Consider the following 219,778-nt stretch of genomic DNA (forward strand, 5'->3'; position numbering starts at 1 on the left):
CGCAGTGGTTGAGAGTCCGCCTGCCGATGCAAGGGACACGGGTTCGTGCCCCGGTCCGGGAAGATCCCACATGCCGTGGAGCAGCTGGGCCCGTGAGCCATGGCCGCTGAGCATGCGTGTCCGGAGCCTGCGCTCCGCAACGGGAGAGGCCACAACAGTGAGAGGCCCGCCGGGCGCAAAAAAAAAAAAATATATGTATATATATGAAATGGCTTTCCTCTTTAAAGAATGAAACCAAGACTCAATCTGAAGTATGCATTTTGCTATACCATCATCTTTATTACATCAGATAGAACTCTTGTAATCAATATAGTACATAAAAATAAGTGAGGCAAAGACATTTGGAGGAATTCCATTTATTGTGGATGCATTTTCACAATATATATTTATTGCAGCGATCAATTATCAGTGAAAAATATCGTGTTTATAAAATTTTTAGGAATGGCAGATTCACAGAACATGCTAGTCACCTTGAAGTTTTACTTCTTAAAAAGATAACAGAGAGAATTGTAATCAAACAAGTAAACAAGGAATTTTTCAAGAAATTAAATCCAAACTGAACAAAATTCTACCCTAAAACTTATTCCATCCAAATATTGGAATAAAAGTCAGGATCGATCGATATATTCTCTTCTTAAATTTAGACTTTCTAGAAAAAAACATATAATAGTGATCAGGAGAGGCTCTTATTCAAAAGTACAACAAAGAAATGTTATCTTGCCATAGGACTTAATTCAAACTTTGATCCATTTCACTCGAATGCTGGCAGGCAATGCCAACTCAGGCACTGCATGTAAATTCTAGTTCATCTTATCATAGACTCATGTCTACTCTGTCATGGATGGGTGACTTATGCAATATTGCTGGCTTTACTTTCTTTGGCCCAGATGTGCTAAAAGCTAGAGGATTCAACAACTCTACTGATTTATGAGGAAAATGGACTTTGGAAGGCACTGGTCACTCCTCATGCCAGCCCTACCCTGGCTAGCTCTCCCAGGGGAACACTGTGGATTAGAAAAGAGTCATTTGGGAGGCTCCCTCGTTGTGTAGGAATTGAGACTAAGACAATTTTGGTAAGTCATGAGGTATACGTTTATAGAACTACACTATATGTATATCTCTATGCTAGAACATATTGCCAAGACACTGGAGTACTCTTTTATCATCTATTGTGAAGAATAGATGAACGCTTATTAGCTAAAATAAGATCTGATACCTGGATTGGGTGTGTACAAATGACGAGTTGATAGACTCTTAGGGAAAAAGGTAAAACTAATAAAAATTACATATATTTTTTGAAAGTTCAACACATTATCAACTTATGGCAAGTGCCAATGACTAATAAAGGTAGAAAAGTAAACTAAAAAGATGTTTCGGTAAGTTAAAGATGGAAGTACTGTCATGACTCCTAAATATTGGCTTTTGCTTACTTTTCTGCTTCCAGAGATTACCCAAAGTTGGTCGTAGTACACCTATTCATGGAATTCCAATCTGTACAACTTTGTCACTAAAATTCTCGTGTTTAAATTTTAGAGAAGGAAGAGACCTCAGACATCATCTAAGCCAACCGATTGTGAACTTGATTCTTAAGAATGAAGTTTGGAGCAAGCTTTGAGATTTAGTACAATTCACACTGGACTTCAAGACTGCTTTTAATTATAAACTAAATACTATGCTTTATAGAAAATGTCAATTCATTTTGACATTTCTAATCTCTTTCTTATAGGTTATTGGGCATTGGAAACATATCGATACCTATTCTGCCATGTTTCTATTGGCAAATATTAATATAATATTGTGATTTTTAATTTTTAAAAAGCAGTGATATTGGCTAGTTACAGGGACATACTGCTAAATATAATAGCCTAGCACATAAAAAAGCTTTCTACCATTAGTGTGTTTGTATATGTGTATGCACATACATACATGATCACGTCATCTAAAATGTGGTTCACTATCACTACCAAAGAAATCCACAAAGCAACCAACCTAAAGAAATCAGTACCACTGTCAGCTAACATCAAAATCCAATTTAGATATTCATCAGCATGAAAAAAGTAATACCTTAACAGTACATCTTTTTTTTTTTTAAAGACAATCATTATTGTAGTATCTAAAATCTGAAGTGGGTGACTTTCACAAAGTGTTATAATTGCCTACTAAGATAATTTCTTCCATGCTTTATTCTAAAGTGCAGAAACAACATGATTTCTGTATTTAAAAAACAAAAAAACAAAAAAAACACTATGGTTCATTTTTCTGGATACTGCACACATTCCTCAGGCAATTTTCAACTTGAATCTCCTTTTGTTGACTTCCGATGTGGTTACTATCACTGTTCAGACACAGAGTTATGATGATCAGTAGAAAAGTCTCTATTTCACAGCATGGGTTTCTTTAGAAACAGGCTCCTGTGCAAAGGCAATACTTTTACCATGAACATCTCTAGACCGTGATTATTAAATATAGTGATAATATACATGGGTTTACTGGGATAATGAAAAACAAAACAAAAGAAAATGAACCCAATTTAGTAAATCAACATAAATATAACACAGAGCAAATGAGCCCTCTTCAACTGAGCTGGTCCGGCATCTTGAGCGGCTACTTTGGGTTCTTTCTTGAACTGTCTCAGACCTGCTAAGAGAAGAGAGCTTTAAGTCGTCAGGCCATGGTCTTTCAGCCAGACATTTTGTGTCAGAATTAAAAAAAAAAAAAAAGATAATATGGCAGGAATAAATGTCTATGAAAGGGAGGATTATTTTTGGCATTCTCTTCAAATATGCTCCTCTTCTTTCAGTCTATCCTTTCTTCTGTTGGTTTTTTTGCTTTCCTCTTTCTTTCTTCTTTATATTCCCCTTTTCATATCTTGATCTTGAGCCTTGCTCATAGCATTCAGGGTCAAGAAGGTTTTTTTTAAACACTACTTACTACAAGGGCCAGGACTCTATACTGTGTGTTCCAGGACAGGCACACATGACTGAATGGCTGTCTCAGCCGCATCAAGGCATGATAGTAAACTGGACTATGCTTATCTTTAGTGTTCTCCTATTTTTTCATTTCCTACCTCCTATTCTTATGCCCCTACCCTTGAAACTTATCTGACCAATGGTCTTATTGTACACCATTTCTTCCCCTCAGCTAGCTGCTAAAAATTCTTGCTGAGGTATTCACAAATGTTAAAGTGTTATGAATCTGCAATTTCAAATGCGTTGTATAGTTTCATTTCAAAGGGATTACTGCGTGATACTAATGAATTTGATATTTTGGACCAAAGGAGCTACCTACTTTGCTACCTCACAAACTCAGCTCTGGGCCTGCTGGTTATGTTATTATTATTACTGTAGAAAGAGTTTTGTGGTATAGACCAAGGAGGAGGGGGCAGTATGTATGTGTATGAAGTCTCACCCTGTCACCGTCCCACCTTGTACCACACACATTATTGCATAATTCCGGGGAGTACCATTCATGTTGTATGTGAGTGGTGTTCTCTGAGACCTACCATTCCAGATCATATCTTTACTCTACTTCCTAGAACCCTGGTTCAGAGGAATGTTGTCCAGAGGGGATCTATTAAACCTGTGACGATGGTCTATGGACAGCCGACACCCCCTACTCAGAAAGGAGACTACATAAACATTTAGACTATCATTTCTGAAAGGTCATTTCAAGAAGGGTCATAATGGCTTAGGCCAACAAAAGTTCATTCTTTGTTTAAAAAAAAAAAAACTACAAAATGATTCCCCTCCATTCCACCAGAAGAAAATTGTGCAAGGAACTTTAGAACTTTACATTTTCTGCTGAATATGCAATCCTAAAAAAAAGCAGCATGTATAAGGGTTAAGAATGCAGGCTCAGAAGAGACTGCCTGAGTTTAATCCAGGCTTTGCTCCTAATTTGCTGTGTGACTTTGAGAGAGGTACTTAATCTCTCTGTGCCTCATTCTCCTTAACTCTAAATGGGGGTAATAATAATGGTGATTGGAGAGTCAAATGAGATAATGTAGGTTGAGAAGGCATATAGTGGATGCTCATTACATTTTAGTGGTTTGTAATGGTGAAAATTATTACCGGTACTTTGAATATATTTAGCAGTTATTTAGAAAACTTAACTAATAGAGAAGATGCAACACACTCAGGAAGCTGCACCAGACTTATCAGCACGTCGTAGAAAGTAGGAAAGAGGAAGCAATTCTCTCCCTTCGGTGAGTTGTAGAGATTCTTCAGTTGCCTTTGAGATGTTCTTCAGTCCTGAGTTTGCTTAAAAAGTGCTTCTGGGTATAGAGTTCTACATCAGCCCATAAGCAGTCTATTCTAATCTTACTTATTGTCGCTCTCTGATTTTTCTCTTTTCAATTTTCCCTCTACCAAGGGAGAAGAGTGGAATTATTACTTGAATGGGGAATTAGGAGTTGAATTAGCTCCTTGTACAACAAGGGGTCCTATTTTTAGTTTGTGCATCATTTAGATATTGACCACAGGCCACTTTGTGAAGGATGAGCAGAAGGCCAAAGAAAGACAAATCCAAGCATTCTTAGCCATTAGTTTTCATAGGGTAGCAAATTTTGCTAACTTTTGAATATTATTTCAATTTTTTTGCCGTAACAGCCTTGAGTCCTAGGCTGCTGGCAATGTAACCCCTTAGAATGGTTCCAGAAAGCAGATTTGAAACTACTCAAGGAGACAGACATTCTTTCCTAGGTGATCTGCAAATTCTGATTTCCAAGCCTGGACCTTGTAAGGAAATGTAGACCATGGTTATACCACACAGCCTTCTGTTTTCAACACCCCTACCACGATGGTGTTTCTAGAATGTCTTACTGGGAGCCATCCCACAGGTCTAGACTATTTACCTTGTATGACTGACAAACCTACCATGCTGAAGGCTCCGTGACATTGCCTTTCACGGTACCATACACAAGTCTTTAGAAACTGATGGTTACCCAGACAAGACTCTCTGGATCAGCATTATTTCTTTTTTGACCCTGGGACAGCATACTGCAGGATACAGCAGGAAGAGAACCTGTGGAAAACAAATCTTCCAGTAGATTACCTTAGTGGGGGAAGTGACCTTGTCCACAGATTGCTTTTCCCAGAGGTTCCGCTTGCCAGATACGTCTCCTGGCCTCAAATCCTAATGAAGAGAAAGCAGAAAAAAATGATGGGTGGCTCTTCATATTTTCTGGCCAGGTCTAAATAAATCACCACATCTGCTGTTTGTTTATGTGTGTAATACACTTTATCCTAGTCATCTGAAATGGGTTGAATCAAAAGGATCGTTAGCCGTTGTTTGTTTGTTTGTTTGTTTTAACATCTTTCTTGGGGTATAATTGTGTTACAATGGTGTGTTAGTTTCTACTTTATAACAAAGTGACTCAGTTATGCATATACATATGTCCCCATATGTCTTCCCTCTTGTGTCTCCCTCCCTCCCACCCTCCCTATCCCACCCCTCCAGGCGGTCACAAAGCACCGAGCCGATATCCCTGTGCCATGTGGCTGCTTCCCACTAGCTATTTTATATGGACCCTGACCTATGCTGTGACAGGAGAATGGGCTGAAACTATCCAGCATTTAGGTCCTGTCATTCACCAAGGACTTAACTGTTTATTGACCAGTAAAATTGGAATATAAGCATATTTAAAATGAGATAGCCAATTTTTAACTTTCTATGTCCTTAGAAGTGAATCGAGCATAGGTTAGTTTTAAATAATTTTGAGGGGGTTGGATAAGGACCTCACCCCTTGCCAATTAACTTTTCTTTGGTGCCTTGCCCATGGCCCCCAGCCCTTATGACTTTAATGTGTACCAGCTGGACTTCCAATGGCCAACACTGCATCTCTTTGCATGAGGACTTCCTCTGGCTGCAGATGCCCACTTTGCTCCCAGGAGGCAGGCTGGACATCCAGAGAGTTAACACCCTCAGGAGCAGTCTTCAGCCACTCACTCATGAGATTTGGTGCAAGACTATTTCTCAGACTCGCTCACGCCTCAGGTAGGATACCTCGGAAGCATGTGTTTTGTGGTGGCTTTCAGGCTTTCCCAGCAGGATTATGTTTAACAGCCCACGTAGTGACTTGCTTAATAAACATTCTTTATTGGCTGGCTTCTTTTCCTGCCTCACTTCCTGTAGTGTTTTCTTCATGTCTCAAGTAAACTACCTGCACACGAACCACTATTTTAGGGTTTGCTTCTGGGCAGCCCAATCTAAGACACTTTTCTAATTGTACTTTCCTCAGATTAGAATCATTTTGTGTTTCCTGAGGAGCAAGGGGTAATTCAGAAGTGTATCAGGAGCACCTAGCCCCGTGAAATTAAACATTTACTACAAAGTGTACCCATAAGAGAAAGTGACAGTTGATGACATATATGAGAACATGTAAAGATCTTGGGAAGAAAACACTAAAATATGATCGATGACAGCTATATATCTTTGAATCTTTATTTACTACCTCATAATTAATTTGGTTTGGATAAGGATCCAAATTTCTGTTTCCATTTACTCTTCTTCCAGCGTTTGCTTATATGAATACTTGGCAAAGGTAGTCTGTAGAAAATAAATGTGTTTTACTGAAATGGTAATGTTGATTTTGGCAAACCCTTTTCTCATTAGGAAGGCAAAGCTAATAGCAACTACGTTTATCCATGGACACCAGTCTAAATGGACATGTATTTTTCTTAGTAGATACTATTGAGATTGCAACACTAGAAATGCACTGGTTAAAAACATTACCGTGTGAAGCAGTTCAGATTTGCCTTAATCTTACTGAATTTCTGGATTTTCACTGTGACATGGATTCCTGATATTCTATTAGAGAGTTACACCTATTTAACTTGGAACCAGTAAGCAACAAATCAGGTTGTTTTTGAAGAATTCCACTATGTACGCCAATGGAAGTCGAAGCTGCCAAATTGTCTGGAAGACTGTTTTAAAAATTTGGAAACTATAATTAGGAACATGCTAATGGAAGCTCTGGAAAGTGGCTATTACTACTTTATTTATTTGATTCATATAAGAAAAATATTTTTCTTTCACATGAATACCCTTCCACTAAAGAAAATGAATTGTATTTTCCTTGAATCCTACCTATGAATCATTTGAGATCACTTAAAGAGTTAAAGAGTCCATTTTAAGAAAATATGAACATCTGAGCAGTAAATTGGCATTTTAACTCAAATGGGAAATATAAATGAAATTACCTGACCAGCCTACATTTTAGAGAAAGACCCACTCCAGAAGAAGAGGGAGAAATGAAGGCAGGGAAGCAGGTTTCCAGTCAACCAGAGATCAAAGAATGAAGAAGAAAATTCAGCTGAGAAAGACAATGTTGGGGTTTTTTTTAAACAAAAAGAAAGACAAATTAGCATTTTAATTGCTGTATATAACATGTAGTTTAGACACAAAGAACAGACTAACCAGATACAACAGACACACTTAGAACTGAATTCCAGTTACAAAGTTACACTGAAGTCCTATAAATTCTACCCACAAATAGCAATAGACGTCTCAGTAAAGAATCAGGTGTAGATCAATGTTTAAATAAGTTACTAGTTTTCAGAGACCCAAATAATATTGATTTGACAAGCTTTTGAGCACTTTTAATTATATGAAAATTAATGCATAACTAGTAGCAGAGGATGCTTTTTCTCTTCAGTGAACTTTAGAACCGGACACTAATCCCATGGATTACTCTTTTCCTGGTTCTTGAGGTTTCACTGGGTGAGCACTCTTTTCGTAAAAGAATTTCTCTTTGATTTTTCCTTAATGGCCACATGCCATATGTCTGCAAACGCAAACCCAGGCTTCCCTTTCACCCATACATGCCAAGGAATATAAACAAGGGGTTGAGAATAAATCACCTCTGGTCGCAAATTAGAAGGGAGCCTTGGGGAGCCTCCTATTTGCTGCTGTCTTTAGGTAATCCTCTGACATCCTGGGTTCAGGGTCAGTCTGACCAGAATCCCAAGGGTGTCAAACTCACAGGCCTGACATGAAGGGCCAGGCTGGAAACACATGCCTGAAGAGGCTGGTGTAAGAAAATTTTAAAAAAGAAGGAATCAAGTTAAAGAATGCATGCCTCCACACCTTAAAAACATGTTCAAATTATAATTTAAAAGAAGGAATATAGGGCTTCCCTGGTGGCGCAGTGGTTGGGAGTCTGCCTGCCGATGCAGGGGACGCGGGTTCGTGCCCTGGTCCGGGAGGACTCCGCATGCCGCGGAGCGGCTGGGCCCGTGGGCCATGGCCTCTGGGCCTGCGCGTCCGGAGCCTGTGCTCCGCGGCGGGAGGGGCCGCGGCGGTGAGGGGCCCGCGTACTGCAAAAAAAAAAAAAAAAAAAAAAAAAAAAAAAGAAGGAATATAAAGCAAAATGGCCCTGACTACACAGATCTTAGCTGCAGGCCGCCAGTGTCACACACCCCCGGGAAAGACCTAGACAAAATTCTTTGCTTGACCTGTCTTTCTAAGCTGTCTTCCGGGACTTAACCTTTTGCCTGACAAGTTTTATGTATCTGCAGGATCCGTCCAGCCCTTTCCAGCAGTTTGGACATTTTCATTTCTTTTCTGCTGGATCCGTAGTGTCTGTGAGTTACCCTCCTGCCTTACTAAATTCCAAGTTATATCTTTCCCCAAAGAGACTGCCATACTGCTATTCATGACGTGGCACATTGCTGGGCCTACTACTCTTGGGATGTGCACAAAGCTCAAAGTTGTATATTAAGTACGATCTACTCAAACTGCCCTTTTATTTGCAACATCAATTACACCTTGCTTTGTTTCCACCTGGCCTTTATTCAGGAAGCCACACTAACGTACCAAATCCAATGGGACCTGGGGAAGAAGAGATCATTATGATGTATACTACTTGCCACATTCTTCCTGCCTTTTCTCCTCTATCCTCTAGTAGACAGTCTAGCAAATTACTTACTAAATACTAGATAAAGCAGGCAATGATTTTGTAATTTCCCTGTAATGCCTTTTTGTCCTGCCATTTTTAGGAGGCCGTCAATAACTCCAGAAAATGGGGCTTTCTGTGGAAACCTTGACTCATTTATACCTGTTGTAATAATAACTGTATTGAATCTTTTTAACCCTCCCATTAGGGTGACATAGATGATAGGCTTATCGGTTAAAGTGTTGATAGAAGAGTATGGGTCAAGTCCTGAACCAAATACATGAGTATAATCTGGGATAGAAATGAAACAGGTTGCAAATACATGTGTAAAAGTGACCATCTCCTTTAGCAATGTACCATACTCATCAAAGAAGAAAAACATATACCCTTTTCTCTTTATCTTTGCTGTAATGCGAAACCTTCAGTGTGTCCACGAACTTGCTGAACTTGTATTATATGCAGTGTTTTGGGGGAGAGGGTCTTTACATTTCATTAGGTTTTCAAAGGTGTCCATAATTCAAAAAGGTTAATAATCACTGATCTGGAACCACAAAACTTTATATAAACTGCCATTTAAAAAATAATTTCCACTCTTTATGTCACCTGGGGTGTTGGGGAAACTCGAGGCACTAAAGATCACATACCTTGTGGGTATGACCCCTCACCTCGACTGTCTCCTTTTATAGGGCCCCTTTCCCATATCTACTGGGAGAGGAAAAAGATTTTCTTTTCAATATATTAAGACTGTCCAATTGTAAATTGGGTTTACATTAGTTTTATACCTCTTGTGAGGCCCATATGCAGAGAAGCTCAAGCTGAATATTAATTGACTACAAGGAACTGTACCCAAGAAAAGTATGGACATATTTCCATTCTTTTCTTTTTAAATTGGAAAAGTGATAAAACTTTAGTGAATTTGGAGATTAAATATAGAGCAAAGGGATGCAACTAAATGCTCAACAGTGCAGAGGCCTAGGATTTGGAAAGCTCTTCTTCTACCTCTGGAATGGGGGGGTTGTGACAGTTGAGCCTTTGCTGCCTTGGGCACCAACAAAGGTATAAAAGCCAACTTAACAGAGAAAGTTCACCAGTATACAGTAGGGAGCTTAATAAGGTTTTTGATTATAACGATAAATGCAAGGCAATGACCAAATACATTCAATGAAAAGGTTAAAAGTATATTTTTATAGTAAGATAGCCACACTTAATAAGAAAATTTTACATTTCCAAAAATAACATTCATAACCAGCTTTTATAGTTTCTACTTTTACGGTTGTTTTTTTTTAAAAATGGCTTTCCTTTGGAGGTGTTGACAAGAAAATTACAGCAATTATTTCAACAACTACCCAGTAACTGTATTTTTGTGTTAAGTTACAGAAATTAGGCAAATTAGAAAACATGGGTTCAAATAGCCAACATACACATTCTTTTGGGAATAAGTCTAGGGGTGCTCTTGACAGAGAAATGGCCAAGATAATTTGACATTTTCATTTTCAAATTCCTATCTGTAATTTATAGAATAGAAGCTAAACATGCAGACCAGTTAAGAGTGTAAATTTGAACTGCCTCAACGCTCTGGGTGGAGAGGTGATGGTCCCATTTTACCTTCTGGGTAATTACAGTGCTCGGGACTGTTCTCCCTCAATCTGAAGCCCTCCTTCTTTGTTATTCAGCAGTCACGGCCTTGTTTTTCCCAGGCAAATAGACCAACAGCCTGTTTTCTTCTGTTGCTGGAAGCTGAGCTATGAGACAAATTCAGAAGAACCTGGAGCTACTTACAGAAGGTTTGGGAGCAGGTGACTTGTTTCCATCTGGGGTTTTGGTAAGCCATTCATTGATGCGGCTGGAGACCCCCACCTTTAAGCCAGCTGTTTCCTACAAGAGGCCAAGCATCTAATATTAAAGAAAAAAAAAACCTACCTGGAAAGAAAATTTCAAAGCAACCTCAAAATAATATCCAGTATTATTTCACATAACACTGATCAATTATTGATCATTATATTGAATATTTTGACAAAAATAAACCTTAAACCTGATATTTAAAGAGTATGTGATCTGGTGTTCTCCCCCCTGTACTTCTCCTACCCCCAACCCCAAGGTCAGTGATTAACTCTGGGTACTGCATTTAGAGGCCTGTGGCCAGAACACAGTGCATAGTCTATTAGCCTCAGGAACACATCCTTCCTGAGCTTGCTTTTTGGTCATTGCAAAAGTAAGTAAGAATTATACCTTTTTCACTGCTTTTGTAATTAACTATGTGATTCCTAAAAAAAAAAAAAGAAAGAAAGAAAAACCCAGCCTCCAAAATTAAAAGACGGCAATCCTCTGCTCACCTTATTTGGCGTGCCTGATGCAGTGGGTGATGAGAACACATTGCCTTTCTCCCACATGCTCTTGATGTTGCGGACACCTTCGGCAGGAACAGGAAGGTCCGAGGCTGCTGGCTTCGTAGGTTTTGCAGTTTTTGTTCCCTGAAGTATGTGAATTATTTTTAGGATTGGTGCTGGTAAGTTTGCGCTCGTAAAACTATAGTAAGCTTGCGTTCTTCAACACTATCACTTAACAAATTCACTGTGTAAATGCCTTCACCAAAAATGAGAGTCATAATTTCTGTTGTGAAAGTACATTCTGATGACATCTCTACCTCCAAATAAACCATTACATCTACTTCAGAGGATCTTTCGAAAGTGAAATATGCTTCTCATTGGGACTCCATTTCTTGTTAAGGTGATATGCTACTTCATTGCTACAACAGACACTTCTTGAGTGCCTGCTGTGTGCAGGGCACTGTGCTAGGCTCTGGGGACGTGGTGGTACGCAAGACAGTCCACTCGGTAAGCTGCAGTGGACTGACATTAATAGGAGAGACAGGAATTAGTTATACACTATTATCTCACGTTGCAGTAAGTGCTATGAAACATGAGTGTGGTGCCGTAAGCACGCCAAGAGAGCACACGATAGGACAGTGGTACTTAGTTTAGGGGGGCAAAGAAGGCTACTCTGAGGATGTGACATTCAGACCCAGATCTGACGGAAGACTTGAAAGAGGCTGGTGAACGAAGGAGAAAACACCGCTCCACGCAGAGCTAACAGTACATGCCAAGGACCAGAGACGGGGGTGTGCTAAAAGACTGAAAGACTGAGAGACCACTGCATGGAGACTGGAAGGAAGAATGAACGGGTGTAAAAAGAAAGGTGTGCATTCAAGATACTTTTCCAGCAGTAGTGATAGGCGTACCCCAAATCATGCAGTTTCTCTCCTGGTCCTGCTTTGGGGCCTGTGGCATGTGTCATCAAGGTGGGCAGCCAGGGTGAGTGGCACCATTGCTGGACTATGAAAGCCTGAAGCCACAGTTTTGGCTTCATTAATCCTGTTAGAGCTGTGATCAATTCAACCACAGAAAATAACTATCTGCAATTTGTCTTATAATTTAGCGGCCATTTAATCTTCTGAAAATCTCCTTTTGAATGTTAAGACTTGATTATTCACTTGATAAATCATCCAGACCTCTCTCTTTCTTATTCCCTCTTATCATTTGTTATGAACTATTTTATAGGTATCTCCACTCTGCAGTACAAAGGAGAGGAGAAATCAAATCAAACTGATCCAATTACTTCACAGCAGGTGACTAAAACCACTGACTAAAGTCTACACAAAGGAGAAAAAAACCAGAATCACGTCTTGATCAATGGCACCCTACCCTCTTAGTGTTTTGGTACTTGGAAATATAGTACATTATTTCTGAATAGAGTAACACCCCTAGGTCAACTGGGCGGAAAAAATGTTGGATTAGACAGAAGCATAAAACTATGATCCTTCATATATAAAACAATCAATTTGAAATTCATTAAATTCCAGCTGGCTATCATCTTTATATTAATTTATACTACCAATTTATTTGATAATAAAAGTTCTTATAGATAAAAGAGGACTAATCATGGTTGTAAGGGGCCTGTTTAAAACTATATATGGGAACACCTTTTATAAGGAATTAAGAATATTGAAGATATACTTGTGAACACATAAATAATATATTTAAATAACAATAAACTCATTCATTAAAAAAAGTAACACCTTCACTAAAGAATACAGGTGGAAAGTAGTAAACAATAATTTATTTAAAACTCTTCTATAATGTGTCTTTATTATTGTTTTCTCTCTAACTAGTTATAAAACATCATTAACATTCTAACACCACTGGACTTGATTATTGTCCTAAGTGTTTCTATGATTATTTATATAATCAGAGTTGATTTGTTTGACCATAACTCTGAGGACATCTCTCACCTCAATTGCACTGGTGTATTGCTCCAGTCTGCTGTCAATCTTGGAGACTACTGCTGCTTGATGAGTTGATTTAACACCACTGCTAAGTAAATAAACACACACATACATACATAAAAATGAGAGAATTTTTCCATACATATAATGGCGGATGATTCTCAATTCAACAATCAACCATATTACCTTTTCTGCACAGATTTATTCAAAAATTCTGCTCGCTCTTCTATCTAGGAATTGGAAAAAAATAAAACCAGTTAATATTTTCAGTTTATAAACAGTGTTTCTCAGCCCATACTACTATCTTCCCTGAACGTGGGGAATAAAAGTACCAAAGGGTGTCAAAGAGTATGAGGGTGCTGTGCATAGCACCTCTGCTAGAGAGGAAAACTACATACAAGGTATTTGATAATGAGGTTTGGGAGACGAAGGTAGGACTGGAAGAAAATAGAGAAATATGAAGTTCTGGAGACAAAGTGGAATTAAAATGCCTCTGAAATAATATAAATCAAGGGCAAAAATAATTACATTTCAAGACTAAAACAATTTTTTTTGCTTTCTGATGTACTTTAATTTTTTTCCATTATTTTTTATTGAGGTATAAACGACATATTACAGTACACTAGTTTTAGGTATACAACGTAACAAATTGATATTTATATATATAAGAAAGATAACCAGGAACTGTGAACTATTCACTTACTGCTTAGCCTGATTTTCTTATTTGATAGCTGTCAAACCAATTGCTGAACTTAATTTGCCCTGAATATAGGAGATGGGGGTGGGGATGAGTGAAACTGGGGCACAGCTCATCAGGAATGCTGGGGCCTCTCATGAAGGCCCTATTAGTCCAAGTGGGAAATAAGGAAATAAGCCCAGAGAAACCGCTATGGATATACACCGATGGGCAGTTTAGTCATTTTTAATAAATTCTTTTTTTAAAAGCCAGAAATTTTGCTACAACTAAAGCTGCTAAATCAAACATTATATTTTACTGAAACTGCATCACTCAAATCCAGATGTTCTTTATAGGTCAGCAAATATCTGTTGACTCCTCATGATACCCAACTCCAGGCTAGAAATATCCTCTGCCACGCGTCACCTATCATCAGCAAATAGTAACAGCTTCTTTGCATATGACTGCATGTGCAAAGCACACAGGTCCATTTTCTGCCCTGTTCAGGGCAGCCAAGGAGTCTACTAGGCTACAGTTACCCTAGGCTGGTGTGGTTGACCGTCCCCTACAATCTTTAAGACGTCATGGCTTTTTCTGGACTGTTGGCCTGGGACTCATGGATTATTAATAAATACCCTTAAGCTTTTTGGAAAACATGTTTCACTCCTAATATCAGTCGAATAATACTTTTAAAGATGTTAGTTAAGCACTTCATCCTTTCCAATGATTTCTTACAAAGATAAAATCAAACTCATTAAACATAAAACTTTATGCAAAAGAATGCTATAGGTATCCCTGAGTTTATGAGATGTAAAGGGTCTTAAATCTTATTTTTCTGATTTTAACATAAACTTAGAAGTGCATTTCTGCAGAAAAAGTTCCCAGTTGAATGAGGTAAAACACATTAGAACCACGCAATGCACTGGCACCTTTAATATTATTCACCCATCTATCCGTCCTGATTTAACCCTGCCAACCTGTCAGTCAACCAACCAACCAACCAATAAATTATATGTGAGTACTATTATATAAAGTTGAACACCCAACGCTGTATGAGACAGGGTTCCAATTATTTAAGGAGTCAGTAGGGGAGACTAGTAGAACACATAAATGAAAAATTTTAAATTCAGTGGTAGGTACCATATTAAAGATAAGAAAATGGGGGAGTTCGAGAAGGCTTTTCAGATGTTCTGGTATTTGAGCTGAGATTTGTAGTTTATAGTTTACACAGCTTTATAAATGAGTTCATGAAAGTGAGGGTGGAGTGCATGAGTTAGAGGGGAGAGGACATTTCTAACAGAACAAACACATATACAAAGATTTGGGGAACCAAGAGGCATGTAGAGTGGTGGGACTGAATAATGGAGAACAATTCAGCGTGGGGAAAGGTCGGTGGAGAGGGGAGGCAGAGATGAGACTTGTTCTTTGTAGCACCTCTAGCATCGTTCTGACTCGGGGATCATCTTCTTAACCTTGGCCATCACATTTATTCACACTACAGAGGCTCTCAGACCCTACCTTCTCCTTTTGTATCTACAATATTCAATATAGCTTGACTTCATTATCACATTTTATCAGGATTTACCATCCATTGCTGATGTACTCTTGTTGGAAAATTCCTGCCCTTAGTGACTCTGGGTAATGTAACAATTTGTACTAAATTTGTAAATTAAATCTCCTGTGTAAGGAGTTTAAAGGGGGAAATTGGTTCTTCTGAAGACCAAGAGGTGGCAGTGTTGTCCCCGTAAAACTCAAGGGAAAACCCCACACATTTCAGCAAACTGGCGCTCTCCTTACTCCACACTCCTTCCACCATCAGTATATGAAAACAATAATAATAAAAACAAAATTCTAAATTTAATTTACTTAAAACTTATTCTTTGCATGTCTTATGTAAGAAAAATCATTCACTGCTAGCATAATTTAACTATGAGAAACCAGGTTCTGAGCTTCTCAGACAAGGAATATGTCATGAGAAATGAACAAAATACACCAGTTGATAATATCTTGAGGTCAAATATCAAATGTTTCTCCTCCCACTGGCACTTGACAATGTTAGCTTGTGACCATTTATAAAAGTTGCAGGGCCAAGAGTATCAATAGTTGCAGGAATTCAATTGTAGGACATGAAATTAAGTTCTAAAACAAGAACCACAGCAGGTTCTTCAAGGCACATACTATGGAGAAAAGCACTAGACTGCCTGTTCTTGAAAGCATGTCTCTGTTACACAGAAATTAAAAATGTGGTTTTTCTTTTTTACATATCAACTTTGATTGCTCACACGTGCCTCTCTACCAGAGTGAGTAGACAAAAGGCTTTCTGGGAACCCAGGAGTCTGGTTGATGGAAACACTAGAGAAGTTAAGTTGGAAACTAGGTAGAGAGATGTTTGGAGGAGGATGGGTTGCATCCATCCTCCTACTACTGACTACTACTTTCCTCATGTTCCCAAGACAGTTCAAGGAAAGCTTAGCTTGAGTGGCATTTGAAGGAAGGTTGAAAGAGAGAGAACATGGTTTTCTTTAATTATTGATGAGCCAGGAATAAAAGGACCCAGACTGAGGAGGGACCTGGTGCCTGCACAGAGATGGTCTGCACTGAGCAGGGTTTGCCTTTCAGCTCTTTCTCCTGCAGTAGGCGTATGCAAACTATGGTCCACTTGCCCATGTCCTCCACCCACCCAAAAGCTAAGAACATTTTCCGTTGTTAAATGGTTGGAAAAAAGTCAAAAGAATGTTTTGTGACATAGGAAGATTTTACGAAATTCAAATTTCAGATCCATACGTGAGGCTCACCTACTCAACAAAGCCTCTCTCTCCTCCTTGCGCCCCACTTAGAGACCTCACTGAGCTGGTCGTCTGCACTTCATTACCTTTGTAATTCTTGAATTCTCCTGAGGCAGTCAATTATATTAGTGCCCCAGGGGCAGTGACCTCGCTTTGTGCTTCTCGCCTTCACAGCACATAGCGCACATTAGATTTGTTATAAATATCAAACATTAAATAAGAAAATGCCCCTGTGGTTTAGTTTGGATCCCCCCTGAAGCCGCTCTTAAGACGAGGGTTCAAGTATAAGGAGGTTATTTGGGAGGAGTTAGAACTATGGTGGACTGGGACCCAGACCATTCTAAAGACTAAGTGAAGTTATCTAGGGATAAAACATACTGTTTTTCATGTGAAACAGGTAATAACTGTAAAATGTAAGTAACTGGCTTTTGATCATTTTAGTGTGGACATTAGACCTCACACACAATGACAGATACACACATGCACACACTAACCAGCTGGAGCCTGGCTATGATTCTATACTGGCTTTACCTGTTGTCAGTGCTTTGTAACCCAGCTAGGTTGATGGAAAATGAGGATAAAATAAAAACTGCTCCAAGTTCCAATCTGAAGATTCATTCATTCATGCATTCATTCAATAAATACTCGTTGAGTATTTTCACTGTGTCAGGTACTCAAAACACGCTAACTATATAAGCAAAAACGTGTATTTGAGTGTGCGTTCTTGTTCCTCCATGGCAACCATCCCATCATCTCCCTGAGTCGGCTCCTTCCTGCTCATTCTCTTTTCTTTCAGCAGCACTTCCAAGTCACTAGGAATTGTGCTCTATGAAGGCAGTAGTCGGACCAAACTCATCCTGGCAAAGGAGCCTATCCGAGTCACATTTCATCTCCTCCCATGATAACAGCTTTAAAATTTGACATGTACCATTTCCAGTTGTGCTGCTCTTAATAATGACAAGGGAAAAAAATGAACATTAGCATGAAAAGCAGCTTAAACCTTTAAAATATATTTGCCCATTTTATAAAGTTTAAATGTTTCCACTTTTATTTGCTCAAAGTAATAAGGCATGTGGAGGGCGTGGGTCAGTGAGATCCAGAGATAATCACCAAAGGTCTTTTTAATGTATACCAAAGATCTAATAAACAATGGACAAAAATTTCTCCACTTTATTTCTCTCCTTTCCATATCTTGAAAACAAAAAGAAGCTGTGCAATTGCTGAAAGAAGGAGCAAAAAGATAAATGAAGCAAAATTTTGAATAATCAATAACTAAACCAGGGGCTAAAATCACATTTCTATTATATTTTAATAGACATATTATAAGAAGGTTTTCTGGGGAAAAAGTACCTTGAGAGATGAACCTTTAGGAGTGAAACACTTGAAGGGCTTCTTGTCATCTGATAAGCCATCTTCTGGCATCTTTTGGCGTTTCTCAGCAGCTTCTGCCCTTCGCCTTTCAATCTCTTCCTTTAGCCTCCTCTTCTCTTCCTAAGAGAGAAAGAACAGATAACAAGGACGTCAATATCAGCTTCAAGCCAAAAGGAAAGAGTGCTGTAGGGGAAAGCATAGTCCCAGAGGAAAAAGACCCAGGTTCTAGAAAGGATGCTATCCCTTCCTCAAGGGTGGCACCAGAGGTTAAGCCTGAGCTTGTGAGTCTAACTGTCGACAAGCACTCTGGGCTGCCCCTTCTCAACTGTGTGACCTTGGCCATGTTACTTACCTGCTCTGTGCCTAGGTTTCCTCATCTGTAAAATGGGGATAATAATAATATCCACTGACTAGGGCTTCAACAAGGACTAAATGAGAAAGCCCATGTAAAATGCTTAGACTAGTGCTCAGAATGACCATCATCATTGTCATCATCGTCCTGTCAAGTCATCTAGGACTGACCTTCCACTTTGTGCATGTAAAGTAAGTATCCCTTCCGCCTGCTTCCTAGGAGAGTTGCGAAGACAAATGAGAAGATTTATGTGCAAAGTTATATAAATGTATGTTACTATATATACTAAATTGTACAAGAGACGATTTCATGGTTGTCCACACCTCAGCTGAGTAGATTATTTTAGATGGTTTGACAAACCTGAAATGGTGTAGATATTGCACCCTAGTGGTGAAATCACAGATGTTTACAATCTGTCTCATTAACCCCTCTGTGCCTTCACTCCTGGCCTAAAATACTCTCCCCTGCCTTCTCATCAAGCTGCATAAACTCTATGAACAATTTTTTGAGAGATTTACGTAGTCTTTGTAGTTTTCAAACTGGATGTTCTCAAGCAGGGACCGGATGTTCATCTCTCAGAGGATGTTGCAGAAAGATCCTGTGTGTTGTGGACTGAATATTTGTGTCCCCCCAAAATCCATATGTTGAAACCTAGCCCCCCAAAGTGATGGTATTAGGAGGTGGGGCTTTGGGGAGGTGATTAGATAATGAGAGTGAACCTTTATGAATGGATAGTGCCCTTGCGAAAGAGGCCCCAGGGAGCTCTCTTACCCCTTCTGCTCTGTGAGGACACAGTGAGAAGACTGCCGTCTGGGAACTGGGAAGCGAGGTCTCACTAGACAGAGAATGTGCTGGACTTTGATCTTGGATTCCTAGCCTCACAACTATGAGAAATAAATTTCTATTGCTTATCAGCCACCCAGTCTGTGGCTGTTACAGCAGCCAGAACTAAGACACTGTGCTTGGTGGGAGGTTAGACCGAATCATCTCCTAGGTCCAATCCACTTCTCAGAGTTCACGTTTCTCTTCTGCTTTCATTGATATTCTGCTCCTCTAGATAACAATAATAACAATAATGATAACTATGACTTCCTGAGTGCCTATTATGTACAAGGCACCGTGAATACAATGATTTAATCATCGCCACAATCCTGAAAGTAGATATTTCACAGTTAAGGAAAAGAGGTCTCAGAGTAGTCCAGTGACTCTCCCAAGGTCCCAGCTTGCCAGTGGCAGAGTGTCTGATTCTAAAGCTCTATCATCCCAATTACTTCCTAACCAAAGATCATTGGCTCATTTAGAGCTGGAGTTGAAAGAGACCTTGAAATAATTTATCCGAACTTTCCACAGTTCAGGGAATGTTTGTATAGGATCCAAGTCGGAAAGTCATCTAAAGTCTTTTTACATATATTTTAATGATGGGAGATCACTATCTCCAAAGATTTGTGGGAAAAGCTCTAGGCTGAGTTGGAGAAGCTGGGTCTCAGTACCAATTCTATCACTTATTAGTCAAGTAACTTCACACAGGTTACTCAAACTATTTGATTCCCATTTCTTTGTCTATAAAATGAGAATAATGTACCTCAGGATGAAAGGAAAAAATGCACCTTGTAAACTGTAGCAATGCTTACAGTAGTTGGTTAAGCGCTTGTTCAGTTTTCAAAATTTGCCTTCTTGTAACTTTATCTGTTTTCAGTTCTGTTTAAAAAGACGGAACAAATTCATCTGTTCATAATTACGGGGTTGCTGCTACATGCCTGGCACTGGGCTGGGTCCTGGGTATACAGTAACGAACAATACTGTCACTGCCTGTAAAAATCTAGTTACTGACTTCCACTTAAAACACCCCAAAAACTATTTTTGAGAATCTTCTCTATAAAACCTTTTCAAATATCAAAAAACAACTATCATGATCATGTGACTCGGTTCTTGTAACCAATCTGCAGACTTTTTCATCCTTCTCTGCTAACTGTTCTTTATTGAGGGACATTACAGGGTCATGGATTAAGACAAGTGGGACCTGGGGAAAATTACAAAAACCTCTCTGTGCCTCAGTTTCCTGATCTGTAAAATGGGGATGAGAAGACGACCCATATCAGAGAGTTCTTAGAATTGCATAAACTAATGTGGATAAAAGTTTTAGAACCATGTCTAGCACACAGCAAGCTGATTAATCTTCAAATGTATTTGTAAGAATTCATGTTCAAAAGAGCAGCAGCAGTTCACCTGGGAAGAAACTATTTCCGGGGCTGGAAGGGTCACCAGAGACGCATCCTCAGGGGCTCGGGTAACGTAAGACCCCTGACGGGCCACGCCGCACCCGCCTTACCTCCTCTCTGACTCTCCGCTCGGCTTCCTCCTGCTTCCTCCTCTGCCCCTCCTCCTCCAGGACCTTCCTTCGCTCCTCCCTCTTCTTCTTCAGCTCCTCCAGCTCCAAGGCCGCCTCCTGCTGCTTCTGCTTGAGCTTCTCGAACTCCTCGCTTTCAGTTTCCCCGCGGCGGCGGCGCAGCTCCTCCAGCCGCTTGCCGGCTTCCACTTGGGAAGCACCTTCAGCCTCCTTGGCCTCGCTGGCCCTCCCTCCAGGGCGGCTGCAAAGGAGTTGGACACACATCTGCCTTCCAGCTCCCCTCCTCCCGCCTTAGGGAGAGGATGTCGGTCTGCAGGCTTTGCATCCCACACCGAAATCTCCACTGCCCTCACTGGACAGTGGATCCTCACACCTGTCCAAGGGGTAAGTTGGGGTCCACCTGGAATCTCCAGGTCTGAATCTGAGTCCCTGCTCTGCCACTTACCCTGGGTTTCCTTGACTGTACAATGGGGGCAAATAGGCACTGTTGGTGGGATTGTAAATTGATGCAGCCACTGTGGAGGCTCCTCAAAAAATGAAAAGTAGAACTGCCATATGACCCAGAAATTCCACTTCTGGGTATTCATTCAAAGAAAATAAAAACAGTGACTCAAAAAGATACATGCACCCCCATGGTCGTGCAGCATAATTTACAGTAGCCAAGGTATGGAAACAACCCAAGTGTCCATTGATGGATGAATGTATAAAGAAAATGTGGTAAAAATACATACAATGTAATATCATTCAGCCACAAAAAGAAGAAATCTTGTTTAAATACTCATTAACAAGTAGTGAGGGCATTCTTAACTGTATCTGAACATAGGTAGCCCGTTTCTGATGCTTTTGTAACAGATGAATTACTACGGTCTAGTATCATTTATTCCATGTAGAGAATGGCACAGTGTTTCTAGCTATGAAGCAAGAAGAATAAAACAGAAAATGAGTTCAAGATTACACAGTTACCAATATTGATCTTATGTGTACATCTCATGCTTTTAAAATAATGAGGTATGTCTCATGCTTTTAAAATAATGAGGTAGCTCTGAATAAACTATGTCCTTTAGGACTATGCTTTTCAAGCTGCAGCTTGGAAAATCTATTTAGTGGACTGTAATTAGCCTTTAAAAAACGAACTAGAAAACATCAGAGGGCATTGCATGGAACAAGGGAAAAGACCATTTCTTTTTTTTTCTTTTTCTTTTTTTTTTTTTTTTTGCGGTACACGGGCCTCTCACTGTTGCGGCCTCTCCCGTTGTGGAGCACAGACTCCGGACGCACAGGCTCAGCGGCCATGGCTCACAGGCCCAGCCGCTCCGCGGCATGTGGGATCTTCCCGGACCGGGGCACGAACCTGTGTTCCCTGCATCGGCAGGCGGACTCTCAACCACTGTGCCACCAGGGAAGCCCAAGACCATTTCTTGATGTGCTTGTTTCAGTTATAAATATATATGTAGATGTGTAATGGGTTATGATGTAAAATTTCTTACTAGAAGTTGAGGTTAAAAAGTTAAAAAAATATTGTGCTACGTTCTTGATGGTTAAAGATGAACTTTTATTTTTAACTCATTCAAGGTTAGAGCGTCCCTTAAAACTTGGTATTGCTTTTTCAGTCTTAAAGGTCCATAGGTCTGTGACTCCAGAGAGGAACTCTCCCCTTTCAGTTAAAGTCTCTCCATCTTCAGAGATGAGTTTACTCTCTGTGTTCATCGTGTTAGTGTCTGGTAGGACTGAAAAACACATGCCTAGAGAAACTTCTCTGGATTCCACTAGGTGTCACTCAGTCTTTATATTGGGCATTCAAATGCCCATCATTAGGGACTGGTTAAATAAATCATGACCCATCCACCCAGTGGGACACTCTAACATTAACTGTAGGCTTATATTCACTGGTATAGAAGGCTAGCTAAGATACATTGCTGTGCACAAAGCAAGAATCACTTGAAAATAGAGATTTATAATTATATACACATATACATACTATATGTATATGTGTATGTGTGTTTTGAATGTATATACATAGAGAGCATCTGGAAAAAATGTTACTGGTGGTTTCCTTGGGTGATGGGTACTTAACTTGCTCCTTGAATTGAGATTTTCATGTCACGTTTTAGAGAAAACAATTTAGCTATAAGAAAACGGGTCTATCAAAGGGAACAGTAATTAAATCCAACAAAAGGAGCTATGCTCAAAACAGGAACAAGAGTTCTGTCCACATCACCTCTGCTCAGACATGCAGGCATGCCCTCAGCATTAGGGTTGCACCAATATGGAAATTTCTTCCAGAAGGTTCTTTCCTCTATCCTTGGCTTCGCTAGGTGAAAGTTGAGATGAACATCAGACCTTTCACCGTGAACACAGCTTGTTTTCAGTTAGACTATTAGGCACTAAGCTAAGGTAAACAGAAGCTCTTACTCCCTTCCTGGCTCCTCACTTTATTACTATATGGAGCAAAATGAGGCGTCTCTGCTTCTATCGGCGTCAACTTCTAGCTGAAACTAAAACTAAGGTATGTTGGCAGCTAAACAAAAACTAACAATATGGTGGCAGCTTGTTTCATTTTTTTTCTGCCCAGACATAGAAAAATTAAAGCAAGAGTCCCATTTACGGGTTCTCACTGCTTAATCTGTTGCCATCCCTTGTGACTTCTCTCTTTGAGTTACCCGGTTATCTGGATTTTCAAACGATGGGCATGTTAATTATTAATTTGAGCTTTGACTGAAGCTGGTTGACAAGTTTGCCGATTGTTAACCCAACTTCTTTCTACTGACAGATTTTTTTAAATGTTATTTCTCTTAACAAAATTGTACTCTTATCTACAACACATGTTTTAAACTATCAAGTAATTAAACACTAATATTATTAGGTAATATTCTTTGAACACTTTTTATGAACCTGACACTGTTCTAGGGCTTTAACACATTAAACTACTGGCGCTTCAGCAAGCTCTGCACTCAGCTTATCAGCCTGAATCAAACCTGATTTCTAGATTTTCTATGAGTTGCTAATAAACTTCATTTTTACATCTACTTTCTTGCCAATCCCAAGTAACATCTATAGGTTCTACGCTTCTCACTCCTTCACACTTTATTTAGTCTTTGAATACACACCTTTTCTTCCATGTGCTTTCGGCTCTCTTTTGGATAATTGTGACTAGGTTTCTGCTCAAATTTTTGTGTAGAAAAATTGTTTGGGAACAACAATATTTACGTAACATCTTAGAGTGGCTGGAAATGTCCATCCTTAGTAGTTCCGTTTGCTTCTGGATGTTACACAGGCTTTGGTGTAAGGAACAGTCTGACTTCCATACAATACCTACTGGGAACTTGCTTCTTTGAAGTGTTCCGGAAAACAGGGTCTACAGGCAAGGCGGCTGCCAAAGAACAGCCCCACGGGAATCCATGTTACGGGGACCCAAGACTCTTTTCCAGAACACCTGGCACAGCAGCCAGTGACGTAACAGAGATTGGAATTTGGCACTAGCGGTTGGAGGGAGTGTGTGTGTAGGAATGGGGCACAGAGAGTTAGGTAGCCAGGTGTCCATGGCAGGCTTCTGCAACTTGAGTCCTTCTACAAAGCTGATGGGGGGCTCTCCATAGTCAACGTACCTAGAAGTGAGGATTTGCCTGCATATACTTGTCTACCTGTCCTAAAATCAATCGCCGTAATGGGGGAGGGGATAAGGAGGGGAAGCTGAAGCTCTGCAAGAGGGTTTCCCAAAACTGGAGCATTAGTTGCATGCCCTCTTCCTCCCTCTGAGAGATTCCCAAGGCAAATTAACATCAAGGGCTCTCAAAGTGGTAAAGAGAGCTGACTCATTTAGTTTAACCCAATGTTTCCAAAGTATTTGGCCACAGGGAAATCTAAGTTTTATGCAGCAATTTATTTACAACCTTTAGAAAATACATTCTTTAAAATGGTACTGAGAAGGGTCTCTTATGAAGTTGGGTGGACCATACAGAGAATGAGTCAATGACAACTCCAGTCATAATGTTTTCTAATAAACTGATCTTACATGAACATATTAGATCAGTGAACAAAAACATGGCTGCCAAGCATGATCTGCCTTGCCAAATAATGGGAAAAGCAGATCAAACCTTGTCTGAGCAATGCCTGCTGGTCTCCTGTTAGTGACTGATAGCCAGACCGGCTGACTGAGTATCTGTAAGACAATGGCCAATGACCTCACAACAAAAGTAGGTTGCCTGTTAGCACATTTCTGTCTGGAAGCACAGGGTAGGGAGACTGATTATTACTATTATTTTTTCACATATGAACACAGTCACTGTTAACTAGCCACAACTTCTTACCTGAAAGTATTCTCAGTGTGTTTAAGTTTGTGGGTCATGAATTCTCCATTCTGCGACTTCATTTCTGTAAATCCCTTCTTTCCATCCAAGAAGCTCTTAACTTCTTTGCTTTCTTTGTCCCTTTTAGTCTTCTCATCTTTGATCTAACCAACGGTACATATCAGGAAGAAACATAATGATAATAATCTTAATTAGGTTTTGGTTGGTATCACCAAATAAGACCCAACATCGTTAGGAAGCCAGAAAACTCAGAAGTAAAACAAACTACTGGAGAATGATGTGGTAGAGCTGGAATCAGAGGAAATTCTTAGAGCATAAGCTGTGGTCCTCTAGCCTCTGAGCAAGGACCTTGACCACAATTTTAGGAGGTCAGGGTCATCCCTTATTGAACTGAGGTTTTATTTTCAAAAGTAGTGGAGGTGTTACCATTTAGAAACTATTGTGTTCTGGGAACTCCACATAAGAGTGGTTGTGTTCAGTTCCCACTGGGAGGAGCAATTATTAGTGTGGCCTTGATGGGAGAATGGCCAGGTTGCTTGGATGAAGGGCACTTCTTTGAGAAGGACACAGATGTGTTGAGGAGGGAATAAGAAACCTACTGAGCCAGATCTGTCAAGCCAATTTTGGCAGATGTCAGAGGAAGACATTTTAATCAAATGAATTTTAATCAAATGAATTTGATTTTATTTTAATCAAATATTTTTGATTAAATATTTTAATCAAATGAATAACTAGGGTCCCCAGGATAGAAGACATAATAACCCTACTTTTAGCGGGATGACTCAGAGACCTGTGGGGCCATGTTTGTAGTCATCTCAACCATTAAAGATAGAATGGAACAGGAAAAATTCCAGGGTTGACTTTGACTTCCATTGAAGGGAATAATTTAGTCTCTGGAAGTGGCTTTATGATTGTTGTGGAAGACAGAGGAAGGTGAGACATGGAGAGCAGGTGTTAGCTTTAATTTTTTTTTGTGGGTTTTGTGTTACAAGTTCCTCACAGTAAGTGAGACAGATTATTTCAAAGTATACTGAATTTTCATAGCTTTTGGGGGGGGGTAAAGGAGTTCAAATTACTTTATCATCTCACCCATTCTTAAAAAATGAGTGTGAAAACAGGTGAGGCTCATTATTTCTCATTTCAAGACAAACAGTGACAAAGCACTAACATTATAAAGAAACCTAAGGAGGAGGGTTTGGGCATAAGAACTCAGGGCTTCAGGGACTGCCCAGGATGGTCTCCCCTTACCTCATCACTCACCTCTTCGCAGCTGTTATAGTTCAGATACCTAACCCCCGCCAAAGTGCATGTTTTACTAAGCAGAGGACATTTTTTTGCTATTTACTGATGAACCTTCAGTAGTCGTTTGCCTGACTGCCTTTGTTGAGTATTATTTGATTAAATTACTATCGACGGACTATTCACTACCATGTTGCCCTAATCAGTTAAGACTTTAATCTTTCTCCGAGGGGCATTTATCTAGGACATCCCTTGGACATGCTGAAGAGGGGGGCTGTTATTTTGCCATTCTCTCTGAGAGCTTTGTAATGCGAGTTTTAGTTCTATTGCTGTCAACAAACTAGCTGTTGCTTTAAGTCACCTAGCTTTTCTGGAATGCTGGCTCCATGTACATAAAAAGAGAGGGGTGCACTAGACGATCCCTTCCTAATCTTTCATCCTGTCATTTCCCTCTTGGCTCCAGATTTGTCCTGAGAGGCGACAGAGAAGAGAAGGAAGCTGCTAGTCTGTCCTACAGCTTTAATAAGGCTCCTTGGTGACTATCCTTGCCTGATGGTAAATCAGTATTCATTGGGCAGGCGGGAGCAAGCAAAGTCTCTTCTCATTTTGACCTACCATTGTTGGGTATAGTTCCAGAAACTATGGACTGGAGTTTATATCCTGGTTAAGAAGTATCTGGGGATACACGTTTAAGGGTGAGGGGGTGCCATTTCAGGGAACCCTTGAAAGAAATTGTGAGTCAAATCTCATAGTTTGTGGAGCACTATACAGAGAGAAATTCCCTTTAACTGGTTTCTCCTATCTTGGAGTCTGAGATATTTCCCAGATACCTCCCAAAATGTACTACCTAATTTACCATCCAAAGATGTGTATAAAATAGATTTGTAAAACAATACATGTCTAACAGAAGAAAAATCCCTTTTTTTCAAGCTCTGCCTTTATTGGCAAAGTTATGGTAGATGGTATGCTTATATTCTCTTTGGAAGACTTTCTTAGAAAAATTCCCAATGAAATAATGATAATGATGCTGACTGCAAATTAGTTTTTCTTTCTGGGAAATGAATGAATAAAGTAATTCCATAACACTTTAAGAAGCACAGTGGGTTGGATTCTATAGCAAATTCAACCTAAGCTAATGGGATATTCTGAGCCCACTCGGAAAAGCATTAGAGCCTCTAGATCAAAACGTTACCGTGAAGAGAATCTGTGCTGATGGATTAATACGGGGTTACATATCCTGAAGGAGCTAAAGTGCTTCCTACACAGATAACACCAGCATGCTCATATGAAAGGCTCTGGTCAAATGTGATCATTGGGATAACACTAGGGGTATCTGGGATATTCAGTGGGATAACACATGGGTGTATGTGTGTGGGGTGGGAATTCCAGTGACATGCCCTTGTGCCAGAGAGACACTCAGAAGGTTGTGAGCAAGTCGGAAAGGACCGTGACGCCAGTCTCTGTGCTGTATCGCTTTGCATCATTTGATTCCAGAATAGTGATAAGAACTGTTGCAAGTTACAGTTTTTCAGACTAAGTTGAATATACTTTTGCTAGATTCAGAAGCCTCAGTTCCTTTTCCAAGTCCAACGTCTACCCCATGGATATATATCCTTGCTACTTGCTACTGGTCCACGGACAGCATGGATTTCACCAGGGAGCTGAGGCTCTACCCAGATCCACTGAGTCAGAGTCTGTGTTTCACAAGCTCCCAGGTGATCAGCATGCACACTGATGTTTAGTCAGAGGCTTTGGCCTACGTAATATTAATATCAGTTTCAATGTTATATGAATAGCTCTGCTGGGAACTGTTTTCCTATTAGAGGGCAGAACAAAAAAAGAGCTCTGGGGTCAAGAACTAAAAGGAGGCATTTTATAGCACAGGGAACTATATTCAGTATCCTATGATAAACTGGAAAAGAATATCAAAAAAAAAGAATGTATATATATGCATAACTGAATCACTTTGCTGTACAGCAGAAATTAACACAACACTGCACTTCGACTATACTTCAATAAAATTTTTTTTTTAAATTAAAAGGAGGCATTTTATAGTTGGGGAAGAGAAAAAGCTAAATTAGGTTTCAAGGTTGCTGGTCACCAGCGATCCATCACCACAAAGAGTTAAACTGCAGTGGGAGAAAGAAGGTTTTTTGTAAGGTATTGGAGTGAGTTCTGGAAATGTTGCTCACCTGACGTTTGTGTTTACCTATCCTACGTAGCTCCTTGAATTCAAAAGAAAGACTTTTTTTGAGGGGGGGGAACAAAAAGGTGGGATGCGGGGCAGGGATGGAGGAGGGCGTTTAAAATGGCTAAATCATGTAAAATATGATTTAAAGTTATCTACATGAAGCAACTACACAAATAGCTGGAGAGGGGGAAAATCTAGTCCTTCAACTAGTAATTTATGTATGTAATGTTAAAACAGGAATAGCAGATTTTTTTAAGCTTGGGTTGAGGAGCTAATCTGTCCTCGCGTCAAAAAGAGGCCAAGTTTTGGGACACTGGAATGTGCTGGAGGGCAAACAGGGAAAGAGGCAGGTCTGAAATCATCATACCATGGCCATTATTGAACTGGGGCCTCATCTGAAAAGAGGCAAAAGGATGATTGGATGATTGCTGATGAGCCCCTTCTAGCTCACGGACATAATACATGAACACAGAATGCCTTGGTCATTAAAAACAAATCACGTCTTGGTGAACTGAGTTAAATCAGGATGAATTCAAACAGTTATTCAGCCTCTCCTGCTCCACATAAACTTAATCCCTGAATTATGATTTCATGCCCTCTTCCTTCTGGACTGAAAGATACTCCCCACAAAACACTAGCTTTAGAGATGAACCCATGTGGGATATTTCTGTTTGAGTTTAGTCCCAAGGTAATTTTCATTTTTTGGAGATGAATTTGTAGGTGTTCTTCTGTTACAAAATGAGAACTATGGTTCCCAACACGTTTAACAATTTCTTTAGCTGCTTCATTAGAGCCAAATTCAATTTTCTAGTTATTAGTATTTACTCTTTCTCCTGCTTTTAACTGGGCAGTGTTCACATTCAGTTTTCACTCCCAAGCCACCACAAGTTCTATTAGAAACAGGGAGGAACACATACCGTAAACAAAATAAACATAACATGAACTAGGAGTTCTTACTTTTTACATGAATGTTAGGAAAAAAAGTTTAAGAAAATAACCATCCCCCTGCTTAATCTCATCTATTTGCTAAATATGGATTTTTCTGTGTCTTACTCTATGCCATAATGGGCAGAGAAATGCAGCAGGAGTCCATTTGAGTTGGAGCTCAATAGCTACAATTCAGTCCCACAGGCAGAGTAATTCAAGTCTTTTTACCTTTGATACTTTAATTTTACCATGTTTAAGTACTTTGAACTTGTTAAATACTGTCACAGTTTTTAGGATTGCTTGGAACTGACATAAGCATGATGGTTAAAGCAAGGTCAGGCTTTCTGATGTAGCATTTTAATTATGTCGGGGGCATAATGACATTCTCTCTGCAGCTCTGGTCCACTGACTTGTTTACTTACCTACAGTCAAACACCCTGGCACCAGCTCCTGTGTGTGCCTCAGAAATGCAATGCAGAACATTGTGCCAAACTTTTCTTTTGAAAACCAAATATCATCTTCAGTTCATCAAATTTTTTACTGAGATGTGTGGGAGTATTTTTCCTTTGAAAAGTTAAATCATTAATCAAAGCCAGTTGGAAATATTTCATGATCGAAACAAAAGTAGGATGGCTCAAGGAAAACAAAATAGCACTTGGGAGAGGAGAAAGTGGGTAAGATTGATCAGAGGAGTGTTTTTCAAGCTTTCTGACTGTGACCCACAGTAAATAAGGACAATTTATATCACAGTGAAATACTTACTGGCCATGATGCCGTCTGATATTTTCTATCTATTTCATTTTAAAAATGCAGATTGACACATTTAGCTAATTTTGGGATGCTTTAGGTTGATTTCACCATTCAATGGATCATGAGTCATGGCTTGAAAAACACTGGATTAGAGGTTACAATTTTCATCAGACCTGAAATGTCGTGGAACACTGCTCTCTGTTGCTTTATGGCTAGGTTCTTTCTCAATGATATTTACCTCTTCTTTTTTGAAGGTAGGCTTGTCTTCTTGGGACTTTCCTCTTTTAGCTTGCATTTTAGCCCCCCTTTCTTCTTCCTTTTTATTTTCAAGAATGGTAAGGTCACTCATTTAAAAGAAGCCCTTGCTAGCTTACAAGAGTGAGAGGGTGCTCAGGTCACTCTGCATGTGGTGTGAAGTGACTTCTCTTTGGCTGTCCCAGTGCTCACATTCCCCCCCGTGCCAGTGGTTCTAAACAGCAACGTGGGATAGTTTCCTCCCCGCAGAATCTTTTCTCATGAGCCTGCCATCGTGCTCACTGAAATCTAGCGTGATGTGGTGCATCTAGTGCGTGTGGACAAATCTTGTGTGTGGTCTGGTGCATCTTGTTCCTGATCATCTCAATGGAAGCTGTGTTTATGAGCCCCTTGTAAGAAGCAGGAGTGAAAGACAACTGCAGTGCAAGGCAGACTTAGCGACAGAGAGTTCTCTATGGAAAGGTGGATACACAAGCATTTCTTTTTTCTTTTTCTTTTTTTTTTGCGGGGTAGATGGTGGTGGTACGGTGCTGGTGGTTAGGTATAGTGCTCTTAATGCAGCCTTGCAGACAGATGAAAAAATATTTCTTAGCTTACAAATATTCCCCCACCCCCTATTTCCACACTTCCTTGTGCTACATAAATTTGTGTCACCCAGATGGTAAAAGACGCAAAATGTGTGCTCTTAATTGCCAGTCAGTTTTAAGTTGATGCTACCCCAGATGAATGGCTTTCTGCAAGTTTACATTAAGCTCAGGTCTACATGATGGCAAATCAGGGTTTTGACACTTATAAAAGGTCCAAACTGCCTCCTTTCCCTCCCTTATTACCAGTTAATTCCAAGGGGGTTATTTTGCCTCCTTAAGATGATATTTCTGACCATGATTCATCATGTCAGTTTCCCACCCCAACTTTTAGCATATTTTATTAAATGCCAAACACACAGATAAAGTGAGGAGTTATGGTCCCCCTGCCTCACGTAGACCTGTGGATAGAGATAAGTTGTTAAAAAGGAATGAGTTTAGATGCAGTGCAGAATCATAAGTCAATGCAGCACCACCACATTTGTCATCTTTGGGTTAATTCATTTTTTCTGGTATTCATAGCAACCAAGCACAGAGCAATTCACTTCTCTCTGGTTGTACCAGTAAATTTGGTTGGTGGAATAGTTAGCTATCAATTGATTGCTTTATGCTTGCACATTGCTGTGACCTAAAAAAATGAGCAGCTTGCCAAATGATCAAGCACGTGGGGCTGTAGGAATGTGGGCTCAGTCCCAAATTTGATGTGCATTACATTTCTCGTAAGTTGCAGGCATCACACATTTGGTGCAAAATGTTTACTGTACCTGTTTCTTTTGGACAGCTGTCTGAAGTTTATCTTCTTGTACTTTCTTTTCATTGACCCACTTCCCTTCTGTTTTCTCCTCTACCTTTTCCCCTTTTATCTTTTTCTCTTGCATTTCCCTTTTTTTCTCTTCTAGTTGCTTCTTACGTTTTTGCTCTTCTATCTTAGCTCTCTCTTCTTCCTCTGCCTTTGCCCTCTGCCTCTCCTCTGCTGCCCTTCTCTCCTCCTCCTTAATCCTTTCCCTCTCCTTTGCCTCCTGTCTTTCTCTCTCTTGTGCAGCTGCTTTTTCTTCTGCTTCCTTTCTCGCTTTCTCCTCTGCTATTTTTTGTTCTTGCTCGACTTTAATTCTCTCTCTTTCTTCTGCTTCCAACCTGGCCCTTTCTGCCTCAGCTCTTTCCCTTGCTTCCTGTTCCATCTTTTCATTATGGGGAATCTCATGTGAGCCTTTTTCCCTCTCCTCTTCTGTCTTAGGCTCATCTGTACCGATCTGCCCATTTTTCAATGACATTACTGTTTCCTCCTGGGTTTCTGCTGCTTTCTCTTCTGCCACCACCTCTACCTGATTTTCTTCAATGCTCCCTTGCTTTGGCTTCTCCTCTTCCTCTTCTTCTTCCTCCTTTTCTTTTTCTTCTTCCTTTTTCTCTTCAGCATCCATCCAATCATTCTTCTGGTGGGACTTGGTGACTATTTCTGTTTCCTCTATCTCGTATCTTTCCCGGCGACTTTCGCTTTTTTCTTCCTTCTCTGCCATTTCATTTTCTGCTGTGTTGTTTTGCATTCTTCTGCTGGGTAGCAACAAACTTGCATCTGCTATTGTTGGGTCAGAATCCTTTTGGCGCTCCAGTGCTTCCTGGAGGCGTTTCTGGCGTCTTTCCTCCCGCCGGGCCAGGCGCTCCAGGAGTGCAGCCTCATCGTCGGCCTCCACCTGAGTGTCTGTGGTGGTCGTCTTGACCTCCTCGTCGGGCACACTGGACAACAGAAACAACAGCAAGGGCAGCTTGCTGATTAATCAGTCAGCTGGACTCATGTGCTGTGCCACATGGGAACATGCAGATATATACATCTCCCCATATACAACCCCATATTAGTACATTCCTGCCTGGCTTTCAATAGGCAGCATATGCAAATCTTTGCCCATGGTCTCTGTCTGGCCATGGGGAATCTATTCTGCATACTAGAAGTGCTCTGAGTATTAATGCCACCTGGGCATTTTGCCTCAAGCAACAATTGATGAGCATTAATGTGTAAATACCTCAGCTCCCCTCACCTGTGGTATCAGATAGCGCTGAGGTGCCTGTACCACAGTGGATCTTAGAGTTCCCTGGTGGAATTAAGCTCCTGATACCCACAGTGGTAATTTGCTTGGTAAATTACCTTGGTAATTACCTTGCTCGTAGTGAAGCCTTTATTTGGTTGCCTTCCCTTCTCTGTCCCACTTCCTCACACGGCTACCACTTTTTCCTGGGATCATGTTACAAGTAAACTGTGCTCAAATCTTTGTTTCAGAATCTGACTTTCAGGGAACTCAAACTAAGTCAAGAACCAAACTGAAGAAACGAATTCCTCTTGTATCAAGTAGTGTCCCCACATGTTGCCAAGTCATCTGGAATTCCTGATCTGGATTGCTGGAACACTAAACACTTTGAGAGGATGGGAGTGTACGTTATAGTGTGGAGATGCTATACTCAGGCCAGTGACCCCCCTGGTGGAGACATCTAACTGTCCACCACAACTTATGTTCCTCTTTCCTTAGTCGCAGGGAAGTGATTGCCTGTCAAGGATTGTATTTCCCACCCTCCCCTCTTCCTCGCACCTAGGTGGGGCCCCATGACCAATAATCCCAATGAAATGTGAGCAGAAGTGTGATGTCCAGACCAGGACAAGCAAGAAGCAGAGGTACATTCTCTTCCCTTTCTATCTCTGTCTACTGGCTAGATCAGAGGACTCCAAAGCCCCTGAAGCTGACAGAGTCACAGGAGGAAAGAAGCTAGGGAACCAGTTCTACCAGTCAGAAATACCCACGCTGGACTAGTATGTGTTACTGCATCAAACTACTAAAATTTGGGGACCCATTGTTAAAGCAGCTGATGTTGCCCTAACTAATAAATATACCATCTCCATTCTTTGTCAAGATTTCCATGAATAAAGGGTCTCTTGCCCTTCTTTTCTGCAGTAGACCAAAGGACAGTTAAATGTGATGTTTATAAAAAAAGAAAAAATCTCTAAAATCCAAACTGTAGCATGTCCACCACTGTGCTCACTATTGCAGGATGCTGGACACTGCCCATGCCAGGGGTGTTGGTCTTCACTGCAGGAAACAGCCAGTCATGTGATACTAGGGCTGTGACCAGAGTTGGAAGAACATGTCTTGCAATGTTTAGAAACTCCATCAAATTTCATGGTTCATACCAACCTTGGCCCTTTTGAAGTTCAAGTTCACTTAATTTTGGAAAAACATATTTCACATTTAACAACAAGAAATGGCAGACTAAAGGCTAGATTCTAAACTTTCTTGGCCTCAGCTGTTGTTGTAAGACACTGTCTCCATGAATTAGACACATAAGGATTAAGTTTCTCTGAAAATGCAAATAGTTTCGAATTTAAGGGGGAAAATCTATATACATAAGGCATTTGGATCAACTGAATTCAAATATTTTTTAAGAGGTACCCCAAATTCCACAATGCTAGCTGGCTTAAAGAACTCGAGTTAAGAAACAACAGACTCTACTGAACCTTTCTTTGCTATTTATAAATCAGGACAGCAATCAACAGGAGAAGTTGAGTACCAGTCAGTTGTTTAGCCCCAAGAAGAATACTTATTCTTCTTGGGGCTAATTAGTATGTCAGAGGTAAATCATACGTTATCAGATCTGAATATGCGCTGCTAAAAAAAGGAATTTTGTACTCAATTAATGCATGAAATAACTAATAATAATACAATGTGAAAAAAGAAGAGAAACACAAGTAGAAGCAAGATTTTAAAAGCTAGAAAACTATAGGCACTAGTAATTTCTTAAGGCATTGTTGATTACTCACTAATAACCAGATTCACAAAAGGCCTTAAAATGTCATTATTAAACTCTTTCTTTCCCATCCCCTTCAACTCAGAAATAGAAAAGGCAGTGAAGCCTATGTAGCCCTGATCTGTAAGACTCTGCTACCATCTTCCTAATAATGGTCAAAATTACTATGCGCAAGCACTGTGCATTTTACAGGTATTATCATCTCATTTAAATTTAACAACATTCCTAAAAGAAAGGTATGATTTTTACTTCCATTGGACTGAAGAAATACAGTTAGTGAAGAAAGGGTCAAGCTGGGATTCAAAGCCAGGTAGTGAACCCCAGAGAACCTCTTTGCTATACTCCCTCCCTAATCAGGAGCTACTTACCGAGGGACAAAGTCTGTTTTTCCACCTAACCAAGAAGCTTCCTGATTGAATCATCCTGCCTGCCAGCATGTTCACTACTGCCTTCAGAAACCCTCTGTGTACCCACTCAAATTCACGTTAAAGAGGCCAGAACTCTTTCCCTTCAGAATTTTCTACACAGATTGAATGAAGGGGATTATCAAATACAGTGCCCTCCCAACACACACAAAATGAAAGAATCTAAAACCAAAGCTACACAAACGGTCTTACATGGTGACTGCATTATATTTAACCAGTCCACAATTTAAAAATAAAATTATTTTTTTCTCCATTCCCCCTCCCCATCTTTTCTATACCTTCGGAGCATATAAATGATATATACTAACTATTAGCGTAATGCACTGTGTGACCTTGTATGTGTGAACTTGTAAAAGCCCCTTTTGAAAAAGTTGAACTTATTAAGTATTCTCGACTTTCCTGATTTCTACCAGGACTAGTATAGGAAAAAATGTAGTACTAAACTCAAGAGCTTGTTTGAATAATTACATTAAATTAAACAGGATTCTGCATCTTGTTGAATATTGCAGAGATCAAAGGATACTGGTTTAGGGTGTATATCAGGAAAAGTAAGACATTTGCAATTCATGCCTACTTCTAAAATTCAAGTATTATCTGCTACTGGTAGGTACAGAGGACTATTAAACGAATACATCTTCAGTTCAAAACAGATAACAATACCCTAAAGAATGAAGGTAAATAGTTTTCCTTATTTAAGCATATAACCCATGATTTTTAGTAAATAAAAAATTTACTAGATTACAAAAGAAAATAAAATTCTTCAACTGGGGTGTGTTTAGGGGATGGGATGCGGGGGGGTGGGGAGAAAGGAGTACTGGTGTCCTAATGTCTAAATCAGATTGACTGTCCAATCTGGTTAGTTGCCTAAAACGTCCACAGAAGAATTAAACAAGCTAGAAAGACGGAAAGAGTTGAATTGGGCTGAGAAGGGGATGCTTTGCCCAACACATTCCTTTCATCAGACAGGCTAAGAAGCACCTGGAAAAATTCTCCCTTCTGAAGAGGACAGTACCTGTTCTGGGTATTGACCTCCACTTGGTCAGTCACCTGTCCCAAGGATTCTTCCTCTTGCTTCTGCCGCAGCCTTTCCTGCCGGGCACGGCGGCGCCGTTCCCGGGCGGCCTCTTCCTCATCATCGTCGTTCCGCTGGTAGGCGATTCTGTAACATCACAAAGACAACTTCTTGAGCTTGCCAACTGCCCACCATCTTCACCAGATTCTTGGAAGGATCGACACTGAGCTTGTCTACTTACTGAACTATAGAGTTCTAAAAGGATGGTTCTGTTCCTTAAGTTTAGAGACCCGATCTGACTAGTTTTTAAACTTTTAAGTATCTGAAAAGCATTAGTCCAATAGCTACAGAGGATAATTTACAATGACCAAATAACAGCTTAAACTAAAAAGTTTACACAAAAGCAACTGCCTTTGGAGACTGTGGGTTAGCATGTTTAGATTTCTTTACTCAGCTGATGATTAGCGTGTTAAGATTTAGAAGCAGAAATCCAAAGAACTGAACTGAAAGTACTGAAAACACTTATTGAAAAGATTCAGCATGTTGTATGAATTATTTGTGGATATGTTGTCACAAAGGTCAGAAAAGAATCAAGTTATGTTACCAAACCAGGACTTTGGCATTAATAAGCCAAATAGCCAACTAAACTCCAGAGCAGGATATCCTTTTTGCTTGGATTTAATTTTTTTCCTTTTTGTTCACTTTCGCTGAAGGAAAGTGTCATTGACAACTGATAGGAGGCTTCACAGTCAGTGCAGTGCCCTCTAAGACCGCCTGTTTTGTTCTAAAACTGCTTTAGTGTCCCACTACCCACACGCTGGGCACATCTTGGGAGCCCACAGGTGTGTATTTAGATAGAAACCTAAGGGCTAAGGCCAGTAGAAGAGGCGCAGAGGGTTTCACATGCATATATGGTATTTAGCTTTCCTAGTTTATCAGAAGCAAAGAACTATTTAGGGAAATTATACAATCAATATCACTAGTTAGATACGTTTCCCCTAATATTTATTCCCAAGTAAAGAATCGGAGCTGGGGAACTCCAGATGCTCAGACTCGTGAGGAGATAGCCTGCGTGGTCAACCTGGCTGTTTTGGAAGGAGGACTGTGTACTGACATACAGAGTGCTGAGAAGGCATGGCAGTGCTGGCTGGCCCAGGGACAAGCTGGCCTGATGGATACATGGGATGCAATGGAGCTGCATTGTGCAGCAGACTGCTTTTTACCTTGGAGAGTTAACATGCTTTTTTACAGTGTTACTTACATATCTACCAATAGAAATCCAGGTACGTAAACGTTTCATACTTATCAATAATGACTAAGCTAAAATAATTTACAAATGAAAGAAAACAAAACAGCAGAATCACATAATTTATACCAACAAAACAAACCTAATATGACTGATGGTTTGCTCATGTTCGATTTACAAACCAGGTATTTTTAGATCCAGTACTTTACTTTACCTGTCTTTTGACTTCAATAATACAAATGCTAGGAATGTTTCTGACCTTACAAAAACAAGATGAACAGTTCTGAAGGTTGGTTGGTTTGTTCTTTGCTACTTAAGAAACTCTGACTTCATACTTGCTAAAATGTGCTAGTGCGCGATATTCAAACGCCAATATAAATAAACTGTCACTTAGTAATTCTATAAAGCTGACTGTTTTATTTCCACAAATACGGAGAGAAGGGCGGTGTGATACAGTTAAAGGATAACTAGGTTAATACTCAGAAAACCGAGTTTCTAGAACTGGTCTCTCCCCAGCTTGCAGCCCTTTGATTAACCTGCATTAAACTGCCTTGTCTGTAAGTGGGTGACAATCAAATGAAATCATGGGTGTATTGTGGTAAGGCATACTACAGTGTAGTGTTCTGTTGTTATTAGGAAAGTGCAGTGGAGGAGCTGCTTTGTGAGGAAAGATGAGTTCAATTTTAGACTTGTTGAATTTGAGGTGACAGCATGACATGCTGTGAATGTTCCTTTCTAATTCAATCACATTGTAGTTTGCAGTTGAAAGCCCTTCCCAGTGGTTTGGCTTCAGTCTTCAGATTCTTGGCCTCATATTCCTTTGGCTTATTTCTCAGTAGACAGCTTTAACCACAGCAGGGAGAACGAGTCCTTAATGACTGCTTCCCAAGCTAATCAAACAGAAAGTCTTAATTTGCCCTTCTACGTCTCTGGATCAGCCGTGAGGTCTTGGCTATTACTTGGGGCCTTGCTTTTCCAAGACAAGCAAAAGACACATAAAAGCTCCATATGGGACACCCTATGGCAACAACAAAACCCTCCCCGCTCCTAGATGGAATCTCATTTGAAGCCCTTAATTTCCCACTATACTTGAACCTCTCAGAGGTGTTCCTCTCCCTCCTCCCACCCACCCAATGTGCTTCATGGTGGATGCTGTTGGCTTTTAGTTCTGACACGACCTAGATATGCCATCTGTCTCAGCCAGGTCACGCTCAGTCTTCCTTCATCTTCGGTTTCTCATTGGAGGCGTGGCCTTCCACATTCAGATCACTGCCCCTGTCTCTGCTAACTCTTCTTGCTTCATACTACTTAAAATTTATCATCACTTTGCATTGGTAGACTCTTACCTAGGATACACAGTTGCCAGAGCTAGATTTTTGAGGACCTTTTGTTGCTACTAATAAAGAAACATGTTAAAATTGTTTTTCATAGTTAAAAACAAAAAAGGAGCCAAAATGTTTTCATGGCATTTTGAATCAGAATGTGCCCGGCTGCTGGCTCAATAACATATCAGTTGACTTTGTAAGTGAAATTGTGCCCATGCCAAATGACTTGATATGTGTAGAAATTCTTCAGATGTGAGCCTCCCTACTTCAGTCCTCAGAGGGCAGAGCACACAGCGGTTGCTTAGCTTTCAGGCCTCTCCCACGGCAACTACCTTTCATACTACTACCAGAGGTTTATTACTTTACTTTCAAAATTGAAAAACCTTAGTTGTTAAATTTTTTCTGATTCTAAAGGTAACATGCACCTATTATTTTCTTAAACCAGACATTAAAAAATGTACAAAAGAGAAAGTAAAAGTCAGTTCCCTAATCCACTACTCAGATATGAACATGATTAACAATGTATTCTACCAGAACTTTTCCTTTGCATGCACAGATATTTTAATTTTTAACAAAGTGGGATCATGTTATATATACTACTTTAGAAACAGCTTCTTTAATTTACCTTATTTATGACTATTTTAACACATTAGCAAAATATAATTTCCAACAGCAACACAGTATTCTATGACTAGATGTACGTAGTGGATGTATGTATAGGGATGTACTATAATCTATTTAACCAGACTTCTACTGATGGGCAGTTAAGATTTTTCCAATTTATGTTCTTATAAACAAGGCTGTAAAGGACATCACTATAGATATACTTTTACCACTTGTTCAATTACTTATCTAGGAAAAATTCTCAAAAGTTAGAATTCCTGAGTTTAAGATATGCTCATTTAAAGGCTCTTGTTACACATTGACAAACTGCCCTCCAGAAAGTTATGTGACATCAGCAACGTATGAGTGCTAATTTCACCATAACAAGAATTTATCCAAAAAGACAGATGAGAACACCACATCCTTAATATGTCCACATGATAGCACAACAACTCTGCTTTAGGCTTCAGTTAAAGACAAAATGTTAACATTCTAACTTTTCACACACCAGATTTAAATGTATTTGAAGTGCTGCTGACTAGTAAAAATCATACCTAACCACCCACTGGGTTGTAACAAAAGCATAACAATCCATTTGTTCTTTCTGTGAAACTTCAGCAGATGCTGGCAGTAACCAGTCTACTGTATTGTACACTATAAAGACAACTGATGTTCCCAGATGATTCAGAAGCAGCAGAGGACTCGAAGTTCCTCGGAATCATCTGAGAAAGATTAAACTATGCTGATTAGAGTTTTAATCAAATGCATTTTACTTAAAAAATGAGTAATCCCAAATGATATGTAAAGCACCTTTTATTAAATAAAATGTTCAATCGACTTTCCCACCCAGGCTGGGTGTCAGCAGGTTTACTCTGGAGTATTATGCTTTGTTTCTGGGTAATTGCCTCTGCTCACCTCTTAGAGAACACTTGGGGAAAGGTATGATGGATCTTACTGCAGGAAGCCCAGTGCTGCTGGCAGCAAAATGGCTCATGAGATATTCGTGTGAGAGATGATCGTGTGTGTGTGTGTGTGTGTGTGTGTGTGTGTGTGTGTGTGTGTGTGTGTGTGTGTGTGTGTGTGTGTGTGTGTATCAGTAAGTGCTGAACAATCTCAGAAGTCCATATGATCGTGTGTGTGTGTGTGTGTGTGTGTGTGTGTGTATCAGTAAGTGCTGAACAATCTCAGAAGTCCATAATAATTACATGATGTTATTTGATTGTGTCAGTGGTATGAAAAAAGCAGAAAGGTCTGGCTTTTCTTCCATTCCCAGAACCACTGCCTAAATATCCTGGTGTTATATTATAAGAAAAAACAGGTCTATGCAATGGGAAAACGCTCTTGGAATGTTGTGGCTTTCACACCAAAGACTTTTTAAGTCTTTACCACCAGACCTCTACTGCCTCAGTGTATTCAAGTAACACTATAATCATGTTACAAGCTAACACTATAATCATGTTACAAGCTGTGCCTTTTAGATAGAAAGTTCAAATAAATAAAAGTATTGCAGACATGGCAAATAATGAAACCACTGAGGACTCAGCGTCTTTACATTTGGCTGGGCCAGGGTCTAAATGGACACTAGATGAGATAAAGAGGAAGTGGCAGAGGCTTCCACAGTAAGACACTGGAACAAGGCACTAGCTGTCACCTTGCCCCAATGTCCCCCTCACCCCATCTTCTCCAATAAATATTTCTCAAGACTTGCTCAACACTGGCAAAATTCTTACTGTAATTTCATCTACAGTATAGAGTTTTTTAACCCTGTGTTCTCCACAGTGTGAAGAATGTTACTCTCATTTCCTTTCATTTTGTCTGTTTTTTTTTTATTTTGCTATTTTCTGATTTGAGACTCCAGTACATGATCCTTAAAGTTTTCAAGTAAAAATGCTGGCAATAACATTTTATTAACAAGACAAGATCTCTTATCAGGAAACCATGTTTAGAAATAGAACAAGAACAAGTAATAACCAGTTTTATGAGGGGGCTGATTTTATTACAAGTTTAAGAGCACTAAAGAAAAGATTTAATTTTCTATATCTTACAGCAATCGTTACTAACATTTAAAGAATGTGGATCTCTTTAAAATATCAAGAAAAATGAAAATATTATGACAGTTGCTTATAGTTTTGTTATTTATTAAAAATGTTTTATAAAGTCTATAAACTCAACACTGAATAAAAAAGGAATCTGTATCTTATAAACCACTGTATTTATACATATTTGCAGAGCAGTCTTTCATACCTGAAACAGTTATTTATCAGACTACAGAAAATAAATTTAGGAATCTCTTCCAGTAACTTCACCACTGGAGAACCACTGGTATATAGAAAGAGATTACGAGTGCCACTGAACAGACTCTGACTTGTCCCCTTCAAGCTCTTTTGCATCCTTTAACATTCCTTGTGCTTGGTAAGCACACATACACAGACACAGACACACACACAAACCCACAGGTTAAGTGAGGAAAACCTCAGAGAAAATAAAAGGCTCAAGGCACTAAAATGAAGCCCGTGTACAAAAGACTTACAGAGATCCCCCTTCAGATCAAAGTTTCCAAGTCTCTCTGTTTTCCTTAATTATTTCTGCCACATTCCTATATTTTAAAAAGAGAATGTTGCACCTAAAATTCCAACAGAGCAAATAAATTCGCTACCTGAAAGAAGGACTCCTACCAGTACTTCATCATTCGTGAATTCACAGTAACTTATAGGCCAGCAGACACTTGGCGAACCCTAAGATCTGCTTTCATCTCCCTGCATCCCCTTGTACCTCTTCTTTCGTGCAAGGAGTCATCTGAGAGAAGGTGGTGCTGGTTGAAAAAGATTCCAGGTTGTAACTGTGACACTCAATCCCAAACACCATCCTGCCCCCAGCTTTCTGCAGCTGTACGTTCCCCACGCAGGCCAGACTCAGGAGGAAGACTGACTGGGGTTCACATCTGCAAAGGACTTCTTAGTCAATTACATTTCTCTGATTTCCATCACTCTTGGTTCTGCCAATGTCATTGTCTTAACCTGGGTCTTAATATGGGATCCAGCTTAGAGTTAAAACCTCATGTGGGTTGAAAATGTGGTCATCAGCTATTAGGAGGCAAAATGATTCATACATACTTTCAGTATTGTTTTCCATGTACCAAAAACCCCAGTGACTTTCTTTCATAATACGAAATGCAAGCGATTCTCCAAACATATCCAATTAGCCCTGTGAATTGCTCAAATGCTCTTAGTAAAATTTCAGGCAATGCTGTGATCAGGAGGGAAAATCCTGACCTGCTGAAATGAATCATATTTGCTCTGCAGATTTACTGTATATTTGAAAGTTAAAAGAGGTTTATAGATACATTCCAGGCTCTTAAATATGATTTTGTTTATATATATGTGGTGTCTGTAAAATGTTGTGGTTTCATTTAATGCACATAAGGTCCAATTCTCAATGTTTTTCCCTTGGATTCCTTAAAAGAAAGGCATTAAAAATTACAGTGGAGGAAAAAATCAAGAAAATAAAAATATTTTCTGGTCAAAATATGTTTAGAAATGGATTAAAAGCTAATAGTCAATCGGTCTATTAGTAATTAATATAGGATAGAATGAAAGAAAGCCCCCCTCATTTAGAATATGTGTGTGTGTGTGTATGTATGTGTATATATATATATATATATATATATATATATATATATATGTTTGTTTTTTTTTTCCTGATAGGGAAGGTAAAAATATGCTGAATTTCACTGAAGGATTCATTGCTATGTCAGGGGTGTGCCTTTTATGGGAGTGCAAGCATGCAAGGGGATACATTACTCTGAAGAAATTTACCCAGGAAGAGAGGTATGTCCCACCCCATCTCCCTGTACACACACACATTTGAGAATTACTAAGGTTTGCAAACCAGCCACAAATTTTGGTTCTCAACAGTAAGACACTGTGTGCTTGCACACTTCAGTGTTCTCATATATGTTGTCACCACAAGTTATCACCAGCAGCCTACCGTATGCTTTATATAATGGTGACATCCCATAATCACATGAGTTTCTATAACCACAGACCATGGTGGGGAAACATGTTGCGGGGCAGAGTAGAAAGAAACAACAGCAGGCAGTGGGAGAAAAACCTCTTCACCTTGCCTCCACACACTCTCGTAGAAGGCTGGTCCTTAGTATCATTATGACTGTGACGTCCTGTCAAACAAACAGATCAGCTCTGATTGATCATGTATGGTTAGAGGGAACTCAGGGAGTAGGGTGAGTTCTGATTCTAACTCAGGGTTGTGTGGCTAGCTAGGGCTTACGGGAACACGGTTCTCAGAATGGTCCTGCTCTGGAACAGGCAGACCCCTGAGCTTAGAGACTCATTGCTGAATTGATACAGATAGTCATTTGTATCAGGAAATTTTAAAAAGATGAATTCTAACTGTTTCGGGTCAGTATTTTAAATTAAAAAGACGTTTAGCATGAAATATATTGTACCTATGAATGAGTGGTGGTATAGTACACCACCACTTAAAAGAAGAATAATGAACCAAACACCCATGTACCTACTACCCAGCTTAAATAGCACCAGCACTTTGAAGATCCTTCTGTGCCCTTCCTCAACCCCATTCCTATCTCTTTTTAAATGCCTCCAAATAACCTCTAACCTGGATTTTAATTGTTCTCTTGCTTTTCTTTGTAGTGTTACCCCCAAGGGATGCATTCCTAAACAATTCATTGTTTAGTTTTGCCTTCTTGAACTTTATGTAATCATACTATATGCATTCTGTGACTAGTTTCTTTCACCCTACATTATGCTTTTGAGATTCATCTATGTTTATATGAATAGGTATGTTTATAATGACAGATGAGATACAGGATTTCCCAAACATTTCTTGAGATTATAGTTTGGATGAGATAAATGTCTAACTTTTTATTCAGCTGGCGCCATGTTCTTTTTTAAAGTCCACAGATATTCAGTAGAAATAAAATGAATAGAATCTGGATTATTTCTTACTGAATTGCTATTTTTTCACATTTATTTTTTAAAGGAATAATGCATCTGTTAAATCTACTAAACACAGATTTTGGAGGGATAATTCCATGGCAGTTTCCTGAGATAAACTAAAATCTATTTGTTCTGTCACAAACAGGACCGAATTTGCACCACTCCCACTATCCCACCCTATTCAAACGATAAGCTTGGTCATATACAAACAGTTCAGTTTTTAATTTATAAACGTTTAGAAAGTGTAGGTATGGAAAGAGAAGATTGATGATGGAGAAGATATATTTTACTCCTCACTTGATAAGTCAGGTTAAGCTTTGATTTGAAATGAATGACAAGGAGTAAGAGAAATGTTTAAGTGGCTAGTAAGATAATTAAAATAAAGTAACCAAACTTTCCTCTCTTTTAACTCTGATTTGAAATTCAACTGGTATAAAATGTGGCTGATACAGGATAAACCCAATTACTACCTATGTTTTCATAAACATTACCTTTTCTTCATCCCCAACCTAGGATTCTTTGTCTAATAAGAGTCTTAAATAAAATATTATCATTAATAAACTTGGGCTTTTAAAAATGTTGTTATTCAAAAGTAAAATCTGATTTGGGGTTGTTTTCTGACTGTTGTATCTATTAAAGGACAATCTTGGTTTAATGTGCATAGTAGATGTGGACAATAAACCTTGGGCTTAGGTAATTTATTTTCAAGTAAAACATGATAAAACACTTCATCAGGCCTGGGTGCCTATGACTGGCAATGCTGCATTCTGCCAGTTCTTTCTCTTGCATGTAGGTCTGAACATGGATATTCAGCTGATGAAAAACACTGCCTTAGAGCGGGGTGCAGGTAAACCACATGCCCAATGGCCAACTTGGATGCAACTGCGTCTGACCACAGATGTATTAACAAGCAGATTCTTTACACAGTCAAAGACAAACTCCTAGACACAGAAACTTCCATTGCCATCTTCAAATGTAAAAACATGAACTCATTTTAGATGAGTCTTATACTTAGCGTGATCTAGAAATTAAAATATTACCCCCAAATTTGAAATATTTGTGTGATGCAGTACAAAGGTTCATAATTTCATGTGGTGGGGCTTTGAATTATGGTACTGCTATCACATTGCTAAACACGGGACAAAAGAAACAAAGTGATTGGGAAAACAAAAACAAGATGTCCTTAAGTGGAGATTATGAACCTGTGACTAATTAGAAGGAATTCCTGTAAGGGAAAGCGGTATTTCAGACATGCTGACGGAAATGGTACATGGCATGTGGGTACTGCTAACTGAAGTCACATGTCCTGTGTCAGCTGAGAGGATTCTCAGCATCCTCTCTATGCAGGCAGTGCTTAATGCAGGGAAATTTATGGGTAATGGATTTTCATAACAGGGCTTTTATGATCCTCTCCTCCCCCAAAAGTGCCCTCTGGAGCTTTCCTGCTTCCACTCTCATTTTTCTTAATTGGAAAAAGATTTAGTATTCATTTCCTCTTTCCCAGTGTTCTTTTGGCTCAATTTCCCTTGGGGGTGGCATGGCCTCCCATCATTCCCCCCCCACCCCGCTTTTGTCCTTCCTCTCTCCTTCAGAAACAGAAAGCTCAAATACACTGATAGATATGACACTGGAGCATTGTTTCCAGCAACTCTGGTGAGTGAAGGGACTGTTATTCTAACAAGAAAGCATACTTTGGGGTGATTACTACCTCCCCAACTCCAGCAGTATTACACAACCTTACCTAACATCCAGCTGGCTCATAGCTAGAACTGCAGAGTTTTGTTTACAAGTGGTAGCAAGTAGAAAGACAAACCTTGAATAGAGACAGGAAATGGAAAAATGAAAGGCCAAATCCTGAACTTTGGACCTAGGTGAAGAACATTTATTCTTGTAGGGGACTTGGGAGCCAATGGCTGTCAATGGGTCCAACCTCCCTACTGTTATGAAAAGAATTCAAGGACTCTGCTCTGCACTTGGTGGACCATCTTCCTAAGTCAACAGAAACCTTACCTACGATGGGGCCTGCTCCATGTGGAAGGAATAAAGCAGATACCTATTTGTTGTGATTTGGTAAACAGCCAGCCTGACCAAACCAAACCAAACCAAACCAAATAAAGACCTCCATAGTTAAAGTTAATAGAAGACCCCTATGAAAATGTGAACATTTAAATAGATAAAGTAATATTAAATAACTAAGCTCCCACATTTGTGTGTGTGTTAACTGAATTAGATCACCGACAGCTGAAGAATCAGACAGCCGGGGCTCTGAGAGAGAGAAACATGGGCATTAGAGACATTCTTAGATAGCACTTAAATTGCTTGAGGTACCTGTCCTGCAACAGCAGATCGACACCCCAACAACAGAGTATAAACCAATACAATCACTAGTTCTTTAAAATTGTTACCTAGTACAGGAGGCACTGCTTCAGTAGGGGAGATAACTGACTTTACTCTAAAAATATTTTTTTCTAAAAATAAATGACAAAGTTACAGCATTGCGTTGGTTTACAGGTTTCTGATCTCGTGTATATTCCTCTCTACAACCAAACCACTGATCCGCGTAGCACCTAGACTTTGAAGGGAGGACAGTTAAATTCAAGTGGGACATCAGAGTGATGGGCTCTGAACAGCCTAGATTCTGAGGAGGTGCTGGTGGGCGATGTACCAGATATGAATGTGGCTTCTTAACTTACAGAATTGGGGTGCTGGTTGGTAATGCTACTCTAACATGCAAATTGACACCTAGGTGACTGGAATTAATGCATTCATCCAACACACATTTATTGAGTATTTACTCTATTCAAGCCACTGAGGGTGGAAACTAAGGTGAAAACCCTGAAAAGAGCTTATAATCTGGTAGGGAAGCTAAGACAGGTGTAAGAACATAATAATAGATAGAATGCGGTAAATATCATGAGATGTTGATAAAGTGATCTAAAGTTTAGAGGAGGAAGAAGACGATTCCAGCTAAGGGATCAGAGAAGGCTTCGTGGAGAAAGTGGTACCTGAGCTAGATCTTTTAGGATTGGGGCTGGGGGGACAGAAGAGGATCTTTCCACATACAGAGAGCTCCAATAGCAAGGCTGCAGAGTCAGGAAATATGGACATGAGAAAGCAAACAATCCAGTCTGGCCGGTGCTTGGAGTACATGAAAGGTATTAGTGAGGCTCCAGTTGTGCTTGGCACATACAGAAGGACAGCTTCCAGTAACTGGAAGAGTAAACCAACCATTTTACAAAGCGTAAGAGGGGTGCTCCTTCCATTGCGGTGGCCCTACGGAAACACACAGGGAGGATTTTCTAGTTTCAGTCTCCACTCCAGGTGTTTCATGTCACTCTGCAGCTTTCCGTGAGAAATAAACGGCTAGCTACCCAATATCAAGGGCTCCATAAATCTTAGCTGCAAGAGGAGACTTCAGTTCAGCAAATCCTACGATCATTTAGAACAGAAGCACTGTGGAGGATCCTTCAAGAGCAATAAGCTGTGATTTCCAATTTTTCAGAGTGGCATTTATGTCCTTTTTTTTTTTTTTTTTTTTTTTTTTGCGGTACGCGGGCCTCTCACTGTTGTGGCCTCACCCGTTGTGGAGCACAGGCTCCGGATGCACAGGCTCAGCGGCCATGGCTCACGGGCCCAAACACTCCGCGGCATGTGGGATCTTCCCGGACTGGGACACGAACCCGTGTTCCCTGCATCGGCAGGTGGACTCTCAACCACTGCGCCACCAGGGAAGCCCTATGTCCTTTTTTATTCTCCACTGTCTTGTACTCACTTTGCCCACATACAGTAAATCAAATTTTTACTTATTCTGCCTGTTAATCAGATCCCAGGTGCAATCCACCACTGTGGCAAGCTGGCAAGATAGTAAAACAACAGAATCATTAAACTAGAAGGAATTTTGGAGGTTACTTTCAATCCATGCTACACACGGTAACCTGGGGTTGAAGAGGTGAAGTGACTCAAGCAACTCCAAAATCAGAACTAGACCCAGGTCTTTAGATCCCACACTTGTTTTCTTTCTAACCTATGACACCGTATTCGCTTTCTTAGGGTGTTCTGTAGACTAACAAATAGCTCCAGTCATCTAAGCCAGGGACTGGCCAACTATGGCTCAAGGGCCGAATCTGGCCCACATTCTGTTCTTGTAAATAAAGTTTTGCTGGAACATAGTCATTCCCGGATTGTCTATGGCTGCTTTCACCCTTTAATGCCAGAGCTGAGTAATTGTGACAGAGTGTATTTCCCACAAATTTGAAAATATATACCATCTAGCCCTTTACAAAAAAAGTTTGCTGATCCCTGATCTCAGCCAATGGTCCTGAAATTTTTTTATAGTGTACTATCACTTAAAAAATTTAAGCATATATATATATATATGTATATATATATACACACATATATGCATATATATGTATATATATACATACATATACACATATATAGTAACTTAATTATAAATTATATACATGTAGTGCTGTTTAAATGTTTATAGATTTATAACACAGGAAAAAGATATGACAACAAAACAAAACATATTTAAAGTAAGTTTAATTTATTAATGTCCATAAAATCTTTTGTGAAAACTCTTAGTTTAACACACTGAGATAAGTAATTTGAAAATCTGGCTATAAGTTCAATTTATTTTGAAATTTGCTTTTAAATGACAGTAATAACTTAATTTTTTTAAAAAGCCCCTAAAAGATATGTAGAGACAAGTGGAAGGAACACATCACTGGCTTGGCATTTGAAGCATGATACTAACACAGTCAATCTGCCCCACCAACCATGCAGTTTTCTGTAAACTTTAGGAAATTTATGCCTGTCCTGATATCAACTAGTTGTTTGTTCAGAGTCATCCAAAGGCAGTTTTACATTTTTAATAAACATCTAAACTGAGATGTTTTACTTGGGAGGTTTTTAAATAGATAAGAAAATGTTGGTTCCAAGGTGAGGTGTGAAGATCAATACTCTTAGGTAGGTTACATGTTTACATCTGTTTGGACAAAAAAAAAAAAAAATCACAAAGCAATGGGGTCATTTCCTGAAAGATCTCTCTGCTGCATGAGTTTCTGCTAAAAAGCAGTTATATTCCCCACTGTTTGTGGACAGCTCTCCTTTGCTGAAAGGCACAGGTGAAGTGCGTGGCTCAGAAGCTAAGCGCTCATACACACTCACAGCATTAGTGACAGTTCCACTGCGTTCTCAGAGTCTCCCTGGGCTCATGTGGTCAGTGTTCCCTTCGACCTGCAGTTTCTGCAGAAATCCTTTCAAGTCCAGAAACCTGAGTCCATTTCATGAAGGTTAGTTTACTTTAAACTAGATAAGCTATACCATCGGTATATGCACTTACCCAGTTACAGGTAAACTGCAAGGATGTGAAAGGACAGGGGCCGCCCTCCCCTCTGGGGTCGGAACGCCTGCTCTTCCCTCAGGACCAGTCGCACATGGTCAGAAATATGGACTTAGCGAAGGTGCCAGGGCCAGAAAGCATAATAAGCATCAGTAGTGCTTCATTTCCAATTAGTTTAACTTCGTTTATACTCTCTTGCCTTCTTTTCTTTGACCGTGCTCTCCCCTGCTCTCCATTTTTACCTAGAGGGCTCTTCTTTATCCCTCATGGCCAGCTCATACCTGTGTGAGGCCTTACCAGACGTAATGAAGGTCAACTGGAAGGAACTCTTTCCCTCCTGTGAAATCGTTGCTGTTGTTCCAGGTATTTGTCAATATTGCCTTATTGTTATTTGTGTATCATCCTATCTCTCATACTATGTCATGTCTGTTGAAATCAAGAGTCACGTTTTATACATATTTTTAGCCCTCCTCCCCAACGTGTTTGTAGGTATTTGATAAGTATTTTTAGTAATGAATTCAGGAAAGGCATATGGCATAAGACACTGAGCAACGGCTAATTAACAATGATGAAGGCTAATTCAGTTCGCTGGATATGAGGCGAACTGCCTAAGTTCATATGGATTTAACTGAAACAGATATGGAAAGGGCAAATAGGTCAACATGAAGCCATTTAAAAGTCTTAGTGTCGGGGCTTCCCTGGTGGCGCAGTGGTTAAGAATCCGCCTGCCAGTGCAGGGGACACGGGTTCGAGCCCTGGTCCGGGAAAATCCCACATGCCGTGGAGCAATGAAGCCCGTGCACCACAACTACTAAGCCTGTGCTCTAGAGCCCGTGAGCCACAACTACTGAGCCCACGTGCCACAACTACTGAAGCCCACATGCCTAGAGCCCGTGCTCCGCAGCAAGAGAAGCCACCGCAATGAGAAGCCCACGCACCAAAACAAAGACTAGACCCCACTCACTGCAACTAGAGAAAGCCCGTGTGCAGCAACGAAGACCCAACGCAGCCAAAAAAAAAAAAAAAAAAAAAAGTCTTAGTGTCAAATATAGGACAACAATGCTTCCCTAAAGGACATATCAATGAAATGTGACTCCGTTTAGTGAACAGGGAAAGGCCAACAATTCTATATTAGGCTCATGAGTATTTACTGAGAAAATGACATTTAAAGTTATTAGAGCATTGTCAGTGGGAGAAGCCACCCCCCAAAGGATGTCCCAAAGGCATGTGTGCGGCATACACACACAGTCATTCAGAAGCTTTGTGAGTCTCCAAGAAGGCAGACACTCCACCCTTGTTTGTGAATATGAATCAGGAAACCTGGCTGTGCCCACGGCCATACTGCATTGGCCATGGGACTTGCTCTGACCATGAGTTCCAGTAGTTGAAGCCTGATCATTCACCATGGGAAGAAAGGACCTCTCAAGTCTGAACTTCAACACTACGAAGTGATGGAACAGAGTCATATTAATCTGACCTGGGAGTGCTAGTGGCAGCTTCCATGCTATGCTTGGAGATAGAAGAGGGTTAGCAAAAAATACAGGAGGTAGAACGCCAATACCTCACATTTCTCTCAATTCCTTCCCATCAGAAGTTGGAAACAGCTACTAGTCAAAGCCATCTTGCCAGTGTCTCTGTGGGTAGGTACCTGGAAAATTTAGCTCACTGGCCAAAGATGCCAAAGTTTTAATGCATTTATTGTAAATTTGTTTCTCATTTGAATGCTATTTTCTCTGTAGATGGCATGGTGTTGCTACTACGTACAGAAAGTCCCCTTGAGTTTAGAGCTGGAAAATGTATGTTTTCCTGGGTAAGAAGAACCAAATGGTTATGGACAAGAAAGATATTTGACTTTTGAATATAGTCAATAATCAGGGACTAAAGTCAAACTGAGTCAACCAGTGTTTTCTAGTCTGTTTGTGGATCCTGGCCTGCTTCAAGAGCTTATGTGTGCGTGAGTAAGTGCACCTGCACACCTGCCATCAGCCTGTCTCTGTTCCTGTCACATCACTGGCCTTGGTGTGGCTCATGAACAGAGCAGAAACTCTTTGTTTTCCTGTTACTCTGGTGTATGCCTTTCCCCCCATAAATCCCTCTTGTATCATCAACCCTTATAAAGTCCTTATATCCCTCTATATTCTCTCTACTCTCACTATCAAGCCTATTATTGGTTTTGGCCTTTTTGCAATGTCTCTGGAAAGCAAAAATAATTCAGTACAAACAAGTTTGATTTAGCTGGTCCTTTAGAAATATTTTCATGTGCTCTAGTCAAAACAGATTCTGTAATGCATGGGGTAAATCATTAAGATAACCAAAAATAGCTAATTTCACTGTATCATGGGCAGTCTTGTCATTTTTACTTCTAGTTTCAGAGTTAGGTTTCTAAATTAGTTTAATCTACTTTGTAGCTAACCTAAACCCACCTAGGGATGTATCCAGAAGCGTCTACTGAAGTGATTTTATTTTATCTCCAGACATCTTAACCACTTGCCCAACTGATAAAGATATCCAAAAAGTGAACAAAAAATAACAGTTCAATTTGGTTATTGAATGACTCAGAACACTAGGTTGACTATTTTTGATCCAAATGTTAGTAGCCATAACCCCCAATAACGTTGTATTATGGTAACATTGTATTATGGGCTTGTGCTCTCTAGAGCTACACTTTGGAACAAAGTGTCCAATGGCCCTTTTCAGACCCCATTTTATTTGACCTCACAGAGGTCTTTGACACTGTTGACAATACCTTCCTTTGTGAAGTTCTCTGCCTACCGTTTATTTTGTAGTTTCCTTTGTGTCTTCCTCAGCGCTAGTCTTTTCTTACTCAACATACTTGCCTTGGGTAATCCCATCTATGTTTATTACTTGTTAGTCAATTTTTAGGTGATGATTTTCGAATTTATATTCCTAGCTCAGGCTGTTCTCCTGAATTTCGAAATGACCTTTCTTCTTTGGTAATGAAATTTCCAGTGAGGAAGTTGAGAGTAATAAGTTATTCTGGACATCTGATTAATCCATCACTCTTCCAAAATTCAAAACTTCTCCCCATGTTGGTACTACACCCTCAGATCTTCTTATTTTCAAAGATGGATGGTTTAAAATACTTTTAAAAAATTCCTCAGTCATATCATCCTATCCTTGCTACAGATAGCAATTTCACAGTTTCAGGATGTGAAGTTGGGTTAATATTAAAAGAAAAGTCAAATGAAGAAGCATTTACTAACTAAATTAAATATCAAGAGATGAATAAATAGCTTGCATGAACACAGAGAAAACATGAAAAATTTAACTTCATTATTTATGCCTTTGAAATGGAATCACTATTTTTGCTGGCAGAGAATTTCACTCTCTACATGCATGGAAAATAAAGTTCCAATAATACCCATGTGTCTAGAAGTTGATTTTGGTTGAAAGCACAATTCTCTGCTGTTAGGTTTAAAACAACTGAAGTGAATTTACCAACCTGAGAAGAAACCTGTCTAACTCGTTTCATATACATATTGTATTTTCTTTAAAGGTTTCAAAGCGTCAGAAAGAGAAAGAGGCTGGCCCTGCCCACCGGGAGCTGGATGACACAATAGAGGATGCATCCGGAGCAGTGGTTCTCAATCTTGGCTGCACATTAGAATCATCTGGGGGAACTTTTAAAAATCCTTCTGCCCAAGCTGTGCCCCAGATCAATTAAATCAGACCCGCTGGGGTATAATCCAGGCATTAAAGCTCCCCAAGTGATTCCAGTCTGCAGCCAGGTTGAGAAATACTGATTCATGATGAGTGACTGAGGAACAGTTCGGGCCAGATGCAGTCACGTTCAGAGGCAGCGTAGAGTCATTCAGAAAACAGTGGACAGAGGAGTCATGGGCAAGTATTTAGAGATCAGAGTGGAAATAGATGAGGCCCCTTGTCCTCAGGATCCTGAACTTTTTTTGTTTCTTTTATTTTTTAAAATTAGGGTACATCAATATTGGCAAGCAGAAAGTGAAAGTTGATATTTTTGTGCAGATAAATGTTTAAACTTATTAAACACTGGTTAAATACACTGAATGGTCTACCCCTTGTTCTCTCCATGACCAAATTTGACTGAGTCTGAGGTCGCCTTCCTTCTGGTGGCAGCCCCTCAACCTCCTTTCAGGATAAAAACTTCACTTCACTCCACATTCCCATCCTTCCTCCATCATGGATGGTCGGTGTCAAGATGATACTCTTAAAGCTCAGCTAAGCTATAAGCGAGAAAACAATTCTTAGTGTCTGTTTTACAGAATTCGAACTGTAAAAAGAGAAAAAAAAACTAGTTCGGGAGCCAGCCAAACCAGCGAGGTACCTGCCAAACCACACCTTATCCTCCTCGATCAGCAAAAATACCATCCACCGCCTGACTCCTCTTTACCTCACCAATAGGAGCTTGTTCATTCCCTTATTAGGACACTGGCAGTGGCGAGGGAGACTGCTCGTGTCTGAGGCCCAGGGTGGCTTCTACAACATGTGCAGTTCATCAAAAATGAGCAGAGGGTAACAGGCACCGAGGGAGGGGACTGGAAAAATTAAATCCTCGCTGTATGGGAGAAGAATCCATCTTGGTACGCCACAATTATGGTTTTGGATTAAAAAATTTTTTTTTTTACGGCCAAACCAAAAAAACACAATCCTAATATTTTTTTAAATGCATGTTTTTGGAAGGGTATTTTTGAAACTTAGTAATGAAGTCAAGGGAATTTTAAGTTGAATGCTTCCAGGGTGTTGAATATGTATAATCAGTGAGTATCTGGTCTTAACCTTAAGAAGGGCTGGGCTTGGATGGTCTGTCCCAGTTCTAAGCATACACTTGAACCTACAGATATCATTTGCTTTTTTTTTGAACCTGAAGCAAAATAAAAGCCCTGTCCCCCCTTCTGTCTTTCTGCTTCTCACCTGTCTACAGGGGTCCCCTCTCCATGCTCTGACCCTTGTCCTACCTAGCTAACCACCTTCTTCCTTTGTTCACAATCTTCCACTGCTTAAACCAAGCTTTTTTTTCTACGATATTAGTACAGCTGGGGGCAGCTTCCAAGTCAAAATGAGATGCTGTCCTGTTACGATGTGTCAGCAGGGCTGTCCTGTTAATCCCATCCTGTTTAGTGGCTAAGCTGTTTTCAGAGCCAACTCAGAAACTCAGATCCATCCAAACAATAATTTGAATCACAATTCTAACTTTCTAGAGTTTATAAAACACTTCCATCAGGTACATGCTCTAATTTTATCTTTAGAATGTCAGTGAGGCAGACACTACTATCATTCCTGCTTCGCAGATGAGGAAATAGGCTCAGAGAAGCTGAGTGACTTATATTCAGAGTCAGGACATCATTATAATTTGGGACTTTTCTGATTGATGCTCTCTTCCGTCTCAGAGATGTCATAGAATTGTGGTGTTCTGCTCAGATGAAGCTCTGAAGCCTGCCAGAGAGAGGTTAAGTCTTCAAGTTCCCCCAAGGACCTTTAAACAAAAGGTGTTTAGGCGCCTGGGAGACTGTAGGAGGCCCGAGGAATCACTTTGTCCTCTGGGGCTGGGCTGCTGCTAACAACCAACTCTGCTAAATTTGACTCTGTGTTAAAGTTGTAAGTTTAACATTTCTAAGACTAATAATCTAAATACAATAGCCATTGTCCGTTTGAAATAATAACATTGGTGACAAAAAAAGAGGAATGTACTAGACCTGCCAGCCTTGACTGTGAATGAGTGAAGCAAACATACAGATTGTTTAAAAAAAAATGAGGAAGTTTATTCAATGGTGATAACTCCCATTTGTGCAGTCCAGGCATACCTCGGAGATACTGCAGGTTCAGTTCCAGACCACCGAAATACAGCAAATATCACAATAAAACGAGATACACAAATTTAGGGGCTTACACAAATTTTGTGGCTTCCCAGTGCACGTAAAAGTTATGTTTACACTATACTGTAGTCTATTAAGTGTGCAATAGCATTATGTCTAAAAAACAATTTAGGTACCTTAATTTAAAATGTCTTATTGCTAACAATGCCAAAAAATTATAATAGTAATATCAAAGATCACTGATCACAGATCTCTATAACAAATATAGTGATAATGAAAAAGTTTGAAATATTGCAAGAATTACCAAAGTGTGACACAGAGATAAGAAGTGAGCAAATGCTGTTGATTAAATGGCACCAATAGACTTGCTCAACGCAGCGCTGCCATAAACCTTCAACTTGTAAAACACGCAGTATCTGTGAAGCTCAATAAAGCGAAGCACATAAAATGAGATCTGCCTGTACTGACTAGGTGTCAGGCAATGGGCAGGATGCATTTCATCTAATCCTTACAATAGCACTGAATAGACACGATGGTTCTTATTTTACAGTCTAGAGGAACAAACCGGGCACAGAGAAGTTGAGTAACTTGCCCAGGACCATACACATAGGATCTTAACTTGCATCTGGCCGGCCCCAAAGTCTGGGCTCTTTGCACAACAACGACATAGTACATCCCTTTCTTTCCAGGACTCAGTTCTCTAACTTGGACAGGGCAGGATTTAGAAGTTAAGATATGGAGAAGTTCAAAATTATTCGAAGAGTTTATTTCTTTAAATTGGCATAAGAAAGCCATGTGATTATTAATAACAGTGAAATGAGAGGAGTTGCCAGTTTTTTGGGTTTTTTTTTGTGGTACACGGGCCTCTCACTGTTGTGGCCTCTCTCGTTGCAGAGCACAGGCTCCGGACACGCAGGTTCAGCGGCCATGGCTCACGGGCCTAGCCGCTCCATGGCATGTGGGATCCTCCCAGACCGGGACACGAACCCGTGTCCCCTGCATTGGCAGGTGGACTCTCAACCACTGCGCCACCAGGGAAGCCCATGAAATGAGAGGAGTTGCCAGTTTTATGGAAATACCTTTCCACTATGGGGGAAAGGTACACTCATTGCCTCTTTGTAGGGCCCTTAAAGCAATATGTACTCCCCTGGGCTGGTTATTTAAGGTAGAGTCATGAAAGATCAAAGACTCTCACTAGACCACTCCTCTCACCCCGTCCAGCCCTGCTCCACCAGGAGGAGAAGCTTGCTCATCAAGCAGGATCTGATGTCATATTACAGTTGCTGCCAGATTCTCCCACTCAAAGACCAGAGGTTAGAGCTGTGAAAGCACAGGCCGGGAATAACATCCATTAAGTGTTAGCTGGAGAAAGCAAGGGAGCCACCAGGAGCCAGCTTGGAGCCAGGAGCCAGCCATTACACACACACACAGGGAGGAAGCGGGCTAGCGAATCAACCTCTCTGGCCTCATTTTCCTCATCTGTAAAATGGAGACAATGGTGCTTAACTTGTAGTGCTGTTGAAGAATTAAATAAACTCGTACTTGTAAAGTACTAGCACAGTGCTTGGCACACTGTAAGTACTGTATGAGTGTTAACCATTATTATTATTATTGTTATTGTTACTATTATTATCCTCTTCCTCCTCATCATCATATGGGAAATAGGTTCTGCGCTTAGATGTCTTCTAAGGTATGCTGCTGTTTCCAAGCTTGAAGGGGAGAACTGGGCAGAAACATTTTTCTAACTCAAGGATCTTAAACTCATTTTCATTGAGAATATTAACACCAGAGAAGGCTGAGACATGCAGAACAAATACAGGAAAAAATTCTTTTGTTGTTATTCCCTTATTCCTCCTCTGTTGACTATCCTGTCTCTTTCTTTTTTGAGCAGTGGAGTGTGGAGAGGAAGAGTAGTGGCTAAAAATGTGCAATAAATGTGCAATAAGTGGAATGCCCTTTATCTCTCATTTTCCCTGTCTCTCTCTTAGTCCATGTCACTTCTCATTAAAATGTGGATGGAGGGCTTCCCTGGTGGCGCAGTGGTTGAGAGTCCGCCTGCCGATTCAGGTGACACGGGTTTGTGCCCCGGTCCGGGAAGTTCGCACATGCCGCGGAGCGGCTGGGCCTGTGAGCCATGGCCGCTGAGCCTGCGCGTCCGGAGCCTGTGCTCCGCAGCGGGAGAGGCCACAACAGTGACAGGCCCACGTACCGCAAAAAAAAAAAAAAAAAAAAAGTGGATGGAAATTTACCATCAGACAGCTTTATCTTCCTATGCCAGAAAACACTCGTGTCCCAGTGGAAGAGGATAATCCCCTTTTCTATTCTCCTTTGGGGCTGGCTTAACACCCAAACTTAGTGGAGAATTGATGGTTCAGAACTCTCCGCGTGGAGGTTGGTTCTGAGTGTCACTGGAATGGCTTTAGACAGATGGCCTGGCACTGCCCCCATATCCTTCAGCCAGCTGGCATTTTAATTGTACTAGAAAATTATCCCACCTACTGCTTATGAATTAAACTATGCAATGTCACATTAGAGTATTTTAAATCTTTCCGTACTTGTTATGGGTTGAAGTGTGTCCTCTAAAAATGATTGGTTGGTTGATCACCTAATCCCCAGGACCTCAGAAGTGTTCTTATTTGGAAATAAGGCATTTGCAGAGGTAATCAAGTTATGATGGGTTATTAGGGTGGGCCCTCATCCAACAGGACCGGTGTCCTTATGAAAAGGAGGAAATCTGGACATAGAAACAGACATGCATGGAAGGTACACTAAGTCAAGAAACACAGAGAGAATGTCATGTGAATACAGAGGACTGGGGTGACGGATCTGCATGCCAAGGACGGTCAAACTAAGAGAAGCTAGGAGAGAGGCCTGGGACAGATTCTCCCTTACAGCCCTCAGAAGGAAACAACCCTGCCTGTTAGTTTAAGGCACCCAGTATGTAGTACGTTGTTACAGCAGCCCTAGGAAACTAAAACAGTACTCAATTTAAGGATCGAATGGTTCTACTTTGTTAATAATTTTTTCCGACAATTATTAGCACCTTTTACTGTTTATTTAGGTGAGTGGTTCATTACATTGAACTAGTAGCCTATCTGATTTATTAAGATGCCTTCTGTTGTAACTTATAATTTTACTCCCTCATATGTTCAGTTTTCACCTTTGCTGTGTTCCTTTTGCTCCTCTGTTACCTGAGGATCTTGGTTTGAGATTTACCTGTAGCTCTAGGTGGGCTCATAAAACTAGACTTCTTAAGCTTCTAGGTGGAGGAATGTTTTACAGGGTCTCCCTCCCCACCTGCCAGTCTTCAGATCTAAGAGAGTCAGATTTGTAATGCTTCCCCGGGTCAAACTGAATGTTTGAGTAAGGTCAGAAATTAAAAAATGTATACCAGGGAGGGAGAGTAAGTGGAAAATAAGTCTTTCCCGTAATACTAACTCACATAGGCCTGAGACGGTTCAATCTCTGACTTCAAGGCTGTTTCCCTTGGGGTGAGAAGAGACTGTACATACTTCCTGGGTGTCCTTCACTCACTGAGGTTAAAAAGAAAGCCCCAGTGATGCTTGAGTCTGAGGAGCTTTTGTCCTTTTGTGATCAGGAAGTATCCACTACTCAGCAAACTCCTATCAGAATACCATTTCCACATTATGCCTCTCCAGGATGCATAAGGTTTGCTCAACTTATGGAGACCTCAGCAAACTCTAAAATGCAGAGGTAAGGGCCAGGTTTGTTGCACTTAATTCTAGGAACTCTGTATACTAATATAATGGGTCAAATTGTGTCGTCTCCAAAAATATGTTGAAGTCCTGTCCCGCAGTACCTCAGGATGTGACCTTATTTGGAATCAAGATGTAATCAAGTTAAGATAAGGTCATGAGGGTGAGCTCCAATCCAAAATGATTGGCATCCTTATAAAAAGGAGAAATTTGGACACAGAGGCAGACAGAGGGAAGATGATGTGAAAAGAAATAGGGAGAATGTCATGTGAAGTAATGGAAGCATTGGAGCTCTACTGCCACAGACCAAGGCCCAGCTGGGGCCACCAGAATCCAGAAAAGGCCAGGAAGAATCCTCCCCCTGTAGGATTCAGAGGGAGCATGGTCCTGCAGACACCCTGATGTCAGGCTTCTATCCTCTAAAACTGTGAGACAGAGACAATGAGTTTCTGTTGTTCTAAGCCACCCAGTTTGTGGTACTTTGTTATGGCAGCCCTAGGAAATTAATACAACTCATCACAGTCACTCATGCTTTCATGAATACCTGGAAGCTACCTCAGACTCATCGCCTAGACACCCAGTTAATGCCAATAATTATCACTGTTAATCACCCCACACACATTTTTTTTTTTTTTTTTTTGTGCGGTACGCAGGGCTCTCACTGTTGTGGCCTCTCCCGTTGCGGAGCACAGGCTCCGGACGCGCAGGCTCAGCGGCCATGGCTCACGGGCGCAGCCGCTCGGCGGCATGTGGGATCCTCCCGGACCGGGGCACGAACCCGCGTCCCCTGCATCGGCAGGCGGACTCTCAACCACTGCGCCACCAGGGAAGCGCCACCCCCCCACATTTCTTTGAGCACTTACTAAGTGCCAGGCATTGTGCTAACTATTTTACATATCTTTTCCTCATTTTATAGACAAATAAACTAAGAAACTCAGTGAGATTAAGTAATTAGCTAAAGGGCACATAGTTAATAAAATGATGCGACTAGGATTTGGGTCCAACTTTATCTGGATTTCAAAGTTAATATTCTTTATTTATACTCTCCTTACTTATCAAGCTTACTTAAAGATTGGTGGCATCGAAGTCTTTGGCAAACAACCCCCTACTTCTTACTATATCCTCCTTCACAATGTGTCTGGTTTAGGCCAATTTGGAAAAGTAGTGATTTTATATTTTGCCCCAAGTCTATTTTTAGCAAATTTCTTTTAACTTCAGAGTTATCCAAAGTACAGCAGTATAGGTTAGCATTTTTAAGTAGGAAGTAAATGGAGCAATGAAAATCTGAGATGAAGAGCTCCTCTGATTTTTCTAGAGTAGATGGATTTTTTGAACACACGTCAATCACAAACTGAATTCATCTGCCTTTTGCCCCAGCATCAGTTGCTTTTTTGGTGTAAGATATCAAGCCATTTCTCTCCTGGGGTTTTTAGGAAAGGGAGTGCTCAAAGGGAAGGGGAAGGTAGAAAATTTAACACTGCTTAAACATCCACTGTGGTTTACACACCTTCACATAACTAATTCTTTTAATTTTCACTAAACCTGCAAGACAGATACTGTAATTTTTTCCCCCCACATATGAAGAAACTTAGGCCTAGTGAAATTAAGAGAACTGCTCAAGTCACACACGTAGCAATGATCGAGGTCTAAACACAGATGTGGGAGTCAGGATACCCGACTCTAGTTTTCATGTGCCAAGAATGGGACCATTTAGTACTTTGAAAGGTGGGTCTGGTCAGCAGAAAGAGTATTGAGACACTTTTCCCCAGCCAACAGTGTGTTTAGCTCCAGAAAGACTACTGGAGAAATGGCAGAGGTGAGCGATCAGTTCCTCTTTAAAGCCATCTCTTCTGTTCCAAAAGTTCAGCGTACCTAGGCCACCTTGGACCTTAATTTACTCATTAAAAAGTTGGGTGAACACCATTATTTTCAATTCAGTTCTGAGACATATCAGAATAATTCATTAAGTAGCTATGGAAATTACACAAAATCTATAAATATCATGAAATCATATTAAAGGTAGGTTGAAAAAATTACTTAAATTTTATGTATTTCATGTACTTTTCTCTGGAAACTATGCAAGGTAATTATAAACTATGGCCTTTGGTGGGGTATTGCTGATCTGTGTAAAGAATGTTTTCACTCTTTAAAGAGGAAATGTGGCAAATTTATTTTCTTCTTCTTGGGATGAATATAGTCCTTATTTTATTATACTATTATTTTTTTAATTTTTTTATTTTTTGCGGTACACGGGCCTCTCACTGTTGTGGCCTCACCCGTTGCGGGGCACAGGCTCCAGACGCACAGGCTCAGTGGCCATGGCTCACGGGCCTAGCCGCTCCGCGGCATGTGGGATCTTCCCGGACCGGGGCACAAACCCGTGTCCCCTGCATCGGCAGGCGGACTCTCAACCACTGCGCCACCAGGGAAGCCCTGATTATATTATTTTTTATATTATCTCAGTTGCATACAAAGTGAAAGGTACAGTGATTTGGAGAATCGAGTTCTAGAAAAGGTGAGTGTAGACATTCCTGGTAAATATCAGAAAGAAGTCATGGAAATAAAAGACATGGAGAGCTGATGTAGCAGGCAGAGCTAGCCTGGAAGAGGCAAATGTCTAGTGTGGGTTAGGCCCTAAATAGGAATTAATCAGCATAGAAAATATCAGCCTAAAACACCAGGCCCTAAATAGGAATATCAGGACTTGAAAGAAGCATTCTAATCAATGTCTGCATGAGATGAGGTTTACAATAAGGTTACAAAGAAAAAGTGAAAGATCAGTGAGAAAAGTACCATATTTTTTCTACAAGTTTATTGTTTTAAACCCTTCTTAATAAAGTTATCTCCTTTACTGGTTACTTTTATTTAATGTCAGTTGTTTTTAACAAAAAGCAGTCTTAATACCAGTGGAAATGAGTGTTTATAAATCCAGTGGGCTAGAGCAGATACTATCAGGCAAAGCATACTCCTTCACAAGTTGGTTCATGAGTTAAACACCCACCGACCACCTAGTTGCTTCCTTGATTTTACAACCAGAAAAAGTATTTAAGGGCAGAGGAAAGAGGATGACCTGACTGAGCTTCTTAAATACAAACCTAGTTACAACATCACAAACAAATGCCACTCAGATTTTCACTTGTGAAGTTGCATAATATTACAGCCCATGCAAGGATCTTTCCACAACTCTATAAAGAACAAATGGTCTCTCTAAGTTGTTCCTCTGATATTAAATTTTAATCGGGAAAAATAAGGCTATTTAATAATAACTTGCATTTGTTATGTACTTAGTTTTTTCCCGTATACTTTAACGCACATCATTGTACTGGATGGTCTTACCACTCTGCAAGTTACACCGAGCAGGCATGAGCATCTCCATCTTACAGCTGCGTTGCAGCGAGATGAAGTGGCTTCCTGGAAATCCCAGTCTGATTAGTGAAGGAGCTAGACCAGGATCCAGATCCTCTGATTCCCACCTGAAAAGCCTCTCCTAAACTTCCAGGCTGATCCCTGAGGCAGGCAGCCAGTGTGGTCAGGGTTACCAAGATTATGTAATATGTTCAGTCGTTTTCAAACTTCAGTTTGCAGCTTCTGAAATCTACTTAGTAGTTTACGACTAGCATTTTTTAATGATATATAAAATATAGAAAATCAGAGGGCAAGAAACTAAATCACTATATCAAAGAGATATCTGTACTCTCATGTTATTGCAGCATTGCTCACCATAGCCAAGGTATGGAAGCAACCTAAGTGTTTATCAGTGGATGAATGGATATATATATATATATATATATATAAAAAATATGGAATATTGTAACATATATAATATATACAGAATAATATGGAATATTATTCAGCCTTTAAAAAGGACAGCTGAAACTAACACAACATTGTAAATCAACTATACACCAACAAAAATTATTTTAAAAAATGAAGAAGGAAATTCTGCCGTTTGCAACAACATGAATGAATATGGAGGGCATTGTGCTAAGTGAAATAAGCCAGACAGAGAAACACGAATACTGCATGGTATCACTTACATGTGGAATTAAAAAACAAAAGTTAAACTGGAAAGGTGGTTGCCAAGGGTTGGAGATGGGGGAAATGGGGAGAGGCTGGTAAAAGGCTACAAACTTTTAGTTATAAGGTGAATAAAGTCTTAGGATCTAATGTATAACACAGTGACTATAGTTGATAATACAGTATTGTATAACTGAAATATGGTAGGTAAGAGAGTAGAACTTAAGTGTTCTTACCAAAAAAGAAAAAAAAAGGTAAGTATGAGAGGTGATGAATTCGTTAATTAACTTAATGATGGGAATCCTTTCACAATGTACAGATCTATCAGATCATCACTGTGCATTTTAAATATATTATGATTTTATTTGTCGATTATACCTTAATAAAGCTGAAAAAAATCTACAGCACAACTTGAAAAGAAGAAAATATCAGAGGGTGTACATAGCAAGAGTGAGCACTGTTTTGTGAAATATTTGTTTCAAAGAGATCTGTGTGTGTGTATGTATATATATGTAAAATACTGAGTCACAAAATAAACTTAAGTTTATTATACTTAAGTTTATACTTAAGTATAAGTTAAAAGAAACTGGTATTTCTTTCAGAGGGTCAGAGGGAAAGAGAAAACAGGAAAGCACTGATGTGGCTAACGCTGATCGGGTGGCTGTACTGCTCTGATGGCAGCCACAGCCCTGATGGATCTGGGGATGTGCATATGTTGGGTGATGGCTGTGCGAGGGCTGAAGAAAGATTCCTGCAGTGGGTGGGAGGTTGAAAGCCTAGATAATCTTGAAGCCAGAGTCTGTGTTTTGTTCCGTTTTATGTTCTTAGTGCCTAGTCCAGCAGCACTAACTGGCACAGGAAACCCTCAATGAATATTTGTTGAATGAATGCATGGAAATGAGTGAGGTTTACAGATTTTTAAAGGCTCCTCTTAAAAATTCAATTAGGCTTGGAAATGAATTCAGGCAGTCCTACATTTATGAAAAGCTTGTTTCCAAAACCTTAATTTGCAAATTGGATTTTGGAACTTCAAACATTATTATACATGGCAGCTGGGATCTTAGGCCAGCCCACAGCTACCTTTTAAAACCCAGGATATATCTGAAGCTAGTAGCAAGAACAGAAGCTGCATTTCTACGGGATAAAGGCATCCTCGCTGGTCCAGCTAGGAATGCCAGGGGCAAACTGGCCTCCGGATGGCAGAAGAGCGCCCCCCCAGCCCCCATTCCTCTTGCCTTAGCTGGCCCTGCCTCTGCAAAGCCATTCTGGGGGGACTGGGAGGGACGTGAGAAGCAGTATGAAGTGAGGGCTCATGTCAAGGATAGAAATAGGTCAAAGGTCAGGAAAGGGAAAGAGGAGTGAGCAATGCAAATTACCTCAACCAGGAAGGAGAGACAGGCCTGTGGCCACCAGGCACTCAGCCCATGTGCTTGTGGCCAGGTGGCCAGTAAGACACACGCAAAAAAGTCGAGACCAACTCCATAAAGATTTGGTGTAGTCACCACTGCAGGAGAGATTCAGCAATATCATTTATAGAGTGCCCCATACGTGCAAAGTACAATTGCCTGTTTTTCTGCCATTCTTTCTTATTTTTTTATCCATTAACAGCAAGTAGTAATTTCACCTTTAACCAGATAAGCGGTCCAGTAAAGTCAATCATTTAAAGCCAATCTTTGAACCCAAAAGTGAGCAAAAAATGGCCAGTTTGGTGTACAAACCAACAGTCACAAAAGGTACATGAGCTTTACTTTGTAACAGAGAAGGCACCTGAGTGCTCCGCTGTCCAGACGGTTGGCTTTTTCCTTGAACACGATTCTAACAAATGGGGCTTCCTGATAGCCTTGGCTACATCCAAACAGAGTGGAACCGCTAGAGCTGAATGCATTAAGAGCAATTAGGAGAGAGAAAATAAATAAAAAGATAGAGGACAGCACACAATAATTGGACAATTTCTGGATGAGAGTTGTATCCACTGAGATACCACAGTTTCACAGCATGATTTAAAAAACTATATTCATAGTGACAATTCTCAGCAATGGGGAAGTGTTTCAAATGTATTTTAACATCTATTTTAAAGAAGGGAAAGACATAGTTTTCATTACAATTTTTTTTTTTTAATTTAGCATGCTGGAAAATTGTAATGCTACATTCCCCAATAAGATTGAATAAACCAGGTATTTATTCCTAAACTTTTTACAAATCTGAACATTTTTATGTGCACGTCTTCTGTATCTTATACAATTATGCCAATTATTGATTTCCCTGACATGTTTTTAACTTAGTTTCTTCAGAAAACAGTGGGATGAACTAAATAATTTCCTATGTTTCTTTGATGCCATGGTTTAAAAATTTACATACCCTTCCACATTTGTTACAAAAGCATGGCTGTTTATAAGAAACCCAAAATCTTGACTCAAGAAGACTTCACAGGGCTTTGGGAAAATGAGAAAGTAAGTGGTGAAAATATTAGACTGCAAGTGACAGAATCTCTCAGTAATCTTACCAGGAACAAATTAAACAGCACCTTGAAATCTAAAAGAACTGAACAGCCAATCACAATTGCCCCTGAAAATAACATGGCTCTGGATAGGTCTTGGCTCTCAGGAATCTTAATGCACCTCATAAAAGAAACACTGCCAATCTCGCTCTGTAGGTGATGAAACTGAGATAAATTATCTGATGCAAATGCAGAGGAATTTAGAGCTCATTTTGTTGGGCATCTGTTTTGGCATTTAACCTAAAACTTCTTCCAAAGCAGAAGGCACAAAAGCTTTGTGTGTTCTGATGACTCCAATGAAAAGTGTGAACTTAGATGAACTGAGTTTGATTTATCCAGTAATGGGAAAGCTAAAGAATTTTTTTTTGAGCATTGGCACTGTGCTGGAAGCTGAAGGTTCAAAGTTTCAAACTAGTCCCTGCCCTCAAGTGGATTACCATATATTGCATTGGCATTCTACTAGCCACTTTTGCTCACTTTTGGGTTCAGAGATTGGCTTTAAATGATTGACTTTACTGGACCTCTTATCTGGTTAAGGGTGAAATTACTACCTGCTGTTAATGGATAAAAAATAAGAAAGAAGGGAAGGGAGGAAAGGGAAGGGAAGGGAAGGGAAGGGGAGGGAAGGGAAGGAACAGGCATGCTCACCACTAACTTTAGTTCAAGGTTAATAATAGAAGGGTGGACAAAGGATATGGAGAGAAAAGAAGAGCTGAGGAAGCCTTGTGGAGGCAGGTAGTATTTGATTTGGGCCTTGAAGAACAGGAAGGAAGTCAGGAACAAATGAGATAGAGCCCCTCATTCCTACTCTACTCCCCAATCACCCTCCATTGGTTACCCCCCACTACTCCCCATCTCTTCCTTACCCCACCTTACCCTACCCACTCCACCAAAACTTCCTTGGAATCCTAGGTCTCCATGGAACACTTCAGAAACCCCCATCTTTTTTAATGTCTCCATTTCAGAGGGGAAACTGAGGCACATAGACTGTTCTCCACGTAGGAAATAAAGTGGGCCAAGGAAGGGAGGTGGCTTGTACATGATGAGTTTGGGGACCAGTGAGTGATCTTATTGGGCCGGAGCAGGGGTAGGTCAGAATGGGAAGGGATATTAAAGGCAGACTGTGGAGAACTTTGAGTGCCACGTTGAGGAGAGTGGGGTCTATCTTCAAAGGTGGGGGTGGGAGGACAGGAGGGGACAGGATCAGAAAGAGGACAGAGACTGAAGCCGGGACCAGATAGGAGGCAACTGTAATTGTCCAGGTGGCGGGCGATAACTGCTGAAATTCAGGACATGAGAGAGTGATTAGAGAAGAGTGAGAGAGACATGGAGAAAGTAAACTGATATAACTGTGGGCATGATGGAGCAGGAAGAAACTCAGAACCAGGAATTCACACACACACACACACACACACACACACACGCACACACAGCAGACTGGGCTCTTTGCCCTGCATTCCAGGCTCTGTTGTTGACCAGCCGTGAACACTGGGCAAGCCCTTCACCCCATGTGCCTCAGTTTCCTCATCTGAAATGGTGGCATTAAATAAGATTGGGGTTTCTGAAGTTCCATGGAGACCTAGGATTCCAAGGAAGTTTTGGCAGAGTGGGTAGGGTGGGGTGGGGTAGAGAGGTATGGGGAGTGGGGTGGGTGTGAGCAATGGTGGGGGTGACTGCAGCAGGGATGAGAAGCTCTAGATCCAAAACCACCTATTTCATCAGAACATCTCCTTTATGTAACAGGATTCCTTGTAACAGTAAATTTGCTAAAAAAAAACAAAGCCCCCCAACCAGTCTGATAACCACAGGAACATACAGATAACCTCTAACATCCCTTTGTGCTCTCACACTTGAGTGATCACACTTAGAGAAACTGGTTATCCAAGAGATCTGCTCATATAGTGGATGTGGGTCTCATTTTTAGGACCCCATTGAGTTCCTGTTTATTTGATGAGCTGTTGCACAAATGCTGGAACAAATGCAACAACAACTGTCATGCTGAATCGATGCCAAAACTCTCAAAAATGGGACCGATTTACTGAAAGGCCATCTGGTGCTCTTACTCTTGTGCCTTACCTTTTCCCAAGACCCAGTGAGTTTTCCAAACCTCATAAACGTCAGCGTGAAAAGGGCCCTTGCCTGCAAGTACAAAGACACTGGCTTCCCTGCTACTGACTGTTGTCTGGCTTTGGGTTAAGTGGAGTTGCCCCTCTGGGTTCCGTTTCCCTGTCTATAGAAGAAGAGCATTGCAGCAAACAGCCCTAGGGGCCCCTCTAGCTTGAACATTCCAAGATTCCAGGATCCTAAACTTTGGAGCCTGTTATCTGAACAACTGTCTGATCAATAGCACGTGCTCCGGGTCTTGTTCTGTCACAGTCAGATGGTCAGTGTATTAAGGGCTTTGGGCTGTTGACTCTAAGGATTGGGCAATGTGTGCTTTAGCCGAAGTCTCTGAGCCCTGCAGATGGATCACTCCGAGCAGAGGGCTCAGGTCTAAATTAACAGCAGATCTTTAGAAACACGATGCTTTGTGGATCGGTATGTGGAATAAGAAAACCCGTGCCTTTGGTATAAACACCCCCAAATGGTCTACGAACCACCAAAAAAAAAAAAAAAAAAAAAAGCAACAGAGGAAAACCAATCAGAACCACCACCAAGTTGAGACCAAAAAGTTTCATACAGGTCTGATATTTACACACTCACTGCCTTCCTTTGCCTCCTGATTTCTCCTCTCGCCTCCCACTCCCACAACTAAAAAAAAACAAAAAAATTATTTTATTTTTTTTTTACAACGATTCCCTTATGCGAAAGAAGAAGAAGAAGAAGAAAAACTGAAGAGGTGAAGCGAGCACTCACTGGGAGAGCACGGCCAGGCTGCGTCTTCCCTGCGATCCGGATCCCCCGAGCATGTCTGCAGCTGGAAAAGGGCTGCGGGCGCAGAGGTGCTGAGACCCTCTGAGCGGTCAGGGCGTGGACCGGGCCCGCGGAGGTGCCATGTTATCTGTGGCTGAAATGCAGTGTGCAGGATGCTCCCGGGCTCTCCCTTTGTGTTAACACTTTGGTCTGTCCCTGTGACGAAAGTCTGGGCTTGTCCTTTGCCAAATTTACTCCTCCCCACCCTTTCCCTTCGCATAGGATCATCAGAGAGCTGATTGTTATTTTTTACTGTAATCTCTCTAATAGAGGCCCATCATGTTTAGATTTAGATTGTAAACGGCCCAGATTGCTTTGTGATTTCCAGAATGTTATTACTGGGCGGAAGGGGCCAGGATCCCCAGTAGCTTTCATGATGAAGACTTTATATAATCAATTACAAATAATTCTTCCAAGGCAGAGAACTAGTTAAAGGAAAAGACACTGATCCACGTGCTCAGCCTTTTGGAAAACAGTCGACCATGGTATCACTTGCATGCACAATCCAATTCTGAAGAGATCAACGGAAATCAGCCCACCAAAAAGTTCATCCGGGTGCAGTTCTCAGGCCCTCGTTCTGAGCTCTGTTCTCAATTAGCATTGGTGTCAGTGGCTTCCAAAGTAAACAGTTCCCACTGAGAAATCAAATCTGGGAAACTCCTATTATCCCTTTTATTCAGGGGAAGATGCATGATATAAAAATGCATACAAAGGCAAAGGGAAGAGAGCCGGAGGATCAGTGATATGCTGTGTTATACAGGGTGTTTGGTGAAATGAGGGCAACAGCCTGACGAAGGGACATGTTGCAACAGTGGGCCCGGTCTGCCCCCGTGGCACTCTGGTGTGGTGATCTCATCCGCCAGGCCAGGCAAGGGAGCCTGGTCAGCAAGAGCTTGGAAAGCAACCAGATTCCAACCCCTGTGGAGGGGGCGGTGTTGATTCTATCTGGAGATGACACTCTATCTAAGCTTGAGTTATGAATATGCTTCTTCATTGCTAACAAGCAATGAACAGATTGCTGCTGGGCACCAAGATACTTATGGGACTGGCTCTCTGTTAAATAAGTAGAACAACCCAGATCTCCACAATGTAGGGTTAAGATGATTCTTTTGGTAAATAGCAGGAGAAACAATCAACTTTACACATTGATTCACATCCTTCATACGATGAAAAACATCTTTGAGATCTATGGCTTCATATCACAAACATGGACACAGAGGCAGAGAGCACTTCAAAAGTTCACCCAAAGTCGTGGAGAGGAACCAACGCAAGTATTCCTGTGCTCAGCTTGAAGAAGTTTAATTTAGTTAGATTAAATCCTCTCTTCACTTTAACTAACTAGACAATTTTGGTTGTTTTATTGCTTAAGTACTATGCTGTCCTCAAAGTCATAGTTTATAGAGTAATACAGTTTACTGAACTTCAAAATTAATTATCTCTATATGTCATGATGAATATACATCTTTAAATATCCCTTTGATTATATATGTTATCACTCAACACATACTGACTATTTAAAGTGCATGAGACACTCACTGAGATCACACAAGAGGCTTTAATGAAATACTCACTGACTAGACTTGAGTTTATTGCTCCAAAGCTGTGACAGATACATGTATTGAGGCATTTTGCTATTCCTCTTTCTACCACATTTTTCCCATTTAATATTTTTCCTTTTAAAATATTCAGTGATTTGCTGTGGCAAGCAGAATAATATTCCTCCCAAAGACATCCATGTCCTAATGCCCAGAACTTGTGAATATGTCACTTTACATGGCAAAAGGGGTTTTCCAGATGTGATTAAGTTAAAGGCATTGAAGTGCAGAGATTACCCTGGATTATCCAGATGTGCTCAGCCTTAGTCACACAGGTGTTTAAAGTGAGATAAACCTCTCCTGCTGAGGTCAGAGGGAGATATGGGTATAGAATAATGGCCAGAGAGATGACCTTGCTGGTGCTGAAGATAGAGGAATGGGGTCCAGGAATGTGGCAGCTTCTAGAAACTGGAAAGGCAAGGAAACACATTCTCCCATAGAGCCTCCAGAAAGCAATGCAGCCCTGTCTATATCTTGATTTTAGCCTAGAGAGACCTGTGCTGGACTATGAACCTCTAGAACAATAGATAGGTTTGTGCTGTTTGAAGCCACCAAGTTTGTAGTTATTCATTCCAGCACTGATAGAAAACTAATACAGTTGCTTATGGGACTCAACTGACCTTGGGAATATGTTTCGCCTCCTGATTTCCCCCGTTTCCCACCCCCACTCCAATTCTGAGGTGGCAAGTATAGTTTTGACATATTTGGAATAAGTTCATAGAATGGAGTAGCCTGGAAAAACTTCAGTGGTTCTTCCAGGCCAGCCCAGACTCTCTCTCTCTCTTTCTCAACACACACACACACACACACACACACACACACACACACGCACACAGGAGAGTGAGAATTTAGTAATCTTCCACTAATATGCTGACATTCATACACTGAAAGTATGCAAATGGCCAGCTGTATAAAATATATCCACCAAGTTATTTTCCTAGTTGTAAAGACAGAAAGAGGGAAATCATGCACACTTGTAGTTGGCCCCTTGTTATTAATGTAATGTGTTTGGGAAGTAGCTGTCTGTCTTCAGTTTGTAAAACTAATGGATGTCATAATTCCTGCTACCTAATAGGGTACTGACATGACAATAGTGAAGAGAGGAGTGAGTTTTGGGCCTGGGTCAGACACCAGTAGGGCACAGGGAGAGCACAAAGGACAATAAGAAGGAGATTGGATGCATTTGGAGATGTGAATCATGAGATGAGAGTAGGGCTGGAGTAGGCAAGTGCTCCCAGGTAGGCTTCTGTGGTCCAGCTTCCTGGGGCTGGAGAGGCAAGGTGAGAGGAACTAGGAAGAACATACCAGAAGGTAATTGGTGAACAGTGTCTGTTTCTGCAGAGACCAGCAGGCACATGTGCCGTCACTGTGTAGCACAGACACGGGTACTCAGAGTCCAGCTTCCAGAACTGGTGTCTCTGAGAACTGAAGTAGTGATCATTCATTGGCACCATGAACAGCAGGGCCAGCAAGACAGTAGGTGTCATACATATGACATTTCCAGCCTCTTTTACTAGGGGAAACGGAAGTCTGGGCCACTCTCAAATTACTGATAGCACCCTTCATTTCTAGATACTTTGCTTAATTTTTCATCAGAGAGATTCTGGGCTGGGAAGGTTTGAAGGAGGTCAGTGCTATAGAATGAAATAGCTCCCACCACAGGGTGGTCTTTAATTAATAAAATATGATTTAAAAAATAACTTTACTTCATGGAGGTAGGATCTCCATGATCTCTTCCAGACTTCATGGTCTGCAATGGTTGTTTAAGAATAGCTGTTACCAAAAAAAAAAAAAAAAGAATAGCTTTTACCTTGGAGCAATTCCCTAGGGAAAAGAGAGGTATGTGGGAAGTGCCCCTTGTACTGCCTTAATGCACTTAAGACACACACATACAGAGCCGCTCACCTCCTACAGAAACACAACATAAAGTCAAAGGAAATCTATTCACATGAGAGGCAACCGTTCAAGTAATTTAAAGGGGATGTTTAAAACATCTTGAAGAAATTTTTTCTTACAAAGAAATTCATAGACTCTACACATTTAAAATGAAGCAAAAGATCTTGCCTAGACAACGGCTCACCAAGGGGTGGACAGGAACGGAAACGAAGGGGTTAACTACATATTTGTAGGCTGAACCTCTTTCCTCCTTTCCCTTGGTGACTAGAGTCTTTCCTCCACACCTGAGGGCATCACCCTCCTCCTCACTCCCCACCCCCAAAAGCACTGAACATGTTCACTTAAACTATATTGCTTTGTATTTTCCAGTGATACTGCTTTTTAACAGATCTTCCTAAGAAATCTTCTCATGAAATACTTCTCCCTTTTTCCATCTCCTTTTGCAGAAATTACAGACTCCTCTTCTTTCTTTCCTCTGCTTTCTACCATCCAATAAAGTCTTTTCCTCACCTCTCCTTCCCTATCGTGTCTTTGATAAAGTCTTCGTAGTTCCCACTGTGGAATGTGTGATGGGCTGGGTGGAGGAGGGGGTGGAGAGATGTATGTACTGTTATAGAAAGTCATTGTTTGTCACGAGAATCTGTATGGCCTTTGCTGACACAATTCTCTGAACTATTCTCTGGTCTGACTCCAGGCCTGTAACACATCTTGAGTTGCTATACTCTCTTGTCTGCCTTACAATGTTAGCCATATAGTTTCTGTCCCAGCATCTTCCCCCTACTTAACACTATTTGAATATTTACTACAAGCAAGTCGTGGAGTTAAGTGCCACGGAGGGCTCCAAAGATAAGAAGGGCAGTCCCAAAGGGAGATAAGATATGCATACAAAAATATTAATGCAAGATGGGGAGTGAAGAGTATTCTGAAAGCAGCAGAGCTGAAGCACTATACTTCTAAGGTGACATCCTACGATCAAGGTCCCAGTGTTTAATCACTCTTATGCTCAATTTATTCTGTGACTGAACTAGACTTCCTGTGGCTGAAATAGAAATCCACTTATCTCTGTTAGGGCCACAGGTATTAAGTCATCCTTCAGTCTGGTCTTTTCTAGGCTAAACGCCAATGCCTATTTTCCATCCTTTTAATATCAGCTTGAAATATAACAACTCTTCAAACGGGAAACCAAAATTGGACATAATAAAGGCTTGACCAAGGCTGAATGTGGCTGGCTGAAGTCCCAGAGCTGCCTGCCACGTTCCTGTTAACACATCCTAACATTGTTTTCACGTTGATAATAGCATCTCGCATAGAGTTCATTCATTAATTTTTGTGCTAAATCCAGGGTGGTTTTTTTTTCTTCTCCAGATTTGTTGCTTAGTCAGTCTATCTCCAACATTTATCTGTTAAGCTATTTTTGTTGTTATTAATTACCCTTAATATAAAGAACTTCATACTCTTTCCAGAGGCTCATTTTTCAACTCTTTCAGATTACTCTCTGTAGTATTTTTCTTGCCCGCCTGCTTAAAACACAAAATCTGATTTCATGAAAGGAGAAAAAGATCTTTCAGAAAGCATATACCTGCATTTCAATACCTGGGAATTCTAATGATCTATTTGAGGCAACATAGAGTTCAAGGTCCTCGACTGCACTCAGAGTGTATTTATATATTTCTATCTCCCATTACTAGGCTGTGAGCTCCTTGAGGAGGGGGACTATGTCTTACCCATTTTTGTGCTCCTCCCCTCAGCCCAGTTAGCACAATGTCTGGCAGAGATCAGCCCTTCTGTAATATGTGCTGCATAAGTGAATTAGGGCACCTGGCTTCATAAAGAGCAAATAATGGCCTTGACCAAGTTAATTTGTTTTTTCTGTCGTTGAGTTGAAATAGGAGGATAATTGATTGGTGGCCTGGCCTCAAGTTCAGTTGTGCCTACCACTGGAATTGAGATGTATCTGGGCTTGTGTGACGGTGTGGTGAGGGAGGCCTAGGGAGCTGATTTGCATGGGGGTTTGGAGAGTTGTCTGCTATTCCATGCCTTGGAACTGGTCCCTGAGCGGAGGCCCATTGCCATATGTCTGTGCCCTGAGGACAGGGGTGGGCTGCAGAGAAGCGGAAGCTGCTTCCACAAGGTGTTTGCTGAGTCTAGGCCAAGCTTTGGTGGCCAGGTGACAACGAGAAGCAGAGGAAAGTGTCCCCCTTACTACCTCTACACGAGCACAGCATGGTTTTGGAATTCTGGAAGAGTGAAGCGAACGCAGGGCCACTTTGGAACCTTGAAAGATTGTATCAAGGGCACGAGACAGCATCTTTGACATGGAAGCCCAGGGTCTCAAGTGAACCCCAGGGCAGTGGGAGAGAGGGGTGAGGGCTTCACTGGGGCAGGGGGCCAGCAGCAAGGAGCCATGGGAGGTTGCACATGGTGGGTGAATGCACCATTCATGAGGTTTTATAAGACAGACTTCCAGAAACAGAAGGACTTCTTAAAAAAAATTGATGGTGGGGTGGTAGTCCTGCATCAGCAGAGATCATCAAGAATTATATTACTAGTAAAGTGATTCTGTTGGCATCCATAGGCAGATTCTGATTGAGGATATATGGGTGACAGTTATAAGGTTTCTGTACATTTTTAAAATTACATCTTATTCTAAAATCTTTTAGACAGACTAAAAGGAGTAAGAAACTATAATGAAGATCTGTGTGCTCACCATTCAGCTTAAGAAAGAAAATTTGCAAAGTAGGGCTTCCCTGGTGGTACAGTGGTTGAGAGTCGGCCTGTCGATGCAGGGGACACGAGTTCGTGCCCTGGTCCGGGAAGATCCCACATGCCGCGGAGTGGCTGGGCCCGTGAGACATGGCTGCTGAGCCTGCACGTCCGGAGCCTGTGCTCCGCAACGGGAGAGGCCACAACAGTGAGAGGCCCGCGTACCGCAAAAAAAAAAAAAAAAAATTTGCAAAGTAACTTTGTGCCCCATGCGTTCTCCTAGGATGGCCTTCTCTCCCTCTCCACCTGTAGGTAGCTATTCTTCCCCTCCCCTCCTCTCCTCCCTCCACTGCTGGCCCCACCCCAGAGGGCTCACCAGCAATGCCACCCTAGTATGTATTTGGTTCTAGAATGAAACAGGATGGGTGCGTGGGAGTGAGACGTCATTTCACTCTGTCTTGATGCTTCTGTATTTTCATGGTGAAATGCAGGTCCTCTGGTCATGACACCACCGTTCAGTTAAAAAGAGGGCATTCTTTCCTTCCCAAGGCCAAACCTTGAGCCCCAGCATTACGTTGCTAATTCTTCCCCTTAAGAAATCGTGACCCCCAGCTGTACCCCCCTGGCAATCTAACACGTCTTCAGTGCAATGCACCCTAACATTGATCATAAAGGGGACTTTTGTTCAGTGAAAAGATTATTGGCGTTTGCCACCGTTTTCCTGGTATCTCCTGAAGCATTCTGCCTTTACCCAACAAAGCTATTCCTTCTCCTTTTCCCTGGAATGGCTTTTTAAACTCCCTTTGCTTCTCTGAATTCTAGTGGTTCTTTAAGAACCAGTGTCTGGCTCCACCTCTATAAAGTCTTCCTCATTTTGACTTTATTTCTTTGTAATTTATCATCTTAGGAGGAAAGATGAGAAAGTTTGAACCCACTCTTGTTTGCATGCATTTGAGAAATAGTTATGTTGTCATGTGTGACTCAGCCCTTCCAGCTGACTTGTTGTGAGGCTCCATTTCTGTTTAAACTCTTTTGCAACAATTATTTAGGTCCAGTCTCTAAGTTCTTTTTAAAATCTGGGGGTTTTAGCCAGCTGGACTATTTTCTTTTCCTGGAAAGAAAAGTTTCTATCTTAAAAAGATTGTGCTTCTAACTCCCCTCTGCCCTCCAGCTTGAAACACATCTTTAAAACGATAACACGGTGCTTGGAAATAGTAGGGTTCTAACAACAGTTTCTTGAATGAATGATTGCTGGTGTACATCTATAAAACCCTGGTTCTGGTCTCAGAAAATAATAGTATATACCTTATATAATTCTAAGAAAGAAGTGTGTACACGAAAGATATGATTTCTGCCTATAAGAAAATGAATTTAGCCCTTGGTGATAATATTAGAATATAGATTTCTTGTACATAGATACAATTAAACTGTAAAGGAAATTAAGAAACTATCATGGGGACTCTGAGGATGTAATTCTGGTGCAGGGAAAATGTCACATCTTCAAAAGAAGCACGTTAGTTCATAAGCCACAGAATTCTCAGTGTGTATCACTCTTGTTCAAAGTATCTAAATATTTCCACACCATAAATTTATTTTCTGGTGTCCACTTTATGCATCTGGATATTAAATTTACACATGGTTTTTATAGCTCGAATCAAATCCAGATTTTTTTCCAGTGATACCATATAAGGTCTAAAAAAGTATTGATTTCTCTTTTAGGAGGTCAGACCTGGATTATATTTGTTCCTATTGCTAGAGAAATAGTCCAGTGTGTGTTTTGGATACTTTGGATGTAGTGTTTATTATTGATATTACATAACTGACACCTTTTAAGGTACTATCCTATTTTGTGATTAACAGATCGCATGAATTAGTACATGATTATGATATCTATCTATAGATAGAAATAGATGGATGGATACACAGAGTCTTATTTATTCATTGTTCATATGTATATACCTTTTCTCACCTGTTTTCTGGCAGTGATGATTCCTAACGCCTCTTTTGCAACTGATACAGCTTAAAATAGTGTTAGACATATGGCAGGTGCTCAATAAACACTCATCATTTGCTCTCTGGGTTAAAGGGGGGACAGCAATGGAGTAGAGATGCTGCATCAAGAAGGCCAGTTGGCTGGTCCTCCCAGACTCCCACAGAGTGGCCTTCTTTGGAGTATTTCTCATGGTACAAGCTCTAGAGGCTCTGCTGCCCCAGCCACTGGATCTTGGGAGTTCTCAGAATGGACAGGTCTCAGAGAGACTGATTGGCTCACAGACTCACAAGAAACTGATGTATACATCAGAATCCTAATTAATGCCAATTAATTAAGATAGAATGGATGACCTCCCTCTTCAGTGCCTGGGGAGCTCTCACTTCCCAACCAGGTTACCCCCATTCCCCAAGCCAGAATGTCAGGAAGCCTCAGTCACCAGAGACTGCTTCATGATGTGGTGTCAGAGCAAAGGGAGGGAACATCATCATGAGGAAGATTTCACCCAAGCCAAGCAGAGATGTACAGAAACACCTACCTCAGTGGAGAGAATACTTATCATGTCACAGGACTGAACAAACCCTGAGATTCAAGGTCTGTTTTATCTGGATATTCCTAGATGACCAGTGCCAACCCTGGACCTGGCATCCATGCGGACCTCTTCTACTGGCCCATTCTTTTTTTCAGACTTACTGAGGCCATCAATGATGTGGACTGAATGTTTGTATCCCCCCAAATTCATACACTGAAATCCTAACCCTGGATGTGATGGTATTAGGAGGTAGGGCCTTTGGGAGGTAATTAGGTCATGAGGGTGGAGCCCTCATGAGTGGGATTAGTGTTCTTATTAGAATAGACATGAGAGAGCTTGCTTTTTCTCTCTCTCTCCTGTGTGAGGATACAACAAGAAGACAACCAACTGCAAATCAGGAAGGGGTCCCTCATCAGACACCGGATCTGCCGGCACCTTGATCTTAGCCTCCCCAGCCTCCAGAGCTGTAAGAAATAAATGTTTTGCCGTTTAAGCCACCCAGTCTATGGTATTCTGTTATAGTAGCCCAAACTGACTAAGACAATAGATTACAGTTAGACTCCACTTGCTTATATCTGAGAGACCTAATGTAATTTGACACGCGTTGAATTTATTAGAAATGTTCTTTTGTACACTTTTTGGGCGCCTTTATGGTGGCAGCTTGAGACAAGAGGGTAGAAATAGACTAGGAGAAAGCTCTTCAGCTTTAGGACATGATTTTACTTTGAAGTTATTGAGCAATGAAATCAAGCTATTATTAAGACCAAGGCAGGAAAAACCAATAGAGGTCCTTTTTGCTCATTAGTTCATAGAGTAGAACAGGGAAGGGGTTTTAGTGAAAGCATTTAATTTAAAAAATCATATTCATTTTTCTTATTTAAAAGCCAAAAGCCATCTGGAAAGCTTTTTAATTTTAAGACCTTATGAAGACAACAAAGAAGATAAAATGGATGATACTTACACAAAAAGTAGCATACAGTACACTTCAAATCTGAAAGCCAGTGACCTGAAATATGCATTCAGTTTTCTAAAATATGCTGCAAAGTAAAGAGAGCTGGGGTAATCTGAGATTCCCCTAGGTATTTTAGAACTCAGTGTCTTTCTAGGATAACTTCAAATTATCTTTCTTTTTGACTCTTTTTCAGTGGATCTAAGAATTAAAAATTAAATTAAAAATTAAAAGATACAATTCTGAGACTATTCTATAGTGCTTCCAAGCCTATGTGTTCTGGGTGTTCCAGCTCATTAACTTCATTTTAATTACAAATTTTATGATAATGAATTAACCAAAGGGTATACTTTTGTAATTAAGAAACTCAATGCCTACTGAAGAATGTGTTGTATCGTAGTCAATGTTTACTAAATTAATCTGAATCTTAGAGTTTTGACTAATAGTTATTTATAAATGCTTCTCCTCTTTCTTCCAAACAGTACTTTTTGAGGTGTATGAACTATTAATAAAAACAAAAAATTCTCCACTTCACCGAAAATAAAGTTAACCCTCTGTATCTTGGTTTAAAAGTCTTGGGTTTTCTAACATCTTTCTTTATTCTTTTTTTTCTTTTTTTTTTCTTGGTTCATCCCAATACTAGAAAACAATGCACTATTTAGAGTCTAAACTTTAGACCCAACTTGTGTGTTAAACACTCTCTATTTCAGAAAGAGTGTTGGTAAATACTAGTCTGAGGTTGGCCCTACCCCTAATCTACTTCTGCCCATCCTCCTGGGATTAACTGAGGTTGTTTATGTCTCCAGACCACAAACTTCGTCTTTCATTAGAGAAATTTTTGATTATATAGTTTGTTCACTGTTGGACTCTTTGGGGCTTGGTATGAACCCTGTAATTCAATGATTATCTGGTCTTATAATGCAAATGTTAATAGCAAATAACACTAAGAGCTTGAGTACTAGAGCAAATAGGCCAACTAAAGGGAATCTACTCTTACCATATGAATATCACTTGCCTCCATGATGCGACTAAATAAGCATAATGGTCAAAATTACACGGGGTAGAAGTCCACTATCCTTAATAATCAGAGAAATACAGGAGGTGAGTTTCTTCATATCTCTAGAGACAAAGATAGGAAGTCAAAATTCCAGTGGCTCATCAGGAGAGTGATGGAACCCCAGGTATGGTATGATGGTGTCAGTACTCGGAGAATACCACAAAGGTCACCAATGGTTCTGCCTCCCCATAAATAGCTTATCGAAGTGAGCAAAGTTCTGCCTTGGTACACAGATATGATCTGAAGTATCTGTTTGCTCATTCATTTATTCAGCATTGAGTATGGGCCTTTGGGGAAATAAAAGTGAGTAAGATGTAGTTTTGGATTTAGAGTTGCTTTCAATTTGGTGGGGAAAAGAGACATATAAACAAACAAACTATAAAATGGGTGACGATAATTAACATACAAACAAATGCTATGGGAAACCCAAGGTGGGAAATCAGTCACTTGATTGGGGACCTCTGGGAAGGTGTTTTCCAAAGGATGACTGTTGAGATAGGCCTTGAAGGCAAGAGTATACCACTTACAAGAGCTTCAGGAGGTAAGGACAGTGGTGTGGAACAGCACAGAATCCCTATAAGCCTGAGGAATTTTGCTCACTTAGACGTAAAACCAGACAAGTAAGTGACCAACAGCAGGGTTTAATTCTGATTGGGATAAAGCCATCATTTTAAAGTCTTTTGAATTTTCTCTTCAATTCACAACTAGGGGGAAAGGGAAGATAAAATGGCTGCTTCTCATCTGCACTTGAGGTCCTAAGCCCTCTCCAGGGGTGATAGGCTCTGAGGAGAGTGAGAGGTAACACTTTATAGCGTTTTCTCTGAGTCAGATTTTTGAAAGCCTAGAATGCCTGAGGGCCAGTTAGATAGCATAAGATTAGCAGAGAGAGAAGTGTGAACTGTCTTTTGAAACACAGTATATGACCAGAATGAAACTTGCCACTACACATAGAGTTAAATAGAAGTGAATCCGATCTAAATGAATCATACAGGTACCCCTACCTGATAAGTATCTGTCATGTGCAGCTCCCTTACACTTTTGATGACATTTGTCCACATCTCATTGAATTTGCTCAGCCACCCTGAAAAGTGTTAGTTCTACTTTACTGATGAGGAAGCCCAGATCTTCTAAACGTTCATCCAGTATCCTCTTTCTTTTATCCTTGATCTAAAAGGTACTTTCTTTCATGGAGTTAGAGGCAGTTGTAGGGGTTAGCCGCAGCGTAATGCAGAGGGAAAAGCACCGGAACTGGAGTAAATGACGAAGTTTCCAGATTTAATGCTGCCACTGACTGTGTGCTCTTGGACACGTAACTCTGCAAGCTGGGTCCAATGATTCGGACTTCCACACTCTTTTCTGAGAATGCAGGGAAGAGAGTCTTAATTTCTGACCGCATAACCCAGTAGGATACCAGGATATGTTTCCTAGCAGTAATTCCGCATTTCAATCAGAGTTCTTGGGGAAGACTAACTCCTTTCTGAAGGGCGTGCCTCCCTGGTTCACTCGACCATTGCTCTGACAAATGTTTCAATGAGATAGAACTTATATTCATGTGCCTCTGAAGTGAGGCACTTAGAAATGAAAGGATTAGGAATTTCCATCCTGCCTCAGCCTTGAGTTTTATAAAAGCTTCATTCTGTTCAGTTCATAAGCCATGGAGCTTCCATAGCAATGATACTCCCTGGGTAGCCAGGATATACTCTGAGGGTGCTGGCTCAGGAAACATACCTATATTTGGAATGTTTTGCTTTCGTGGTTAATTAGGTGGGAAGAGTTAAAGGGCTCTTAAAAGGGGAGTATCAGGAAGGAAGGGCATCAGATATCAACTCTTTCTATATCACAATTTTTGTCCAAGTCCCCTTAACAGTAATTTCTCATCCTCTTCATCAAGGAAGGAGAAATGGTGAGGGAATGTTAGATCTCCAAAATGGGCCCCCACTTAAAAAAAAAAAAAAAATCAAGATATACACAACAGTTTTGATTAGAGAAACAGAAGGACTCTTCAAGGAAAGAGTGGGCAGAGGTATACATCTACTGCAGTTGCCAATAGTGCCTTGGGAAAGATGGAGTGTAATTATACCTGCTGAGGCTTCTGGTCTTCGAACCAGCATGATAACCCATCATCTCATCATGCTTGTCTGTTTGTTCACTTCCTGCTCAGTAATTTACCATATTAGTCTCTTGATTTCCCCAGAAAGACCTGCCAACAGTGCAAGGTTTTCTGTGGGAATCAAAAATGGTTTGACTCTGTTATGCTAAACAGGCACAGTAGAGCTACTAGCTCCAGAAATAAAGGACTGTTTCATTACCTAGTTGCTGGGGCCAGCTCTGGAAGTTATCTAGTTTTCATTTGGAGAGCCCCTAATTTTGCAAAATTCCTGCTGGACAATAAGACCCAGGTTACTTAAGAAAATAAAAAGCACACATTGAGCAATCTTCTGGAATCTAACAGTTGGATCCCTAAATGGTACAGGAAGATGGAAGCCAGCGAAGATGTGACACGGGGTAGACCATTTCACCCATAATGGAAAATATGAACATCGGAAGAATTTCCTATTTTAAACAATATGCAATTTAAAGTACACTCTCTGGAGACTCTCCTGAATGACTGCTATTTATAGTGGCTGATGTGTACTTTACCAAGATTTTTATTCCACCAAAGGAACTGTATGTGATGTAGGGGATTATTAAAATGGAAAATAAACCCTCACATTTTAACTTAGTGAATTGGTACTAATCTCAAATGTAATGTCAAATCTCACTAATCTAGACTAACTGAAAGGAAGGTCTTTACAAATTATGCAATATTTTTAAAGAAACTCAGTTTTGAAAATATGTTCAAGTATATCTGGTGACTTCAATCGAACTAAAAAAAATCAGAAACTTGTTTAAAAATTGCATGAATAAAAATGATTTATAATTAGCAAATTAAGCTTTTAAATGCAGGTGAATGTTTCCAGTTTTTTAAAAAGTTTTAAAAATTTGTGCTCTCAAGTGTTTAATAACTAAGCCATGGAATGTAGCTTGCATATTTAACGTATTAATCAAATCCTTTACTTATAAATAGTTCAAATTTATACTCTTCTATAGTTTCATAAAGATTTAAAAATGGAAGAATCTGAATTAATGAAGATTTATGATAGACTAAAAACTGATTTTCCAGCTCCTGATGAACATTACTTATTACGTGGCAAACTAGTGAAAAGAACTGATTTTATTCACAAGGTATGCACATTATTCCTCTTTAACCTCATTAACGGATGAAAGAGAATCCATTTATACAGCCTCTGTATCGTTCCAACATGCTCATGTTTCATGTCCAGTAGTACTTTCTCATAACAATGTTAAGAACCTTTGGGGTAATAAAGGTTAACTATTTCCCTAGAAGACTTCAAAGCAATTGAGATAGATTTCCCTTGAAGAGGAATTTGGAATAGTCTGTAATCAATCCTGTCTGCATTCCCACCTGGCCAAATGATAGCTACAAATGCAGATCTCTTATACTTGGCTGGTCAGTGAGAAAACCAACGGGCAGAATAGATATACTCAACATACATATTTGATAGCCTTCATTACACTTTGATTTTGATGAGCAGTCTTTGCTGGTAGAGAATTTTTTGTTTATAATACTTCTCCAGGGTTCCCAGCTGTGGACATAGAAGGACTCCTTTGGTCCCGTATGTTTAGAAAGGCAAATTTGTTGCCCTCTCAGAGAACAGTGGGCTCTCATTAACACTTTCACCTGAGTCTGGAGAGAATCTTTGGAAAGCTTTGGATCACAGGATCCTGGAAAAACTCTCACCTAAACTCATATTATCTTATTTAGAATTTTTTAAAAAAATAAATGAATTTTTCAGAGTTCTGGTTACCCCTGAGGATGGGGAGGCAAGGGGGTGGGATAGGAGAGGGGTCTGCCGGGAGTTTCAGTGATACTGGAAATGTCCTAGGTCTTAAGATGAGTGATAAGTTTATAGTGTAGGCATTACGATGATTTATAACCTCTATATACATTACATAATATTATTTTGTGTGTATTGGCTTTTTCATAATTAAAATGAATAAAATCACTAATTTAGAATAAAATGATTAGAAGTTATTCTGTACAATTTAGGCACATAACTTCCTTTATATTATTAGTACAGTCTTTATGTATGCTGTTAAGAGGCTTTAGGTTCCTTCTTTATTTGTGTTGAAACCATAATTATGTAATATAAAAAAACCCTGTAATTCCACAAGGCAAAAAAAACTATTTAGAATATATGATTAATTGAATATTAGATACGTAAATTATTGAGATCAAAACCTTGATATGTTAGATACCAGACTACCCTATATCTTTATCTTGATTTCAAACCAGTATGGAAGATTTTAAAAAAAGACTCTTTAAAATAAGGAGGTAGATTTTCTTTTCAGCATGGAGACTTCATATCCATAATTCTCCCATCACTTTCAAGGTGATGGCTGAAACAGATATGAAAGAGAGTGGAGGCTGAACACCAAACTGTCTGAAGATGTGGGGACTGTGCACATGCTCAGTGATTCAGAAACCCCAGAAGGCAGCTGGAGAGGTGCCGAGTTTCTTGGGAGATGACTCTGGAGAGGGCTTTCCTGATAGCTCCTTCCTTACCAGGTCCTCCAGCCAGCCAAAAAGTAGCAACGACAGGGAACATTCACCATGCACTAATCATATATACATACCATATATATCATATATATATTCTATCTATCATCTATCTATCTGTCTATCTATCTATCTATCTATTATCAGTCATCTATGTACCTAGTGCTTTGTAATCTATATGAACCTTATGAGGAAGAACTGTTATGAGGCCATTTTCCTGATGAGGAAATGGGCTCAGTGAGGCTAAGTAGAGTTATCCTTGCTAACCCAGCCAGGAATCACACCCAAGTCTGCATGATTCTGCTTTCTGGGAGATATCATCATGTCTGTGTCCCACTCCAATCTTCCCCATTCTCCCAAAAGATAGTAGTTATAAAGGTGAAACATGAAATCCTCTTTAAGGAATCCTATCAGTTCCTATCTCTCTCATATTTAGAGAAGAAACTCCTTTGATGAATCTGAATTGCTAAAATGAAACTGGTAAGGATGGAGAAATCCTACATAGTAACTTAGTATCATAATTAAGGTTGGTGTAAAGAAATCTTGCCTAGACAACATATGCCAAATAAAAGACTTCAAAAATTGATGGCAAATGGGGTTCTCTCTGGAAAATCACCACAGTTTTCTTTTCCTTCTTGACTAAGATAGCAAAGTTCGATTCCTAGTTCCTAACAATTAACGGTTTTCATTCTGTATATCTACTTATCTTTCTTTGCTTTTCATCTTACTCACCAGGAAGTAATCTGACCAAGTCTCCTTCTATTTTGTAATATTATCCATAAAATGTTTTTTAAATAAAAAACACCCTGCATGCAATACAGTGCAGTATACACTATTTTCCCCCAAACATGCTCTACTTGCCTAATCGACAGCCATGGCATTTTCTACAGACAGCTCCATTTATTCAGGGGTCTACACTGTGCCAGCAGGCTCTGCCTCGGCTTAGCAGGGTGATCTTGAGGAGGTCAGCATCCCTAGACTGAAGTCTCTTCATATGTAAAATGAACTTTTAAAATTCAGTAGATCAGGGATTCTTGGCCCAGTGTTCATGGGCCCCGTGGAGGTCTGTGGATGGAGGTCCATGACGCCACTGAAAGAAGGTGCCAAGTTTTGTGGGTGCATATGTACATTTTTCTTGGAGGAGCATCTATAGCTTTCATCAGAGGCTCAAAGTAGTGTGTGGTCCAAAAATGGAAAAGTAACATTCCACTACAGCAGAATATCTGTAAGGTTAGTGACAGCCTTAAGAGTTCATGAGTGATGATGTGACTAAGTCCCTGTTCTAATGGTGAATACAATCTTATTGAAAAAAATCCAGAGAAAAGTCAAGAAGAGTTATGCCAACAGCCTCCTTTGGCTTCAGGGAGAAAACTTGATCTCCTCTGTTTCTATTTTCCTGTGAAATGGGAATAACAAGGGAGATTTTTTGAGGGCAAACAAAACAATGACTTTGTCTACACATGTAAGCAATTTACCTGAATAAGCATAAAGAACAGTTCAATTAAGTCCAATAGCCTCATTTTGTCTGTTGCCACATAACTGCTTTGAATGGTTTCTCCCCATCTTAGGGAGTTATTTTGGCATTGGAGAGACAATGGACCTTCAGCCAAGACAACCAGTTGAAACATGAAAAATTCTATTGATCAATTTGTTACAGGGAAAAGGTTTTGAGATTTGGGGCAGGCAGAACTGGATTGTACTCCACAGCTGTATGAAGTTGGACATGTAACTTAACCTTTCAGACCTACAGTTTCCTCAACTACAAAACAGGGATAATAATATCCAGGTCTGCTATAGACTGAATGGGTCCCCCCAGCAGTAAATTCACATGCTGAAACCTAATCCCCAATGTGATGGTATTTAGAGTTGAGGACACTGGGAGGTAATTAGGTCATGAAGGTGGAACCCTCATGAATGAGATAAGTGCCCTTTTTAAAACAGACCCAGAGAGTTCCCTCACTGTTTCTGCCATGTGAGGACACTGCAAGAAGACAGCTGTCTATGAACCAGGAAGTGGACCCTCACCAGATACTGAATCTGCTGGTGCCTTGATCTTGGACTTTTCAGCCTCCAGAACTGTGAGAAATAAATTTCTATTGTTTATAAGCCACCCAATCTATGGTATTCTGTTGTAACAGCATGAACAGACTACGATAAGGTCATAGGGTTGCTCTGATAATTAAATGACATAAGGTATATAAAGTGCATCACCTAGCCTGGCACTTGGCTGATGCTAAACCAAGCATCACTTGGTTCTTTTTCCTGTCTAACACTGGATGAAAAATTTGGCTGAAACTTTTTTCTACTTGAGAACTATTTTTGCTGAATTGAACTTTTTAGGTAAAATTCTAAGCTATGTTTTATATGCTATATTTAAAATAAAGACATATAATTAATGAATTAGAAAATTAACTTCATAGCTACAATATGTGATTTTAAAATCCTCATATAGCAATTATATTTGTGTGGTAGACTTATTTATGACTACAAGTTTTATTTCTTTCCCAACTTTAATAGAAACATCTTAGCAAATATTCAGGTCAGTATAGGAAAGAAGCTTTGCAGAAAGGATGCAACAAATCATAATGACTGAGCTGACAGACGAATGAAAATTCAAATTCAGTAAAATATTATTTTGTACCAAAGACCTGCCAAAACATTAATATGATTTTAATAATAACATCTAACATTTATTGAGTATATACTGTGTGCCTGTAGTTGTGTTAATTTCCCTACATCAGTTAGTCAGCTTAATTCTTTTTTTTTTTTTTTTTTTTTTTTGGTACGCGGGCCTCTCACTGTTGTGGCCTCTGCCGTTGCAGAGCACAGGTTCCGGACGCGCAGGCTCAGCGGCCATGGCTCACGGGCCCAGCCGCTCCGCGGCATGTGGGATCCTCCCGGACCGGGGCACGAACCCGTGTCCCCTGCATCAGCAGGTGGACTCTCAACCACTGCGCCACCAGGGAAGCCCAGTTAGCTTAATTTTTACAATGATTCTGTGAGGTAGAATAATTATCCCCACTTTTATACATAAATAAATTGAAGCACAAGATGTTTAAGTAATTTGTAATGAGGTTACCCAACTGGTAGTTGTCAAAGTAAGGATTCGAACTCAGGTCTGTCACGCTTCATCACCCACATACTTAACTACAACATTGTCCTGCCTCTCCCCAGGTGAGCGAAGACTGGTAAATTATGAGTCACATATACAGACTGTAAAAAAAAAAATTCAGCACTATTTTAAACTATAAGTGTATTGACTCATATATATGCCACATTTTTTCCAGCTAAGAATGAAGTTAAACCTAGGGGTAAGACAGGAATAAAGACACAGACCTACTGAAGAACGGACTTGAGGATATGGGGAGGGGGAAGGGTGAGCTGTGACAGGGCGAGAGAGAGGCATGGAACTATATACATTAACAAATGTAAGGTAGACAGCTAGTGGGAAGCAGCCGCATGGCACAGGGATATCGGCTGGCTCGGTGCTTTGTGACGGCCTGGAGGGGTGGGATAGGGAGGGTGGGAGGGAGGGAGACGCAAGAGGGAAGAGATATGGGAACATATGTATATGTATAACTGATTCACTTTGTTATAAAGCAGAAACTAACACACCATTGTAAAGCAATTATACCCCAATAAAGATGTTAAAAAAAAAAAAGAATGAAGTTATGGGTCAGCATGTGAGGTCCTTAAGAATCTAGATTTTTAATTTTTATTGAACAAGTGTCACATTGGGTAGATCCTGGACTCTTGATGTTCTACTGATCATCATAAAGTGGGATACTTTTAGGACCAGAGGAATTGTTAGGTAAGTGGAAATTGGTCCAAATATGCCATTTCCACTGTTTATAATTTGACCGTTTATAAATTGACAGAGGTAATAAATAATGTCTATTTAGAGTGAGAGAGAGAACAAGAGAGGGAGCATATGAATATGTATATATATTGATTCTTCATGTGGCTGGACACAAACAAATAATTAAAAATCCCTTAGGTGAAAATTATCTACCTCATTTTCTCAGTGCCCCTCCGTTCAAGTTAGGCTGACCCTACACAATATCAAATAAACATAGAAACCTTACAGCAATATTTTTAAGTCTCTTTCAAATGAATTACTTGAAAAAAATCTTTTAACTTAAAAGTAGAAATGTAGATGCAAATCCTAACTTTTTTTTTTTGCCCCCTGGAGTGACGAATTTTCTGAGAGACCTAAAGGGAAGTTTTGAGCAAATTTAGCTCCTCTAATAATTTAGACTGTTTCCAAGGAATATTTTATTTAACTTCCGAATGGAAAATAATTTTCTGATTACAGAGTAACAAAAACTGCATTTGAAAAGATTTTGATTTGAAATTTCAAGGTCACAATGCTAAGTATTTTAAACAAAAGTGTTTTTGTGTAATCGTTGATTGGCCATGCTGTTAAATCATGTAAAAAGTTTCAGTAATAGACTCCTGGGAGGCAACTACTTAGACTCAGAGGACTTTAAAAAATTGTTTGCTTTTTTAGTGAAGTAAAAATATTTACTTTCAAATGTCTAATCCTCAGTATATTTCAGAGGCCCGTAAAAATGTATGAACGATGACAACAGCAAGAGTGCTTTCATTCCCTTTATTTATGTCTATGAGCCTCTGAATCTGATAACAACTGTACAATAGGGTCCTTTCTTCTGATCAGAAAGAGGAACTTACATTTGGGTGTGGAAAGCAGGAGCTGGGAATGCAATGAGTTCACATCTTGAAAAGTGAGAGAGCTGCTCGTGAAAACAAGCCCAACGTGGGGAAAAGTACGTCTCGCTGAAGATCTCTTCATGGATAAACCATCACTGCAGGTTTCTCAGCAGATACACCAAAGCTCAAAATCCTTTGGGCCAAATATAATAGAAGAGCTCAATTTGAATTGGTGTGAATTCTTCTTGCTGAGACAGTGTGATTCTCCCTCAGAACTTGTTACCAATCACATCCTCAAAACTCTTCACCCAACAGCAAATTCCTGCTTCTCACCTTCCTAAGGTCACCTTCCTAAGGCTCCTGTATCCTCTGAGAAGTGTAGAAAGAAAGCATTTTTGGGGTACTTGTTGAAAAGGAAGAGAGCTGAATATGACCTCTTTGAAAATGCATCCCTTTCCACTACATTTTCCCCTTTGAAAATGTTGTATTCCCCGATGATATAAAAGGACATGAATGCATAATCCAGGGTAGATGATCAGGAAGAGACTGGAATGGAAACAAGTGTATCAAGTGTTGAAGAAGATGCACATGGACCAGGGGAAAACACGTTAAGATGCACTAAGAAATACAGAGACAAAGGTAGAAAGGGATTGAAATAAAAGAAACAGAAAGGGAAGCTGAATATACCCATTCATTTTGTATTCCCATGAGATAGGTGAAGAATAATAGACAGCAAAACAAATTATTTGTTTGTTCAAATAAGTAATTGATTCAGAAATACAATTTAATTTGAGATGTGTACAAATAGTCTCTTTTGCCTAGAAACAAAGCATTTAGGATTTTCACTGACTACCTGCTCCATCCGTTCTGCCTGCTGAAATTTTTTTCTTCCCCTTTTTGTCAAGTTGGCTCTAAAGTTACTAATTCATCTATGATATAAGCTTTGTGACTGTTGGGACACTGCCTGGACTGGTGAGAACTCATCCCTATGGTTCAGTTTACTATCTTGTACCTATTCAATACATTTTTTGGATGACTGAATAAAAGATGCATAGGATGAAGAGCAGGACAAAGAAGGGAAGTATATTTTTGATTTAACCAGGTTCCCAGGCTAGGTTACGGTGGGCTAGGTGATGTGAAATGGACTGGACTGAAAACCCTTAGAATGAGGTGTGTGCACAAGAGTCTCAAGGCAGCTGTGATGCAGTGAATGATTGTCAGTCCCAAACCCAGGAAAGCTAGCATGGCCCAAAATGTACAGTGAGCTTTTTCAATAATCTTTTTAAAAGCTCTATTTCTGAGGAATAAAATGTATAAGAATCTAGTTTATTTTAATTTGTGGCTATAACATCTGGTGAGAGTACAGGTTTTAAGTTATTTATCATTGCAAAGTAGAACAGCACCTGCTCGTCAAACTCAATAACAACTAATTAAAATAACAGGGTATTTTTATTTGGAAAGGCTTTGTGGGTAAGAAGTGGACAAGTCAACAGTCTCTTCTCTGTGTTACCATTTCCCCCATGCTCTCTGCAGGGGTACAACATACAAAGGGCATAAGCCATCTTTAAAAATCATCAGTGAATATCAGAGTACATATTACATTTAAGGATGTAAAAGTATAGCTGCTTGATACAGTGTAGTTGCTTTTATACAGGTTGAAAAGCATTAAGCACACTTTTCCCAATTCTCTCATTCTGCTTCTCTGTCCTTGGTGCCCCAAAATAAAGTTTGAAGCAGAGTAGAAGCCCAATAAAATTTTGTTGAATGAGTGACTGAATGAATGAGCCTGCAGCTCTGAGCTTTGGGGCCACTCCAGATCAAGGCTGAGCTTTTTCTTTTAGTTGCATAAATCCAAAGGAGAGTCCATTTTGGCCCCAGGTATTAGGCATAAGCTCATAGAATCTCATTTTTCAAAATGGAAATCTGCCTTATTGTTTTATTTGTTTTTAAATAAAGCAATACATGATCATTGTAAAAAATTAGACAATACTAAAAGCAAAAGGAAAATAAAAATTATCACCAATCCCCCACTCCTGTCACAGATGAAGAAGCCAAGTTCTAAAGCTAAAGGAAGAGGGACTTGCCCAGGGTCTTATATGCCCTTTATCTTCAGATCAAAGCCAAAATTTTAGATGGCGTTTAATTTCTGGTTCTGGACATCTGTTTCCTGTACACACCCTGAAATTTCCCATCAAAGTTGGCTGGACCATAAAGCCTGACCTTCACTATTCCCATAAATGATCAGATTTTACAAAATCCTAAAGGGTGAACATGGACTTGCTTAACAAATTCCAGAATAACAGAACTAAAGTGTTCACCTTGAAACATGAAAAGGTGAACTTAGTACAAATATAAGGAAGTACTTAAGTATTTCTCTTAAAAAAAAAGAAAAGAAAGAAAAGGAATCAAATGAAATACAATATCCCCAAAGGATTAATACAGACACAAATGTAAGTTAAATAAGTGTATTATAAATTTATTTTAGGTTATTAAGGGTACCTAACTAAGCTTCACTGGGTACATTTTTTTTTTAAGATTGACTTTAAAGAGAGACATATCCCCCCACACAAAACAAAAAACTGGAAGGAATGAACCATGTAGATGTGTGGAAAATTCTTAGGCAAAATCCTGGTTCTAAAAGAACCTAGTTTATTCCCTGTAATTACAGTATGAGTATAACCACAGTAAGTTAGTTCCATTATTCCTCTCACGTTGAGTCCCTGTTTCCCAATTCACATAGCAAACAAAGAAGCTGAAGATACTGATCTAGCCTGATGCCCAATTTCCTGTCCCTATTCCTGAGTCCCCCAAGCCCCAATTCTGTTAGGCCTGCCCCTACACTCTGGCCTGGTCTGTTTTCTGATCCCGCTATACTTTGGTTTTCTAGCACACCATGAGGGACATAAAGACAGAAACTATGTCTATTTATATTTCCCCATTTTTTCTCACTGTTCCTAGCACAGTGCTGATGCTGAATAAACATTTGTTGGGAACAGTATTTATAGACTTTCAGGAGAAACTGAGGTCACATAACACATCATTGGAAAGGATAAGAGGTATGCTCCAGTGGGCCGACACCACCTACAAGGCGTCAATGTACGCTCAACAATGGGCGCCCCATACTCTCCCTGGTTCTCCCCACTCGCTGAGTTTGTGTCTCCTTCGACGGTTTCCATTATGTCTTTATGACCTCTCACTCTCTCTCTCCACTTGCTTTCGTGCCACTATCACTACCATCCATTTTCTGCTTTTGTGCTACCACTGCCACACTGAGTGTGCCCAAACTGACTCCTCTCATAATAATTTTTCTCCCCTTTTGAACAAAGATTGACAATTTCTATCTCCCAATGCCTGGAGGAAATCTCCAATTGGATGTGGTTTCTACCTGAAATTGAACACTCTCCCCATGCCCACCCAAGAATGGAATACTTCACAGTTTCCCTTTCCAGCTCCTCAGACTTACGTTCTGTGGGACAGTCTGAGTTTCTCCATCTCCTGAAAGATTTGCTAATTCTCCCTCTAAAGACGCTCATGTTTGATCTTCACTTCCATATCTGCTGCCCTGACTCAGTCCTCATCACCGTGTGCTCAATACTAACTCTTCCAGTACGCCCAACACTCTAGCCCACTGTAGATAACGCTTCCCAGTACGCATAGCTCCCCCACTAAGTCTCTGTCTGTTACCTTTTATATGAAATAGAAACACCCAAGATGTACGAGTCTAACTCATTCTTCCTTAAGCACTTAACAGGTTTCTTGCACCGGGATTCTTATTTCCACCTCTGAGTTTTGCAGATGTTACTCCCTCCTGTACACGGCTCCCCTTTTACTCTTTGTCATCACCATTGTTACTCCCTCTATGGCTCTCCACTTCCAGGGAGCTTTTCCTGACTGGTTTCATCACAGGATGATAACTGCCTTTTCTTTTCTTGGTATTAACTTTTAGTTAATATTGCTCTGTTGTTTCTTACTTGTTTAGCTAATGATAATGGTTAAAAAAATAGTAGCATACCATTTATGTGTCAGGTACTAGACTAGGCCGTTTATGAAGTTCAATAATCTTCACAACAACCACAGAAGCTACATAGATATTATGCCTATTTTAAAAATAAGGCAGCTGTGGCGTAGCAAGAAGTCACTTGTGCGTGGCCACACAGCTCATAAGTGACAGTTGGGATTTGAACCTACAGAGCCCAGGTACTGTTCAGGGTACCATGTGTCATATAGCAGCCTACTCCGACCAAGTTAATCAAAGGCAGTAATTTTACCTTCTTCTTTTGAATTCTCCATACCAATAGGTAGATCCTATGCTTCAAATACTTTTTGTTGGGCTTCCCTGGTGGCTTAGGGGTTAAGAATCCGCCTGCCAATACAGGGGATACGGCTTCAAGCCCTCGTCCGGGAAGATCCCACATGCCGCGGAGCAGCTAAGCCCATGCACCACAACTACTGAGCCCGTGTGCCACAACTACTGAAGCCCATGCCTAGAGCCCGTGCTCCACAACAAGAGAAGCCACTGCAATGAGAAGCCTGCACACCACAACAAGGAGTAGTCCCCACTCGCCGCAACTAGAGAAAGCCCACGCGCAGCAACGAAGACCCAACGCAGCCAAAAATAAATAAATAAAATTTTTTTAAATTAAAAAAAATATATATATATTTTTTGTAAGTGTAAGTTTCTAGTTTTCTGCTGCAGGATCACAAAGGGGTCATCTTACTACCATCTTTTCACTTGTGCACTGGAATTACTGAGGCAAAATTGATTTGCTTTTAAGATCATTGTTTAACATTTTTCTTCCTGTGAATGCCTACTCTGCTTTCTCAAAAGAACATCTGAGTTAAGTCACATTAAATGCCACTGTCTTTTGCTCTGAGGCCTAAAATTTTAAAATATGCATTTATACCCCTTGCCCCACGTTACTGCTTTATTTCCCCAACCTGCCCTTGTAAGTCACCACAACAGAGGCCTCACACAACATAGCAGCTTCCAACTAGACTCAGAATCTCCACAGTACCACACTCCACTGGCTATTAACCCATCATATGTGAATTACTGGATTTGGCGGCTTTTCTAATAAGAATAAAACTTTGTCATAAGATCCATCTGGGTCTTATTGCCTTTATTCTTTTAGAGTGAAGACTTCCATTTCCAGAATGGTTTCAACATTCAATATTTGTCATTTCAATATTGTAAGTGCTTTTAAAACTTTTATCCATACATTGCTTTTGTCATTTAAAAATTCTAATATGAAAGACAATGATTCAGTGCAACTATTTGTTTCGTCTCCAATCTCTCTTTCTCTTGATGTTTGTTTGTGCAGAACTTAGAGTCTTAACGGTTAGGAACATTTTCTATAACTGCTTTCGCAAACAGTTCAGCGTGCAATACATTCGGCCCTTGAGGCTGATGATCTTTGAGGCCTGAAACCAATATTGTGGATAACAGAATAGAGATACCTTTGAACCCAGATCCTTACCTTTCTGCTTCCAGACGCATCTCTTCCCGCTTTTGCCTCCTAAGTTCTCTGCGACGTTCAAAATCGTCCATGGTATGGGTTCAGATTTAGGGAGACCAGATAATATCTGGATCTAAAGGGGAAGAAGTAGAATCAATATCATAGATGAGTTGGAGGATTATTTCCCATGAGTCGCCTCAGCCCCTCACCATTTTTTTTATCCCCTTTTCCTTTACTCTTAAGAAAAACACCTTAGAAGATGAGTGAGGTAGCCAGTGATCAATTTCTGCCTCCCAAGCCAAGCCTTGTCCTTTATGTGTTAAATTCAGTCTCATTCATGTAACTATTAGAGACAAATAAGTAAAATTCCAGGATCACAGTTTAAAAAAAAGGGGGGGAGACAGAGAGGTTTGAAGACTTGAAATATTGCTGGGATCACTTGAGAGCTACTGAATGGTTTTGTTCTTTGTAACCTGCTGAACTACAGACAAAAGTTATAAAAAAGTGAACAAAGAAAGAGGAAAGGAGAAAAAGAGTGAAAAAAAAAGAAAAGTGGCAAGAAAAGGAATTTGTAGGAACTAAGAGAAAAGTAAAAGAAAGAAATAATATAAGTATCCAGGCACAATTTGCATATCCTAAAAGAATATTAATATCAGAATGATAATAAAGACCACAGCAGTAATACCACGAATAAACATAATGCAGCAGCATTTTTAAGAGCAGTTACATATGATCAAACTGTTTTCAGAGCTCAAAAGTAGCAGCTCTTTGTAACCCAACCATTTTATCCTTTCCTACCTCCTCCGTGATAGTTTTAATCCCAGAAAGATCTTCCCTTTCCAGCTCTTCAACTGAGGATTCCGCTTTTCCTGCGTTTCTGTGCCATGGAGTCAAGTATTCCAGAATTCCCCTGCAGCCCCCAAACCCAAAATGACTACCAGAAAAGGGGAAGCGGGCTCTTTTTGTCCTTGCTTTGTTTACAGAGCTGTCAGTGGTTAGTTAAACTCGGCCTGGAATCTGGCATTTAAGGCCTGCTTGAAGATTGTTTCCTGTGTGGAGCGGGAGGCCTCCACTTCCTCTGGAATCCTAGACTCTCTGCTGCACTCAGATCACAAAAAATATTTTCCAGCCCTTTCTGTGCACATGAGACGAGCCATTTGCCCTGCGTAAGAAAATAGGGAGACGTGCAAAACCTGAAGCCATCCCCTAATGGCATCTTTGTGTGAGGGAATGAAAAGCAAAACTTAGACTTTGAAGCCTAGTTAAGAAACCTTCTTAAATTGTCAGATTCTTTTATTTTTCAAGCATTTTTCCCCTTAAAAAACCCACAAAAACAAAAATAAAATCTCAGCCAACCAAAACAGAATTATACAACGTTTGAATGTTTCCCCCCCTTCTTATTCCCTAGGGTATTATTTATACTGCTTATAAATCCTTTACAAATTCAAATTTGGGTGTTTATTTGGGGTTTTTTTTTATTTTACAGTGTTTTTCTATCTAACTCTTAGAAAGAGTACTTTCCAAGTACTTTGTTAGTTATGAAGGAAAGAATCAGTTTTCCTTTTTTAAAAATTATTCCATCAACCCTGAAAAAATTTCTTTCTATTTTCTAGTCTGATCTCTCCATAGTTATCAGAATGAAAAAAAAAAGTGATTTGAGGGTCTCCTGAGAGGCTGTTTGTCTCCCTGGGGTGGGTTCCTGTTCTGAGCGCAGTGCAGGGTGCATGAGGACAGCCCTGGGGGCAGTGGGACCAAACCTCGATGACTTGAACCCTGGGTGCAGTGAGAGCAAAGGCTTCTCGTTCCTTTCTTCAGTAAAGTCTTTTGTTGTATATAAACCACTTCTGGAATAACTATAGCAACAGCAAACAGAAATGGGAGAAAGAGGTCTGTCTATAAGCAAACAATTTCACTTTTCTTAATTTATCCAAGCAGCTTAAAGAGTAGCCTCTAAGCCTCTGGGTCTCGCTCCAACCTCATTAAGCCGAGGAGTCATGCTGGCTGCTTGGTAGCAGTGGCAGCTGCTGCTCAGCCTGTACCTCTGGTGCAGGTGCCAATGAGCGGTGAAACGAATATCCGCAAGCGGGCCGAAGATGCACACGGCTGGCCGAGCCCAGCAGCACCTTGGAGCACTCAGGGGAGGTGATGCTGACTAACACCGTGTGGCCACTGTGGCCGGCCACGCTCACTGGCTCTCCACCCACGCAACTTCCCCCGCCCCCCCCCCCCGTTCCCTCCTCCTACTCCTCAGCTTTTATTACTTACTCGGGTGTTTTTTCCTCAACCATAAAGAAACGCTACCCGGGCTTCCCTGGAGGCGCAGCGGTAGAGAGTCCGCCTGCCAATGCAGGGGACACGTGTTCGTGCCCCGGTCCGGGAGGATCCCACATGCCGCGGAGCGGCTGGGCCCGTGAGCCATGGCCGCTGAGCCTGCGCGTCCGGAGCCTGTGCTCCGCAACGGGAGAGGCCACAGCAGTGAGGGCCCGCGTACGGCAATAAAAAAAAAAAAGAAAAGAAACTCTACCCAACCAGTTATCTACTCATGGAATGCTGCTGAGTGTGTACGTGAGGCACTGACGGGGAGGGAGAGAGGGAGTGAGCGCTATATGAAGCATCTACACAGACGGTGCCTTTCTGGGTTCTGCTTGGTGGACATGTGGCGGGTGTACCTGAGGCAGAAGAGAAAGCACGTCTGTGTACCGTGCAGTGTGGGATGACTCTCTGCTGGGGTGTGTGTGTTGCGTCTGTGGGTGGGAAGATGTGTGTGCTTGTGAAAATGGCTCTTTGTTGGTCTCACACCAGGATGGAGCAGAGGTCTTCCTTAATCCTCACACCCTTTATATCACAGAGCTTCTCTGAACCTCTCTGGCACTGTTCCTAAGTGAGGCGAGCCATGTCTGGGGAGAATTGTAAGTGATTTTCCCCCTCTTTTGGGAGCAGCAGCTTCCATGGCCTCAGCTAGTAATCTCTCATTTCTTCCCCGACCCCCAGTCAATGCTGAATTCCTTCCACTAACATTGGATAGGAAACAAACTCTCCATCAACGAAGTGATGATATGTCAAGGCAGAGAGCTTCCGTAAACAGTAAAGCTCACGAGTGTCACAAGTGGACAGAGTAGCCTGAAAGAGAAACGCAGGCAAAGGGATGTATGTACCAATGAATGTGACAGATGGGTTCTTGAAAAGTTTTATGAAAACCCAAATTTTGGGGCTGGGGTGATTGTAGACATGCTATTGAAAGAACCCTGATGTGACTCCTTTTGTCAAAGGAAGAGAGGCGCTTTACAAAGGCAGTTGAACAATTACCTTCTGATATACCTGTCTTTTCAATATGGGTTCTCAAATATCAGATTTTCTTGAAATAGGGCATGCCTATGCTACTGCAACTAAGTAATAAGTCGATGTTAGAGACTTCAAATCACTTAACACGCTGCCCTTCCTTTGGGTAATGACACCACCAAGCCCGTGGCCCAGCTGAATGGTGCCGTGAGTGGACCTCCTGGGTCTCACCTCCACGCCAGGACATCCTGAAGCTTCCTCCCTTCCCTATCCTTCTTGCTACTTTTCCCTCTCAGCTTCTTTTGGGGGGAGGGGGAGATATTTATCAATATTTCTTCTGTCATTTCCCTTTTTATTTGTCTCATTCTCTGATACTTTTTTTTTTCCTTCTCCCTTTTCCTCCCTCTATTGGGAATTAAAATCTATTTATTAAATCCAATCTAGGATTCTTAAAAAAAATTGAGTTTAATTTCTGATGTGCATCTTTCAATCAAGAATTCTAACTATTACTATGTTTTATATTTGCAAAGCTTTTTTCTTTTTCCTTTATGGGCATGTGGCCCTCACTAGAGTTATTTTCTGTGACAACGTTATAAGGAGACCTACTGTTTCTGCTTTTGTTTGGGACAGGGTTGGTGGCAGGTAAGAAGCCCTCTTAGGTGTGTATGTGGGTGTGCATGTGTGTGTGTGGGTGTGTCTGTGTGTGCATGTGTGTATGTGCATGTATGTGTGGGCACGCACACAGGTGTAAATACAGTCGAGGCAGGAAGTGGTGGCATGCAGGCCAGTACTCTGTTATTGGCGGGAGAAATTTGTAGAGAAAGCTAAGCTCTATCTATCTTCAAATCATCATAAACTGAATGGTGAATGGGTTGGAGGAAGTCCTTGGGATTTCAGGGCAGTGCCAGTATTGGTCTTGGAATGCATCAAGAATAAAATCTATTCTGTCAGGGACCCTGAATAAGTTAATGCAACTTCCAAAAGTAACCGACATTAATTGAATATGTGCTATGTGCTGAGGCATTTTTTTAAACCATTTAAAAAAATTAATGGGGTTTATTTCTTAGTTTTAAGTTTAAGGAAATATTGAACATAAAGTACAGAGTACCCATATATTCCCTCTCCTTCACCCCCGCCCAGCTTTTTCTGTGTTTGCATTGAAATGTGTATTCCCCACCAAAAGATATGTTGAAGTCCTAATCCCCAGCACCTCAGAATGTTACCTTATTTAGAAATAGTGTCTTTGCAATGTGGTCAAGTTAAGATGAGGTTATTAGGATAGCCCTAATCCTGTATGACTGGTGCCCTTATAAAAAGGGGAAATTTGGACATAGAGACAGATATACACAAAGGGAAGATAATGTGGAAACACAGGGAGAATGCCATGAGAATATGGAGAGCCAGGAACACCCGAGGCTACCAGAAGCTGGGGGAGAGTTGTTGAACAGACCCTTCCCTGGGGTCTTCAGAGGGACCCTGCTGACACTTTGATTTCTAGCCTCTGGAACTGTGAGAAAATAAGTTTCTGTTCTAAGCCACCCAGTTTGTGGTACTTTGTTACAGCAGCCCTGGCAAACTAATACAGCCTATTATTAAAATCTTGCAGTGGTACATTTGTTACAATTAATGAACCAATATCAATACATTATTATTAATTAAAGTCCATGGATCACATTAAGTTTCACACTTTGTATTGTACATTCTATGGGTTTTGCTAAACGCAAAATGTCACGTATCCACCATTACAGCAACAGACAGAATAGTTTCACTGCCCTAAACAGTCCCTGTTCTCCTTCGAGGCATCCTTTCCTCCCTCCCCCACTCCAGCCCTTGGCAACCATTGCCTTTTTTAAAACTGTTTCTATAGCTCTGCTTTTTCCAGAATGTTGTGTAGTTGGAATCACAGAGCATGCAGTCTTTTCAGACTGGTTTCTTTCACTTAGCAATATGCATTTAAGTTTCCTCCATGTCATTTTGTGGCTTGGTAGCTCTGCTGGGCCATTTAAAAATATGTGTTCTTATTTTATCTATCTATTTTATAATAAATCTGTGAGGTAGCTATTATAATCCCCATTTTAAAGAATTTCAAAGTGTGTGCTCTTAACCACAATAATATTCTTGAACTAACCCACTATTCCCCTCTAGGCATTGTTTTCCCTTTCAGGAAGTAGGTAAGGGTGCCTCCCTCCCCCACCTCCTACTGAGAAATTCTGAGAAGACTACTGTCAGTGATCTCCAGTTTAATTCATTGGATCATTTAAACTCAGGTAAGAAGTGATCTTAAAAATTATTCAATCCTCTTCAATTTCAAACCTATTTGGTTTAGTTCAGAGAATTATCATGTCTGGGAGATAACTAAATTAAACCTTGCAAATGTTTATTAAACTTCTGTTATTTTATTGTTACTTCTTGTAAGATTCTTAAACTAGGATGATCATATCTGGACCGCTTCATTGCATACTTTTCTTTGAAATTTTAGTGCTTCTTCATTTTATACTTTCCTCCTCTTATCCACTGTGCCCTCATCTCCAGCATAAGAATTTCTCTGTTATTGCAAGGAACTCTAGTCTTTCAACACTGATAACTGTTATTAGATCCCCGTTTGACTAGTTATCATTGTATACCCACTGTAAAATTACATGGTCCAACTACTTCCATGAAGCCCCACAAAAACATTTATACCATCAATTTTCGATGAGCATTTACTGAGCATTTACTATGTGCCAGGTTCTCTCTAGGCACTGGAGATACAATGGTGAAGAAGACTGAAAAGGTTCCTGCCTTCCGGGAACTTTTATTTCAGACTTTCTTGCTCTTTTAAACTTCCACCAGGCAGATCATAGCCATCTTCGACCTTGGATCACACCCATCATTTGCTTTCTGGTTTTTGTTCTTGAGATTCAAGGCTTTGTGGGAGAAAGTCAGGGACCATGTTTTGTCTATCCTAAAGGTTTATGTTAACTTCAGTTGGGCCATCACTGCAACTCAGTGATGCCTCTCTTCATCCTGTATGTACCGGGTGATTTCTGCGTATAACACATGCCAGCAGATTCTCCACCTCTGCTCTTCAAATTATCTTCACTCACCTCAATCCTTAAATTGCCCACTCCACAAACAGTGACCTGGATTCAGACTTAGGAGACACAGGATGACCCTCTCTGAGCCTTTCTTCTCTGTAAAATGAAGTGGTTGGACAGATAACGTCCAAGGTTCCATCCTACTCCATGTAATACTACGGTTCTGTATCTGCTCTCCAATCCAGCAAAGATGGATTCATCACACATGGGATATACATGTTTCCTTCTTTCCACATTTGAATGTTTGGATACCTCTGTGCCTTCTCTTCTAATTTTCTGATTTAGAAAGCATTAACCTTCCTTTCAAGCTGATCATCCCATGGCGCCCTAGATAAAATTATTTTATTACCTCTCAAATGTGTCATATAATTTTCTACCTCTGCTCCTTTATTCATACCATTCCATCCATCTGGAGTGAGAGCCCCTATCCCCTTCATTGTCCATATTCTATTCAGTTGTGCATTTCTGCTCAGATTTCACTGCCTTCATGCCTTTCCTGAGGACTCTAGTTTGGTAGTGATATCTCACTACTTGAATATCCATCATTCATTTTGGTAATTAATAACCTACTGCCTTGCCACTGCTTATTAGTTGTTCTAAATACTACTTAAATATGTTACCTATATTTTACTTTCCACATGCTTTCATTCTTAAGATTCTGTATCTTATGAATAGATATAGTCGTTTAAAAAATCTTTCCACTCTTGCGACATAGCAGGCACTCAGGAATTGCAGCTGATTTGAACCGTTGGATTTTTATTCTCGATTTTACCATTCTGAAAGTGGAAAATGTAACTCAAGCTGATTCATCTGTGTACTTTACTGACTGATCAGTGTTTACAAAGTTAATTAAAGACCTTGGTAATAGACTATATATGAATCTCAAAAGTTATATAAACCCACATTTGCAGTAGTGGCAGTAAATCTGGCAGTGTTTTCTTTCTGACTACAGAAAATGAACTTTTGTCTTTTTCAAAAAAAAATCAATTTATCAACCTGCTTTGCTCTTTTCTCAGCTAAATTGTTCATTTGGAAATCAAAAACCAAATAAACACATGGATTCTAACATACCATTTGGACTTAACTTTAGCTCAACCTTCACCACTTTGTTCCAAAAATCTGTGCTACTTAAAAAAAATGCAATCACCGAGACACATGTGTCAAGACCAGCAACACAGAAATAAGAATGAATGGGATCAACCTGAGGAGCTCTGCCTTCTCAAGTTGTTTCTTTTCTCTCATCACTGGAATCTAGAACTCAACGCCCTACTGAGAGCAGGTTAACAGGTTATGGCTTTTTCTTTCTTTCCTCCCCTGCTCAGTCTTTTATCATTACTTTCTCTCTATTTGTATTTCTCCATTTGCCAAACAGGAGAATGGAAAGACTTAATGTAACAAAAGTCAATGTCTTTGTGGCCTCTCTTCCACCTTAGGAGGAGCAGGTACTGGGCATGTTAGATTTGTGAAGGAATGGTGTTTGTCTACACTGGTTTCCACACTGGGGAAGACCACACACTTAGGGATTTTATGTGTCATCTCCAAGTGTTACCACCCATTTGGAACACTTTAAGTTGTTCAAAACCCCATGGCTATCACTGACCCTCCCAAGTAAGAAAAGTAGATTCACCTCTATTTAAAGAAAGGAGACTGAGACAAATAGGGCTTTGGTATCAGTTCCTTAACCATGACCAATCAGTGGAAAAGCAGGACTGATATTTAGGCCAATCTCTAAGCCAACCTGAAAAGTTTTCTTAGAAGAGCAAGAGAAGTGAAAATTTGGAACACGGTTCCTTTGGCACCCTTTTCGAGAGTTTGAAATTCTTTTCTTTGGCAAATTCCAGGAGAATTAGGCCGAAAGACACAGAACAGAACATATCAAATCGGAAAAGGCATGTGGTCACTGCTGCTCTCTTGGTTCCTAAGGAAGAGAAAAAGCATCAAAAGGCATGGGAGCGAATCCTACCACAGACAGAAATTCTACACCAATCTGTAAGAAATTTCTTACACCCAGGTAAGAAAATAAATGCATAGCTATGCCTAAAGAATTCATAAATGTGCTTTCTAAATGCATGCCTGATAACAGAGGTTAATTCTGATGTCACATCAGGGTGGGATCCTGACCCCAATGGAACTATTCGACAATGGGTAGGGCTGCTGAGAAAATGTAAACCCCTATTACTGGAAATAGTCAGGTAGAGGTGAAATAGCCATCTGTTTAGGGCTGTAGTGAAAAGATAATTTTTGAGATCCTAAGGCTGTGCTGCCCAATATGGTTGTCAGTTGTCACATGAGGCAGTTTAAATTTAAATTAATCAAAATTAAATTAGAAATTCAGTGCCTCCGCTTCACCAGCCCCGTTGCAAGTGCTCTGTGGCCACATGTGTCTAGTGGCTTCCATGCAAGACCATGCAGAGAACATTTTTGTCATCACAGAAAGCTCTATTGGACAGCCCCCCTGTGAAGCCTTCCAACTCCTAATACAAAATGACTTTACCACGGAAAGTAATGTTATGCAGTTCAGAGACATGAAGATGTGTCAGACATGGTGTCTGTCTTCAAAGACCTTACAATCTCCTACAGAAGATGGAATACAATGAGGGGTATGGTAGGGTCAGCCTTCCAAAGCACGGATGTGCTTTTTTAATCCTCTCATTAGTAACTTCTTTGTTCTCCTATGGAGGGTCTTTTGGATCTGCAATCTTGCTGTTCTGAGCACACTTGCAACTGAGAAAGTGAAATGAATGCTCAGTGAATGCAAAAGAAGCTGAGATACTGTCTGAGGAGAGATCACACTTCGAATTGCATAACAAGGCCTAAGAGTGGCTTATTTGGAACAAAAGATCGGAGGCCATGGGTCTGTACCAGTTATAGACATGGTACAGAGGTCATTATATTTTACATAACAGTAGTTTTACTTGTGCATGACTCTGGCCTTTCTGGTCTACTCGGCTATAAAAATATCAGCAACCCATGAGTCTGCTCCTTGTGATTGGTTTTTCAGCTAATATTTCCAATTTAGTGATCAACAAGAAGATCCAGAGCCTTAGCCAGATATTCTGCTAATATAAGACATTAGCAAGGTGACAGAGTTTAGACGGCAGGATGCAAATCCATTTACACTGCTGGGAACAATTCAGAGGTATGTCTTAGAGGTACTCTGTTACTGGCAACATTTTTGCACATGGAGGACATGCTCTTACGATCAGGGACTATTTATTCCCTAGTAAGTTATTAAACATCTATTCATCATGATCATCAAATGCATTTATTGTGTTCTGGAATTAGGAAGCGAGTTAGAGACTATCTTCTGGGAGTTAATAATCTAAGACGATAAGCTTTGAAACCAAACCAAGGGACATCATCCCTTATGTCTTTGGACATAATACACAATTTAAACATGTAAATCTGCAAAGAAGTTAAATAATAAATTGAAAAGTGCCTAGACTGCTTCCTCCTTCCTTTCACATGAATCATTTACATGGTAGTTTCACCCATTTGTTAGTTTGGGAATTTCTGGACTTTCCTTCAAGTAAGAAATGGCTCATAGTGCAGGCCTGCTTAAGACTAGCATGAGACTACAGGATCTCTGAACCTTGTACTCACTGATAAGAGTTTGTACTGATACCTATATTATTGGAGCTGGTATTTTAATGACTAAGTATATATCTGTCTTCCCTAGAAGGTTATAATCTCCTTGAGGTTATTACTCATTTTTGTGATCCCTCAAAGTTCTTGACTATTCTTTCTTATAGTCAGCACTAAGTTCACACTTGAATTAAAATGGATTCTGGGGCATTGCTTATTTTTGGATTTCATTGGTAAACAGATGAACTTGGCTAAGACATGATCAAAAGGCCATGCCTCCAGTTGAGCTCTTAGTAACCTTGGGGATGGTGGTTCACTAGGAAGCTCTATTTTATACTGTGATTTGTAGTTGTAGTTGTTTTCTTCTAGTGGAAAAGAAACTTGTCTTAGAAAGACATTCTGTTTTCAGGAAAGAGGGGTATTAGACATTTGTAACTGAGGGAATCAGTCTGTTCTGGGACCTTCAAAGAAAAAGAAGGACAAAGAAGACATATGTTGAATAAGAAAAGAAGAGAATTAGGGTTGAACTGAAACGCCCCAAATTTCCAAGGCCTTTGGAGATGCCTTGCCACTCCTCCATCATAATTAGGAAACACTGACATTCAGAGCTGATTTAAATGCTTCCATCAGTCTAAAAAAGTGTTGCCTGATTTTACTCTGTAACCATGCTCAGTAATTAGAAACATAAGGCCCTGTTCTGGATGTTTTCTTGGGAACCTACCCTCCCAGGCCTGGTGTCACTACCCATTGGCTACAGGACCTTTATCTTTTCTCACCATCTCTCTTAGGAGCCCCTGCCCAGGTCACAGGAAGAGTGTGAGGTTGCCATGGGCATTCCTGGAAAAACTGGAGACCTCTGGCGCCACCTCAGACTCTAAAATACATGGAAGAAACTCATTTTGCCTGCCTCTTTCCTTGCTGAAGCTCTATAAATCTGTATTGCACTTGGAAGGCAGTAGTTAAAGTACAGTAAGAAAAGTGTTCAAATCAGAAGATTCAAAAGAAGGATCTTTGTGATGACCGGCTTGAAATGACATCTTTGTTTGTTTCGGAAAACAGAAAAGCTATTCCAATGGTTGATTCTAGAGTTCCTCACACACTTGCTGGGAAACATGTACTTTGCAAAATGTAGTATTAGAATATGATTTAACAAGCAGCAGCAGCAGCTTTTTACTTCTGACAAAATCCACAAAGAAAATGGAAAAATACTTGTAATCAAGGACTTCAACTCAACAGTCACCTAACTTGTCAAATTAAAACATGTGGCAAACACCTGCCAAGCATCTTGAAACAACTATACCTTCTTATTTTTCTACCTGACCTGTAATCTCTTTGGAGCACATTTGCATTTCCCAATTTTTCACACTTAAACAATGCTGTCCACACCATGTATAGAGATGACTAAGCAACTTTGTATTAAGTAACCGAAGCGAGTCCTGCCAATTTTAGAATAATTAAGTTTCTGCAATCTAATATAAACAGTTCCAAGAACTACTTGCGGCCTACCAAAAGTATATATTACAAGTAGTCAACACTGAGGCCAGCTGGCAGACAGATCAACCTATTAAAGTAGAATTGTTCAGAATTCAGAGTATTATTTTTCTTTTCTCCCATTATTTTTGCTGCATCCAACTTTGTTTCTTTGGGAATGTTTTCAAGTATACAAAGCAAGAAAGTAATGTGGAATTGCACCTCTTCTAAATGAATGAGCATTTCTCTTGAGATTCTTTAGAACCCACAAGTCAGTCCCATTTCAACGCTGTCTACACAGGCAGCCAAAGTAAAATAGAGCAAGTGAATCCACTTTGTTCCCACTCAAGCTAAAGTGTTGGTATTTTGCTTGACCATCAGAAAGGTCAACAGTGACCACCAGACAAGCACATTAAGTTATACGCCTATCAGACACCTGAAATATCTTTCTGACTGTAGATCCTTGTACTGCCTCTACCACGTAGCTTGCTGGATCAAAATTTATTACTAATAAGGCTAATGTCATAGGTTTAATTCTACCAGGAATGAGTTAACTATTTGAGAGAAAAAAAAAAAATCCTAAACTACTGCCATGTGCTTTGACATTAATCTTGGCCAGCTACATGGCAGATGTGGGCTGACAACTTCCAGTTGAGAACATAGAGATGGTTAGACCAACCCATCCCACCATGACCTTCAAGAGAGTGTATGGGACCTAGAGTCTGTCATACAGAGTGAAGTAAGTCAGAAAGAGAAAAACAAATACCGTATGATAACACATATATATGGAATCTAAAAAAAAAAAAAAAAAAGGTCATGAAGAACCTAGGGGCAAGATGGGAATAAAGACGCAGACCTACTAAAGAATGGACTTGAGGACATGGGGAGGGGGAAGGGTAAGCTGGGACGAAGTGAGAGAGTGGCATGGACATATATGCACTACCAAATGTCAAATAGATAGCTAGTGGGAAGCAGCTGCCCAGCACAGGGAGATCAGCTCAGTGCTTTGTGACCACCTAGAGGGGTGGGATAGGGAGGGTGGGAGGGAGATGCAAGAGGGAGGAGATATATGTATATGTATAGCTGATTCACTTTGTTATACAGCAGAAATTAACACACCATTGTAAAGCAATTATACTCCCATAAAGATGTTTAAAAAAAAAAAGAGAGAGAGTGTATGGCCAAATGAATGGGAGTGTGTCATCACACAAAAAGCCTCTCCACATTCAACTGCATTTTAAGCCCTAATGTCTTCTTCACTGTGTTTAAATTCATATATATTCAAGAGTGGTAAAGGCTCTACAACCATCATCACAATGATAACTTCAATAAAAACATTCAACAAACATTTATGAAGTGCCATTTGCTACCTTACTGGGTGTAGCAAATAAGTTGTGAATGCAACTACCCTGCCCTCACCATGCTTATAGTCTGATGGTGGAGACAGGCAATGAATAAATAAAATACAAACTGCGACAAGGGTTAGGAACGAAAAATACAAGCTGCTATGAGAGAACTACAGGAGTGACTAATGGTTTTCTTTGGGTTAAAATAGATATAAGCAGTAATAGCTTTTTCAAACAAGAATGATATTAATACACTACAAACATGCATTCATAAAGGGAACATATGTATGAGACTGGAGTTTGTATTTATTAAATATATATCAACATCTATTATTTGCCAGGCACATGCTCTTCTAGGTGCTGATAAATCGAACTCTTCTCTACTTTTCTGTCCTAAAGAAGGGAATGAAGAGTAAAGTAGCTAGTCAGGTTTGAGGGATGGTGAACTATTCTTACCCTTTCTCTCCAACCCCAGATCCTGTGTAAGTAATGTACAAATAATGACCTACGAGATACTATCTGCTGGAATTGATATAGACACAGGGAAGCCACTTAAGATATTAACTTCACACGGCTAAAGTGGAGGGCATCTTTCTAGAAATCATCCAGCTCAGTGACCTTCTGACAACAAAAGCATGTTTCTCACCCGCCATCAAGCAGAAATTTGCTGATTTAAATGTAGCTGGTCCACTTTGTTTTTTCAAATTTTGGTTCATGATTCCAAGAAATGAACAGCCCGTAATAAATTTACTCCAGTGGCAGAATATCTCACGACCAGCTTTTCTACTTTGAATACCGCAAACAGACCTTTAATTTGTTGACACACAGCCCCTGGACATTCATGAAAACAAGATGTTCTCTTGCTGCTTTTTAAGTTAATCAGATTTAAGTCAGGGTCTCAGCCGAATTTCAAAAACAGATGTTCCATAGCAAAAGGGCTGAACTGACCCCAGCAATGAGAGGCTGTTTCACTTGAACTTGAATATTCTTTGTTAGCAGGATGAGCGATCAAATATGCCTGAAACTGGAAACAGGAGTGACCCGAGGTTTACTCTCCATTCAATGACTGCCCTGGGGGTCTGGGAAGGTTGGGCATCCATGACTCTTGGTTTGGGGAATAAGCTGATGCCTGGAAGGTTTAGGTGCCTAGGTTACGAAGCGGGTTAGTGAGGAGGGATGCTCTTCTCCCACACACCACCATCCTGTCTTCCTGTCGACCTCGGAGGCCCTCCATGGAATGGCTCCACTGTACCCAATGCCTCTCCTGACTCACACTCACATGCAAACACAACTCACAGCCAGGCCAACTCCTTAGTTCTGCTACAATCCAGCTGGTATTTCTGCCTCTGGGCCTCTGTCCCTGTTTCCTCTCTCCTGTAACCTGAAGTGCTCTCCACTCCTCCTGCAAATCCCATATATCTTTCTAGAGTGTAGCTCAGTCCTATCTTTATTCCAGAATCATCCTCGCTTTCAACTTCTGCAGCATTGTTAGCACTGCTCTTTTTGACGGTCTATACTATATGACTTTGTTATTCAGATGCTTTATAACCTCTCTTTCTCTTGAGCAAGTGTGAAGCTGCCTAATGTCAGGGTCTGCCATCTCCTCTTACATCCCCTCACAGTGCCGGGTGCTTCGCTCCGCCTTTATAGGTGCATGGGAATGGCTGCTGAGTTGAACTTATTGAAAAGCTTCTGGCCTAAAAACCCAAGTTCCAAAATTCCACAGCTCTGGCCATTAGTGCTGTTTGCCCCGTGTTCCTGTTTTGCCCCTTCTGGGCACCTTACAGAACTGTACTTTGGGCCTCCTTGTGGTCAGCTGGGGCCAAGTGACTAGTTCTGGCCAAGGAGTTGTGAGCAGAAGTGTCATGTCACTTCCGGGGCAGACCATTTAATTGTTGATATTAGACCCTTCAGAGCTTTTTTTCTCTCTGCCATGGTAGCCAGCAATATTTCCAGATAGCAGCTCTCAGCCGGGGTCCCCAAGTAAGGATGCCAATGATGTGGACCAGAGACTCCAGCCTATCCAGGGTTACAGAGAAAGCATGTGTGACCAACCTTTGTTGTTTAAGTCACTGAAATTTTGAGTTGTCCCTGACCGCAGCATAACCTAGCTGGCCATGGCTGACATTGCCTTTGTTAACTCCGTCCGTGATGAAAATGATCTTGTGATATTAGGCAGTGCACATCTCTGCTTCATGAAGGTACTTATTCAAATTATCCTATTTTCTATTTCTGTTCTGTGACATCTAGTATATAAATAGGAATGGGTGGACTAATCAGGTAGGGTCTCAGGGAGCGGAAATGGCTCATTGGTTCCATCTGCCTACTCCAATGAGCCATAAAGCTGCCGCTAACTGTAGCAGTGCTCATATATTACGTGTTCACTCATTTACACCAGGGATGACCAACTTGGGGAGTGGTGGCCTACGGAGAAATGGAGGATGCATGCATCCCTAAAAGAATTCAAATTCAAAATTTTAAGAAAACCATGCTGGGCAAAGGAAGCACATTTGCAGGTCAGTGTGGGCCTCAGGCTGCTGGTGTGTGACCCCTGATTTATACAGTCCTTCCTTAATGGCTATCATGTGTCAGGCTAGGCGCTGTGAGGACTTACAAGAATAAACTTACAAGTGAGTTCATATTAGCGTGCACTCTAGATAGAGCTTATTTAGTTAGCCAACGGTTATAGAGCACGCACTACGTAGCCAGCACAGTTCTAAGAACTTTATAAATATCAATTTAAATCTTTATAACAATCCTTATTGTCTCCAGTTTACAGATAGAAAGACTAAGGCCCAGAGCAGGTGTGTCATTTGCCCAAGGTCACAGAGCTAGCAAATAGTAGAGCTAGGATTTACATCCAGGCAGCCTAGCCCTAGAGTCTGTGCTTTTAATCACAACACTATGCTACGTCTCACAAGACCTGTAAATGCATAATATTTACGAGGTAGCTTATGGCGAGAACCCCGTTGATGAAATGATCATGTGACTCCCTGAAGGATCTATGCTCCTCTACAAATGCCCCTGACTAGAAGCTGTTTCCTGCCAGGAGGATCTGGCTTGCTTGATCTTAGGGTGAGTCCATATTTGACATTTATTAGTGAAATAAAAATCAATCTCCTGTTTATATTCATTTGGGCTTTGGCAAACTGATCTATTATTTCATTTAAGTGAGGTTCACTTTAGAAAATAAGCTGAATTTGTCCTAAAACCTTAAAAAAATAAATTACATCACTTCACACTTTGATTATTTCTTTGCTTTTTCATTTAATTAGTTTTAGACAGGAAGCAAAATCATCCAGGATTATATGTTTGTGTCAATCTTAGGGCAGACTCAGATATTGTAGGACCTGAAAATTACTTGGGAGGCCTTTAAGAAAGAGAATGCAATGCTAAATGTAAAAAATTAGGCAGGGGTGTGGCAGAGGTCTGTTCAAGTGAGGGGCCCTGTGGCTTAAGGGCCACTGATTTCATGGTGACTCTCCTTGGGTCTCTCACCTTTGATTCTTATGAGCATTCCAATAAAAATGCCACAAACCCTTACTTTGCTCTTAATTTTCAATTATTTTGATACTACAGTTACGTTCACCCCCTAAAAAGTTCTTCACGAAAACCAGAATTGAGGAAACAAATAAGGAAGGGAGCGATTAAGCATCATTCTTCAAAAAGATTTTCAGAAAAGTAGAATTACAAAACACTGCAGTGTTTTGCCTATAAACCACATAATTAGAATGATGGGTGGATGAGAGGGCAGAGAAATGTAAAGTATTATGACTCTTTGTCAAGATGAGGACAATGAAAAATAAAGTATCAGAAATCACAATTTACGTCAATGAATATATTATCTGAGTCACTAAATTTTCATTGCATTGAATAAAAAAAAAAAAAAAGAGTCCATTTTATAGGAAGGAATGGAGGAACACCAGAATTGTCAATGCAGCCCAGATCTAATACAGCCCTGGATGGAGAAGTTCCAATTCAATATATAGCTGTAGAGTGAATAAACTAATAAGTGACCTGAATATGTGTGTTTGAGGAACAAGAGAAAGGACAGATGGTGCTAAAGGGGTCACAAGCCTCCTCCATCAACCCCAACTTACAACTGCACGTTTTACTTCTAAACCATTAGCCAGCAATCTGGGGGAGGCAGTAGATATGTCCCCAGAGTCTCTCATTATAACAAATGTCTTTATGTTTATAAATCTTGTGAGTCTGTGATGGAATCAGATTCACAATCATGGGTATAATACACTTATTAGAGGAATTCTTTGAAGAACTTGGAGAAAATGCTTTTAGAAGAGCTCCTTCCATCAGGACCACCGCATGTTTGTATTCACTCCTTCTCTGCATCCTCTGGATATGATAAACACACTTTTCCCCAAACTCAGGATGCCCCATTCCACAGTATGTCATTCTTGGTCATTAAATAACAGGACTCGATATTAATGTTGGCCGTCTCCATCCCTCTTGAACAAAGTGTTTTCAGCCAAAGATATTAAACTAGTCAACCTCTCTTTTCCCCTCTCAGAGAAACAGCCAGTATCCTGAAATCACAGCTCATTTGTACCACGCTGGCGTGAATATTCAGACTCCATTTGTCTCCAGCTCTTAAAGGCTGGTGTTAGCATGAATGATAGACATTTTGTTTTGAATTAGCAAAAAGAAGGAGAAAAACCCCCAAATAATAAGTTGGGCCTTAAAATAGCTGTTTCAGGGAATGCAGCTCTGCCTTTTCCTCCAGTAAAAGTCGATTTAAAAAAAAACCTAGATTTAATTTGGCATTAAGTTGGATTTGGGATACAGAGAATAGTAGGAAGGAAAATGTCTCAGTCTTTTCCCCCCAGATTGAGCCTTTAAATCCTATTGGAGGACTGCTGCGTGGACTAGTGCAAGATGTTTACAGCTTTGTTTTGTTGAACATCCCAAAGCAAAGTTTGGACGTAGCTGAGTCTGTGTCCTTGAACTGTACAAACCCTGTCACAGTTAGAACCTCAGGCTTTTGATAGTTTTGTTTGAATGCTAATTAGCAGGATCAGTTCTTCCTCTTTACTGCGTACTCACTCATGCTTTTTGAAATCAAAGTCTGGAAAGGAGTTCTAGACAAGAGCTCCTGGCACCACTGTTGGTTTTTCTCCCTGCTACCTGTGCCCTGATCTTGGCTTGCCCACCCTGACACAACCTCTTTCCATCAATAGCTGTGCTAGGCAGGAAGGTGTTCTCCATGGTGCAGTTAAGGCCTTAACGCCAGGTGCAATTCCCTGGCCAAGGAAACACCATCACTTGGCCAAAATTACAAAATCTGCACATGGTGATGCTGGAATGTCCTCTTACCTTCCTTATCATGAAAGTTTCCAGAATTGGGAAGACCATGAGAATCCATGTTCCTTGTGTCCCCTCAATTCCTAACCACACTTGGGCTCACGGTGTATTTTCCTCTTTATACCCCATGACAAGGACCTTAGAGCAGTCTTCTCAGGGTGAGATGAGGCGGATTCAAGATCTTTTCACATATGAGCCTCATTCTACAGTCACTACCAGAAATCTGTAGAAAAGACTATTAGTGTAAGAAAGACCCCCTTCAGATCCTGCTATAACAAGTATGGGCACATTGAACTAAACAAGAGACCGAACACTTTGTCAAGGGTGTCCGGGGAGGATTGCTCTGCAAAACTCAAGAAAAGAGGAAGAGAAAAAACCCTTCTCTTTCCATTCTATCTGGAGCTTCCACTGACTCCAAAAATATTGGCCCACAGTGGTTATAAAAACACCCATTTATGCTGTTCTAAAACAGGGCAAAGCCTGCTAGGTCCTTACAACTCAAAGCACTTCTTTTACATGCTCATAGGAAAATTATCTTTCTCTCCAAATTCTATGGCTGACTGAAATTAATGAAACACAGTCGGGAGGCACCTCTGCTGGCCACTGGCCACCATTCACTTGGAACACCCCACTAGGCCATTCATGGATTGCAGCGCTGTTTTCTCTTGACTTCAGAATTTCTCCTTTCTCATTTTATACAAACAGCAATTTATGTAAAAATCACTGACACAGGTGTCATTGGCATTTTAGGTAACTGAGCGAAAAATGGCATCTTTTTCCTGGCAACTTGAAGAATATCAAGAGGAGAGTATGGAAGTGAGGGGTACTTGAAAAAATCTGATATCTCAAAGTTCATTTTTAAGAAATGGAAGGGAGTATGCAGAGGAGGAGGAAACTTACAGGCCTCTGATGGCCTCTTCCGCTAATAATCAGACAATCCAAAGAAAGATCAAGGGTTTCTGCTAAAGAAAGAGAACCAATGGAGAAAGAAAAACAAGCAAGGAAAAGAAATGACACTTTAGAAAATAAAAGAGAAATGAATGAATAGCTTTCCCCATTTTGTTTGCATCAAACTCAGCAGGAAAAAATTGGGAAATTCAGTGCTGGGGTAAACATGGCCCGATTAGAAATGATATTTGATAGTGGGGCCCAGAGAGGAGAAGTTTGTTATGGCCACCACAACTCATGGACTGGCCCTCCATGCCTCATTAGCCCCCATTCTGGCCTGGGCATGAAACACGAAAATACCACCAATGCCCTCTTGAGGGCACAGGAGGTATGGGGTGACCAGCAGGGAACAATGGACTAAGGAGGGCGTTCAGTGCAAAGGAGGTACGCTCCCCCCGACTAAGTCCTTTACTGACTGTCTGGACGAGATGATGTTCCATGGCAACGGAGTCCCAGCCTCCTGACCCTAAAAAGGACCGGCCTTCTGTCTTTTTGGACATTAAGGAGTCTAATACTGGGGTTCCCCCACTGTGCAGTCTGATCAGCTCTGACTGTGATGAAGAAAATGGTCCTAAAGGAAAGTGTTGATGTATGACATCCCTGGGCATGCAGCTGGGGAGTCAAACACATGCTCATGCGTGAAGTTAGCTAGAGGGGAGCAAAGCTGGGTAGGGCAAGCCCCACAGGAATGGTTTGGGGCATAGCCCCTAAAGGAGAGGACAGAAGGAGGAATAAAATAGGACCAAAGGAATAAGTGGAGAGAGAAATAGATAGATATCCACATTAGCTAATACACATGTTCTTACAAACCCTCATTAGAAGTAGCATTTAGATTTCTTCCTCTTGGGAGGGTTCCTCTCCTGTTATTTAGCAGGAAAACTTTCTACATGAAATTTCTGGTGCATTTTTAAACCACTGCTCCTCTCCCTCCACAATCTTTCTGGGTGGCGTCATCCACTCTCACGGTTTTAATTCCTATGTATAGGTTATGACTGTGAAAATCTCTATCTCTAGTTCTCACCTGGGCTTCAGACTTGCATATCCCTTGTTTTCTAGACACACACCCTTGGCTGTCTCACAGGCCCTTAAATTAGCAAGTCCCAATCTAAACTCCTTGTCCTTCCCTCTTGGCTCCCCAAACAGTGTTCTCACAGAAGAGTGACTGTATGTGGAGCAGGTTCATGCTATTTACTGTCTCCTAACTCTTTGAGGAGCGAGGTAAGTCTCCTGCCATCAGTTAATCATATCTTTCTTTCAGTCCCTCTCTCCAGCTCTGACTTATTTCCACCTCTGGGGGGCCGGGGGGCAGGCAGCAAGTGAGGAGAATGCACCACTAATAATCATCATTTGGAGGTAGTCTTAAAGCAAATAAATTATAGATTCAGAGACTGCATCTTCTCATCTATCCATTCATGTATTCATTCAGTCATTTAATAAGTACTATTAAATGCTTACCATTTACAAAGCCTCCTCTAGTGCTGCCAAAGATGTAAAAGGCACACTCTTCAACTTCAAAAATTATATAATGTAATAGGGAAATGAGAGATGTGCACAAAGGGCTACAACACACTGTAGGAAAACCAAATATTTTAAGAGTGATATAAATGCTAAGGGAGTTCAGGAGAGGAGAATCGGAGAACAGTCCATGTGCAACAAACTAAAAATCAGCATACTGAGAAAAAAAGATGATGGGGTATTATGGACTGAATTGTGTTCCCCCCAAATGCATATGTTGAAGTCCTAACCCCTAGTACCTTAGAATATAACTAAATTTGAAGACCAGATCATTAAAGAGGTGATGAAGTTAAGATGAAGTCATTAGGGTAGGTCTTAGTCTGATATGATTGTTGCCCTTCTAAGAACAGGAAATGTTGGAGAGAGAGAGAGAGGCACCAAACATGTGTGCTGGCAGTGGGATGCCCATGTGAAGACACAGGAAAAGATGACCAAGAAGAGAGGCCTTAGAAGAAACCAAACCTGCTGACACCTTGATCTTGAACTTCCAGCCTCCAGAACTGTGAGAAAATAAATCTGCTATATACCCAGTCTGTGGTATTTTGCTACGGCAGCCATAGCAAAACTTTTCTCCCTACTAGAGCCAACCTCGGAAAAATTGCGAATGAGTGAAGTTTCCTTTAGCTTCTCCATCTACCTTCTGAAATCCCCTCTTTCTGTTCCCCAGGTAGACCTTCTGCTGGTGGAAGTTCTCCCAGGTAGGCAGGATTTGCTGAGAGTGAGGGGTATTTCCTCCTGAAATCATCGGTGTCTGTTCAAAGGTGAGCTTCCTCACCCTGAAGACTGACTCATCATCTCTCTATTCTCTCAAGTCAGCAACATTCTTCTTGGGAAGTGAGAACTTCATTATTGATTGGGGACAGTTTTGCTTAAGACATTATATATGCAGGAAAAAATTTAAAATAAAGCAAAAAATCAGATTACAAAGCAGGAAAACACTTCCTTCCAAACTTGTTAGATTACTTGGTAAGTAAACTCTGAGGAGCATAGCAGAAAGCTTGGTTCCGCACAATGCATCTTTAGGTGCAAGAATTTAGAAAATCAGGCAGAGAGGCCATGTAACTGCTAAGATCAGAGCCCCTCCCCAGTAAGAGCACATAAACTCTACTCACAGCTAAGCAATCAGATGTCCACTTGTGAACCTCTGGTTGATCACCAATCCCTATGAATTCGATTGAATGATCTTGAAACTTTTTAATGATACCTGGTATAAAAGGAGGATGGAAACATAAGTGGAATACATTTTAGTTAACGTGGAACTACATATTTTAAAATACAATTTCTTCCTCAGGTACTGTTGTTGGTTAGGACCGTAAAGGGGAAATAAAGCACAGATATAAATAGATATTGTGCATTTGCATTTTAAAGAAAACAAATACAATTATTACAGAGTCAGTCCCTGAATTCTTCTAAATAATGGAGGGGAGAAGGTGGTATAGTTAGTACAAAGCAGGGAGTACTACCAATGCCAACGATCAAAGACAACAGGCTTCAGAACATAGTCAGAGACACTGCCTTCTCTAAGCTCATGCTCAAAACCTTCTAAGCCTCAGACTCTCAGTCTTTTTGGAACATTTGTCCAAAGTTTTCTGCTGTTGATTGTCAGGAACTTGGCTAACAGGTAGAAGAGGAGGCTCTGGAGGATTACAAATAATTATAGAAAAGTATTGGTAGATAATCTAGAGTTAACTCTCTTGCACTTGAAACACAGCAATAAATATTAACTATAAGAAGGGCCAAAGAAATAATTACCTGGGACAGTAAATCACCATCACACCCCTAAACCTGCCCCAACACGATGTAACAAGGGATGCTAATGGAAAATGCAACTCTGGGTTTTAACGTTTGCCTTTCATTTAGTAGAATAATGGGCTCAAGTGGACCTTAAGAACATACCTTGCTTTCCCCCACCCCACCCTTTGCCATTTCACATTGGAAGAAAATAGAAGTTCATAGAGTTTAAGGAACTGGCTTGGAATCACACTGCTGGAAATTGATCCTGGATTCCTAGATTCTCATTTCAGTTTTCACAGGTAAAAAACAAAACAAAAACCTGCCTAGCATGTTATCTATGGTTTGTATCCATCTGACGAAGGCTGGTTTGCAAACTAGGGATTGGGGAACCTTGAGGGCCTGTAAATTGGTCAGCAAGCCAAGGTGCCATCCATTTCCTTATTCCTGAGCACTCACTCAGGCTATCTTCAGCTCCCCTCCACCAACCTCAACCACCTCTTCCTACTTGCCCCAAATGCACTCGTCCAAACAACTGTTGTATTGTCATGCATCTAGAGTACCTAGCTCAACCTAATCAGGATCTGGGGGGCTGGGACCCAGGCATATGTGTTTCTCAACTGTCCCTGGTGAATCTACAGTGCTGCCAGGTTGAGAGTCACTGAGATAAGGATGCAGCATTCTTTTCCAAATCACTGAGCCCTGGGCACATGTGAGGGTCAAGTGAGAGGGCTCCGCTCCAAGCCCTGCTCCTCTCTATGTGCCAGGAACATATTGGGGATATGCCAATGAACAAATAACCATCGTACCTGGCTTCATGGCACTTATGGTGTACTGTCCCCCTAGAACAGAGGTTCTTAGGCTGGCCACCTATCAAAATCTTCTGGGAGAGCTGTTTTAAAAAATATGACATGACCTCCAGAGAGGTGCCCAGGAATTTGCACCTTCAAAGAAGCTCCCTACATTCAGTTGCTGATGTAGATTATAGTACCCATCCCACACAGGCCTCCCATTCTTGACTCTCAGGCTTCAACTAAGGCATAGACTAGAAGAAAGCAAGGAGTTATTCGCCTGGGTTGTAAACGAACAAACCAAGAGATTTAAACTTGCAGGGAAAAGAATTCACAGTACCTTCCTCAAACCCTCTGGCAGAGTCAGTGTTTATCTGCCTGGTTTCCCTTTCCCTGGTCCCAATTCCCTCAGTGTTTTTATTTTTAAAATTGGGAATGAATAAAGAAAAAATAAAGAAATCAGGGATCAGGGGAAAATTTTTTGTTTGGTCTGTAGAGTCTCTGCATATGTTTATGAACTACCTTGTTAGTGAGAAAGAGATAAAAAGCCTTCTGAGAGAAACAATAAAGTGAATAGCAAAGTGACTAAGTGTAGAGTTTGTCTTCAGATATACTTTCTATTTTCAGATTTACAATGGAAGGACAGAAAGGTGATGAAGCTCTCACTCCTTGTTTTAAGATTTTTCTCTACTGTCAGCGACCTTGCAACTTCAAACAGATGCCTGGGCGAACCATTACTCACTGGATCCCTTTAAGCTTTTTATTCAGTACCCAACACATAGATTCTGACTGACCTGGCTCAGAGGCAGTTGCTGAAATTCTCTGCAGGCAAAGCTAAGTCTAGACCAGACATAGTTAGGAAAGGAATGACCCGAGATGAAGGAAGAGGGGCTGGGAGAGACAGCTGGACGGTGTGAGGTAAATGAGCCCGTTTCCCTACCGCAGTACCCTTCCCAGCCAGTGGCAAACAGCCAGGTGCTATTTATTGCTCCTTTGATTGAACTATCTTCTCAGGCATGTGGGGAAATTTGGGTTTTATATGAAAGCATTCACTATGGGAGAATCAAGGTGTAATAAAAAAGGAAGGAGGAATTTCTCTCCTTTCAATAAGCTTTCTAGTCCTCCAAGAGGAGGGATTTTCTTAAAACCCTTAGGAAACATCTACCTAAAGCCATTCAGTAGCATGACAAACAGAAACTAGCCCCTTCCTAGGTTACACAAATGGAAAAATATTGACAGTACATACTTGAAAAAAGTGGTGACAATTCTACTTTAAAATTCCTACCAGGGCTTCCCTGGTGGCGCGGTGGTTGAGAGTCCGCCTGCCGATGCAGGGGACACGGGTTTGTGCCCAGGTCCGGGAAGATCCCACATGCCGCGGAGTGGCTGGGCCCGTGAGCCATGGCCGCTGAGCCTGCGCATCCGGAGCCTGTGCTCCGCGGCGGGAGGGGCCCCAGCAGTGAGAGGCCCACGTACCGCAAAAAAAAAAAAAAAAAAAATCCTACCACAAGAGTTCACAGAAAGATGCCATTTTTCAAATGGGCACCAAGGCATTGGATAAAGGGGAGGGTCTCAAATGATAACTTATTATAACAGGGAGTTATTGCAAAGGTTAAATTAGGGATCCTTTATAAAAATGAATAACTTTATGGAGTCAGCAAGAAGAACCAGGTTTTCATTAATTTATAATTTTGCCTTGTACAGTCGAGCTAGGATCCTTTGATTTGAACATGAATATTTATACTAAAAAATCCCCCATGACTCTTCTGTAACATGCCCTGCTCTCATTATGGAGATATTAATAACTACTGTGTAATAAGGGCTTTTAGTGCCAGGCCTTGTGCTAAGCTCCTTGCACACATCTATCTCATTTATTACTACAACCTAGTGTGATACATGTTCTTAACTTAGGAGAAGCACTGAGAAGTTTGTTGTGTTTAAGACATTTGCCTAAATTCACCCAGCTAGTAAGTAATGAAGCCAGTATTCAAATCCAGGGGCTGACCCAGCCTGATGGGTGTATGGGAAGGATAAATGTCCACATTCATTTATTCATTGAGTGAGTTCTCTAAGCCAGGATGGGACACACAGGGAGGAGCAAGGGCTCTGCTTTCATGGAGCTTACATTTTGATGAAGTACAGACAGCATACATGTTTCCAATAGTGAGTAAATAAAAGAGCGTGATGTGATAGAGGGCCACTGGAGGGCCACTGAATGGTGAGGGATGGTCTCTCTGAAGAGGAGATATCTAGGCTGAAAATATATTTCTAAGAAAGAGTCACTCATGTGAAGAGTATTCCTGGAGGAGCCCTTGAGAACCCTAGTGTGAGGCAGAGGGTTTTATGAGATGACTGTGTGCTCTGCGATCATGAAACTCTTCCAAGTTGTTCAGTCCATATGGGATTCAAGCTTATCTGTGTATTAGCAGAACACACAATGCTGAAAGATGTGCTGAACAAAGGGACTTACCAAAAAATTATTCTCAAAGTACCACCTTTGCCAGAAAGCATGAGGGTGGTAGAGGTGCTGGTAATCTGTCCCTACCCACAGGGGAGAGTGCCAGGGATATACCTGGTCACCTGTGCATCCAGTGTCCAGAACGATAGAGGTCCCCCTGTGCTCCTGTTCACTTGGTAAACCTGAAGAGAGCTGCCTTCTGTGGGTTTACATGAGTTCCTTTCAGTCTTGTGCATTGGAGGATAAGGCAGAATATTTCTTAATAATAGAAGAATGAAACACTACAGGATATAATCCTTGGAATGGGAAAGGAATGGTAAGAAGCTATTTCAGTCTTAGTTGGCAGGAAGTCACATAACTTGTGTAGGGATAATTGAAATAAAATATTTAAAAATAGATCTATGGGTTTTAGTCAAAATGTGTCAGTAACAATAAAACATTAATAATTGTCTCTTGTGAATTGTCTCTGTTTTGCATTTATAGCTGAATATGGGAGCTAGGAGGATTTTAGAAGAGAATAAATATGTGATCTCAGGGAATTTGGGTCATTTAAGTAAATACTCATGAGTGAATTGACCTTGACCAAGACATTTAAGCACTCTTGGCCCCTCAATTTTTTCATCTGTAACATGAAGCATTTGGAATAGATTTTTAAGATCCCTCCAATTCAGATGGTTTATGTAGAATTCTATGGCCTTTTAAGGGAAAAAATGTATTGTATATGTCTCAGTATCTGTGAATGACCTTGTTATGGTTGTGAATAAAATAAGTTCAATCATGTTCACCCTTTTCAGCATCTAATGGGTTTCCCAGAGAAAGGTATTGCTTTCCAGGGACCACCTACCCTACCTCTTCTCCATTATTTCTAAGAGATGAGTATATTTTATAGCTCTGAGAGAAAGGATAATGTATCACATAATGATATCTATAATCTGTTGAATACCTACTATGTGCAAGGTACTTGATATCTGTTATCTAATTAAAAAGAAAACTATGAAAATAGTTGTTCTTAGTGTGCTATTTGAAAGTAAGGAGACGGATTCAGATTCACTGTCACATAGTTAACAAGTAGCAGAGTTGACATTGCAGCCCAGATTTGTTTGACTCCAAAGCTCTTTCCATGAATGAACACTTGAAGTAGAAAGGACAAGAGTATATAAGAGAATAGGAAACTAAGCAGAATGTTTCTGAAAAGCACAGCAGAGTTTTCTGCAGTCTCATGGAACTAAGTAGGGAAAACTCAAAGTTCAAGAAGGAAGAACCATTCTGGAGTTGATATATAAATATCTTAATTGTGATGGAAGTTACACAACTATCTGTATTGTCAAAACTTACAGAACTGTATACTAAAAAGAGTAAATTTTACTGTATATAAATTACACTTTGATAAAAAATGGAAGCAAGGAAAGAAAAGAGGAAAGGGTCTTGGGATACAGTCTCAGTTAGACCTTTGTAGAGTTCATCCGTGGAGAAGGGGCAAACTAAGGTCGATGGAGTTGTACAAAATGGCAGATGAGTTTCAAATCACCTCAGCCCTAATTCAACTAAAGTGAACTTCCCCAACTCTATCAAACTACCAGAAGATAGAGTAACTCAATTTGGAGGAAAGTAACGTCACCTAGCACCTCAGTTGGACATCCACATGGACAAACAGAAAACCAAATCTTGACTTTTATTTAACATCATACTCTCCCCTCCCCCAGTTCCAGATTGACTGTAGATCTAAATGTGAAAACTTACACATTAAAGCTCCCAGAAAAAAGAAGGTACCTCCATGATCTTGGGATACGCAAAGATTTTGTAAACAAGATGTATAAATTATTAACCATAAAGGAATAAAATTGATAAACTGTATTGCATTAAAATTAAGGACCATAAAGAGAGTGAAAAGGCAAGTCACAGACTGAGAAAGTATATATTAGTAAAACATATATCTGACAAAGGATTTGTACCTAATATACAAAGAATTCCCACAAATCAATAAAAAAGATAGATGACTCAACAGGAAAATAAGTAAAGACTTTAACAGGTACTTCACAAAAGAGGATATTAAAACGGCCAAACAGACATATGAAAAAGTGCTCAATCTCATTAATCATTAGAAAAATTCAAATTCAAATTCCACAGCACTAGAATAACTAAAATTTAAAAGACTGACAATTCAACGTTTTGATGAGAAACTATAACTCTTATGCGCTGCTGCGGGAATGTAAATTCGTACAATCACTTGGGTAAAATAGCGCTATTTGGCAGTATTTGCTGAAGCTGAATATTTGCAGATCTGGAGACCTCAAAATCTTACTCCTCGGTGTATACACGGCAAAGATCCATGCATATATTCATCAGAAGACGTGAACTGGAATGCTCATACCAGAACTATTCACAACAGCCACATACTGGAAATCAACTCAGTGTCTATCAATAGTAAAATGGATAAACTGTGGTAGGCACATGACGAAATACTGTATTGCAAATTAGGATAATCTAAGTATCACTCAGGCAATGAATCTCAGAAACACAATTTTAAACAACAGAAGTCGGACACCAAACAAAAATTCTATAGGATTACACTAATATTAAATTCAAAAACAGACAAAACTAATACTTGGTGTTAGGAAGCAGAATGATGGTTCTCCTGGGGCAGTGGCCAGGGGTGGCGGGGAGGAGGCATGACTGTGGAAAGGGGCATGAGGGGGGCTCCTGGGGTGCTGAGCAATGTTCTGTTTCTGGATCTGGGTGCTGACGACATCACTGTGGTCATTTTGTGAAAATTCATCATGCTGTACAGCTGGGATTTGTGCACTTTTCTGTATGTTACACATCAATAAAACGATTATGTTAATAATGTGAATAGAAAAAGATGAAGCCTCAATCTGGAAAGATGACAACAAAAGGGAATTTATGGGCTCAAAATACATAAAATCATGAAAATTCAATATTCCCAGTCATATATTACACTAGTAGGAAAATAAAATAATAAAAAGAAAGACAAACAATGAGAGAAAACAAAAAGGGAATACAAATCAATGTACTCTGCAGGGGGAAAATTGTAGTCGGGAAGGCTGGGATCAATTTGGCCAGTTATTTCTAAATTAAAAGTCAACACTGGATTATTTACCAATGACTTAGTGAACTTTCCACATATATATTTTGGCTTACTATATCTTAGAAGGGAAATATTGAATGTTTTTGCAAGTGGCCCATACCAAAGCTATTCAAATACAGGGACTACTTATCATCTTAAGATGTTGTGAAACCTCGCAGTGCATTCAGCCCCTTGCTTACTAACCACAATTTCCCCTCCTCACTTTCAAACACCACTCTTCCCAAATCTATCTCCAGTGCCTCACATGTGCATTAAGTGCTTGCACTGCACAAAGTTTCCTCTTCACTTGTTTCAATTGTATGTTTCCATTTAAGCTTTTACCTGTGTATCTTGAGCAACACTTGTCTATAGTTTGCTTGTATTTCAGTGTGAATTTTTACAGCTGTGGGAGAATCTTTTGATTTTCATAGGATGCATTTTTTCACATTATCATGGAATTATGCATACGGCCATACACAGATATTTGTATAAACTAGTAGATAAGAGAGACAAGGTGCATTAATAGGATACTATGTTAGGAATTTAGCTACCAGGCAGACTAAATAAAGCGAGGGACTAAAGAAACTGCTCTTATAATTCAAGAAAAAGTCAATTATCCAATGAAAGTAAGAATTCTCTTGGCATTCTGCAACAAACAGATTCACTGGGTTGCTAACAAAGCTTTACACTATTCAGTTGGGTTGGACATAGGTCTTTCCCTTGAAAGTAGCATGGAATTGTGAAAGAAGACAGGCTGTGGGGTCATAACAGAGGTATGACCTTAGGGAAGTTCTTTGTGGGATGTCAGTTACTTATTTAAAAATGAGGATAATAGGGGTTTCCCTGGTGGCGCAGTGGTTGACAGTCCTCCTGCCGATGCAGGGGACACGGGTTCGTGCCCCGGTCCGGGAAGATCCCACATGCCGCGGAGCGGCTGGGCCCGTGACCCATGGCCGCTGAGCCTGTGCGTCCGGAGCCTGTGCTCCGCAACGGGAGAGGCCACAGTAGTGAGAGGCCCGCGTACCGCCAAAAAAATAATAATGAAATAAAAATGAGGATAATAATAACTGCCTTGAAGGGTTTTTACTCCTCTGTGCCTAGGTAGTTTTTTGTTAATGCCTCTATGGAGGCATTGCCACAGCGGGCTGTCATTGTATGAGCATGGGCTTCTTGATGGCAAGGACATGGTCTTACCCATAATTCTATCCCAAGCATTTAGCAAATTCCATGACATATAACACGCTCCATAAAAGTTTATTGGTGAGTGAATGAATGAATAAATGAGATAACATATAACCTAGAATGCTATAGGCCCCCAATGAACATTACTCCTCTCTTTTTCTCCTCCTTTATTATTCTCTATCTGGAAAGCAGAATGAATCAACCCTTAGCTTATTTCTAGTAGGTGGCCAGGACTAGCAACGGTAGCCAAGGAAATTTTTCTGAATTCCCCTTAAAATTTCATGGGAAGCCAAGGATATAGCTTATATTTTTGTTCACAGAGGAGCCAATTTTGCACAAGTATGAAGATGAAAAAACATTCTTATTAGAACAGAACAAGATCACATAATAGTACAAAAGAAGGGCTTTGATATCTTAAAACCGTGCCTATTTGCTGCAGCCTTTCCTACTTTTTCTTGGACAGTTTTTGAATTAAGAATAATCCATGATGCTGTTTGCATTGGCCAAGATTTTTCAATTGTTAATAAAAGAATCAGAATAGATTTTTAGAGGTAAGATATTTTCTGATCAGAGAAGCATTAAGAATGTGTCCATGGCAGGGTGAGGGTCAGATGTTTATTTTTAAGCTGTATGAAAAGTTCTCTACTTCTCTAAAGCAAGTCAGAAAGTGAAAGTAATTTATGGTATTATGAAATTTCTGGACTTCTCATGGGAAAGTGGCTGACCTCAGTGTTTGATAAGCTTCCTGTGGCTACAAACATACAAGCCATTGACTCCTAAGAAAAATGTAACATTTCTCTTTACAGAATCATGGTGCGCCTGCAGCTGGAATTTGGTTTAACTGCCTCGCATCAGGAAAAACCTAATGTAGATATTTTTAAATGTCCGAAGCTTGTGGAGACGCAGTCGTAATTGTCTCTGTCACCATCATCATCATCATGAAAGTCAACATCACCACCACCACCATCATTATCATTATCAACAAGCACTGATGTTTGTTCGTATTATTTGTAAGGCACTGTTAAATGCTAGGGTTCCAATGAGTGATAATAAATGGTACAATTAATTTTTATGTATATTAAATTTTCCAAAGGATATCGTCTTCATGGCACTCTTTTGCCTATGTGGCTATGTATGGCTTCTTTATTTTTTAATTGAATATACATTATTTACCATGTATTATTTTATTTTTAAATAACAGTGTTATAAAGATATAGTTCACTTACTACACAATTCATCTATTTAAGTGTATAATTCAATAGTTTTTAGTATATTCAGAGTTGTGCAATCATCACCACAATCTTAGAACATTTTCCATCACCCCCCAAAAATCCCTATACCCTTTAGCCACCTCCCTCCACTGCTGAAAGAGCCCCTATATCTCCCAGCCCTAAGCAACTACAAATCTATATTTTATTTCTATAGAGTTCCCTGTTGTGGACATTTCATATGAATAGAATCATATGATATGTGGTCTTTTGTGACTGAGTTCTTTCACTTAGAACAATGTTTTCAAGCTTCATCCATATGGTAGCATGTATCAGTATTTCATTCCTTTTTATGGCCAAATAATATTCCATTGTATGGATATATCACAATTTGTTTATCCATTTTGTTTGCTGATGGGCATTTGGGTTGTTTCCATCTTTTGGCTATTGTGAATAATGCTGCTATAAACATTTGTGTACAAGTTTTTGTGCAGACATATGTTCTCATTTCTCTTCGGTATATATCTAGGAGTGGAATTGCAGGGTCATATGGTAATTATTCTATGTTTAATTGTTTGAGAGACTATGAGACATTTTTCCAAAGTGGGTGCACCATTTTATATTCCCACCAGCAGTGTATGAGGGCTCTGATTTTCCTACATCCTTGCTATGCAAGAGGAATAACTTATAAATATATCTCCTGTGCAGTTAACTTCAGGCATATAGAAGAAGTTTGATAATTGTAAGTTTAAATAAATTGAACCCATTAGTTCCAATAGACTCTCAGTTTTTTTTTAACAATCTCAGTACTCAGGAGTTTTGGATATTCACAAAGAAGCAATGTCCTAATTCAGTACTTTCTGGTTGAGACTACAGGTAATCAAAGCAATTGGATTATTTATTCAGTTCAGTCAACTCAGTGGAAAATTTGAGCACACTTTATTGATTTAGTGAATTGATTTTCTTGTTTCTGTTATATAATATGTACTTTGTTTAAAGTATTCCTAAAACTTTTTCTAGTGTTAGCTTTGACTACTGATTAAAATTTAAGTACCTGAGAACAGGGCTGTATACTATATATTTTTTATGGCCAGTTGCTTAAGATGAGCAAAAACACAAACACTGAAAGTGCAATGATCCTGTCCCTATTCTCTACCTTCTAACCAGCTAGCACTGCCCAACTTTCTCTTCCATGCCAGGGCTGTGTGCCGAGACCTAATCCAGTCACTGTGAAGCACAAAACTCTGACACGGAATCTGAACAGTGGTAGGGCTGTGGGCTCAGGTCAGAACCTAGAATCACCTTGTCTTACCCATGTAACAAAGGCAAAATCATCAATGCGTGTAGCCCTGAGAAAAAATTTGCTGGTTGATGTCATTCCTCAGCATTTTAAAAAAATCAGTCTCTGCATAATTTATTTGCATAATTATTTGCATAATCAGTCTCTGCATAATTTATTTGCATAATTTAATTGCATATTTATTTATTTAACTCAAAGAGTAGCCACTGAAGGCTGTAATCCCATGGATGAGATACAGAGGCCTTTACACTAGAAAACTGGTAAAACATCACACTCACTCTGTCTCTGCTCATCATCACCCAGTTATCAGAATGTTTGTGGTCTTGGAAACTGGACATCGGCAAACACTGCAAAATAACAATGCACAGGGGACCATTTTGTGCACAGGGCCCTGGGAAGGGCCAGTGGAATTCCTCTGATCAGTCTCCTTTTGACTTTTTCCCAGAGACCTTGTTTCTGCACTGAAATGTCTGGAATGCTTGGTAGGGACGAAGTGGGTTGGTCACAGGGCAATTATGCTACTATCATCAATGAGATCAGCCATTTGTGGACTGATTTCCAAGTGACTAGTGGTATCACCAGTGGGTTAAGAATACAAATGATAGCAATTTTACAGTGAACAGAACTTTCACATTCCTTTTCCCAAATGATTTTCATGTCAAGCCCAGAGATCAGTAAGACAAATATTATTGGCAACATTTTATAAATGGGACCTAGAGAGTCCTGGAGAGGTTAAATGGTTTACCCAAGGCCTCTCAGCTAGTGGTGAGTAGATCCAGGTCCCCAAATCTGTTCTCTTTGCAGAACACCATTCTGCCTCTTGTTGGTTACTTAACAACCAAGTTCATTCAGCAGGAGCTGGTTATTTTTTATTTTAAGACAAATCAATCACTATATTTAGTTTTAGAAGACAGATGAATCCACTGATTTGATTCCCAACTGCTATCATGGGATAAAAATGTTCAAAATGACAATCCTGAGAACTGATTCTTTGTGACCCTTGCAATTTGCACTGTCTTTGCAGTAATGACAGAGTGGGGGGAGTGTTACAACTGATAAATCCTTCAATTAACCATCCTAACCCCAAAGCATTTGAACATCAAAATAGATCTGTCAAGGTATGGTGGCCCACCACAGTGGCCTTCCACTTGAAGTCTCGATCACAGCGTCATTACCTGTGAAGTGTACCATCAGATATTTGAGGTTTCATGTGATTTATTCTTTTTAAAAACATTAGGAAGGATTCAAGCGTATTTCTATAAACTTGCCTCTCACTCAGCTTTATTCCTGGAATCTTTCTTGAGTGGAAGACAAGGCTTTCCTATGTGTGTTCCCATGAGTGAGGCTTCCCTGTGAATATCATTCCGCAGGCATGACACGTGGAGAAAAAAATTTTGAGATCTGCTCTTCTTCTATTTCTATATCATGAGACAAAACATCAGGCCCAGTTTGAGATTCTATTTCCAGTTAAGAAGTGGAAGTTGCTAAGGATGTAGCAGAGACAGACAGCGACAAGATTTCTGCCCTCACAGAGCTAACTCCCTAGTGAGAAAATTAATAAATATTAAACTATTTATATCTTATTCACTTTTTTGTTGTTTTTTGGCTTGAGTTCTTTTTTTACAATTTTTTTTTGTGGTAAGAACTGTTAACATGTGATCTACTCTCTTAACATCTTCCTTACTTCTGTATCCCCAGTGCCCTGCGCAGTTCTGAGCACATATTAGTTTCTCGGTAAATATGTGTTAGTGAATAAATAAATGAAGTCTCCAGATGTCCAAACTTTTCCATTTCTAAATCTTGATTCATTATCCAGTGTCATTCTTTCTGGGACCAGATTGAAAGTGGATACAAAGAGGACAATCAGAATCTTGCTGAAGCCTGGTACTAACAATTTTATTGGCAATTACATTCGATGGTTGATGGTAATGTGGACAATATCCCAGCGTCAATCTGTTATAGCCACAAACTTAAACCCAGGCTGCTATCTTTTAAAAACCTGTGTGTGGTTAAACAAACGGAGCATGGGGTGAAGATACAGATGGATCAATAAAACCCATTTTCACATTAATACAACATTTCAAATTTAACATCCTACAATAAATTTATCTTTAAAGAACAGCATTTTTTAAACATAGCATCTGTCTTTATTCATATGCCAACAAAAATACCAACAGAAGCCTCATCAGGGACAACATTTATAGCTGAGTTGATTGAATTAAATGAAAAAGATAAATTAGTTCAACAAAACCTTTTGGGCAACTGCCACCAAATAATTTCACATCGGGCAGCTCTCTGTGTTTTGAAATGGCAATTCTGGCATTACGAAGGCACGTGTAAGCTGAATAGAGCTGACCTATATATAACTGCAAAACATAGGAAAATGTACTTTTCAGGGACAAGACAACAATCCTTCCATGTTTGGAACATAAAATGTGATTGTGACAAATCACTGCTAAAGAATGAAAAACAAATAACGACTGTAACTCAAAACAACTAAGCTTACATACAAATGCCATCCTAGAATCTTGGATAGAACTATAAATACATTATGTGCAATATACTACAAGTGTGAGAGAGGAAAACATTCAATTTAGCCAGAATTTAAATGGTATCAAGGCTGCACAGATACTTAGGTTGTTTGGGCAGTGTTTTTTTTCTTCTCTCTCTCTGAGCCCTTTCATTTCCTGATGTGCCTCAAAGGGAAAAGCTCAGAGATGAAAGTAAAAGCTGTCCTTAGTATGTTTTTAGGCTGTTTGAATCCAGAGGGAAATCCAGCAGTGCAGGCACTTGATCATAAGATCCCTGAGTGAGCAATCACTTTTTTTTTTTTTTTTTTTTTTTTGCGGTACGCAGGCCTCTCACTTTTGTGGCCTCTCCCGTTGCGGAGCACAGGCTCCGGACGTGCAGGCTCAGCAGCCAGGGCCCAGCCGCTCCGTGGCATGTGGGATCTTCCCGGACCGGGGCACGAACCCGTGTCCCCTGCATCGGCAGGCGGACTCTCAACAACTGCGCCACCAGGGAAGCCCGCAATCACATTTTTATACCATTTACATCCCCATAGCAACTCATGCAGTACTCATCAATTATTTAGTGGCAGGCTGAAATACTGATGCTTTTCAAGACTACTTTTGTTTCTATTCTACTCTATTGCAAAAGGTTCCAGATCATTAAATCTGTAAAGTCAGACCTATCTCTGAAAGCTATATAGTTATACATCTTATTATGGAGAATATACAAATATGAATTTCATTATATTATAGAAAATTTAGAAAATATAGAAATATATGTAGAAAACAATCTTAAAGTCTCTTAATCCCTCCCGCCCTAAGATTACTTTAAAGTTTAAATATATCTCCTTCTGGTTTTCTTCACTAACACATATGATCCTATTTTAAAAACAAATTTATTATGTTATGTGTTCAGCTTTTTCACTTATACATATTTTCCTACACCATTCATTTAACATGATTAATAATGTCATGGTTTATATAATCATTCCCCTATCACTGGACATATATTTCAAGTTTGGGCTATTATAAATAATGCTGTAATGGACATTCTTGTACATAAATCTTTATCCCTAAATCTCGATCACTTGGTTTTTAACTACTAAGTAATGTAGAGGGTGATTCCAAGGGATCAAACTGATCACATTTTCTTTATGTGAATTCTTGTTTTCAAATCACCAACTGGAGAAGTTGGGACAGTAATTACAGTGTCACCAAAATATTTGTAGATGAGTTACAGCAAATAGTATAGCAAGACAAAATTGTAAAGGCCTCTGGTATCATCCATTCACTGCCAAGATTATAGAAAAACTCCCCCTAAAAGTTGTCTTTAAGAACCTAATTTTCAAGATTAACCAGTTTGGGCCTTGAGAGATGAGATAATTCAAAAGTGTAGCAAATTAAACTATTATAACAAACACATTAGATGTAGATACACACAGTGGAAGGGAAGAGAAGGAATAAGTCCTAGTAGTGAGGTAAGCCATAGCATCATAGGAGAGCCACTGGTGGTTTGAGAAAGTCTGGTAAGGAAGTGTCAATAGTGGGCTTAATGCTTAGGGTGCAAGTACTCTGAAGGTGGGGTTTATACTTTACACTTTTGTTTCCTCTCTACAACTCACAAAATATTCAAGAACTGCTCCTTTTTCTTTTGGAAAAAGAATATAATTGAATATAGTCGATAATCCCTGAATTGTTCCCATCTTCAAAAATGGCACCAGCGTTCACTGGGCCGCTTGAGCCCTGACTTGGGAGCCTCTCCAGACATTTCTTCCTCACCATCTATTCTCTGCCACTCCCCATGCAATAAATTACTAAGTCTAGTGATCCTCCCTCTGGAATATTTACTAGAAACAGTCCATTCATCTTCACCATTGTTGCTACCACTCTAATCCAAGCCACTTTATCTCATCTGGGCCCTTCAGGAGATGCCGTACTGGTCTCTTTATTCGAATCTTCTGGCCTTCTGCAAATAATGATCTTTTTAAAAACGTTAATCTGATCAGATAACTGCCCTGCTTACAATACCTCTATATCTTCATAGTGCAGTTAGAGTATATATTCAATTATTTATCACAACCCACACTTCTGTTTGTGATCTGGTCCAACATACATCTCCAGTTTCCTCTGGTACCACAATTTTTGTGATCTGGTCACACTAGCGTTCTTTCAATATCTTGCATAGATCCAAATCTTGCAGGCCATAGAGCCTTGGGTCATGCTGTTTTCTAAGACTAAAATGATTCCCCTACCCTTCCTTAGTAATACCAGCACATTTCTCACTTGGATAATCCTTAGTTTTCCTTAAACCCTCAAAGTCAAAGGTCTTGCAATACTCACAAAACACTGATCTTTGTGTTATAGCACAAGCACAAGATACATGTTAAAAGCTTTAAGTATCCTATCCATTTATTGCCAAGATTAAAATTATTGTATTAGATATACAGATTTTTAAGATTGTTTTCCTTTGTGTTATTCTCTTTCATGGCTCTGTTATTTATCTTCATGTACAATTACAATTTGTAATGACATTTATGTTTGGATATCTGTTTGTTTAATGTTTGTCTTTCCTACCAGGTTGAAAGCTCCATGAACGCATGTCTGCCTTTATTTATTTATTTATTTATTTTTGTGGTACGCGGGCCTCTCACTGTTGTGGCCTCTCCCGTTGCGGAGCACAGGCTCCGGATGCGCAGGCTCAGCGGCCATGGCTCACGGGCCCAGCCGCTCCGCGGCATGTGGGATCTTCCTGGATCAGGGCACGAACCCATGTCCCTGCATCGGCAGGCGGACTCTCAACCACTACGCCACCAGGGAAGCCCTGCCTTTATTTTTTAAACCACTGATCCCCTAGCACTTTGCAATTACCTAAGATATAGTAATCACTCAACAAATATGTATAAAATGAACAAATGGACAAGAAACAGTCAAAATATTTCAAAGGAATAACTAGTGACAAGACAGTCAGGGAAACTTTACAGGTTTATCGCCTATTTGCAAAGAGGATATTCATTAAGAGCTTGTCATCGGCTAACTGCTCAATTAATTGAATAAATGAAAGAATATATGGGTGAATTTTTATTAGCTGTCAAGCAGAATATGGTAAGTTCTGAATGAAAGGCAGATACCTATAACAAAGCAACCAGTTAAATAACCTGCTGCTACCACTTTCCCCTAAAAGTGGTTTGAAAGAGAAAGCATGGAAAGCACACGAATATGCTTCCCATCATAATAGTTGAATCATGCATTATCTTATTTGATTCTCATAAGGACGCTGTGAGATAGAGAGTATACCATCTCCATTTGACAAAAATGAAATTAAGTCCAATGTCTACGATTACTCATAAAGCAGCGGGTCCAGAACTCAAACACTGAATTTCTTTTCTTTTTTTTTAAATTTATGTATTTATTTTTTGGCTGCATTCGGTCTTCATTGCTGTGCACGGGCCTTCTCTAGTTGCAGCAAGCGGGGGCTACTCTTCATTGTGGTGTGTAGGCTTCTCATTGTGGTGGCTTCTCTTGTTGCAGAGCACGGGCTCTAGGTTCATGGGCTTCAGTAGTTGTGGCACATGGGCTCAGTAGGTGTGGCATGCGGGCTCAGTAGTTGTGGTGCATGGGCTTAGTTGCTCCACGGCATGTGGGATCTTCCCGGACCAGGGATCGAACCCGTGTCACCTGCACTGGCAGGCGGATTCTTAACCACTGCGCCACCAAGGAAGCCCCAAACTGAATTTCTAACCCTAGAGACTGAGTAATAAGCACAAGAGTGGAAAATCATGAGATAGCTAATGTGATTTTGTTCTGATATCCTCCTCTGCATCGGTGATAAGTTTGGTTGGGCTTTTAATGAATTGATACAGACTTTCAATAAGAAACAAAAAAATACCCAAATCTTCCCAAGTCTTCCAGCTTAAAAACCTGATTTTGGTCTCAACTACTATTCCTAATAATTTTGAGATTGGCAAGATTTTATTTTCCTTTCCAGTCATATTTCAAAATATACTCTCAGTCACATTTGTCTCTATTCCTTTTAAACCAGGAGAAAAGGCTCCCAAGAAAACTGTCTTGGTACAGAAACCTACTCATACACCAGCTGTGATATTGGCTTATTTCCATATAACCTAATATGGCTAAGAAATGTTTGACTGGAACAGAGTGAGGATTGCCAAACTTAACAACTTTTTAGTAAGAAAATTGCCACAGAGTCCTCTGTTTAGACATCGTGTAGTTGCCGTTCAGATGCTAATGCTTATCCATTCACATCAACAAAACTGTAACAACTTTTATGCAGTAACAAAAATCAGATACCTGCCCCTTTTGCCCACTCAAAGGCAAAATGAATGAGAAAAAGCTGCCCCAAAAGGCTCTGGATGATAGCATATTGAACACGTTGCCCTTCTTGGGTTATAAAGGCCCAGTGACTGGGTACACCCAATTCAGATTCTGCAGAAGGTCCTCTGAGTGTGTGTAAAATCAAGTAGCTTCAAACAGAAAAAAGGATGAAAGAAAATTCATCTCCACCATCTCCTATCATGGATTTACCAACATCTTCCTCAAGTAACATCTCTGACTGACATTCTTGCTTTTTCTTACTTCTGGTACTCAGATATAGATATCAATATTATCTTAAATTTCACCCCTTCTCTCAACACAAATACAATGAATAGTCATCAAGTCTGAGGATTCTACTTGGGCTGTTTCAGTCATGAGGGCTTCCTTGCTTCCATTCCCACTATTGTTTTTTTCGTTCATATACTTTTGTGCCTAGACCGTTACTATTGTCATCTGGCCAGGCACTGCAATTTCTTTAGTTGTTTTGAGGCGTGAGCAAATGTATAAAGTCAGACAGATCTGGGTCTGAATTTCAGATCTGCCACTTATTTGCTGGATGACTTTTGCAGATTGTTTAATTTCTCTGTTATGGAAAGCATCTACTTTGTACGGCTGTTGTGGGAATTAAATGCGGTACCATGCAATAGTATGGCACCTGACATGAAGAAAACACTCAGTAAATGTCAGCAAACTCCCATGTTCTGCTTCTATCCTCTTCCTAATCTCATTGCATTCTGTATACTAGTGCTGGATTATTTTCCTAATGATGTATGCAGAAATTGAAGGTGAAAAATATACCCATTGACCCCTGAAATTTGCCTTGGTCGTTGAGGAAGGGAGCACTGCCTAAAAATTCAACCTGGACCAAGTTAAAGAAAAACTAATGTCAGAATGTTTGTTGTGCCTTAGAGTTACTAGGGGCATAAGTCTAGGGCAGATGACTGTTTTTTTGTTTTTTGTTTGTTTGTTTGTTTACAAAAACCCTGCAGCTAACAGGACACCCTCATCCCTTTTCCTCTTACAAATCTTTTTTTTTTTTAACATCTTTATTGGAGTATAATTGCTTTATAATGGTGTGTTAGTTTCTGCTTTATAACAAAGTGAATCAGCTATACATATACATATATCCCCATATCTCCTCCCTCTTGCGTCTCTCTCGCTCCCACTCTCCCTATCCCACCCCTCTAGGTGGTCACAAAGCACTGAGCTGATCTCCCTGTGCTCTGTGGCTGCTTCCCACTAGCTATCTATCTTACATTTGGTAGTGTATATATGTCCATGCCACTCTCTCGCTTTGTCACAGCTTACCCTTCCTCCTCCCCATGTCCTCAAGTCCATTCTCTAGTAGGTCTGCGTTTTTATTCCCGCCTTGCCCCTAGGTTCTTCATGACCTTTTTTTCTTTATTCCATATATATGTGCTAGCATACAGTATTTGTCTTTCTCTTTCCGACTTACTTCACTCCCAACAGTGCAAGAGGGTTCCCTTTTCTCCACACCCTCTCCAGCATTTGTTTGTAGATTTTTTGATGATGGCCATTCTGAATGACATGAGGTGATACCTCATTGTAGTTTTGATTTGCATTTCTCTAATGATTAGTGATGTTGAGCATGCTTTCATGTGTTTGTTGGCAATTCGTTTACCTTCTTTGGAGAAATGTCTATTTAGGTCTTCTGCCCATTTCTGGATTGGGTTGTTTTTTTGTTTTGTTTTTTTTTGATATTGAGCTGCATGAGCTGCTTGTAAACTGTTTTGTTTTGTTTATGTAAGTATTTTGACCTTTCTTTGTTTCTGTAAAAGGTGAACAACACCTCCACCCCTAAGTTGCTTGAGAGAGAATTAAGGCAAAGAGCTAAAAGGCTGATTTCTTTCTCATATACCAGAGTCTCATGTAACTTCTCATTTAAAATATTTCATTTTAAACTGTGATCCAGTCTGGACTATACTGTAAGGTCCCTCTACCACTTCAAACCATTCATCAGAGTCTGTTTTAAACAACATAGCTTTGAGGAATGAGGAAAAAAGGAATTTTTCCATGCTCAGGGTGAAGTCGAGAAAGACAGGAAGGGATGGAAAGCTGTAAGAGGGTGACAGGAATTTGGAGCAAGAGGTGACGGAAAAACATAGGTATTCCCACCACTCTGTCTCTTTCTTGGGGATTCCCAGAAAAATGGAGGTGGAGGCCCTAATAATTTTACTTGGAAAAGAAAGAGTAACCCAGGAAGAACTTTGTCATTTGCAGGTTACATACTTATGAACAATTAATCAACAATCCAAAAAAAATTATAAGTAAAATGTCTGTTATCATGATTAGTTTAAGTAATTCAGACAACTGTTGCTGCATAATGAAAAGTACTGGTTAGATGTTAAAAGACCTCAATTTTAGGTTCTGGTGACACTCCTAACTAGCCATGTGCTTTGGGCAAGTCACGAACTCTGCAGACCTCTGTCTCCTCAAGGGTGAAAGGATGAAGGGTGGACTGGAGGAGCTCTGCTCTTTGTGGATTAGACGGGCTGCAGTACTCAGGAAAGCCTTCACAGAGAAGACTGGCTCTCAGAGGAGTTAATATTCGGATAACCAGCAAAAGAAAGGAGTGAGGACATCTCACTCTTGCTCAGGGAAAGAGCAAAGCCGTTTGAGCAGAAACACACGAGTTGAATTCATGAGTGAGCATGCTCAAAAGCCTGGCTGGGAGGGTTTGGGGAAGTGGGTTGTATTGATTATGTCCTTGGATGTCCATTTCACACTTTATTCTTTGGAGTAGACAGTGGGGGTTAGGATTTTTTAATATAAATGATAGTCTGGGAAGATTGAGGGGACCAGCTAGTATGGAAATACGTTTGGAGATTCTTGAAACCTGAATTAAAATGGTGATAATGAAACTATAGAGGAAAAGACAGTCAATGAAGAATCGAGAAATATGCATGTATTTCCCCCAACATGTCTCATCTCCTCTGGTTAGTCTGTAGAGGTATCCCCTCTCAGATGCAACACTTAACTCTGACCCCTGGGTCTAAGTATTGAGCTATTAATGACTCATAAATCATTTGGGAGATTAATCTACAGGAAGGGCCAAGATCATTTTTTGTTGTAAGTATAAAATGACCTTGGGTTATTTTGCAAGTAGAGGTCTTTGCATTAATTGTATAACTGAATATAATTTTGTAAGTCTCACAAACAAACAATCAACTCCAATTGACTTCACTAAAGGAGAAATCTCCATATTATTCTGAAAGAATAGACATATTATACACTAAGCAAACTTAGGCCTGCCTCTGTCTTACAAAGATTCATTTCCTGCTTCTTACATTTTTCTTGAAATCCAGCTAAAAGCAAGAGGTTAGCTCAGAAAGAATGAGAAATTTCACCCTGAGGAAGCCCTGCAAGGTAGAAAACCTTGATGCTCCCAATCACCTTTCCCTTTTCTTTGACATGGGAAGGTTTACAACACTTGTGCACAACTTGAAACCTAGCTCTTGGGGTTTGATGCTTATCTAGAACGTCATACCACTCTAGTGGTCCTCAAGATGTAGTCCCTAGACCAGCAGCATCAGTGTCATATAGAAATTTATTAGAAATTGTGAAACTTTGGGGCCCCTTCCCACAACTACTGAATTAGACACAGGGGAAGGGGCCTGGCAATCTGTGTTTTACAAGTTCCCCTGATGATTCCAATGCTAAAGTTTGAGACTCACTGTGTTAAAGTAGTATAGCAGGTGCCCTCAGCAATAAAAATGGTTAGCAATAAGTAAAAGCTACAGGGAAAAAACCAAGAATATACATATTATAAGACTTCTACAAATCTGAAAGTTACATTATGAAATTATCCTTACACAGAGAAAAAGTATACTAATTTATCTCCCTCTTTAATACTTAGATTTTTTTTTTTTTTGGCAGTACGCGGGCCTCTCACTGTTGTGGCCTCTCCTGTTGCGGAGCACAGGCTCCAGATGCGCAGGCTCAGCGGCCATGGCTCACGGGCCCAGCTGCTCTGCGGCATGTGGGATCCTCCTGGACTGGGGCACAAACCCGTGTCCCCTGCATTGGCAGGCGGACTCTCAACCACTGCGTCACCAGGGAAGCCCAATACTTATATATTTTATAGCAATTTAAAGACCTTGAACTATCCTAATTACTCATTAATATAAATGATTTAAAAGAATAAATCCAAAATTAATTTTCTAGTAGCATTAATGAATTTGGCAAAGCAGATGTGCTTTAGCTGGGTACACAACATCCTCTTAACAGCTCTATGAACTAGAATGAGACAGCTGGAATCGAAGTCCAAGTCTACCAGAATGTATGACTGGTACATCATTTTCTTTTTCTTTCTTTCTTCCTTTCTTTCTTTCTTGGCTGCGTTGGGTCTTCATTGCTGCGCGCGGGCTTTCTCTACTTGCGGTGAGCGGGGGCTACCCTTCCTCGTGGTGCGCAGGCTTCTCACTGAGGTGGCTTCTCTTGTTGCGGGACCATAGGCTCTAGGCACATGGGCTTCAGTACTTGCAGCACACGGGCTCAGTAGTTGTGGCTTGCAGGCTCTAGAGTGCAGGCTCAGCAGTTGTGGCACACAGGCCTAGTTGCTCTGCGGCATGTGGGATCTTCCTGGACCAGGGCTCGAACCGTGTCCCCTGCACTGGCAGGAGGATTCTTAACCACTGCACCACCAGGGAAGTCCCGATCCCATTCATTTTTCTATTCAACTTTGCTCTCATCTTACAAATGTTAGTTGCCTTGCTCTTTTCCCATCTCCATTCCCTCCTTTATCTCAATCTTGATGCTTTGAAATGACAGTTTCAGGCCAAATAATAGAAGAATCTCTTCACATTATGGGTAGTAAACACTTGGAAAACATTATTTGCCATGCTGGTACTGGGAATATAGGTTCAAGGAGTTTAGAGACATTATCAGATAATAGACTTAAAAGGGCCTCTGAAGGAAAGGAAAGGAAAAGAAGGCTTTAAGATAAAATTAAGTTCTAGAGGTTTTAAAAGTTTCAAGGTACAAATTCCAACAATGGTCCCTTCTTGCCATCATCAGAGACATTGGGGTCTAGAATTCAAATTAGACTAAGTGAGATATATCTTAGATTCTAATACTTATAATAGTCTAATGACTTGTACATCAAACAGTCTCCTCATTTTTTTTGTTGAGAAGTTATCATTACAAGGGAAGATGGAAAAAGCAGAAGACTCCATGTGAGCAACTGAATGACAACTGGGAAGAAATTTATATTTATTATATACTAAGTGTGTGTCAAATGCCACACATCTCTTTTTTAATGTTTCAAACAAACCCATGAGGAGAGTGTTTTTTCTCTCCATTTATAGATGAGAAAATACAGGCTTGAGAGGTTAAGGAATTTGCCAAGCATCAGATAGAAGTGGAAGAGTTGGAACTAGAATGCACATCTTAATCTAGCCTCTTGCTACCACTCCAAAGGGAAACACTCGAAAGAAGAAGGAAAGAAAGAAAAGGCTGTTCAGTTACCCAGTTATTTCATTCACTGTTGTTTGAACAGAAGCAATTGATGTCTTAAATCAATCTGATCAACTGCACAAAAACAGGTTGTTTGGATTTTTTTAAAGATTTGATTGAAAACCAGTTGTTTCAGTGGCCATATGTAGACCTGGACTTAATAAATGACCACCTTTGAGTCCCCCAGCTGGAAAAGTACGAAAGAACCCGGAGGCAAATCAATGGCAATTTGCCACCCCAAACAAATTGCAGCATGTAAGCTCTGAAACTTGAATTACCCTTCAAGGATTAAAGTTCAGGACTGTGAAAAATTAAAAATGTTGCCTAGCCTCGGAAATAGCATATGAATCAAAAATATCATTACTAAGCTTAACTGCACTCCTAATCTTCTGCTTTCATGACATCTAAACTGTTTTGTTATTCTTAATGGACCAAATCCCCTTTCTGGTAATGTTCTGGAAATTCTATTTTTGTGGTAATTTAAAAAATCATATGACATGTTCTTTATATTTGGTTTATGTAGGAGTTAAGACCACTTCAAACAAACTTTTCATTTTTATTCTGATGGCTATTTAATATTGTGTCATTCACTGGTTGAAATAAAAGTAGGTTAATCTGCAAAAATACATGAACACCCAAAAAGGATTGAATTGTATCTTTGAGAAATGATTTCTTTTTTCTAAGTCAGACATCAAAGGCTGCATATTGCAGAAAGTTTATTTTGAGAAGCTTCAGTCAAAACAGTTTGGAAACTATGAAATGAGTCATTTTTTCTTAAAGAAATGTAACTTTGTCTATTCCCACTGCATTTTTGGTTTGGTAGGAGACATCTTTATTCCACAGGATTTTAAAAGCATGTTTAAGATTCCATAGGTTTAGTATTACATCACTAATGGTTTCTAATGAGATCCAGGCAATAGCAAGAAAAGGAAAAAAGAACAGCACAAAAGCTGAATTCTACAACACCAAGTACCATGTAAAATGTGGAAAAGTCCATGCTTTACCTAAGGCTGAAGCCTTCTGGCAAAAAAAGGGGAAAAATTCACATTCTATCAACCAGATGTGGATGACAAGATACCTAATGTTTGGCAATTTGGAATCAGTTATCTAAGGGGCTGAATGTTTTACTTTTCATGCAGATATTTGCTGCCCTGTAAACAGTGAAACATGCAAATATCTAGGTACTGTATTCATTCTATTGAGTGCTTAAGGCCTTAGTTACTTGTTTGATTTTGTCCTCACAAACACCTTTTATGTAAAAATTATGCAAATTTTTCTTTTGAGATTATGTCAGTGTATACATAGGAGGATAATGTGAAAAATAAATTTTCCCCAAGCCTTCAGCAACTCTGGCATTTCAAGGAACATAGATGAGGAGACAGTTGGGGTGGGTAGAATGATCCACAGAGGAGATTAGTTTATTTGGTGAAAGATAATGGGTAAATGAGATAAATGGAGACTGTAGAATTTTTGCTTAAGGGCTCCAAGTTAAAATTTCCAACCTATGGATGGGTGCGATAATAACCACTAACACCAGTTTAAAACTTTATAGTGTCAAAACTTTCACTGTCATGATCACATTTGATCCTTATCACAAGCCTACTACATAGGAAGTTTTCTATAAATCTACCCGACAATTTCATCTCAAGGCAACTCAACAGTTATTGACCTGAGTCCAGAGCTTCCATGTGTAAAGTACTGTACTAGTCACACTGGAGAGGGAGGGAAACAAAGGTAAATGAAGGCATAGTTTTTGCCTTCAAAGTACTTACAATCTTGTCAGGGAGATAGACACGACCAACTGCATCACAAAATAGAAAGCTGAGTATAAAAAATGCAATAAAACATACCTAATTCTCTTCAAATGAAGTAGCACAAGTTGCTTTAAGGTCTGGGGAGGATGTTTGAAAAAGTGATGGTAAGAGGCCCTGTTTTAGAAATTTGAAATACTTTTATACAAGGAGGTATCAATGTCATAAATTATTTATAGTGTTAGCTTTCATTCATATGACAATTATCGAACACCTACAACATTCCAAGAGTATGCTAGTTAGTATTTTTCTTTTAAAAAATGATAACATTAAATTTTGTCAAATTTCTTATGAAAATCACCACATTATGACATTCAACTGAAGAATAAAATCTCCATCAGTCTACTAAATGTCTTGTTTGTACCATGCTGCGGAACAAGTTTGACAAGTGAACTGATCAACCTTATGTCCTGTTTAGACACGTGATTCTAGAAATTCTAGAAAGTCTCTCTTCATTCCATTTACCCATTGTCATTCACCAGACAAATTGTCAGAACAAAGCAAGGAGGTATAACATTTTCCCACATACCTGGCAAACCTCATTTTGGGCCCAGACATTAGCATAGTAAAAGACAGCTATTGGCATCTCATTAAACAGAAAATTCTAAAAATGAACATTTCTGATTTCCCTTCAAAGTATAACTTCAACTTGGTAAGCAGTACTCTACCTAAAATAATCCAGAGTTGCCCAAGGATGGGCACCATCTTGAGCAAGAATTTGGTGAAAAGTTACAAAGTTGTCAGTTGTTTTGTGATTTTAGTCTTAACTAGTTTAGGACTTTCCCCTATAATATAAGTGTCTGGCCAATAGGAGAATTTGGTGTGCTGTAGTTTACCCATTTTTATAAGACTTATTTGCTAAATCTTTGAAGGAAACAAGGAAATGATGGAAAGATGGATGGATGGATGAATGGATGGATAGACAGACAGACTGGGGTTATAATTATTGTTGTTTGAACTACAGATGTCATCTTTAGACATTACCTGACTCTCTACTATAAGACATAGGGAAATTTGTACACTTAACACTTTTTTTTAACTGTCCCTCCTTTCCCTATTTTAAAATAATATCATTATTATTTTTAGTTGTTAAGGTATAATTTTTAACCATAATACTGACAGCTGTTTAGCCTTAGTTTTGTATTTAAATTAATTATAAATGTAGTCTAAGATTAATGTAAAACAACATGTTACATTATTAGTCTTCTTTTAAATTTTTCAAAATAATGGGTATGCTCACATATATTTTAAAGTCAAAACTTCTACAGTTCTCCACCACCCCCTGCTTCTTGCTACCCCACCTTCCAGGAAAAAAATATTTGGCCAATATTGCAAAGTAACACATAGAATTTTTTTTTTAATTGGATAACTGTGGACATCTAGTGTTTACAGAGAATCTCATTTTAAATTATATTAATCACTAAAGGAGCAAGGTAGACCTTCAGATCATCTAAATATTTCTAATGGATAATACAGTCAAAAAGTCTTCTTCCAGTAACTGAGAAGATGATTTTTCTCTATACTATATACTACTTTCTATATACTTTGTACTATATAACATTTCCTCCAATATTCTGTATATCCCATAATGGTAACTGAATAGGATCATCCAACATCTAGACTTTCATATATCTTTCAGCAGTCTTTTAGTCCCAGAAGTATTTTATCTGGAATATTAAATGTGCTCTACCTATTTTTACTGTGACAGATTTCTCCTAGATTGTATTGCTCTTCTTTGCAAAAACAGAACTGAGGACTTCCCTGGTGGCGCAGTGGTTAAGAATCCGCCTGCCAATGCAGGGGACACGGGTTCGAGCCCTGGTCCAGAAGATCCCACATGCCATGGAGCAACTAAGTCTGTGCACCACAACTACTAAGCCCACGTGCCACAACTACTGAAGCCCGCGTGCCTAGAGCCCATGCTCCGCAGCAAGAGAAGCCACTGCAATGAGAAGCCCACACACCCTCTCTCGCTGAAACTAGAGAGAGACTGCAGGCAGCAATGAAGACCCAACACAGTCCAAAAAAAAAAAAACAGAACAATACTTTCCTGTGGAAACCAACAGACTTGGGAGTAAAATGGCTAAAAGGGCAGCTCTATTCATAGCTTTCAGATTACTGTCCATCTGCACAGTGTTGAAATCATCAGATCAGTCAGTTTAACCTTACTGTAGTGTAGAAAGACCACCCTTATCAGTATGGACTGAAGTTACACTTAGACTATGTCTTAGAAGTTTCTGGTTACCATATATACAGACATGGACTCAAAATTCCCTTTTGAGATCCAAATTCTCATGAAAATCAAACTGAACTGAGTAGAAGGGTGAAACATAAGCACATTAACAAAACTATAAGACCATGTCTGATTTTCACTAGGTCCATTATTTCAGTTCCTGTTCTCTTTTAGGGTATATTTTCATGGCTATCTTAATCTTTTCTTTAAAAGCATGTGTTTCATGTGTAGTCATCGTGGGGTTCCACAATGATTCTACACAATAGCTTCTTAGCTGTTTACTGAATTTTACAAAACTTGACAGAGATGGTTTCAACACTATTGGGCTGGGTTCAGGTTCTGAAGGTAAACACTTTTGTTAAGCAATCTGTAGTATCCCAAACACTAAGGGTGTGGATACCATTTGGGCCTCATGACACCAGCTCAAAACAACACATTTATAGTATTCACTATGTGCTAGACACAGTGCTAAGCAAAGAGAATAAAATAATAAACACGAAAGACATTGTCCCAGTTCTATTAAGTTTGCAGTCTGGTAGGGATATGAAAATCAAATATCACAATGCAGTGTGATAATCTTGCTCTAGAGGAAGAATCGGGCATTGTCATAGCACAGAAAGAGGTTATTAGCCAAACTGGAATCTGTTAAGCTTTCCTGAGGAAGTGACATCTAAGCTGAGACTTAAGGTAGCAGAGTGAGAGGGCACAGAATGGCGTGGAGAATCCTCCTTAATTTCCCAGAGAGAGCCATTTATGCCTCAAATGTGTTCTCCATGCTAGGCCCTTGGTTCTTTCTCCTGGGCTTCATCTGGGGCCCTCCTCACTCTGGTCAGATTCCTTGTCCTCAGCTCCTCTTTCTTTTAGCAACATCAGGAGAGCTCACAGAGGAGAGGGGGAAGAAGACATTTGTCTAGGATTTGGATCTGGATCTACTGCCTTTCCTTTCAAAGAAAGGCCCTCTTTAGAGTGGCCAGTTCAGATTTTCCTCAGTGATTGAACATGATAGAAATCTCTACCACATACCTCTGGCACCCAGTCTCCTGTTTTTCCCTCCTAAAGTTTTCCATTACAAATAAACAAAAATGTTGGCATGTGGACTACTGCCACTGGTCGACTGCTTGGCTTCGATCTTGGAGTGTGTCACAGACACCAACTTCGCACTGCCCCCAGCAGCCTCCCGGAGCATGGCTGTGATCTGACCTGCTCCTGTGGTGACCCACAGAAGCGCTGGCGCAGCGGTGGATCATTCAGTTACATTTTCCAGAGAGGAGTGATAATTGCAAGATTTACTGACTGGAGAAATATGACCCATTAGATTCAGCCTAAAAATAATTTTTGCTCTGAAAAAGAAAATCTAATTACTTTGCTCTTCACTATGAAAAACTGGGCTCATCTGGGTACAGAGACATGGAACCTTCCTCTGAAGTAGACCATACATTCCAAACTATCTCTGGCAGAGTCCGGGGTCTGCTTCTGATTAGATAATTGATATAAACCTCCCTCCAATAAACATTGACTCCTTCAAAAACAGAGGAACCCAAGAATAAAACGTATCTACGTTTTGAGTAGAAAGCCTTCTGTGACAATTAGTTATCAGAAAGCAGTTTACTTTTCCTTTTAACAACCAGCATTAAGACCTAAGAAGCAAAAAGTATGCTGGCTGAAATTCTAGTTGAAACTTCAGATCAGTCTTGGATCTATTCGAGACAGTATCGGGTTTACTATTAACCTTAAGGTAGTAGTACTTCCACATTTATGGTGTTCCATCCTTATCCCACAAAGCTAAATTCATTGCTAATTATAAGTAATATACTTATAATTAATACTTATAATTATAAGTAATATAATTATAAGTAATACTTATAAGTAATGTAAGTATTTACTTATCTTCCAGTTGTAAGATAAGTAAATACTAGGGATATAACATAGCTAACATAGCTCTAGGCCCCCGGGCTTCAGTAGTTGTGGCGTGTGGGCTCAGTAGTTGTGGCTTGAGGGCTCTAGAGCACAGGCTCAGTAGTTGTGGCCCACGGGCTTAGTTGCTCTGTGGCATGTGAGATATTCCCGGACCAGGGCTCGAACCTGTGTCCCCTGCATTGGCAGGCGGATTCTTAACCACTGCCCCACCAGGGAAGTCCCAAGACCAAAATATTCTGAGGTGAAAACAGTGCTTTACTTTCCACAATTTATATTTTATTAGCAACAAGAAATTATTGAGATATAAGTGACCTACAGCTCTGTATAAGTTTAAGGCGTACAGCACGATGGTTTCATTTACATGTGTATATTGTGAAATGATTACCACAGTAGGTTCAGCTAACATCCATCTTCTCTTACAGATACAATAAAAAGAAAAGAAAGGGGCTTCCCTGGTGGTGCAGTGGTTGGGAGTCCGCCTGCCAATGCAGGGGACACGGGTTCGTGCCCCGGTCCAGGAAGATCCCACATGCCGCGGAGCGGCTAGGCCCGTGAGCCATGGCCGCTGAGCCTGCGCATCCGGAGCCTGTGCTCCGCAACGGGAGAGGCCACAGCAGTGAGAGACCCGCGTACCGCAAAGAAAAAAAAAGAAAGAAAAGAAAAGAAAGAAGAAAAGAATAAAGGGAAAAAAATTTTCTCCTTGTGATGAGAACTTATAGGATTTACTCTCTTAACATCCCTATATATCATACAGCAGCGTTAGCTATGTTATATCCCTAGTATTTACTTGTCTTACAACTGGAAGATAAGTAAATACTTATATTACTTATAAGTATTACTTATAATTATATTACTTATAATTATAAGTATTAATTATAAGTATATTACTTATAATTAGCAATGAATTTAGCTTTGTGGGATAAGGATGGAACACCATAAATGTGGAAGTACTACCTTAAGGTTAATAGTAAACCCGATACTGTCTAGAATAGATCCAAGACTGATCGAAGTTTCAACTAGAATTTCAGCCAGCATACTTTTTGCTTCTTAGGTCTTAATGCTGGTTGTTAAAAGGAAAAGTAAACTGCTTTCTGATAACTAATTGTCACAGAAGGCTTTCTACTCAAAACGTAGATACGTTTTATTCTTGGGTTCCTCTGTTTTTGAAGGAGTCAATGTTTATTGGAGGGAGGTTTATATCAATTATCTAATCAGAAGTAGACCCCGGACTCTGCCAGAGATATTTTGGAATGTATGGTCTACTTCAGAGGAAGGTTCCATGTCTCTGTACCTAGAGCCCGTGCTCCGCAAGAGAAGCCACCGCGATGAGAAGCTCATACACCACAACGAAGAGTAGCCCCCGCTCGCCGCAACTAGAGAAAGCCCGCGCACAGCAAGGAAGACCCAAAGCAGCCAAAAATAAATAAATTTTTTTAAGAAGAATATTTTGGTCTTTACACTCAAAATAGCATAAGTACACCGTGAGAAAAAAACAAAGCAAAACAATTCATGTAAGTGTGTGTGTGTCTTGCCTCCTTCTAAAAAAATTGTGATCCATATATGTACAACTTGAAAACAGTTAACCAGGACAAAGGGGAAAAGGGAAAACTCCTGTGGCTTCATTAAGATGAGGTTATAGCTCAATGGGTTGAAGGTTACTCTGAGGAAAAACATTGTTTGAAAATTCCAGTCTTGCTGCCACATACCTGTGACTTTTCAGGCAAATCTTATATGAGGAAATAAAAAACAGTATCTTCTGTCTTAAAATGCCTCTTAAATAATGAAATGAGTAAGAGAACTCCTGCCTCACTTAGCTTTCTAAATAATTTGTGCCAACTGAGTTCTGCCTTCCCATAAGGTTTTACCATTTAGTTTTTGTATACTTCATAAAATGAAACAATAACTCTGTTCTGTCCTTAACAGGTTGGACTTTATGAAGATAATCTTTTAGAAGAAATGTAATTTTTAAAAAGAGCTCAGTTTGGGCTTCCCTGGTGGTACAGTGGTTAAGAATCCACCTGCCAATGCAGGGGACACGGGTCTGAGCCCTGGTCCGGGAAGATCCCACATGCCGTGGAGCAACTAAGCCCATGTGCCACAACTACTGAGCGTGCGCTCTAGAGACCATGAGCCACAACTACTGAGGCCCTCATGCCTAGAGCCCCTGCTCCCGCAACAAGAGAAGCCACCACGAGAAGCCCGTGCACCACAACGAAGAGTAGCTCCCGCTCGCCACAACTAGAGAAAGCCCACGCGCAGCAACAAAGACCCAACACAGCCATAAATAAATTTATTTATTTATTTATTTATTTGTTTATTTATTTATTTTTGCTGTACGCAGGCCTCTCACTGTTGTGGTCTCTCCCGTTGCGGAGCACAGGATCCGGACGCGCAGGCTCAGCGGCCATGGCTCACGGGCCCAGCCGCTCTGCGGCATGTGGGATCCTCCCAGACCGGGGCATGAACCCATGTCCCCTGCATCGGCAGGCGGACCCCCAACCACTTTGCCACCAGGGAAACCCCATAAATTTATTTTTTTTAAAAAAAAGCTCAGTTCCAGGTGAGTTTGCCCTGAAAAGTGTGGAGAAGTGCTCAATAAACAACACTCAGGTACTTCCCAGTAAGAAGGTCAGGTTCTAGAGGAAGACTGTGGTTGTTCTGAATTATTTCTTGTTTTAAAAAGTCCTTCCTACATGAATAAAGTCTGTGGGTTGTACCAATGTCGATTTCCTGGATTTTGATATTATACTGTAGTTATGTAAGATGTTACCATTGGGGAAAACTGAGTGAAGGGTTCTTAGGACCTCCCTGCACTATTTTTGTAACTTCCTGCTAATCTATAATTATCTCAAAATAGAAAGTTAAAAAATGAAAATAAATGTCAGTGGTCAAAAGAGCAAACAAAGAAAATTGTCCTTTCTAGCCAGGTACGCATCTGTTGAGACAACAACTGTTTGTTAAATGGAACCCTTCCTTTGACATAGTCCTGTAGGAGTCCTCCAGCAAACTTGTCTACCTTGTACTCCTCTAAAGGTACACTCTTGACAATTTTGACCCTACATAAGACTAGTGATAAAAAATGAAAATAAAAATAAAACTGAAACAATCACAATTCCCTAGCAAATGTAAACAGCACTTCATTGCTCTGGTTATAACATTAACATTCTCTACAACAAATAATCCAACTCGTTGAATCCTGTTTCTACTCCTCTAACAGCCACTCTTTCAAAACAAAAAGTAAATGACTATTTTTAAAGCCAGGAAGAAAACAGATTTCGTCAGGGAAGTGTAAGAAAACTTAAGTTCATTGTTCTACCTTCTGACTCAGCAAAACCTCACCTACTAAAGCCATGGGATTGTCAATGAAATGTGACTTGCATTGGAACAACTGGAATTATATTCTCCTGTATTTGGCGGAAAACACTGATCATATGACTGCACAGTTCATTTCAAAGTGTCCTTACTCTCTAAATTTTACCCATTCATTTGGAGACTCCAAAAATCCTCCGAAATGCCAGTTCAGTCAAAGCAGCAACATAAACATAGATCTTCCAAACTCACTGATGTTGTATATACAAAACAGCCCACAGCTAGCTTAAACTGGCTGAATAGAGAGTTCAGGAATGGTTTTGTTGCTGCGAATATACACGTGATCTAAGAATGACATCCTAAATGGTTTTAAATATTTTGGAGTAGCTTTTCAAATGCAAACTAAATATAATTAATCAAGTTCCATTTTCCCTAGTATATGAAAATTACTAAGTGGAAAAATGCAGGAACTCCAGTAATTTCCTTCAATAAATGGCTGTTAACTGTGATAAACTGTGAGACTCTTAGACCGAAAGCGATGGCAGGATCCTCCTGTTCTGCAACCTCATCTAGCTGTGCTGGAAACACAACTGCAGATCTGACGTACACACATAACCAGATGCTGCCACATCGGACTTGAGAGAACATTTTGTTTTACTTTAAAACTCTACAGTTTATGTTTGTGCATATAAGCTTTTGCACTTTTCCAGAAAAATTAAATATTAGGACTGAAGGAAGATTGTCACTGGAAGGAAATTATCTATGTGAACAAAATTATCAAACCCTTAGCTATGCTGGGAGAAAACAGGACAGCACTAGGCAAAACTAGTATGTTAGATCGGTCAAGAGAAGACTAGATGAATTCACAGCTGAATGACCCTGGTTAGCACAACTACAATTAAAAGACAGATTCTTAAGCAACTGATATTTCACAAAAGGAATATACTCCAATTACAGAGATTTAAAAAAATATTAATAGACTTTGTTTTTTAGAGGAAAGATAGTTTTTTTTTTTTTGCGGTATGCGGGTCTCTGTTTGTGGCCTCTCCCGTTGCGGAGCACAGGCTCCGGACGCGCAGGCTCAGCAGCCATGGCTCATGAGCCCAGCCGCTCCGCAGCATGTGGGATCCTCCGGGACCGGGGCACAAACCCGAGTCCCCTGCATCGGCAGGCGGACCCTCAACCACTGCGCCACCAGGGAAGCCCAAGATAGTTTTTAAATGTTTTATTTGATAAAAAGTTCTTTTGAGAATGTCATATGTTAATCATATTAAGTATTCTATCTCTACTTTCATTCTTTCTACGCATTTGGTTCAAACACCAGATTTCTTTTTTGTAAAACATGATATAATCTTTTTGAAAAATTAATTAATTTATTTATTTTTGGCTGCATTGGGTCTTTGTTGCTGCGCATGGACTTTCTCTAGTTGCGGTGAAAGGGGGCTACTCTTTCTTGCAGTGGATGGGCTTCTCATTGCAGTGGCCTCTCTTAGAGTCCGAAGCACGGACTCTAGGCGCGCGGGCTTCAGTAGTTGTGGCTCACGGGCTCCAGAGCTCAGGCTCAGTACTTGTGGTGCACAGGCTTAGCTGCTATACAGCATGTGGGATCTTCCTGGACCAGGGCTCAAACCCATGTCCCCTGGATTCGCAGGTGGATTCTTAACCACTGTGCCACCAGGGAAGCCCCAAACACCAGATTTTTCAATCCAACTAGTTCACTAAAGTTGTTCAGCATAGTCAAAACCCTAGATACTGTCAGCTTCCAGAAGCTAAAATAAAACCCTGGACTGGGATCTCATAGTCCTAAACATTCCCTCAAACTTAAAAACCATAAAAAATGGTGAGGGTCACCCCTCCAAACCAATGATTAGGATACAACACTGATGACCCTGAAGGAGCTAGTGAAGATATCACAGCAGCTGACTTGAGGAACACTGCTGGTGATCATGAAGAGCCAGGAGAAGCTAGGAGAACCACAGAGTGGAATGCAGGGCTGGCCTTCTTGAAGGAGGGAGAGAAGGCAGGCAGGTAGGTAAGAAGAGTTTTATACTAGAGCGCAGTTCTAAGAAAGTCAGGCAAGACCCAGGGGAATCCTCAGAACAAAGCCGTCCATCAGAGGAGTCCCACATCTCCCAGGAACAAGCCTGACATATCCCTGTCAAGCTCCATGGGACCTGTAGCTTCAGCGAGAACACAGATTTTAAAGTGTAGCTGCTGAGGCATCGGGCGATTACACTCCCAACAGTAGAAGAGCTGAGAGCCCATTTCATAGCCACTGCTGTGGACTCAACTTTACCTTTCATTATTCCTATACATTCACTGTCCACTATCATCAGGTCAGTACATTCTCCATAAAGTCTTACAATAATGTCTGTATTATTGCATTTTAATATAAATACCTCCATATGACATATTTTTTTCTCTGTCTTAATCCTACTTAATCTTCAAGGCCCAGTTGAAACCCCATCTCCTCCAAGAAATCTTACTAGATCATTACGACTTCCATTTAACCTCTCCTTCTCTGGCTGGGGTCTGACCTCTACTTTCTATCATTTAACTACATACCATTTTATCCTGTTCTCTGTGGTTTTACGTGTGATCATGTAGCTTTTATCCAGGTTCTAACAATCTCAGAGTTCCTGACTTTACCCTTCTCTATAATCTTCTTAGGGCTCACCACAGTGTGACAAGAAATACGGTTAATTGAAAATAAATATCATTCTTAGAAAGACAGACAATTCTAAATGGAGATTTTAAATCTTATAAGTAAATCTCAGACACATCAAATTCCCTAACCCACCCATCTTATTCCCTAAAGAGGTCTCAAGTTGAAGCCTGCTGAAGCTGGTTAGAATTAATACTTCCTTACAAAACAAGATGGCACCATTAACTAAGCATACTAAAGGACCAAGAGCAACCATGAATAATGATTGATTCAGGTTGAGCGGATGCAGCTAGATACTGTTTTTGAGGGCCACTAAAGTTAGACCAGGTAGCTCACCAGGTCATCCTATACACGCCAGTGAAGGGTCAAAACTTGTGCTCAAAGTGCTCTCTCAGAATTTGGCAAGCAGTGAGGTGGGTCAGGAGAGTTGGGGCTTGGTCACTCTATTCATGTACTGGAGTTATACCCAGTTATAGATGATGATGAAGTCCAGTCAGAAAGATGGAGCATGAAGGGCTGGGCTAAGATTGCAGGTGAGAGTCAAGAGTCTAGTGAGTTCAAAACTCAGGAGGGAGAAGTCAGTTGAGGAAAGATCTTGGGTGGGAGCAGAAGCTGCTTCTCACTTTGTTTGCTTGTTTATTTTTTCCAATGCTAAACCTTTAAAGAATTATCATTCACTCAAACCCCCATTCATTCATTCATTTGTTCATATTCCTGAGCTTATTACAGGAGAATGCTAGGACTAGGGACACAGACATGAGCAAGGTGAAGTTCAAGTTTGCAGAAGACTGTGAAGTAAACATGTTATTAAACCTTGGTGAGCTAAGGGCTGAAAAGAAGGAACAGATATTATGCAGGAGTAAACGTGGTCTCTAGAGCTTTGTGTGCTCCTAGTAAACAAGCCCTCCACAAGCCTCCATTGAACTCTCAGTTGGATTGAAAAAGAAGCCCCAGAATTCTGCATGTTCCTGGAAAGAAACCCCTCCCTCCTCAGCAACAGTCCCAGACTTACTATTATAGTCTGAATATGAGATCATCAGGACTGACTGTATCATGCCCTACATTCTTCAAGGCTCCCAAGACTTTCAGATCCTCCTACATTACCCATATTCCATGCCCAACTGGCTCTGTACCTCTCCTGTTCTGATCCCCTATCATCTCCCTACCTGATTTCTCTAGAACTCAGGATCAGTCATCAACCAAGACTCTATATTGAAAACTCTTTGATTATTCCCTCCAACTTCATGCTTCATATATCCCCTTACAATTTACAGTCCTTCTGACATCCATACCCTCGTATCACAGAGCCTGGAGGTGAAGGAGGTGTCCTCCTTACTCCTCTTTGCCATTTTTGCCTCGTTTCTCCCTAAAAATACTACCCACTACCCCTCCTTGTTGCAGTCATCTACCGATTCCTGCATTACTCCCCTCTATTTCTAGAAGATTTTAGCTCCTGGTTGTAACTCTTTTCAATATGATGCCTGCCATAATTCTCAGAAATTTCAAATTTCATGTATGTGATCCTTCTAATACCCTGGCCTCTTAGTTCCTTGAGCTCCTCTCCTCCAATGGTCTCTTCCTCCAACATATCTCAGTCTCCCACCTTCTTTCACAGATGACAGCCCCTGATTCATCACTCTAAACACTACTTTCCATTTAGCAGGCAGGCAGCTGAACCCAGCTGGAGGAAACTCACAGCTAAGCTGACTGGTTTTACTTAAAATTGATTACTACTAATGTTGAGTGGATCCTTAGTGCTACCTGGCAGTTCTACTATGTTTCCCAAGTCTAAACATCCTCTCTTCTATTAAAACCCCTCAAATCTCCTCTTCCTTTCTAATGCTTAGCTGATAAACTTGCTTACTATTTCACTGAAAAAATGGAGGTAATCAGATGGAAACTTCACAGGCTCCCACCACATTTCCCAATCTACCTATAGCTGAATCCAGATAGTCTACCTTTCCTCCTGCAATGATGCCTTATTTGCCCATGTTCCTATCTAAGGCCAAACCTTCCACTTGCACTCTGGGTTCCACCTTTTTTCACCTACCCAAGAGCATTTTTCTAGCAACTGTTACTTCTCTTCTGCATCATCAATATTTCTTTCTCCACTGGATTATTTCCATCATCAAACATGCCTAAATATATCTCATCTTAAATTAAGAAAAGAGAATCTTTATTAAACTCACATGTCTCTTCAGTAACTATTCCAATCCTCTGCTCCTCTTTCAACAAAAATTCTGAAAAGAGTTGCCTCTGCTCACTGTTCCTACTTCTTTTCCTCCCCTCCTCTCTTGAATCCATGCCGATCCGACTTTTTCTGCATTTTTTTTTCAGGGTCATCAATACTTCTACATTGCTAAATTCATTGATCAGTTCTCAGTCACTGTCTTACTTAGCCTATTAGTATTTGACACAATCACTTCCTCCCTTTGAAAGTTCCTTCTTCACTTGGCTTTTAGCACATCACACCCTCCTGGTTCTCTTTCTACTCCCATTAGCCATTCTTCTTATTCTCCTTGGATGGCTCCTGGTCTTCACTCTGATCTTTAATTGTCGGAGGACCCCAGAAATTGTCCTAAGACTGTGTTCCTCTATCTAACTCACTGCCTTGATCTCATCTTGCTTCTCGGCATTAAATCTCATGCAAATGCTGATGACTCTCAAATACATATCTTCACCCAGGACCTCCTCCCTGAATCCCAGACTCGTATATCCAACTGCTTATTTAACGTTCCAATCAGATGCATAACTGTTATGTCAAATTCAAAATGTTCAAAACCGAACTACTGATGTCCACCCTCACAACTCCTTCTACATCTTTCCTGAACTTGGTAAATGAAATTCCATTCTTCCAGTTTCTTAAACCAAAACCCTTAAGCTCATTTTGACTCCTTTTTCTTCCAGTGATTTGCTGGTAAACATGTAACAGCAGGTTCTCAGCTCTGAAGGGTGGGAGGTAGAGAAAGGTCCAACTTCTCTGTATAAATACTCCCATCATTATCCATTTCTAGCTACAAATGTCACATCATTGAATATTAAGTTGGTAGGAGATGTATAGTGGCTCTCCATTATGTAGTGTTTCCACCATATAGACACGAAATATATCAATAACTTCAAGAGCATAGGTAATTGTAAAATGTAATAAGATAATCAGGAAATGATGAGTTTTTTAGTATTCATTACTTTTATTTTAACATAACATTTAATTAGAAGTTTATATAATTAATTTGTTATATGGCTTGTATTTAATAACTGTCTTACAAAACTCCTAAAAACTTAGCATTGGCTCTCATGAGCTGACTCCAGAATACCACTGCCTGTTTCTCTTTCACTCTCAAATTCATTAGCACATCCTGATGGCTCTACATTCAGAATAAATATCTAGAAGCTGATCACTTTTCACTATCTCCATCACTGCCACTCTAGCTCAAGCCATCATTGTCTTTCAGTTACATCAGCTTCCCCACTACCCCACTCTCCCCATCCATTCTGTTCTCAACACAGGAGTCAGATGTAAACTCGAAGTCAGTTCACATCACTCTTTCGATTACAACTTTCTAATTGCTTCCTGTTTTATACGGAATAAAATCCCAAGTTCCACAAATGATCTACAAGGCACTACCTCAAAGAATGGGGGAAAAAAATGGAAGAAAGAAGAGGAATGGAAGAGAGGTAGAAGAAAGGAAGGAAGGAAAGGAAGAAAAAGAAAATAAATGATAGTGGTATGAACAGGTGGTGCTGTGAGAGCAGAGAGGTACATAACTTAGATAGGGGTGAGGTGAATTTTCCTGGAGGATGGAAGGTGCCCTTAAGTGGCACCTGGGATACACAAGTAATTGAGCCCCGATTTTGCATTCTGCTTGTTCAGTCATTCTGTGTAGTTCCAGATTTGGGAGAAGCAGAACTGGAGACTGCATTCTTTTTTTAATAGAAAATGAAACAACTTTCTACTATACCAACCTAGATTGCTAAAGAGATAATCATAAGAAGCAGGAGAGCAATGGTGGCATGCTACTTACCAGGAACACCGTCCTGTGACATTCCCAGTAACAGTCTGGTCTCAGAAAAATGGCTAATTGCAAATATTTGATAAGTGCTTAAAAGTTTTCCCCAAAGCTCCAAACCCTAGGGGAAGATAGAGTGTTCCCAGGCCAGACTAAAACCTTTTAACCTTAAGTCCCTTAAACATAAATATGTTGCCAAGATGCCGAGTGGATATTTAAATCATCCACTTCCTGTTTCAGTGCTATCTCTCTGTTTTGGAGAAGGACCAAAAATGTTTCATTCCTTTTGGCACTGTTTTCTTCATTTAAAAAGGATTTATACTTCAGGGGTTTTGACTCCAGAAAAAAAAAAAAGGGAAAAGAGCACATATTTTGGATGTCAGATTCTGAATCTTTTGACCCTTTCAAACAAGAACGCACTACTCTGTAGCCAGTGGGGTGAGAGAATTAGATCAGGGATAGAACATGTCCAAATGGGTTTCTAAAATGACAAGCAAAGAGGGAAAATTGGCCCACCTACAATAACTTGTTTAGGAAACATTAAAAATAGCCCAACCAAGAAGTAGATTTTTTGTAAATAGTTTTGTTTAAATGTAACTTAAGATAATCTATCTAAGCATTTCCATCGTGCCCAAGCTATCAGTCAATTAAACTTCGAATATGATGAAAACACATCCATGGCTAGTTTTATGAGGTTTTCATTAAAATGAATATGAGTAAATAGAAAGTTCTGAATGGTGTGTCTTAGACAGAAAGGTTCTTTGAAGGTTCTCAACCAGGACGAGGGTCGGAGAGGAACGGGCAGGGATAATTTCAGAACGTCCTGAGTAGCAGAACAATCCACGCTATCAGCCTGTGTAGTTTGAAAAAACTCTCCAGCCAATTCTGATTGTACTTGGCAACCCCTTTCCCCAGTTATGAGTCCCCAGGGAGACAGGATAATATCAGAAGTATTAATAGTGTCCGTGAACATTCCTGTCTTCAATTAACTGAATTCAATTCAGCATTTGTTGATCCTTTACTTTGGGCTTGATGATTTGCAGTGGAATTGAGGGTAGGATATACAAAGATCAATGAACATTGTTCCTGCCTGATGGTGAAGTAGAGAGAAAAGAACAGTAAACTCTTTGGGTCAGATATAATACACAGTGGTTTAAGTCGTGGGAACCTTCTCCTTCCACTCTGGGGCAAGAAGGAGGTGGCGGTATAGGAGTTGAACTTTGGATTATGGACTGACTTTCAATCAGTAGACAGCAAATGGAAAACCACCCAAGGACCAAGGAAACATCCTTCTTAGCTGATGGCTTGTGTTGATAGACATGTTCCTGAAAAATTCTGTATGTAATCTGGGTGGTTAGTCATTCCTCTTTGGCCCAGGAGCTGCCAGGAGGCTTGCCCACACACAGCTAGCAACTGCACTGTCAGCTGAAGGGGGATAGGAGGTACTCTCAGACAGAATGCAAAGGCTGAGAACAGAATGAAGGCCTGAGCAAACCTCACAGATAACCTTTGGCTTTCATTAAACTGCTACTCAATTCAAAAACTGGTACACACTTGGGTACAGGGAAAGAGAAGGCCTTCTGCCGCCACAAAGAGGAACAAGGATGAAGAAGTCAGTGGTTTGGTCCTCTCAATGGCCAATTCAATGCTTGCAGACTGTAGCTCTCACCCCATGGAGCCATTGCAGGGGGCACAGTTTTGACCCACAGTGCTGGACAAGAATATATTGACTACTGGAAAAACAACATGCAAATATCCTACCAATAGTGTGTTCACAGTACATATTCTTATAAATAAATCATGGTATAATTACAACCAACTGGAGAGAAGGAGAATAGACCCTCACTAGGCATAACCTGGCAGTTCAAGGATGTATCAGAAACTGGAAAAATCTAGAAAACACTGATTAAGACAGCTGAGGATAACCCATTGGATGATTTGCCATCTCCAACCATTTGATTCACTTCATAAGGGCAGGATCTGTCTGTTTGCTGAAAATGCAGGATTAGGCCAAGTGAGTTGATTATATAGCAGTTGGCAATTAGTCACAATATGTTCACTTTTAGTAAGCATTTCTGATTAAGTTTATGCTACTTCTGAGAATAATATTAATCAATTTAAATACTTTTATAAAAATTCCATATCTGCTAAGTGTTTTGGTGACCTTACTATGTCTGTAAGCTATCCAAGATTCCTTTTAAAAGTTTATAGCCTTTGGTTTTCTAAATATTGTCAAGAGATGGGGAAAAATCTTTAAACTTAAGGGTGTTCTTGTGGAATTTGGCTCCCATGTCCCATTTCTGTCTGTATAGCTTAATTTTTTTCTAGCAATGAAAATATGTTCTCATCACCTCTACAATACAAAGCAAGATGTTGGCTCACAGCCTCTTGCAATTGTGAGTAAGCTGTCAAGGCATTAGTATTTTCATGGCTCCAAAGTTGATTTGAGGGAATTTTAATCTTATTGTCTTTGTTTTCCAATGTGACTACCCTAAAACTCTCTTTTCATGTTGGAAAATAAAAAATGACAGACATGACTAAAACTGACAGTCAAAATACAGACAACTGTACCATGCTGAATGTACATTTTGTTCTAGATGAAGTGTTGTTCTCATAGAAAAGACATGAGCTGAAAGTAACATATATCAGCTTGGTAAAAAAAAAAATCATGGCTATAAGAGGAGGGAACTAATATTTATTGAACCTCTACAGGCTCTGTGCTACGTTATTTATATTATTTCATTTAGTTCTCATAACTCCCAGCCCTGCTTTTTTACAGATGAGTAAATGAAAGCTTGAAACGGTTCAAAATTTTACCTATAGGTTTTACAGCTAGTATAGACCCCATGCCTATTGTACTACACCAGGTTCTCTCTTGTCTGTCAATTCTAATCTATCAGCTTCAGCTGCCTAGAATACTGCATTGAAAAGAATTCTGAAGCCATGAGAAAGAATGCTAGGTTTAATTAGCAATGTCAGTCAAAGGCCAGGAGCAAGATTGGTATCAGGTGTATTACTTGCACCCTGAATATTATACATATATTGTATTGGTAATTTTAGCTTGAAAGTAGGGGCTTGAGGAATATATTATCCTCATGGATTTTAGCCTTAATATCATTTCCTTAGTAAACACAGATGTTCTACAAGTTAGTCTTTCCCATAGTTGTACTATTTTCTTACCATCCTAAACTCTTTAAGTACTTTTTTTCATCCCTTGGGAATGAGTCTTTAATCACTTATTTTCAAAGAGTTTGCTCAGAGTTATGACCAATGTTCCACTGTTGAAATTTTATATTTAAATACTTCAGTGTATACAGTGTAATCTATACGTGTGTGGAAGTTAACTCTAACCTGTACCCTAGGAACTGTTGTTTGTTAGTATATGAATGACCCTAGTCAGGAGTATACACACCAGAAAGCATATAAGACTGATGTTTTAAATACCACTATCTAAATTCATACCTAAAGGCCTGTAAATTAGCATAAAGGAAGTATTGAATAAACATAGTTTTTCATTTGGCAAATGAGTGGGTGTTCAATACATGTGATTGGGTTGCGTAGAAAGACTTATACAGGGATCTTATCCTAGTGTGTACAGGTATTAGGAATCTGGCAAGCCCTGCATTTGCAGAAGTGCCATAAATTTAGGATTCTGTTCAGGCTTGTGCCCATTTAAAAATCTGGGCCTGGCTAGAAAGGAAACTGATCCTGTCATCAGAATGTTGTAACATTTGCCAGGGAGTAAACCTTTCGTATAAGGTGCTTGTCAGAGCAACTAAGAGGACAGAAAGAGAACTTCTTCAAGTCTGCAGAACAGATTCTGTAATTGTTTTTATGCCTACTGTCTAATGAATGTTTACACATGTGCAGAATTTAGTCTCTGAGACTTGTTTCCATTGTAACATACCTGGTTATCTGGGAGGTTATCTGGGAGCAAGCAGTGCCTACATCTAATAATTGGAGACTACTGACATTAACCATAAAGAGCCAGGCAAATTAACTCAGGTCTTTTTACAACAACCAGTTATTGTGGCAAGTCCAGTAGAGACCTCTTCCTCCTTCTCTCACCTCCCCACCCGCCAGTATTCCAGAGTTATTCTCCAGGATGAAGGAGGAGAAGTTGTTCAAGAGCCTCAGCGATACAACTCTAAGCCACTAGACTCTATCCTGGGAGTAGAGGTGGGAGCAGAGCTTTGAATCAGTTAAGATATGAGATTTAAATTTTAAAATAAACATTTATCTTTCTTGAGTTTGGATGCTGGGCAGAGATGTATTTAAGGGACCCCTTTACTCTGTGATAAAAGGAAGTTTGAAACAGAACAGTTAGGGGTACTAGTAGAAAAAAACATAAAACCATGTTGTCTTTATACCTGCAATGACTTGAGACCTTTTAATAAACCAGTCATTCTATCATGAAAAGAATTTTGTATAGTTGGGCTAATGCTTTAAAGTATGTACAATTTAACATCTCCAGATTTCATATTCCTCATAATCCTCTAGGTGCAAGATTTATATTTCTCCCTTTAGGAGAATCACCTCTGTTTAAGAGGTTGAGCATGGAAAAACAGAAATAAAGAGTAGGGGCTAGCTCATCTAACCATCATGACTGTTCTCTACCTGCCCACAAACACAGAATGTTGCCATTCTAAGTTATCTTCCTCCCATCATAGCTATCTCAGAGGAGGCACAAATTTCCTTTTAAAATATATTCAAGGCTAAATCTCCAATAGGTTAATTTAATTTTACTCAATTAATAATGCAGACTGAATGAAGAAATAGGTGAAAATTTGAAAGTTAAAAAAAAGTGACAATGATTATTAAGATATTCCAAAGCATTCAGTTTCATCTATCAGATCTACTGTTTGGGAGCCAGTAGAGGGAATTCAAAGACAAAGAGGTTAGCCTGGACCGAAGGTATGACAGATTTCATTGCTAACATGACAGAAAAGCTATAACAAAGCTCCTGGAGAAAGCTGAGAACTAGGAAGATGGTGCTCCATCTATGAACAGGAATAGGAATACTCTACCCACGGTAACCTACTAATGGGGAAGCAATCTATCAGCAAGAGGCAAACCCTGGACTGAAAGGGGGAAGACCCCTTTCTGTATGAAGGAATGGGATCCAAACCTGAACTACCTGCTTAAAACTTCCAGCCAAGAAACTGAAGTGAAACATGATCTAAAACCAGTGAAACTGACCGGGACCAGTGAAGGCAAATGGGAAACTATCCCATGCAGATGCCTCCATGATCCAGTCAATGCCCTAAAACTTCTCAAAATGCTGGAACTGTGCTTACAACTACCAGGAGGAGATTGTGAAAGTCTTCTTTGGATAAACTTGTTCAAGAGAAAGATCTAGGGCTTCCCTGGTGGCGCAGTGCTTGAGAATCTGCCTGCTAATGCAGGGGACACGGGTTCGAGCCCTGGTCTGGGAGGATCCCACATGCCACGGAGCAACTAGGCCCGTGAGCCACACTACTGAGCCTGCGCGTCTGGAGCCTGTGCTCCACAACAAGAGAGGCCGCGATAGTGAGAGGCCCGCGCACTGCGATGAAGAGTGGCCCCCGCTTGCCACAACTAGAGAAAGCCCTTGCACAGAAACGAAGATGCAACACAGCAAAAATAAATTAATAAATTAATAAACTCCTACCCCAACATCTGCTTTAAAAAAAAAAAAGATCTAGAGATATTGGCATTTGATGATTGCTCAGTGAAAACAACGGGTCCATTATCTGCCAGTGGGCCCATCAGTGCCCCTGTACTCAGAGCTTCCAATCAGTTTCTTATTGTCTCACTCCTATATATGGACAGCCAGCCAAGGATCACCAGTATTTTTAGGAAAGAATTAAAGACAGAGACCAGCACAAACAACAAAAAAATAGGAACACAGAGAAAACATAGATGAGATGGAACAGAAAAGCACTTAAAAGTATAAATGACATTTCCAAGGAGATAGAAGAACTAGTGTATCTCTGAAAATAGATCAGGATGTTATAGAAAGGAACATCCAAAACAACAAGAAAAGAACTCTTGGAAATTCACAAAGTACCACAGTTAAAAACAAGGAATATAAAGCCAAAATTAAGGAAGCCTCCCAGATATTAGAATAAGATACAGAGAAGTAGAAAATATTTGGGAAAATATAAAATCAGAGGATCAGTGTAAGATATCCAGGAGAGACAGAGAGAACATGGAAAATGATGAGAAGGAAATTATCACCAAAATGATATAAGAAAATTTCCCAAAGCTAAAAGATGTGTTTTCTAGATTGAACAGGCCCACTAAGTAGTCAACAGAATAAATAAAAATCCAAATAATACCAGGGCACATTGGCATAAAATTTCAGAATATTAAAGATAAAATGAAAATCTTAAATACTTCCACAGAGGAAATAAATCAGGCAACATACAAATATTCGGGATTCAAAATGGCATCAGATGTAAAAAATCAATATTGGAATCTAGAAGATAATGCAGGCACACTGTGAGAAGTTTTAGGGAAAATGATTTCCAGCCTAGAATTCTATGTCCAGTCAAATAATCAACCAAGTATGAGATAAATGAAAGACACTAAAAAAGTTTTGTCTCTTCTGCATCCATGTTCAGGAAGATCCTAGATGATCTTCTTCATCAAAATAGGGGTATAAAGAAAGAGGAAGAATGGGATGTAGGAAACAGGATTCAAATTTCAACCCACATGCAAAGGAAATTCCTTTCAATCCTAGGAAGGAAATTCCTAAGGTGACTGTGAAGTGAAGATTTAGAACAGCTAGCTGTGCAACAAACCTAGAAAATTCCAAGCAGTTTCCAAGAAGGATACCTTTAAAGGAAAAAAAACTGACAAATTACCTGATGTATCTGACTGTATTGAAAAGAGTCTGATGTTTGCTTTAATGATAGAAAACTAATCAGGTAAAAGAAATAGAGTAATTATTAAATTATGAGGAGTGGGGGAAGAAAGGTACTAGTATATGAAATAAAAAGTAATCATAGTATATACCATCAGCTAAGAGCAATATTTATATAACAATAATATTGGAAACATGGGGAATATGATGTCTACTTCTGTAGTTTCTCTTGTGTCTCATAGATCTATTTGTTTATTCTTACACCAATACCAAACTGTTTTGATTATGGTGGCTTTATTAATGTTAGACATTACTTGTTAACTTTCTACTATAGGAGGTAAGGAGATAACTAACCTGCAGGTTAGTTACATTTTCAAATAATAGGTGCAATATATCTTATATAATAAATACACCACATAGGGTCTAAAAATTCTTGAAAGCCAAGGAAAATAATGTATATACTGTGCTTTTTTAAGATTAATAATTGGACCCATTACTTTAAATTTAGAGATACTTCACTTGAAATGTTGTCTGAAGCTTGAAGAACAAAAACATATTGAGCAAATTACTTTAAAATGTACCTAATTTATTATTTAAAATTAAGTTTGTCCTATGTTTTCAGAATTTTCAAACATCCTATATATCATCAATAATAACAAATATAATGGATTTATCTCATACATCAAATGATAAAAATCTCTGACTATATTAGACATTTATCTGTATGCTATTTATGAAAGATCCACTTTAAAATAATTACACTGGAATATTGAAAAATGAAAGGTTTAAAACATGTAATAAGTGAATAACCATAGAAAGAAAGACATTGTAGCAATATTAATAGCAGGCAAAATAGAATTTAAGGTGAATTAATGAAAGGAATATTCCATCAGGAAGATTTAAAAATTATGAATGTATGTGTATCAAATAACACAGCCTTAAAACATATCAACAATAACAATGACAAATTTTACAAGTAGAAGTAGACAAATTCACAATCATAGCTCTCTTGGTAATTAATAGATTAAGAAACTTTTAAAAATTAATAAGATATAAGATAGTTGAAAAATACAGTTAAACTCAATCAAAAAAGCTTTAAGCATGTGAGAAGTGTTAGAGTGTTCATTTTTGCTTCATTAGATAATCTAGCATAAAAGCACCCAGTTTTTAAAAAAATCAAAACATTTGTGCTAATCTATTGACACAAAGTTAACTAACCAGCAACATTTTCACTCTCACTGTCTAGAATTTTCAAATCCTCTTTTTGTGTATAATTATTAAAGTACTCTGCAATTTACCAAATTAATGTTTTTTTAATAGCTCTGACTTTCTGTACCATTTAAATAGGATATATGCCTCTTTAGTTTAACTAATTCTACTCATTTTCATCAATTCTCTTGTGTTCTATTTTTTTCCCCAGTCCTCTAATCATTTTCATCCTTTGGCCCTTTCCTATCAGATGCTGAAAGCTTTACAAATATTTATGACCTGTCCCTTGTCTTTCCTGATGAAGAAAAACACATATACACCATTTCCATCTATTCACCAGCTATTCCCTCTGTGTGCAAACTGGAATGACTTTGCCTGATCACTGTGATGGTATTTGCTACCACGTCTTTTATAAATACTAAATGGTGCATTTTTTCACGTTGTGCCCCAAGTGAAGCAGGTTCTCTTTATATACCAGAAGGCCAATCCAAATGATGCATGTTTGCTTTATCAACCTCTGTAAAAGTCTAGTGGTAATTTATATTGATTACATAATAAGAAACTCCATCCCTGGTACAACATGTTCTTTCAGCTGCAGAGCCACACCTGTAGAAATGATAACTCACATCTGGCTCCATAAATCTCTTCTTTCTGATCCTCTGGAGAGATACTTTTATGTAAACTATATAGCTACATGTGGAACAGGAAAGACCAAAGCAGATGGCTAAACCCAGTAACCATTTCCACCCCATGGCTTGAGCTCTTACTCTCTTCCTTGATTTTGATGTCTTCCTATTTGAGAAGTCAGTTCAATCTTTCCTTTTATGGAAGGTGTCTCCTACCAGCTTTATTTATATGTAGATAACAAACTCACAGTGTGCTGATAATGTTGCTATTAAGAAGTTTTAAGGGCTACCTCTGAGTCAAGAATATTAGTTTCACTCACTGATAAGTAGATTCCTTCAATTAATTTTTTGATATGAAGATAACAAGAAGATACCTACATTTCCTCATCATTATCTTTTTAAAAGTTTTTTTTTAAGATTTTTTTGATGTGGACCATTTTTAAAGTCTTTTTTGAATTTGTTACAATATTGCTTCTGTTTTATGTTTTGGTTTTTTTGGCCATGAGGCATATGGGATGTTAACTCCCCGACCAGGGATTGTACCTGCACCCCCTGCATTGGAAGGCAAAGTCTTAACCACTGGACCGCCAGGGAAGTCCCTATGTATTTTCATTTTTATTGTTTCCATTGCATGTAAGTGTTATATCTCCACACAAAATCAACTTTAAAAGACAAACCAACTGTTATAAATCAAAAAACTGGTTACCTTGAAAGCAACTCATTTGTAATTAGTGTTTGACCTAAATTTAGCTTTTATTCCCCCTTTAAAGTGATTTGCCAGTAAAAGTATAACAACATTAAAGAAGTAACCTTGATAGAAAGGACAGTAACAAGCCTTATGAAGGGAAGTTATAAAGCCAAAGATCTAAACAACGTTAGAGCTGGGAGAGAACACATCTAGTCCAACCCCTTCATTACAAGAATTGATGCCCCAAAACGTTGAGTTCCCTGCCTGACATCATCAAGTGAATCAAAGGCAGAAGCTGAATTAAACGGATTCTTTCTGCTATTATCTGCTGCTAACTCATATTTCAGAGAGAGTTTGGAAGCTCAGCCCCTCCAATAATTTATGTTTTAGTAATAGGTATTTTTCATAAATTGTGGTGTTTTTTGTGTTTTTTTTTTTTTGCGGTACGCGGGCCCCTCACTGCTGTGGCCTCTCCCGTGGTGGAGCACAGGCTCCAGATGCACAGGCTCAGCAGCCATGGCTCACGGGCCCAGCCGCTCCGCGGCATGTGGGATCTTCCCAGACTGGGGCACGAACCCGTGTCCCCTGCGTCGGCAGGCGAACTCTCAACCACTGCGCCACCAGGGAAGCCACAATTGTGGTGTTTTTAAACTGGCCAAAACCTATAGATTTCAAGATTTCGGGGATCTTGGATCAGGTCTTTTTTTCCTTTGTTAGTGTCAAAGCTCTTACAAATAACTGTGATATGACACAGCTAAAGAGCAGAGAGTCAGGAGCTGAACAGCCAGGCAAATCCTTTCACTCTAATGCTTCTGCTTAGAACTGTAAAGTGGGAGTGGGAGGTGCTGCTGGATGTTACCATTTGTTTGGGATGACCAATCTCAGTGAAGCAGAGATAGGGTTCCAGCACCTGGCATCAGGGTGGAGCAGGCTGAGGAATCTGCTATCAGCCTCAAGGGAAACAAACCAGAGACCAGAGGAGGCCTTGGGTATTTCAGGTGGAAAGTCCTCAGGGGATAACACAGTCTTCACACATACAATAGAGTTCCGTCAATATCTCTAATTATGTACATATAAAAGTTTCACTATATAAAACATTATTCTGTTTTAAGGGGCTTAAAAAATAAGTAAAGGACATTAGGCAAAACCTAAGGTGATCCAAATAAAGTATGGAGTTTTATTAATAATAATGTTATACACAATGTTTCATCTGTTGTGGAAAATCTGCATAGCAATGTTACTGACAGAGGAAACTGGAGTATGGGTATATGAGAACTCTGTTATGTTCTTGCAACTCTTCTGTAAACGTAAAAATTACTATTCTAAAATCAAATTTTATTTTAAAAATAATAAAAATAAACAGTTTGACCCACCCATATGATTGCTTGTACAACCTTGGCCCAAGCACACTTGCTAGGATCAAACATGCTCTTCTTCTACCCTTCCCCTTAGGTTCCTGGAGCATTTTTAAACTTTAACATATTTGGCTATAGATATTATAATCACAGACATTATAAAGCACAGCACTTTCACATATGTGATCTCACGTGTTAGAAATTTAAATGCTGATGAAGACAATTTTAGTGAATCTGAGGGTGACAAGATTCTAAGATCTGCAATTGTTCACTATGTACTTTGGTTTCAGAAAAGCTTGTAAAAACCTTTTCTGATTACAGTAGAGAAAAGGCTCAAATTGGATGTTAATTTGTCTTAACCATCCTTCTTCAGCACCTTGGGGTTTCAGAGTGTCTCCAAACAAGATGATTGTCAATATTGCTTTTAAAGGCAAGGGTAAAGGAATGTGCTTGTCCCAGAAGCCTTAAAAAAAAAAAAAAAAAAAAGGGAAAAGAAGAAAAGGCTGAAACTGGGGTTCGGGCAGCTTCTCCAGAAGAAGGAGTAAGCTGAAGCTGTCCAGCACAGAATAATTTTTGGAAAACTTCAAATTCTGAACTTTGAATCTAGAGAGTTTCCTTTATGAATGTATGACTTAACATCTTCTCAGAAAACCAACCAGCAAATTCTTCATATTTCAAAGGAAAAATAAAAGAAAACTATGTACTAAAGATACTTTACCACCTAAAGAGCCTTTATATTTAAGATCTCATTGCTCCCTACCTGGGTGTTATAGAGAAGGAAAAAGGCTATTGTCTGTTTCTAATTAAGAAGCCTGAGGCACAGAAGTCTGTTCAAAGTCACACAGGTTATCAGCCAGAGACATGAAGCAGGAACTGGGGCCACTTTCCTATTAGACCACCCACCTGTAATCTGAGGTACCCACAAAATAGAAGAACCAAGATATCAAAAATTTAAACCTCACTGCAAATGCTCTCAGGAAAAAGAATTAGCAAGCTAGAAACTACTCCCAGTGGAAAGAGTAATTGTTTTGTTTTAACAGCATATCTAAGAGCAGAAATATGGAAGGGCATGAAAAATTTTTTAAAATTCTCAAACTCCTATACTTCTCATTCCCTACTTCCGCAAACACAGGTGGGTCAGCAGCTCCAGGCTGGCTGATATAATCACTCTACGCAATTTGGGGGCACTAGAGAGCTCCTTGGTAGATATTTCCATTCCGTCATTGCCATAACTATATACTTATCCTGCAGAGTGTGTTTGAAAATTTTATTTTTCCTTTTTTTATCCTCAATCTTTTAAAGAAGATATATCTAAGCAAGAGAGACATAACGACATCGTGGCTAAAGCATATGGCTACCCAACGGAATAACGGATTTATTCCAACTGAATAAATCTCAATGGGAGAAGAAACAACAACAACAAAAAATAGAAGAAGGAAATCAGGGAGGGGCTGAGCGCTGCCTTGTCGGTGTTGCGCCCGTGCTTCCCGCGGAAAAAGCCACAGAATTGAGTGCTGAAGGTGTAGCCCACCCTGTGATCCACCAGGAGGAGTGCGACAACATGACTAGCCGCTCTACTCATAATCGCCAAAGGCCAGAAATGACCCAAATTGTTCACCAACAGGCAAACTGGCATATAATCGTTCAATGGACTGTCAGCAAAGCAAGGGAAAGATCGAACGACACGGCAGCCAGGGTCATGGGTGAACGGGGGATCTTTCACAGACACACAGGGCGCCACTTCATGAAGTCCAGGAACAAGTGATGGAGGCGACAGAGGCCAGAGCAGTGGTTCCCTAGGCCTGGGTACATTGATGGGGAGAGGGGCTCCAGGGAGCCTTGTGGACGGAATTCGTCTCCATCTTGATCTGGGGAATAGTTATATGGGTGTATACACATGTAAAAATTCTTCCAGCTGTACCCTTAAGATTAGTGCACTTCATTGTATGTATATTACAACTGTGTGTACATTACACCTCCAAACAAGTGAAGGATGTAACAGTTCATCCTGAGTCAGCCTTTCCCATAGGCTCCAAAATCAAACCAGAAGGATTTAGTGGAAATTCTCTACTTTTGCTATAATGAAATCTCATTTTCGAATAAGTTACTCCCTATCATCTTCAAAAAAGAAAAAAAAAAAAAGAAGAAGGAGGGGGGAGGGGAAAAGGGAAGGAGGACTAGGAGTGGGAGGAGAAAGGCAGGAAGGAGGGAAGGAGACACTCCCATCAAGTATCTCCTTTCACCGGTGTTCCCCTCATTTATTAATTTTTAGAGTACTTAAAAAAAAGAGAGAAAATTATGATCAAAACTCTTAAATAAGTAAATAAATAAAAGGACAAGAACGGCTTTTTCCAGCTGACACAGCGCTATACTGTCAAGTATTTCAGACATCTAGAGCTTGGTTTCCAGTAATTCGCAAGAGAAAACTATTCTGTCTTTCTCATTTTAGAGTTGACAAGGAGCTTCCTTGCATGACCCTGATTGATAACTGAAGCTGTTTTTCAGAATGAACCATAAATTATGACTGAATCATAAAAAGAACTACATTTGAAAGGGTTCTAAGTCAATGTTTATTCTATCTTGTTACCTCAAAGTTTATTTCTACATATGTTAAGCCTATAGCAGCCATTACTAGGCTTTTGGTATATATTACTTTAGAGGCTAAAATAATCCAGATTACTGAAGTCATAATGAAGGCAACGCACAGTCAGCTTTGACTAATTTTTTTTTTCAGGCTATATATTTTCAACTCTAAAAGGGTATACACGTACACACATTGAAAACGTGTCCTGTAAGTTCCCAGACACATACACAGAACATGTCTGTGTGATAGTTCTAGGTATGGCTGCTTATGTAGTATAGAGATTGTTCTAGTCTCTGAGCAGAGGTGCTGAATTGGTGGACAGTCCAATAAAGGGCTCATCTGAGACCCATGTGATGGTCGTGGTGGTTGTGTAACATTTGATAATGGTGGTGATGGTTGTGCGTGTGTGTGCGTGTTTTCAAGTATGTAGGCAATCTGTCCTGCATGTATTATGGCAGACAAATGTGGCCTCCCTGAGATGCAGTCAAGATTGTACCAAAACAAAGGGAAGAAGAGGAACTCAAGTGGTGAGACAATACCTGGAGTAGAGTGGAGGAAAGAGAAGAATTGAGAAGGGGATAAGGGAAAATTGAAACTCACAATGACAAAAATGCAAAAAGGTTCTTGGGGTGGAAACAAAAAGAAGAATCAGAACATAAATGGTGTTGCTGTCTCTTTAAGATCCAGAAACAGAGGGAGTTGTTGCTAGGTGAAGTAGGATCTATGGGAGACAGAGAACAGCCATGGGGAGGATAACTGTCCATCCCAAATTACCCCGATAGTCTCCATTTAGAACCGCTTTTTTAGGAAAATTATTAATAGCTCCTCCTTTCCCTCTCAAAAGTGTCCTGGTTTAGATAATAAATGACAGAATCACCCTCTCTCTAGACCACATCTGGCCCAAGACAGAGAGTAGCTGTAAGCGGGACTAAAGCTGGGAAATGGACACCAAGAAGAGCTTTAAGGAAGGGGTAAAGGGAAACACTGGCTAAAGAAAAAAGGAAAAAAGGAGACCAGGTATAATCTGTGGACAATTTGTAACCAATTATGCCAAACACAGTTAAAGTTAGAAAGGCCATTTAGAGGAAAAAGTGTATAAAAACCTAAGCCTGGATGGGGAAAAGATAGAAGAAAACAAAGACAAAAGACAAATGATTCAGAACACAAATATGGGTAGGCTCCTATATTTTCCCCTGTATTTGGGGATTAGTGGTTATGATCAGCATGTATAAAAATGACTTAAAATGGCCATCCTGGCTTTCCACCCAGCGTAGGCACACACAAAGTCCCATCTGTTGCTGCCTCCCAGCCTGCTGCTCCAAAGCTGCTCACCTCCTCCCAGCGCTCTGCCTCTGAGCCCTGCAGGCTGCCTCGACCAAGCCTTCCCACCAAGCCCCCTCCCCCACTTCTGATGGCCGCATACCAGACTGTCTGCCACTGTGGTTTCACAGGCTTCCACAGATAGGCCACAGTATGTGAAGCTGCATTTCACTGCGTCATTTCAGAGACCTCTTTTGACTTTTTCCTGGATCAGAATTTTGTATTGCGAAAGGCAGAAAGTAAATGTCAAGGGCAAGTTCAAAAGGCTAAGTGATTTCTAGCTAAGCATTCCCTATACCCAGAGGGAAGACGGACTACCACCGGCAAGTGGGTCTTTCGCACTTAGAGTTTCAGAAAATACGTCTTATAGATTTCTACCACCATTTTGAATTGGGGCATATTATGGGTTGAATTTTGTCTCCCTCAAAATTCTTATGTTGAAGTCCTAACTCCTAGTACCTCAGAACGTGACCTTTTTCGGAAATAGGGTCTTCACAGGGGCAATCAACTTACAGTGAGGTCATTAGGGCAAGCCCTAATTCAATAAGACTGGTATCTTTATAAGAAGAAGAAATTTGCATACAGAGAGGACGGTATGTAAACATGAAGACGGCCATCTATAAGCCAAGGGGAGAGGCCTGGAACAGATCCTTCCCTCACAGCCCTCAGAAGGAACCAACCCTGCTGACACCTTGATGTTGGATATCCAGTCTCCAGAACTGTGAGACAATAGGTTTCTGTTGTTTAAGCCACCTAGTTTGTGGTACTTTGTTACAGCAGTCTGTCCTAGGAAACTAATATCCCAGATGCAGTCTGGTCACAGATGGGAGTTACGAGAAGCTGACCAGACTAATTATAGCTTTTCCATTTCCCTAAGAAGACTAAGTAATGCTTCTTTGGTGTATCTGAAAGAATGGGCACTCTCTATGGCAAGATGGGACTGGACGATCCTGACGAAAGAATTTCTACTGCTCATGCCTCAGTTTCTCCCTCCATGGAGTTGGTTATAGGGCCTGTGGTCTGAAATCCCCACTAGGACTGATTGGTATGGCGAAGGGTGATCACGGAAATATTCTGAGTTTTGGGCAGGAAGATCAAACTTAAACTGTGGAGCCTTATTAATGAATACACTGAGAATGGCTGGCACGGAAGTAGATCCTAACTTCTTTAGTCAGTCACTGAAGTGGAGGACTTCCCACATGATCCTCATAGAATCAGCTCTGTCTTGGCCTTTCGAGTACCTAAATTTGACATAATCAAACACCAAAACGGCTTGCCGTATTAGGACAAAGGGTTTAATCCTTCAGTACGTAGTTCCAGACTATCTCCCCTTGAGTTGAGTTAGAGAAAAGGGTGTAGCCTGCTTGTTAAACTATCTCTGCTCCCAGAAAAACAAAACACAAAAATATTTCTGCACGTTTCTTTTCTTTCCTTCTTTTTAAAAGCTGCTGTAGGCCTGGGTTCTCATTCTGTCGAACACTCACTTGAATAACCTCTTGAGTCAGTAGTGAAAGCAATGGTGTTTAGCCCCACTTCCTTATACGGCAGGGAAAGACAATGTGCTTGTCTACTTGAACTGCAGTGTGGCTCTCTGACAAATTATAATGACTGGTTATGGAAACCTCCTGTTCTGGTTTCCATCGCTCTCCCCAGGACAGACACAGAACAGACAGCTGTAGGGAAATGGAAAGGGTTGGAGACAGGGAACAGTGTTGAATTTAGCTCTGCTCTTTGCCAGTTGTGTGACCTTGGGCAACTTATTTAATTTACTTTACTGCCCCGAGGTAGTTACCTTCAACCAGAACAGTGCTTGTCATCTAACAAGTATGCCAGCAAGGTGGTTGAATGAGTTAGCTTACCTTCTCAACCATCTCTAACCTAAAAGGCTTGGGATAACTAGCAATCACTTCTATTTGCTCTCCCTCCTAAGTTCAGTATGTTTTCCCCTAGATAAGTCTCAGTCTTCTCCCCTCTCTCATTCTCTCTTCTTTCCTCCCTCCCTCTCTCACTCCCTGTCTAAAACACTGAAAACCTACAAAACAACCCAGCCTCGGGAATAATAAAACCCTTTAGCCATACTAGATAAAGATGATTTGGAATATTAAAAGCAGCACAGGGACTTCCCTGGTGGCGCAGTGGTTAAGAATCCACCTGCCAATGCAGGGGACACGGGTTGGAGCCCTGGGCCGGGAAGATCCCACACGCTGTGCAGCAACTAAACCCGTGTGCCACAACGACTGAGCCTGCGCTCTAGAGACCGTGAGCCACAACTACTGAGCCCTCGTGCCACAATTACTGAAGCCGGCACGCCTAGAGCCCGTGCTCCGCAACAAGAGAAGCCACCGCAATGAGAAGCTCGCGCACCGCAACAAAGAGTAGCCCCCACTCACCACAACTAGAAAATGCCCACGCGCAGCAATGAAGACCCAACGCAGCCAAAAATAAATAAATAAACAAATTTACTAAAAAAAATAAAAGCTGCACAGCTCCAGTGATAAGGGTAGGGGAGAAAACTCTGCGGCTGAAAGGGATGGTGGAGGTTGTCTGCCTCTGCAGAGCAGGGTTGTCCAAGTTCCAGAGACTGATCTAGTTTAGAAAGTGCTTATGCTGACCTGAAACAGGGTTTCCTGTAACTGTATCTATTGGTCCTAGTTCTACTTCCTGGAGAACCTGACATTAAAGAACTTGACATGACTTCATGTCATGGGGCTCCTTTTGCTCCATCTACATGATGGCGGTAGAGTAGGCAACTGGGGAGAGTGGGTGGCTAAGGGCATGGGGACTAAGAAGAGCCCCATGCCTACAGATAGCCCCCACAGGAAGCCACGGCTGATAGCTGACGATTTTTAACTTAGTGCCTATTATGTGCAAAGCAGTTTAGGGGTATTATTTATAGTCCTTATAACAACTACCAAATGGAGGAACAATTATCTCCTTTTTATAGGTGGAGAAACAGGCTAGAAAATGGTAAATTTGAGATTCAAACTCAAGTCTTCCTGATTTCAAAGTGTGTTCTCAAGTAAGTCACATCCCCAGAGCCTCGCACAAAATCAGATGGAGCAATTAGGCAGCACGGTGTGGTGGTCGAGTGGACTAGGGAGCCAGATCATCTAGGTTTGAATCCTGACTCTGCCACTTACTAGCTGTGAGACGTTAGATGTGTTACTTAGCCTGACTGTAACTCAGTTTCCTCATCTGTAAATCTGATTGTTATGAAGATTATTTATTTGATTCGTTACTTGGCCTGTGTCAGGCGCTGCTGTAAGCACTCAGTACTGATACAATTAGAGAGGAGTCAGTGAATTCAAACATGAATATTGGCTTCAGCTTTCTTATCAAGAAGAAATTATGGACATTTATTCCTTTACTCATTTAGCTCACATATGAAGCACCCACTATATGTGGGTCAAGGCACTTTTTTAGGCTCAAGTCACAGCACCTGAAAAACACAGACAAAGTCTCTGATTTCATGGTGCTTATGTTCTAGGAGCATAGGAAATAATAAACGAGTGAAGAAATAAACAGGCAGTCGTAAGCATACGTTATGAATATGCATGTAACTAAACAACAAAGGTATCCTGATTGGCTCTTCAGGGTAGAGGCTAATTTTACTGACTGGATACCTTAGGGTCAGTGCTGTGCTAGTAAATGTTTGATAACAAGCCTTGGGGGTTGGCAGGTGAGGAGAGTCTGATTTGTAGTATTTGCTAATTTCCAGGGTGTAAATACTTCCATCGTGGTTGATCTCAAGCTCCCAACATGACATCCGTGAATGAAGAACTGGGAGAAGAAGTTCTCTTGCACAGCATTTGGTAGTATTTCCATCATATGGACACAATAGATGTAACTAACCTTGAGAGCACAGATAATAGTAAAATGTAAAATAATTAGGAAGGGATGAGTTTTGAGTATTTATTACCATGGTTTCGATACAATGTATTTAACCCAAAGTCTATATAATTTAATTTTTAATGATGACAGTGCATAACAACTAGTTCTCAAAATCTTAAAAATTTAACAGTTGGCTTTTGGGAGCTTGCATGAGCTGGCTCCACACACCACTGTTTAGGGAGCATGGAGAGGGAGACAGTTCAGGGGAAAAGGAGACTGAGTCACTGTCGCGTCATTATGCAGATGCGGGTCCTAATCTAACTCCTTTTTAGCTGCTCTTTTCCAGCAAGCTCTGCTTTCCCGTACACAGTGGAAGCGCTGCTCTGTAAACCAAATACCGTCGGTACAAATATAGCAACAATTCTGGCATTCTTATTGGACCAGTTTGCTCATGCAGAGATAGTTTTAGCCCTACAATCCTTAGTGAATATAATTTATGTACTCGGTGCTCTGAATATGGTAGATTCTTGTGCGCAATACAGAGGATTAACTCCTGACTGTTGAGTAAAGGAAGACCCTAGAGATGGATTTTCTGTCCTGCAAAAGTAAATTATTCCCCCTTTCCATGAACCTGAGGCCTCTTGTCTCTTAGGGCTCACAGGCTTCTGAAAGGGCCACCCAGGGAAGCACCTAAGGCCCCAGCCTCAGAGGAGATGGACGGCGGGAGTGGAGGAAGCTTCTCCCCTATTCCCACTAAGGATTTGTACATTCCTTACCACAAAGTGGAGAAGACAGAAAAACATTTTCTGTTTTTTCTTGGTAAGTTAAATATCAAAAGTAACCAATCTTCAAAACATCCTAAGGACAGGAATACTTAAAGAGACAATTTTTCCTCAAGTTACCCCTCCCCCGAAGCCTAAATTTCACTTAGTAATGGTGGCTGGAACAGGAAGTGGAAATACCATGAGAAATTTTATTCTTGCCACATTTTCAATGCTTTACAAAAGCAAACACTGGAAATCTCATCAGAAAGCTTGACCTTGCCGGGTTGATAACTCTGCAGCCAAACCCAGAGTACTGGAAGCTGGAGGAATTTTCAGATAAATATTCTAGTGCTTCTGGAGGGACTCTTCATCAAAACTGATTATTTGGAATAGACAGCTGTAACTTTTACAAAGAAATTATTTGAAACTGAACAAGTAGGCTTCTGAGGAATAAGTGACTCCATGCATCTACTCTAAGTTATTTTAAGCATAGATGTGCAGAACTGTTTCTCAGGCAGAGTGTTTTAGCAGAATCATCAGGGAGTGTTCACAAACTGGACCCCAGTGGATGGGTCTCAGGGATGTATGTTTTCAGAAAACCCTACAGTTGACTCCAATTAAGACGCCGGTTAAGATCTCCTGGATTATAGGCAAATCAGGCTGCGTTGTACAATCCAAATCCGTAAACTGTTAAAATGGCACATTCGTGCTATCAGGAGAAGCAGCCTGGTGTCCTGAGAGGTTAACAGTGTGGGGCTCGGGAGATGTGTGTTCCAGAACCACCTTTGCCACTAATTAACTGGGCGACCTTGGTCAAGTCACTTGGTTTGTTCTTTCATTCAACAGATATTTACTGGGCTTCTGTGATGTGCCAGACACTTGGTATATATTAATGAAAAAAATAAATGTTTTTTACGAATCTTACTGACATGAATCAAAGAAACCTACAAATACGTGTATAATTTTACTCGGTGTGGCTAAGCTTTAGTTTCTCATCTGGAAAATGAAAAATAGATTACTGGTTCATTTTCTTTTTCAGAGTTTCTTCTCAAGATCCCAGATTTCTTGCCCCAAACTTCCCACACACAATATAATTACATGTTTTAGGTCCACTGATTGAGAAAATACAATACCAAAAGCTACTATGAATTCAATAACTATTTAAAATAAATTGACATTTGTGTCATCATAATGCATCTATATAATTAGAAAAATAGTAGCACACGTTGTTTACTCAGTTTGTCAAAATCATTTGCTGCATATATGGACTTGTTTACCTATTGCAATAATTTAGTGGCCTCCCAGGGGTCCAAGGTGCAGAGGTTAGGAACCTACAGACCATATCAATCACATGAAATACAAGATACTTGAGTAGCAATGGCCCTTTTCTTCCACAACAGACATCACTATCAATGACAGCGTTTTTTTGCCCACAGAGAGTTTAAACTCAGCCTCAGAATCCTTCTCAACACAGTATTCCAGATGGTCACTACCAACTGTTTAAAGCTGGCAAACAGAGGAAAAATTTTTGGCACTCCCTGGGCTAAATGACTCCTAAGGCCCTGCACAGCTTTAAAAAATCTATGAATCTTATGTATTCAGTTTTGCTGTCTTGAGAAACACAAATGCCTTCTCCCCTCTCTACGTAAAAGTTCTTCAAATGTTTGAAAGACATCCATGTGGCCCCTACATTTTCTTTCCTTTGGGATAAACAGCTCCAGATCCCTTATCTGTTCCTCATATTCTGTTGTCTCGACCACCTCTGGCCTTTGACGCTCACCCCTGTTTGCATATTTGTCAATATTTCCCTGAAGAACAGCCCAGAACTTCTCTCACTCCCCTTGATAGACATTGAGACGTGCGTTCAGTGACTGAAAATTACATTGCAAACATTGCCGAGAACTGAAATGTCCTTGATTGAGAGTATACTAGCTTTTATGCATTAAACTTATTAAGTACTGTGATTTACATTGAGATGTAGTTCTTTTCATTTATTAACATTATTAAGTCATTACATATTTAATTTTAAAGATTGCCTTACTTTGTGGGAAGCCATATCACACCTATGACTCATATGAGAATACTCAAGTGTTTTTCTTTAGAATCTTTCTAAAATGGATAATTCTTATCTTTTCAATTATCGGTGGTACAAGCTTCCAGGCCAACTCCTTCAAGATCGGCTCATCAGGCCATGCCAAAGTGATAATCAGGAACTGTATGACCCTGACAGTGGGTGTTTGCCTCTCTAGGAATTCAGTCACATAAAAATTCAAATGATATTCATTGACAGCTGTTGGATATTTCAGCTAATTTGCTTTCCATGCCTAACTTTCTCTTCTAACTAAAATTGCCCACTGGGCTTTTTTTCCCCCGGGGGTGACCACTGCAGCCAGACACACTGGTAATTCATCCGTAGGCATGCCAGTAACCCTTGATGTTCCCTCCGCTAAGGGATTTGCCAAAGACAATAGTTACTAGCTGAACCAATCAGATTTCCTCTCTCAGAATTTAACCAGGAAGCACAGAAGGAATTTTCCAGTCGCGGAACGACAAAAAGCAGCAGCCACACGTGCTGCAGCTGAGTTACATTAATGGCAGCACACAGACCTCTGCTGACATTGTTGGACCCACCTTGATTCCAGTCCCATTCTCTTTGGACTTTGGTCCTATCTTGGCTTCTATTCTTGGATTTCCTTGTGATTCCATCCCTTTATTATTCCACATGTATCTTACAGTTCTGCGCCATGACTCAAGCTACTGAAGCTTATTAATATAAGGGTCTCTTTGTTCCGAACCCAGTGTCAAGAGCTCTCACACATGTCACCGTACCTGTCTGTACACTACCTTGCTAAGCAAGCTCTTGGTTTTTAACCTCCTGACTTCTGGTTTTTGCTGTTTCTCTTTTTCTTACCTGGCTATGATTCACATGTTAGCCCATGGGTGTATTTTATGTCCATTCTGGCTTAGACCCTCCTGACACCAGTGGAACTAAAGTCCTTGATATTTCTGGCCCTTGGGTCCCTGGCTGGGGGTTCCGGGCTTGCTCTGGTCCTGCCCCTCTTTAGCACTCAGGTGAAATCTGCCTAGTTCCCCAGCTTGAGACAAGGGAGAGGGAATGTTACATGTGGGTGTAAAAGGAACTAATGACACGTTCCTACTTACTATGTCTTTCTCCAAGTGAGATGACTTCCTTACAGTCAAGTGCTTTCATCCACGTATTCACAAAACAATGATAGAAGCCTCAGGAAATGATTAAAAAGTAATTTATCATCAAGTTAGCCATCGTTGGTACATATATATTTTTTAAAAGGAAAGCCGTATACTAAAATGAGTGCTTAATAAGAACACCCTATTCACCTAAAATATTCCCCCAAATATTCATTTTCCTTCAGCCATTCCCTCACTGCTGTTTAGCAATCCTGTTATTAAGCTCTTAGCATACACTTAACAGCAGCCATTCCTGAATTCTCCAGTCCCTAAGCTCCCCACAGAAAACTGCTTCTCTAGAGATGATCTCCTTTTCTTTGAAATGGAGGCCATATGAGGTAATCTCCTTCTATATTTGTGTGTATTTACACCTTCCTGTCTTCCTTCCAAAGAATCTGGGAAACAAGATTGTTTTGGTCATGTTTTGGTCCCATCCACCCTTGTCTCCACTGGGGATCAAGACTTTACCTCACTCCCCACCCCCGACCGCCTCCCCCCCCACCCCGACCGCCCCCCCCGCCCCCCACCCCCCGCTCAAGGGTTTCTCACAGGTCTGTCAGAAAGGCGGGTTCGCAAAGGACCTTGAGGGGTTAGAGTTTTTATCAGGTTCTCGAAGATGTCCAGGAGAAAAACAACAACAACACAGGGAAGAACAGCTGACGGGGCAGCCCCGTCACCTCTGCCTCACAGCCCCCGGTCACCCTTTCCTTCTCCCCTCCGCTCACAGCACTCACCCACCACCAGCCAGCTGTGAGTTGGGGGTGAGAAGCAGAGTGGCTCTTTACCACAGGAATGGTTCTACCATCTCCTCTGTCCGCTCTAACCTTTCTCCCTTGGCCTAAAAACATGATGACGCGTTTCCCTGCCTCGAACATATCTGGGCTTGACTCTTCTGCTTTTGTCTGGACTTCCTCCTAGAGCCAGGCCACTGCAAGTTGTCAGTGTTGGATCAGGAAAACCCCGTTTGGACTGCGGGTGGAAGAACTAGAGAATCTGGTAGAGGCGGAGGCCTGGGCGAGGGAAGTTAGGGATGCCACCCAGGGTCAATTACAGGGGACCCAGTTGGGGGTACTAAAGACTGAGGCAAACAGAGACGAGAGGGCAGATCCAGGGAGCAGTCTGGTCTCAATACCAACAGGAACCACAGCCAGGTGCTCCTGATTACCTCAGCCTCCTTACAAGGCCCAGGCTTGACATGCTGGGATTAGTTCCATGCTTTTGGCTGGAGGCAGAGAAGCTGCCTCATTTACTAAGGCCTTTCTGTTGTCAGCACCTTGTCATTGGTCTTCCATTCAACTAGATCTTCAGGTTCCTGGATACGGCCTTACACCATTGACAACCCGTCTTATTGGCCCCTTGATACCTGTGTCCTCCTGGTCTCGGATTACCAAAGCCAAAATTTAGACAACACTGGGGTGGACCAGTATTCCCTAACTCTGGGTTCAGGGTTTTAGAAAGAAGTAGGATCTAGAAGGTGTCACTCAAGGGTCCTCAAATATGAGGAAGGAAGGAGCAGATAATTAGGGAAAATAGATAAGAAGTAGAGATACCAGCCAAAATGAGCATAATGTCCAGAGGACTCAAACTGCAGGCAGTGGAGTATACAGCCTATAGAGAAGAGGGGGCGAACAGCGCCATCCCATTTACACATCTTAACCACTGTGGGAGGTGAGAGAAACATTAGAATGCCCATTCTACAGATGAGGTCAAAGAGTTGATGACTCCCCTCAAAGGTTTGGGCTTTTTATATAGGGGAACCAGTACTGGGACTGACCTCTCCAGAGTGGAGCCAGAGCTACAAGTATCTCTTTAAATTAACCAACTACTCAGAACCTATAAGCCTCTCTCCAATAATAAACTTTGATTAACTTGATGGATGAAGGACTTTCAGTAAGGAGCAAATGGTTCTATTTTGGGGCTTTGAGAGAATCTACCCAGAAAACTCTTTTTTAAAGTCTGAAAATTCTTTGGCAGCATCTTTCTAACCTCCTCCTTAGTCCTACCATGCTATTTGCATACCACTCCGTCAGCATTTTCCCCTGTCTCCCACCGGGGCCTCACCCTACCGCGTTTCTGAGACATGTGATAGACTGCAGGCAGGTGGGCAACCAGCTACTCCCTCCTCATGCCCATGTCTAAGTCACTTTTTTGTCTTGCTAAAGAATGACTAACTAGTAACCATCCTACCACGAAAATGACAAATGGAGACAACTGCATGTGTTTCTAAGAAAAGGCCTCCTAAGGTACATTTTACTTATCAGAACAGAAAATATGTAGGCTGGACTCTGGAACTTTCCATGGCTGAGCACAGGACCACCCTATCCCATCTGCCCCAGAGCAGGAGATCATAGGAGCCAATTAGAATTGCTAATAGCCTCACTGTCAGGGCATACTTATATGTATCTCGCTTAAATCCTTTAAACTTCAGTTTGAACCTTCTCTTAACTTTAATGTAAGAATTGTGTATTTATTTAAAGCAATCTTTTGATCCTAATTACTTAAATTGTGCATTCTACTGGTTTTGAACAATGGAAACAACCCAGCCTGTTACCTGTGGATCAATTCATAGTACATTCCTTGTGTGTGCTAAGATCAACTTTTTATTAGTGACTTTTTATTCCAGCCTTTTGCCATTGTATTTCTCTTTATTGAATGATTTTAATAAAATGAAAATGTTTGCACTGTGGTTTCACTGTGCTCCTCCCTATTTGGGGAGATGTGTCCTAGCTAACATTCAACAAGAGGAAAGTAGCACAAAGAGTGGCCTAAAGTCCTACGTAAAGTAAAATATCCAAATCCCCCTGTTCCGTCACTATGTAGCGCAGAACACTTAAAACATTATTTCAAAAAAATGTGTTTTTCTGGTTGTTGGGGGTGAGAGACCACACTAGGAGGCCGGGAGAGAGCGGTGGTAGCAAAGTTTGAACTCTCAGGGATTCGGAGATGTTGGTTTCAAAATGGAATTTATCCTCAAATCCCAAGATTATAGATTTCCTTCCAAATTGCATTCCCAACACGGCTTAGAGAACAGTTGAAAAAGAAATTGCTCTCCATATTTTGATTGACATTAAAAACACTGTGAAAATGGTCTGGAACTTGATCTCTTCGAGGGAAGGACAATAATCAAACTATAGCTTTTGCCTGCAGCCTTTCTTTCACACTTACTCAGAACTGTTCCAGGAAAAGAAATTCACAGGGAATTTTGTACTCATATATCACTTCTAGAAGGAGAGGGAGGCATTCTCAAGAAAATTATCCCCAAACTTTTAAATACAGAGAGAGAAGATTAATGAATCGCAACACAAAACCACCTCTATCCATGGAATAAAATCAAACTGAGGCAGTCATTTGGAGCTGGAAACCTTTAACATCCAGGTTTATTTTTTTAAAAAGATCAGATTTGCCCTTCTTGCTACATACCAACTAGTCTTCACTTAAGTTCTAGACATCCATGTCTGGTTTTGCCAAACACATTAGAAGGATTTTACTATTTCAGTTTACAAGTCCATCTGCATAGCCCTATTAATCGAAGGGATCCATGAATACCAAGTACTTTGTTCTCACCCATTTTTTTGACCATGCATTTCATTGCTACAGCACTAAAATTCCCCCACCCTGTACAATCAGCTCTCTCTAAAAGGAATTCCAGGCTACTACCAACTAGCTGCCTTGTACTACTGTTTAAGATGCCCCAATATGTCGGACTATCTTGAAATGAAAGGCTGTTTCCTCCCTTTTCAGAACACACTTGCAACCTACACCTTTTTCAAATTCTCTAGTGACACTCAGGCATGCTTTCAAACAGAAAATAAGATTTCTTAAGAAATAGTTTGGTCGGATGTTAAATGCGATTTCTAAAAACACACCCTCTAGCACATGCATTCTCTCATTATTAGGTTTTATAGGAAACAGATCATGGGAGGCATCTTCTGTCTCAGCAAATATCAGATCAGTTACATTAACCCAGCCGGTGCTAAATGCCAGTGCTCTTCCCCGCTCTGACCTGATTTCCTTGCAGCTCTAGAAGTTTAGTCTTAAACACTGGTAGCAGAATAAAATGTAAATGACTTTGGTTACAAATTATCACTTTTTGGCTTCTCATCAACCTAAAAAGTTATTGTTCTTTTTAAAGCAGAACCTCTTTAAATCTCTGATAATAAAAGATGCAGGAGAGACTTCTGGTGTGAGCAGACAGGCACAGAACGGCTACTGACACTGACCTACGGCTATCAGGTATAACCCCCATGACACTCCTGAACAAAAGGCTATCTTATCAAAGTTGCCAGTGGTCCCTGAATATACGTCTCTATATAATCGCTCCTCTCGTCCCAACTCTAAGAACAAAACTTGAGATCTCATCCTGTTTGTCTTCCGGGAACATCTGCAGGGCAGCAAAGCCCGGTCTGGCTCTGAGAATTTGCATGGTTTACTGGCGTTTACAATCTTGCATCTCCAGCTACCTTGGCCAGGAATGTTGACTGAAACCCGGAGAAAGTTCCCATCCTCTCTGGAGGAGATTATAAGAAAGCCCTCTGTGCCTTACCTCTCAGGCTGAAACTTCTTCCCAGGGACTAAGTCAGAAAGCAAGGACTGATTTCTTTAAGCAGAAGCACAGCAAGAGTGCAGGCAGGCAGGCAGCCTAATACACACTGCTCTATTCAATAAAACTCCAGACCGCCCTTCCTTAGCCCCTCCCAGAAGTCCATGCTAAGTGAACACATATCCCCTATGTTTACAGTCGGCATCGGTGGTATGCATTGTCCTGTAGTTTTTCTAATAGGCAGCCAATGACGACACCCCAGCCGAGGTGGATGCAGCCTGCCTGTGGAGATGCCTGTCATTCCCTAGGCATGCTCAGGAAATCACTCATCAGAAAAACCAAGACCTAAAAAGCTCTGAAGCTGCGTGCTGGCTGCCAAAACCAGCCTGCTACATGCCCTTTTTTGGTTATCCTTAGCAGGGCCTCTGGAAGTGAATCCATTGTCAGGAACAATCATAAGAAATGTTAATCTTGGAGAAAGAGGCTGTCTTGTAGAACACAAATGGAACTTTAAAAAAGAAAGCACGGTCCATGAAACTTAACAGTCCGTAAGTTTACTGGGGTGGAGGTGGGGAAGGCTTTTTAATTGAGGGATCCTTGATAGCGTATTTCTTTTAAAAGTAGTTGTACATACAAAATGAAGTTAAATTGTGTATGTAATTGTAAAGCCTGAAATGGCTAGGACTCAGGTCTGATGTACAGGCTAGATTTCAACCTGAAAGAGGCACAGTCTCCTAAAATATGTCTACGTGTGTTATAAAAACAACTAATAAAAAAAAAACTTAGGTCTTTTTTAGTAGGTAATGTTTGCCAGAACAAGTGTGCTGCCAGAAACTCAGCTAGGCAGGATCCTATGGGCTTGGCTATCCTCAATGGTTTTCCACATCACCTTTCTCTCTCCCTCCCCCTCCTCTTTGTTTATTCAGATTTGGCAACAGAGAGATATTGCTAGAAAGTAAACACAACAGAGAGGGTATGAAGGAACCCAGCACCTGCTTTGGAGCTGGTGTAGACGGATGCATATGCCCACAGAGATGACACTGATGTTATAGTGACTTCTTGAAAGGACTCCAACCAACTCTTCCTTGGGTGGGATGTGTGCTATGAGAGGGTCAGAATTAGGAGATGCTGAATTGCAATGAAATTAACTAGCCCATGTGCATATATACTCTGGGGTCTTATACTTCTCAATATAGAATTCACTCAATTAGTCGATCAGTGCTTAATTCAACAGCAAGAGACTATGAGCACTTCCTGTTTGTCAGGCCTGGGTCTAGGTGCTCTAGGTGCTCTGCCTCATTCACTATTGCTCTGTGTTTGGAGACTGTTTCATCACTGGTTAAGAGGAGTTAAAATATTTTCCCTGGCTAATTACAAGTCCAGAAGCATGGTCTTCAAAAATCTTAGGTTTTGCCGTATAAGCCTTTCCCTATTTATGAAGATCCAAATTAGAAATGATCTCTACTTAGGAAAAAGTCCCTGCCCTTTGCGCCTCACTCAGAAGGCTTGGGAAGTGATTGATCCCTACGGTGGCTTCCTTCCTCAGCCCTGAAGCACTAACAAGTTACCCAGAGACATCTATATCAACCCACACTCATCTTTTTGGGGGGAAGGCTACTCTGTCCCCTCTTCCCAGCTGCTACTGCAGCACAGACTAAAAAAAGCTACAGCAAAGGCTGCCAGGCGGAGGGAGAGGTGAGCTTCAGTCATCCCAAGTTAAAACTCAGAATGCACTTTCCCAGGGAAGCAGAATAAATAATGGCTTGTGGGTATAGGACAGTCAATGCTACATTTCAAGTACGCTGTGGTTCAACCAGGCATGTGTGGAACACCACTGTTTATAAAATTGTTCCTATGGGAAAATGTTTTCTGATCCCAAATAAATGATTTGGAAATAAACTTCGGGAACACAACCCATTTGGGCTGCTGGGGACAGGTTGTAAGGATAGAATAACACTTCGCAGTCTGGTAAACTGCTGAGCTTGAAGACATTGTAGGGCAGACATCAGTGAGTTCTGAAAACAACTCAGCTGGTGAAATCTGTGTGAAGATATGACCTGTGTCCAGAGATGTTTGGCTCCTGTGATCTCTAGGCAGTATGGACCGTAACTCAAAGAGGCCTGTTTTAATGTGCTGCTTTCCATGGCCACTGCTGATTACATCCTAAGCAGCATTCTCCCTGCTTGTTTGAGTAATACCCTTTGGTTGAGCAGCATCAGGGCATAATTTGCCATTGATGAATAAAATAAGTACCAGCTTTCCAGAGGAAAGAAAAGTTGTGCTATGAATGGGGAAAATATTATCAGCAGGAAACATGGAAAGGACATGCATTTTGCATGGTTTTTAGGAGATAAACGGCTAAATATTTTTGGATTATGTCTTTAGAAAAGAGACATATGTTTCCCTAGATAAATTCTGAATACAGGGTTTTGTGGATGAGCAATCATTCAGCCTATTTTGTGTATTTGAAAATAGACTTATTGTACAGGAACTCTATAGTTGGAAGAATAATTTAACAAACTGCATGTAATATACACCATGATACAGAAAAATTCTTTTTTCATTTTTTTTAACTTTTACTTTTTAAAAAATAAGCAGGAATAAAAAAGAAATGAAAGGGAATAAAAAGAGAGAAAAGAGATATATGTTGCCAATCTCTGCCATGGGAAACTTTACTTGAATAGTATTCACTTTTTCCAGAAAGTCATTTGTAAATGACACTAAAAACACAGGATTTATATAGGAAATTTCTGTGGAATTTATTTCCCACTTGGATCATCCCAGATAAAGAACAGCTTGCCTAGCGTAGGATATATCTACCTGATCAAACCATAACAAATCTAAAAAGACATTTGGAAACATCTGGATGATTCACTGTATTTTTTCAGTTCCAACTGAGTATTTGCGATCATGTAGATCAGTAGTAAGCAGTTTTATTTTGCTAGTGTGTCAATTTGGGAAAGTAAAAGCAGGCCATACTTTTTTCATTCAAAATTAAAATCCCTTCATTGAGTTCCATGGAAAATATACATTCTTCCAGCTTAAAATATCTACTTTATTGAATTGAACAGATATTTCAAACATTTTAAAAGACAGTAGAACATCGCCCCCACCACCAACCCACACAACCTTCTGTTCCTCAAATGAAGTCAGTCCAGAGACTCAAGTTTATAAAACACTCAGATCAGACTGGTAGACTGTTGATACCAAAATTGGACAACAAAAACAGTAAAAAAGAAAAGAAAAGAAAAGAAAATTAGACTAAGTGTACTTACAAACGTAGACGAAAAAATTAGCATATTGAATCTAACTGTGCAAAGAAAAAGAAGACAAGGCCAATGCTGTGATGGTCAAAATCTGAAAATCTATTGACATATTATACACTACTAGCAGTTTAAAAGTTTTAAAAAAAATAGAAAAAAGAAAAGGGAAAGATCATCTCAATAGATGAAAAATAATACTTGGTAAAATTAGTAATCACTTATAGAAAAAAAAGCTCTTAAAAAACTAGCAATAGAATCTTTATAAACATAATGAGAGACATTTACCAGAAATATAGAGCAAACATCACGCTTAATGATGATATTAAAAGTATTCCCGGTACAATCAATGAAAAGACAAGAAGGAATATTATCTCTTTTACAATTAAAAAATGGGCTGGAAGTCCTAACCAAGACAAAGAAATAGAAAAAAAGGAAATAGGAGCTATTGGAATTAGAAAGAAAAACAAATGTCTTTATTTTCTATGACATGATTATCTACGTAGATATTTCAAGAGAATCATCAAATATATTAGAACTGATAAAAGAATTTCACAAGATAATTGGAATCAAGTTCAGTATGCAAAAATCCAGAGTTCCTGTAACCAGCCATCTTTCATTTTAAAATATAGTGGGAAAATATGCTATTCATATTACTAACAAAAGTGTGCACTAGCTGGGAATAAATGTAACAAAACACGTGCAAGAAAATTACAAAATTTTTATTTCCTGGATTTAAGGACATAAAAGGCCCGCCTAAATGGTGAAATATATCACTTTTATAAATGGCAAACCTAAAAACTATAAAGATGTAAACTCTCCTCAAATTAACCTATGAATTTATTATTCCAGCAAAAATCCCTAAATGATATATTTTGTAGAACTTGACAAAACAATCCTAAAAGTCATATGGAAAAGTAAAGGTCTAAAAAAAAGGACTAATATATTTATTGGGCAATTCTAATTAACATAAGACAAATAGACCAATAGAATAAAGTAGAAAGCCTAAAAACAGTCCCAAGCATTTACGGAAACTTTTAAAAATAACAGTGAAGGCATCACAGATCAGGGGGAAAATGGTGGACTGTTCTATCCATGGTAAGATTACAATTGATTATGTGAAAATAATAAAATTAGATTCAGAATTCCCACCCACACCCAAAGAAACTAGACTATGTGAAAAACGAAACTTGAAAATGATTAGGAAAAATTGTAGGAGAATACTTTTAAGATAGAGTATGGCAGGATTCTTAAATCATAAAAAACAAAATGTACAAACGAAAAGACTGAAAAATTTTGAGGATACCGTTAAACTCCTCAGATCAAATGCACAACCTTCATTTACTTCTGCCTCCTTCCCAAACCTCATCAAAATAATAATAAAGAAAGAAAAAGTCATAAATAAATCCTACAGGGCAAAGAGTGCTGGAAAGGAATCAACATAATCCGATGTCAGCCAAATTCTGAAATACGGAAAATGGATGCATGGTTGATAATTGACTTACCAGAGATGAGAAACTGAACTCTGGCCCTGGAGAGCGGAAGGCCGATGGACAAGAAAGAAGCCGATTCAAGCCTCAAAACCAGGAAAAACTCAGGATTTGGAAGCTCTGGGAAACTCTGAGGGTGAGGGATGGAGCAGAAAACAGGTTTGGTTGAAAATCTGTGTAAGGAACAGTTAGAAACCCAGATACTCCTCTCCCCACCCCACCAGCCAGATGCACACCCCTCCCTGAACCAGACAGAAACTGGAAGTTTATTTTCTGAAGAGAAAGGCTGGCCTCAGAATGTCAGGCAAAGCAGTGGACAGAAAAGATGCCATGTGCTGAAAACAGACTTTGAAATGAACGTCTGCTCAAGGAACACTAAGCCCCGACCCCTCACTCTGCGGGGCTCCAGGACTCTCACAGTCAGGTTTGTACTCCACAGAAAGGAAACTGGGGGATTCCACTCCAGGGAAACTGGCATGCTCACGGAAAAAAATCTAAAGGCACAACATCTGAGGAGCTCCGGAAATGTCTGTCTTAACACCCAAGGCCCTTTTGTGAACTGTGCACAGGAACTTTCAACTGGCTGTTTAGCATCTCACTCTTAAATACGAACATCAAGTTAAGGAAAGGCTCTGAAAGAGAGATTAGGACAACAGAAAAAAGAAACTCAGAGGAAAAAGAGGCAGGGTGAGAAACGGAGAAGAAGCTTCAAGAAGACTATAATTACCATATAACTTCAAGAAAACTATAATTACCATTCTCAGAGAGATAAGAGAAGATGCTGAAGCCACGAAACAAGAGAAATGGGCTGTAAAAAGGTATTTGCAGGGAACAGGAAAGAACTGTTGTAAATGAAAAATACTATGACAGAAATTTATAAAAATTCAATTCAAGAAATGGAGGATAAAGTTTAGAATAATGGTGCAGAAAAGTAGAAGAAAAAGACAAGATGGAAAAAAGGAGAGAAAAGATAAGAACGTTAGAGAATCAATCAAATATCCAACATCTGAGTGTTGCAGAAAATTGTAGGAATGACACTATGAAAGAAATAATACGTTAAAATTTCCTCAAACTGAAGGGCAAAAGTTTCCAGATTCAAAGGGCCCACTGGGCATCCAGTACAATGAATGAAAACATATCTCATTCTGAAGTTATTACGTTCTTGAGATTATATGCTTCAAAGGGGGAAAAACGTTGGGGTCGAAACTAGAAACCAAGAAGCTTCGAAGACAAGGATCAGAAAATACAGGATGCAAACCCATGACACAGGGGAAAGTGGTCCCATGATGATGGTGAAAGAAAATTCCAGGACAATAGCTGGTCAAGAAAACAATCAGTAGAGGTTGGAGCAGAGGACTCCAGGAAGGATATTTTAAGAAAAAGACAAGTAGATAGGTTACCTGACATATTCTTGGGGAAAGCATTTATGATAGGTACATAGGAAATAAGTAAATATAAGAGTGAGGTCATTATAATTTCAGGAAAAATAAAATATTTGTATGAGAAAGGAAAAGTGGTTATTGCATACTATATAGTTCAACTGTGAGAAAAAAATTACACAGTCATAATTATGTAAACACTGCATATTGATTTCACCAAAACAATGATGATGTAATTAGTTTCAGAGGAGAATAAGCAAGAACATGTTAGTAGGATGGATGATAGTAGATAAGAGAGCTAAATCTTCATTTTGTTTAGCAGAAAATCAATAATAAATGTCTACTATTGAAATTTTAATAGTAGAATTAGTATATTGTTAGGAATATGAAAGTAAATACCAACTCCCCCCCACAATAGTTCATTCATTCACTGAACAAATAGTTACTGAGTGTCACCCACATGTCAGGGCATGTTCTAGGCATTCATTGTGAACAAAATACATTTTGATAAAGGGAGACAGATAAACGCATTAGCTAATACATAAATATGTAATACCAGGAGGTGGAAAGTGCTGTACAGGAAAAATAAAGTGTAGAGGAAGAGAGGAAATCAGGAAGTCCTCTTTGAAGAAGTTTTTCAATAGAGAGGTGAATAAAATGAAGGAGCAAGCAGTGAGAATATATGAAGGAAGGGCATGCCCAACTGCAAGCATAGCAGCGGCGTACTAAAGAAATAAGAAAGATTTCAGAGTAAATGGGGAGAAGTGACCACCAATGGCAGGTCAGATCATCCAGAGCCTCATAGCCACGGTAAGGACTTCGGGTTTTGCTCTAAGTCAGATGGAAAGTCATTGGAAGATGTTGAGCAGACAGAAAAAAGTCACTCTGGCTGCCCTGTGCAGACTAGGCAGAGAGACTGCAAGGGCAGAAGCAAGAGGGAGTTGTTGCCTTCTCATAGGCAAGAGGTGCTTCCTTGGACTAGGGGAGCTGTGGTTGGGGGACTGAGAAAGCACTGAACTTTGGACACATCAGGACTCACGGATGGTTTGGATGAGGGATGTGAGAAAAAGAGAGAAATCAAGGATATCTCCTTTCATGGTCTGAATAACTGAGTGGTAGTGCTGTTTAATGAAATGGGGACCACTGAGGGAGTTATAAATTTCAAGGAGGGGTGGGAATCACACTAGACATATGTTAGGCATATTAAGATGAACAGAGGCTTCCAAGTGGAAGTACAGATAGGTCATGGGATGTACAAATCTGGTGTTTAGGGGAGAGGATGAGGCTTGATATATACCCATGAGATCCATCCGTTTATAAATAGTATTTTTAAACCAGGAATAAGTTACCTGAAAAAATGAAGCAAACAGTGAAAAGAAGAGGTGTGGAAACTGACACCCCATTTAAAGCCCAGAAAAGGAGACTGAGAAGGAGTCATTGAGAGTCATTGCTTAGTGGGAGGATCAGTTAGTTGCAGGAGTGCGTGAGGTGGATGATGACTGCTTTTTGTTAAAAGCCACATGTATTATTTGACTTCAAAAATAATGTAGTTTGTAATAGATTGGATTGTTGTAGCCAAGTATTCACTTCCTCTTTGACTGGGATTAAATACTCATGTCCTTTGCCTTGTGTTGTTGCAGTGCTCTCAGTAGGAGGACTTGACCTGGGATTTGCTGTGAACCATGGGATGTGGCTGAAAGTGATGATGGGTCCATCCCAAGTGGAGGCTTTAAGAGGCATCACATTTGGTTTTACCCTGGAGTGTCTGCCCTTTGCCAGGATAACAACAGGTCCCATGGAATGGGTTGAATGGTGTCCACCCTCCTCCCAAAGATATGTTCATCCAGAACCTGGAAATGTCACCTTATTTGGAAATGGGATCTTTGCAGATGCAGTTAAGAATCTCTTGATGAAATCATACTGGATTATCTAGGTGGGCCTTAAATCCAATGGCAAGTGTCCTTATAAGAAAAAGGCAGAGGAAGACTTGAGATGTACAAGTGACAAAAGAAAAGGGGCTGTGAAAGCAGAGGCAGAGACTGGAGTGATCCTTGTACGAGCCAAGGAATGCTAAGGATTGCCAGGGACCACCAGGAGCTAGGAGAGAGGCATGGAACAGAGTCTCCCTCAGCACCTCCAGAAAAAGCCAACAACCCTGTCAACACCTTGATTTTGGACTCCTGGCCTCCAGAACTGTGAAAGAATAAATTTCTGTTGTTTTAAGCCACCCAGTTTGTGGTAATTTGTTACAGCAGCGTAGGAATCCAATACAGCCCAGATCGAGGCAGCTCTTCAGCTTGAGTCCCAGAAGAGGAGACACAAAGGGCTATGTTGGGCCAGTGAGCCCAGCCAGGACCAGCAGAGTTGCTACTGACTAAGGAGTAAGAAATAAACGTTTGTTATAAGCCACTGAGATTTTGGAGCATTTCTTTTTTTTTTAACCAAGAAAAAGCCAAGTAATATGTCTATAGAGTAAGAATTAAACTAAAGAAATTTAAACTAAGGAAAATTTGGTTACTTCAAGATGCAAAAATTTCTGTTCAACAAAAGCCACCATATACAAAGACAAGCCAAGAGAAGATGGGCAATGTATAAAACAAAGGATTAGAATCTAGAATATCAAAGAATGCCTGAAAATCAATGGAGGTGGGTGTGGAAGGGAGAGAGAGAGAGAAAGAAACACACACACACACACACACACAGAAAACCAGTGAAAAATGGGAATAGGATATAACAATCCACAGAAGAAAAAATGCAAAGGCCAAAAACCGTGAAACAACGCTCAAACTCATTAGTAACCAGGAAAATGAAAATGAAAACTTTGACACCAGTTTGCAGCCGGCAAACTGGTAAAGAAAAAGACATTTAACTTTGAAAAACTAAATGTTGTTGATAATGTGTATACATTTGGATGAGAAAGTAAATTGGTACATCCACTTTGCAGAGTGATTTGGCAATATCTAGTGATGTTTAGCATATGCATTCCCTGCCTGGCAATGCCATTTTTAGGTATATCCTCTTGGGAAGCTTTCGTATTATTTAGCAAGGAGACACATAAAAGGCAGCTCTTTATACAGTATTGTCTGTAATAGTAATATCATTGGCAAAAATCCCAGCAGCAATTAGTGGGGGAGAGGCTATATAAACTATAGTGTAGCGTGGAATACTACATAGCAGCTAAAATGAATGAACTAGGTGTATTTGATCTCAAAAACAAATTGTATGAAAAAAAAAGCAAGTTGCAGTTGGAATGATTCTATTCGTATGAATCATATATGAATACATGAAATGGTAGACTAGAACCACACCAAATTCAACACAGTGGTTGCCCATAAGAAGGGAGAGAAAATGGTACTAGCCACAAAATAAAGAACTTGAAATTTATTGACAATATATAAAAGAAGATCTGAAGCAATTATGACAAAATGATTACATTTGTTAATTCTGCAAAGCATGTACACAGGTTTTGTACTATCCTTAAACTTTTTTTTCTAAGAAACTGCTGTACAGATGAGAACTCTCTCCCCAGGGCACTAGTATCTGGTCACCTATGGGACACTGGGAAAGGTTACTGCCCCTCTTTGTCCTCAGACCAGTGGTGCCCTTCACCAGGGTCAGCCTGACTAGCAGGGAGAGGGGACCTGCCCTGAATGTGAAGTCCTCAACTTAGTCACACATTTGTATGAAGGCTTTGACACTATAGAAGCAATAGTTACCCTTAAAGGGCTAACACCTTAAGCCACAGCCTGCCTTAGTGCCTTAATGCCAATTTTTTTATGAATAGGGTGTGGCTGAAGTGAGAGCCTGCAGTGCTGGGGCAAAGAAGAAAGAGGCGCTGGTCTCTCAGGGCACCAGGTGGAAGAAAAGGGGCATGCTTGTCTGGGATAAGGGTGAGGACCTGACAAAATGGAAAGAGTGTGTGATCAGAGAAGATCCAGTGTGGACGGAAGAAGGACCATCTGAGACAAATGTCATCTTTCCCTACTTCTACCCAACAGGACTGGACAATTCCCTCAGTCTCCCACAAGAAAGCTCTTGTCTCCCTATTTCTTGAGTTAGGGAGGATAACTGATGGCTCTCTGGTTTCCACTCTTCCCTCAGTCATTTCTATTGGATTTGCTCTACCCTCAAAGAAAGCAAAAAGGTTACATTCAAGAGAAATTCCTCCTGTCACTCAGAGCTGCAACTGGATTCTTCTCAGATAGTTCTTCATTCATTCAACCAACTCCTGCACACCTATTACCTGCAAGGCTTAGTGTTATGTTCTGTGCCTTCTATAGTCTTGTAAAAACCCTGCACCTGCATTTAAAGAACCACCGTTCTGATGGGGAAGCTCAAAGTACACGAGATGGACTCCCAGATGGCAAGTTCTAAGAGAGACCCCCTTGCTCCACATGTGTTTATTCAGCTGTATGTGTTTCCTCTTCCTGTCCCAGGCTTACCGAAGACTGTCTGAAATCCAACCAACACTGTGTGGTGAGACCTGGTGTCCCCTTTTAACCAGAAAACATGTCTTCTCTCATATCAGGAAAAACATAAAAGCCAATCTCATAACTGGCTTTGCATTGCAGACATACTTGTGAGGGGTGCAAATAAGAAAATATTTAAAATATTTGATCTATTTTGGGTGAGGTTTTGTAGCTTTGGCCTGACAGAATGTCATCTGAGAGGCAGTGATTTCTCTTGGGGGGCAGACTATTTTTAAGATCCAAAAAAAAGAGAAAACATATTTTCAAAGAGATAGTTGAATCTGGTACTACATGGGGAAAGATGGCTGTTTGGAACAAGCAAACTAGCTATGTAACTTAGATGCATCTAATCACTGATCAAGCTCTGCTGGGGTTTGATCTCATTGTACCACCGAGAGAGGTGTGTGAGACCTGAGATGTCTTTGCAGCCTCACACGCCTCCTTCACACAGGTTGTCCAGCCGCACCTCACCTCATGCTCTCTCGTGCTCTCCTCTTTCTCCACTCGTCAGTGCCCTCTGTCTAAAACCATGTCCAAGGCTTGGGGGAAAATCACCTTTGGGTCTTGTTTCTTTTAGCTTCACTCCTGTCTTTTCTTTTGATGTCAAATTTCTCCAAATAATTAATTTATGATGCAGTCTCCCTCCGCCCCGACTCTTCTTCCATGACTTCCCTTCTTCTTGGCCCCTGGACATTTTGACCTCAGCCCCCCCTCTTCTGAGCAGTCCTGTCTGTGATCCCTAAGGAGCTGAATCCTGCACAGCCTGCCCCTCAGCCCCCAAGCCCTCTTGGCTGTCTCTGATAGCCCCTGCCACTGGTGTCCTGACTGGTGTCTTACCTCTCCGGCCTCTCTGATTTTCCCACTTGGTCTTTCTTTTCCTGCAGTGCGGACATATCCCGGCCTGATCTCTCTCTTAGAGAATAATAATATCTACTTCACAGGGCAGATGTAAGAATTAAATGAGATAAAATGCTTATGAAGTTGCTTTGTGAACTAAACGCTCATTTATTTATTCATGAAGTACCTTCCCCATACTGAAACTTTTCTCAGTCCTGTATAAGGCACTGTACGGCCTCTTCCCGTAAAGGGGTTTGCCTTTTGCTGGCAGACACACGTTCTCAAAGAAACAAAGTAAAGTGGGCAGGTATTGTCAAAAAAATTCTGTACGGTGAGGGTCACACTGAGCTACCAGAGAGGGAGAGGTCATTTTTATCTTAGTGGTTTTTTTTTTTTTTAAATCTCACTTGTTCTCATGTTTTCAACAATTACCTCTTTTGATATGAAAAATAAAAACACATATTTAGCCCTGACCTTTCATCATGAATTTCCTTGCTCAGAAATCTTCAATATCATCTTACCACTAAAAGGATAGAGTCTAAACTTGGCTTGGCATTTTACAGTGATCCATAATCACCCTCTTCTTGCCTCTCTGCTGATTCTGACACAAACCACGCCCCCTCCCAGGCTGACCTGCACCTCCTGTCTCAAGGACTTCAGTCATCTTGCTTCTCCCCCTTCACACTTACCTGGGCCCCAGACCCACCGGAAAGCCATCCCTAAAATCTCAGCCCTCAGTCAACAGCCCTCCTTAAATGAACTACAGAACCTGCTGTCAGACCCACTCATTTTCTGTTTATCCATTACTGACTTATTTGATTTGATTTGGATTTTTACATCCTATATTAATTAGTCAATGACTGATTAATCAATTAGTTATTTAATTAATAGTTAATTAATTAATAATGAACAAATATTTCTAGAGTGCCTGCTATGCCTTGTCAACTCTATTAGGTCCTAGTGATGTAGTGGTGAACAAGGCACAGAACCTTTAAAAACAGGGGCCATACATAAAATTATGGGCCATATATTATGCTCATTTTTATCCCCCTCCCATGCTGACTTTGGGGGCCAGAATTTGGAATTACAAGCAAACCAAACAGTAAGATATCTTGACAAAAACTATTTATGTTCAACTGTATACAAACTCAGGATCAAAACTGAGAATTCGGGCTTCCCTGATGGCGCAGTGGTTGAGAGTCCATCTGCGGATGCAGGGCACACGGGTTCGTGCCCCGATCCGGGATGATCCTACATGCCGCGGAGCGGCTGGGCCTGTGAGCCATGGCCACTGAGCCTGCGCGTCCGGAGCCTGTGCTCCGCAATGGGAGAGGCCACAACAGTGAGAGGCCCGCGTACAGCAAAAACAAACAAACAAAAAAACTGAGAATTCAAGTCAGTGCTTGGGGCGCGGTGAGTGTGACTGGGTCCAGGCCAGGAACCCTGGAGTCTTGTTGGGGCAATCCTGATTAAAAGCAGGTGGCTGGGGGAGGGGAACTCCCACAGGTACATGAATACCAGGCATACCTCAAACAGAACTATCCATGTACAGAATTTTGGGGACACTTGGTTCTCATGGTTCTTCTGGAAGGCAGGGAAGTAATAGTCATAATAAAAATTACAGACAAATGCATATGACTAGAGTTGATTTAGAAACTAGAGTACCAACTTACTATCTTCAAGTTAAAATATATCCTGAGACAGAAAACTGAGGTGGCCATTTGAACCAAGGCTCCTTTCCAATGGGCAGCTCACCTCAGGACACAGAAGGGAGGTATTAGGGAAAGTTTTGACCCAAAGCCCAGAGGCTGGCCAATTTGGAGGGATGATCTCACTTCATCTCTGTTGGCTGATAAATATTACTAAAGAGGAATATTTCTGTCTGAAGAATAAGACCCCATTGCCATTGCTGGGAGAACTTCTCCTGAAACGGTACTGGAGGAATACTGGCATATTCTTCTTTCCAAAGCTCTAAAACACCAGGCTTCTCTTTGCCTGTCCTACCATCTACATTGCATTCTTTCAACTTATAGATCTCAAGTTTATGTATTATTTTTAATTGACTATCTCCTCATATTCTATAGGAATCTATGTTCTTAGAAATTATCTCCAGAAAAGGACCACCTCTATATCTGTTAATCACTCTGTTGAATGGAAGATTTCTGGAAAGTTTTCATTTAAATTGATTATTCACAGTCTGTCTCCTTCTCTTTCTCTTTCTCTGTCTCTGTCTCTCTCTATATATATACATATATATTTATACACACACACACAAGCAAGTACTCATCTCTGTATCCCAGTACATAGTATAATACCTAACACAAAATGTTATGGAGTGAATGAATGAATTTTAGAGAATTCAACTTCCTATTATCATTCCCAAGTTTTGGGATGCTTCTTACTTTGGAAACTGTTAGCTAGGAGAGATTTCAGCAACTCTCCCAAGCCAGCACTCTAACACTCTTCCCTTCCCTTGAAGAAAAGCCACGTTAGGGATTGGTCAAGTTCAAGGAGACTGATTGGGCTAATTTTCTAGGCACTAGGAGCTAAAGCCTTAGAGTATATCTATTTGGGGTCAGATGCTCCGGCTTTCCCAGACCAGAATATTAAGGAGAGCTGGGGCTGTCCTCAGGAGAACACCCAGCCATTCATCACCTCTACTCCCTCTTTACATATCTTCCTCTCCATTTTTCTGGCTGGTGGGCTTCAGGCTAGCCTTTTTTCCTCAATGGAGTGATAAAATACAAGATTCAATTGTAGATTCAATTGTAATCCAGCCAATCTCACTTGGCAGTTATCCTGAATTTGGGGCCAGGTCTCCAGCTAATAGGTGAAATGATACTTCACCCGACCCTGGATTCTGTACATCATTTCCTTTGAGAAGCTCAGAGATGGCTGCCTGATGCTGGGGGTCCAGTTTGGGTGTTCCCAGCCACCTGCAAAATACCATCCCTTTAAGATAGTGTATAAGCTGCAAAGACCTGGTTGCAAATATTTCAAAAGTAATAATAAACCAAAGATACAAATAATGGTAACTATCTGTATCTATCTATCTATAAACATATATTATGTATTAATTTATTTACACATAAATAATGTATTAATTTATTTACATATAATGTATGTACTAATTTAATACAATATTATATTACTCAATTTAATACATCTATTATGTGTTAATATAGTTAATGCTTGAATATTATAATTAAAGACATTTTAATACATTAAATATATTAATTTATAAAACAAATTATTTATTATTCCGTATTAATTTATTTAGCACTTTTATTCCAAATAACCATTCCACCCATGTTATCATCACTTTTATACATCCCCACAAAGCTAATTGGCAAATGTTACATTTACTTATGGGAAGCAAAGACAGGTGAAGAACCTGCCCTCAGAACACAGAAAGAGTACGAATCACAAATTAAGCCATCTTAATAAGGCATTTAAGCTGAGTTTTAGTTTTCTCATTTGTAAAATAGCTGCCTTGAAGAGTTGATATGAAGATCAAATAGACTAATAAATGTGAACGTGCTTTATAAACTGTTAAAAAAGTACTTAGCTAGGAGTGATTATCATTATCAGCACAAAACTGAGATTAAAACCCAAGTGGCCTCCTGGTTGTCAGTTTTATTTTTTTTTAACTTTGAGTTAATCTACTGCAAATTTTCTTCCTATGAGATCTTGACTCGTGATAGACTATGGAACAGTGATTTTAGCAGCCGCAGAACTTTTTCTGATACTTGTCATTCCAAAGAAATTGGTGAAATTCCACTGTGTGCAGAGAGAAAAACACTAAAGTTTTTCTCAAATGTCGGAATAAGATATCTTTTGGAAAACTGGGTTGGGGAGAGGGGTGGGGGTGAGGAGAAGCAAAAATAAAAGTTGGTGTTGTTCTCACAACATCCTATCATTTCACTTCTCCCCACTGAAGGCAACCATCCTCTTCTGTTAATTGTGCATTTTTTGTATTACATGCCTTCTTCCAAAGTTTATAAGTATCATTTTGTGTGCATGTACTTCCAGCCACATGGGGATATGCCTAGTCCAGTGTCCCATGGGGATTTTTAAACAGCCCTTGATTTGGGGAATTTCTATTAACATCAGTTTCATCTGTGTGAAAGGCCCTCAGGCTGGAAGAGAAGGGACTAGAAGAGGGTGCTGAGCTGAGTGACAGATAGCTGACTGTCTTGTGGGTTATTTTAAGCATATATTTCCAGGAAGAGAATGCCAAGCTCTATGTGAACTCGATTTTCTCACATGTCAACATGAGAATAGCAATAAAGGCAGAATCCTTCCCAGCATCCCTTTGAGAAATAATAAATAAATGTGATAAGAAACTGTTTCACAAAATAAAACAGACTTTGAAGTAAAAAGGCAGCCAGCCAGAATTCCACACGTAGCTGGAAACTGTTCCACATTTTAACCATTCCTGTCAGTCTAATGGGTGGCAATCAGCAACCTTTCCACCCTCACATTCTTACAACTGCACATACACATACGCACACGCACACACACTCAATAGGTGCTATGGATATTTTAAAGAAAGAAGAGCTAACTTCATGTGGACTCTTATCCCAAATGATCAGTTCATTTAAAGTTTAAATTTATGTTAATTTTCATTTATATATATTCATTTATATATATATATATATATATATATATATATATATATAAAATCAAGTCACGTCAATACGGCAGTCATCCCAGTTCTAAAATGAGATGGTTAGACTAGAAGATCTCAAGGCATTTTCAGTTCTAAGAATCTATGAATCCAGGATTTTTGACTTTGACCTTGCATTATCTTACACATGCTTTAAGAAAGAAGAACAGAGTTGCACATGACAGTCTGAATAAGCCAGTATCACTCAAACACAACAGCATATGCAATAGCCCATAGGGCAGTTTCTGGTTGGGTAAATGTAGGCTATGCTTGCACACTGAACAGAATCTCTGTGCCACAAATTTGACTCCAGAAGCGAACTTTCCATTGTCATCAAGCAGATGATCATGCATTGCCAACAGTCCTAAGCCTTGTGTGAGTGAGCAGGCTATCATCCTATATGGCCTTTCTAAAAGAGCTTTAACTATACTCCATATTGTAAAAGTAGTTACAAAGGAGACTATTTGAACCCTTTTAAGAAAAGTCCTGATAAGAACTCAGATCTGGAAACTGCTAGAAGTCTCTAGGCTAATTTAATGAATAACGTTTGCAGTATGTGGGAGCAGGTCTTCAAGGGCCACAGAGCTGCAGAGTCTAGGCATCTACAAATCAGTATATAGCAGATAGCAAGGTAGTCAGAGCCAAGCAGCTCTTTCTAATTAGAAAATTATAAGAGAATGGGGGTTGGGGTGGAAGGAGGACAGTACTGTGTACTGCACAACTCCAGAGGGAGTCATCCCCACTCTATTTCATGTAGATAGTGCTATCTGGAGAGAAGGGAGAATAAGTACAGTTTTCATTCCATTGGTCCATATGGAAAGCAAATATGGCCAATAAGATTTATACTTCAGGTTGTTTATTCTTTTAACAAATAACTAAGTCTTGGATTTAAATAAATCCCAAAGAAAAGAATTGAATTGATTCAAAGTTTTCTGGCTAAGAAAGCCAGATTCAAGCCAAGTTCTAATATCATACATTGTAAAGCAATGAGAGCAAAACAGCAACTCTGAATGAAGCAAATCAGTAAAGTGCCTGGAAAAAAGTAATCATAATAATGCTTTTTAAAGTTAAGCCTGGTATTAGCTTCATTCATCCTGCAAATGTGTGCTTCGTGCCTACTATTTGTCAGACTGTGCTATCAGATGCATCCTGCATTTAAGGTTCTCACAGCCCCATGGAAAACTCAAATGTTTTTATCTTTGCACTTTTGTCCCAAGTGATCAATTTAAAGTTAAAAGATATATTTATTCATTTTTACTAATTTACTATGTATGTGGTTAAATCAGGTTAAGAGTTTTCAAGTCAAGCACAGTATTCAGGAAGAAAAAAACAGGTTGGCTGCTTAGCTGGGCACCAGGATCTTGTGTATAAGCATCATGTAAGATCTACCAGTTCTAACTATACATTTATAAGCGTATCTAGACAGGGGTCTTCAAGGTAGGGGCTTTATAAAGATGACAAACAAATTATTGAGATTGATTGACCCTCCTTTCAGAAGTGAGAACTCCATATAATTTATAATACATAGTTTACTATGACATCAAGTTGTATACTATGAATTAAAGCCAGTATTGAGTGGATTTTTATTTTAATCTCAACTTCTCAGTTATGAATAGATAATGATAACCCTAGTGTAGCTAAATGAATACTTTCTCCAAATATTATTTTAATCATAAGAACAGAATGCAGAGCCCCTAGGTGGACTCAGGAGTATAGGAAAAAAACAGTATATAATAAAGGTAGTATTTTAGATAAGGGGACAGGATAACTATAAATAATTTGTTGGGACTATTGGTTATGGTTATCCATTAAGAAGAAATAATGTTTAGGTCCCTATTTCATGCCATTTACTAATAATTTTCAGATACATTAAAGACACAAGCATAAAAAGCTATGAAAACAATCAGAGGAAATACAGGAAAATGTTTTATTACCTTTGGTAGGAAAGAGCATTTTAAACAAGACTGAGAAGGCAAACAACACAAAGGAAAAGATTGATAGATATGACTAAAAAAATAAATTTGCTATTATGAAAATAACACAAGCAATTTTAAAAGACAGGAGACAGATTAAGGATAAAATGTTTACATAATTCATCACAAACAAAAGACTAAGAACTGCCAAGTATGACTGTGTAAGCTGTACACTGCACACCACCAGGGGAAGCCATTCATGTAGACTACAATGCGAGTGGTGTCCCTGAAGTTGCCTTGATCAAAATCCATAATATTTAAAGCACTCCTTATCAATAAGGAGAAAAAAATCAATAAGTCAACCAATGGAAACGTGGGCAAAGGATATGAAAAGTGAATTCATAGAAGAAGAAACACAAGTAATAGTAAACATATACAAAGATGTTAAATCTCACTTGCAGTCAAAGAAACGTAAATTGGAACAATAATGAAGCATACTTTCACCATATCAATAATGAAAAAACATTTCACACCAATAAAGAAATACCATTTCAGATTGACAAGATGTAAAATATCATTGTTGGCTAGGACATAGTGAAACGGTATTCTCTTGCATTTCTAGTATGAATGTGAAGTATGAATGTGACAATACCCATTTAAATTAAAAATGCCTTAACAATTTTACTTAACAATTTTACTTCTGACTATGACTTAACAATTTTACTTCTGATCTAAAGAAAGCTTCACTCACACATACAAGCTATTCATTGCAGAATTTTTTGTAATCACATAAATTAGAAACATCTCATTTGTACGCAGATAGAGTTTAATAGTTGAGTAGAATGAGATAGATCTATATACAGTGAAATCAAAGATCTCCATTATATACTGTTGGGTGAAAGAAGTAATTTTCATAGTGATACATATGGTATGATACCAGATATATAAAACACACTCTCATATACACACATTAATCAACTTTATAATATTATGTTATATAATTGTATGTATTATATAATATATACATATGTTTTTGTATGTGAATGCACTAGAAGGACTATACCTCAGTTAACAGAGGTACTTCTGGGAGCCAACTGGGATTAGGCATGGAAGTCAATAGTGGGTTTTAGTTTATTTTTAATGTCTGAATTGTTGAAAAGGAGGATATTTGTGTTATTTTATTGACATTTTTAAAAATTTACACTTCCAACAAAGTTTGAGTAATTGCCTCATGTTCTCCAGCAAGTTGTGAGACCAACACTGAGTAAGGATATATATCAAAAATAGAAGATAGCAAATGTACTTTAGTGGGGTAACCTGAATAGATGGAGAGAAGTCAGGAGAAATTAACAGTGATGCCTTTATTGGTGGCATTTTAGCAAAGGTTATTATAATATCCTACCCAGCAACATCTGTGACTGATACTAGTGCCATGTTTGTAAATGTAAAAAGTATACTAGTAAAGAATACAAAACAAGAACAAAAAATTAAAATAAAAAATTTACACTTCCATTCTGTGCTTGTATCTTGAGACAATGGTACTATTAAAAAGTCATGAAACAAGACATGTGGCAGTACTTAAAAAATGACAGTGGCAGTTATACAAGCTAGAGTAACCAACACTAACATTTCCTGTGCACTCCCAGATTTACCTAAAGAAGACTGTATTACCTGTCATTCATTTTTCTTCCCCTCTTCCCTTTACAATGTTCCTCCTTACCACATCTCAGGCCCTCACTCAGGAACCTGGCTCCTGGCCACCTGGGGTTCCCGCTCCCTTTGTTGTGACTTTCCTGGCCAGGATTCAAATCCAAGCTGGTCTGATTCACAATTGCACCACTGATGCCTCCTACAGCAAGAAGACTACTATCTACATGGATAGGCTTGACCTCATCCCATCCCATCCCACAGAAGTCACAGGCTGAACAAATTTATTCAGGACTTAATACCTGTGGAGAGGTCCCAGCCTCCTGCCCCAACTGAGAAAGCTGAGTCAGACGCCTGCCTCAAGTCAGTGCAGCTAGAGCAGCTTGCAAAGGCAGCTGGGAAATCAGGAGGCTAGAGTTTGCAATAGAGGGGATAAGCACTCAGAAGGAAAATACACATTTCTAGAGTCAGAGCAGGCTGGGGAGAGACTAGCAGGCTTCTAACTTGGCAGTTAGAAGCATGAAATTAGAGGCTATAGATTCAAGACAATTTATAGTCAGGGGCTAATGCTACAAGGCTGGAGAATAAACAGTGTGAGAGGAAACAAGGCAGCAACAATGGGGAAGAGCCTCCCACTATGACCCTAGTTCACAGCGTTGCCAATGGACCATGCCGTAGCTCTCATGAGGCAGGAGGCACTCTGGGCAGTTGACCTGAGGCAATGTTTCTCACCTGGTTTGCTTTTAAAAAAAAAAAAAAAACTAGCAATGCCTGGGCTGCATTAACATTTCTTGGGTAGAGTCAGACATCAGCAGTTTTCAAATCTCTCCAGGTGATTCTGCAGGACTGAAATGCATTGCCCAGGCCCTACAAACTTGGAGTGGGTAATTGGTGGCATCTGGCACAGGTGGGGGTGGAGATTCCTGGGAATCCATTCCCTACAGAACAATTATTTCATTACTTTAGTAAATGAGATGATACACCCATTTTTTGCATTAAGATGCCTTCTCTCATTATTTTCTCACATGAGAGTTCAGGCCCAAGGTTCATAACATCATCATAATTTCAAGATCCTAAGACTAAAAGTTCCCTTTTCAGAGCTGAGGCTACTCTGGACACACTCCACACCCAACCCCAGCCTCCAACAGAGTTTGCATCATGGACTCAACATAACGTTCCATTCTTTATTTTCTCTCTGAAAATAATATATTCAAGATTGCAAAGTGTATTTTTGATGATTGGTGTGAAGGTTGGATTTATAGTCCAGTCTTACATGTCAGGCTCAAAACTTATTGGCAGAAACGTAAGTTGCATAATTACTCGGCAGCAGTTACACATACTTGACACATTTATTTCTACAGCCTGAACTCTGTACATGCATGGACACATATGAAATTCTCCACTCCTGATGCCTCTTCTCTGGCTCTTGGAAGTAGATTTATGAAGGTATCACTGTACAATATATAGTTTTACTTTTATAATTTGGATGGTTTGTGGTAGCCAAGAGAAGTAACTAAACCATTTTATATGCTGAAGTAATAATTTATTCCTTTGAGAGTTTGGGGCTGGATGTACAAATACAAACACAAAATGAAAAATAAATTAACATGGAAATTATTTGGTTGTTTTGACTAGATAACAGATTTCTTTGGCATTATGCAGATAGACTCATTTTCTGACAGTCTCAAGATGCCCTACTTAACCTGTATGAAATAAGCATTCTGTCCAAGTTGAATACCTAAGATGGATCACCAAGTTCTTGAAATCTACTTCCTTAAGCTCTCAGGTCTGCTCTCATGATTCCTCTGCCACTTGAAGATTCCTATTGCTCCTGGAAATCTCCTCCCGGCACATCTTAAGTTTAAAATGCTGCATAAATGACATTAACTGAAAAGAAACTACGAGGCCTTGGACAAGGAATCAAAGGACTCTATAGCATAGATCAGGAGTCCCCAACCGCTGGGCCGTGGGCCATTACTGGTCTGCGGCCTGCTAGGAACCGGGCTGCACAGCAGTAGGTGAGCAGGAGGCAAACACGCGAAGCTTCATCTGCCGCTCCCTATCGCTCCCCATTGCTCCCCATTTCTCGAATTACTGCCTGAACCATACCCCCACCACCATGGAAAAATTGTCTTCCGCAAAACTGGTCCCTGGTGCCAAAAAGGTTGGGGACCGCTGGCTTAGATGATGGGCTTATAGTTTTCTCTACCAACAGTAAAGGCTTGGAATAGAAAGGAAGATGTGGAAGTTGAATGTCCCAATAAAGAGAAGATAACGAGAAATGAGATTTAAAAGACAAAACTATGGCCTTAGGTACTGGGATGAATGATGGATTCTTGGCCAGGGAAGTATATATAACCGGAGTCTGACCTGATTGAAAAACTAAATTAAATAAAGAAGGAGAGGGAGAGTCGCCTTGATAAGCCTATGAAAGTGGTACCTATCGAGGACAACAAGGATAAGATGAGAAGATGAACAAGAGTATGGGACTTGGTGTTTTGTACCCCCAAAATATTAGAGAGCAAATGGAAGAAGGAAAGAATAACTTATAGCCTCAACATCTTTATACTAATAATATCTGTCACTGATTATTTACTATCTTCATATCACTATTAAACTTAGGAACAATCCTATAAAGTAAGTACCATTATTACTTCCATTCTACAGATGGAGAAAATAAAGCTTATAGGAGCTAAACTTATACACGCTTAAGAAGCCATGTTCACAAGGACATGCACAGCTGGTTCTTGTGGGAAAAGAAGGATTTAGACATGGGCAATCTGGTTGAGAGCCCACACTACATCATACTGTCTCCCTAACCTGCCAAGTGTCTAGTGTAAGCAAAGTGAGCTTGAGATTATACCATACTGTGATTTTTGAGACATGGTGGAAAGAGATTCCATATTGAAATGCACTGATGGAAGAGCAAGTCCTATTCCTGAACGATAGGCCTCTAATAAGGGGAGACTGAATGATACTATATGTCAAGGAGCTATTCACATGAATAACCTATGAATGGAAACACTGCAGAGTGAGGATGAGTTAGAGAAGAAAAGATACGGCTTGTTTTGGAACAGAAGGAGAAAATTAATACACATTTCTGACAGATAAAACTAGTATAGCAGTGGGAATTCCCTGGTGGTTCAGTGGTTAGGACTCTGTGCTTTCACAGCCGAGGGCCTGGTTTCGATCCCTGGTTGGGGCACTTGGGGAACTAAGATTCCCCCAAGCATGCCATGTGGAAAAACAAAAAAGAAGAACTAGTAGTATAGGAGTGAGATCTAGAATTGATCACTGAATATATATTATGTATGGTGGTAGACCCATCCTTGAACTTGTCTTCACCTTTCAGAAGAAAGTGGAAGTAATTTTTTTGTTGTTTTTTTACTTTTAATTGCTAGGAGTAAAAGAATAAGCAATAATCAAGCATATGCCTTAGACTTTAGGAAGATAGAACTTTTTTAAGTCTAGGTAAGAAAGGCATGGTTCTCCCTTCCAAGAAAAGGTACTTGGAAAGGCCTCAAATATGATTCCAGAGTAATTAATAATACATGATTATAATAGGAAAGAGCCAGGTGTTTTCCCGAGGATCCATGAGGAGGGTGTGCCAGTTATTAAGGTGCTACCTCTCAACTCCAGATCCACCCTCCTCGATTCTGCTTTGTGATGCTGGGACTCTGCACAGCGCATTTCTGCTTTGACAGCAGGTGCCCTGTTGAACTCTGCCAATGGGGGCGCCACAGGGAGACTACAGGGCTGAACGGAGGAAGGGAAGGGTGTTGCCTGTTCCTGTATGCTAGCAGGTCTTTAGGTCACCCCAGCAATGTTGTGTCACCTCAGCAATAGCAGTTTCTTCCTGAAGCGGCAGTTGAATCTAATTTGCAGTTTCTCCAAACACTCACCATATCAACCCTCCACCCAGTCCCCCCAAGACATCTAATCCGTACTTCCTCCTCAGAAATCTAGATTTCCTGAAGCCTCCTCTCCTCCAAGTTCAGAGATACCAACACCAGCCAAGCAGCCTCTTCTCCTCAGAAATCTGAATTTCATCTCTGTGGAAGCCCTCCCTTTAGTTTCCAAATTTTAATAACCCAACCTCCTCTCTTTGTTCTTTCTATTTTAGGAGTTCTTCCTGCTGTTGCTTCTTCCCTGATACCTTATTTACCCTTTAGTTACTTTGCTAACAACTCTATATCTCACTAACAGGCTTTAAAAATATATTAAATTCTCTTTGTTCAAATAACTAGTAGGGGTTTTGTCCCCTGCATGGACTCTAACTGGTAGAGAAAGCATTGGGAATATCAAAGCCCTGAGTGAGCAGAAAATAGCAAAAAATATGCACGGCAACCAGTGGGGTTTTTAAAAGGAATTTCCTGATCAAGAGGAAGATCAAAGGAAGGCCAGATGTTTGGAGAGGATGGTAAAGTGGTTGGTGTCATTTTATTGGAGGATTTAGAACTTAGGCTGGATCATCAATGGGTAGAAATGTGCCAGAGGAAGTCATCAATCGGAGAAGTGTTCACTCAGAGGACTGCTGGTCTCAGCATTCTGGGAGGCAGCACCCATCCCAACCCAGAGCTCCCAGTGTTCTCACATTATCGGAACAGTTCCTCGGGGTTTCTGAAGGGATCATTCTCTATTTCTTCCTCTTACTTTTCTAGTTCTGGGAGACCTGGACCTATTGGTTCCCTTCTAGAGTGCTATTCTTTACTATGAATTGCGTTCCCTAAAGAGGTCCGAGAATCTGCTCTTTCTGTGAGATCAAGAACTTCTTTGGTCTAACCCTGAGCTCTAGAAATTTATGTGTTCTCTGAATTAAACTGCAGAAATGTTACCCACTCTTGCACCTCTAGCACCTCAGAAATCTGTGTATTTCCTCGGCACTACTCAAACTTCTGCTGTCTTCTGGAACTTTGAAAAGCACCCCCTCTGGGGTTGGCTAAACAGAAGCCCCTTCATAAAGCTAGAATGACCACCTAGGTCCCTGGCTGTGGGTGCATCATGCCCTTCTGCATACAGAAGCCCCCCGAGGCTAGATCCACCCCACATCTACCCGTTATCTCACTCTTTTGTCCCTGTCCTTGAAAGTCCCACTCCTTGCTCTGCACTCTTGTGTCACTTCCATGGTTGGTGCCAGGGCTGACAGGCATTTCTCTGTATTTGTGAAGAAAAATAAACAAGCCTATTTTTTCATTTCTCTGGCCTCATCAGACTAATCTCCAATTCCTCAGATATTATTCATCAACAGCTTCTTCCTTCCCCAAAGTCCAAATATACAGAACCTAAGCTCTGAGCCCCAAAAGTACCATTGCTAGAGATTCCAGCCCAGTTAGGCTCTTCGCACGGACTGCCCACAGAATCTCTCCAGTCATCCCAAACTAAGAGCAGTTACTTCATCAAATCCACACAACCATGACAGATAACACTACGTTACAAACTGAAAAATAAATTCCACCATCACCACACCAAAAGGCTTCCCAAGTCTCCCCAAACTCTTGGACACTGAGAAAAAGGACAGGAATTATCTTACCTACTTTCTTTTTTTCTTCATATAATTCTACCACTTGCTCCTCATCTTTTCATTACTTACATATTAAGAACACATCACACCAGGTATTGTATGGAACAATTAGGAGATGGAAGGCACTAGGACACTAATAGGAGACAGTATATTTAAAAGTGCTGGGCTTCCCTGGTGGCACAGTGGTTAGGAACCCGCCTGCCAATGCAGGGGACACGAGTTTGAGCCCTGGTCCGGGAAGATCCCACATGCCACGGAGCAACTAAGCCCGTGCGCCACAACTACTGAGCCTGTGCTCTAGAGCCCGCGATCCACAACTACTGAGCCCGCGTGCCACAACTACTGAGCCCGTGCGCCACAACTACTAAAGCCCGAGCGCCTGGAGCCTGTGCTCCGCAACAGAAGCCACCCAATGAGAAGCCCGCGCACCACAACGAAAAGTAGCCCCCACTCGCCGCAACTAGAGAAAGCCGGCGCGCAGCAACAAAGACCCAACGCAGCCAGAAATAAAAATTAATTAATTAAAAAAATTTAAAAAGTGCTATTTTAAGGAATGGCAAAGCGACACCCCACCCCACCCCACCCCTTTTTTAAAAAATATAATCAGGGAAAATTTATCAGAGAAGATAGGTCTGAGGAGTGAAAGCTAAGTGGCAATTGCCCCTTGGAATTTAGCTTAAGTTCACGCTTCATGCATATGTTTTGATTTAAAATAATTACCCTTTGTTCAGCTTAACTCTGAACTCCCAAATCTTTCTGCTTTCAATTCTTCAAGTAAGGCACCCCTGAGTACAGTGTGAGGGAGTCAGTTTAATCCAGACTTCTTGAAAACAGCTTGGTATTTTCGACTAAATCCAGTAGCAGAATGCGGGCCTAACGGCCCCCCCCACAATTTCTCCCACCCAGATATTTTTCCTTTTTGTCCAGCAAAGTGTCATCTGTTCCCAAGGAAGGAAGAAAGAAAAAGAAAAATGTTTACTTAAACTATTACACTCTAAACTGCTCAACTAATTCTGACCCAATTTAAGATGCTTGATACTGAGTTAGAGAAAATAAGGGAAGTATTTATTTGAAACTTAGAAAGTGGAGATTTGACTTTCTTTATTCTCACTTGTAAGAATATTTAGGTTGCAGCTGTGTTACTGCTGTGCAGTAGAGCTGGCTTTGGATGCATTTATTTTATTGCTAAACACACACTTACTGTGTGCCTTTTAAGTACGAGGTACTGTGCTAAATAGTGTGAAGACACAAAGTATGATGCAGATCTTCCTTGACTTACCACGGGGTTACGTCCAGATATCGTAAGTTGAAAATGCGTTTAATACACCTAACCTACCAAACAGCCTATGTTAAATGCGCTCAGAACACTTACATTAACTTACAGTTGGGCAAAATCATCTAACATAAAGCCTATTTTATAATAAGGTGTTGAATATCTCATGTAATTTATTGAATACTGTACTGAGAGTGAAAAACAGAATGGTTGTGTGGGTACAGAATGGTTGAGAATGTATCCACTGTTTACCCTCATGATCGCATGGCTGACTGGGAGCTGTGCTCGCTGCCACTGCCCAGCATCAGGAAAGAGTACTGGACCGTATATCACTAGCCTGGGAAAAGTTCAAAATTCAAAATTCAACGTATGGTTTCTACTGAATGCGTGTTGCTTCCACTTCCATAAAGTCGAAAAATCCCAAGTTGAACCATCATAAGTCAGGGACTCTCTATATATCAGAGATCTTGCCTTCCAGGAGCTTACAAGTCAGATGAGATAAGCAGAAGGGATAAGATGTGAACATACATTGCTATGATGTGGCACAATGAAACAAGTGCCATGAGGAGGTGCAATTAAAGTTCTGAGAGGGTCCAGAGAAAGGCGAGTCACTTCTTTTCTCCAAGGAAGTCTTCCTGGAGGAAGAGGCATTTCAACTGCCCTTTCAAGAGCAAAGAGAGAAGGGCCTTCCAAGGCTTAGGAAGGGCGGGAACTGAGGGGCTTGTCAGGGGAAGGAAGGGGCTTCTCTGGGGAAATGAAGTGATAGTGACCCGGAAGATGCAGAGATAATGTCTTCTGAAGAATCTTGTTCTGGCAAGCTTACTGGGATTGGTTTACTTTGATTTTGCCTAATTTCAGAGTAATTCAGTCAGTGTCTGCATATATAGGTGAACTTCCTGTGCTTTCAATATCTCCAGAATTTCTTATAAAAAATTATGCAGTCAGTCTTGCTCTCTCCCTCTCATACCTCCCCATCCCTGAATACAAATATTTCCTGATAGAAGAGGATAGAATAAATACTTAAAGCCAACTCTAAAGAGGCAAGGCCTCTAATTTTCTCCATTAAATAACTGACCTGAACTCTGAGCTGCACACTCATTCTCATCAGAAACATCTGGAGGTCCCTGGTCTTGCTTCCTGGGAATGAGGTCAAAAGATTTTGGGCCTGAGAGCAGCTTGATACTTCTTCAGCACTTTCCTTTGCCTAAAAGTGGCAGTTTTGGGTAACACCACCCTTGTCTGCTTTAATAAAAATACTTCTCATTGCTATGAAGTATAACGAACTGCTGCTAGAGAAAAAGTTTCCCATGGGCCAAGGGCTTAACCATGGGGCTTTGTTCTTTCATTTTTCTGTCTTGATCTTCCCCTTGTTAAAAGATAAACTGCGGCATATCACATTTTTAAGAGTTTATTTGAGCAAAAATCGATCTGAATTGGGCAGCACCAAACCAGATGTGGTTAGGAGTGCTTCACCACTTATAGAAGCTTGGGTAGAGACTCGATAGAGAAAAGGCAGAAGCAGAGCAAGGAAGTTATCTGACTGGCTATAGTAGTTGCCTTATTTGGGAAAGTTTACTTGGTTATTTGTGATGGCCTCTCCTTACATTTGATTTCTTAACCTTGAGGTGTCTACAGGTTTAGGTTTGGGTTTGCTTAGGTTTGGGTTAGGTTAGGCTACTAAGGCATTAAAGCCACCTTAGTCTAACAGACTTCTTGTTTAATTAACTCCCTCAAACATGGGTGCTGCAGGAAAAGAGGGGCCCATTGTTTTCTAGACCTTAAAACATCCTACTGCTTTTATTTTATTTATTTATTTTTTTTTTGCGGTACGCGGGCCTCTCACTGTTGTGGCCTCTCCCGTTGCGGAGAACAGGCTCCGGACGCGCAGGCTCAGCGGCCATGGCTCATGGGCCCAGCCGCTCCGCGGCATGTGGGATCTTCCCGGACCGGGGTACGAACCCATGTCCCCTGCCTCAGCAGGCGGACTCTCAACCACTGCGCCACCAGGGAAGCCCCATCCTACTGCTTTTTAAAATGATAGCAAACAACTGATCTGATTGGCTATTTTTCATTAAATTTATTAGAGGACTGTAAGCAGATAAGGAAGGGTCCCCAGAGAAAGAAAACCACGCATAGCTTTCTTGACATAAGTGAAGCCATTTTTGGCCTAAGCCATTTTGTGATCCAAGCCTGGCCATGCCCTTGAACAAGTCTCAGTAATTAATGATCTCAAGGGAACAAAAGAATGCAGAAACAAAGACTGTTAAGGCAAGAAAGGTAACACTAGAAAAGATAATGTATCACGTTTAAAGACTCCCAGTTCTGTTTCAGTGGTAAAGACTAGCCTGAAGCGCTCAACCACCAGATCAACTGCAACCTAAGGGATGATGGTGTTGACCTTTTCAGACCCTCCTGACTTCAATCAGCTAAAGCTTGGACTCTGCCTACTACCCAAGCCTTTTCATGAATATGCATGTACCCTTAGCTTAAACTTCCCCAGTTTTGCTATTCGGGGAAACACAGCTTTAGGAAAGATCCCTGGTGTTCTTCTTACTCGCTGCAGGTAATAAGAAATCCTTTCTTCTCCCGATTTTTGGCTTGGTTGTGTCTTTTGGCTCAACACCCACCAAGAAGTTGAGCCCAGTTTTCAGGTAACAGGACTGCACTGAGGAAATTAACCAACTGCTTGAGGATCATATAAACACTCAGTTTATGGGTGTTCATTCTTCTGCCCAAGGGAACAGTGATTTCTGCCATGCCATAGCATAAGTAAATCTGATCTGAATCCTATATTTGCAAGATGCTGTATGACTGAAGTCATGCAAATCTCAAAAGGTGAATTCAACAAAAGGTAAGCAGAAATTAGGCTACAGCACTGTTGCAGATTACATTAGGATGCAGATATTTTAATAACCATTAGAGCTTTCTGATCAGTTCCAAGTTAATATTTTCCAGCCCATGCTTGTTGCTTGTTCATTGATAAAATGCTGACTTGAGTGATTGCACAAGCACAGAACATATCCTTTTGGAAAGAAATGAACAACAAAACAATAAAATCATTTTACCAGGCATCAGAGAAAAGAAGTTAAGCATTTGCTGAGATCTCAGGGAGGGAAATGAACTCCAATCCTCACTCCTCTTAGATTTGCACAGGATTGTCAAGAGTTGAAGAACTTCAAAGTATAACAAACTGTGGCTCAATTTTAGAAATATGAAGCATTTGGAGTAGCTAATTTGGCCAAATATTTATGTTTTGGTGCATAGTTGAACAGCTTATCAGACCTTCAGGAATTCTCTGTTTTTCATTTTTGTGCTTTTATTTCCTCTCCTATCTCCTCCCCCACTCACTAGAAGAAAAACACCCTTGGGCAATGAAAGTTAAAGATGCTTCTCCATAGAGGCGCCAAGCCAGGGCCTAGGGGGCTGATCCCCAAGCCACTGCCAACTGCAGTCCAAGCAGTAATTTTCCTTCCCCCCGACTCTCTTCTTGGAAGTCCTGGAAAATGTAGAAGTCTCTAAGGCCTTCTAGGAGAGAAAAAGAAACCTTTCCCCTGATGAGCATTCCAACTCTCCTTGAAAGATCTTTTATTGACAGGACTTTAAAAGGCTGCTGCAGAGGGGCTGCCCTTTGTGTCTGCACCAACAGGCAGAGGTAAGGCAGGAGAGTTCCCAGGAACTTCCAGGGCTGAAGGACCAAATACTTTGCCTCTCTTTTCACTACCAATACTCCTTACCCTTCGCTACCTGGGTCCACAGTTTCTCTTCAGTCCTAACCTTAAAGAAGACTGCTCATTTACAAGGAAGAAGAGTAGGTGATGCAGAATTTCTAACTCTCCGTGGACATGGGCGAGAGAGGCATTTGGATAAACTCTGTTGGAAATTATGCTGACATGGTGGATATTTGTAAGAAGGGATAGAGGAACCACTATCTTCCTTCAGCTCCAGCTGACGTCTGCTTTCAGGGAGGCCTGCAGTGACAAGTGCTGCATTTCCTATTTGCTTCTTCACCTCCCAGCCCTGGGGGCTGCTGAACCACACCAGGGATCCCAGGTGGCTCCAGACCAGCCCCTGCTAGCAGAGCCCCACAGCTCCCAGGCTCCACCGCCCACGCTGATCGGAGCACATTCCAGGACATTCCACAGCTGGGAGGCTGGGAGCCTGGGATGTCTGGAACCCACGGGCGGAAGGTGTCCCAGCATGCGTCCCCACGCCAACCACACTTGCCCAAAGATCCCAAAGCACCTTCCGAGGGTGATCTCATGTCCTAACAGGTGTTTATTTCAAAATGTTCATCCCTATGATGGCGATGACTCTCTTTTGCATGAATGTCACTTTGATTTTTTCGCATAACCTATCTCATGGTAAGAACATCATATTGGAAACCAAGAGTTCAACTACTAATTCGATATGGAAACCCCTTTCCACCAACACACAGGGCTGTGACATTTAACAATGAGGAAGAATGACCCCTCCAATTCCAACCTCTGAAAGAAGAATAGGTAATGTGGGGCCCAGACATATTTCACACGTATTATCGTGTGTGTGTGTGTGTGTGTGTGTGTGCGCGTATCACCTAGTGCTAGCGTTGATGCAGTCTTCAGGACTTCCATTTCCTTATCTATGAAATGGAGATAACACCTGCTTTACAAAGTTCTTATGATTTTGTGGTACTGCCTGGCACATAATAGATAATAAGTGTTTGTTGATAAATACATGGATGGATGAACAAATGTAGTCTTTCTGGGCTTGCTTCCTTAAACTTGTCATGGTTAATTTACAAAGCAGTTTGTAGGATTAAATAACATCAAGTGTTCTCAAAATGCTTTTGACACCTGAAACTAATGTAATGTTGTATGTCAGTTATACCTCAATAAAAGAATAAAATGGCTTTGAAAACTAAAAATATATAGATTATTATTCATGAGACTACTAGAATAGGTTTCCAGGTATATCAAAACCTCATGAATGGACTTCCCTGGTGGCACAGTGGTTAAGAATCTGCCTGCAAATGCAGGGGACACGGGTTCGAGCCCTGGTCCGGAAGATTCTACATGCCATGGAGCAACTAAGCCCGTATGCCACAACTTCTGAGCCTGTGCTCTAGAGCCTGGGTGCCACAACTACTGAAGCCCGTGTCCCAAGAGCCTGTGCTCCACAACAAGAGAAGCCACCGCGATGAGAAGCCCACGCACCACAATGAAGAGTAGGCCCCGCTCGCCGCAACTAGAGAAAGTCCATGCACAGCAACGAAGACCCAACGCAGCCAAAAATTAATTAATTAATTTTTTAAAAAACCAACCTCATGAGTGTATTTCTCTTCTTATATGCAGTGGGCACTAGACAAATTCCCAGTAGTTATCAGAGAAGAGCTCTGCCCCTCTTGGTTCTTTCTACAACTTGGTTTCTATGTACCACTCTCCTCTCTCTCATTAAAATTATTTATCATGAGTGCTTAAGGTTGGAAAGTTTCAGAGCTTGATCAGATAGATAGCATATGGGTGAAGAGTAGCAGTCCTGGAGTCAAATTGCCTGAAATTGTGCCCTGATTGCATCATTTACTAAGGAACTTAACCCTACTATGTCTTAGTTCATCCATAAAGGGGAGTCACTAGTAGGATCCATTTCATAGGGCTGCCATGAAAGTTGAATATGATAATATATGTAAAACATTTAGAGAAATGCCTTGCACATGGAAAAAACTCAATCAATGTTACCTGTAACCATTGTTGGTGCTATAGTTATTAAGATTCCTTTGTTAATGGAGCTTGTCTAGTGCATGAGACAGACTATAGTGCAAAGCTGGAGAAATGACACAAGCACTAAATAGGTCGCCAGTGGTATGCTATGGGTGCAGAGGCAGGAGACATCTTTATCCACCATCCTCATCACCTCCTCCATGGAATCTCTAGTTTGTCACTGTTCCAACATACACAGAGTTTTAATATTATAATTAAAAATAATACCCCAGATTTCATCTGAGGAGGACAGAGCCTAATGTGTCTCATGATGGTCACACAATTCTTCCATTAAAGCAGTTCAGTTTGTGAAGCCATATCACACTGTTGGCTCAAACTGAGCTTTTGGTTAAGTAAGACCCCCAGAGCCTTTTTACACCAACTGCTGCCAAGTTACATGTTCTCCATCCTGTATTCTTATAATTCATTTTTGGACCTAAAAACAAGACCTTGCATTTATCCTTATTACATTTCATGTTGCTGGTTTTGGCTCAGCACTGCAGCACATCAAGATAATGAATCTTGATTCTGTCAACTATCTTATGTCTTATTTCTATCCCCTCCAGACTTGTGTCACTAGCACATTTGACCAGCATACCTACTACCTCCTCATGCAAGACACTGATAAAAATGCCGACCAAAACAAGGCTAAGAGAATAGCCCAATATTTCAATTGCAGAACCCTCTGCATACTTAAATGTGTCCACTAATCACTTGGGGTATGACTGATTAAGCAGCTTTGAACTCATTGAGTGGTATCCCTATTTCACCATTTTATTCAAAATGCCTTGTTGATATCAAGACACACTGGGTCTACAATATTGTTGAATATCATTTTAAACTTCCCTGAAGTGCTGCTATCTCCTTTGAATTTGATGAGAATAATCATGTCTATATCCAGATTATCAAAAAAGAACATGGAGATATAGTTTAATAGATTAAGAATAAATTTATGCCATTTAATTATCACTCTTGTAGTCCCATTTTAGGCTTTAATTTGAAGGGTGCATTTGTTAGGGTATGCTATCTACTGTAAACAAAACAAAACAAAAATGTCTCCCAAATCCCAGTGACTTAAGACAATAGAAATTTATCTCTCACTCACAGGAAGTCATACTAAGTGTACCTGGTTGACAGGCTGCTTTCCATGTGTCATTCAGGAACTGTTTCTTCCATCTTATGGCTTCACCCTTTTCTTGGTCTTTGGAGTCCTCTGCATTCAGCAGCTAATGGAGAAAAAGGAGAGATGATGACAGGTGCCGTGTTTCTGTGGTCCAGGCTGGGAAGTAGTGCACATAACCTCTGCATATATCACTGGTTAGAATTCAGTCACATGACCACCTCTACCTGCATGGGAAGTTGGGAAATGCAGTCTAACTATGTGCCCACCAAAAAGAGGAAATGAATGAGATGAACAGTAAATCCAACTCTAAAACAGACAGCAAACATAATTTATGTGGGACCCATATATTATTCCAGATCAAGTATGGGGCTAAACCTGCCAGTAGAGGAGTTTGATGAATCAAGAGTCATAAGAACTGGGTTCTAATACCAAGTCTACCATTTATTGGGTAAATATAGACTTTGACAAGACACAGAACTGTAAGATTTCTGGGTCCATGAGAGCACAGTCTTAGCTCATTTTATCCATTGCTGTACTGCCACCCCTAGCCCAGTGCCTAGCATGTAGTTGGTGCAATAAAGATTTGTTCAATTGTTGAGTAAATTAATGAGTAACCTTTCTGGACTCTTTTCCTTATTTCTAAATTTGCTCTGCCTACCTTATAGGTTTTCATAAAGAACAAATGTACTGTAGCTGTAAAAATGCTTTAAAAACTAAGACACTGTAAAAATATAGAGTATAACTATTATTCATATTAAGACTGCCATTTGTGTCATATTCCATGGACTGACCTTCTCTGCATTATTTTCTCTTATTGTACATGGTAGAAAGTAGACAAGCTCAAAAAACCATTTAAGCTAAAGCTCTGCCCACTTACATTTCTCCTATGACTTGAAGTCCAATCACCAATGTCCCTTCTCTAATTAAATTTAAGAAGGAGGCATTGAATTCCTGTTGGTCAGGACATGTGCTAAGATTTGGGGTAACACAAGGACTAATACAACCCATACTAAAATAGATAAAAACACCAGTCCTATAGTTGGGGATCCATCTGACAGTTGTATATACCAGAGAGTACTTGCCTAATTAATAAGAATGTTCAACAGAGAAAAATGAAAAACTTCACTGAAATCAGTAGAAATTATATTTAATTGGAGGCCAGATTACAGATGATCTTATATGCAAGGACAAGGAAATTAAACTTTATGCAACAGATCTCATGAAGGCCATTGACTGTTGTTAAGCCGGGAAATCAGATGGTCAAAGTGGTGTATTAGAAAGTTGCATCTGAGAGATGGTATCTTACACCACTTGGAGGGAAATGCACTAGAGGGCTACTGCATCAATCTTAGCATGAGGACTTAAGAGTATGCGAAAGAAATAATGAAGCATAGATGAAAGGACTTCTGATTATGATAATATGGCAGGCTAACATAACTTGAAAACTCTTCCTTCAGGTACACATAGGATTTCAGGATAAAATATAACAAAAACAATTTTAAAAGCAAACTTAAGATCATAGGAAAGAAGGGGAAATCACAGAGGAGGAAGAATAAAACCAAATAAGTTAGCATATGAACTGATGCTCCATTTGCCCTCAGAATTGGAGTCACAAATCTTCATAACCCTTGGAACTTGGGTCTTAATGACCACAGGAGATAAACCTGCACAAGATGGGGTGGAAATGAGACTCTCACAGGAAGCCAAGACCCTTGTAGACCTGAACCATCCGGGAGAATATTGACCAGAAAAAAAATTCCTAACCAGGACAGCAAGATTACATGAAACTTCATTTGTCTCTCTTTGTGGGAAAAAAGTCCTTCCTGAGAATTTGAAACCCTGGACTTGGTCTACACATGAATTTGTTTTTTTAAATTGCCCTACTGGAATGGCCCAGAAACTTCCAAGCCAAGAAATTAATGTAAAAACTGGTCCCTGACTAGTAATATTTTGGGAGTGTCTGGCAAAAGCAATTACAAAAACACTCTAGAGAAACATTCCACAATCCAGAATACAGGTAGTTTAACAAAAATAAGCAATCCCCACACGAGATGAGCTCACAATAAAAGAAATTACAAGACACTGGAGGGACAAATCCGTCATGGGCAAGAGTCAATAGAAATTACAGACAACAGAATTCACCTCCATCACCTCCCACTTCCCAAGGAACTGAGCTACTAAAACAACAGTCTGAAAGAGAATATAAAATAATCCTGTTTAGAATGATTATAGACATTACAAAAGGAAAGAAATCTATGGAAGAAAGAAAGAAAGAAGGAAAGAAAGGCAGGAAGGCAGGAAGGCAGGAGGGCAGGAAGGAAGGAAGGGAGGGAGGGAGGGAGGAAGGAAGGAAAAAAAGGCAGGTTTAAAGAATCAAGTAGAAAGTCTAGAAACAAAATACATAGTTATTGAAATTAAAAACTCAATGAATGGACAGTAGATTAGACATACCTTAAGAAGAATTACTAAACGAGAAGACCAAGCTAAAGCAACGTACCGGAAATCAGCCCAGGGAAATAATGAGATGGAAAATTTGGAAGGGAAGTTAAGATAGAAAAGGTAGCAAACATGAGAAAGTTCAATTAAGTCTAAAAGGATTTCTAGAAAAGAAGAGAGAATGGAGCCAAGGTAACACTGGAAAAGGTAATAGTGAGAATTTTCTAATTTGATAAAAAACATGAATCCTCACAGTGAAGCAGCACATATAACAATTTGCCAAGGACGTCATCTTTGTGATGTACCCTACCTACCACCAAGCGCCATCAGTGAGTGTTCTCTGGGGACTTAAGGCCATCTGGACAGAGCTGTCATTAGCCAAATCAGATGGCCTTGGCCGGAGGACGTATTGTTTAACTTTACTGTTTGAGGAATGGATAGCGGCACTCATTTTGCCTCCCTGTATGAAACACATGATTTCTCTTTGAAGTGTCTGAGACATAAAAGGAAAGGGAGGGGGGCTTCCCTGGTGGCGCAGTGGTTGAGAGTCCGCCTGCCTATGCAGGGGACACGGGCTCGTGCCCCGGTCCGGGAAGATCCCACGTGCCGCAGAGCAGCTGGGCCCGTGAGCCATGGCCGCTGAGCCTGCGCGTCCGGAGCCTGTGCTCCGCAACGGGAGAGACCACAACAGTGAGAGGCCCACGTACCGCAAAAAAAAAAAAAAAAGGAAAGGGAGGGGTCTTGCTGCTCAGAACCTCCACTTTCCAGGATCAGTCTGGGAGCGTGTAGCACGCGGAGCAGCCCGAGGGGAGTGGACAGAGGCGGGGTGCAATTTTCTGTAGCTCTACACTCTCACGTACATATGTATATGTACAATGAGGTGGGGGGGGTTGAATTTTTTTTTTATACAGCAGGTTCTTATTAGTTATCTATTTTATACATATTAGTGTATATATGTCAATCCCAATCTCCCAATTCAATTTTAAATACATAAATGTGCTGTCCTCTTTGCTGGATCACATCCTACACTGGAATTTGAGATTCTTTTCACAGGCTTTCACTGATCTTACACCTCCATTAAGAGATTTTTGGACTTCATCCTATCTGTTCAGATATAATTCAGTTATTATTCTCTGCATTTAAGGGAGACGTTTGGTTTGGGTTTTTGATGTTGGTGGTGACGGTTTTTAAAGCAGAAAGTGACCTCTGCCTTCACTCCTTTTCCTTTAATAGGCACGTCAAAGAGAAGGATTTACGTTACCATTTCCCATGGCAGGCACCACCATATGCAGGAAGAATCAAGGGCCAAAACCCCCTGAAAAGGGACTTTTTAAAAAGTACTATCACCGACACACCCCATTAACAATTCCCCGAGAAGTAAAAATAGAATCTTTGTAATAGAGTCTGACCGTTTTTTTTCCTTTCTTTTCCTTTGAGCTTTGTCTAGCTTCACTTGCTCACAGGATGCCTCGTACAGAGACCTCACACCCAGCACTTCAGACCAGAACTCCCAGTGCAAAATGACCGCCCGCACACCTCAGCTCACGGGCCGCGGGCCGAAGCTCTGCTGCTCGACACTGCAATTCAAGATGGCGGCGACGGGGGCGGCGGGCTGTGTGCAGAGACGCTGCACAGGCGCTGCAATCTGGAGGTGAGCAGTGCAGCTGTGCCAGCCCCTGAGAGCTCCACCCCTCCCCCGGCTGGCGAGATCCCTGTAAAGCGGCCCCGCCCACAGCCTGTCCCGAGAGTGTGCGCTCTAGAGCGTGAGCTCACACCTCTCCATTCTTTGATCAAAGAAGAAAGCTTTCCCGGGCTTCCATGGTGGCGCAGTGGTTGAGAGTCCGCCTGCCAATGCAGGGGACACGAGTTCGTGCCCCGGTCCGCGAAGATCCCACATGCCGCGGAGCGGCTAGGCCCATGAGCCATGGCCGCTGAGCCTGCGCGTCTGGAGCCTGTGCTCCGCGGCGGGATGAGCGAGAGGCCCGCGTACCGCGAAAAAAAAAAAAAGAGTAAGGCTTTCCTTTGCTTCTGAACCGAACTCTGCCTCGTTCTGTTGGCTCCGAGGACACAGGACAGGAGGACCCTTGTTGGGGCTCAACCTGAAAGTGTCGGTAACAGTATGACACCACATCTGGTCATTCCTCTCCATTCTGGCGTTTTGAATATGAGTAGCTCTTGTAGTATCAGTGTTCTGCTGGATTTTTTTTTCCTTTTAGTGGTACTGTCATGAGTTTCCCAGATGGCACTCATCAGCGTCCCCAGAATATTTCTCCATAGGCTACTGCTCAAGGACTCCATCAGACCCCTCATAACATGGACCCCAGCTGTGCTCTCAGGAGCCAGGTTGCAGAGAACTGTACAGAGCTTCCAGGTTTACATGCAGCACTCCCCCAGCC

The 219,778-nt window shown here is 40.3% G+C and overlaps 1 protein-coding gene across 10 annotated transcripts; it reads right to left on the reverse strand.

Annotated features, from left to right (window-relative positions):
• Positions 1-340: 340 nt before the first annotated feature.
• CALD1 (caldesmon 1) lies at positions 341-181,886 on the reverse strand. Of its 10 annotated transcripts, XM_060156628.1 has the most exons (15): positions 181,634-181,886; positions 115,758-115,849; positions 94,128-94,239; positions 36,184-36,330; positions 31,725-32,691; positions 30,360-30,437; positions 25,015-25,157; positions 20,690-20,948; positions 17,988-18,128; positions 13,362-13,405; positions 13,182-13,263; positions 11,227-11,364; positions 10,673-10,768; positions 5,009-5,133; positions 2,848-2,881 (listed from the first exon to the last, which is right to left on the reverse strand). In XM_060156628.1, exons 3-15 carry the CDS (start codon positions 94,196-94,198, stop codon positions 2,863-2,865), a joined length of 2,310 nt encoding a protein of 769 aa, XP_060012611.1. In that variant the 5' UTR covers positions 94,199-94,239; positions 115,758-115,849; positions 181,634-181,886; the 3' UTR covers positions 2,848-2,862. The 10 variants fall into 10 exon arrangements, with proteins under 10 accessions (XP_060012615.1, XP_060012616.1, XP_060012614.1 ...); XM_060156632.1 differs by lacking the exons at positions 2,848-2,881; positions 115,758-115,849 and adding an exon at positions 341-2,640 and having other exon boundaries at positions 5,053-5,133; positions 181,634-181,882; XM_060156633.1 differs by lacking the exons at positions 2,848-2,881; positions 115,758-115,849 and adding an exon at positions 341-2,637 and having other exon boundaries at positions 5,053-5,133; positions 181,634-181,877.
• Positions 181,887-219,778: the final 37,892 nt, after the last annotated feature.

The sequence above is a fragment of the Lagenorhynchus albirostris genome, chromosome 8 (genome assembly GCF_949774975.1).
Source record: "Lagenorhynchus albirostris chromosome 8, mLagAlb1.1, whole genome shotgun sequence".
Taxonomy (NCBI): Eukaryota; Metazoa; Chordata; class Mammalia; order Artiodactyla; family Delphinidae; genus Lagenorhynchus; species Lagenorhynchus albirostris.

Coding starts and splice junctions, on each gene's coding strand:
- CALD1 (XM_060156628.1), bottom strand. CDS start 94,198: ATGGACGATTTTGAACGTCGCAGAGAACTTAGGAGGCAAAAGCGGGAA. Junction 36,331..94,127: donor ATGCGTCTGGAAGCAGAAAG/GTAAGGATCTGG, acceptor GTGATGTTACAG/AATCGCCTACCAGCGGAACG. Junction 20,949..25,014: donor CACACTGAGAATACTTTCAG/GTAAGAAGTTGT, acceptor ACTCCTTTGCAG/CCGCCCTGGAGGGAGGGCCA.